Source organism: Stylophora pistillata, chromosome 4 (assembly GCF_964205215.1).
Source record: "Stylophora pistillata chromosome 4, jaStyPist1.2, whole genome shotgun sequence".
NCBI classification, from domain to species: Eukaryota; Metazoa; Cnidaria; class Anthozoa; order Scleractinia; family Pocilloporidae; genus Stylophora; species Stylophora pistillata.
Window position 1 is genome coordinate 17,810,730 of NC_142522.1, and position 210,000 is coordinate 18,020,729.

The window sequence follows — 210,000 nt, forward strand, 5'->3', positions numbered from 1 at the left end:
CTGCAGCATGTGTGATTGCTTGCTTAAGTAAGTTTGATCAAATAAGCAATACTCTAAAGGAGCTGCACTGGCTGCCGGTGGAGCAAAGAATAATCTTTTAAGATTAATCTTATTTGTTTTAAGATACTCAACAATTTAGCTCCTGATTATTTAGTTGACCTAATTCACGTTTATGAACCTAAGAGGTATCTTCACTCATCTTCAGACAAGTGGCATCTTATTATCAAACCCTATAACTTAAAGACATATGGTTTAAGGGCTTTCTCAGTTATTGCCCCTATACTTTGGAATGATTTACCTATGGACATTAGATCAATCGACGATGTAAACAAGTTCAAATCTAGATTGAAGACCCTTCTTTTTAAGCAAGTTTATGAACTATCCTAGGTTCTCCATTTTGTACTTTTGTTATTATGTTTATATGTATAGGTATACAATTTTAGTCCTTTTTAAAGCACTGTAAAGCACTTAGCACTGAAAAGGATAGGCGCTATATAAATATTTTATTATTATTATTATTTGCCGAAATATCATTGAATAACCCTGACTTCCCTTCAATGTGAAAGTAGCCATTTCTTGTTTGACACATCTGTGTTTTCACTTGCATTGATATTTCATTGTTCTGCTTTGAGACACATGGTTAAACAATACTTACCAACAAGGAGTTGAGATACAACTTATCAACTTTTACTATTGTCATCATCCAATTACAGGTTGGAAGTATTCCTGTATTTAGTCACTAGTATTTAGTATTTAGTATTTAGTAGAGTCTGAGTGATTATACCAACATAAGCCCATCAAAGTTTTTTTAATGAGCTAAAAAATATATGAAGAAATAATTGGTTTTAAAACTTCAGAGAGTTCCATCAGAAAAGGAAGCAAAGCAAGTGACCAAACTACTGTCTCACTCACCGCATGAAACAGGCAATACCCAGAGTGCTTTCGTAGAGCTTGACCCATGTTCAAAATGGCAGATTTTACAGTGAAAAGTTCGATTTTTAAAAAAAACAGTAAGCAAAGGCTATTATTTTCAAAATTTAGGTTAACTCATTGCAAAAGCAAACCTGAGGACTTCTTGCAATGAAATTGTACGATTTTCTGTCCTTTGTTACTGTCTATTAATATCAGTGTCACTGTGTAGCCGGTTGCAACCATGTCTAAGATTAATTGCAAACAAAGTCTGAAAACTTCATGTACCTCTGATCTGTTACTTTGAATTAATATCATAATAATTCATTTGTTTATATTTAGCAGTGAGTCGTATCTTATTCTCGTTGATGATTCACTTATTGTGCAACTGTACACACTTGCACGACAGGCTTAGTGATCGGATTTCATTATGTTAGAGACAGTTCTTTTAGAGGTCTTATCACTGCATGCTATCTTTTTTCATCGCTACACATCAGCTACCTATTCCTGCTAGGAACCAGACTAAAGTAAGCCATTTTATTTATTTGATTATTATAGTTAGCTTAAGGCCCATTTCCATCCGAGATCCTTTGCAGTCCTTTGTTTTTGTTTTGGAATTGTGCTATTGTTAAATTGTGAACTGTGATAGTCATTCACAAAACTATTAAAAAGAAAAACAAAGATTTGGTGAAGAACACAGTAAACAAATTTGCAGCTAAATATTTGAGACTGAAAAATCAGAAGTCGAGTCTGTGTATAAAACTTGTACAAAGCTTACTTGATGTTGCAGGAAATTGTTTGCCTTTAACACTAAATAAAATATAAACAAATAACCAATATTGGCCAAAACTGATTTACTTTATGCATTTCAATTATAGAATAATCACTTCTACAAATGCGATCACTTACATACATATCTCAGGATCTCAAGTAAAAATCAGTCAAATAATTATTCTCACCTCAAAAAAATCTCCCCGGAGTCTCTAGTTCCATCGTAGGAACAATGCAATAACATTTCTGCAAAAGCACTGTCTGTAGTATTACTGAAACCCATGGTTGTTTTCCTTGCCCTCCATAAATCATACAGACTCTCGAAGTCGAATAACCTTTGCCGAGCCGGGCAGACTTAGCCTTCCTGTAGACCGCTTCTTCGGCAGCATCAACTTTTCAAATGACGTTTCTCACCATCATACATGTAAGAATTAAAAACTATTTACTGATATGGATACTATGATGTTTGTTGTTCGCACATGATTCAAGATGGAACTTTGAAGGCCCTAATTAGTAAGATGGAAGAAGAGATCTGAGCGATTCCGCAACTACGAGGAAAATAGCACATTTTTCATAGATGAAAAATGATCCGGGCGCGCAAGGCATCTTGGTTGGAAATGGGCCTTTAAGTGGCATGATTATCTTTAGCCCATGTGTAATTTCATGATTCTATGCCATGTGCATCTAGGTTAAGAAGTGCATCTACAGGCATCGGTTTATTTAGGTTCCTTTCTTTGCCTTCTAGCGCCAGCAGGCAGTGCCTGTGGCAATGCGTTTTGTTTATGTGCGCGCATGCTGCCTCATGTTGTGTTGTAGATCACCACGCGCGAGAGAAATGTGCGAAAGAAGCGCGAGATTAAAAGACGAACATTTAAAACAAAGATGACAGTGCAAGGCTTAGCTTTTTTTCTACTTTTGTAAGAAGTTTACCTAACAGCGTGTATTTGAGGTGTTGAATGGTCACTGCATATGCAGGAGACAGAAACGAAGATAAAGAAGACGATTCTTGGAGACATAAAGGTTTCTTAACATCTAAACGAAAAATGCAACCGATGTGAAATCTTGCAACGGTGAAAAAAGGAGAACTCAAGTGAAGTATAATCTGCCTGAAGTGGAAGAAGCCTGTGAAACTTCAAGGTAAATAATATAATATAGCTGTACAAGTTGTGAGTGGGTCCTTTAAGATAAACCCAGGAGGCTGTATTTGATGGCTATTGAATGATATTTTCTAAGTAGTAAAGGTCTGTAAACATGAGATTGTAGGTGCTTGTGCGAACACACACGATAGTCAGCAGTAGCTATAACAGATCGTGAGCAAATGTCAATCTTATAGAATCCAGATTTTTAAATGCACAACAACGCACGTGGGAATTGCTAAACTCGCGAAAGCTATTGCATGAAAACAAGTCCAGTGACTCCTTTTTAATGTTCCAATATGATAATAACATTGAAAGGAATCGTCAGAAAAAAAATACAAAATTCTACGGAAGGACATTTGCGATGCGTGAAAATTGCCTTTTACTAGATTTTCTGCAATTCCTCTCCTTAAAATTTTTTTTAAATCTTTGTGCATTTTCCTTTTCAAGTGCCGAAAGCAATCACTAAGAAAAATCATGGGGTACCGTGCTAGTTTTCAAATTATTTGAGCCATAAGCTTAAAAATGCTCCTTGATAATCCTTTGAAAGCGTTGCCATGGAAACTGCTAGTGACAAAATGACACCTATTTTTGGATGGCCAATGATTATATAATTCAACCCTGTAGAAGTGTTCAACTGGCCTTGGTCAGTCTTTTTGTTGCATTCTTTCAAAGTTACAAACCATCAAAAAGATAAAAACTGATACTAGCCACCTTAAAAGCTTTGTGTGTTGAAGTTTATCCCGTTGTGACTTTCACGTCTCTATCACTGGCGTAGTTCGAACCACAACAAATCTCATTACGAGAAGTCTCATCGCTACGCGAAGCTATACGTCGAATTGGGCTTTTGGTTTATAGCGACTATGCAACTGTCAACCTCAAATAAACCATATGCGCCGAAATCGGCGAAATCATCAAATTATCTTAAAAGAAAGGAAGTTTGTTCTGAATAGTGCATTAGAATAAGAGAAGGTTTGAAACTTTAACATCACCAACGTAACGAAAGTAATTCGCAAACCTTTACTTAAAAAACAATGATCCTGAAAAGAGTGATTTCTGGTCTGATCAATTTGCGTCTCTAGTGTTCCAACGGCAAGCATTCTATCGAATCTCTTCCTTCCATAACTTCAGGGACTTTAAACCTAAAATTAGGTCACATGAATTGAAAAAGAGTAAAAAATATTCATTACTCAGATAATTCAAATTACTAACACACAAAAGTACACTTCGAAAGCAACTGAGGATCATGTTTATCACACCCGCCTGTTGCCACCGCATAATCGTGCAGGACGAGCTATGAACTGAGTAACGGAAGTTTCCTTTACAAATTCTAACTTACCCTGACATCTAAAAGTTAAATACTACTGATAGATTGCATTTAGTCGGTGGAGAAGACCCTCCTCAAACGAGATCAACACTAGCCTGTGGCTAGGTCAACACCGATGTACGCGTTTCTGCTGAGATGTGTTCAAATGTGTCACCTTTGCACAGTCACGTGTCTCCTGATTAGGCGACGAAACCACAGTGTACGGCCAGCGGTTCTTGTTTTCTTCTCATTTAAATATTTTGTTATCGGTGTTATAGTTATTTTCAGTCTTTTTAGTCTTTTATTACCATCATGATGATTTTCTAGGTATAAATCAGCGTCGAAATGTAAAATTATCTGTGGTTTTTGATTTTCAGGGGCGAAGAAAGCTGACAATCGGAAACACGTCCAGTTTGCAGGGTAACCCTTTCCTATAATTCTGACCATCTACCGGTAATCGTTTTCTGTTAAGTTGATGTCTTCACGGAAATTGTTGGTAATGAACACCCCTTGAGCGGTAAAGATTTCTTAACTTCTTCTACTTAGAGTCTGCAAGTCTGATCCTATAAGGACAACATTACTAAAAAGTTTGGGTGACATGACTCTGGTTTCAGGCAACACGACTTTTTTTTGTTAGAGGTGTTGTCGGAAACAAACACCCTCTGAGCCATAGAGATTCCTCAACTTACTTTATTTACAGTCCATAAGTCTGAGCTTATAAGAAAGACATTACTGAAAAGTCTGGATGACACGACTCTAGTTTCAGGAGCCACGACATTATTATTTCATTTCCATTTACAGAATGTTATGCTATAATCTATTCAACCAAGACAATTTCTGTTAACTATCACACTACCTTATATTCTCAAATATGCAACGTTGTACTACAGGATTACTTTGACACTTAGGCAACTGAAAAAGTTAAGTGACCACAACAGACAGACTTTGTGATATTACCAATGATAAATTCCGAGTGTATAAATTGCTATGTCCTTTTGGCATAAACCATGTTCATGGGATTTTCTGGTGATTTCATCCATTCCTTTTTGAGTAATTGTTTTATCTGAGATAACCGCATGTTAGGATTTTCTGTTTTAAGCTTTGGCAGTTCACGCTCTTCAAATGCATTATATGCAGCTTTCATTCTCTTCTCCGGGTGTCGGTCAGTGGGAGTAGTTTTGCTGACATTCAATACCGCTATGGCATCTTCTACAGAGCGTGCTTCTACAGATCCCTCAGCTGCCATTAGTGCTGCCATCTGCTGATTAGGATTTTCTTCAAGAACATCCCTAGTTTCCTCATCTGCTTTTTTAGTTTTAGCTGTTGCAGAGGCAGCTGCAGCAGCTTTTCTTTCACGTTCTGCCTGAATCTCTGCAACTGTCATTTTAGGACGAACACTTGGACCTGACTTTGACGATTCACTTTCCTCAGCTTTCAGGGCTTCTTGGTTGGCTACCTTGCGCTCTGTTGCTTCCTGCCGTTTGCGTTCTTTATCATCCTTTATGGGAAGAGTACAAATTTAAAAATAAGATTAATCACTTCATTTGAGCACTTAAATCATGAACCACATTTTGCAACTTAAATGCCAGCAGTCGAAATAAGACTTTCAGCCAATTTCTAATCTTCCATCTGTAAATATTCACTTCATAGCCATGCAATCAATGATAGACAATTGTCCTGCTCTACTGAACTTTAATTTAATTTGCATGATAACAATGAAACTAACTTAAGCAATCAATTGAACATCAAAGTGATCTTTCCAGTAATGAACACTACTTGAGTAGTAATGAAAATAAGGCCTGAAAAAATTCAGGCCTGTAAGCAATCAAAACAACCAAAAAGTATGTACATAAACCAAGAGGCACAACAGGGTGTCACAAAGGCCAGAACAAGTCAAAATCATGCAGAACCAGGGCTTATTTTCTGAGTTTCTGATTAGTAAGGGGACATAGTGAATTGTTACTATAAATCTGAGGCTTAAGCTATTGCAGATTAACAATTCATCCAACAAACCCCTACATTTTTAATCCTTTGTTTCATAACCCTGACTGGGTATCATGAAAATGCAGACCCTTGAAAACTCATGAGTGAGGTGCCCAAAAACCTCAGTTCCCCAAGTGTTTTGAAAACTCAGATCTCCTAAAAACTCAGAACCCTGGGTAACTTGAATACTCACATCCTCTATACTGACTTACATGTAATGGAGCCATTTTAAATGTTATTGGGCTCAATTATTTAAATCACAAAATAGAACAGTCATTATATAACTATGGTCTTTTCTAGAATAAAGAAAGGAGGAAATTGAAAAATTTGATAGGCTATGTCCATGAAATCATATGAAATACTTGCAAAACTTCTCAAAGGGTAAGGTTCATTCAGAAGAGGTATATAAACTTGTGTGATTCCTGTCAAAACACAGTGACTGGATACTTGTGTTTCAAAATATTACTAATAATAATGAAAATATTCGACCCTAAAAATGTCATGATACAAAGATGGAATTCTTCTAAAATGCACAATTAACTAGCAAGGAAATGACTGTTAAACAAACATTGAAATAGTCTGTCCATAATTACAATACTTGATCAGCAGGGATTTGCTAAAGCAAAGGCATAGAAAAAACCAGGAAAGATTTATTACTCGACGTTTCGAGGTCATCGTGACTCCATTATCAAGAGACTAGTTTAAAAACATGCAAATAAGGAAAGGTACAAGAATAGCATAAATTAGACCGAACGGCTTAAATAAACACCTTGGCGCGGATGGAATCCGTTTGCACGTTCAGTGTTGGCTTACGCATGCGAATATACAACATTTCATTAACAAGGCAATCAAATTTGCCGTTACATTTCGTGATGACGTTGAATTGCTCGATCAAGCGTTCAGAAATGCCTGAACGCTTGATCGAGCAATTCAACGTCATCACGAAATGTAACGGCAAATTTGATTGCCTTGTTAATGAAATGTTGTATATTCGCATGCGTAAGCCAACACTGAACGTGCAAACGGATTCCATCCGCGCCAAGGTGTTTATTTAAGCCGTTCGGTCTAATTTATGCTATTCTTGTACCTTTCCTTATTTGCATGTTTTTAAACTAGTCTCTTGATAATGGAGTCACGATGACCCCGAAACGTCGAGTAATAAATCTTTCCTGGTTTTTTCTATAATTACAATAATCACTCAAGGTGATGGATTGTTGAAGTAATTAACTGCCTCATTAACTCTGCAATGTTATGTTTGTTTTCCACACCACTGTTTTTTTTTTCAACTGCTAACCACATTTTGTCAATAAAACAATCTGATTATGATTCTTTCTTTTGTGACATCACTCATTTTAACATAGTAGACCAAAATTAGCCTTTCCTCATTATATTTATATGTAAAAATGGTTAACCATGAAAAAATCTTGAAATTGGATCTAGATTTTTGAGACACACAGGGATTGAGTTTTTGAGACACTCAACGATCTGAGTGTTTGCGACACTCAGCAATTTGAGACACTGACTCAGGTAGTTGAGTTTTGGATACACCCAGGGATTTGAGTTCTTGAGACACTTGGAGATCTGGGTTTTTGAGACACTCAGGGATTTGAGTTTTTAGACACTCAGGGATTGAGTTTTTGAGATACAATGATCTGAGTTTTTGTGACACTCCACGATTTGGAACCCTCGGGGATTTGAGTTTTTGAAACATTCAGGAAACGGAGTCTTTGAGACACTCAGGGATTTGAGTTTTTGAGATATTCAGGGACACGAGTTTTCAAAATACCCAGGGAACTGAGTTTTCTGGGTCTGAGTCTTCAGGACACCCAGGGTTTTGTGTTTATTCAGGGTCTAAGGTCTGAGTTTTCATGACACCAATCCTTGCTACACTACCACCACCCTTTTGCTAATGCACTTGAAAGAGTCATTGGCTGTCCTGTCGCCCAGTACAGGTATCAAACCTGTTATTTCGATATTGAACTGCAAAATAGAACTGTAAGGCACTTCAATCTGTACCCCAAACTTTAAGGAGCTCGGTCACTGAGAATCGATTCTAAAAAATTTAGCTCACATTTAAGAAGTTCGCCTGCACTAACTCAGATATTCTCCTCAACTCAAAATTCATTCATTTACCTTACTTAAAATTATTAATCAGTTCCATGTCCTCTTCGTTTGAGTCTACTTGTACTTTCGAAATAACTTCCAAGCCAAATGAATATTAGTAACACCTTTATTTAGACACAATAAAGTTTAATGCTGAACAGCTTGTGGTCGTGTGTAAATCCAAATCAACTCTAAATTAAATAAATTCAAATGATGATAGTTTTTGAGGAGAGGGAAAAACCGGAGTGCCCAGGGAAAAACCTCTCGGAGCAGAGTAGAGAACCAACAAACTCAATCCACTTATGACGCCGGGTCCGGGAATCGAACCCGGGACACATTGGTGGAAGGCGAGCGCTCTCACCACTGCGCCAACCCTGCTCCCCCAGAGGCCACAATTAGTAGTCAAGTTTGAAAGTTCATTTGTCTCGATTTTAAATCTAACAACTGACAACAACTGCCGTAATTTACCTACAAACACGAGCCCACCTTCCTTTGCTGTTTCCTCATTACATGTTTGTCATTATCCTCCCAGTATCTATCTTCTTCTTCCTTCTGTTTTCTTTCTTTTTCCGCAAGTCTAGCAGCATCTTTCCTAGCTCTAGCTTCCTCAGCCTTTGAATTTGTTCCTTTAAATTTTTTGGGCATCCTTAGAAAATGCACTTATAGAAGAAGCTTCTTTCGAAAGCTAGATAACAGTAGTTGTGTTTCTTTCTTCAGGCAACCAGCTATGTAGCCAGGCCTTATAAAGGTCTGTGACCAAAGGTAGACGGGGAAGTGGGAACTGGGACGTGGAACGCAAGGACATGGGACGCGAGAACGTGGAACGCGGGGACGTGGAACGCGGGAACGCGAGACGCAGGGACGCGAGACGCGGGGACGTGGAACTCGGGGACGTAAAACTCGGGGACTTGGGGAAGTCGGAACTCGGGGATGTGTGGGACTCGGAGAAGTGATGAACAAAGAAGAGCTGTTTTTTGCGCTGAATTTGTAAAAGTATAATTTTCGGTGGTGTTGAGAAAAGTATTTTGTATGTTGGAGAACTTGACAGTCGTGGCAGATGATTTCCAGCGTCCATGGTTCGGCCGGATACGTTTCTTTGCCTATTTCACCGCGAGAACTCTGGGCACAGAATAGTTTTAACGTGAGGGGTCTTAGACAACGTGGGCAGCCATGGAGGACTTTCCTGGTAAGTAACTGTTGTTTCTTGTTGATCCTACAACATCCGTGCCTTATCCTTGCAAATTATTTCGATGCTGACGTTTACTTCAGGAAAACCGTTGTCCGAAAATGTATAATTCTTTCATTTTCATTCCTAGAATGTACAGATAATTCTCGTAATGATCTCGTCCTGGAAAGTGAATGGGAACCGGAGAAAAGTTTGTGTGAAGAATCCGAAGATTTGAGAAAAGAGATACTCACATGCAGGGAAGTCCTCCATGGCTGCCCACGATGTTTTAAAAGACCCCTGCGTTGAAACTATTCTGTACCCAGATTTCTCACTGTCAAATAGCAGGAAAGCATATTCGGACGAACCATGGACGCTGGAAATCATTGGCTACCACTGACAAGCTCTTAATTATATTTCACAAGCTCTAAATTATATTTTACAAATTCAGAGCAAAAATCGGGAGTAGTTAGTTTATTTAGTCCCTGTGTCCCCGCGCGTCCCACAGTCCCCGCGTCCCGCCTCTCAGAGTCCCCCGTCCCCGGGTCTCAGGTCCCCGAATCCCTAGTCTCCGGGTTCCACGTCCCCGCGTCCCACGTCCCCGCGTCCCACTTCCCCGCGTACCACCTCCCCGCGTCCCATCTCCCCGCGTCTCACGTCCCCGCGTCCCACGTCCTCGCGTCTCCCGTCCCAAGTCCCAAGTCCCCGAGTCCCGAGTACCAAGTCTTCGAGTCCCAAGTCCCCGAGTCCCAAGTCCCCGAGTCCCAAGTCCCCGAGTCCCAAGTCCCCGAGTCCCAAGTCCCCGAGTCCCAAGTCCCCGAGTCCCAAGTCCCCGAGTCCCAAGTCCCCGAGTACCAAGTCCCCGAGTACCAAGTCCCCGAGTACCAAGTCCCCGAGTCCCAAGTCCCCGAGTACCAAGTCCCCGAGTCCCACGTCCCAGTTCTCACATCCACGTCCTACCTTTAGTCACAGCCGTTACAAGGTAAACCGTTCATGTTAGGTCCATATCATGTCCCAATAACTAATACACATTAATACTAAGTATTATTACATTCATGTATGTTGCGCGTTATGTCTATGTAACCTTGTTCTATCATTTACCTTTGTTCTCCCTCATTAAACCCCACCTAGCCCAGGTAACCAATGTTCTACCACGTTTACCATCATCTACCCTAGGTAACCCATGTTCAACCACGTTTACCACCATCTACCCTTTGTTAGCCGTGTTCTACCACGTTCACCCACATCTACCCTACGTAAAGCTCTGTTCTACCACGTTTACCATCATCCACCCTAGGTAACCCATGTACTACCGCGTTTACCCCCATCTACCCTAGGTAACCCCTGTTCTCCCGCGTTTAACATCACCTATCCTAGGTAACCCATGTTCTTCCACGTTCACCCTCATCTACCCTAGGTAACCCATGTTCTTCCACGTTCACCCTCATCTACCCAAGTAACCCCTGTTCTACGTATGATGCATGATCCTCGCAGTAGAGAGCGCTATTTATGCAATAGCGAAAATCAGACCTGAAAAAAGTCAGGCCTGTACGGGATTCGAACCACTGACCTCTGCGATACTAGTGCAGCGCTCTACTAATTGAACTAACAAGCCAACTGAGAGCAGGCCGTTAAGTTAATTCGTAATGAACCCGTGATGATAAATCAGATACAATGGATATAACCCCCGTTCCACCACCTTTATCATAATCTACTATGGGTAACCCATCTTCTACCAAGTTAACCCTCATCTACCCTAGCTAACCCCTGTTCTACCACGTTTACCGTCATCTACCTTAGGTAACCCATGTTCCACCACGTTTACCACCATCTACCCTTTGTTAGTCATGTTCTACCCCGTTCACCCAAGTCTACCTTACGTAACCCCTGTTCTACTACGTTTACCATCATCTACCGTAGGTAACCCATGTTCTACCGCGTTCACCCCCATCTACCCTAGCTAACCCCTGTTCTACCGCGTTTACCATCATATACCCTAGGTAACCCATGTTCTACCACGTTCATCCTCATCTACCCTAGGTAACCCCTCTTTTACCACGTTTACCCCCATCTACCCTAGGTAACCAAAGTTCTACCACGTTAACCCTCATCTACCCTAGGAAACCCATGTTCTACCACGTTTACCATCATCTACCCTAGGTAACCCATCTTCTACCACGTTTACCCCTGTCTACCCTAGGTAACCCTTGTTCTACCACGTTTACCATCATCTACCCTAGGTAACCCATGTTCTACCATGTTCACCCTCGACTACCCTTGGTAACCCGTATTCTACCACGTTTACCATCATCTACCCTAGGTCACCCATGTTCTTCCACGTTCACCCTCATCTACCCTAGGTAACCCCTGTTATACCACGTTAACCCTCATCTACCCTAGATAACCCCTGTGGTACCACGTTTACCATCATCTACCCTAGGTAACCCATGTTCTACCACGTTTACCATCATCTATCCTAGGTAAACCATTTTCTACCCCGTTTACCCCCATCTACACTAGGTAACCCCTGTCCTACCACGTTTACCATCGTCTACCCTAGGTAACCCACGTTCTACCACGTTCACCCTCATCTACCCTAGGTAACCCCGGTTCTACCACGTTTACCATCATCTACCCTAGGTAACCCATGTTCTAGCATGTTTACCCTCATCTACCCTAGGTAACCCATCTTCTACCACGTTCACCCTCGACTACCCTTGGTAACCCGTATTCTACCACGTTTACCATCATCCACCATAGTTAACCCCTGTTCTACCAGGTTTACCATCATCTACCCTAGGTAACCCATGTTCTACACGTTTACCCTAGGTAACCCATGTTCTACCCCATTTATCCCCATCTACACTAAGTAACCCCTGTCCTACCACGTTTACCATCATCTACCCTATGTAAACCACGTTCTACCACGTTCACCCTCATCTACCCTTGGTAACCCCGGTTCTACTACGTTTACCATCATCTACCCTGGGTAACCCATGTTCTACTACGTTTACCATCATCTCTCTTAGGTAACCCATGTTCTAACACGTTTACTACCATCTACCCTTTTCCAGTCATGTTCTACCACGTTCACCCACATCTATCCTAGGTAACCCCTGTTCTACTACGTTTACCATCATCTATCTTTGGTAACCCATGTTCTACCACGTTTACTACCATCTACCCTTTTCTAGACATGTTCTACCACGTTCAGCCACATCTATCATAGGTAACCCCTGTTCTACCCCGTTTACCCCCATCCACACTAGGTAACCAATGTCCTACCATGTTTACTATCATCTACCCTAGGTAACCCACGTTCTACCACGTTCACCTTCATCTACCCTAGGTAACCTCGGGCGCGTTCAGTCGTCTTGTTGGCTCGTTTGTCGGCAATTGTCGTAACAGTGTCAAATAGGTCAGTTGGTATAAATTGTTTCAGTTGGTCGTGTAGTTGTCGTAGTTTGTTTCTGTGGCGTACTATCGACTATCGTACTATCGACTGAGGTGCTCGGTACCACAGCCACCGAAACTCTACGGTTTGCCGAAACTACACAAACCTGGTTTCCCGATGCGACCTATTGTTTCTTTCTGTGGCTCTCCCACATACCAACTATCCAAGTACCTGACGATAATACTACAACCGCTAACCGACAAATCCAGACATAAACTACAATCCACTGAAGACTTCATTAACGCTAGCAAGACTGTTCAGATACCTGACGACTACAAACTAGTGTCATTTGATGTGAAATCACTGTTCACAAGTATTCCACTTCAATTGGCATTACAATGCACTGAGACTGCAATCCGACAATCTACCGACCCACTACCGCTACCGAAAGACGACATCATGGACTTGCTAAACATTTGCCTAACGTCTACTTACTTTCAGTACAACGGTAAACACTACAAACAGTTACACGGCACTGCCATGGGGTATCCAGTTTCTGTTGTTATAGCAGAAATTGTGATGCAGAACATCGAGGAACGCGCCCTTTCGACTTGCCGACAAACGATACCGCTTTGGTTACGTTGCGTTGACGACACATTCACCGCCGTTCGACACACGACGAAATTGACGCATTCCACAACCACGTTAACGTACAAAACACTGACATACAGTTTACCAGAGAAGTCGAAGAAAATGGCAAACTTCCTTTTCTAGACTGCCTGGTAAGCCACAACGACAACTCATTGCGAACGACAGTTTACAGGAAACCGACACACACCGACAGATTACTAGACGAGTCATCCTACAACCCTACATCACACAAAGCCACAACTATCAGAACTCTAACACGACGCGCACAACTAGTATGTGACTCGACAGACAGCTTATCCGACGAGAACAAATACCTTCACCGTGTTTTTACGAAGAAAAACTACAACAACGACTTCATCCGACGAAACACTCACTGACCCACTACCACTACCGAAACAAACGACACCGCAACCCCTACGACTACAGCAACCATACCGTACATAAAAGGCATGTCTGAAAACATCTCGCGCATCTTACTACCCTTCAATATTCGCGTCGCCCACAAACCCATCACCACACTACGTCAGTTACTAACCAACGTTAAAGACAAAGACGAACCGAGGAACAGACAGGGAACGATTTATAAGATCAATTGTTCCGACTGCCAAACATCCTACATCGGTGAGACTGGCAGAAACCTCACAACAAGACTGACTGAACACAGACGGGCGACAAGGAAATGTGATGTCAGCAATCACATTACTGGACACCATCGACTTACCAACCACAACATTGACTGGGACTCTGCGCAATGCCTAACCTACAGCACTGACTATTTTCAACGACTGACTCTGGAAAGCTGGTTTACTAACTTAGAACAGACTCCCCTAAACAGACGTCAACAGCTACCCGCTCCATACAAACGACTCATTCACGACATAAACATCACAAACGACCGAAAAAGAACGACCTAACTTTACCGACAGATCAAAACAGACCAATCACGACCGACTTAAGTCACTTTAGTCTTACAGCCAATAGCATCACGGCAAAACCAACCGATCATTTCACACGAACTCGAATAAGAACATTCTACTGACAACAATCATTCACTTGACTCTGATGATGACTTCCGCACAGGTTGTCGAAACGTCAGTCACTACCACCGACAACAGTCCCTCTCAGGTCTACACCCACCCGGACGATCAGACTACACCTTCACATAATTTAATTTAATTTAATCACTGCCAAGTGGACATCTTACTCGTTACGAGGGATTGCCAACACACACACCCTAGGTAACCCATGTTCTACCATGTTTACCCCTATTACCCCTATCTACCCTATGTAACCCATGTTCTACCACGTTTACCCCCATCCACCCTAGGTAACTATGTTCTACGACGTCTACCCCCATCTACCCTAGGTAACCCATGTTCTACCACGTTTACCCCCATCTACCTTAGGAAACCCATGTTCTACCACGTTTACTCTCATCTACTCTAGGTACCTAATGTTCTACCCCGTTTACTCGCATCTACCCTTTCTTAGCCGTGTTCTACCACGTTCACCCTGATCTACCCTAGGTAACCCATGTTCTACCACGTTTACCCTCATCTTCCCTAGGTAACCCCTGCTCTACCATGTTTACCATCATCCACCCTAGGTAACCCATGTGCTACCACGTTTACCCCCATTTACCCTAGGTAACCCATCTTCTACCACGTTCACCGCCATCTACACTTGGTTAGCCATGTTCTGCCACATTTACTCTGATCTACCCTAGGTAACTCATGTTCTACCACGTTTGCCACCTTTACCACGTTGACTTGGTTACCGGTGTTCTACCCCGCACACCCTCATCTACCCTAGGTAACCCATGTTCTACCACGTTTACCCTTATCTACCCTCATTTACTCATGTTCTACCCAGTTTACCCCTATCTACCCTTGATTAACCATGTTCTACCACGTTCACCCTTATCTACCCTTGGTAACCCATATTTACCACGTTTACCCCCATCTACCATTGGTTAGCCATGTTGTACCACGTTCACCATCATTTACGGTACTCAAAGGGGTACCGGAGGGCAAAAGGTAGAGGGGTCGACCGCGGCAGACATGGCGCATAACTGTGGAAAAGGAGGTTAAGGAGAAAGAATTAAGAACTTGGGCAGAGGCAGCATCGTTTGCAGCAGACAAGATAGCTTGGAGACATACCTTTCAGCCCAATTCTCCATTAGGAGATCGGGCAATATTTTCAGTACTGCAACAGGTGAAAATGTAAAAACTGAGAAATAATAACTTACGATAATTCATAATGCATCAAATATTGTTGTTTATTCATTGTTGGTCTAAACACTCCAGGTGTTCCAGTATGCCTCAGCTAAATGTGGGGAATATCTGATGTTAGTCCCTGAATAACATTTCCCAGTGATGTGTATGTGCAAGCTCTCACATGTAAACTCAAAATTTTAATTGCATCATCTAGTGTAAACGTTAATCTAGAACCACACCTCTATTTGGAATTGAATCTCTCACACCATTTATTACCAGCGGCACAGGCAGTGTACTCACCTTGTTTGATTGTAGCATCGTAATGTCCGCAAGCCGTTGCATCAAATGCAAGGTATAGTGGGGATGTCGCTATAAAACAATCTGGGACAAAACTTGTATAGGGAAAAGACGCCAATGATGTTATTACAACCACTGGGATTTGAAGCAGGTCCCCACAAACTCTCACAACAAGGTCGCCGAGATTGCAGCTAAACGTCCCACGCTCTGTAAAGAGTTCCGTTTCCTCGTTCAGTGTAGAGGGGTCCACCCCTGCGATCAATTGATAACTTTCATTACTTTGTATTTGATCTACAAAGAGTTGTCTCAATATGTATGTATCGTCCTCTTCGCAGCCTCCTTGTAAACCCAAATCTTCGAGGTGCGACGCAAGAGCAGGATTCTTGTTAATGAATTCTGGGAGTCTTGCAATTGCCTTACAATACTGGTGAAAACACAGTCACCATCTCCGGAACGGGATCAACTGTAAGTCCAAACGAGGCAAGGTTTCTTGAAAGATTGAAGCGCTGATTATTTTAATTCTCCATTCCTTGTTTATTGTCACCGGTCAATGAATTTTGGGTTATAATCTGCATGAAGGGTAAATCAAAAAAATCGGCTGATTTGTCCGTGACAGTGTTAGTAATTTTTTCAAGCACTCTATAAAGTTGATCGGTCGTGTGTAATATTCTCTTTGCTATAGCATCAGAGAGAAGATGTCTTAGATCATCCCCCATTAAAATCATTGCGTCATCCGCTTGCTGGTCCCACGACATAGATGAGGCGTCTTCAGCGTTGGCAGTCACATCAATGTTCATTAAATCATTTAACAAATTGTTATTGTTTCTCTTGGCGGTTCTATCATTTGCTGCCTGGTCGTTTTCTACTGGGACATCTGGAACCACGCGATAGTTTTTGAAATGCTTTTCTCCTTTTCTTCTCGTGTTCAGGTAATGAAAAAGGACTGTTAATATAGCAACTGCAAGTTCAGGACAAGCAACAGATGTCCCACATAGCAGAGATCTGTTTAAGCTTCGGTGAACTCTCTCGTTTCCCGCCGTTACTGCGCCCGGCTCTATACTAGAGAGACAGTCAGTAGCGATGTGCCTTATTAACTTCACTATTTCATTTGATAGAGATTCAAAAGTCTCGCTCGCTAAGATTGTTTTCCAGCTTTCGCAGAAGGTGTCCAGATTTTTGCCTAAAACTGAAGGCTCTGGAGTTTTTAACTGGCGTTCATCTCCCAAATCCCCATCTTGTCTGAAAACCAGGGAGAATTCTTTGCAGAAGGTCTTGGAAAATTCATTTCCTTTTGGTATCATATTAGTCACGCGTTGTATAGCGTGGAATAAATAAAGTTTCACCGGGACGTCGCCCATTATATATTGTTTCTGCTTTCTTGATTGACAACAATTGTCGACGTGCACTGACTTTAAGTTTCACCTGTTTCGATTTTTCACGTCTCGCAACAGATCTTTCACTTCTGAATAACCTGTGGACTTTGTCAGCCTCCACTCTACGATTTCGTTTTCTCATTTAACAAAAGTAAAAGAAAGCCGAATTGTTTAACATAGCGGCCATCCGTGTCACGATAGGAACCACTATTTTTTCCAACTTTATAGGTGTGATCAAAGGATAAGGACGTTGCTTCCATCTTTTCCGTTTCCTCCCGGTATAGCAGCCTCGTTTCCTCGAAACGATCTAGGTATATTTTTATTAACTGGGAATCAGAAGGAAAAGAAAATATCAGGTCCTCGTAAAAAGTGATGCGTTCTTCGTCAGTCCGATTTTGAATACCTGAGGTCTGCTTTGATGATAAATGAGAAAGAAAGCGTTTATTTCTTTCCGAAAACTCTCTGAAGTTCAAGTTTGCAATGATTTCACTTATCTGTAGAAAATTATTATGCTCCAAAACCAAAGTCTCCATTAAATGAATGATATCCATACTGCAACAGGACCTGTGATATTTCTTGAAGGGAAAAAGGTTTGAAATAGACTCAGGTAGAACATTCAATATTGCGGCGGATCCAGAGAGGTAGCAACACTGGCTTTCAAAACCTTTGCACGTGCATCTTTAATAACGTTGGATAAGTACTAGTAAGCCGTCGATTTGTTCTTCAATACGCCTGTAAGTACATGGTTTTTTTTTTTAACAATTACAAAAATTTACCAGAACATACAGTACCGCCTGAGAAATGATCGATCTGGTTTACATTTCTGATTGGTGGCGAAATGTCCTCTGAAAAAAAGAAAAACAGATCTGGCCGGCTTATAATAGTGACCCGTAGTTCAATCAATCAATCAATCAATCAATACTTTATTTACCCACGTAGCGTCAAGGAGCTCATAGAGCTCGTTCAAAATACGTACGTGCCTCTAATATTAAGAATCTAAAAAACCTAATACATACTGTCAAAACCTAATCGATTAGAAATTAAAATAACTAACATTTAATATTAAAATTTAAGTTTGTACAGTAAAATTCGAAGTCACTTAAATACAGGTATAAAATGGTGAAGCAATAGCTTAAATAATTTAAAATTAAAATTAAAAATTAAGTTTGTACAATGAAATTGAGAGTCACTTAAATACAAGTATAAAATTGAGAAGCAGCTAAAGTTTCAATGTTCTCAATAGCTACTTAAAAAGGTTGATATCATTGGCCAGTTTTAGACTTGTAGGTAATCCATTCCACAGCTGCGCACACATATAAGTGAAAGATTTTTTCATAAAATTTAAATTAAATTTAGGTGCGCACAAATTAATGCCGGTTCCTCTCAGGTTGTACATAGTTTCCCTAAAACTAAAAAAATCTCTGATATATTTGGGACCGTCGTTAAATAGTTTTGTTGTATTAGGTCATACTTTTAGGTGATTGGATTTTTCCTAAGAGATATCACTCCAAGACTTCTTCCAATGGCTTCAGTTAGAAACAGTAACTTAAATAATAAAAACTTTCATTACTTTACTTTGTAACTAGTCGAAATCCACAAATCTGAAATTCGCACTTTTATTAGCGATTCGCTAAAAGCCAATGTACACAAACAAGTTAAATATACAGAACAGGAAAGCAAAACGAAATACAAATAAAACAGGAAAAATGACGGATAAAATAACGAAACTTACAAGATTATGTGGCGACTACGACGACTAAAACGTAATGACAACGGCGACAAGAAAACTACGGCAGAAGAAGCTATACTAAACAATAGAAACAATGCACAAAAAATGAACACGAAAATATGAAATGTGACGTAACCTAAATGACTGGCAAAACTGATAAAATAACAAATATACACGGAATAACTGAAAATGGAAAACAATGTACAAAGGACGTGAATGTAAAACAAAGGTGAGGCGCCGTGACTACAGTAACTTTACTTAGTCGTGATACCAGGGGCGTTTCTCTCTTGGGTAAACTGACTGCATAAATGCTCGAAGTGGGAGTTTCGTTATCGTTAAGAACCCCGTCACCCTTCCCGAGGTTTCTTATCTAAACTTTTGCGAAATGCACTTTAGTTAGGCATCTTTTCCCCTGAAAAAATAATTAATCAATTCTTCTTAAGTGCGTTACCAATCGAATTTCTAGTCCCTTATATTGTCCATCAAATCCCAAATGACCTGAAACTTATTACACTCAAGGCAAATTACTAATTCAATAACTTTTTACAAGATAAAACGATAAACGAGCGATGTTATGCTGAAGAGAAAGAAGCAACGGAGATGTACAGGGTGAGAAAGATAGCATTAAGTCTATGGGAACAGCATGAGTAAAGTACGGCTTTAGAAGGGTTGCTCGTGGCTTTTATCTTCTCTTGCATTCAGAGGAAAATAAAACAAAATGTAAAGTGATTTTCAATCTACTTTGGAAGCGCTACTTAACGCTTCTTTTCCCAATTTTGAAAAGTTAAACAAGTTTAAGTGGTGCGAGGCGGTCATTCTCAAGATTGTAAATGAGCCGAACGCAGGCGATATAGGCATCGTAGCGGAAAAAGAATCGAGCAGTGCACTTATTATGTTAGCCCGAATTGAGACGAGCGTAAAATGAATTTTTTTTTTTTGTGCGCCAACTTGGCAGCTATCTGTGCAGCTTACCCAGATGAAAGATTAAAGGGCTTTTGTCATGATGCTTTTGACCTAATTACAAAAGTGTGTAATAAGGAAATGTTTTCCGCAGATAGCTCAACATCAGTTAGATTTATAACTTTTACTACACTTGTAAACAAAAACTAATAACAAATTGTCCATGTTCCACGTATTTGCAGAGTTCCTGTCGACGATAGCAATTCTGATCCCCTCAGCCTTTTCTAGATTCCAAGTGACCTTTATAGGCCATCAACCTGTTCTTCAATACGCCTCTTAATCCATGTATATATTTTGGCTTCGATAAGTAATAAGCCATCATTCCCACGAGTTGTAACACGGCTTGAAACTAAGGCAAATGGGGTGAACGTGGAAGAACATGGGATACCTAGGATATATGAGGATTAACGTGGTAGAACATCGCTAATCTAGGGTAAATGGGGGTAAACGTGGTAGAACATGGCTCACTTAAGATAGATGAGGGCTAACGTGAAAGAAAATAACTAAACTAGGGTACATGAGGGTTAACGGGGTAGAACATGGTCAATCAAGGGTTAATGGGAGTAAACGTGGTACAAAATGGGTTACCTAGAGTAGAAGGGGGTAAACGTGTTAGAACATGGCTAACAAAGGGTAGATGGGGGAAAATGGGATAGAAAATGGGTTACCTAGTGGAGATGGGGGTATACGAGGTAGAACATCGGTTACCTAGGGTAGATGAGGGTGAACGTGGTAGAATATGGGTTACCTAGGGTAGATAAGGGTGAACATGGTGAAACAGGGCTAACCAAGGGTAGATGAGGGTAAACGTGGTAGAACATGGGCTACCTAGGGTAGATGGGGTTTAACGTGGTAGAACATGGGTTACCTAGGGTAGATGAAAGTAAACGGAGTAGAACATGGGTTACCTAGGGTAGATGGTGGTAAACGTGGTAGAACATGGGTTACCTAGGGTAGAGGAGGGTGAACGTGGTAAAACATGGCTAACCTAGGGTAGATGGGTAAACGGGGTAGAACATGGGTTACCTAGGGTAGAGAGGGTGAACGTGGTAGAACATAGCTAACCAAGGGTAGATGGTAGAAAACCTGGTAGAACATGGGTAACCTAAGGTATATGGGTTTTAACGAGGTAGAACATGGGTTACCTTGGGTGGATGTGGTGAACGTTGTAGAACATGGGTTACCTAGGGTAAAGGGGTTTTAACGAGGTAGAACATGGCTTACCTATGGTAGATGAGGGTAAACGTGGTAGAACATGGGCTACCTAGGGTAGATGGGGGTAAACGTGGTAGAACATGGGTTACCCAGGGTAGATGAGGGTGAACGTGGTACAACATGGCTAACCTAGGGTAGATGGTGACAAACGTGGTAGAACATGGGTAACCTAGGGTAGATGATGATAAACGCGGTAGAACAGGGGTTACCTGGGGTAGATGAGGGTTAACGTGGTAGAACATGAGTTACCTAGGGTAGATGATGGTAAACGCGGTAGAACAGGGGTTACCTAGGGCAGATGAGGGTGAACGTCGAAGAACATGGGTTACCTAGGGTAGATGATGATAAACGTGGTAGAAGAGGGGTTACCTAGGGTAGATGAGGGTAAACGTGGTAGAACATAGCTTAACAAGGGTAAATGGAGGTAAAGGTGGTAGAACATGGGTTACCTAGGGTAGTTGGGGGTGAACGTGGTAGAACATGGCTTACCTAGGGTAGATGAGGGTAAATGTGGTAGAAAATGGGTTACCAAGGGTAGATGAGGGTTAACGTGGTAGAACATGTGTTACCTAGGGTAGATAAGGGTTAACGTGGTAGAACATGGGTTACCTAGGGTAGATGGGGGTAAGCGTGGTAGAACATGGGTTACCTAGGGTAGATGGGTGTAAACGTGATAGAACGTGAGTTACCTAGGGTAGATGATGGTGAACGTGGTAGAACATGGGTTACCTAGGGTAGATGGGGGTAAACGTGGTAGAACATAGGTTACCTAGGGTAGATGGGGGTAAACGTGGTAGAACATGGGTTACCTAGGGTAGATGGGAGGAAACGTGGTAGAACATGGGTTACCAAGGGTAGATGAGGGTTAACGTGGTAGAACATGGGTTACCTAGGGTAGATGGGGGTAAGGGTGGTAGAACATGGGTTACCTAGGGTAGATGCGGGTAAACGTGATAGAACGTGGGTTACCTAGGGTAGATGATGATGAACGTGGTAGAATATGGGTTACCTAGGGTAGATGGGGGTAAACGTGGTAGAACATGGGTTACCTAGGGTAGATGGGGGGAAACGTGGTAGAACATGGGTTACCTAGGATAGATGATGGTGAACGTTGTAGAACATGGGTTACCCAGGGTAGAACAAACAATTGGGCCTTCAACATTGATAAAGGCAGTATAAATGCAGTTGTTTTTCTCGACCTGAAAAAGGCTTTTGATACCGTTGACCATACAATTCTTATGTCTAAATTACTCGAATATGGTATCCGCGGTATCGCTTATAAATGGTTTAGATCATACCTAGATCATCGCAATCAACAATGTTTCGTAAGTGGTTCGCTCTCAATTAGTCAAGTTTTCACTTGTGGAACTCCGCAAGGAACAATTCTAGGACCTTTGCTTTTTGTTTTATACATAAATGATCTTCCTAATTGCCTGTCTAATTCAGTTGCACGTGTATATGCCGACGATACTCACCTGACCTTTGCCAGTAACAACATAGAAATGATCAATGATGTTATGAATCACGACCTATCCAATGTTAATACATGGCTCACTGCAAACAAATTGACTCTAAATTCATCTAAAACTGAATTTATGTTAATTGGATCGCGGCAAAGGATAGGTACTTACGATACTTCCCCTAAACTAATTATAGGTGGTGACATAATTAAACAAGTTAGCTCGGTTACATCTCTGGGTGTGCATATAGACGAAAACCTTTCGTGGAATATGCACATTGAAAAAATAGCCAAGAAAATCGCATCGGGCATTGGAGCAATTAAACGTTGTAGGCCTTTTGTTAACCGAACCACGCTTTAGTCCGTTTTCAACGCCTTAGTTCAACCGTACTTTAAATACTGCAGCGAGGTCTGGGGGCATTGTAACAAGGGTCTTTCGAATAAGCTCCAAAAATTGCAAAACCGGGCTGCCCGTATTCTGACCTTCTTCAGTTATGACACAAGCGCTGATCCTCTTTTTTTGAGCAACTTAACTGGAGACGGTTAGATACTCAGCGACATATACAAGTGGCCACCGTGTTCTATAAATCTATACATGGTCTTGCGCCCGACTATTTTGGTTCTCTTTTCACTAAATATGATCCTCCTTATAATATAAGGAACTCTGAAAACAAACTAGCTGTTCCATTGCCCCGCACCAATTTCCTGAAAAATAGCTTTAGCTATAACGGTGAGCTTATCTGGAATAGCTTGTCCCCTGAATTGCGGCAAGCAAAATCACTTTAATCTTTTCGAAATGGTTGTCGCGATTTCTTCGTCTGAATCGACAAAACGCACACGCCATCTATGTAAAGCAGAATTTCTTTATTTTTTCTATTTCACTTTTAAATTTTAGATCACGTTTATATAGATTAAGGTAGATTATAATTGTAATACAAGACTGTAGTGATATTATTATTTATCTGGTGGATTTACCGTGTCTAAATAAAAATAAAGTTCAAGTTCAAGTTCAAGATGGGGGTAAACTTGCTAGAACATGGGTTACCTAGGGTAGATGAGGGTGACCGTGGTAGAACATGGGTTACCTAGGGAAGATGAGGGTGAACGTGGTAGAACATGGGTTACCTAAGGTAGATGAGGGTGAACGTGGTAGAACATGGCTTACTTGGGGTAGATGGGGGTCAACGTGGTAGAACATGGGTTACCTAGGGTAGATGAGGGTGAACGTGGTAGAACATGGGTTACCTATGGTAGATGAGGGTGAACCTGGTAGAACATGGCTTACGAACATGGCTTATGGTAGATGAGGGTGAACGCGGTAGAACATGGGTTACCTAGGGTAGATGAGGGTGAACGTGGTACAACATGGGTTACCTAGGGTAGATGAGGGTGAACGTGGTAGAACATGGCTTACCTAGGGTAGAGGAGGGTGAACGCGGTAGAACATGGGTTACCTAGGGTAGATGAGGGTGAACGTGGTAGTATATGGGTTACCTAGGATAGATGAGGGTGAACGTGGTAGATTAAGGGTTACCTAGGGTAGATGAGGGTGAACGTGGTAGAACCTGGGTTACCTTGGGAAGATGAGGGTGAACGTGGTAGAACATGGGTTATGTAGGGTAGATGAGGGTGAACGTGGTAGAACATGGCTTACCTAGGGTAGCTGAGGGTGAACATGGTACAACATGGCTTACTTAGGGTAGATGAGGGAGAACGTGGTAGAACATGGGTTACCTAGGGAAGATGAGGGTGAACGTGGTAGAACATGGGTTAACCAGGGTAGATGAGGGTGAACCCGGTAGAACCAAGGGTAGATGGGGGTAAACGTGGTAGAACATGGCTAACCCAGGGTAGATGGGGGTAAACGTGGTAGAACATGGGTTAACTAGGGTAGATGAGGGTTAACGCGGTATAACATGGTTAATCAAGGGTATATGGGGGTCAACGTAGTAGAATATGGGTAAATTAGGGTAGATGGGGGTTAGTGAGGTAGAATAAAGGTAACTTATAGAACAAGGTTTCATAGGACGTATCGTGGAACATACATGAGTGTAATAATACTTAATATTAATGTGTATTAGTTATTGGGACATGATATGGGCCTAACATGAAGGCTTTACCCGTTACAAAGTATGATGGCGGTCCCAGGTGGACCGAAAGTCGCTCATTTAAAAGATGAAACCAGGAACAATCTGGTGGCCATTCTGGAATCAGTGAGTACTTTAAGAAAGTTTTCTTCAACGTAGAACAGCAAGTGACTGGATAAATCTTCAAGACGGGTTAAGGCTTTTTTCGCAACTCGAGTTTTGACAGCTCCTTTTTCATGGCAATATAAACCTGTACAAAACTAATAAATCTACTTGTGCTCTGTAACATGATGCAATACGCAACGTAGTGAATAATAATGGTTTATTTCTAATAATTTTACATCGTGTAAATTAAGCGGGTCATTATCTGTTTTGTTTAACTACATTCCCGAGCACCTTAGTAACCACATGTACATGCGGAAATGTGCTCAAGAGTAACCTCTGTAAGGAATAATGGTTTGATCTGGATTGGGTAGATAAATGAAAACCAAAACAAAATAGTTGTATTTGTTTGTCACAGAATGTACAGGTAACTGTATGTTACACTCATGTTTACTGTGATAGCATATCATCATATTAGCGATCTTATAAAGGCCAAATTAACAACCTTATATTTAACAATTATTCGCCGAAGGCGAGGTGAATATTCACCGAACCTGAGGCAAATAATTGTTTTAGTATAATTTCAGAGCTGAACAACAGAAATTTCTAAAATCATAACATTTTAGTAACATTTTATTTAACATTTTATATAAACTGTGTGGAACAGTTTATATAGCATCATGTAAGGAACTGCTTGACCAATCAGTTTGCTGGAAACTCTTTGCTCAGCTCTGAAATTATACTAAAATAGAAGATTACATTATATAGATTATATAGCAGTGTTAATGTATAAAGTTAAAAATGATCTGTGCCCTAACAATATTAAGAACTTGTTTGATATTAATAATAATATATATAATTTAAGAAACAATAATAATAATAATAATTTATCAATTTATAGTGCACTTTTTACATACAATGATCAAAAGTGCATTACACTTTTGATTAAATTAAAAATTAACTCAAACAATATAATATGTCAAACTGAGAATAGAACTGAATGTAAAATTGCTCACCGATAAAAAGTCTTAAAAAGATAAGTCTTAATATGCACCTTAAACTGTTCACATTAGTAATCGCACGAAGTTCTTTTGGAAGAGAGTTCCAGAGCCTTGGTGCTGCTACCATAAAAGCTCGATCACCTAACGTCTTGGATCTAGTAGCTGACATAGAAAGTAAAATACTATCTGAAGATCTAAGGTTATATAAGGACGATTTAAATGTTAGTAAATCACATAGATATTTAGGAGCAAGGCCGTGAATTGCTTTGAATGTAATAAGCAGAATCTTAAATTCTATCCGGGCTTTAACAGGAAGCCAATGCAGACCACGAAGAAGGGGTGAGACATGACAAAACCTAGATGCATTACAAACTAGCCTGGCTGAGGCATTCAAAACTCTCTGCAATTTGTTGAGCTGGTAGTTAAGCAGCCCATACAAAAGACTGTTACAATAATCAACACAAGATGTAATAAATGCATGGACAAGCATTTCTCTTGATTCTTGAGACAAATACTTGCGAATGCGTTTGATATTATGCAAATGATAACAGGCAGCACCACATAACTTGTTAACATGAGTTGACATAGTATAAGCCGCTCATCGAACCATGAGCCCAGGTTTCTAGCTACTGTTACCGGACAAACATCAATCGACCCAACCCTAATGCAATTGACGTTAACCTTGGCCAGCTGCTGCCTGGTACCTACAATTAAAAATTCTGTTTTGTTATCTTTTAACATAAGATTATCTGAAATTGTCCAACTCCTGATGTCATTGATACAGTCAGTCATGAACTTGATGGCAAAATCAGCATCCACGGATCAATAAGGGCTCAATGATACATACAACTGTGTGTCGTTTGTGTAGCAGTGAACTTGTGGAGGATGGTGTTCAACAATCTGAAACAGTTTTCGCGTGTAGATAGTGAAAAGCACAGGGCCCAAGCATGATCCTTGAGGAACACCTTGTTTTAAAAAGCAAACTGATCCAAGAGACTAGTTACCATTTACAGAAACACACTGGGTCTGGTCAGATAGATATGATTTAAACCAGGCAAGTGCATTGTCAGAAATTCCCAAATCAGACTTAAGACAACCAATCAGCTTATCATGATGTATCGTGTCAAAGGCTGCACTCAAATCTAATAATACTAGCAAGGTGACATGTTGGTCATCCATAGACATCAAGATATCATTTTTAACTTTAAGTAAGGTTGTCTCCGTGCTGTGTTGCTGTTTATATGCCGACTGGAGCAGAGAATGTAAGTTGTTCGCAGTCAGATGCTCCATAAACTGCTCAGCTGCAGCCCTCTCTGACAATTTAGAAATATAAGAGAGGTTACTGACTGGATGAAAATTTTTGAGTGAAAAGTCCAAGCCAGGCTTCTTGAGAGATGGTAACACAAGCACCTCTTTCCAGGCCTTAGAACATCCACCGGTGTCAAAAGAGAGATTAATCAGCTTAGTGATAACTGGCAAGAGTGGTTATAATTTAAGAAACAATGATTTCATTATTCCCAGAGTTAAAGCACAACACATTATGGCAAGCACTCTCTTAGGTACTTAGGTCCAGTTATCTGGTTTAAGTTAGATGGAAAAACAAGAACACTAAGAATGCCACAAGAATTTAAAAGTGCTTTACATACATTAGATATACAAAGTTTAATCTCTTCAGACAATTGCAAGAACTGTGTTTTATGTCAATCTTAATATTTTATATTATCAGTATTGTATTTCTAATCTTTTAGGTAATTTTAATTACACAGGGTAGGGTAGTACATATATTTAGGGTCAACTATACGGGGTAGGATTGTATATATTACGCATTTTATATACATTAGATTTGTTTAGTTGAGGTGTCCTTACTTAGTGGGAAACTGCTATTGATTTGACACATTAATAAAGTTTATTATTATTATTATTATTACTTCTTAAACACATATTGTTAATATGGCCAAAGAAATGAGAATGCTGTTTTTTTGTTTGTCATTTTGATGAAGCCAGCTGTTGGTGCATATTAATTAGAGCTCTTCATTGTGAATTTTTGTTTTTCTAATGTTGGCATTTCTAACTTTATCTGTAGGTTCCAGAGATGAAAGACCTTGTCATTGATCCCCAATTGATGAAACCTTTAGATCACTTTACAGGTGCATCTTTTTTAAAGGTGACAAACAGACTGCAAATAATTTTCATTGGCAAGTTTGTCTGTAAAATCAATTGTTAGATTTAAGAAGAAGGGTCCTCAAACTGCCATAAGTACTGGTTAAGTCAGAGTGGTATATATACCCCAAGGCAGCCTATTTTGCCCAACTACTGTGTGTCCTATGCATGGTATGGTTTAGTGATTATGTTCAGCAACTAAAAATGGGGAGGTTATTTTCCTTTGACCCCTAAAGTTTAATGATAAAAAATTGCAATAAAACATTTCACAAAAGCATATTAAAAATTTGTTGACGATGCTTCGTCATTTGGCTAAGGTCATTATCAAGTGAAAGAGTTGGCCAAATGTCGAAACATCATCAACAAAGTTGTAATATGCTTTTACAAAATGTTTTATTGCAATTTTTTATCGTTAAATGTTTTAAAAAACCACTTCTTTTTCATACCCCAAGATTGATTAGCATTAAGTTTCTCCTCACAACATCACTCCTGAATCAAACATTAAGGTCACAAGAATAAAGGAAATGATTATCAGCCAAAGAAGCTCTAATGACTTGTTTGTTAAATGAATTCTCCTTGTCAGCACTTCAGAAATTGTATAGAGAACAGTATGGAGAAAATGCATACCGATGTTATGGTGCAAAGGGTTAAGGAATTTCCAAGAAGTTTGAATGCCTACCATTATTGTTGGTAACTAGAACATAAAAGGCAGTGTGCCGCAAAATTTGATTTCAATGGAGGTATGATTAGAGATTATATTTTAATGGTGGGTGGCATGATCAAAGAAGTCAAATTTAGCCTTTCATGTCGAGGCCTGTAAAGATTTTCTCTGACATATTTGCTTTTTCACGAAATTTAGTCACTAAAGATGTACTCTTATCAGTTGTTATAAAATGTGATATTGTTTAGGAACATGGTGTTGACAAGATATTTAAACTGGAAAATAAACTTGAAGTTGGTGGAGACAAGTGAGTGATTGAAAAAGTAGCCATAAAGGAAATGTTCCAACTGTTGTTAGGGGCAACCCATATGCTGAACATTGGGGTTGTTTACTCACAGTTATTAGGGACCATAGGCAAACCACAACTGTGATGGTGATGAGGATGTTGCAAAACAAAAGATCCAATGGGCCGAACAATAGCTCAGCATGTGCATTTAAAAATTTTGTTTATTTCTTAGCCCTATAGAATGGACTGCATGTGAACATCTTATTCCTTAAACTCCCAAAGTTTCCCCTGATAATATCAATACAAAATCAAGCAGAAAAGCAATGAGAATAAAAAAGGAATATTTATTAGGGATTATTAACTCTTCCAAAACCAATTTCTATGAACATTGTAAGAACTTTATAGTAGACAATAAGGAGAGTGCAACTAAATGAGATCTTAACTGGGAGTAAAATGGTTAATGCAGTTTATTTTAGCTAAAAGTGATACTGTTTAATAATCTAATAACAATCATGTGGATGTAAAATTGTTATGTGTAATGAAATTAATTGAAGAATATAAATACTTCTTGTCTATATTTTGCACAGGAGAATCTATTTGTTGAGACCAGAGCTTTTACTGACCAAATTTGTTGCTGGTAAGTGGCCCCAACACTTTAAATTCCAAACGAAATTTAGTTCGAAAAAAAAAAATTACAATATCATACATGTATGTATATTTAGCCAACAGTTTTCCAAGAGCAAAGTTGGAGGAAAACTGTGAGCTCTGTGGAACAGATTATGTCTAAGGAGAAACATTTGAGCTTATTTTCCGGCAAGTTGGAGGCTACTGTGTTTATTATCCTTCAAATATTTTAATTTGCAATGTGGAGGGGGAAATGTTTTCAAACAGTTTATTGTTTACTGCATGGGATGTTTACTTTCCAGTGTTTTCTGGTACAACTTTATGAGCAAAATGCATACCTTCCCAACAATAGCAAAGTGTTCTCCCATCTTGAATTAGATTATCATTGAAGACTTTTACTGTATTGGACACGAGGTTTGACAATTGAGGAAAATCGCAGGGAATATCATGGGAGTTACTGGGGCATATTTGGCATATTTGAGTTACTGGGGCATATTTGACCTTGTGAGGTGTTCAGACCAGTTATGCATGTGCAAAAATATTTGATGGATTATTGTGTCATTTGATAATTATGTCATCATTATATTTGATACACAATTTTGTTGATGAAGACAGCGCATTTCATACATTGTTCTTATGGTTAAGATTTTTCAAGGGAATCTATGTTGGCTCTCATAGAGTTCATGTTTTATCTAGAGGGTATATAGATATTATTTGTATCAGCAAATTGTTACCCTCTACTTTCAATAAACTGCAATCCATTGAAAACAAATAACAATTCCAGGGCTCGAATTTAATTTTTGGAGCACTAACCCTTCAGGTTAGTAGACATCTTTTTTACTAACCAAATTATAAAGTTTGGTATCCAAGCTCACAAGTTACGATATCTCAAATATTCAACATTTTGATAATAACGACCAGGACAAATTAAAGAGTGGCTGAAATTGCATGGTGACCTTAAAAACGTTGACAACTATGCACTTATTTTATTTCCCTCTCATTTACCATGATGATAAGTCAAGAACAGTACATCTACAGCACATTCTCTAAAAAGAGTTTAAGTTGATTTAACAACTTGAGTATTCTAAGTATTCTTGTGAGAGTTGGGTCTACGTGCTCTTTGTCCTGAAGTCCACCAATGTTTAAATATATGTTAGAAAATTTTACTAACCATGTCGGGTTAGTTGGACACATTTTTAGTAACCAAACGTTGAAAACTAGTAACCATTGGTTAACAGGTTACCATTATAAAAATTTCGAGCCCTGAATTCTACTAGTTTCTTCATGGTACAGAAATAGGGCTGGTATGAGTTCTATTGATGTATCCAGTTGTGGCTGTTTGGACATCATTATAAATTTAAGAAAATCTCACTCATATTAATTTGCCAAGTACTTGGTTTGTTCAAGATGTACAAAAGATATGCAGGTAATTTTTATGCGAGGTAATGATCCAATTCCATATGTATGATTTTTTTTCTCGGTAGATCACATAAATAATGACAAAAAGAGTGGGAGAAACAGGTCATATAAAATTGTGTTTGTTCCAAGGAAGGTATGTCTTTTATGTCTTGTACTTTTTTCATTATTACAATGCAACTACATTTAATATGCTTGTTGTGGTGAAATCGATTTTTGCCAAAAACTTTTAAGGTGGATTGATGTAAAATTTCCATCATGTTCATTGGCTCATTATCTAAACCTGGACCTTAGAGTTTTTAAAACATTTTAGACTTGCTGTATTCATTAGTGTTACAATTCTTCTTGTGCAAACTGTTTGGGTGACTTTACTTCCAGCCAGTACAGTGTGACTGACAATGTCCATCCACCATGGGTTTGTGTGGGGTGGGAGGGATAGGATAGAAAGCAGGTTGTAATTTGTACCAAGTGAAAAACCCAATTTTTGTCTCAAAAGAATATTAATTAGTTTTAAGATTAAAACAAAGTTAGACCACTTCATAGTGCATTCAGGTGGCAAAGAGCTAAAATGGTCTATATGACTCCACATCCTCAGTAACAAATGTATGCTTTCAACTTTTCTGCACCATTCTTGGAGATGAGAGAGAATGTCTCTGAAATTACTTCATGAGTCTTTTAATATGGAATAGCAAGTGAAAATGTTGTGTTTTTGTAGTTGTACTCATGTGAGATGATTTTGGAGCAGGAAGGAGTGTATGGAGGTAACATGGGGTTTTTATTAATTTATCTTATCTAAGCACCTTGAGCCATTCCTAGGGAAGATGATCAGTTTTCTGTAGATTTCAAGGATATATATGGCCAATAAAGCAATTAATATGTTAAAAAAATAAATGGTGTGCATTATGATTAACTCTTAAAGGGAAGCTCATGAGGGGATTTTTTTACCATAAAACATACTGGTAGATACCTGTGGTTATTGTTGAAGTAAATTAATTCATGTGCATTTCTGAAGAAGGGCTAAGTCAAGATGGGCAGCCTACTGGCTAAGTTATAGAATTTAGTTTTCTGCATTTTTAAGGACTTAGGCAAAATCAAGCATTAATTAAATGTTGTTAAAACTAAGGCAAAAATTTAAAACAAAATAGGTGAATATTCTGTCACCTTGATTGTATATAAGCTTGGAGTGTTGGGGGTTTATTATACAGCAAAATGTTTCTATGGGCAAATTGCAAAATGGATCTCTAAACTTGTTTTAGTTTTCTTTCTCTTGGCTTTCCTAATGTTTTGATTTGCAAATCCATTGCTGTAGAAACTAATATTTATCATAGTACAGAAAAAAGTTTCTCAGAAGTTTAAAGAAGTAAGTAAACTGGCTACAGGCAGTTTTTCTTTGGGATCATGTAGGGAGATCCTGGATTTTGAATACTTCTAGCCAAAATCTCATATTGGGTGGTTTAACATATACTTGTAGTATGGGCAGACATTTTGCACATTGCTTGCAATTTTTTCCTCACCCCTTCAGGGCTCAGAAAAAACTAACACCACTTGCAAAATATCTGCCTGTACTCTATGTTTAACTATTAAACAAGTACACCAATCTGGATGTTTAATTCAATCCTTTTGTGAGAGATACATCTGTCACTGCTCCAGGAAATAACAGATTCTTAATTGTTTTAAAGGTACTTCTTAAAGATGTGTGTAGGGCATTCTTAATCCTTTAATAAAGATGTGTGTAGGGCATTCTTAATCCTTTAATAAAGATGTGTGTAGGGCATTCTTAATCCTTTAATAAAGATGTGTGTAGGGCATTCTTAATCCTTTGATAAAGATGTGTGTAGGGCATTCTTAATCCTTTAATAAAAATGTGTGTAGGGCATTCTTAATCCTTTGATAAAGATGTGTGTAGGGCATTCTTAATCCTTTTCAGTGCTTAATAGGAGTCTGTCACAATTTGTGTAGTCTCAGTATTTTATTGCTGTATTTAGTGTTTGTCTCGTTTTGAAAACTATATACTAAAATATATTAGATTTTTAGTATTGATGTAGAGGTTTCTCTTGGATTCAAGATGTATCTTTTGATGAATTTCAACTGGGATTTATTCCTCTTGACAAAGATGTACTGACATTGGAAATACCAAGCTTCTTCAAAGATTATTTCTTGGTAAGATTGGGCTTTTGCTCGACTGATGGCAAACAAGCCTATTGAATGTTAAAGACTATTACAAAAATATTTTCCTAACTTTTATCAGGTGACCATTCTTAAGGGGGAGTTGGCCAGTTCTAGATCTTACTGTGATGCAACAAACAAGATTGAAACTTCAAGGGGTGTCGCTAAGGCGTGTTAATGCTAAGTATAAACGGGACTATCATACAGGTCATTTTGTACTTCAAGTACCAATAACCACAGAAAACCAAGGTTGACAGTTAATGGTGATTTATTGGTGATCAACAATTAACGATCCATGATATATGAACCAAGATAGGCAATACACGATCACAGTTGTAAACTGAAATAACAATGCAACGAATTCCTATCAATTTACTTAAAACGTTGCGTAACTCATGATCAAAAGCGCTTAGAGCAATTAACCTGCCTCCATCGATTACGCAATCAAAGATAACAATAATCAATGGGAATTCACGAAAATCATAATAATCTATATCAAAATAACTCGAGATTTCAAAATCGATCACAAGATTAACAATGTGGGTGTTCCTAGCTTAGCATCTCATTCTTTGATTCACTCCCTTTTAGATTAAAAATGATAAATTGTACTGTTGTATGACTCTGCACGTTAGCATGCTTCCACTCACAATAACATACTAAACAAAAGAGGAAACTAATAAAATTACTCACATATCGGTCCCACTTGTGCCAAAGGTTAGGAACCAAAAACGGCGAATCGAACAAAACAGACAAATGGACAAGGTGAAATACAATCACACACTTGCTTAAGGGACACTAATGAGACTTTTATACAGCATGGCGATGCTAAAGTATCTGATTAGTAACTAATAGAAAATAGACAACAATGTAACCACATCTGTAACTAATATAATCTGTAACAAAGAAATCAAATTCAACTTAGGCTAACTGAATCATTTGTAGTATCCTTAACATGGCTCCCCTGAAATATTCATATTTCACTAATCAATCTATTAATTAACGTATTAACGTTCTACAAGCTCTCTTTGGCAGTTCAGTTTGGTTCTTGGTGAGGCTCCTTGGCTGGGAATTACTGCGGATCTCAAATATTTCTTTGAGGCTGGTAACAACAACACTAACTTTTGGACTGGTCTCTCTAGGTACCACACGATTCTGATCCTCTTGCCCTTGTTGTCCAAGCAGCTATCTGCAAGAGCTACTTGAACCTTGCGTACTTGGCCATCTGAGCTAGAGTAAACTGCTGACACTCTTGCTAGCTGCCACGCGTTGCGAGGGAGACCTTCATCTTTGACTATGACAACATCATTAACAATTAAGTTTCTTCAAGGGCGTATCCACTTCTGGCGCTGCTGTAAACTAAGGAGGAACTCCTTTCTCCAACGAGTCCAGAATTCATTTGCTAAATGTTGGACTTGCCCCCAACGCTTCCTGCAATACACATCTGCTGGCTGAAAGGCACCGGGTGGAGCAAGAATGACCTTTGACTTCATTGTCAAGAGATGGTTAGGAGTAAGAGGACCGGATGAATCTGGATCAGTATGCTGGGTAATCGTCAAAGGGCGGCTATTGACTATGGCTTCTGCTTCGCACTTCAGGGTCCAAAGAGATTCGTTGTCTAACTGACTTCCATTGTTTTGTAATAATGATGAGAGGACGTTATGTACTGATCTGATTTGGCGCTCCCAAAGGCCACCCATATGGCTCGCTGCTGGGACGTTCATCTCGAAAGTAAACCAGTCACACTGCTCTTCGAGTGACTTTGTTTTAATCTTCTCTTGGTCCATTTCGGCTAATGATTGTGCGAGCTCCTACAAAGTTTGCTCCCTGATCACTTCTAAGCTGGTGGATAGGACCTCGACGACTGAGGAATCTTCTCAAAGCGTTTAGGAAGGAGTCTGTTTCAAGGGAATTGGCAGTTTCGATATGACCAGCTCTTGACACCATGCAGGTAAAGAGCATGCCATATCGCTTCAGCTCCTTTCTTCCTTCTTTAATTGCAATAAATCATCGTGCTCCTTGAATGCATCATTTAATTTATCTTTCAAATGGTCTATTATCTAAATCTCTCTTCCTCCAATTGTTCTACTGTTGACTGTGGTGCGTCACGCAGCAAGTTAATCCTATCAATCTGTTGCTTCAATTTCCTAAAGGTGGCATTCCGATTTGCAAGTTTTGTTTCCACCTGATAAGCTAAACCCTTTTCGTTCATTATTCTTCTTCGTCCGATAGTTTTCGAGGTTTCGAATTGGGAAGGCTCGACGCCCACCACACTCTGGGGTGGCTTGATTGTTTCAGGCGTCGCCTCAAAGTCCAGTTCTGATCGTGTTTTGTTACGAACAGATGCCGGCACGCTGACGACACTCATCTTTTGGCCTTGAGACAAGTACCAAAGAAGACCAAAGATTGAAGCGATGATCATTAACTGTTCATAACCGATTGGCGAAATGAAGCCATGATATTTTACTGTGACACTTGCGACAAATGAGATCGAAACTTCAAGGGGTGTCGCTAAGGCGTGTTAATGCTAAGTATAAACGGGACTATCTTACAGGTCATTTCGTCCTTCAAGTATCAATAACCACGGAAAACCAAGGTTGACGGTTAACGGTGATTTTTTGGTGATCAACAATTAACAATCCACAATACACAAACCAAGATAGACGATAGACGATCATGATCGTAAACTGAAATAATGACAACAGCAACGAATTCCTATCAATTTACTTGAAACGTTGCATAACTCATGATCAAAAGCGCTTAGAGCAATTAACCTGCCTCTGTCGATAACGTGATCAAAAATAATTATAATCAACGGGAATTCACGAAAATCATAATAATCTACATCAAAATAACTCAAGATTTCAAAATCGGTCACAAGATTAACAATGTGGGCGTTCCTAGCTTAGCATCTCATTCTTTGATTCACTCCCTTTTAGATTAAAAACAATGAATTGTACTATTGTACGACTCTGTACGTCAGCGTGCTTCCACCCACAATAAAAAAACTAAACAAAGAGGAAACTAACAAAATTACTCACATATTGGTCCCACTTGTGCCAAAGGTTAGGAACCAAAAATGGCGAATCGAACAAAACAGACAAATGGAAAAGGTGAAATACAATCACACACTTTCTTAAGGGATGCTAAACAAGGCTTTTATGCACACGTGGGGATGCTAAAGTATCTGATTACTAGCCAATAGAAAATAGACAACAACGTAACCACATCCATAACTAAAATAATCTGTAACAAAGAAATCAAATTCAACTTAGGCTAAATGAATCATTTGTAGTATCCTTAACACTTACTTAATAGAAGAGATTACTTATTAGAAACTATCAATATATACATGTAATGGTAAATTCAAACTATTTTGTACGAGAAAGTGTCTAATATTTTTCTCACAGCTTGAAGAGAGTGAGAGAAATGTCACTTATCAACCTGCTCAAATGGTGTAGAACAGCTTAAGAAGTCCTGCTTTGATGGCCCAAAGGGGCCTAACAGTGACTGCTAAATCAGTGGCCACCGATATACTGGTAGCTTTGACTATGAATTTCAAATTTAGCACAGTTATGAGTGAAACTTTGAAGTGTTGCAACACATAATTCATTAGATTTCACTGATTCAGATTACATATCTATTTATGCTCCAGGATGGGGATCAAACATCACTCTCTTTTGTTGCTCATTCTTTGCTGAATCTGCAGAGATGGTATGGTACAATCCCAAGTACTTATGGTCTAGGAAACTGTGCCAAGGTAATAATAAGTTGTTTTTAATATTAACTCAAACTGCATCTGCAACAAAGAAATTGGTTTCAGATGTTTAACATTTTGTTGTGGCCATGGTTATATGAGTTTTGGTTTAGAATGTTCTCAATTACAGAAGGGGCCCAATGGGCACATTCAAACTGTTTCACTGCTGTTTTAAAGTAGCACAAAGTAAACCAAAATAAACCACATTGAATATAAATTACATTATTGATCTATTGATGATAATTTCTAGATGGTTGGTGAATCAGTTAAAAACATGCTGGCTGAGGAAGGAGAGTATAAACCTGTTGATGGTCCTGAGATAGGATCCCTTATCCTTATTGACAGAGGTGAGTATCGGACAGCTGAATTTGACTATTTTGTGTAGTACAAAGGGAAAAAAAGACAAGGAAGAAAGAAATTAGAATGCCATGTGGCTCTGCCAAGCCACAATTTGGAAGTGCATAATTTACAGTCTATGTATATTTGAAGGCAGGCACTGTGGTGTAATTGGGTGTGGGTCCATTTTGGCAGACACCAAGTTACATATTGACAAGTACTTATGGTCTAGGAAACTGTGCCAAGGTAATAATAAGTTGTTTTTAATATTAACTCAAACTGCATCTGCAACAAAGAAATTGGTTTCAGATGTTTAACATTTTGTTGTTAGATAGACAGTGCTTTTCCATTTGATTTCAATTTTTCAAGTAACATGACTTTATCACGTGACTGTTTGCCTTTTTCTTTTGGTAATTGAAAGCGGAATAATGCATATAACACAAATAATATTTTAATTTTCAAATAGGAGTGGACTTTGTTACACCACTCTGTTCACAAGTCACATATGCAGGAGTTCTTGATGACACCTTTGGCATCAGAAGTGGTATATAAACATCAATTATTGAAAATAGGCATTTGAAGACTGCATATGGCTATTGATATAGCGCAATTTTTATAGCATTGAAAAGAACTAGAGTTTGTATAATGGTGCTAGAAGGTTAAGTGTTGTAGAAGATTTGTCTCATTTTAAAACTGCTTATGGCTATTGATATAGTGCAATTTTTAAAGCATTGACAAGAACTAGAGGTTGTATAACAGTGGTTGAAGGTTAAGTATTGAAGAAGATTTGTCTCATATGCAAAACTGAAAACCCGTGAAACGAAACAAAACGAAACAAAACATTAATCGGTAAGGAAATTACCGTTCACCGAGTTAACAATATCACTAAGATTTATTCTTTCTCTTCGAAACTTGTCTTCACTAGATGCCTTGTTTCGCAAAATACCAATAATGGCCGATTGGTAATTGACGAAACAAGGGTCGCAGATAATTTCTTTAGGCGTTCTGCTTATGAAAATTATCTCGCTAGATAAAGCAAAGACAGGCTTACAGACATGACAAGAAATTATTCGAAAGCTGTTCTCACTAGATGCCTTGTATGTGTTCATCAAAACTTAAACAGTATGAGGATGTCTGTCTTGCCCTTTTTCCTTAATATGTTTCCCAATATCTTTCTTGTTCCTGAAGGTGTGGTGGAGTTTGGTCCAGAAGTCACTGGTAAAGATCAGAATGCAAAGATGTTATTGAATGACCAAGACTTGGTGAGGAAAGGTTCTACTTGTGCTTGACATTCAAGTCCAACATAACATTCTACCATGAATGATTATCAAATTCGTGAAACACAGTCTTGTAGAATTTGAAAAATCTTGTACATTCTTAAGCAGGATTAGTCCGGTAGCAAAAAATAGAGAAGTCACAATCTTCAGGAAAAATATGTTTAAAAAGTACTATGTACAATCTTACATGAACACCAAGGCAACAGTCTGCATTAATCCTCAACTTCCCCTTGAAATATGCTTTTAAATTAATAAACCTTGAGATTGATTTGCACTCGCACACCTATGTGTTTGTTCAGTACATTGCAATGCAGATTTGGTCTATTTTTAGAGCTTTAGTGAGTTCCTTACTGGTATAATTTTACATGTTCTGAATGATTAATCAGTTATTTCTTTCCATTAATGTGTTCAGGTTTTTTGCGACATTAGAGATCGTCATTTCTCCAATGTGTTTGGGTATCTTAGTCAAAAGGCAAAGGATGTTCAATCTGGATATGATGTGAGTCTTATGTTGCATTGATCAATGACAAAGTAAGCCTGAAAACTCCCTGAGAGACAGCACAACAGTGAAAAGTTCTGACATTATGTAGGCAGAACTAAACCACATGTAAGACCTGTTAATAGAGAATGGGGGTGGTAAGTTACATATTGGTAGATGTCTATATTGGAGTCATTTTTTCATACCATAGTCTCTTCACTAAGGACTGTTAATTGTTATTGGTGAGTTGATGAAGTGTTACCAGAGGTTGCTATACCACGAATTAACAATCAGGCATTCCTATATGATGAATTAATAACCCGGCCGGCTGTCCAGAGAAAATAGCAATTTCTTTGGGCTCTTTTTGATACACAAAGCACAGCTGGCAGTGATCAGACACCAATTCTGTGACAGATATATTCATGAAAGCCACTCGTAATCATTAATAGTCTTGTAGATGTGACAAGTCCCACCATTGGTAGAGGGCAAAAAAATAATGCTTTCTTCTTGCTTCATTTCTTGCTCACATAAAGAATGATTTGACTCACAGAAACGACAACAGTTATCGACTGTAAGTGACATGAGGCAGTTTGTGTCTTCTGAGCTGAGAGGACTGAGACAGCAACACAAAGGTTTAACTTTACGTGAGTTTATATCAACTAAAAAACTCATTTACTCTGCAGAATTTGTATACACGTGTAAACTACCTTAGGTGTCAAAACTTCCTTCCAATATCAACAGATAGTGATTATGAAATGCAGAATTTTTTCCATAATAGGATACTAGAAAGTAGTTTCTGAGGTAGACCATTACCTCCAAATTATCACTAACAAAAGAAGTTTTTTGGGGGGAGGGGAGGGGGGCTAAGAACAGTATCAGTAATTATTTTCAAATGAATACTTTCACAGCCCATTATGGTACAAAACTGGAACTAGTAAAGCATTTCCAACAATTAACAACTAATAGGTTGTTTCCTCATGTGGTATTTTTGTCTCCGGCATGAAGAAATATATCCGCACAAGACAACCTTTCCTAGAAATGAGAATTAAATTTTATTTTCTGCGTCCTAACCGCTTTCTTGATGCTTAAATACAAAATATTCACACTCGCTATGAATAATAATTTTTAGCGCAATTTATAGCTAATTGCATATGAATAAAAGAGTGATGTGTACTGGGAATAACGATAAAACAAGTATGGACTAATTGCAATATGCAATGGCATATTGCAACATCCCCCCTTCTTTTAGAGATGATGACATCAGAAGACTTTTGTATAGGATTCTTGTACCCGTGTACTCTGAAATTGAAACATAATTCGCATCCTTGTATGCGTAAAAGTTGAGGTGCTGATCCGAAAACTTGTCACACGCTCACGAACAAAGAAAGAGAACTAATGATATTCGTGATGAAAAGCTATGACAGCTACAATTGCCCGTACGACACACTACAAATACATTTCTCTTAAACTGTTATAGTGTCCCTAGATTTGTTCAATTAGTCTCGTAGGTGGTTTAATAGTTCTTCGTGGACGAGACAGCGCAATTCCGACAGGGGTCTTTTCAGACACACACTGTTTAGGCAATGGTTTTGTTGATGGCTGGTCAGCGACATCAGCTGCTGCTGAGCTGGGATGTTTCACATGTCCAGGTCTTGGTGACTTTTGTTCTGTTCCGGGAATTACTAGGGCCTGGTTTAATTCCTCTGGTGTGCTTTCAATCGCTGGACGAATATGGCGACGATTCCTGAAGTACCGGGCACCGGATTCAGTCTGTACCTCATATCGCCTGGGCGAATCTCCGCTTGGCTGTTGTACTACCGTGGCTTTCTGCCAGATTGGTTTCTTGGGATCCAACTGGAACCGGACACTCTGAAATTATTGTAGATCTTGAAGCTTTTTGGCTGTCCGATCGTAGTCATCACGTTGGGCTTGTTTCTGTGCTATCTGTGCCTCTCTGCTGATCTCTAGATTAGGATGTAGCCATGGATGGATAGGAAGGAGTGCTCTATATTTCCGCTGGGAAAGCATCTCTCCTGGGCTAAGCTGACCTGGTCTGACTGGGGTCGCACGATAAATCAGCATTGCAAGATGTGGATCAGAACCCGAATCTTCGGCCTTCTCCATTATGCCCTTTACGACTTTGACCATAGCCTCAATGAAACCGTTCGATTGAGGATACCTTGGGCTAGAGTGTTGCACTTCGAATCTGTACTGAATAGCAAATTGTTTGAATTCTTGGGACACAAACTGGGTTCCTTGGTCTGTGTACACCGTTGCTGGTATCCCATATTCTGCAAATATTGTCTTGAGAAGACTTATCACGTGTCCCGCCGTCTGATTGGTCAGTTTCTTTACAACGGGGAACTTGCTAAAGTAGTCGGCAACCAGCAGGTAGTGGTGGGAACGATACTCAAATATGTCGACTCCAAGTTTAAACCATGGCAAGCTGGGCACATCATGCGGTACTAGTGGTTCCTTCTGTTGAGCAGGCTTGTATTTCGTGCATACGTCACATGATTTAACTACGTTTCTCACATCATCCGAGATCCCGGACCAAAAGACTGTCTCCCGTGCCCTTAACAGAGTTTTCTCTTCTCCTAGGTGGCCCGCATGAAGATCCTTTAGATATTCTGCTCTCAGTGAAGTTGGAATCACAAGTCGATGTGCTTTGAATATCAGACCATCTTCAACTGCAAGTTCTTCACGGTAATTCCAATAATGTTGCAGTCGTTCTGGCTCCTGTCTGCGGTGCTTGTAAACCATGTACTTGAACCTGCCTAGGTTCACCAGTTGTACTTTGTTTACCTGTTTTGCTCTTGCAGCACTTTTTGTAGTGTCCTTTCTTTCCACACTTGTGACAAGTAACATCCTTGGCTGGACACTGCGATCTGGGATGAGCAGGCTTTGCTCCACAACAGAAACAACTTTGCCTTTTTGTCTCACCATGCTCTTTATCTTTAGACGTCTTGTCTCTATTTGACCACTCCGTTGATTTCCCGCCTTTTTGATACTTTGCTTGCACTTTGTGAATCTGTGTCGATCCTTGTTGTATTGCAGTTGTTGCTGCGGTTGCTGTACTGAGAGTCTGCATAATTGATCTTTGACAATCGCTGTTGTATAGGAGAGTCGCAATTTCGATCACTCGTTCGGCGGTAAGGAAGTCCTGGTCTTCTTCCAAACACTTTTGATAAACTTTTGGATTCTTTAGACCAAGAAGAATAGCGTTCTTGAGAGCCATGTCCTTTGCGTCTTGTGGCCATCCGCATGCATCAGTGACTTGCCTGCACTTTTCGATGTACTCTGGTAATTCCATATCACCTTGAGTCAGCACTTCGTACTGTGTAGCCGCGACTAGTTTGCTCCCTCTGGGTTTGCATTGCTCCTCCACCTTTCTGAGATGTATTTCCCATTTCTTGCGATCATCGGCTGGAATTATTGCCTTGTCCAAAATATGTTGTCCGCGTTCACCCGACCACTGATAAATGCATAGACAAACAAACTCTGGGTCTACCTTGGTCATTACAAGACCTCTGCATAAAATCGATACCTTCTTTTTCCATTCTAGGAAACGTTCGTGAAGTTTTCCGTCGTTTGTCCAATCCAAGATTGGTCCTTTCGCGAGAACTTCCATGGTGAACTTGAGGCTTGTGAACACAAAATATTCGCTCGAACTCTGCGATCGTCGATTATCGATGAACTTGTTCGTCTTCCAGAACGTAGACTAGACTTTTACTCCTGACACCATGTTTCCTCATGTTCTGTTTCCTCCAGTTACTCGAAACAGCACGGATGAACGGAATTAAGTTCAATCCAAAGAAGCTACAGTTCAAAACAACTAAGTGCGAAATGAAATTTCACTTCTAACTACCTTCAACACTCCATGGGGGAAATACAAGTGGCTCCGACTTCCCTTTGGCCTTAAAGTCAGCGCAGACGTATTTCAGGAAAGGTTAAATGCAGTCCTAAAGGAAGTGAAAGGAATTACGGGATGCATTGACGATATCCTCACGAGAGGGGTGGATTCCAAGGATCATGATGTAAATCCCACTCCTGACACCATGTTTCCTCATGTGGTATTTTTGTCTCCGGCATGAAGAAATATATCCGCACAAGACAGCCTTTCCTAGAAATGAGAATTAAATTTTATTTTCTGCGTCCTAACCGCTTTCTTGATGCTTAAATACAAAATATTCACACTCGCTATGAATAATAATTTTTAGCGCAATTTATAGCTAATTGAATATGAATAAAAGAGTGGTGTGTACTGGGAATAACGATAAAACAATTATGGACTAATTGCAATATGCAATGGCATATTGCAACAATGTTCTCACTCCTTCATTTGACAGACATTGGTGCTTGTGAAGTGGTGCTCAAAACAAAGACCAAGGAGAATTTTGAAAGGCGGCTTCGAGCAGAGCACAGTATGTTCATCCAAGTATTATTTCTCTTTCATAAAAGCACATCTTGATGGTTATGCTAATTTTTTCCTGTGAACAAGTTTTGGTTGAAAAGCTTTAGATTATATTTGACAATCATAAAAGATTAATATGAAATCAGATTGTGTAATTTTGAGAGGTGCTTTCTTGGTAACTTACTGAATTTTAAACATGATTTGATTCCAGATATGTTGGAACTTATAGAAGATAAGGAGGATATTGACTATACTGAGGAGAATATTATCAGACAGGTTTGTTCACGGTGGCTTTCAAATGTACACAGTACAGAAGAATACATGTGTCTGACATATGAATAAGGGCTGACAGTTTCTAAAGAAACTGTTTGGGGCTGCGTCGGTGGGGGTAACGAAATAATTTGAATATATCAACAAAGTTGAAATGGTAAATTGGCCACCGTTACGATTATAAAAGCTGACGTTTCGAGCGTTAGCCCTTCATCGGAGCGAGTAGAGGAATTGTGGGTTGTGTGTGCTTTTAAAGGCAGAAAATGGAGCTACGTTATTGGTGGGAACATGGTAATGTTAAAGAACAAAAAATAAAATAATGGGATCGAAGCACTCAACCACCCCCTTAATAGAGCAAATGTTTGGGCTCCTATGATGTACGTATGAAAGGGGTCTACTGTGTTTAGAGAATATTGAATCTGCGAAATCAGATATTTTGTATCTTTATTTTTAGAAAAATGAGAGCACATTTTGTGTAACTTATGTTGAAATATGTATTATTAACAAGCCCTTCTGAATAGCTTAGCTTGATTCTTTCTCTCTTGATTGAGCTCTCACACTACAGAATCAGGATCTGGTAGAGGAGACACCACAAACGACAAATCGTGGACCAGAGGGGAAGCCACTGGCATGGCGCACTTTTTGCTGGAAATGAAATCATAGTCAAGAGAGATTAAGAACAACATTATTTCATTAGAGGACAACTGTAATGTAGAGTTTTGTCTTGACTGGTTGACAGCAGTATTATGTTGTTAAATTATATATTTTTGCTCAACAGATGACTCCATTTAAAACACTGCAGCTGTTATGTTTGATGTCTTTAACTCGTGGAGGTGATTTTTTGGTCTTTACTATCATTTATTCTGTTGACCATCTCATGTATGTTTCCTCTTTCCCAAGGGTAAAACCAGGAGAGAACGAAATACATTGAATGATATGCACGAAAAAAAAGGAAAGTCTTGGATGGATACGTTTTGCTACTTCAGTTTCATTGCTCCGTTACTTCTGTGTAGTACCTGAGATTTTTATCGTTACAGGAGCAAGGGGAGAAATAAATGTTCCTTGTGGCTGAGTGGTGGTTCTTTATGTTTTAAAAATTTTCAGGAATTGACCCCAAAGTGTACCGTAGTCTAAAGCACAAGTTCCTTCAGGTGAGGACAAGTGTAGGATGTTTGTCATCATAATCTTAAAAAGAGAAAAGTCGGAATCAAAATGTGTTGGAAAATTGAATACCAAGAACGATATGACCCATCACGTAGACGCACACGTCATACAACATTCATTGTGGAAGGAGTGGCACGGAGTTACTAATTTGCTCCTCTTTATCTCATAATGCGGACTGCGGATTATTTACTCAAGTTTTCCCCTTACCAGAGTTTGCTTGCGAAATAGATAACAAACGTCGCAGTTCCGAAAGACTTTACGCTGATGGAGAAGAAGGACATAAAAAGAAAATTTAAACCAATTTTTTATGAGTGAAAATTGTTTTCACAAGGAAGTGATAGCGGTAATTTTTACTCAGTCCTGGAGGATAATCATCCCACAACTAGCTATGTTTTCAGCCTTACAGAGTATTAATTTTTTGCCTTCCCCAATTTATGCTGCCACTGGTGCTGAGAAAGTGTATCATCTTTGTCATCTTTCGCAGAGCTTTGGACACGAACATATGCTTACTTTTAATTCTCTCAAGCAACTAGGGCTTTACACTGAGCCTGATGTAAGTCAATTCATTATTTTATTTTTTACACCCTTGAAGGAGGTTTCATTCTCTGATATATCCGTTCGTTTTCGCACAGCCCGTTTGCCTATTTGCCTCACATTTAAATAATTATTTTGTTGGTTCTCTGGGATTTCATCCAATCCACAGGTAACATTCGTGGGGGTTGTTTTTCCAATATGCGTTAGGTAGTAAACTGAGCAGCAGTGAACAATATTGACTCTGATTTAGCATTAGAAGCTAGAACGGTTCTGTACGTGATTTTAAGTTTAACATACATTGAAAACGATAACGAAAATAATTTTTCCCTGGGTATTGATATTGTGTCCATAGACACTTTTGTTTATTTGTTTGTTTGTTTGTTTGCTTTTTTGTTTGTTTTTCTTTTCAATAGAAGAGGAGTATCTTCAAGACGCTGAGTAAACGGCTTAGTCTGGTAAGCACATGTATGTTTATTATATTGATAGCTCCGCCGCAAATCCTTCCATCTGCTTAGCTACCCGAGCGTGCTTTGACCCAACAAAATCTTATTAACCAGTTTACATACTTGGTAAACTAGGAATACTTTTTTGTGCCAACATGATTATTTTTGTAGGTGCATTTACAACAATGGAATCGCAAACCCCCTCCTAAGACATAGAAAACAGAAAAAACTTCGACGAGTATCACGAATTTATTTTGCAATCATTTTATGTGGTCTTTCCACCACACTTATGTGAAACCATTATTAACCAAGCTTGTTCGATCAAGATGATTACTTACATATAGTGATCATTCTTTTTTACGTTTTTATGGCCCTCGACCTCACCAAAAAGCAAAGAAGAACTTGACTGAAAAAGCTCAGTCAATAACGCCTATGTAGTCATGTCTTGCTGGATACATGAGCAAGTTTTAATCCAATAAGCTTTATTGCATGATTATCAAACGTTGGTTCCAATGGTTCTTATTCCATAGCTTTCGGTCTGTTAATTATTTGAAGGTGCCGAAGGATGTTGGTAAAATTGATCTCAAGAATCCTCAGGACATGTCGTATGTTTTCAGTGGTGCTTACACTCCTATTTCCTGTAGGCTGATTGAACAGGTAAGCTGCTGCCTATCTCAGAGGACGTAACAAAGAAATGGCAATGAAAATTAACTTCGTTTACCCTTTGTTGGTGTGTTCAGGAAGCCGGCTGTGAATATGTAGAGTTCTCTTGTAGTCCAACAAGAATATGTCGGGCAATGGCTCAGGCTTAATTTCAAACGATGTCATCGACTAAAACTAAACATATTTTCGACTCTCAGACTGAAACGTTTTTTCGATAGCTGATTGGTTCTCGATTCAGGGAGAAAACAGAGGAATAAGCCTTGTTGTCATAGAACTCTCCGTACTCCGTTGTTACGATCAGCCAGTTGTGAGATGATTTGGTTAATGTCGTGGACATGTGTTTTCAGTCCTAGCTCTAAAACTTAAAAATCGTCTTCCAATTTTTCTGAGCGAAACTGTTTTGGTTATTCTAGTCCCTCTGGAATTTTTATTTTAAAGGTCCTTCAGAGTGGTATATCAACATTTGAAGAGATGTCCAGATTACTGGGTGTAGAGTATTTCTCGTCAAGAATGACATCTTCTGTAAGATGTAAGTTCATAAAACAAGAGGTAACTCGTAAAAGAAGCAAGTCCACTGTTCGCCTTGAAACGAACTTCGTCCCTTATTGATGACCTAACTGATTTCCCATCATTTTGTTTATGTTATCACCCCACCCCTCCACCCCCATTCGGGGTGGGATATAGTAAGGATTTTGGCCCAAGTTCTTTCTTTGTCGGTCTCGTTTTGTAATTATTTCCTCTTCTGGCCTTTAATCATTTATCCTTTCCTAAACTTTGTATTCGTCAAAAACTCCCCGAGCTTCAGCTCTTTCCTCATCGACACAGAAGACTATCGTCTCTTCCATTTTACGAGTCCCTGTTTTTCCATTTGACAGACTCTAATACAAATGATTATCCAGGATCCAAATGTGTACTGGTTATGTTCCTCGGTGGATGTACCTTCTCGGAGATTTCAGCGCTCAGGCTTCTGGCGTCCAAGTTAGGTAATATAAGGACAAATGTAAGGACATGCTCCTCAGGTTTTCTCACATCTGTAGAACCCTTAGACTTGTAAAGGTGTCATGAAAAGTTTGCACGTGCTCATAATAAAGTTTTCCCGTTTCGGTATATTTAGTAGTTGATTAAGTAAGATATTATTTCTTGTCGCCAACATTGATTTGTGGAATGTCAAAGGAAGTATTAACCGGCGTCGTGTAATCGAGCCTTCAAAAACAAAGATGTATTTAATCAAATAGTCGCTAGTAAAACCGCATGCGTAGATTAACACTATGATTGTCGAGCAAGCCGATTTAACAGGAAATTAGTGGCCACGAATCATTGAAGAATGAGTAAAACAAAACTGGAACTTTGTCAAGTTAGCTTAAATTATCTTACCACTCCGGACTTACGTACCTGGGTGCGTATATCCGTAGCTTATAAAACATAGCATTTTTGTAACTCAAAAAAGGTGGAATTGAGATAGGTCGTAGAACAGAACGTGTAATGTTGGATTGTGAAGAATAAAGTCAAGGTAACCGAAAGTATACAGTCTAGGTCTGTAGAACCAGCGTGTGTAGAGTTTCCTTCTAACGCAAATGAGAAATTCTGCGAAAAAAGGAGGAAGGAAACGTGAAAGAGAGAGTGCACTTTTCCTGCTTCGCGTGGTCTCCTGGCACTCGTCGCCTGTCGCTAGCGCTTCGCACCAGTTTCTGAGAGTGAACGCAAGCACTTTGGTGCCACTTGTGCTTGTTCAGGTGATATTTTCTTTTCCTTGCAACCATTTAAAGCACATAAAATGATTCTAAGGGTGAGGAATAATTAAGTAACTGTGTAAACCCCCAAGCATTGATTTTTAACGATCTTATTTTTTTGTTTTGTATTGCAGAATATCGAATAATTGTGGCTACGACATCAATTGTAAATGGAACTCGTCTATTGGAGTCTATCACAGAAGCCAAACGTAGATAGAACTCTTTGTATTATACGGGTTTGTTTCACTGAGCGTACCCCATTGTCACTGTCACAGACATGGCACCACACAAAGCAAAACTTCAGAGACACAAGGAACCTGGCACGGGATCTTGAAGTGGATTTACCAGACCTTTCCTTGCATTTGAAATTCCAACTAATGTTGACCTAGGTGATTCCTCACTTTTGCAATGCACTTCCTGTACTGCGCATAACAACCTTTAAATTGGAGAAATTTAAAAAAAAAATAATAATCGAAAGGGGAAAAAAGACATAGCTAAAAGCGTACACGAAGCCCGTTACTCGATGATGCAAATTATGACGTTCAAAGCATCGACTCGAGGAACGTTTCGAGTCGATGTCGTTTATGCGGGCCCCACAGGCCATCAAGAAAAAGAAAAAATTCTTTAGTAATTTGCCAATCGTCAGTGTCAATTAAACGACTTATATAATCAGCTTGCTGATTCGAAGTGCGAGGGATCCATTGCACTTCTAAATGAATTCCCGATCGAATACAAATATCAAAAATCCTTCGGGCCATTTTATGCAAATCTAATTTCATGCTGCCCACTTCAACAATCTTAGCAGCTACTTGGCTATCTGTAAACCACTTAACGTGTGATCCTTCCAACGCTGAGGCAAATGATTGTAATGAAAACTCAATAACGGACAACTCCCTCCACGTTGAACTTTGACTTCTCTCGTTCTCCGACCACATTTTGAGGGACACAAAATCATTGTTTAAGTAAATAATTGCTCCACCTCCAGTAGAACTGGCATCCGAATAAACAAGATAACTTGGATCTTTACTTACAAAGCAATACCTAGTGTTGATATTAACCATATTTTCTTTCCAAAAATACAGTTCTTCCTTGCAGTAATCGTCGAGAAGGGATATAGAATCCCAATTATCCCTACACAAGGTGGACAAGACACAATGTCTGGTCGTTATCCTGCCAATGCTACCAACTACGGGGCCGGTAGAGATAATTTGACCTGTGGAGGCCAACTCTCTAGCAGACACTTTAAAGTCGGCTTCGATGATATGATCAATTGTATTGATGATCTTAAGAATTCTTCTTTCTACAATTCTTAAAGTACCTAGTGCGGAATTCCGGGTAAACCCAGCCAGTCCAATACTTGGGTGGGTTCCCATACCGATTTGTCTTCATTGACAACAAAACCCGCGTTACACAAATCTGCCCTTACGCCCAGGGCCTTACTGCGACAACTTTCGCTATCCTGAACAATCGCCCAACCGTCGTCCAAGAAGATAGCTATACGAAGACCCTGTATCCTCCAATACTTTTCTAAGGGCTTCAAAACCTTTGTGAAACATAAGGGGCAGAGGAAAGACCGAACGGGAGCACAGATAGGACGTAAAGCCGGAGGTCCCGTCTCCTGCACCTATCAATTAGTTAATTTCGGCAAGGGACGTTAAAGAACCCACATCACGAGATTACTGTGATGTGGTCTGGCCTGTTTACTGGGAAGGGGGGGAGGGGGCATCTGTAAAAATTTCTCCTTTATTAATTGTAAACTGCCGCCGGCAGTCTGGAAAAGTCCCCCGCACAGTGTTGTAAAGCGCATTAGAGCATTTACATGGAAATGCGCTATAGAAATTGATCTATATTATTATATTATTATTACAGTAAAAACATAAAATATTTCATTGATGGAATTAGGCGCCCGCCATGAAAACCTCAGAAACGTTTGGTGCTCTTGTGCAATGTCGATATGATGGTAACCGCTTTTTAAATCGAAGGAAAACATGTACGCGTCTTTCGCAAAATAAGACATAGCAATTTTCCAGTCTTCGTACTTAACACTTTGCTTAATTAACGACTTATTTACGTGGCGCAAATCGAGAATTAATCTCTTCTTACCGCCTGGCTGTATAGAAACTGACAAAGGATTTACAACAAAAGGCTGCTCATAAACCATACGCACCCGATCAGAAATGAGAAGCTCAAGAACAGCTTGGTCCACGAAATCAGGATGAAGTCGAGCTGACTTATTATTCTTAAGCTTTACGGCCAACGGAAAAGTGACGAACGGCAGCCTGTAGCCGTTTTCAATAATAGACAAAATAAAATCCGGAGCACCTATAGATCTCCACAACGCTAAACTATTCTTCAAATTACCCTTAACACTTAATAAATGTCCGCTTTCAAGTTCTTTACCTGCGCCAAGACATCTTCATAGCTTTGGCTGAATTGGTTGGCCTGCGGTTGGCTTGTAGGAGATTCCAGGGAATGACTTGTAGCTAGGGGGCTGGTAACTTCCCGGCTGGGAAAAGGATCGACAGTCCTTAGCCCAGTGTCCAAACTTGCCGCATTTGAAACAGGGGAAGAAGTCGCCAGAAGTGTCTCCACGGCCTGAAAGATAAAGGCGACGACGAAAACTGTGGTAAAAGGGAGGTGGTGGTGGTGGGGTGGGGGGGGGGGGGGGAGGGGCGTAAACCAGAAAGATGAATAAACTGTATGGGACCGCAAGCGCGAGTGGGACTCAAGAGACAGCGAAGAGTGTAAGTACTAATAGCTGGCCAATCAGGAGATACATGTAAGACAGAATGTACAATAGTGAGTGCGGCAGGTGTGAAACGAAAACAACTGCAACTGATTACTTGGAATAACAGCGGAAAATACATTAAGTGTAGTAAGTGTAGTAACTGTAATAAGCGTAGTAACTGTAATAAGTGTAGTAAGTGTAATAAGTGTAGTAACCAATAAGTGTAGTAGGTGTAGTGGATCATATCTACTAACGGCCGCCCCGGTCGATATATGGGCCGACTATCGGTCGATAGTCGGCCGGTAGTCGACCGACTCGCGACCGATAGTCGGCCGACTGGCGACCGATAGTCGGCGACTGGCAACCGATAGTCGGTCGCTAGCTGTGTCGACCGATACAATCCTACACCATCGATACTCAACCGATACTCGACCGATACATGACCGATACATGACGATACTTGACCGATGCATCACCGATACTTGACTGATACATCGACCAATAGTCGGCCGATATATCGACCGATAGTCGTTCGATGGTCGATCGATAGTCGGCCGGTAGTCGGTCGACTGGTGACCGATAGTCGGCGACTGGCAACTGATAGTCGGCCGCTAGCCGTGTCGACCGATACATTCTTACACCATCGATACTCGACCGATACTCGCCCGATACATGACCGATACATGACCGAACACAGTTTTCGCGCGCGCTTTTACTGATGCAATTCAGCGCGCGCACAAGAATTTCAAAAACAAAACATTAAAAAATTTAGAGCCGTCATTTTATTTACTCAACACGTCCGCGCACTATCTGTGTTATTTTTCTCTATAGTTGAAGAAGTTTATTGCGGGCCTCAATCTTTTCTAACAAAGATATGTTAGAAAGTTAACGGTGTAAAGAACCCAGCAATTCTCAGCCTTTTCATCGTCACCAAAAGAGCCCAGTTTAATGCAGTGCATGCGTAGGAAGTTAAAAAATTGCGACTGGATGAAAAATTGCCATCTCGGAAATATGCCTATTTCTTGAGAACCATTCATTGGAATTTCACGAACTTGGCAGTAAAATACTTTAGGAAATAAGTAACTGGACTATTGAAAAAAAAATTATTTTAAACAATGGACATTCTAGAAAATCAAGTGGACCTTCAACAAGGGATAATTAAAGATCTCTCTTTTAAATTGTTAGCAAAATGGTGTTAACTTGTGACTACCGTTATAAGCTCGTTGCATGCAAATCATAAAGAAAATCTAATGACTAGATTTTCTACAAAGAAACAAAACCGATTCTAATTGCCTGTCTAAATCTCCACAAGGTCGCACTAAAAATGATCATAGAATTTTTCATTGAAAAGAAAATGAGTCTCCGCTGTAGGGAATTTAGTATTATGGATTCTGCTAACAGCTCAATTGATTTAAAACTCAAAGAAGCTTTTTATATAAATAAGATCTGTATATGTATATGTATATTTTTTAACACAAGATCATCCTAAGTGAAACTTTTTTATTAGATTTGTATATTTTTATTATTAAGATTTTCAAACCATTTTAACTATGAATTTTGTTTCTTGTATTGTATATTATTAAAAACTGAATCATTGGATAATGCAATTCAAGACTTTTTATTGGCTTAGCCATTATGGTATATGAGCCAATATACCATAATCTACAAATATGGTAAGCGTACGCGTCAGCTTAAAATCAAAAGGGAGCTAAAAAAATCCTGTTTCTTCTTACAAAATAATTATTTCTTGGGGGCGTTTTTAATAAAACAATTATTCCACTCGCACTTGTTGGATATGAGATGATTATAGCCAACTCGGCGCTACGCGCCTCGTTGGCCATCTATCATCTCATATCCAACGCGCGCTCGTGGAATAATTGTTAATTATACACGTACTTCAGTCCTCGGACTGCGAGGTGTTTCTTTTTAATAAACGATTTATCTAAGATCAAACCTGAACTTAACAAACAATTACAGCATTATAACACTTTTCTAGCGTTCTAGTCCACACCTTTGATGTTTTGGTGTCACGTTGTAATTAGTACCCGCTTTTGTATTACATCATATTGTAAATAATTTATTCATCTACTTGTATACTATATAATTGTTCACACTCAGTCATTCATTGACTGAAGATGGAATATGCATGCCGAAACCTGTTTATTTCTGTTTATGTCGCCATGGCAACAACACTACGTAAGCTTATAGGGCCTGTAAACCCCAAAATCGTACATTTTCTTCTCACATAGCTGTTTAGCAAATATATCAAGTACTTCAAATGGGCAATTCGTTTTTTCTCAAAAGTCCATTTTCACCCTGAGAAAGCTCTTCCAAATTCGAAACATTCGCCATCTTGAATTGCGCCATCTTTCCTGTGACGTCACGGGTGGAACCTTCCTGTAATGAGGTCAAAAGCTTTCTTTTACGATCGCGTGAGATATGTGCAAGTCTCCTTCGCAGCCCCTGTTTGCCAGTCTGGTCACGATTTTTTTACTTATAATTTGGTTGATTATATTAAAATTTTTCGTAATGGTAAAGGATTGTGCCGTCCAGTTTTGTAGTAATTCAAACAAAACCGGGCATACAATGCATAAATTTCCAAAAGAAGCAAATTTGAAGCGACAATGGGTTAAATTTGTTCAAGTTAAAAGAGCCGATTTTGACCAGCCGTCCGAACATTCTGTTGTCTGTAGCAGTCATTTGTCTCCCGATTGCTATGAGAAAAGCTATATGGTCGAAATGGGTCTTTAAAAGCTAGCAAAAGCTACTTCTTCCTGTTGCTGCGCCGACGATTCAGGCCCTACCAAAAAAAAAAATTCTTCCGAGGTAAATAGGCGACCTTTGCATTCAGCAGACAGCGAAAATCCAGAGGTGACTGACCGTACTGAGAAACGACCGAGGAGAAGTAGAGCTCTTCAAAAGTTGGAAGTTAATAGGGTGAGTACCGAACGAATTCTTTAATTAACCGGAAGTTAGCTAATTAACCCTGCTCGCGCGATGGGTTAAATTTAACCCGCTGTTCAACCCGAGGGTAGTGTTAACTTTCTTTCGAACAACGCGACCAAACTTTTACCCAAAGGTTAGGCTTACTTAGCCCCGGTTAAGACTTAACCCCTCTTTCGAACAACTAAGCCCCGCAGAAGATTAACTATGAACCAAATAGGACGTCTCAGCACTCATTCCGCTGTTTGGGGAGAAAATAAGCATTTAATGAAAAATTGTTCGTTGGACTCCCCCCCCCCCCCCCCGGGCGATGGACACAAGGAAATAATAAATCGTAAATCGAGTGGTCTTTCTTTTATTGATTAAAGAAAAGTCTAGTTGGCTCAGCTACTTCTGAACTCGTAAGATTTCGTGTAATTCTTAAATATCACAAATTGAAAATAGTGTAAAAAAATTATGTTAGCCATGAAGCAACAAATTGGAGATAAGTTATTTGCAATTTCATCTCGTGACTTATAGTGGCTATCTGGTTAAATTAACCTGCTTCATGAAGATGTCAAAGATGTCAGAAAGTCGAACCAATGTCCTTACAAACAATACCGAAGAATGAAAACAAACCAACCCCTGAAAAAAAAAAAAAAAAAAAAAAAAAAAAAAAAGCAAAACGCATGTGCACCATGATTCACTTTAATTCAACATATACCTAACCTGCATACTAAAATTCCGCCATCACCAAGAAATGTGTCCATATATAATTTCAACAGCCGTTTCCCATTCCTTAGTAACACGGTACGGGACATAATCCTTTGCTGTAAGCTCCAAACAGTGCAAATTTATCCACTGCTGCGAATTCAACATCAGTTGCATAACACAAAAAGAAACTAATAAAACTGCCCTCTACTCTGTAGTAGATTCAAGGTCTGTTTTTTCAAGGCACAGTCAGGACAATCTAGAACTAGAATCACTTTACCTGCTTCTCATACTTTGATGATGTGCTGTTTTGTTGGTAGTTTCGATGTAATGATGGGGTTAAACCAAAGGCAAAGTTAAAGAGAAAATTACCCGTGAGCGCTTGCACTTTCTACAACTGAGAAAACTGACATCAGTTAATATTTTGTTCTGGAAGGTCGATCTGCCTTAAAAAACAAATCAATGAGAATTTATGTGGATGAGTCGCTCCGCAGGAATCCGTGCAGTTGATATTTAGCTACACCTGATCAGTTCGTATTACTAAGATGCAATATCTATGACAATTCGTCAGCAGCAAAGCATTTCTTTAGTGTCCATCCTTTCCTATCGTCGTCATGCATAAATTCCAAATACCCGTATGTATGACGTGCCATTCAGGGCCCATTTAATGCGTGTCCCCACTGTGCTTCTTATTTGATTCCCTAAGCAATTGTATTCTCTAATAACTATCTATTTGCCGTAAAATTTCTTGTTCAACAGGAAGATGAGTAGGTTGACGTTTATTTTTGCTCGTCCGAACATCTTCATTACTGCTACACCCTCGTACTGAAGTTGAAGTAAGTCCTGTGAAAAAAAATCCTGTTATCAGTTTCCTGTAATATGTGCTTCAAAGAACCTGCGTGTTCGGTGCGAACAAAACCCGAAACAAAAAGAACATTTATGAATCAATAAATAAAAACAAATATTAAGCCTTTTTCCCAACAGATGTGATCTTTAGCCGCGTTGAAAATCATTCCCCCCTTCCAAAAGAAAATTCGACGGAATCGAGACCAAGCAAATAATTTATTTTACAATATTTTTTGCTTCCAGCAAGCTTAAGTTTTCAAGATGGGAAAATATAAAAAGACACTTCGTCCCCAAGTTAAAAAAAAAAAAAAGGCTGTTACAGGGCTCGACACTAACGGTAGCCCACTAGCCACAGACTAATAGAAATTCACTTTTGGCTAGTGGTTTTCAATTTCCACTAGCCAGTTTCGCTAGTAAACAGACTGAAATTTTCGTAACATCTAAAAACACCTAAGATGTCACTAGCCACTTGGCTAGTAAGTTGAAAAGTTAGTGTCGAGACCTGAGTTAAACAATAAGTGCAGCGCGCCTCTCGTTTACCTGAAAGACAAGCTCAACTTTCTCCATGGCTACTCCCATGAATTTGGCTGACACTTCAAACACTCCAACTTCATCCGCTGATTTAATGTCAAACATGACATTCTTGAACCTGCGGACGAGGAAGAAAACACATGACTCCCGACGAAGATTATTTCAATACCTCAGACATTTGACGCGATAATTTAACTTACTGTGACGGCGGCAGTCCCTCAATCTCCAAAATAACTCCCTTCTCATACAATCTCTGTGCAGTGTACTTGATTTCACCTCGGTACACGTCTTCCTTTCCCTTCTGCTGCTTGGCTCGTGGTTTCCTATTTTTCATTTGAACAACAGGAAGAATTAACAAAGGTGCTGTTCAATATTCTCTAAATATCGGACCGGGCACTGTCCCGAATGATACCGCACTTGTGTCCCTTTGAACTTCAGTCGTATAATAAATCTCTTATTAACCAAGCTTGCTCGGGACCGTACTGGAAGAATATCGGCCTCGGTCTTTCTTGTACGGACCTCGCTGCGCTCCGTCCGTACTGTCAAGACCTCGGGCCGATATTCTCCCAGTACGGCCCTCGCGCTTGGTTAATAAGATATATATCATCCACAGTTCACATAGATGATTTTCAAATATTCACGGTCAAAAGAACTCGAGTCGCTCGAAAGGGCAACGTTCTCATAAAATGTAAAACAAAGCGAGCGATTTCGTTAAAGGAAATTTTCCTTTGTGAATAAGAGATGCCGTGGTGTTAAAACTTACTTTCCCTTTTTGGACAGGTTATCTAAACACACTCTGATGTACTGGTTGTAATAATCGATCTGTTCTTCGTAAAACTGTGATTTGTTATGCAAGCTTTCCAAAGTCTGTCCCAGTTTCTTTTTTTCTTGTCTCCGTCTTTGACGGTATCGCCTCTGGTTTCTGATGTCCTGCATCACAGATAGAATTGAGCGTTAATGACAATACGTGACGGGAGAAACCGTTATGTATTTACTTCAACTGGTTTTGAGCTACAACGAACGAGCCGGTTAGCAATGGAAACAATGGAAAGGGTATACACAGAACCTCTGTGCAATAACTCAATAGTCCAACACGTTTTCCTTCTAGTCGGAGTTCCGATTGAATCTCCTTTAATGAGCATGATGAGCAAACCTCTCTTGAACCATTGTACACTCAAACAAACAAACAAAACTTTCGACAACGAAATTGCACCAAACTTTGACGGTGAGAGGAATTTTAGCGCAGCTTCGTTTCCCTTTCGTGCCCTACTTATCCATTGCCGTTGACGGTTGGCAGGGTTGGGAACCGAGAGACCAGGTGCACGGAGGAATTACCTTGGCGATGGCGTTTATGATATCTTGATAATCATTCTTGATGGTGACGACTCCTTGACTCTCAAGCATCCGTAGATTTCTTATTATTTTCCTTTTCAGTCCTTCAAGTGGAAGTCTGACAATTTTCAAATTAGAAACAAAATTACATTTAAGGGAGGTTTTCATTTACAACGAATCGAGGGATTAGATCAACTGCAGAGAGCTGTGTTAATTCAAATTTAAGGGTGCGTAGTACCAAAATGTTCAAGACACATTCAATTACTCAGCGTGACACATGTTTCATTGTAGCACGCAGGAAAAAGCTATGAGAATCGAGAACCTCTTTGACCCGGGTACCTACTTGTTATCTCCATAAGCTGAGGTAGACTTGGCCATATTGCCATGGGACTTGCTTTTGTTCTCCTCGTTCAATTCTCGAAGTTTCATCGATCTCGTGTGCTCCTCTTCCTGTATCAAATACAATATATTGTGAGAAATGTTTCACATGGGAAAAGGACAGATGGTTAGAACCAAACAACATCATGATCATACGTTAAGCGATGGTACTTCTAAATTAGAATAACACGCACTTGCTCATCAGAGGCGGGAGTCTCTAGAATCTCGGTCAAGTTATCTCCAGCTTGGATTTTCAGAACATCTACGATCATTCTCTTGGTTCTGAATAAAAAGAAAGTACAACATACATAAGCAGTCATAATTGGCAAAGGCGATAACGCCTCTACTGTAGCATGCTAATGGCAACTCTGTTACTAGGACAAAATGTACTGTAGATTTACTAAGTGGAATGAAATGACGTAGTACAACGTAAAAATACAGACAGGCTGTCATCCAAATCGAAAATAAAACTTAACCTAGTCAAGTAGGAAGAAAGCTTTATTGATTCAAATGATCATCACAGTTTATTCCATAAGTTTTAACCCTTGAACGGTAAGAATTCTTGAGGATTGAAAATTTGGCACAGACTTCAAGAATATTCGTATGTTTACTAGTTATTACTGCTCGATCTTACTGGTTAAGATCGAGCAGTAAGAACATCAATTCGCATGAGGTGTACCTAACAAACAGCGCTCTCATGTCAGAGTCATCATCATCAGGGACCTCAAACTTATTGGTCAGCGTTAAGGAAATCTCCGTCTTTGAATGATGTGACGTCTCTTGTTCTCCGTCTTCAGGTGAAGTTTCACCTATCAACAAATACACACATCTTATTAGACGTTTTGTTGTGTAGTATCGCTGAGTATTTTTACTAGTTGTGCCGTATTTTAACTCGCCCTACGGGCTCGTCAAAATACAAATAACGAGTAAAAATAGTCAGCGATACTACACAACAAAACGTCTATTAAGATATTTATTATCCAACACGCCAAACTGTTATTTCAGTGCGGCCGAATTTCACGGATATTTATTTACGGGGAGTGCGTGAAGTATGCGAAGCGGAACGGAATTGGCGCGTTGTCGTGTCGCTGTTTCTATTTTCTTCATTAAATGAAGAAATTTTCTGGTCGTCAAGCTGTTTTTCTGTTTTTCGATTCATCTAATGAACTTGGACCTATATTTCCCAGCCATTCTGACTCTTCGTCGTCGGAAATATGATTCAAATTGTCCGCCACTTTTTTTTTTTCGTAACTACAATCCAACTTTTCGCTTGCGCGTTGCGAGAAAACCTGTTTAACCGGTACTACAATAGACCAGTACAAATACCGCGTGATATTTGTACTTGTCTATGGCGTTATTTGTACTCGTCTAGGTGTAGTTGGATAATAAGTTTTCTTCTTGTCAATTGCAATCTTTACAGTGAGATCCCATTAGATACAATGAAATATATGAAGTTCATATATTTTGAACTGCGGTATTAGATACGTATGATGCACGATCCTCGCAGTAGATAGCGCTATTTAAGCAATAGCGAAAATCAGACCTGAAAAAAATCAGGCCTGTACGGGATTCGAACCACTGACCTCTCTGATACTAGTGCAGCGCTCTACCAATTGAGCTAACAAGCCAACTGGGAGCAGGCCGTTAAGTTGATATAAAGGCCGTATAAAGGCCGTTAAATATATGAACTTCATATATTTCATTGTATCTAATTTATCACTTTCACGGGTTTATTACGAATCAACTTAACGGCCTGCTCCCAGTTCGCTTGTGAGCTCAATTGGTAGAGCGCTGCACTAGTATCACAGAGGTCAGTGGTTCGAATCCCGTACAGGCCTGATTTTTTTCAGGTCTGATTTTCGCTATTGTTTAAATAGCGCTATCTACTGCGAGGATCGTGCATCATACGTAGTGAGATCTCATATTATGGAAAGCGTGCGGGAATCAACTTGTACCAAGTTCAAAGAAAAATAAATTTTCGGCTGCATTGGGATAAGGTGCCATCAGCATTACAAAAACAGCGGACGCTTCCCTTCAGATAGTTCCCTACGTAACTAACTCCTATAATGAAGTAGAAAATGCAAAGTTTATTTTTCCTCAGTTCTCTGATTGCCTCCACATTCCCAATAGAGGGGATAAATTCGTAATTTATCAATTCACCCCCAATTTAATCATTCATGTTTTGCGAACGTTACGTTCGTCGAGCTCGACATTCCTGACAGTTGTAGAAAAATCACGCAAGCGCGCACGATCTGTCTGAATGCAGCCTTGTAAAGAGTTCGAACCCGAAAGAATCTGCAATGATGCCTGGGACTGTGTTCAGAAGTTTGTCATGCAAATGTATGACAACTTGGAGTTGTACTTGTGTTACCTAACAAAGCGTCAACAGACGGAGCATCGCCAAGATCATCTAACAGCTCGTGTAGAGGGTCGTTGGGATCTGGTGCGATTTCATCTTTGTGATCAAGGAGTAAGGTATGAGTATCACAGATCTCTTGCACTGAGATGTAAATCACAGGTTTGGTGACCATTACCACGTCCGTGTACTCATCAATGTTAAAATGTCCCTCTGGTTCCTCGACATTAGACACCTCTCGGAAAAATCTCCTGCAAACACAAAAACATACATCGCAACAGCTCAGATTTGAACGGTAACGGACTGACTGGATACAGACAAAGCAAGCCTAGCGACTACACTATTAAATCCCTCAAAAAAGATTAAAGGTTTTATTTATTTATTTTTTTTTGAAAAAACGTGTCGCAGAAAATAGAAACTTAAAAACGCACTCACTTGAAACGTTGATGGGCCTCAGCAATGTAACCATTTAATGGGCTTAGGTGGGCACTTTCACCTCCAAACTAAGAAAAAAAAAAAACAAAAACAAATCTAAATTCCAGACAAAACAAAAAATATACCTTTAAGAGCGTGTCTCTGTAATTTCCGACCACTCTAAATTGGTTCAAAAATAGATCTTGCCTTAAACTTTGCATGTGGATAAGGAAACCATTGCCTATCATCGGAACAAAAGTGGTTTCCCTCACATTTCAAAAGTTTTTTTATTTTTTAACAATTTTCTGCACGTAGGTCGAATCGTGAAATTGACATCATTTGTGTACACAAAATGAGCAATCTTTCTTAGGATCTCACGCTGTCAAAAATGAGTCAATACGAGTGATATTCTGGAATACAACAGTTTAATACATCAACTTTACAAGTGTGATCACAAAGGTAGGGTATCTTGATAAATGTATACACCGTCGTCACGTCAAATATGCCACTACTCGACTAAGCCGAAAAGTGGTACTTTTTAAATTGCGATTTCTCCGTACTGGAACAAAACTAGGTAACAGGAGTTACACACACTCAACAACCATGCATGAGAGCACTATATTCCGTAAAAATATCCATGGCTATTATCGCAGGAAAAAAATAAAGTGAAGTAGAAATGTGGGATTTTCACAGACCTTACACATCGAAAAACAGAAAACAAGACTTTGTTGCAAAGAGAGAAGAACTGGTCACAGAATGCGGTTGTCTCTATTGACTGCTCCTCCCTCTCCCCTGCCCCCCCCCCCACCCCCTTCGCCCGCGGCTGTCTAGATTCCCATGCAATCAAGGCCACAGGCTGTTTATCAAAAAGAAGAATGTCACGATGAATGTTACTCGATTTCTTACAAATGACCAGCAAATTTGGAACAGACTACGACTTGAATTCGGATGGAGCTGTGTACTTTAGGGGATATTGTTCTCAGCACGGCTTCAAAGTTGGAAGATGGACAGGATTACGGCGCTAGTATACAAATACTCGGTGCCGTTGAATCGTCACTCAGAATGAATGACCTAAATTTCTACAGACTCGCACCCGGAAAGAAATCCTTGGACCTTCGGACAATAAAACCTGACTTACAGACATTCTACAGTATTAGTAAGTGCACTGAGCTGTTCATTTGCGATTATTTTGTGATTCATTGTGGATAATTACGAATGCAAATCACCGAAAGCAGCCCCGTACAGGTATGTGAAAATCCTACATTTCTACCTCGCTTTATTGAGTTATTTTTTTTTTAAAAAAAATAACTATATGTTAGCGTATAGATTGGTGTATTGTGGTGAAGTGTAATCTGATCAGCGCAATTTGGTGTATCTCTAAGCAATCTGATTGGCGCATCTTTTTTTTGGTGTATCTCAACGCAATGTTATTGGCCCAAGTTTTTGGTGTATCACAAACCAATCAGATTGTAGTATTTTCCTATGTCGCATCAATCAGAGCGTTCTTGCTAATTTATGGTTTGACAGGTCTTCAAATTTCAGTGAATCAACGCGTGAGTCGGAGAGAGCGGTCCGCGAATTAAGGAAGTGTATCAGTCGTGTTGGGAAAGCGGTGGAGTTGTGATCGTTGTACAGCTATGCTTATTCTCCTTTCTGAAGAACACTGAGTGGAACATGAGAAAAATTTTGAATCAAATATTACTTCAGATGTTGTTAGGAGCAACTTCAGGATATTTCATTGCTAGATATGAGTTAATCAGCGATTCCAATTTTGAATTTCGCTCAAGGAACAATTTAAGAAGACATCTACAAGAGTTGTAAGATCGTCTATTCAATGTAATGGCTCATGTCCTTCGTAAGGATTTTATCGTTATGATCTGTCTGGATTTGAAAGGTCGTCAGGGAACTTTTTCTACCGATTAGCGAGTTAAAACGTGCATGTTTTGTGTACCGCTACTTCATTTACGACGCACACCGTCAACTGAAGACCTAACACGAACTTAGCGCTATAGCGTTTTGTTTTGGAAGGGCTACTTTTGCTGACTCTGGTAAAACTTGCGCAAGACATTAGCATAAATCATATTTGATTGATATCTTTTTTTTTTTGCCATATGGTTGCTCTTTTAGCAGCGGTTGAAACGACCACCAAGTTACATTTACTTTGTGTCGACTGCCACGTTACATATCCGTTTCTTTGCTTCTAAAAGTTCTCCATGGATTAATTATTGTTTAAACGATACTTTCCCGTTACAATTGCGTGTTTACGTTTTATTCGCCAGTATGGATTAGGCTTTCTTAGATGAAATGCCATTTTCCAGTTAACAACGTACATGTTATGGAATAAATCTACCTCAATGAAGAATATTTCCCTAGGGACAGAATGGTACGGTCAGTTAATTTTCTACGCAACTCTCACGTACTTAGACGTTTTCTGCCAATAAAATTCGCTTTTATCTAACCTGGACTTTACTCCATTGCGTGTCAATTTCCTGTAAACAACCTTCATTTTATCACGTATTTCGCACGCACAGGGCAAAGTCCAGATAGGCAACAACCAATCAAGAAGCCCACATTGTTATGCTTTGAAAAATGATACTTTCTCTTCGTTCAATCTATTTTCACATGTTCGAGGAACGGAGACCGGAAAATATCTTTGTCCAGAGGCCGTAAGAGATGAAATAGAGCTTTACACTGCAAAATTATATAGAAGAATATTTTGAGGCAACCATCTGTTACTGAACAAGAGGCTACACGGAGCCTATATTTGGGTCGGATTTGTGGATCAGCGGATTGAATTGAATTGGTTCTAATTGAGGGCTTTGTTGTTTTAGCAAAATCGCACGTCAAGTGCTTTTCATTCAAACCTTTGAAGTTTTTTTTACCTCGGAACGATCTATCACAGAAGGCATTTTATAGACCTCAAGTTTTTTTACTGATTGAAATTAAAGGTATGTGGCAGTGACTTCCACAAGTGTTTTTTTTGGTCAGAAAAGTATAATTGTTTTGTCCGCAATATTAAGTTACGGATGGATTCAATCGCCAACTTGTGTTTACATAAGATGATTGTCTTAATTAATCGAATTTAAACAATGAGCCAGAACTTTTACTGTTCCTAAGGGTTGTTGTTTTCATCAGTACGTTAACAATAGAAGTGATTCACGGTATTAGGTTTGTACTTTAAATAAATATATTTAAGTTCACTCGAAAGATGAGTATAAACTGTAACAAGCTTATCGTTGATGCGCGGCCAGTACTTCAAATCTGACTGACACTCGATGCCAAAACTCAACCTCGTTCCCAGGGTATGTCCACCGCATTGCTTTACGCTAATTAAAAACTGCGTGCTATTGTGCATTTTCTTGCACAGGAAAAACCAAACGGAATTTCTGATTCTGGCCCTTAAAGGTCAGAATAATAACTAGGACTAGAGAGAGAGAGAGAGAGAGAGAGAGCGTTGCGTGATAAGTTCAAATTAGGGCTGTGGAGGGGACTTCAGGGAGCGTTGTACCAATGTAGTTTATTTTTGCCAACAATTATTCAGACACCAGCATCAGTTATATAGTGTCCCATTTCAACCTACGTCCAAAAAAGTAACTCCTGCATGCGTAGCATGCCTATGTTTTTTTTCATGCGATAATAGCCTGGATATTTTTAAGGAATATAGTGCTCTCATGCATGGTTGTTGAGTGTGTGTAACTCTTGATATCTAGTTTTGTCCCAGTACGGAGAAATCGCAATTTAAAAAGTACCACTTTTCGGCTTAGTCGACTAGTGGCATATTTGACATAACGACAGTGTATACATTTATCAAGATACTCTACCTTTGTGATCACACTTGGAAAGTTGACGTATTAAACTGTTGTATTCCAGAATATCTCTCGTATTGACTCATTTTTGACAGCGTGAGATCCTAATAAAGATTGCTCATTTTGTGTTCACAAACGATGTCAATTTCACGATTCGACCTACGTGCGGAAAATTGTTAAAAAAATAAAAAAACTTTTGAAATGTGAGGGAAACCACTTTTGTTATGATGATAGGCAATGGTTTCCTTATCCACATGCAAAGTTTAAGGCAAGATTTATTTTTGAACCAATTTCGAGTGGTCGGAAACTTACAGAGACACGCTCTTAAGAGACAAAGGCAGCAAAAACGACGCCAAATTAAAAAACGAACTATTTGTTTAAGGATTGCTGATTAACCGCAAGGCAAAACATTCTAAAAGGTTAAACAGGACTTTATCCAAAGCCCAATGAAACAAGAGGTTGGGTTTCCGATAACCCTCGAGTACAACAGAGCTCCTCCTACCAAACGTAACTTTAGTGCACATGTCAACTTCACTGAAACTTAGCGCGAGAACTGATCAAAATACGAGACGAACTAAGTTTGTGCTCAACAGCAACTAAATGAGCCTGTACCACTAGGTTATAGAATTAACTAAAATACAAGTCATCTTTAATAGTGATTCCATGGTCAATTGTGCAATGGTCAATTGTGCAATGGTCAATCCATCTTGTACTAACAACATGCTCGGTTTCCGCATCAGATGCTTCTCGACCTTCTCTCATGTAAGGTCTTCCAACCTGAGAAGACCACCTTTTCTTTAGTTCCGGTTACAGCTTAATATGTCTTTTTAACATCTTTATTGGGTCATTTCATTTCCAGATTCAAAGAAAGAAGTCTTCTAAGAAGAGACGCTGGTATCATATCGACAATTTCTGGATAAAACATGAGCGATACTCGGACACAAAAAGTTCCCTTATCATGGATATCTTTCTGCATTTTTGTAGAAGGCATAAGTTTTCAAAATTGTTTGATTCTTCCATGACTTTGAAGAGTGATCTACTTTCTCTTTACTTTTACTACCTGTGGCAACCATGTTTCGGTTAGGTAAAGGTAGTCTTAGCGGCCACTCGGTGACCACACTCTAAAATTTGGTATCCAAGTTAATCAGAAAGAGCTCATATTTTGAAACCCAACGATTTCTTCCATTTATTCAAACAGTACAGCAAGTTAAGTATATGCACTCACCATTTTATTTGATGCTGCATACTGTAGAATCTTTGCAATAGAACCAAGATTTCTTCTCTAGAAGATAAGGGCATAAGTGATTTGTCTGTTGACTCTAGACCTGACCATATCGTTAAGGTCAGGTAAATCTGACAAGCCCAGTACAGGTGACCCTCAACTAACGAAGCTTATTATCCCGCTCAGCGAGTATTGCTGTCTCCCGCTAAGAATGCGGTATTCAGAAGTTTCATCTCTAAATAAGCCACTGACAGTTGGGCGTTTAATATCGATCGCAGTAATTACGACAGCAAGGACTTAAGCCAGGCATGGTGAATTAAGATGACACCATAATCAAGCGCGAGACGTGGACGTACCTGATCAGCCGTCAAACATTTGTCCACGCCCACTGATACGATATCAAAAGCATCTGGGGCTACGATTGCAGGGTTCATATATCTGTAGTAAATCAAGTTACCAACAACCTGCAAATCAGTGGACACAATTTTTAGAATGTTAGTTAGCTAAATTTTATCTTTCTTTTGTTTTGCAATTTTATATGTTTATTTGTGGGCTTCCTGTAAAGTAGCTTTTAGCTAAGTGGAGTGCCACGTAAAATAAAGTTCTGTATTCTGTATACAAATCACAATGTTTTCACTTGGCCTTCCACGCTTTCGGAGTCAGTAATGCAGTGGTAATTAGAAAAAAAAGAAAAGAGTGATAACAAAATGAAACATAACTGACATATCTACATAGGAGCACAAGCATAATTACACGGGGCACCTAGAGATCAAACAAGCGCAATACCCTACTTACTTTTAATATCTCTGATTCTGGTGCGTCTGGAAATTTTTCAGCGAGAGCTACTCTCAAAGACATTGCTACATATCGCATACCATACCTGAAGAAATACACAAATATCAGAATCAAAGCACAACAGGGCATTTCCGAAGCTAGCACGAAAGTAACAAACCAGATTTAAAACAGCAACATTATTTCCAATAGGGCACTACTTAGGTATGTTACCGGCCGAGTCTTTTATTGATGATACGTTCTTTAAATTACAAGGTGACAGCAAATAGACAGCTTCTAAGGGCGCAGACACAACTCTGCTTTATCGGTATTGACCGAGAACATAAGGTAACTGTAAAAGGTTTCTGAACATCCAATGGCAAAACAACAAGCATCGCCATATTACCAGACACACACTACTCACGGTATTTTATCGCCAGATTGTACAATGGAGTTTAAAAATGTATCCGTAACTACTGTGAGGCTCTTCATGGCAGCCTCTATTCTTTCTCGTACTTCAGGATGTTTCAGCGCTTGTTCCGGTTCCACATCATATGGGAGCTTACTACACATACAAAAAAAAGAGCAAACAACTTCATCTTTTCGAATGGTGGCCAACAATTATCCACACCGGCTTATTATAGACTACACATTAAATGGGTAATATGCCAAAATGCAAAGCAGCAGTACAATTACGGATATTTCAGCGTTTACTGTCGATTGCGGATACCTTAATGCTGTAGTTTTTCTTGACTAAAGAAGGCGTTTGACACTGTTGATCATGACTTACTGTTGACTAAGTGAACCCCTATGGAATACAAGGAAGAGCTCTAGATCGGTTTAAACCCAATGGTGTGTTGTCACTGGCTGTCTAACTGATGTCTCTTCTAAAATGTGGTGTGCCACACGGAACTACCTGGGAAGGTTTTTTTTTTGCAACGCGACCCGTCCTAACTGCATACCCTTCACTTTCGGCGCTGGGCCTTGGCTATTAAATTCAATCATCAGCAAAGGTATGAATTCGTACCTTGCAGTTCCCGTTTCTGATTCCATTTGATTAATCCAAGCCTTGTACACTTCAAGTGGGTTTGTGTTGATTGACAAGTTCTTGTCATTTAGGACACCCTCAACCAATGGCTGTAGCAGCTCTCGCAGTGAACTTTGACCTCTCGTACCTCTGAACAAGCGCAAAAAATTCTGATTAGTAATCGACATTTCAGATTTCTTTTTGTCCCGCGTTCGTGACAAAACGAGTGACAGATTTCTTTAGGCCATATCTGAGCTCAAACTATCATTTCTATTTTCCCTAATCTTTGTTAGATTTGAAAGATCCATTTTACATATGCTAACACACCAAGACATACTTATCAAATGTAGCATGGAGGCCATTAGAGAAAGGCTGCGCGAATGTATATGCCAAGTAGCTAACAAGCAAATAAACAGTTCAGAAAGTTATGCAATAAAACGGATTCCACAGGCAGTCTCAAGGACTGCGAACGACTGAGTCCATACACTCACCGGTTAAAATGAACCAACATCCTAATGACCGCTGGGTTTCCTGTTACGATGTCCTGCATTTGATCAACTTTTGAGCTGGAGAAATAGAAACTTAGTCAAACACTCTTTCTATTACGGCCATAAAACAATTTTTTTTTCTAAGCATAAACCTTTAAGTAAGTGATCTCCACGTAATTAGGAATAGTCAAGTCACTTTGGCGGCAAACATTAAAATCGTAGAATCAAGATGAGAGGAAAGGAGATATGCCCGCGCGTTTTTAATACCCAAGCATTTACCATTTTTCCATTACTACCACCTTTGGCACAAGACTAAAGTAACTAACATAAAAAGTAGAAAAACAAAACAACACTTACGTGTCTTACCTTCTGGAATCAGAAATTTGGTATGAATGTAAAGTAACTTGATTACAAAAAATATTTTACAGAAAACCCACCTACAGACAGTTTCTCCGTACAACTACTGAAAGAATTTACATTAAAAACATCTTGACACTTCTTAACTGAGCACGATAAAAAGTAACAGTTGAAGGGGTTCTCTTATCAATTTTAATACTTACGCGATCTCCTCTTTAAGCGCTGTGTCAAATAATTTCACAAGCAGGTACTCCTCTCTCGGATTAGAGGCATAGTTGTATAATGTCAATATCACAGACTCCATGAAGTTAGTAAATGTACTCTGCGGCATTGCAAAAATCAGTTTGGCCAGGTAAACTGGATTAGTCTGAAGCAAGTAAAACAAGTTCTGGTAAGCTTCTAGTTTTTCATGGCTTTCTTTACTCAGTGACTTGATACCCTTTGTTCTCTGCATCGCGGTACTCATGTCTTGTTTTTCCCGTTTTAAGTTCTTTCCATAGTGTATTACGTCCTAAAAAAACAAAACAAAAACAAACAAACAAAAAAAAGACTGTAAACTTGCTAATATTAGTACGTGCACAGCGCCTTAAAATAAGTCATTATCAAGTTTATCACAGCGTTTACTGTATAGGTCCTCTTTCCTTTTAAATACAACATCTATCAAATCACTCCGAAGGGCTTTTTCAAATAAAGCACACTTCCTATCTTCTGCACTGGAAGAGTTTTGGAGAGTTTAGAAAACGACCGAAGAGCCACAGACACCAACTCCAAGTGTCTCTCGTTCGAAATTCAATAATTCTCTTGCCAAGAGCAGTGTCTAACTTACAGACATGTCCATCAGGAGACATATGACTGTGATAAGCGGTTGACATTATAGCTGTTACACTAATCACAAGGGAAAACACGTTCCTTCAACAAAGAAAATAAACCACAAACAAAAATATACAAAAATACCATTTTGCAGCACGAGTCGTGTATTTTTAATACCACGTTTGTCTAGTAATATTTCTCAAAAAGACACAAAAATATTTCTATTAACTATGGTTGTATATATCACGACGTTGATAAATGGTATCAAGAATTTGTGATGATACCTTTTTTTTTTTAGCTTATTATTTCTTTTTAGAAGTCAAAGGAGTTTATTTCAGACAGACTGGTTTAATACCTGCAAAGTGATTCTGTTTCTAACAAGAAGTCCTATCTTGATGTCCATTAGACCTAAGTCATTTTCAAGCTGTTGGTTTGATCTGATCTCTGTCACAACTTGGGCCCTTAGCTTCTGAAGATCTGCGGATTAGTTCACATTTTTTCAAAAGTACAAAACTTGGAAACATGTAAATGCACAGATCACGTTCAGTGATTTGACTAGTCATGGCACAACAGCAGCAGTAAATTGATGGCATTTATTCTCAAGAGAAATCATACTACAAACACCAGAGAGAAATCATACTACAAACACCAGAGAGAAATCATACTACAAACACCAGAGAGAAATCATACTACAAACACCAGAGAGAAATCATACTACAAACACCAGAGAGATATCATACTACAAACACCAGAGAGAAATCATACTACAAACACCAGAGAGAAATCATACTACAAACACCAGAGAGAAATCATACTACAAACACCAGAGAGAAATCATACTACAAACACCAGAGAGAAATCATACTACAAACACCAGAGAGAAATCATACTACAAACACCAGAGAGAAATCATACTACAAACACCAGAGAGAAATCATACTACAAACACCAGAGAGAAATCATACTACAAACACCAGAGAGAAATCATACTACAAACACCAGAGTAATCTGGACAGCCCCCACAGGCAAAACACAGCTTCTATTACATACTTAGCTCCTCTTCAAAGTCGGCATCGCTGTTTTCCAAAAGATGAAGGAATTTTCTTACAGTCTTTACTGGCGGATCTTGCATGGAGACTGTGTGAGGAGGAAAATTATATTATGCTTCAGACAAAAAACCTGTCCCTTTGTCAAAATTTACTGTCATCTTTATAGCAGAGAAAACATTGCAATTTATGTAACCTTGCCTGCATGAAAACTTTTCCTATCAAAGAACCAAGAGTAAAAAAGAACGATTTACATACTGAGTTTTCTGTAGTCATTTTGGGCCACATTAGCTCTCAACCAAGCCTGGATTTTCACTATGGCAGAATTCTACAAGGAAACAATTTATCAGTTGGTGATAGTAACAATGGACATCTACTAAAAGGTACCTCATTTTACACCAAGTAAGAAATAATTATCTGTTTGCCCACGCTTCTCTGTTGGCCCAGGAGGAGTATATTGCCAATTAATTACATGAAATGAGCAGGTGTGTATGGCAATAGGATTTTAAGGTTCAACTTACATGGTCCTTGAAGTATTTTCTTCTTTCTTGATATTTCTTTCTGGCAAGTGACATCCTCACCCAAGATTGAATCTAACAAGTAAAACACTCACAATAAACAGACTGAGAGTCAAATCAAACAACACACCAGTGACAAAAGTGAAGTGGTCGTACTAAATCACAGTTTTGATATAGTTAAGACACCTTACCTTTACAACTTCCTCAGGATGACTGTGCAGTTCATTGAGCCTCCTTTTGTATTTCAATTTTTGAATAAATCCCCTTACAAATGCCTAAAAAAAATTAAGATTGTATTGCAGATTCAGTAAACAGTTCGTTTCTAGGTGTGAGCAGTCCTGCAAATGGCTGTTGATATTAATGATACCCGACATTTCAGCAACCTGAGCAAAACTAATCCCAAGACTGATGATTTTCCCCCCAGAGTGTCAAAATGTTCTTTACTTCTACTGACAATCAGAACTACCATCAATGGATGATTGGCACAGACAAAAACATTGCAGATTCTCAAACTAGACCAGCAACTAAATACTGGTAGAGTCATTCATACTCCCCTCTATTCTAGAGCAGACTCTGGTTTGTCTGCACTAGTGTAAATAAATTTTAACAATCTCACAAAACACTGCAATCATTAAATATAGTTTGTAAATCACTGGCTTTTTGGTGGAAAAATCTTGATTGCTGATATGGTATATCTCAGAGCATAATATATGGTATGTTAATCAAAGTTTTCAATACAATGCAGTTTTCAGAGAAAATAACTTTTCTCTAAACCTTACAGATATGGCAAGGCTGCAATTATATAATTATATACAAATGATAAGTTAAAAAAGAACATGCAACAAATGAATAATAGCAAAATAGAAAATCAAAAATCTAAATATCTAAAATTACCAAGGAGGGTTTGCTAACCAAACACATATTTAGAACAGTTCTTGAAACCAATTGCAGCAGTCTCTGGATAATCAAAAGAAAGCCTCTTTGACATTTTGAGAACATTATCCTGAAAATGATTTCTTAATCTAACAATGTGTACCTAATAACACAACCGTGGAAGAGTCAGACCAGGAAATCCTTGCCACCTGACAAAAGACATTTTAATTAAATAACCTAACCTGTATTTTAATGATTGCTGGTAGATGTTCCTTTATGAATGTCTGCCTTTCTTTGTAAGCCTTTCTGGCCAGGTATCCTTTCCAGTACGATTGCAGCTTGATAATCAAGGGTTCATTTGACTCCATGTGGACCCAACGGTCATATTGGATTGTCACTCGTGATATCACACCCTGTTAAAGACCAAAATAATACAACACAATAACAGTCTTATATAAACTATCTACCTTTTGGTGATGAAAACTAATTTTCTGACTACATTTACACTCATGAACCCAAACAGGTGGGACTCTGCTCATCAACCCTTTTAACTTGCTTCTACAGCAAAAAAATATTGCAAGGACTTCTATTTAGGATATTAACCTATTGACGTCCAGTGTGCCCATATGCGCCCATGGGGACCCACGCCCTTTCTACACCTTGTGATGTCATCACTTTTAACTCTGGAGCACGACTTTGAGCACGTACTTGAACAGGTTGAAAATATCTTACAAATGATACCAGAATGAGTGCAATTGAGTGAAGGAGATTGGAGAAATAGCCAAAAAACCATGTAACTTTGACCTGAAAATCTGCACGAAAATCTTGTTCCATTACCCACCTACCTTTCTGAGCATGTGCTTTGAAAATAATGAGTAGTTTCCTAAAAAATCTCTACACCAAAATGAAGCCTACTAAATTTCCAGCAAGTGAGGAGAAACTTCAGGCAAGGAGAGGGCAAACAAAGGGCAGGAGAAAGAGAGAAAAGTAAAAGTCATAAGTGGGGCATTACTTTTCAACCCAAATTTTGCTTTCTGCAAGTGCCCAAGATTTTCAGGCCACCATTTTGCATTTGGATCGAAAGGCCGTCAAGTGTACAAGCTGTCAGGGGGTTTTTGGTAAGTTTGAGCTTTTAAAACCACAACAGTGACCCGAAATCTGCTCGACTAGCTTCAAAACACAGTTTTCCACAAAAGCTGCGGCCATTAATGGGTTAACTAAAAGCAAGCATTAGTTTACATTTTCATGAGTGCTTATTATCCAAGCATTCTGCACAAGTAATGCAACAGAATCACAAAAGAAGGTATTAATATGAAATAATAGATATTCACCTGAATTTCCTCTCTGGTTAGCACAGCAGAGTTAGTGATCATGTCAACAGGTTTCTCCCAACAACTTTCACTATTCTCAGTATTGTAGTAATACAAATGACCCTGAGATGTCTTCTGCTCCAGCCATGCAGAGTCACTGCCTACAATTAAACAGATAAAGAACAATTGAGAGTTACCAAAACTAACATTAAAAGAAAAGGCATGGCTAGAGTTTTTATAGAACCTAAAACCTTGAAAGACGAAAAATGTGTGGTTGTATAACCTTAAGAAATCGCTATCTTAGGATCCTGATTAAAAAATCTTACAGAATACATAAAACAATAATGAAGATTATGCCTGACAATAGTGATGAGTAGGAGATGGTACATAAGATGGTAACAGTTTGCTTCAAATTAAACTTACCTGCTTCTTTCTTGCTGTCTTTGACTTTTTTTAGCTCTTCAAGGTACTGCTGAATACACTGTGATGTGACACCATATATGTTTGCTCTTGGGTAGGTAAGAGCTGCTATCAGAAGCCTCTCATCTTGTGCACCAATTGCTTGGTTGATTGCAGTCACACCCTTAGCCACTATAAGAAAGAAAAATTTAACTTTGACACTATCCATGTAAGGAATAATTACTTAAACCTAACTTATCACAAACAAATACTTACAATGTTGAGCCTCATCAGAGTAACGATTGGCACTGTCCAAGCTTCTCTGGATCTCATCATGCCACAGTTCAGCTGTGTCTTCATCAGCTTTCTATGGATTTTAAAACATATGGGCTATTCAATCAATTACCATAATTTCTGGCCGTTTACCCACACTGGCCAATTATTTCATACAGCAAAAAAAAGTCAACAGATTACCTGCACTGGTGGATAAGCTGCACCTGAACTATATCCATTTTTAGTTGTCGTTAAAATACCTTTTCAGCTTGAAATTAGATAAGTTTCACACCTATTATTTTCAATATTCTATTGATGCGTGTGGGGTTTCAGACTACTGTCCACAATTTCTCACAAAAATTGATATCACCGGTTCTACTGGGTCTAACAAGTCCCTTAAAAACAGGAAATTTTTCTTTAGCTCAAGCTAGTGTTAACTGGAAATTTGTTTCTGATGTGCCTGATATACTTGGATAATTTTTGTTGCCATCAAGGTTTTGTTTACATGCGTGCCAATAACAATTTGTTCGTTGTGCAATTAATTATACGTGAAATAAACTTGAGTTGGCATCATCTTTTTGTGCCACTCTTAATACAATAAAATTCATTTGAGAGGTGGAAACGCAGGTAGGTGAGAATTTTTTTTTAATTCAACCACCAGTAGATTTTAAAATTGTCACATAACCCACACCTCCCTATTACCTGCAGTGGCATGTGTTTAATGCAAAATCAACAGATTACCCATGGGTAAATAGCCAGAAATTATGGTAATCAATCCTTTATTTACACCTATGAGCTGAGTCAAGGGCTGGCTAAATTACAAATAACCTGACTCAAAAACTTGTATATATAAAAAAAACTAAACAATCCTAAAATAATGAATACAGAGAGATGCAAATTGGTAGAAAACAATACTAACTGCTATCACTTTAAACTATATACAGCACAATTCAATTAAAGCGAGTGTCACACAGCACAGTATCTGTGATCATTTGCTAAAAAGTAACCTTAACCTATTCTTACCGCTGCTTTAGCCATCTTCTGGGAGTGGAGAAGCTTCTGATAAAGTTGGCTGTTGTCAGGGTCAATACCTGAAAGTTTGGCAGCATCAGCCTGCAAGGCCTGTAGAGTACTTTGGTGATCTTCCTTATCAATTGCCTCATTGATGACTGCTATGGCAGATATCACTATTACAAGAAAGAGAAAAATACTACAGTTAAAATACCCAAATTACCATAAATTATCATGAATTAAGAAGTTTCACATTCATTCTCTTTGATATGTTTTTTTGAAAGACAGTCTTTCTTGTGTGTGATTGTTCTCCATATGTCCTGTGACCAAACTGAGTTCAACAAGAGAACACTTTCAGGAACCGTTTGGAGAGAGATTATACCCTCAAACCTTAAGGTTTTCCTCAAGCTATGGAAGCAGAAAACTGTTCACTCCCTGGAACAAATAACACCAAGTAGCAAATTTGTGAGATAACTTTCCTACCAATTCAGGGCCAGTGTCCAGAGACATTAGTCTGAAGTCAATGTTGGAGGTTGTGATATCTTTTAGTCATTTGGCTCAATTCTAAAATGGCCACTGATGATAAGGGTACATGGGGCAACAGGTTTTGAATTCATAACTTGTTCCTCAGAATTGGTGCCAATTCAGGTAACAATAGGTTCGAGACACTCACACATGCAGAGACTTACGGTCATGCTCTTCTTGAACAACAGTGTTCATATAGTCCACACAAATCTGGATTTCGAGCTTTGTTAGATCGTCCTTGCCGACTCCACAGTCCTATGTAAGTGCAATAATTATGAGAGGATTCAATAGACCACTTTCATAAATGGCTGCCGGATTAATATTCTTTTGTTTAAATTTAAATTAGCCCTTCTGGCCTCGCTTGAGATAATGTATTCTTTTGAATTTTGTACTGGAAAACGAAGCTAGTAGGGCTAATTTAAATTTAAACAAAAGAAAATTAATCCGGCAGCTATTTATGAAAGTGGTCTATAGTTATCCCTTTCATCCTCAAGGTAAATAGATAGAGAGATATGTGGTTTACTAAGAACTCTTGTAGTATAAATACTGAATCATAGGTCTGGCCAGCAAAGAAGAATAAAGCATTTACAGAAATTATATATCTAAGGAAAAATTGCTTGCATCAGCAACTAATAAGCATATGAAATGTAGCTCTTAAACCTGTTGGTTGAGGTGCCACATGATATTTGAATTTCCTTCTCTTGGTCTTAATGCGTAATTACATTGAGTATCTACTATGCAACTTCTAACGAGCTTGTACAAAGGGCTGGTAATAAACCTTTTGCCATAATCTTCCTGTCTTGAAGTGATTGTAAATTACTGACTGTCAGGGATTCAGTATATGATAGCTTAGGAAAAATAATTTTAAGGGTGCACTATTGCACTTTTTTGATGGCATCTGATAGATAAAGCGGCAAGTTTGAAAACAATGCACAGGTATTCTAAGATTGATCTTACAAGAGAAGTGTAGACTAGAATGATATATGAAGCTGGTACACCACAGCACCTGAGCAACCTGAGTGCATAAAATCTTTAATTGGCTCTCTTCACCATAAAGTCACAGTATACCACTCAGGTCAGATCTTCAGCTATGTAAACCCCAAGCAGCTTGAAGGAACTGACATGGTCTAACACGTTGCTGCCCATGGCAGCTGGCAGACACTGATAACTATTATAGTGGAGAAAGTCAACCAACATCACCTTGCATTTTGCTGTATTTAGTTGCATGTTATTAGCCCAAGTGAACTCCTGAATGTCAGAAACTACAGTCAAGTACTGAGGGGGGCCATTTCTAGAGATAATCTCAATAGCTGTCAAGTCATCAACATATTTTGTCCAAGGGTACCAATCACACAGAAAGTCATCAACCATAATAGAGAATAGAATAGGTGACAGCTTTGTCCCCTGGGGGATGCTATGATGACAATAACTTGACAGTTTGTGTCCAAAGTTTGTGTAGCAAAGTTACTTCTCCCAGAGACCTTCAAAATCATAATTTGCAAAATAATGCAAACACAATTCAACCCACCTGTGCTTTCTCCTCCTTGACAGAGATCAAGTGACTTAAGTATCTGTTACAAAGACTCTCATCTACTGATGTCAAACCAGCATTAGCATGGTTCATTTTTTCAATTAACTGCGTGGAATTTTCATTCTCAATGGCTTCATTTATGGCTGCTACAGCTGTCAAAACTGAAAGTTTGTGTAATGTAAGTTTTTAACAAGTCAATTTTCTGTGGGTGGTGCCCATTAAACTATCAAACAGATCAGTCAATCATGCAGAGTTTCACTTATCAGATGGTCACCTGTGAAATTTACCACTTGTGACAGTAGTTGTTATTTCCTGCAACTTTTCAAAAATCTTGAAAATTAACAGAAGATACATAAAACTAACTGTTTTAAAAAACTATTTTACTCATTCATATTGCTGAAAAATAGAGAATTAACAGTGCTATTCTGATCTGTGCCCCACACTCAACCTTTTTCAAGTAGCAAACTCAACGTACCTGACAACTGATCACATACAGCCTGATGTGAAAGACAAGTTTCATCACTTTCCTGCAAAGAAATAAAGAGAAAAAAAGAGAAAAAAAGAGTTTGTTGCATAACTGTGTCATTTTAAAGCCATCGCATTGATTAGCCTCACAATCAACAAGAAAACAGTGGTGACAGAAAAAAAGTGCATTTTATAGCAAATCAATTTTCATCTGTTTTCAGAGCTACTTGGCTGCAAAGTATAAAATCATAAATTTAGTTCATGAAGTACAATACCTGTTCCTATTTTTTAATTGTGCAAAAAGCATCATAAAAGAAAGGTGAATGTTGAACATGTCAATGAAAGATAATACTTTGCATTTAAGGTCTTTGTTCCCAAAGGCTTATTGGAAAGGAAACAGAGAAAGAAAAAAGAAAACATTTTAAGAGGGATAAGGAATAAATTTATCAAAGTCAAGATGATTAATATGAAACTTACTTGCATTGCTTGTTGCTTAGCTTTAAGAAGTCCATCATGATACAGAAAGGCACTCCTTGTCAGAACTTTTGGAAACATCCCTTCAGGTTTTTGTATCAGGGTGTGAGTTTCTTCTACTGTACCCATATCTAATGACTTGTTTATACAGTGTACAATATCCTCCACTGAAACAGGAAAAAAAACAATCAAGGAGCAAGAATTCAATAAAAAAATGATTAATTATTAACTTAATAGGGAGCAAATTAAAATGATATTAGATTGCAGCAAGTTTGGAGATGACCTCAAATTATTCCTAACATTATCCCAAAGGTTAACCTGAGGTAAAGTTCCATTGTGCAAGTAAAATCTTTACTCCCCTGCCTGGTAGTGACTACTCAAACAGTGCCTATGAACACCAAGTACATAGTTGAGCTAAAACACGATGTGCCATAAGGGTCGCTTTAAATCACTTGAAAGGAGTTGTGGGTTGATGTGTCAAAAATACAAAAAAATTTTTTTTTCAAGATTTGTATTGAGCTAGGATCATTGGCTGAGAGAAACCCAGTTTGGTTTTAATTTTAACTGGATTGAACATGGAAAAAAAGGAGTTCTCACTTTGTCTGTGCTGTTCAGCTAGTTCATTAGCTGCATTGACTGCTTCCTGGATTTCTGTTTGAGTGAGATCAACATCAGTGAGACCAGTTTGCTGCCAAAGTAAACATGTAATTGTATTAATAAGCATCATAAAAACAAGCAAAGTATACTGATCATCACCTGTAAAAAGTTTACAGCAAACTATAACTGATGTCTAGGACAGAATTAATCCAGGATATGACTATGCATAAATAAAGTGAAGCTCAGATTAAACAAAGTCCCCTCAACTGAGAAGGCTCTTCCATTCATTTCTATTTACTTTGGAAGTGTGCTCAGGAAAATGAAACTGTTAAAGATTAACAACAAGCCTATAGAGCATTCGTGTGGAGGCGCGGTGGCCTCGTGGTTGGTGCGCTCGACTCCAGATCGAGTGGTCTGGGTTCGAGCCCCGGCCGGGACATTGTGTTGTGTTCTTAGGTAAGACACTTTACTCTCACAGTGCCTCTCTTCACCCAAATGGGTACTGGCAATTTAATGCTGGGGGCAACCCTGCAATGGACTGGCATCCCACCCAGGGAGGAGTAGAAATACTCCTTGTCGCTTCATGCTACAGAAATTGGAGTTAAGCACCAGCCTAATGGGCCACTAGGCTCGTAAACAGACTTTACCTTACCTATAGAGTATTCAGCAGCTATAAGCATATTTAATGAAAAAAAAAAAGAAGTGTGAACATGTGACTCAGTATGGATACCACTAGGTTGATCAACCAATATGGCTGCTGTTTTACTCATTTGGTACTTGTATGCAGGGCTCGAAAACACCCCCGTCCGGTCGTCTGGCACAAGTAGATTTTCCCTTCGGGCAAGTAACTTTCTCTCCTTCCTTGCCCAATGGGCAAGGACCCAGTGGGCAAGCCGTTCGCCAACTAAATTTTTGATAACGATTATGAGAAGAAAAGGTAAGCTTTAGGCCCAAAGGTAATCAAGTGTTTAGATGAAGCTTGACGAAAATTACAATTTATAGCGTAGTTTTGTTGATTGCGTGACGCGTGCTCACGGCTCAGAAGTGGTTGCCTAGCACGTGATCAAAATCTTCCCCGATCAAATTTCTTTCCAGGATAAAAATAGCCATGTTGGGAACAAAAACGCTGTGTTTATTTCTTAATTGTAGCAATTTCCCACAAGAATGTTTCGGTTTCTCTGTAACTCAACAGCGATATATTAATTAAAACTGTAGAAATTGTTCATGAAAACTGAGAAGTTGCATATTTCTACCATGAAAATGAAGCTAGCCCTTTGATCACACTACCTCAAGGTGATTACAACAGTGTTCATCCATGATGTTAATTATTACAAAGTGTACAACTTCATAAAAAGCAGAATGACGAGGTTAAAACTTGTGGAAGCATTACAATAAGTTATAATGGCGTAAACATGAAAGTGATCAGCACTAAGAGGACTACATTCAAAATGGCTTTATTACATTAAAATCCATTCTTGGGTTCATGAATTATTAATTAGTTTGAAAACTTCGGCAAGCAGGGAAGTGCCCCGGGCAAGCAAAACTTAAGGGTTACTTGCCCAACGGGCAAGGTGTAATTCAAATATTTTTCAAGCCCTGGTATGATAAATGTATGGTACATCGTGGCCACCCAGGCATAAAGTGCAAATGCTCTATTACTAACAAGGAAGTGCTGAAAAATACCTTTTGTTTTATATTTCTTTTCTCCTTTAACAACTTCATGTACCATGACCCATTTTCTTTGGTGAAACCTGTCAACTTAGCTGCTTTGTTGGATAAAGCAATTATCAAAGCCTCTTCATCATTATTGTTGACAGCTTGGTTAACTTCTCTGACAGCCTGAATCACTTCAAGAAAAATAGATAATCAAATAACTAAATATCTTTTAAATAATCAAGAGTACTCTGAAATGGGAAATAAAATGCTCTTTACAGCAATAACTGCTTGATATTAAAGAACTACTTGTTATAAGCTTCAGGATAAACTGAAATGTTTTTGCCCTCGTAAAAAATTAGCCCTAATATGTCTATACCTGTATTTGATTAAATTACTTCAAGTCATTTTTCAGACTCACATGCTTCCTCTGCCTTCTTTCTTCTGATCACATCATTAACCTGACTAATGTTTCCTTGAATTTCAGCCTGGGTTAGGAGTGTGTCATATACATCCATTCCCTCACTACTTGGTGACTATTAGAAGTACAAAATAAAATCATAATTTATCATTAATGACTTATAAATCACTAATTAACAATTCCTGGAATCTTTTGAACCAAGCGAGTGTAGTCCTGAGAATGACCAATGTCCATAGTTCCTTCTCAGAACTGCACTCACTTGGATGCTCACACTACACTATCAATGTGTGAACCTAGGGTTCAAACCATTTACTGTTATAAATAAAATAAGTGAATTCCAATGTATTTAAATTTCAAAACCACTAATTTTTTTTTAAAAAGTTGTCACCAGAATCAAGTCTCAAAATTGAGAAAGTTAAATGTACCCATTTTTCCATTATTTTTTTTAATTTGATAACATTGTCTGTATTGGAACTTTTTCCATTCAAATAGGTTAAAGAGAATTTTTTAATTAATCTAACTTTTGAAATCATAGAATCCTGTTTTCCTAAAATTTACCCCCTCCCTCCCCCCACTGTGCAAATTTGACTCTGACAAAAGCTTGCAAATTAAATACGAGTTCTAATTCATCCAGTTATAGAATAAATACAAGCACACTTGACGTGGTTACCGTAATCAGCATTAGTTCACTTCCCTTTTTAATAATAATAAGATTTGTAATAAAAGCATTTGTCACTTATCAAAATTAATTTGTACTTAAAATTGCTATCTTTGGTGGGGAAACCACCAGGGTTTTAAATGTCTACAAACTTCCTGGCTGCAAAGTGTTTCCTGCTTTTAGTTTAAATTTTCTGAGTGCCTGGTATGCTCACTATTCAAACCTGTGCTAAATGTCCAATACAACACACCTTTGCTAGAGCTTGGGCAGCCTTACTAGACTTAGCTTGGTAAAGGGCCTCCTGGTACCCTTCTGCATTATCTGCACTGATGTCAACTAAGTGTGCACTAGGATTGCGGAGAGCCTCAAGAGTGCCATTTGCATCTTGGTGGTCTATTGCATCATTGATGGCAATCACTGCAGCATGCACTGTACAAACCAATAAAATTATCTCTTGATATACTTTTCAAGACAATGAGGAAAGAAAATTAAAGAGTGAAAGGTGAACTGTGTAAAGTATGCCATTCTAACAAAGTTGCTTCCTCCAGAAACTTACATGCTGCTTCATCCACAGGCATCTGAAAAAAAGAGAAAAATCACAGACATTTAATGATTGGCTACAGAAATATCATCAATATGCTTGAAAACCATTTAAAATCTATTGAACTTTAAATATAAAGCATATCTGTATTAACACACCTCACTCTCTAAAATTCCACCTATCTTGCTAAAGGCTGGCATTTGAATTCCGTATTTTTCTAGCTCCTTCCTCATGGCACTGATCTGTTCCTCTGTATAAAAATTAGAGCAGATTGAATTTGTAAGAAAGTTTTAAATATTGTTACAGTAGTTAGTACTGCAATAAAGGGCTTGAAATAATGTCCACTCCACAGAAAAAGTCTAGCAAGAGATGGCTTTGGTCTGATTAATTTGGATATATCAACAAAGTTGAAATGGTAAATTGGCCACCGTAACAATTATAAAAGCTGACGTTTCCAACGTTAGCCCTTTGTCAGAGCGAAATGAGGAATTGTGGGTTGTGTGTGCTTGTAAAGGCAGAAAATGGAGCTACGTTATTGGTGGGAACATGGCAACGAGAAAAACAAGTCAGAATAAATTAGTGGAATGAAAAGCGTTCGTTGATCCCTATGGGATTTAGACTGCCGGTTTGAAAGATGAGCTTGTTACTGCTGTTATGCGTGATGTAACGCACTCATTACCTAGATCCCGAGAGGCACTGCGAGTTAAGAAAATACATGTGCTTGATCAAAGTGGGGAATCGTTTCAGCGCCCGTTTGACGTCATCATTTATATTATGAGGACACAAACGTAAGTTTTTTTTTGGTTTCGTTTCTTGTTTGTCAAGCCTTTTTCCGTATTTATAGTTGTAATTTCCTTTGTTTCCTTTTAGTTTTCGAAACCGTACAATGTTCGTTCAAGATGGTAAAGTCCATTTCATAATTACAAGTATGCGTGTTCAAGTTTGTGTTGTCGTACCGTTTTATGCGTGCACAGAGCTTTTGTTCAAGATTTTTACGGCTTTCCGTGCTACCTAAGTGCAAGGAAAGACTGCAGATTGCCATATGTTGCTTAGAATGATTAGGTAAATTAAAATGCCTAGCGACTGGTTTCGATGTATCCTTGTCATTCCTTTCCACAGGCATCTGAAATTATGCTAGGCATTTTAATTTACCTAATCATTCTCAGCAACATATGGCAATCTCCGGTCTTTCCTTACACTTAGGAAGCACGGAAAGCCGTAAAAATCTTGAACAAAAGCTCATCTTTCAAACCGGCAGCCTAAATCCCACAGGGATCAACGAACGCTTTTCATCCCACTAATTTATTCTTGTTTTTCTCGTTGCCATGTTCCCACCAATAACATAGCTCCATTTTCTGCCTTTAAAAGCACACACAACCCACAATTCCTCTTTTCACTCCGACGAAGGGCTAACGCTCGAAACGTCAGCTTTTATAATCATTACGGTGGCCAATTTACCATTTCAACTTTGTTGATATATCCAAATTATTTCGTTACCCCCACCGACGCAGCACCAAACAGTTTCTTTCAAAACTATCAGCCTTTATTCATTTGGTCTGATTAGATCCATGGCTATATATATAATCATTAAATACTGAGATAATGTGGGGAGGGGGAGGGCACTTAAACAGAGGTATTATCTAATGAGCATTCACTCGCCAGAACTGGCTATGCTGAAACATAAAATGGGGTTTGAGATAACAAATACCCTATTAATAATATAATTATTAAAAGTTAAAATGCAATTACCTCATTAAATCATAGCAGAGAAAAACTTACCAGTAAATTTGGCCTTGCCATATAAATCTTGTATTTGTGGTGCTAATCCTAACTTGAACAGGTACAAACTAGATAAGAAAAAAGTACAGAGAGCAACTCAATCAAAAAGTGTCATTCTTTATAGGGTCAAAAAGGGAAAAGTATGGTGATAATACAATATTAAATATTTATCATGTTTTAATAAGTTTTATCATTATCATTTTTATTATTACTTTTAATATTATTGTTATTATCATTATTATTATTATTATCATTATGGGATTGTGACATTTGCCCAACACCATTCTATTTTCTCAGGTGGAGTCAGCGCAGGTTTACTAATGGGGTTGCCCAAACTCTACAATAACTATCCTAACAATCATTGTTGATGATAAAGAGTCCTTAGCAAACTAAAATAACTTCCCTTTTTTCTGTAGGTTTGGAAAAAGTGTCTATTTTGAGTTTTTCCATAAACACTAATATCATAATACAAAAGAAAACCAAAACAAATACTTATTGTAAATATATCTGTTAAATTGATAGAAATAAGGTTTTACAAACGAGAAATAGCACATCCCTAATGATTTTTTTTTTCTATAGTCCAAGATTAAATAAATTCTGAATTTATCCTCATGTTGATTTTCCTATCATTTCAAATGAACAAGTGTTCTTATAAAATGGAATTTGTCATTACTTGTTAACACTTACATGATAGAGAGTGTATTTAATCCTGCATTTGCAGGTTAAAGACTTTTAAAATAAGCAGAAGCCAGTTCAACATTATTAGTTAACTTTTAATCACTAACTGATTAACATTAAGATGACTGAAACAAAGTGCATTGCCTATTTTTCCAGCAAACAACTAATGCAAGTTCTAAATAAATGGTTAGCTGTTACATCCAAACAGATTTTTGGTTCCTTAACCTAAGCTGACAGTTTAGGTCATGCTATCTAATGAGTTAGGTCACCACACTTGAGAGATCATGTAAATTGTTTACAACATAATAAGGAATAGACTTTGGTATCTTTAAAATAAAAATAAGGCCAACCAAATAATCTTGAGGCAAATTTCTAAAATTAATGAAAATGACTCATCCATAAAAAATTCCACTTAAAGAATACAAAGTAACACGAATCAACATGTCATGGGCAGACATGCAAATCACACTTTTCCTTCCTAATCAAATTATCATAATTTTTTTATATATCTGGAAAAGGTCTTCTGTACTTACAAAGAAAGACAAAAACAAACAAACAAAAAAAACATAAAAGAAACCTACCAAGTCTCAGCGACTTTCTCACCTCAATGCATGGATACAATATATTAGCTTTGGCATGTTCTTTCTGTCATAAATATCCGTTGTCTCAGGGAAGAAGACCTTGGACCACAAACAGATTCTATTGATAGCAAATTCTTAGAGAACGTTTAATGCGCAGTTGTGCTAACTAGATGAAATAATAGCAAGTTAACAAAACAATAACGGTCAATTCTGGATACAAACAGGCTAAAAACACTGCATAGTTTGTTGAATTTAAGACAATTTTAATCTTTGTAAATAACTGACACGCGCGAAATATTCTAGAACAAACACTTTGTACATCGTAGTGTACATAAATGTCTTCGTGCTAACTGTAAAGAAAACAGCTACAATTTCCTTAGAGGGGAGTTACTAACCTTCGGTAGACCAACTTTACCGCAGCTGTTCATGAAGTAATTAATATTATCTGTGTGACGAAAGTGAAGTCCCCGAGTCTGTAAAGCAATAACTGTTAGTCTAGGGTTAATTAGCTACAAGTTCTTGCAAAGTTAGAACTCCGATTGCGAGGCTAGCCACACAATGCACAAGGTTATGAATAAAAATGAAACACCACCAAATACAAGAGAAAATTATATAAAATTTACAAGAAATAGCACTCACATTCAACACTTTGAATTCTTTATCAAATATTTTGCGCAGGGGTACCGTCTCAGGAGTGAAGAAATTTCCCAGTTTTGCTAAAAACACACCATTCCTGAAAGCCTCCTCCAGTTCAGTTGTAGGCGGCAATTCCTCCTTCAGACAAGCCTCCATCCATCTAAAGATGATAGCAAGAGCTGTGATTAATATCAAAAATTAGCGGTGGAGCCTAAGAGGGAGTTCCTCTTCAAATTATATTTTGATACAGCTCTACCGCTGTTACACTTGGCGAGGGAGTTCTCGGAGTATAAATTTTAATTCAGAAATTCAGTACGTACAATTTCGCCTCTTCCAAGTGACACAGATATTGATAGGCCATCTGTTGCTTGCGCTGTTCGTCCATTTCCGAGCCTGAAGCTCTCTCAGGACTGGTCTCTGCAAAACGATTCAGCACAAAAAGTGAAAATAGAAAAACTCAAGCTCCAAGATCATACCGATCGCAAAATTCATTCGGGTTTATCATGTACCATCGCCAGCGTAGGCCCCACTCGAGTCATTCCACCTCCCATCTTCGTATTCCACACCAATTTCTGGTGTTGCCATCCTTCATTGAAGAAAATTTATCAAAATGAAATTACAGAACGAGGAACTCGGGGGAGGCACCTGATGTGCTCTAACATGAGCTATGTGTTGTTAAGAAATGGAGGGAATTTCGAAAACAACTTAACATATTATGGGTTGGAACGTGCTAGAACCCAAGCTCTTTACGAACCAATTTGCAAGGTAAATAAAATTACCATAGCGATGAGTACTTATGCGTGGTGGAATGTCTAGCTTTTATCTCTAACATGACGTAGAACGAGATTTTAATCCCCTTTAGACGTTTCTTAATATCAAAAGCATGGAGAGACCCCACTCCAAAGATGGATTGTCCCTTCCAGCCATTATCAGTAACAGCAACACAGACGACAGGTCAAGTCGTATGGAAAATTTAGAGGATCGTTTGGCTGTTCAGGAAAAGACCACAAGATCACTCGTAGACAGAGCGCTTTCGGTCAAAGAAGATATTATTGAAAGCTTGAGCATTGCTCAGATGAGCTGGCAAGGCGAGAAGAGAGCCAGGAGCTTGCTGCAAGAGCATATACGAACAATAACTACTGTTGTGAAAAGACTGAGTAGGGAAATTGAAAATTTGGAAGACGAAATCAGGTCGAAGCAAAGTCTAGTGGAAGGACAAAGTACGGCTGTGAAAAACTTAGAGCTTCATCACGTCGCCGGTGTCACGGATTTGAGAGGACGTGTTGCTCGATGCGATGCGGCAATTCAGAGGCTCCTATCGGATACGAGAAGTAACAACGAGGTTATAAGCGACTTCAAACTAAAGCAGGAACAGGCAGTCAAAGATTGTCGAGAACAAATAAGCTCTTTAGAGAGGGGGATTAACAACTTGACGCTAAAAATTGAAAAGTATATTATGGACCAGTCAAACAGTCTCGAAAAGTTGAAAGGAGAGTCCGATCAACGCGTTGTACAACTTGATTCTAAGACCAAAACAGTTGTTGAGGATATCCGGGGTAACATTTCTTCAAATCGCTTGTGGGCCGAATCGGAATATTTTAAACTGACTCAGGATTTTCAAACCAGGCTGGAAAGGTTTGAGGGTCTTATGGTTGAACGTCAGGAAAAACTAGAAAGAAGGGTGGACCATTACTTGGCAAAAGTAGATCGACTTCTTGAAGATGAAAAGAGTAAATATTACAATATCTGGGAGGTGAGACTCAAAGAAGTGAGGTCAGAACAGGAAAGGAACCTCCAGCTGTCCTTAAATCAAGTGAGAGATGAATATAGAAAGGGATTTAACAATGTCCATGAAAGTATTTCCAGCCTTCAAAAAGTGTTTCATGCAAAACTGAAATTGCTGGAAGATGATTTGCGCAAGGCAATTAACAATGTCCTGAGAATGGTAGTCCTTGTTTGACTAGTGTTCACTCTCCAAAAGTGAAGTGGAGGATCTCCTTTGCATAGAAGTAACCCTTTGATAGGAGTAATTTATAATTATGGTCTGTAGAAGGGCATCAAATCTAAACCCTGAAAATCATACCAATCCAATCTCACATCCCAAATAGGACAAGTAAGAGTGTGTCCTCCCCATGCATGATCTCCTCTGAGAAACATATTATCGGTTGTGTTGTAGATTTCAAGATGAACAAGATACTATCATATCAGTTGGAAAGAGAAGTATTTTGTAACTTTGACCATCTGTGAATATTTTTGTCAGAAGTACAACTACCCTATTATTAGATTGTGCTCATTAAGTGCGTAAGGTTTATTTTTGAACAACATCCATAGACTGTCAATATACAAAAAAAATCCACAAAGTAGGATAATTCTTTTCAGGCATACATTGTCACATTTTGTCTAATAAAAGGCTCAAAAGGTTAAAAACATTGTTTTAAAAAAATCACGAGATACTGCAAGCGTGCTGAATGGTCAAAAACCATTTGTTTATTGCAAACAATAGACAGCACTTTCTATCAGTTTAGCTGCTTAATAACCAACTGGGATGTTGAGAGAACACTCCAAAAGTTTGTGACTCTCAAGCAAGAAGTGAGTAATTTGCAAACTTTTCAAGGTTTCCCCCAACATCCCACAAGGGTTATTAGGCTGGTAAACTGATAGAAAGAGTGGTCTATGGCTTAAATATTCAACAGCTAGTGATAGAAGCGGATTCCCTTGCGTTGTAATTTCTACTAGCATTTTATGGGTAAGATGGGATGCAATTGGTACTACTACTTGGTCAAAGCCCATTTTCTGTTGTTGTGATGAACCCATCAGTGTACTGTAAAAGAAACATAGATGATCAAGATGATGCAAGTTTAGCAGTGGACATTCCTTGAGGTGGCTCTTCTTGTCCACTGTTTTCAGATCAAATTGGAATTTAGCATCCTTTTAACTCTTACATGATGTTGGCATAACTAAACAAAAGTTATTGACTCATTCCCCAATGATTTTCTTGGGTTCTACCAACATTATGCACTAGTTAGTGTTACAACAGTAAATTAATAAACGTGTAGTTTTTTGCTCTAGGGAAACTTCTTTAAAATGCAAGAACAAAATCTGGATTCTTCATGACAAAAATGAAACCATATCTCCCTGCAAACTTGGCATTATTCTGATCTCAATGCAGTATGCTACAGAAAATTCAAGGTGTATTTGATATTCCAGGTGGGACTGAGTATATTCCTAGGAAACCCACATCAGTGATTAATAATTGAAAAATGGAAAAGATGGACACTCATGAACAAATACCAAATAGTACAAGCTTATTATCACTGCTCCCCTTAGGCTGACACCTTGTCATGGTGGTGGAGCTTGTGTCTCAAGGACCCAGAGAACTGTGCCGGTGGGGACTTTGGTCCTGGCAGGTCTAACCATGCCGCATTGGTCGAAGGGTAGAGTCCAGGCTCCGGTTGTTCAAAGGGCGGATAACGCTATCCAACGGATAAATCGCTATCCAGCGGATAAGTGTTACCAAAATGTACTGCGCTATCCACCGGATAGAGATTTATCCAGTGTATAGCGTTATCCATCCTTCAAACAACCAGGGCCAGATGAAGAACATGGAGCTGCCCAACCCCCAACCTCCAGGTTGGGGGTTGGGCAGCAGGCCGATAACCTGCTCCCAGAAAAAGAAGCATATCACAGAAACCAAAACTAGAATTACCACTGCACCCTATTGGGAAGTAGGTACAAGATGCTAACAACCAGTTAGAGTACCACACAAAGCAAAGGACGACGCATGGTATGTGTGCTCAGGTATGATAATTGCAGAGTTGGAGAGGAAACACCTCACGTGGAATAAGGCAAAGGGCACTACACAAAATAGGGTTAGGTGGCATGCTCTAGTTGAGGACCTATGTTCTACTAGGAATGAAGAAGAATAAAGAAGAAGAAAAAATATTATCACTGAAATCTGCCAATGATAACCACATTCTCTGTCATGGTTTATTGTGGAATACTTTTCTTTTCATTTCACTTTAACTCAACATTTTTATGTACATCAAACTCTTCTCTAAATTCCTTGCAAGACTTTAAACTTTAGATTTGACCCCCCCCCCCTCGCCTCAAAATTGGATGAATCCAGGTCAAGTCTCTGGAAGACCAAACCTTTTAATGTTTAGTGAGAGAAAGAAAGGTACAAGAAATCTTCCAAAATCAGAGTTGATTATTTCTCCAATAATCAATACATTCACTTACTAATGACTCCCTTCACATTGTTACCATTATTTAATAAGTTGTGGTTGAATGAAATTCTTTTCTACTCTAGAGGGAATTTCTGGCTAATTACTCATTTTACTGGCAACATAACTGTTGTGAGTTATGCTGGCTTTGATGAACAAGACTTGTGTGGCAATTATTTACTGAACTTACAATAATTTTGAATGGTAAAAAGATAAAACCATGGAAACACTGCCAGTTTTGGTTATTTTCCTGCAAGGAATGAGATGTAAACCATACCACATTAGAAACAAAAGAGGGCCTAGAATCAACTAGAATGTGTTTTTAAAGATGATGTCTATGAATTTTGGCTAGCCATGTTCAATGAAAATTTGTGGTAACAGTATTCTAGTAGGTTTGTTGGAAAGGTGACTGAATTTAATATCATTTCAAAACTGAGAGAATCAGTCATCCAATTAATTATTCAATTAATCTATCAATACTGCCCGTGGTTATGAAAGAGCAGATGATACCCACTACGAATGACTAGCAGTAATATTTTGTTTATTTTCAAACTGAGTTTTCCATCATTGTTCTCATCTGCTAACTAAAATATCTCATTATCATTACAGTAAATCTCTCAGTTAAAGAAATAATGCAATCAAGTGTAACCTTGACAACATTCTAAGACTCTTGTATCTATGAGGAAAAAACATGACCTATGATAACAAGGAGAAAAGTTACTGTGCATTCTTTCACAACAAAATTTTTTTTTAGACAATTACACGACTATTCAATTCTGATATCATTGCAAAGCTTGTTTTATTTCTTTAACAAGCATAGAGCTAATTGCCATCTTTTCACAATTCACTGTTATGGAGCTGCTTTTTCCATCAACGGGCACTTTAACTGTCACAAGAACGTGTGTTCCTCCAGATATGGTGCGAGCTGCAAATCTGTATGTTGATGCCCCCTCAGAAAGGGATGTGGCTCCAATGTAGGTAATAGCAGCAGCCTCCTTTACTTTTGAACATACCATTTCTTCAGAATTAAGGTTAGCAGGAATATCTACTGTTCCAGAACTCTCATTTAAGCCTCGAAGTTTACCTACAGAGGAATTTGTCAAGGTAAAATCCTGCTGTTATTGTCATTAATAGTGATGTAAATGTTGTGATTTAATTAACACTAGCTTTGGGTCAAATGTTACTTTGTTTCAAGCTTGTTGTCATTTCTTACCACATTAAAGAACAAAGGAAAACATAACTTAAACATAATTTAAACCAAGAATTAAGTTGAATCACATCATATATACACTAAAACAAACTGTTTTTAGAGTTATACCATTATGATCAATAGACTGAACCAATGTGTTGTTCTGTCTTTCTTCAAAAAACACAAAGTACTGGGGGGAGTGGGTGAAAGCAACCAGTTTGAACAAACTAAGAAGATTGTGGCAAGGGTAATTTATAGCCACCTTGTTTGGTCAAGAAGTCAGCTTCAGTCATGGGGCAGGCTTGTAACAGTTCACCAACAGGTGCCTTGATGCTAACTGGGAACCTACTGGATTGTGTGCTGAAAGACAACCACATAAATATTGTCCTTTTTAGGATAGATCTCCCACTTGTTCTCAAGTAAAATACTGGTACATTTAGATTAATTGTCTTTGTCAGTAACACAATGACTCAATAAATACATTTCCAAACATGCACATGTATCTGGGATAAGGTAACAGCTTATACAAACTGTTCAAAACTCATTTTGGATCCAATACCTGCTCCACTTCCAATAATACCATTATTAAAGTAAAGTTTTACAGAATTATTGATGAACCAAATTGAATGCAACTGCATTAGAACAGTGGGACACTGACAAAACACATTTTAGTTGAATAATGACAACCTACAGAGGTCAGTTCAAATTACAGCCCAAATGTTAAGTTATGTCTGCAAATCTGAGAGTTCTGCATGAATGAAAATGATACTACAAGTTTTATTAAAATGCCTAGTACCACGCACAAAGTTTGATGCAAATTTCATTTAAAACTTTAAAATAAATCAGTAAGGAAAACTAACACACCACAAACTAAAACTAGCAGGCTGAGTTGTGTCATTGAAATCAATTCCTACAGTCACTGCAATTGTTGCACCAGGTGCAAGTGATGCTAGATGAGAAATAAAAAAAAAAAAAAAAAGATAAGTTCATGGAACAAGTAAAGAATGATCATCATGCTCACAGTGATGACCAGTTGGAAAACCACTCCACTAAATGTCAAACATAAGATCTGTAGATGAAGTCAAACAACCAGAGGTACATACAAACAATCTAACCTGATTATTTTGTTTACCAAGGTATATTTTTTTCATCAATACAACTAACATTAGCTTGATTGTTAGTTCAATTTGACAGATGTGAACTATATTTTGCACATGGGGAGGGAGGAGAATCCATGGTGAATTCTCTAACACTAAGTATATGTAATGCAGTAAGCCTGGGCCTGTAACTTACCAATTGGTTGAAAGTCATGCATTTTCATTCCTGCTCCTAGTTTCTACACCACAAAAAGAGAAACAAACTTAGTTTAAGTAAAAAATTCAAACAAAGTTATCAATTGGTTCCATATTATTAACATAATTAAACCACTACAAGCACTGATGAAGATTTTGTTCACGTTTTGATATCTCTGTTCAATCTAAAGGTTTCAAAAGACATATGACCTTCTAAAAACCTAAAACAAGTAAAAGGATAAATGATAATAAAAATAACTTGCCCTTTCTTCCACAAAAATATTACAAATGGGAGCTTCAGAGTTGTTGACCAGTGTTACTTCCACAGCTACCATGGATGTGGAATAAATGCAAGGACCTCTTGTAAACTTGTAACTGCCACTGAGTCCTTTGCCCTGCATTCGATGGAGAAGCTCATGTGATTTGGCAGATGAAAAGCTTTGACTAAGCTGTTCAAAGAAAAAAAATACATTTTATGACCCTAAGAAATTTCAAGAACCACACTGCTTTGTTCATGTTAAGTGTGCAAATAAAAAATCTAAAAGGGGGAAATAGAAATTTTAAGGCTTCGATCTGAAATATCTTCTCAATGAGAATTGAGTCCTGCTTCCTGCATGTCAGAGTTAATACTAAGTATTACAAAATTTCTAAAAAAGTTACATCTGAAAAGTTTTTGCTCATCATGTGAATGTGAAAAGATAGGGCCCAGGTTGTTCCAAGGGTGGATAATACTATCAACTGAATAAATCTCTCTCTGGTGGATATGGTAGAGTGTTTCGTTAACACTTATCCACTGAACAGTGATTTATCCATTGGATAAAGTTACATGCCCTTTGAACAACTGGGCTGTGACCTTTAGTACAACATCTTCACTCACTGGGGCGATGACAGTAGGTACATCATTTGTAAATGATAAAGATTCAATCTCAGAGGCCAGACTTGGTGACATTATGTTACTGGAACTCGAGCCTACAGTGGGAGTCACTGGTTCATTTACTGCAACAAAAATCATATCATCTTTTATTTGAAGAAGATAGCACTAGGATGTGCCCACAAAACAAAGAAATAGATAATTATCCACTGATCAGATATTAAATGATTTATATCACCCGTGTCTTGTTAAGTTACTGAGAATGTGGGTTGTACTTACAGTCATCAAGAATCAACAATGCATTTCCTTTGTCTGAAGCTGGTTTTCCTTCAGGTGATTTTTGTTGCTTGGTAGTCTTAACTGGTGTCCTAGGTTTCTTGACTGGAATCTGAAATAGAATGGGATGCAAAATTCATCTAAGACTAAAACAGCTTGCTTAAAAATTTTCAGTCTTTCAACATATGCAAGTACATGAGCCTCGCACATAGCTAAACTTTATTCTCGCATTCCTCACAAGAAACAGCATTGACTATTTTCACTCCCACAAACCTCTACCCACATTAAATGTTTTTCCACCATAAGGTCTACTTCCCCATTTCCTGAGTCATTGATAGGAAATGCTTCCCCCATAAAAAAAAAACAACAACAACAACAAATTAAAACACCTTGACCTCAGTCAGACTAGAGCTAGACAGCTTGACCAAATTTTTGACTGCTTTAACCATTACAACTATTTTTGCTAACAACCAGCAGATGAAACAATCTAATGAGGGTAACCTTCTCATCCTCAGATGAAATATCTGAACTGTCTTCACTGCTTTCATCTGTCTCTGACTCTGAGGATGACTTCTCCTCACTTTCACTTGCATCACTGTCTTCTTCACTATCACCTGAAAAGGAAGAGGCATTCAAAAATTGAATATTTTCTGAAAAATTTATAATCCTAGAGTTTTTTTAAGTCCATGTTACAAGTCACAGATGCCTGTTTTCTCATATCTGTGCATAGATAAGGATACTACCAATAGGCCTGAATAAGTTTCTCTGTGGATCAAACTAAGAATGTGCCATCAGACCTGAATCTCTGTGAAGAACTGTCACTTATGCACATGATCCTATTCTGCAGATATTGTAGCCAGTACCTTTTGTAGATGCCTCAGATTCAGTCTTGCTCTGATCCCCACCATCATCCTCCTCCCCTGATCCACTGCTACTTCCACTTTCTTCCTCGCTATCACTCTCTGATTTTGAGATTAAAAAAATAAACTTCAATAAATATGTGACTTTGAAAAAGAACCAATTCTTTCTCCTATGCTACACATGTACCCAAAAAAATCTCTTTCATTGAAGAGTTGAAAAGCAGCTGTACAATAGAATTTGGATAATAGGTGGTATCCACCAGTATTCTAGTTGGGAGCTATTGAAACACTGACACCTTTATATTTAAGTTAACAAAAAACATATCACGACTCCTTCCATACCTGATTCCGAGCCTGATTCTGACTCTGAATCAGAGTAAAATGAAGATTTCTTTGCTTTGCCAGTTTTCTTCTTGGAACTTATTCCCCATACTGCCTCAATCTTAAAAGCAAAAACAGCCACAAAATATTTCATATTCAGTTAGGTAGCCCTTGACAAAACAGGTAGGAGACATAAAGGTATGTAGGGGTAAGTGTTGATGTCACATCAAGTTAACTGCATTCAGTACTCACTTCTACGTTTCTCACAGAAGGATCTGGAGCAATCTCTGGGAAATGGGGTAATTCCTGATAACCATTAGCTTTGAGGTTCATCATATGAGACAAAGAACCAACTTGGAACCCTTGGCGATCTAAAAAGAATACAAGTTAAAAAGTAATGCAAACACACTATTGAACTTGAATAAAGGATAACTTCAAAGACTTGCTGCATTTTTGCTTTGTTCTACAGTGTAAAGTTGAGACATATTTTGCATGTTCCATCACCCTAATAATTTAATTTAATAATAAGTTCTTATATAGCACATTAAAATTGAACTCTATGCGCTTTACAATTACAATTAACAAAATTTCAATAAAAATCCTATACATGCAATTTTCGCTACTCTATCTAAACTAATGAATTATTACGTGTTATACATATATTTGACAACGTACGATATCAAAAAAAATCTGGTGGCTTAATTTTTGAAAAGATAAGTTTTCAATAAGCATTTAAAGGAGTCAACAGATTCGGCGTTTTTTTATGCATTCAGGTAGTTGATTCCACAAATATGGTGCAGCGTAGGAGAATGCTCTTTGCCCATACGTTTTAGTTCGAATTGTTGGGACCTCAAGTAGATTCATGTTTGATGAACGGAGGTTTCGTGCTGGAATATATCGACTAAGAAGTTCAACAATATAGATATAGGCATAATAGCGAGATAATAAATGTAAGAAATCAACTTGTATCAATCCTGCAAATTTGCCTTTAAACTTGACTGGTACATTTCAGATGCTGAATTTTTCAAACTGCGCTAAGCACAGGCAGCCCAAGCTCACTGCTAGAAAAGTAGACGTGACTCTTACAGTGTTGCACAACATTTTATATTTATAAAGGTTTGTATGGGATGTTATTGGTTTGCCTTAAAAGAGAGAAAAAATGTCTTGTTTTGAAATAAAATGGACTTACCTTATTGCCTTGTTGTTTTCTTTGTTGATTACCAGCGTCTCAGGCCATTTTGAAGCATTTTCGGCGAGTTAGCGATATTTTGGTGTTCAACTGCTAAAATAAAGACAAGGCCGGACACCCAATTTAGAAGTGTCTGTCGCCCGAAGTGAATAATTCCACCAAAACCTTACCACCAGTCTCGATTCCTCCAAAAAATCAAAGCAGAGATGTTGCAGTTCCATTTCTATTTACTTGATTCCCAATTCCTCCCACAGATCTTTCATTCATGATGCTTTTATCTCCAGTTCAATAGGCTTTCCAATTTCAAATTAGGCTCATTGAAACAATCGTGACCCCGTTCGCCGATTGCATACTATGTTGGGTAACAAAAATAAGCCCGGCGAGGGTAGCCAGTGGCCAGCAGGGACCAGGGGAGCTAACTGGTTTGTTTGTCGACTACAGGCTGCTGGCTACCCTCACCAGGCTTATTTTTGTTACCCGACATACTATGTGACCAGCAAACTGGGCCACGATTGTTTCAACGAGCCTAATTCAAAATTGGAAAGCCTATTGAACTGGAGATAAAAGCATCACTAGTGAAAGATCTGTGGGAGGAATTGGGAATTGAGTGAATGGAAATGGAACTGCGACATCTCTGCTTTGATTTTCTGGAGGAATCGAGACTGGTGGTAATTTTTTGGCGGAATTATTCACTTCGGGCGACGGACACTTCTAAAATGGGTTTCCAGCCTTGTCTTTATTTTAGCAGTTGAACACCAAAATATCACTTACTTGCCAAAAATGCTTCAAAATGGCCTGAGACGCTGGTAATCAACAAAGAAAACAACAAGGCAATAAGGTAAATCCATTTTTTTTCAAAACAAGACATTTTTTCTCTCTTTTGAGGCAAACTGATAACATCCCATACAAACCTTTATAAATATAAAACGTTGCATAACACTGTAAGAGTCAGGTCTGCCTTTCAAGTAGTGAGCTTGGGCTGCCTGTGCGCTAAGTTAGTTTGACATGACAATTAATACACCTCACCTTTAAACACTGATTGTATTATTGGGGGTGGTTTTGAAGCCAGGAAAATCTTCTTCACATGTTTACTAAGATGACCTCCCTACAAATTGTGGAAATGCAAAAATGATTGAAAGCTGGTTTTAAGAATTCTGTAGGTAAATAGACTGGGAAACCATAACTTTCACACATCTATGTTCCCACACATTTTTATCACTAGTTTTTTTTTTCCCATTTGTGTTTCCTTTGCTAGTAATTAATGAAGTATCCAATTCCCCTTGCAATTTTGTAAAATAAAATTATGTACATGCACACATCTTAGTTCATTTACAATTATTATAAGACTATGGAATAAGCTGATGAGAAAATATGAATGTGAAATAAACTTGTACAATTCAAACATAAGATCTCAGACAAGCTTTTATTCATTAATATTTTTAGTAACATTTAAAGGAAAAGAGAATCTCATGATTTGGAGATAACAAATCAAACACTTCAGGCTCACCGTATCACTTGGAATGAGCAGTTGGCGTAAAAACCTAGCTCTGTCTCTAACATCATAACTCTGGTCATATTTTGCAAGGTTCAGTACATACTGTCCAAGAAGTTTTGTCTGAAAGGGATAAAACACAAATGTTAAAGTTTGTTGTTATTATCCAACTACACTCTGTAGAGTACAAATAACGCCATAGACAAGTACAAAGATCACGCGGTATTTGTACTCCAGAACTGGTTAGAGCCCTATGGGCTCTTCAAAATACGGCACAACTCGTAAAAATGTTCAGCAATACTACACAACAAAACGTCTAATAATATATATTTCCTGAATAAGAAAGGAGGTGAGAGGTGGTTATCATTACATAAATTTATTCAAAATATGAATTCAAGTATTGTTCTTTTCCCGAGTTGTTGGGTCTAAGACTTTCTAAGTTATTGATAGCATATTTAGTTTTTATGTTTCTTTGTGTGCAGCATAGCCTGCGTCACAGACAGGCTAAACTGCCGGTATACAACAGGGATTGTGTGACACATCCAGCTGCAATGCAGGCTATGGGCAGCAAAGCTCCATTAATTTAAAGCCTTTCTCAAGAAAAAAAAAAAAAAAGTGACCCCTATCAACCTCTCCCAAAAGGCTATATTAGTCAAACTCTAATACAAATGGAATATGCATCTGGAAAAAAAAATTACTTAATATGTTAGTGTACTACATACCTGCTTAGGGTTTGTGATGAAGAGCTTTGCAGCTAAATTCAAAATTTGTAACTTGACAATGTCTTCCTGCAGTTATGAAAATACACCTTATCTTTATGATATATTATTTGAATTCAAATTATGTTGTGTTTCAAACTTTCTTTTAGTTATCCACTAAAATTGTGGGACAAATCTGCAGTTGCAGTTAACAAATGACTTTCAGTCTACTACCATTATTCAACCACTCAACAAGTTTTTTATACAACCACTTATCATGACAGTACTATATTTTTGACAAATGCTGGGGTTATTGTCACTTTCAGTCTACTTTAACTGAAGTTTATCCATAATCATACAGTACCAGGTATATCTTACCTCCGATCCAAATGTTTTTGCCATTTTCCTCAAAACATCTGGTGCTACCTTGGGCACTCTTTCACAGTATTCTCCCAATAACCACAGAATACTTGCTCTAGCCATTGGTACCTATTTCAAACATAAGAGCTGTGACAACACTTCATAAAGAGAAATAAACCTTGCTCATGCTTCAGGATTAACTGAGAACTCTTATTCAAGGATTTTTGCCTAGCAGACATTGACTGAACAAACAAATGCAGGGCGTGTATATTCAGAGAAATATAACTTCATTTCCTGTTAAGTTTGGGTTCAACTGATGTTGTACCATCAAGATGGCAACACAATTAAAATAAGGTTTGCCATAAGTGCAAAATTTACTTGGAAGTTATGTCAAAGCAGTAAAAGTACATACCCCATTCACAACAACAAAACATGTTTAGTTACACTGGATTTAACTGAATGAAAACCAGAAACAGAGAAATGTAAATTTACATTTTCCATAGGACTTAATAAGTAATTGCTGTCTTGTATTTTCAATTGCTACATTTGAAGAAGACAAACAATTGGTTTAAACAGCTTCTCTGAAAAAAAAAAAACATATTCAATGACACAGCTTTGTTGTGAATGGGGTATAAGTTTGAAAATATGAAACTTTGAGACTTGATCACTGGAAAGGGGAGTGACTTGCATACATGTACACTAACCGTGATAGTATCTACTAATTTTGCCATGTGCATGATGATCTCTGAATTCCCCTTGGGCTGCAAAAAATAGGAAGAAAAGTCTAATACCAATGATAAACAGCAAGTCCACTTAGGTTTAAAAAATTATTGCATTTAAAAACATGACATATTAAATTATGATATGGTGTAACTTTGAAAATCAAAATAAATATAACTTAACACATTTCATAATTACCTTAAGCTGTAGAAGTTTTTTGATGACTACTACGCTCTCTGCCACCACTATCTCTGTTGACAATCAATATTAATCAAGAGTGAATAATTCTTTTCCAGAATCATACAGACTGCATTAATTATACTCTGGTACTTAAATTTCAATGTTCACTTTTCCTTTAAATAATGTTTAAAGCTTGATTTCTCAACTGGTGTTGAGGTTACATCAACAGGTAGTACCAAAACAGCCTGGTAAATACCAGTACAAGTTAGATTCGCATGTAGCCATCACAAAAAGTTTACGTACCATCTCTATTAGAAAGCAGTCTCACAAGGCCAGCTAAGCAGGTCTCTGTAACCTCGGAGATGTTTGAGGCACATCGCCCAATGGCTTGAATTGTTGATGCGACAAACTGTTTATCTGGACTGGAAATATAGCTCTGAAAGAAAAAAAAAACATAAAAAAATTTAATTTGCATTGATCAGAAAGATTGTAAATTCAATTACTCAGTTGAATCATAATAATAGTATTATTATGAGCATGAGAGAGGGCCTTCAAACATAAAATCATGACCTTCTGAACACTTTTGACATTACTGCTCATAGCAATACGAAGGACCACTCAATCATAGGTTTTTTACTTTTAATGGTCAACACAAATAAACAGAGAAACAAATTTCTAAATAAAACAAAAGTTGCTTAAAATCCTAATAGTCCATTTTACAATTGTGTGCTTGGTTGCCAAGCCTTTGAATGGGAGTGAGGCTAGAGATGACCTTGTTATGATAGAAACCTTGCTGCCTTTCAAATGTAAATCACTTTGTTATCATGCTAACTAGATACAGGTCTCTATCACAACAAGGTCATCTTTAGCCTCACTCTGAATCAAAGGCTTGGCAACTAAGTACACAACTGTAAAATGGCCTATTGTCAGAAGTAGTCAAGACCAATTAGCTATATTTATATGTAGGAAATAGCCATGAAAAATGGACTTAAAGAGAAAGAACAATTCCAGCAAATAGCAGGGTGAGGATGACCGGAGGTAGGTTGACCCCAAAACAAATAGATGGCAAGTTCAGCATCCTAACCATTAGCTGTCACTGCCTTGGTACATGCACAGAAGATAATAAATAACAAATAGATGGCAAGCTCAGCATCCTAACCATTAGCTGTCACTGCCTTGGTACATGCACAGAAGATAATATAAACATTTTTAATTACTTTACATGAAACATTTTGAAGCTACTTAAAAAAAAAAAAATTAAAAAAAAAAAAACATGAGTGTACACCTGGAACTCTCTAAGTATTGTACCAATACTTGTCTCTCCGGCAATATTTGTCATAACTTCAAGCTACAATGAAGACAAGAATAGAAAGAAAAATCACATTCACACAGAACAGGTAGCTTCTTCTTCTTTCTAAGCAATACATATTTGTTAGGCATTAATTAGGGCACATAATAATGATAATATTAGGGAAAGCCTGAAATAATTCAACATCTATTGCCTTTTAAGTTAGATTTTAAAAAGAAGCTATGAGAGGTCATGAAAATTAATTTTGCTTTATTCTTGTGATTTACTTACAAACACTGAAAGAGTAACATCACATGACAGGGTGTCATAAACTTAAAATAATATATATATAAAGAACCCATGATGTCCGTTTACTGAAAAACTCCAAATTACTCAGACCTATCATTAGTAAACTGAATAATTACTTTCAATAAACGGATGTGTGTAGGATCATTAGAATGGACAAAGAATCCTTTCAAGTATGGCTCAAACATTCCCTGCAAAAAAAGTTATCAACAGATTATTTCCTGTCAAAAATTTATGCTGCACAACCAGCTATAGATATTGGATTATTAAAAACATAAACAACAAGTTGGTCATAATTTGTATCATAAATACATTTGCTGAAATACTAACTGATGTCTTAGCAATACATATATCTTATTAACCAAGTGCGAGGGCCGTACTGGGAGAATATCAGCCCAAGGTCTTGACAGTATGGATGTCCATACAAAAAAGACCGAGGGCCGATATTCTTCCAGTACGGTCCCGAGCAAGCTTGGATAATAAGAGATTTATTACACAACTGAAGTTCAAAGGGACACAGGTGCAGTATCATTCGGGACCATTTGGGACAGTGCCCGGTCCAATACTGAGAGAATATTGACCGGCAATAGAGCAGTCGTGTAATAAAGCCTGATAAACAATAATAAAATAACCATTATTTGAGCTGCTTTCTGCAACCCCGTCAGGGCTTTTAAGCAAAAATGTTTTTCGTTAAAAAAAGTGTATTCTACTTACTAGTGACCATTACTTTGACAAAAAATAAAATGACAGTTAAGCAGTAAACATGGGAGAGCCATTAACCCTGTGCACCCTACTATCTGTATGTATATTCTCCATGCTGTTCCCTATACATGACCTAACAGAGCCATTAACCCTGTACACCCTACTATCTGTACATATATTCTCCATGCTGTTCCCTATACATGACCTAAGAGAGCCATTAACCCCGTACACCCTACTATCTGTATTACGTATTCTCCATGCTGTTCCCTATACATGACCTAAGAGAGCCATTAACCCTGTACACCCTACTATCTGTATGTATATTCTCCATGCTGTTCCCTATACATGACCTAACAGAGCCATTAACCCTGTACACCCTACTATTTGTATGTATATTCTCCATGCTGTTCCCTATACATGACCTAAGAGAGCCATTAACCCTGTACACCCTACTATCTGTATGTATATTCTCCATGCTGTTCCCTATACATGGCCTAAGAGAGCCATTAAACATGTACACCCTACTATCTGTACGTATATTCTCCATGCTGTTTCCTATACATGACCTAAGAGAGCCATTAACCCTGTACACCCTACTATCTGTATGTATATTCTCCATGCTGTTCCCTATACATGACCTAAGAGAGCCATTAACCCTGTACACCCTACTATCTGTATGTATATTCTCCATGCTCTTCCCTATACATGACCTAAGAGAGCCATTAACCCTGTACACCCTACTATCTGTATGTATATTCTCCATGCTGTTCCCTATACATGACCTAAGGTGCTGATAAGGAGAACTTGTTTAATTAACAATCAAGGCGATCATTCTCTTTATTCTAACTTGTAACCTTAATGTGTGATTTGGGGGTGATAATTGGTACAGCAAATTCAGATACTAGTCACTTTTTTACCTTTCTTGTGAAAGACATTGTTGCAATATTACTGAGGACAACACTTTGGACCTCCCTGGAAGAAAAAAAAACAAGACTGTAAAGTAAAAAATCTGAACTTAATGTTGAAAAAAATTAGTTCAAATTTAGTTGCATAGTTGCATACTAGAAACACTATTCTAAGTCCCTCTTGAGGTTTGACTCTTTGATAGTTTCAAGTAAAATTTACTTATATATGTGACAAAATTGATTATCACTAACTTCTAACTTCCAAACCAGAAATTTGGCATTCCCATTTAACAAAAGTGGCATTTTTCCTGAATAGAAGTCCAATTGTGTCTATAACTCTTTGCATGTCCCTTGTGATATGTTCAGTATTGCAATAAAGGTATATCTAAAAGTGAGGGTGTCTCACTAAGTTGGTCAATAGTTTTAAACAAACCTGTGACTTCTAAGGAGTCTGACTAGGGAACGTGCTACAATTCCAACTTCATTTGTGGGTGCTAAATGATGATACACTCTTGCTACTGCCATCACAACCTATTAATGAAAAACAGAAGATCATACAAGTATCCACTATCATATACTGACAAGTTCTGCTACAAGGAAGAATCTATTTATTGTCTTAACTTATTATTACAAACTGTAGATTCCCTAGTTTACACAGAAACTTACTGCAGCATTCCTGCTCTGAAGAAGTGGTTTACATGTCCTCAAAAGGAGACGATGATCAGGATCCATCATGTATGGCTGCTTCTTTGGTTCCTTTCTAGATTCATCATCATCATCATCGTCGTCATCATCAGAATTTTCAGATTGAGGATAAAAGGCTTCCTCTGATAAAAGCTAAAACAAAGTTGATTTATCAATACCTTACCTGTACTTAAATTTATCAAACCTATAATCATAGTTACTGCAGTCCAAATAGACAACCTCACCTCTTTGTTTGGGTCAATAAATTGTGTTCGAGCATATCTTGTGAGCATATGGATGACAGCAACTTGACCCCACTCATCAATGTCTATCAACAAGTTACACAATTTGCGGTAGTTTTTGTGAATCAGATCTATTCTATCTGGGCAAACATCTTCAAAAGCCATAACAGCACTTCCTGCAACAAGCTAAAAACAATGCAGTAACATTACTACAACCAGAATTGAAATGCAATCTGTCATACATATACAAATGTAAGACACCAGGCAAACATCTTCAACAGCCATTACAGCACTTCCTGCAACAAGCTAAAAACATTGCAGTAACATTAGTATAACCAGAATTGAAATGCTATCCAGGCCATTTGGAAAATAAAACATGGCACACTGAGTATTTGTTCAATCCTTACCGTTGTCTTGTCTTTCAACAGTTTCTCTATAACCTCAATAAGACAGTCTTTTTGCTCAGGATCCAAACTGAAAAGGTATAATTTCTTCTGGTTAATTTTCTTGTTTCTATTCATGATTTAACCAAATTGTAAGAGGGAAAGAAATGCAATTCCAATTCATGCTTAACAAAATACCTCTAACCTAATGAATTAAAATGATACTAATTATAAATAAATCATATACAAGTACTTTAAAAGCCCACAGATAAGCCGCATTTTTTCCAAAAATCGTTGCTAGAAACTGGGGATGCAGCTTATCTGAGGGAACATTTGAAAAAGGTGTTGTGAATGTCCATTTTCGCTTCTGATCTAATGCCTGGTTACTAAGCTTCGAATGTTTTGCGCACGTTCTTGTTGTAATGCAAAAATCTATGGAAAAACTGTGTTGAATAAAGAAATTCTTGTCAACAAATACCAGAAAAAGACCAATCATATGCCAAAGTTGGTAGAAACAATGTTCATTACATTAAAGTGTTAAGATTGTGGGTAACACTTTGAAGTATTTTCTATTACCAACACATCCCCATTTAAAAATGTACTTCACCATTTTAAAATGTACTTGACATTTTAGGAATCTTAGTTCCTGAATGAACCAATCAGATCTCAAATACATTTTTAATGAGATCTTTAGGAAATAAGTTACAGTATCAACCAATCAGACTTGGGTTTGTAATATGAACCTTACTCTTCAGGAACTAAGTTCCTCAAATAACCAATGACATGAGAGAATATATGCCATGTCATTGCTAAATTAAGATTTGTCTGTTTTATTTAAGTCAACACCAGATAAAACAGATAACAATAGATGGGACATTCTGCTAAAGTGCAGTAATGTTTCACATAAAACTGGATGCTATCTTTAGTAAAATATATATTCTCTTCGAGGCTTTACTATTTTTATTTAGCCCTCGACATGTACAAGCTTTTGTAAAGCTTTGTCACAGTTGTAATTTTACAGTAAAAATTAGTTCCATTCATTGTCTTTCACGTACCATAGAAATGTTTTGAATACACTGTGGTTAAGACAGCGATGCAAACGCGCCTGATTGCATAAAATTCTACAGAAATCGTTGACAGAAAATGCCACCAACAGTTTTGCCGCGCTTTTTATCTGCGCCGAAAGCCGAATATTAAGAAAGCGATCAAATGACCATTATCTTTTGTAATGACTGTCAAGTCATCTTCGGTTAACGTGCAAATGATCGTGACCCCGTGATAAAATTTCTCAACCTCATTATGTAAACGACACGTTCTCACAAAGCGAGAAGATTTTACGAGCTTTCATGTCACGAATGTGATAATGGCACTACAATAGCCACAATACCGTAACGCTTACTAGAAAGTAAGCAAGGACTTGACCTGTGGCCGCACGAGAAACGTTATCACCTTACTTTTCCGCCCTATTTTGGGATAGACAACGATTGCTTTACGTGATTTTTGCAAAGGATGTAAGCCGAATTGAAGCAAATCATGTTACCGAAACACAGCTAATTACTACAATATTTACGAGGTGAATTAATCATCAAAAATTAGAATAATTCGTTTAACATCTTCCATAATCAAATGCTAGCAGTTAAGTAAACTTGAACCTTTGCTACACAATTTGTAAATAATTATTCTGTTACATGTTATGATAATCCAATAAAATTAACTTACCGGGCTTGAACGTCGTTCGGATCGCGAAATTGCCATTCTCCATTCAGTTTCCATGCCAAGCGATTCAAAATTTCTAATTTTTAGAAGAAATTGCATTTTTTAAAATCTAGGTTTCGCCTCCATCTCGGATAGGTTGTCCACTCATTTCGCGCCATAAGGTAATTTTTGGCGGGGAATAGATCGATACCTGGTGTTTGTCGCTGTGTTTTCTGAAATGCATTCCCGACAGATTTAGCCATGTTTTGAGACAGTTAGAATACATTCAGCGTTCAAGAAAGCCACAAAATGAAATTGATTTTGACATACAAGAATGAGGCTCGTTCACAAGAGTCCGATCTTGCGAAAGTTATCAATCGAACGCAGTTAATTTCACGGGAAGTCATGTTGTGACCTCAGCAGCATTGTTTTCCAATCCCAAGTCAAATAACCGCTTGCTGATTGGCCAAAACAGTAACTAATTTCATGACCGCGCGAGTCACCAACTACCACGTAGAATACTTATAAGCCAGACACTATCAAAATTATTTAACATATTATAACAGGAGTCTATTAAGCAGCAGCTTTTGTTACACAACACGATGTTTGTGTTAAATCATGCCCGCACTGCCTTCTTTCAAGTAATTTTTTAAACTTCCGTTCTTTTGTCGATCAAATCAGTCGGCACTTCTTCCCGTTTATGGAACCGGCTTCATCTTGATGAGATTTTCCGAGTTGTCGAAGGGGTCATAGTCCTCTTTAACCTGTGCTCAATGAAATAATTCGCATTTAGTTCGTACTTGAGACTGTCACCTCCTTCTAGGTGTCAAAATGATACAACCTCAGTTGTTCTTTTTAGCAATGTTTTTCACATCTGTATACAGTCGTCGATACAATGCGCATTACGCTCAGCAAAATGTCCACATTTGCGAGATATCTTAACAAATGTCTAAAAAAATCCTCTCTACTCTTAATTTTATTATTATCCACCTTGGCTTCCGAGTTGCTGATCGTCCTCAGGCCTCAAACAGCTCGAAGCTTACAGCGTTTCAGTTGGTGAATCATTAACCACTACATTATGTCAAATTACATTCGTTTATCCCCTTTCGAATATATGGTCGATAAAGTAGTTCGTATTCAGTTGCTCGAAATGCTACCTTTTTTAACTTGTGTCTTGACTTAAGTCCAAGGATTCAGTCTAATTCTTTATTTCATCAGTAGGTAATGTTGCTTCTGAGTTGGCGATCGTCTTAAAATAGCTCGAAGCGTCCAGGCTTCGAGTTAGTAAATCATTACATCATCACTAATGTCACACTACATTCAGTTGTCCTTTTTCGAATCTGGCGTTATGAAAATTCATCGAAATTTCCCCCCCTTTAAGATTTGGTAACAAAACGTATAAACACATATGGTGCACGATCCTCTCAGTAGATAGCGCTATTTAAGTAATAGCGAAAATCAGACCTGAAAAAAAAATCAGGCCTGTACGGGATTCGAATCACTGACCTCTGCGATACTAGTGCAGCGCTCTACCAATTGAGCTAACAAGCCAACTGGGAGCAGGCCGTTAAGTTGATTCGTAATAAACCCGTGAAAGTGATAAATCAGATACAATGAAATATATGAAGTTCATATGTTTTGAACTGCGGTATTAGATACATATGGTGCACGATCCTTGCAGTAGATAGCGCTATTTAAGCAATAGCGAGAATCAGACCTGAAAAAAATCAGGCCTGTACGGCATTCGAACCACTGACCTCTGCGATACTAGTGCAGCGTTCTACCAATTGAGCTAACAAGCCAACTGGGAGCAGGCCGTTAAGCTGTATCCAAGTTCATTGTATCCAAAATGTATAAAGCGATATCCTTACAACTCTTCAGTTTATTAATAGGCAAATTCACTTCTGAGCTACAGATCTTTCTGAAGTAGCTTCACTCTGCTTGATTATTTCAATGTTAAGCTTTTTGAGAAGTCGAGAAAGGGGGTCGCACTAACAATTCCGATGTTTGAATTTGACTTAAGTCCTGTCTTGACATCATACGGATGAGACGTGCTGTAAGTGCCCATTTGTTTTTACAAGTCACCACTGTGGTTTTTGTGGTGGCCGAGGCACCTTTTGAGATCAGTCAGGCCGATGTCCCAATTGAATGTCCTGGCTCAAAGCAGGTCGTACCTTGCCGGATGACCTTGGTAACAATATTGCGTGATGTTCTACTCCGTACCAAACTCTGGTCGTTGAAACAAAGACACAAAGCCTCTGGACTGTAAGAGTGGGGCAGGCAGGTTCCGTCTAAGGTCGCATTCTGACAATAAATATCCAATAAAATAAAGGGGTGAGAAGGTTTGAACTCCTACCTCAGTAGGAAAAGCGCATAGCAACTGAAGAGTGAAATGAGTTAGAATGTTTGTAATGTACGTGATATTTTGATGAACTAAATGCAAATTATTTGATCGATAATGATTCCTTAAGCTGTCGGAAAGTGGACAACTGAGTGTAGAATGAAATTAGTATTGAAGTAATGATTGACTAAGCTCATCACGTAAGCTTCGAGCTCCTTGAAGACGATCAGCATTAAGAGGCGACATTGCCTACTGGTGAAGTGAAGAATCAAACGGAATCCTTCTACGTACGTTTTGATAACCTAAATGGAACTTGTTTTTTCGACGACAGATCCGCAAAGAATTGTATGAGAGGAAAAATGAGTGCAGCATGATATTATTGATAAATAGTTTTATAAACCTGGTGCACCTGGAGTTGTTTGAAGATTATCAAGCTGGAAGCAACATTGCCTTCTGGTGAAATTTAGAATTGAATTCAATCCTTAGATATAATTATGTCAAGACATGGTAAAGAAGGTGACATTTCGATCAACAAAATGCGATTTATTTTACTCCCTACAAATCTTGATGCGAAAGAGAACAACCCGGCGAGTGTAATTTGACATTAGTAATGATGTAATGATTCACCAACTCAAAAGCTGCACACATCGAGCTATTTGAAGTCGATCAGCAACTTGGAAGCAAAGTAACACACTAGTAAAATGAAGAGTAAAAGGGATTGTTAAACAGTTATAAAGATATCTTGAAAATGTTGACATTTGGCTGAGTTTTAGGCAGATTGTTTGGGCCGATCACAAACAATTCATTGCGAAAGAGGACAACTGAGTGTTGTATGATTGTCGTGGTTCACTAATTTGACCCATGTAGACTTTGAGCTATCGCTGTTTGAAGACGACTATAAACCCGAAGGCAACAATGCCAATTTCTAAAATTAAGAATTAAACTGTATCCTTCGAAATTTGTCAAGACATGTTGAAGAAGGTGGCATTTCAATCAAATAAATGCGAATTTCTTGAACGAACAGAGTTTGGTACGGAGTAGAACATCACGCAATATTGTTATCAAGGTCATCCGGCAAGGTACGACCTGCTTTGAGGCAGGACCGATTCAATTGGGACATCAGCCTGACTGATCTCAAAAGGTGCCTCGGCCACCACAAAAACCACAGTGGTGACTTGTAAGAACAAAAGGGCACTTACAGCATGTCTCATACGTATGATGTCAAGACAGGACTTAAGTCAAATTCAAACATCGGAATCGTTAGTGCGACCCCCTTTCTCGACTTCTAAAAAAGCTTAACGCTGAAATAATCAAGCAGAGTGAAGCTACTTCAGAGCGATCTGTAGCTCAAAAGTGAGTTTGCCTATTAATAAACTGAAGAGTTGTAAGGATATCGCTTTATACGTTTTGGATACAATGAACTTGGATACAACTTAACGGCCTGCTCCCAGTTGGCTTGTTAGCTCAATTGGTAGAGCGCTGCACTAGTATCGCAGAGGTCAGTGATTCGAATCCCGTACAGGCCTGATTTTTTTCAGGTCTCATTTTCGCTATTGCTTAAATAGCGCTATCTACTGAGAGGATCGTGCACCATATGTGTTTATACGTTTTGTTACCAAATCTTAAAGGAGGTGAAATTTCGATGAATTTTCACAACACCAGATTCGAAAAAGGACAACTGAATGTAGTGTGACATTAGTGATGATGTAATGATTTACTAACTCGAAGCCTGGACGCTTCGAGCTATTTTAAGACGATCGCCAACTCAGAAGCAACATTACCTACTGATGAAATAAAGAATTAGACTGAATCCTTGGACGTAAGTCAAGACACAAGTTAAAAAAAGGTGGCATTTCGAGCAACTGAATACGAACTATTTTATCGACCATACATTCGAAAGGGGATAAACGAATGTAATCTGACATAATGTAGTGGTTAATGATTCACCAACTGAAACGCTGTAAGCTTCGAGCTGTTTGAGGCCTGAGGACGATCAGCAACTCGGAAGCCAAGGTGGATAATAATAAAATTAAGAGTAGAGAGGATTTTTTTAGACATTTGTTAAGATATCTCGCAAATGTGGACATTTTGCTGAGCGTAATGTGCATTGTATCGACGACTGTATACAGATGTGAAAAACATTGCTAAAAAGAACAACTGAGTGTTGTATTATTTTGACACCTTGAAGGAGGTGACAGTCTCAAGTACGAACTAAATGCGAATTATTTCATTGAGCACAGGTTAAAGAGGACTATGACCCCTTCGACAACTCGGAAAATCTCATCAAGATGAAGCCGGTTCCATAAACGGGAAGAAGTGCCGACTGATTCGATCGACAAAAGAACGGAAGTTTAAAAAATTACTTGAAAGAAGGCAGTGCGGGCATGATTTAACACAAACATCGTGTTGTGTAACAAAAGCTTCTGCTTAATAGACTCCTGTTATAATATGTTAAATAATTTTGATAGTTTCTGGCTTATAAGTATTCTACGTGGTAGTTGGTGACTCGCGCGGTCATGAAATTAGTTCCTGTTTTGGCCAATCAGCAAGCGGTTATTTGACTTGAGATTGGAAAACAATGCTGCTGAGGTCACAACATGACTTCCCGTGAAATTAACTGCGTTCGATTAATAACTTTCGCAAGATCGGACTCTTGTAAACGAGCCTCATTCTTGTATGTCAAAATCAATTTCATTCTGTGGCTTTCTTGAACGCTGAATGTATTCTAACTGTCTCAAAACATGGCTAAATCTGTCGGGAATGCATTTCAGAAAACACAGCGACAAACACCAGGTATTGATCTATTCCCCGCCAAAAATTACCTTATGGCGCGAAATGAGTGGACATCCTATCCGAGATGGAGGCAAAACCTGGATTTTAAAAAATGCAATTTCTTCTAAAAATTAGAAATTTTGAATCGCTTGGCATGGAAACTGAATGGAGAATGGCAATTTCGCGATCCGAACGACGTTCAAGCCCGGTAAGTTAATTTCATTGGATTATCATAACATGTAACAGAATAATTATTTACAAATTGTGTAGCAAAGGTTCAAGTTTACTTAACTGCTAGCATTTGATTATGGAAGATGTTAAACGAATTATTCTAATTTTTGATGATTAATTCACCTCGTAAATATTGTAGTAATTAGCTGTGTTTCGGTAACATGATTTGCTTCAATTCGGCTTACATCCTTTGCAAAAATCATGTAACGCAATCGTTGTCTATCCCAAAATAGGGCGGAAAAGTAAGGTGATAAAGTTTCTCGTGCGGCCACAGGTCAAGTCCTTGCTTACTTTCTAGTAAGCGTTACGGTATCGTGGCGATTGTAGTGCCATTATCACATTCGTGACATGAAAGCTCGTAAAATCTTCTCGCTTTGTGAGAACGTGTCGTTTACATAATGAGGTTAAGAAATTTTATCAGGGGGTCACGATCATTTGCACGTTAACCGAAGATGACTTGACAGTCATTACAAAAGATAATGTTCATTTGATCGCCTTCTTAATATTCGGCTTTCGGCGCAGATAAAAAGCGCGGCAAAACTGTTGGTGGCATTTTCTGTCAACGATTTCTGTAGAATTTTATGCAATCAGGCGCGTTTCCATCGCTGTGTTAACCACAGTGTATTCAAAACATTTCTATGGTACGTGAAAGACAATGAATGGAACTAATTTTTACTGTAAAATTACAACTGTGACAAAGCTTTACAAAAAGCTTGTACATGTCGAGGGCTAAATAAAAATAGTAAAGCCTCAAAGAAGAATATATATTTTACTAAAGATAGCATCCAGTTTGATGTGAAACATTACTGCACTTTAGCAGAATGTCCCATCTATTGTTATCTGTTTTATCTGGTGTTGACTTAAATAAAACAGACAAATCTTAATTTAGCAATGACATGGCATATATTCTTTCATGTCATTGGTTATTTGAGGAACTTCGTTCCTGAAGAGTAAGGTTCATATTACAAACTCAAATCTGATTGGTTGATACAGTAACTTATTTCCCAAAGATCTCATTAAAAATGTATTTGAGATCTGATTGGTTCATTCAGGAACTAAGATTCCTAAAATGTCAAGTACATTTTAAAACGGTGAAGTACATTTTTAAATGGGGATGTGTTTACCATGTTAATAATGAGTTTGCATTCGATAAACAGTGGATGAAGAAGACTTCTTAAGACTTGACTTTGGATTTCTTTTCATTTCTATCAAAAAACTTTTTTTCCAAAATTTGAGCTGCTAAATTCAGGGTGTGGCTTATCTGTGGGCTTTTATGGTAATAAAAATCCTTGCAGGTGACCTTCAAATAGAGAAATTGGAAAGAAACTTCCAAGGGAGTTTTTCCAATATCTCCCAGTAACAGCTAAATGTTGAGAGCTAGGCAAAATTCTGGTGGTTTCTTTGACCCATAGACTGAGAAAACTTCCCAAAGAAGAAGCCTGAATTTTTTCAGGCTTAATTTTTCTTCTGTAGTTCAAAATATCACTTATTTCATTAAAATGAGAACAAAGAAACCACTAAGAATTTCCTCAGCCCCAATGTAACTTTGTAGCTCAGACAGAGCTTGCACCAAACTCCATGGTATGCTGGACTATGGAGAAGATACTCATTAAAAATGGACCATTTTTGGGAAGGGGGAGAGTTGACGCTGGGTAGCTTTTTTTTTGCCAGAATCTGTGGCTATATTTTTTTCCTAATGACTTGCCCATCTAGGAGACTGCCATATCATCTGGGAGTGTTAGAATGTCACTGAGTTACTACACAACATAAAGAATGGCATACCTGTGAAGTTTGGGAATGGCATGAGCAGCAGTTTTGCGAACATAAGGTGACATATCTGCAACTCCCTAAAGAAAGTAATAGTAAAATATTTACTAGTCTCCTAATATTCCTGATAGGTATATTTTTGTTAATCTTAATGCAAGCATTACCCATTTCTATCTCACACTGCAAAGACCAGGGGTGGGGGTTTGCCAGACCCCATTAGCAATGTCATGATTATTGTGAATGTCCACATTGGATTCCTGTTCAGGTTGATATCCAACTTTAATTAAGAACTGACCTTCCAATTGATTTTAATTGTTAACTCATACGTGCCAGTTGAATTATTTGCATACATGAAAGTTCAATTTCTCATTATGTTTGAGTTTGAAGTTTGAAGTTTATTAATTCATAAACACATGGCAGTTTGAAAACTGAATTGTGTATTCACATTACAAAAATTAAATTGTTGATCAAAGTCAATAACTAATCTATCTTAATTAAAAGAATAAAAAAGTAAACAAGAGGTGAGACGCTAAAAAGGTTTTCAAAATACGAAATTCAAAAACTCTAACCTATAAGTTACTCGCTTTAAGGAAAGAAAAGATAATAATTAAAAGCTATTCTTAAACTGTCGGTTTTAAAATATGGCATGTTAAAAGGTCATGCATGCCTTAATGAATAAGTAGATTCGTGTGGTGCAGGTAATAACTTATAAAGGCGGTGATTGTTGTCATTTACAATTGTGTGAAAAAGTGACTCACATATTTTGTCATGGTAGAAAGCTAGTTCCTTAAAGTTCATAATAACAAGATCCTCATAATAGCTAACACCAGGGCAGATAATGGATATTGCTCTCTTCTCTCAGATCAGCCTTTCCAAGTATAGCTTATTAAACATAAAATGTAACAAACAGTCTTCCACCAGTAGCTCAAGACAGTTATTACAATCTTTGCATTTACTTACTTCTTTTATTGCTAGCATCATGATTGGTGCAATAACAGGAACTCTGATACTTGACAAAACCCTCAAAGCACTTCCACGGATAAGTTGGTTTGGATCCTGTGCATTAAGAGGCAAAGACAACAAAATTATTGCTGAGTAAAAAAAAAGGCCAAAATGACAGACTATCAGACTATTTTAAAGCAGTATTCTGGATGATTATTTTCATACTTCTAGGACAAAACTGATTGTTGATTGGTACTGTAGCGGTTTACAATGTAAGTTTATAGCTAAGAACAGTCTGGACAAGCACGCTTTCTAGGTATTTTCACATTTAACAATTATTCGCTGAAGGCAAGGTGAATATCGTCAAATAATCCCCAAGACAAAGTCGAGGGAATTATTCAATGTTCAATATTCACCAAACCTGAGGTGAATAACTGTTTTATAATAATTTCAGAGCTGAACAACAGAGAAATTTCTAAAATCATAACATTTTAGTAACATTTATTAACATTTTAGTTTTTTAACATTTTATATAAACCACATGGAGCGGTTTATATAGCATCATATAAGGAACCGCTCGACCAATCAGATTACTGGAAACTCTTTGCTCAGCTCTGAAATTATACTAATCATGTATATTCCTCATATTATCAACAGTTGCTTATCCGCATAAATTTGATCAACCTTCAGTCCTTTCTGAAATGTGCTTATAGAGAGGAGAGCTAAGTCTTGTTGCTCTTCAGCATATCTGACAAGGTACAAGTAAACCAGTTTTTTAACCTGCCAAAATAAGAAAAAAAGTTGGGTTAGAAAGCATATGTTAAAATCCTTGTTACTGTTTAAATCCAAAGGAGAAGTTAGGAGACAAAATAGTAATGCAGACATTTAACAATGTCCCTTAAATACCAAAAAACGAATCACTTACTTCAACGTTTTTAGAGACAACATTTTTTACTACTGCAGCAAAAAGGTCTGACATGTCTCTCCCATCAGCCATCATCTACAATCAAAAGAGGTTGTCACTGACTCATAAGTTACTAAGAAACCCCTCTAAGAACCCATGGGTAAAGTAACTTGTTACAAATTCCCTAACATGAGGTGTCTGAAAGAACTGTTCTCATCCCAGATAGGATGCTAGTACATCTTGGATGATTTTCATCTTCAAAGTACTGAATGTGAAATAACTGTCACACTATAAATGAGGAGAAATGAAATTTTAAGCATGAGTTCTATCTCATAGAAAGTTACTGTGTATATCGGGAGGCTAACACTGGACCTTATGGTTGATAATCAACCAACTTTTTTTATTTATTTAACAATTACAAGAAATATACCTTTTACTTATCAATTAGTTTCTTTATAACTAGTCACAGATCATCTCAAATGACTCAAGCACATTTACTAGCTTTCATTGATTCTTCAATAACAACCTAAGGACAAGGTACTGACACTGCAATAATTATTTCTATCAATTTATCAAGGCACTAACCCAAATGGGATGTTCCGAAAATACAAGACAGATTGGTAAATTTGTTCACCTTCCCATCGTGATTTAAAAATTTATTGTATATTCTACCACTATCCAGAGTGGGTTATGGGAAGGGGTCAACAAAGATCCCAACAACTGGGTCTAAGAGCTTCTCCACCTACAAATAAAAGTCTGTTTCATTACCCCTCGATAATCATATTCTTCCTCATATTCACATTGAATACTTTAAGAACAATGTTGTATTCAGAGGTGTTAACTTTAATTTTATGGATCACTACTAACAGTTCTCTTTTCTCTTTCTTCGCTATATTTATTTAAACCATGGAAGTTAGCTGTGAGTGATGTTTGATATCATCTATTAACTTCCATTGAGGCTTTGGCTGTTATGGACCAGTAAACCCAAAAAGTTTAGGTGTTTTGTGGCAATAGGTGGTTTCCACGTTAGGTCATCACCGCCATGTTGGTGGACGTAAACAATAGATATCTCATTAGCTTCTTTTGTTCGTCCTCCAGCATTTGTTCCTTTCACCATCATTACCTGTGTCTCTAAAGATTGGTTGCAAACTACCTATAAATCATTCTTTGAGAAATCTGTTTCAACTAAAATCCTCAACAAAGGCCACTTCAAGGACAGAAAGTAAGGGCTCTACAAAGTGATAGGGCAGTAAATTGATACTGTTATATAAAGAGTATAATACCACAAAAATTCTTCCTGTAGCATAACATGTATAAGCACAGAACATGATCATGATCAATAAAAAAGAGGATGTTAAAGCATGACAGCTTTCATGAACAAAACTACAGAACATCTTCATTTTCTTTTTTTCAATGTTGAGTGATGTGCATTCAGTGTAATATGAATTTTCATCTTCTATTAAAGAGAAAAAATCAGAGTTTATTAGCATGTCGACTACTTCACTACTGTTTAAATGAATTGTCTGTACATTTTTGGATTCAGGTGTCTACAAATCCATGAAGAAATGAGCTAAGGTTAGGTATATCAAAGTCCTGCTTTTGACACACTCTAGTTACCATCACAAAACCATGAGACAAATAATCAACGTTAAGTTACAATGAGAACCAGAAGACCGAAAGGATGGAAATCGTAGTAACATTTTTTATGCTCCCAGATTTAAACATACTGTTGTTCGAATTCCGCTATCATGCCTGTTAAACCTTGATAAAAATCATTACTTACCCCAATAATCCGCTTCATCGCGTCCAATTTAAGGCTATCCTTTGTACTGTCTAACATACTTTTCAAATCATCATGTCTGTAATAAAAGTTGAGATTTTGATCACCTCTGGAAATCGAAAGCTCGTGAAAGTAGGAGACATCGATCAGGTCAGTGCAAATCATACAGAAAGGACGAAACTTACCTTTGAAAATCACTAGAAAAAAATCCCCCAGCTCTTGCATCAGGAGCATCTGGGTCTCCTTCCGGTTTTTCAGCGTTGTAAGACATATTCAAAGTACTAGAAACAATGAATGAAATCTTCGACCAAGCTAATCAAACATGGCTGCCGTCGTGGAAATTTTCCTTGTGACTCAGTCCCAGTCTTTTGTATGAAGCTGACAGAGGAGAAAAACCGCGAGGGACGGTGGTCTACCATTACTAAAGCCCGCGCCATTTTCAAGAACAATTGTGAAGTGGAAGTAAATTATGGAGGAGTTTCAAACGACTGACAGCAGAGAAAAACACAACCAGGTAAGATTTTCTTGGGTGTTCCTAGGAGAGAAAATCGGGAGTGAGTTACCGGAAGGATGTGCATGTGAGATTGCTCTATGTTGTAGTCATATCGTTCCACTTTTCAAAGGATACATAATAGATTGACACTTCCTACTTTTCCAGGTTTTTACATGGCTGCAGCAAGTCTTTGGCCAAGATCATATTCCCCAGTTTGAGATAAACAGCTTCACTTTGAATATACTGGAACAACTTGCGAAAAGAAATCTGGAACAGAATAAGTATGCTGAACTTGTCACAAAGGACTATAATCAGAAGGCGGTGGAATATTCTGCTGAAGGTGCTACACGCTCAACCTTTGTGGGAAATATTTTTTTGCATACATATTATGATAATGTGTGTCTACTCTGTTTGGCTTAACTCTGTGTTTTATTTGTAACTGTTAAGGTAGATCTGTATGTCAAGGTATTTCTAGATATAAAAGCTTAGACAGTTTGAGTCTACTCGGGGTCTACCAGTACGTATTTTATGGTTATTGATTAAAATAGATAACTTTCGAAAGTTCAACAACTTTCAAATCAGTGCCTATACCCACCTAGCATGAAATTTGCTTGCATTATATGATTTTCTATGCTTTAACTTACCTTGTTCATGTGAAAATAATTAATTCAGGACTACTGAAACACACAAGCTAAGGATGCATGATTTGTTTGGTCTACAATCAGTTGAAAGACTCACCAGGATAACAGAACAAGTGGGTCTACCAGTATCCTGTATGTCACAGTCAGGACGCATGAGCTTAAAAACCCTAGCATCTATGGCCATGTTGCTTGGAACTAAAGACTGCTCCAATTCAAGGTAAGCAGCTTCAGTGAATTATTGAATGCAAAACAGTTAAGACAGTTGTTTTCCTCAACAAAAATTTGAAGAAATAGTATCCTTATTGTTATTTTGGTGTTGAGACAAATCCATTGCAGTTTCTGAAGTTGACTGATTTGAAGAGAAGTGAGGGGATGGTGAGTGTCCCGGTTTCTCATCCTAGTTGTCCCTAAAAGAAAGCCTATATTGCCTTGGGAAGGTATCAGGCCTTGGCCAACACAAGCTGGTTAGTGCCAGAGTCCAAGCAAACCTCTTCTTAACTGTCTCAAATAGGTATACCTGTGGGCAGACCAATGGGGGTCCTGCAGCACTTGTAATAATTAGAGCCTACACAAGGAGGCAATGGGTGTCCTGTGGCACCAGTAATAATGAGGCCCTTCTTAAGTCCTTCAAGATAATCAGCCTGGGGTCAAGTTTGTAATTTTCATGCTTAGGAGTACAAGCAATAAATATCACAGGACAACCTGTCTGTTGAGAGAAAACTCTCTCTTTCTTTTAACTTTCATTGTGATTGTTCCTTTGTTATTAGTCTTTTATTGGGTATTACTGAACAAAGCCAGGCACTGTCTGCTGCTGTGGATGCAAACACAGAGGAGAAGCGTCTTCTCTCCAGATTGCTTGTCAAGACAAAGAAAGCACAAGCTAATGCTTCTGATCTTCAAAGGTATCAACTGAAAAACTCAGATTACTATATTGTACACTAAAATATTATGTTACTGCCAAAAGGCGGGTCTTTTTGTGGCCGCTTATAGCAATGATTACAAACGCTCGATCGGAGGGAGAGGTTTGAACTAATGAAGAACCAACAAAAATACAAGCTTACAAAATGTAGAAATATAAAACTGAAAGGCGGTTAAAGCGAACGCGATGAACATAATAACTAGGAACTTACATTGTATCGGCGCTGTAGGCCGCGAAAAAGGCAACTCTAAACTAGATGTTGTCTTGGTGAAATCAATGATGAAACTAAAAAGCTAGAATATTAACAACATGTAAACTATACCGAACGCGGGAAAGAAAAACATAACATATTTTCGAGGGAATGCTAATGAACTGAAATAAAATGCAGAGAAGGCTAAATTCTACATATTACATAACCCTTTTAATCCCAAGATCAAAATGTTTATTCACTGCACTGTTCTCTATACACTGCTTAACATATTTTTGGCTTTAAGAATTTGGGTTCAAATCAAACAGCATCCCCAAATCCATGTTTTCTGTTCTTCTCATCACCTTTCTACTTAAAAATTTTTTTAATGTGGTAGGGAGAAATTTCTTTGTGGTCACTCCTGAGAGTGAAAGGGTTAATTAAAATTGTTATGAATTGTGATATACAGATAACACCAACAATGACAACAACTACAACAACCACACAGCATGATTGGAATCTATTCTGGAGATACTGCAAGTCTTGGTAGCTTGCTGGCTTTTCATTGTTGGAGCTTATTGAGTTTTCTGTTTTCTGATGAGTATTGGTACTCCTTGTGCAGGGGATATCAATCAAGGCAGCTATCCTCCCAGGCATTTCATCAGCTTAACCTACAAATCTGCTGGTACTTGTTTATACTACAGGGTGGAGAAAGGCATTGTAAGGAGTAAAATGTCTTACTTGAAAACATGACATTGTGACCCATCTACCGGTACAACTTGGGGGTGGCTACCATATCTCCCATTTTGAGATAAAAAAGGAGCTGTTAGAGTAAGGTCTGTAATAAAACAAAGATATAGTTTGCTTCAAGAGTTGCATTCTTCCAGGTCTCTTGATGGTCTTCAGGATCAAATGGCATTACAGACTCCTCAGCTGAAGAAAAATGCACAAGAAACTGACTTTGTTAAACTCAAGTGTAAAGAATATGAGAAAAGCAACAGGGAACTTGAGGTACAAGACTTAGTTAAACTAAAAACTATGTATCCATAATTCTCAGTACCTATAGAAACATTTCCGTTGATTAATTGAATAATGAGGTGTTTATCATCAGAATCACCTTGTGCAAAATTGACCTCTCTGATTATAAGAAATGAGCCATGATTCCATCATTAAATGTCTTTGTCATCTTTGCCTGCATTGTTCCTAAGCAGGGATTGGCACTGCAGTTGAATTAAAATGGAATCAAATTTTCATTTCCAATAATTTTCTAATTGTTCTGTGAGCAAGTGATGCATTTAACCGTGACGACACATTTGTATGATTTAATTTTTTTAATTCACATTTTAATCAAAAGTGATTGATGGATGAACTGCTGTATTTCTTGCCCAGTGATTCTTTAGTCATAATTGGATATGTTATTATATCCCTTGATCCCTCAATTATGCTGATTACACTTCAATGAATCCACCAACCACCCAATTGATCACAATAACCTTTCATAAAGAGAGCTAGCCATCAAATGATCCAAAGCTGGAGATTTCTCAAAATAGGAAATACTAAGTAAAACAAAATGTCTGTATTAGAGATGTTTCTTCAGTTTTCACTTATATTATTGCCACAGTTATTTGCATATAAAAATTGGCATTGCATTAAAAAAAATCTTTCTTGGAAATTGTAATTGTTTTAGTCAGTTCATAAAGGAACCTCATGTCATACAATTAATTCTTGCTTGAATATTCTGCCCATATAAAAATTATGTGGCCCCTTCTAATGCAAGATATTGTCAGATGTAATAGAACATACAAACCAGTTACATTGTAGTTTGATTGTTTTAAGCAGGCATAGTTTAATTTGTACATATATATTAAATCTCTTTTTCTACATTTTGTAGGAATATCAAAGTAAAACACAATTAGATTCCTCAATCTACCATGGTTCACTTGTTAAGAAAGCAGAGGTATCAACTGTTATCTTATTCATTGTTCTTGTGTGCTCCAACTAATTAGAATTCACTCCTTCATACTCATCACTTTGGAAATTTATTGTGAAAGGTTTTGTTTTAGAATGCGGAATATCAGAAAGCAATTCTGTCAATTCTTCCACTCAAGAATCAGGCTTTTGAGCCACTCAAGAGCCCGCCAACAGTGAACACAGATCCGTTGACCATCGCCTCTCTGAGACGAGGATGCCATACAATTCTGTCAATCCAAATTTAGATATATTTTTGAGATGATGATGATGGCATTGATACTGAAAATTACTATGTAAACACAGAAAGTGTCAACAAAACCCAATCACCATCTATGCTATACTAATCAGCAAAGGTGATATGGGGGAAATTAGTTTTGTTCCCCTTAATTTCAACTTGCTTAACCTGCACCACTGATACAACTCTAACTATCCTTGATCTTTTTGCAATAATTATATCACTGGTCAAATGAGGGAAATTTAGTGATAGATTCTTTCAGTTAAAAAGGCAATAATTCAAAGAAGCAATGTCAGCCTTTTGGCATCTAGAAGAAAATGGCATAAGTGTTAAATTTTTAACTTGGTTAATTTTTTTTTACTCAAAAATAGATGCAGTAGAGAATGTCAAGTGACTTACAATTTTATTCTTTCAACTTTCAGGAGGTGAGACTAATTAAAGCAAAGATGAAACCACTCAAAGACAAGTTAGAGGGTTACCATAGCCTACCACCTGTAAGTGGAACTTCTTTACAACTCTTGTAAGGCAGAAGTTCATGTGTTACCTTTGGGTTATCAATGAGACTTTGGTGCTTTGGAATTTTAATTTCAAACTACACTATTCCACATTCTTTGATTTGAAGATTTTGATAATAAACAGGAGATAAAAAATAAAATATGAAATAAAAATAGGTGGTGTTAGAGATGAATTTCACCTTCTTGTACTGGAAGCACTGGAAGTACCTGGGGGCAAAATTGTACTACTAATTTCAGCCACCTTGCACAACTAGGCGTTTTAGTTTATGTTTAAAGTTATCTACCACTTTTACTTATAAGTTCACACTGAAGAATTGACTTGTATTTTTATCATGCTTCTTTGTGTTTTTTTTTTTCAAGGATATTTCTCAAGCCAAGGTGAAAGTTGAAGAAGCAAAAGGGCAATTGGTATGTTTCCTAAATGATACATTGAGTAGTGCTCAGTCATACATTGAAGATTGTTTGACATAATGTCTCTTTGTCACCATATTCATATTATTGATATTTCTGTCACCCATACCATGTTTCTATTATTCAAGATTCTTTCCTCAATTGGTTGTCAGCAGAGATAGGTTGGTCTGGCACAAAACATTGACATTTGTTGCCAAAGGTCTTGAGAAACAAACGGATTTTCTCCTGTGGTTACATGATGTGATTTAAAATTTTCACTTTGCACTATGGTTGTAACAGACTACACTTCTTGTTTCATTTTATTTTCTGAAGAATTTCACTTGCAAGAGTTGACTTTGACTTGTTGCTTGACCAGAGGCATGTCACCCGACATGTTTTTTTTTTTTTTTTTTTAACTCTCAATCTCATGGAGGCTACTGCTCACATGATTTTGATGATTGTTCTTATTTAAAAAATCTTTTGTTCTATTCAACAAATTTTTATTGTTCTGATGATGACGTCTCGACATTCTTAGGAAACATTAGAGAAACAGCTATCTGTCAGCATAGACACCCTTCATTTATGATCACTCTTAAGTGCTATCAAATGCAAGATTACTCTGGCACCCTGCAGCACACTAATGAAAAAAGCAATCAGTGAGGACCTGTTGGAACAAAAGTAACTGTGCATATGGATTTACAGCCAGTGTCTGGCTTGTGCTGTTCAATGTCCCATAGAACTTGCCAGGATCAATTTGGCTGAGTGGATGTGTAGAAAGCAGCCTTGGCAAGATGGTAACTGAAGGCACAACAACATCATTTCAAATTGGCATCCAGCAAGAAAACAATTTATCATAATTATGTAGTAATCCTTGAGAGTCAGGAAAACTGCAAGACGATATCTTCTGCAAATTTTATAGATTTGTTCAGAATAAAAGTTTATTATTACACAAATACAAGTTAAGGACTCCGAGGTACATTTTCAAAAGCCTTAAAACAGCTATGTTTTGGACTAAAATGCTGCCTGTCACAACAAGAAACATGATATAAACTATTTTAAAAAAATTTATCATCTTATGTATGATTAAACACTGATGAAATGTCTTCAAGTAAAGTAGAACACTATAATTAGAAAAATGTAAGAAGAAAAAAAGTATTCAGATTTTTAAAATAATGTAAATAACAATCATTTCAAATGATGCTTTACCCAGAAATTTTGTGCAGAAAAAGTGAAGTTTCTTATTTTCAGATCTAGTTCAATAGCTTTGGCTTACTGAGTAAACATATCTACAAACAAAACTATTCAACAGGTCTGGTCATGTTACAGATTATTTAAGCAATTTTACACTTCTGTAAAGTAAGGATTTAAGTCTCCTATTCATCATCTAGCTGATACAAATATGTTAGAATGATTTTCAATAAACTTGGAAAAGTGATTTTATGTCAGTGAAGTTGATAATAACATCAAGTTACGAAAACAAAATCCTGTATACTATGGACAGAAAAGTCAGATTGAGGAAATTGTAAGTTTTCAGCAAATTTGTACTGTGTGCTTGAATAAACCCACAAAACTCCTTGCCATGTTTAAAGCAAAGAGTATTGAAAATAAACAATTGACAATTAAATAACTTCAATGGAATTTGGTTACAGCAAAGGCAATCTGAAATATAATTCAATAAAATTAAAAACTTTCATGTATTAGCAGAAAAATCTTTAAAAAAACTTATATGGCAAGCAAGAGCCTTATTAGAAAGCCTAAGGCATAAAATTGGCCCTGGTTGTTCAGAGGGTTGATAACGTAAACTACAATAAGATTAAAACAGAAAGGCAACAACCATCCCTGAATTGATCATGCCCATCAGCTTGCACCTAGGTGACTGGGTGTCTCTCTTTACAGGTTGTGTCTAATTTTAAATTTGACAGTTCAACTTGGCATTAAAATACAAATGATTTTGGTTTTTGTCTTGAGCCAGTTAGTTTTTTCTCTTTTGCTGATTTTGACTTCTCGTGTGCTTTTCTTGCTTCACTTGTCTGCCACTTTTTTAAACACTGTTTCTCATGAATAGAAATTGAAGCAGATCCATACTCACGGCCACAAAGATAACATACAACCAAGGCTGGTTTACTTGGTTTAAAGCTTTCCTGATCTTGTACCTGGTCTGCTGTGTCAGAATCATAATCTAGTGTAGCCTGCTCTGGGGATAAGAGATCCCCATAACTTCCACTTCTTTTGGATGATGGTGTCTTTTTGTTGTTATTTTCCTCAACATGATCAATTTTAATTGTAACAGGCAAGTGAATAGAGTTCCTTTTCTTAGACTGTAACTCTTTCTTTAACTTTTCAGTAGCATCAACCTTTTTCTGTGCCTCCCATTTCTTCAAACATTGTTTTTCGTGGATTGGTAAGGAGTGGGAAGTAAATTGTTTACCACAAATGTAGCAAAGAACCATCTTTGATACTTGAATGTTGCCTCGGGATGGTCTCCTACTGGTAGTAGCAATGAGATTCTCACATGAAGCAGAGCGTTGTTTCTCTAGTTTCTGATGTGGTAATGACATTGAGGTCATTATAACTTGCTGATCATCAAGGATAGCAATGTCTTGACTTGTAAGGGAAGAAACTGAGTTAGCCTTACTGAGCCCATTTTGACGACCACAAGGGCTGCGAGAACGCTTTGGATTGGCTAGACGCCATTTCTTCAGACACTGAGGCTCATGAATTTTCAAGGACTTAGATCCATATTCACGTCCACAGATGTAACAAACCATCAAATTGGGGTTACTAGAAGAAAAGAATCTTGCTTTGGCCAAAGGTGTCCCTTTCACACTGTCAGTTTCCTGTGAGTCTGATGATAGTGATTCTAGTGAGCCTTCCCTCCTAGGTGAATTAGATGTCAGATGCTTTCTATTAAGAGTAACTGTCCCTGGTCTTGAAAAAGGAAAGTCCATCTGTTGCCCGTTTAGTTCAGACACAGTACCTGTCGCCTTGCTACTCTTGTCAACGTCGTCGTCATCTGATGTGGTTTGCTCTGTGGAAGAGTGTGACTGAACTTCTAATTTCCCAAGAGTGTCCTGTTCAGAAGAGGAATCTGAAATATCTCCTAGAGAGGATTCTGGCTTTAACAGTGGTGTTGTAGTGGCTATTGATTTAGAGCGCTCTTGAAGTAATCTTTGCCCATGTTCCCTAATTGTAACAGCATTGAGTCGGGTTTGCGATGCTCTTCTTGATGAAGAACCTCTTATGTCGTCTAAACTCAAACTTTGTTGTCTGTCCATAGTCGGCACGTTGGGTAAGACTCGTCGCTTACGAGACTCGTGCGAAGATTTTCTCATCTGCTGTTGCTTGGCATCCTCTTTTTCTTTCTGTTTCGTCATTTCCCATCTTTTAGCACACTGTCGTTCGTGAACATTGAGGGAGTGTGAACTGAACTCCTTCCCACAAATGTAGCACATCACTGTTTGTGGCTTCGGCATGTTCGACGTGACTGCTCGAGTCAGTTAATCGCTTTTTCGACTGAAAAGAAATATATAGAATTTAAAAAGGTTACCTTATGACCCAACGTGCAGGCCAGGCTGTGAAGTGTTACTTTGAACTTAGTGACATCACTCATAAATATAATTGAGCCTCTCAAATTTCCTGTCGCCGTGTTTGTCTCTCGAAACAATTACAATAAACCGTAATAGACGGAGGAGTGCAGAATAAACATTTCCGTAAGTTCGTCGCATGGTGTATAGGCAGATCGATTTTCTCAATTGAGCCCGTAAATCATGGAAACGGCGAAATTCTAATAATCATATAAACAAGAGTTAAAAAATTCATCTCTCAAAGCCCCGAAATAATTTTAAGTAAGCTTTAATTTCGTAATCAGATATTTCTCAACGAGGGTATATAACAAATATTGAGTCACGAGAGAAGATAATGTCCCTGAAAGAAAATCCTTGCATGTCTGCTCATATCATAAACACAAAATATAACTCTCGGCCAGGCAAGGGATTTAAATTTAATAAAAGGGGATGACTCAAAACGGCTACAATTCCCAGCACTCAGACCTCGTCGCTTCTTCAATATAGCAATAAATTTACGAAAGCAAGCCATGGAAAATACCTGTCTTCGGTGCTCTTCGAATGTATTAGTTCATAAGACCTTTTCCTGTTGGGCTTCAAATGCACGGAGAGATGTGGGCTGCAGCATTATGTGGCCCTGGGTGTTTTACATGGAGGCAGCTGGATTGTCACCTGACTTTATATTTAGAAGAAGTTGCGACGGAAATGGGAAACATTTGCGTCACCAGCTGCAGAAGAATAAGGAGAATGTTCCAATCTCCCCTTTCTTACGTTTTTGTATCCGACCAGCATCAAAGTATAACTGCTTGAACAGAGAAAATGAAAAAGCTCGGTTTCCTAGAAACAAAATTCTTTCCTGGCAGGTGTGGTACTACGGCAACGAAGCTAATAATTTTCTTCATTCATTTTGTGTAAAGACCGCTCAACTGTAAACAAAGTGTGTACCGGAAGTGAGGTTGCACGAAAAGAATCATTGGGTTCCAGGCTTCATGGCTTCCGGTGTGTTCAAGATGGCGGATGTATCAACCACGACAGTGATCACAAAGACGTGTAAATTTTTCCAGAGGGAACAGTGCAAGTTTGGAAGTGAGTGCCAATTCTTACACCCTGAAAAACCCTTAAATCTACCAGGAAATAATTTAACCGAGGTTGGAAAGCTTCATGATGTCCAAAAGCTTCTTAATCCATCTAATCAGGAGGTAAGCTCAAGTTTGCGAGTGGAAGATTTGAAACCCTGTAGGTTCTTCAAGACCAAGAGAGGATGCGCTTATGGAAATAAATGCCGCTTTTTGCATTCGGATTTAAAGATATTCAACGAAACTGAGGGAATTGGGAAGGTTCCTGAACCCTATGTTGCTGATCAGGAGGAAGAGGTTTCCCACTCAAACGATCAAACAGAGGGTGAAGAGAAGGGTACAGATAACCATAAAGAGTCTTCAGATAGACGAAGAGTTGTGTGTAAATTCTTTAAAAAAAAGAAGGGATGCTTAAGAGGCAACAGGTGTCCATTCGCACATGTGACTACTTCTAGTGACAAAACCGAAATGAAGCCTCCAGCGGGAAAAGGGTCTAAAAAAGCAGGCAATCTGTCAAATAACAAGAGACCTCAACTGAGCGAGGCCGCATCTAAACCCTCTATTTCTACCAAGCAGTTTACTGGACAGCCAGCAGATTCACGTAGTGCACAGTCAGATAATCAAAATGAAGTTATCAGGAATAACAAAAAAGCCCAAATCCCATCGCCACCTGGCAAAAAATCCATAGCCGAAGACAAGGGGAAGGTTGTCAATGAACAACCACCTGATGAATGTATGAGACTGAGATCAATTGAGATACAGCAACTTAAAAGACGATTCAAAGACAATTACTATGAAATCACAGAAAATAGCTGTTACAAGATTAAATTTAAACCAACAGATCCAGACTGGGTAAGTCAAATATGTTCTGTCTCATAATTTGAAAGTAGAGACACTGTGCATAAAAAAAAAACTGTATGAGGAAGAAAGATATCCACTCATGGGAGGACAAAATGAAAGGATTTGTAGGCAGATGCTGTGTGCTGGAGTCTGCTTACATGAATTTTTGGATCAATGACAGTACAGTATCAGAGCAATTGCACACCTACCCCTCCCCTAACTTGTTATCAGTTGACTGTTTTTTGGGTAGGGGAGGAGTAGGTAGGCAGTTCCTCAGATACTGACAGTGATTTGAATTTCCTTCCTTCTTATTAAATACTAATTGTTGTTTTACTATAGGAATCAAATATCTTAATAAAATCAGATACTTTTCAGAAGATACAGATATGTTTCAGAAGACTAAAATAGTCAGATTCATTCATGTTTTCCTAAACAAGCAATGGTTTGTAAAACATAATCAGTAGCCAGGTACATAAAGTATCAGTAGACACATAAGATAAAATTTTTGTGCTATAATTATTTCAGCCACAAAAGGCTAATTTTAAAGAACCGTTCTGGAAAATCTAGTAGCCTGATAAAAGGTCATTAGAAGTGAAGCTTTGGTATTTGATTCAAGAATTTAAAGAAAAGATTTTAAATTTGGTATGTGGCAAGTCCTGTTTTTTGTTTTACAGGCTTTTAAGATTGAAGCAGTATACCTTGATGTATCCTTTCCAGAGGATTATCCTTTACATGTGAGTTCAGCATAGGATAAAAGTTGGGGCTGCTGGATGGTGAAGTTAATTTCACCGTTAAGGGAATCGTTTTAATTTTATGTTATTGTGTGCAGTGTACTAAGGAGACTTAAACAATACTATGTGGCCACTCAGAATGTATTGCTCTGAATTAATTACAATCAATCATCATTGTTTTAAAATCATGAGGCAATTTTAGTAAGTGTAAGGTAAAGGGAGAAAAAGATAGAACAGTGTGGATGTATCAGAGCATGGACAGAAATATAAGCTGACATCCCAGACAAGGAGTTATGAGGGCATTTTGTAATTATAATTAAAACCTTTTCACAACTGAGCAGTTGCACCAGCTTTGCATGAGATCCATTCTTAGGCTCTGTGTCCTTATTACTAAATCTCTCTTCAACTAGCACCTCTTACCCAGTAGCTTCAGGAAAGTGCTATGATAGTGCATGTTTTTTAATTACTGAGTATTTTTACTGTTTAGATTTTTGCAGCATCCCTATCCAAGGAACAAGTTCTTTCTCAAGATATTATCAAGTATACTATTATGAATATTTAAATTGTGCTGTTTTACTGAGAAAGCTATATATCACCTTTTTATGATATGATGTTGCTAGGCTGTGTCTTGTGGTTTGGCATTAGATTATAACATTTTTGGCTCCACTTCTTTGATGAATAAGAGTTTTGACAAGAGAAACTTTTCAATTGATTCTGGGGAAGGACTATTTATACTGAATTTAGTGCTATTAACCCTGTACACCCTAACATCAATATATATATTCTCCATACTGTTCTCAATACATTTCCTAAGGTGCTGACAAGAAGAATTTGTTTAATAACCAAGAATGTCTTTAGTTGGTGATCATTTCCTCTATTCTTGTAAGCTTTATGTCTGATTCGATTTGGGAGGATAATGTAAAGAGAAATTAGATGTTAGTCCCTCTTAGGGGTCAATGGATTAACAAGTATGGTGTATGTTACAGAATACTGCAGTGTTGCTCTCCCCTTTTACCAGCCATAACCTACTTTAATTTGGATCTTTGTGCTTAAGATTATGTTTTGTGCCCATCGTGGTACTTCTAACTTAAGGTGTCTGTTTTTGCAAGGTTTGTAACTCAAAAAATTCAACAATGGGCTGTGAAGCAAGAGCAAGCAAGTATAGATCAAGGAATTTTAAAGCTATACTTCAGACCATTTCTCCATTGGTTTGACAGGAACCTAGAATCTTTCATTGTGGATGTAGGAAGGCAGGTATATCTCATTTATACAAAGATAAAACTAAAATCCGGTGTGCATATCCTTCACATGAATGTTCCTGAAAAAAAAAAAATACAATTTACATCAAGCTAGTAGATTGTTTGATCTATTGTTCATTTCAAACAGCTCCTAGAATTTTAATTAATGCATTTACTTGTTCAGCTGTTTAACAATGGTTGTTGAAAAAAAAAGTATAAAAGGGCATGAAAATCCCAAAAGGTGTTGTGGATAGTTTTCAGGTCACAGCTCCTTAACTTCAGGATTTCAGAGAAATCTGAGCAAATGTTACTGAAAGGAGAAGGTATCGTTGGTTTGATGAATTTATTGACTTATTCATATTGATTGCCAGATACTCAGATTATTGTCATTATCATTATTATCATTATCTTCGAACGGTTTGAGAATCAATTGGAGCTGAAGACGAGTCATCGAATTCACAGATACACAATGCAATGAATGCTTGCTTTTGTTTACTTTTATTCCAATTAACATAGCTTATAAAGAAAAGGGAATATAACATATTAGCACGTGATAACATTGGCATGTTACATTGCGACTACGCATATTTAAAAAGCATAACACATTGTATGCAAATTCAGTAAAGCATACACACTCATGCAGTATGTTAGGCAGAAAACCTGAATAAAGAGTCTCTGGCAACGTGCTACAACCTTTCAAGGTTGTTGCATGCACTTTTGTCCTTTTTTCCAACAACCTTTCTCGAAACAGTTGTAAACAGACATTTGAAAAGTCTGCTTGGAAGGAAGTAAAAACAAGCTTACATTTCTCTAGCATAGGTGATGAGCTTTAAATGCCTCAAGCATTCAAGAGCACTTTCAAAAGGGTGAACTATGCATTATTTGGCAGACAAATGGTGATGGGAGAGTAACATGTTGAATTGACCCATGCATCATTATTCCTTTGCCTCCAGTGATTTTTGATAAAAGGGCCTCTCAGGCAAAACACTAGTCAAGCAAATTATGATTGAGAAGTTAACAAAGATTAAAGCTGGAACTCTCTGGGATGGATGGTATCTGTTTCAACTTGGCCCACTGCTGAACCATCATAAGTTTAACGTGAATTTCAACTGTTATCATGTAATGAACTGTTATCATGTGATGAAAACAGTGAACTGTTTTGGCAAATTTTATTTATCTTTCAAGGTATACATTTTAGTTTTAACCTTTGCTGTTCATGAATCTTTGAAATGGAAATGTCGCCTTCCTCAATTCAGAAAGCAGAGCAATAACAATATTAGAACTTACCCAATTACTGAATCAAGCACTTTTTTGTAATCAGAGATATATTAATAGTCATGGTCAACTATGGCTATCAAAACCAGCAAGTGTTCATTCATTTACACTGACTCTAACCTATATGATGCGGTTTTTAATTCTGTACAGGTGAAAGGAGGCTTTTTTTCAAGCAGCACAATAGAGTGCGAAGTAGCTGACAATCCTTCTCAAGACAATATCTGTATATTAGCAACTGCATCAACACCACACTCAGGGTTCACATTAGAAAGTGTTCCTGTGCTTGAAGAAAGCAATGACAATCATCCAGTCAGTGGAGATAGAGTTCACTTCAACAGAACTAAAAGTCATGAGCCTTCTGAGAGTCTTAATATGGTTGAAATAGAGAAAGATGATATAAAGCAGGCCTTATTGTGTCACCAAATTGAAGCTAAAAAGCCTAGTGGACATGAAGGAGAAAATTGTACCATTAGACCTTGCGACTCTAATATTGGTACTGGAATAATATTAATGGTGGAAAGCAAGACAGTGAAGGCAACTGTTGACATGGACAATAAATATCTACCTGCAAGCATTGAAGATATTAACTGTGGACAAGGTATTTCAAACAATGAAACTGATCATGCCAATCAGGCAGGAATTACTGATGATATTGCCTTGGCTGTCAGGAGAGGAACAGAAATTCAGTTTAGAGGACTTCATTTAGAAGAGAATGTGAGCACCTTGATTGGAAATAGGATAGTTTTCACTTTAGAGTGCAACAGGTGCAGGCAGAGGATTGATCAACAGTTGTCTGGATCAGGGTATGTATTTAGTTAAAGTACATGCTCTTGTACATGAATGGAAAAAAAGGACTATTTAATGAACTGCATCTACAAAAGGTCCATCTTTTTTTTGCTGGACTGGGCACAGGCATCCCAAGCTGACATCTCAAGAAAAAGCAATAGACTAATTTGCAAAAGTGTCAATGGGTGATGTAGTGTTCAGTTATGCAATGAACTGTTGAGAATTTGAATGCATTATTATAAGAAGAAATAGTATGGGAATGAAACATGGTTGATTAACAGCACTAAGTATTCCAAAATGTAAACATTTTACAGTCATGTAACATTAACAAAATTTACTCACTCCTTGTGTGTCAGTTAGGTTTCTGGCAATCTCTGCTGTTTTGGGCTTGCTTTGCTATCACCGTTATTCCTGTTATAAGACAGACTCTTTCTTTAAACAGGGATGCCTGTGGACTGGGTAGCACAATGCATGCAGTGCATAGAGGATGGTGTCAAAGTTCTCAGCTTTCACCTCTAAACTAATATGTTGCCATCTTGCTTGGTAATTCCCTTGTGATTAGAAATTTGAAATTATAATTGTATTATAACTCCTTCCTATTACAGATCTGTTTGTAGGCAGTGTACCAGATGTGCTTCAGTCTTTGCTGTTACCTACAGACCAGTTGTTATTCATCAGTTTTCCTCAATTCTAGGATATTTAGACTTGGATGGGTGAGTGAAGAGATCATTCAAATTGAACTGTGTAATAAAACTAATTCTAATTTCATATTCAAACAGTATACTGCTCTCCAAAGCAGAACAAAAACTTTACTGCACTGGAATAAAAATCCTTTTACTTGTGAAATGAGAATCGTGAACTTCAAGGTGATATGTTCAGGGTTAATGCCACAAGCTCTTTTATCATTTCAGTTATTTAATATCAGTTTTATTTTTTTAGCTGCTAAGTGCTAGTTTGCTTGCTTGCTCATAAATATTGATTTTTATGTCTTGGGAAGAAGTATCTAGAAATATGTTGGAACACAACTGGACTTTTTCTGCACCCATTTATTTTTTGCCTATTGTTGTTTTGAGATCTTGAATATTATCAATCTTATACCTGTCGCATTTATCACATACAGCTGTGTTCCATTTGATGTGGTTCTAGCAGAAAGTGAATTGAAGATAGGTTGTTTACACTGTTCTAAAGAAACAGCAGTGAAGGTTGGTGTAGTGATGGTTGAAACAGCCAGCAATTGGTGTCTTGATATTAACCTACTGAGACATTTTAGATCTAAAACTGTTGTAAATGTTATAGTTGTCCTAATTGTCTTTAACCCAGATCAATGATAACAATACTTATGCAAAGAAATAACTTTCACCTAAGGAAATGAATCATTCACAAAGGTCACCCAGCTAAAGGAAAGATACTCACAACAAAGCTGTGATTAAAGAAATTGGAGTGAACAAAGGTCACTGATGGCCCGAAATGTTGCTGTTTAGGGTGATTTGTGAAACTTACAAAGAGAGTGTATGTTAATTCTGACTGTACAGCAAGGACAACTCCTTGAACAAGAATGTCTCACAAATAGGAAAGATACTGACTGCAACATCAAACCTATCATATTATTATGTAGGGGCTGCAGTATGGAGCCAACTGGAGCTGGTGTAGGCATTGCCATTTAAAGCTTGAATTCCACATACCGTCAACTCGCTTTCATGAATTACAGAATGATGCAACACAAGCAGGTTGTAAAAGAAAGAATTTCTATAGCATCTTACTCAGTAGTCTGTACACATGCTTATTATTCAGGAATTTGTACACATAAAATATGTTCAATAGGGCTAACCCAATGAACCCTTCTCCTCAGTAAGCCATCCTCTCAAATAAGTATTTACTTGGTGGGGGACAGTTGACTGAACATCATCATTTTGTGAACCGTTTGCTTCTTACCTAGATGTAATGAAAAAGATTGAAGAATCATTTGATACTGAATGTACATTTCATAATACATTTCTTCAGCCTCCCTTAAAAAAACCAAAGATTCAAGTACTTCTTCCAAGCCTAAGAGGCCAGCTCAAAGCTCAGGAATAAAGGAAGGTCAGCCATTACCAGGTAACGGAACCTGTAAACACTACAAGAAGAGTTACAGGTGGCTCAGGTAATGTCATGAGGTTCATAACTTATGGTGTTAAAAAAAAGATAACTGAATTATAGTACGTAAGCCCCGAGAACTTGTCTTTTTCAAATTGTTTTCCATTGCAGAAGTAAATTGTTCGATTTGGGTAAGACATTAAAACTGTTTTGAACTCACAAAACATAACAGATTATTTCTTGGTAGGGAATTATATTGCCGCTGAAGATCTTGATTGTAGTTACAGTATATGTTCAATTTTCACTGAAGTTAGACACTAGATGAAATATTTATCTCCTGCGAGGATTTAAATCGATGACCTCCCTAAAACTGATAGAATTATGTATTACTAGGTGCAGGAGCCTCTCGCCAAATTATTTGACTGTACATTCCTGTGAGTCGCTTTAACAAACATTTTGTACTCTTTTCTAGGTTCCCTTGTTGTGGAAAATGTTATCCATGTGATTTATGCCACGAGGTACAAGAAAGTCATGAAATGAAATATGCCACGCGGATGGTTTGTGGCTTCTGTTCCAAAGAGCAAGTGAGTGTTTCTACAGTAAGAGTATGTGCAATGGATTCTTAACATGTTTGGAGTGGAATTAGGTCTGATCCACCAAGTTTACGCTGTTCACTTGCTTTCTTCATTATCCCGATGTTGCCGCTGTTCTCTTCTTTTTCTTCTTCTTCTTTTTTTTTTTTTTTTTTGTTTCTTTGGGAAAGAATTGGTGTAATGTTCACCATCGAAGAAAAGGGGCGCATCCATTTATGTTTTGGCCCTGAAATAATTGAGGTATTCATAGTTTTAGAAGGACCGAGCAATATGCAAGAATTCCTATAGCCTAGATAAACCAACTCTGAAGACAGTTTGCACTAGCCATGCACTCGCTGGCATAGGCATGATATTTTCATGATCTGGTTTAATCACGCGAGGTTTGACTGACGAAGTGATTATCACTCGAGACCTCAAATTAATTGCCTTTGCAAGTAAAAATAATGGAACTGACTTTAAAAGAAATGTGAAAGCAGCTGCTACTGAGAGAGGATCGACATAAATTATGTTATATAAATGTTTTAAGCGAGTTTTACTCATTTCTTTCAGCCATACTCTCAGCGTCCTTGTAATGGCTGTAAATCGTCCGTGACCAAGTCACGCTCTTCCCACTGGGAAGGGGGAAAAGGATGTCGTGACAAGCTCACTATGAGTAGGTAGGGTGTCTGCGTATGTTGTCGAGAATGTCTTACTTATCTAGTGAGTGGAAGAGACATACTTGTGGTCTATGTCATAGTCTTTTTACCCTCTCTTTTTTTAAATTTAGAAACGACGACCAAAAATACAGTCAGCAGGGAAAAACAGCGTCACGAAAGGCACAGAGGCGGTCCGAGACGAAAGGAAAAGGAAAGGGAAGCAAGGGGAAGTAACTCTCCCTGAGCCGTGTCGAAGAAGTGTGGGGGCTTTATTACGTCCACACTTTTTTACTTCTACCATCCACACAGAGGCTTTGTAAAAGCCGGATATAAAACTTAAGAATGCACCTTGAAGTCAATAGGTTCGGCTTCGAACATGTTTCAAGCTGAGAGAAATCTTATTTGGAAAACTTGTAATTCTGTTCACCGTTTATTATGCAATCAACCACTTTCGAATAAAGTATACATGAACACATGTTCCTTGAGAAGCCATGCTTTCGGCACAAATGGATAAACGTCGGCGCTTATAGTTTCTTCATTTCGTGTGAAAAGACGGAACTTATTCGCAAACTGTTCCGAAAAGTCGGAACTTTTTCGTAAACTGATGGTAGCTCTGAATAAAGGGGGTAAGTTTCTAAAGAAATTACCTCGGGGGGGGTATAACAAAATTATTTAGTAAAGAGTTTCTAAAGTCCTTCGTCCGAACGAATGGTAGCTCTGGCCGTTTCATGTGGACCACTTGTCGAGTAACTGATCATGACGAACGTAAGTTACTTAACCAATAGACGAGTTAGCATTAGAACATGCCCTTTCGCGCTATTTTCCTCACAGTCGAATCGTTGTACTAGAATGTATTCTTCCCCTCACAGTGGGTATGAAATGCGTTGCGTCGCGGGGGTAGCTATCTTTGTCAGATGAGTCGCTCATTTTAAATCTGACGTTTCGAGCGTTAGCCCTTCATCAGAGCTCTGAACAACTCTTAGCTGAGGCGGATCAAGTGGTGGTTCGAGTGGTTTGGTCGAACCCCCTAAAATGCTGGAAATCATGTTTCCGAAGGCCCAATTTTCAAAATCTCCCCGGGGAGCATGCCCTCGGAATATTCTCCGAACCCCCCTTGACTAAAATCCTCGATCCGCCCCAGTCTAAGGGCATTTTCGGAGTTAAAACTGTAGGCATTCGGTTTAAAAAAAAAGTTAGGATTAGTTTACATCCCAATTTAGTAGGTTAAAAAGTCCCGATACTGGCACAAAGTAAGCTACTTCTCCAGAGGAGCCTATCAGGCCCTCTCCCTCTGACTGGTAAAGCGTTCATATTGGGTCCATATCACCTCCCAATAATAATAATAATAATAATATTAATAATAATCAACTTTATTTAAAGAGGGTAAAACACATACCAGTATAAAACTGACAAACCAGTGGCCCTCTTAAAATATATTACAAATAATTATTGAAAAAGATTAAAAACTAATTAATTATGGAAAAAGATCAAGAGCTAAAAATCTAAAATTACAAAGTTTATAAAAACTATAAGATAAAATGTTCTAATCGTTTATAACTATTCTTAAAAGAATCTAACATGGCCTTCTTAAAACATTTGATAGTAGGTTTCATTCTTATGTCCAGTGGTAAGGTATTCCAGAGGCGTGAGGTCGATACTGTGAAAGACCTACCTCCCTCTGACTCCCGTTTGAATCGGGGACAGACGAGGTTTAGTTGTCCATGTCTGCTTGATCTTTCATTTGTGTCTGCATTTCTTACGAGCATTTGGGACATATAAGGTGGACAGTCCCCAGACAATCGTTTGTACACCATTAGTGACCTATTTACTTTTGCCTCATGAAAGAATGGAACCCAATTCAATTTCCTAAACAGTTGTACGCTATTCGCTTTAGTGTCAGCTCCGAGAATTACACGTGCCGCGCGTTTCTGAAGTTTAAAGACTTTCTGCAAATTCTCAGCAGAACAAGATGTCCATATGGTTGATGCATAAAGCATTGTCTGCTTGATCATAGCATTGTAATAAAGTTTCCTTTGATCAATAACTAATATCCAATAACTAATATCCAATAACTAATATCCATTAATACCAAGTAATATAACCCTCGAGTATGTTACACGAAATGTCCTAGCTAACCTTGTTCTATCAGTTACCTTCATCTTCTTTAAGTTACCCATGTTCTACCCAGTTTACCCAAATCTACCCTAGGTAACCCATGTTCTATTACCTTTACCCCCATCTACCCTTAAATAACCATGTTCTACCACGTTAACCCTCATCTACCCTCGGTTAGCCATTTTCTACCACGTTTACCCCCATCTGCCCTTGATTAACCATGTTCTACCACGTAATCCTCATTTACCCTAGGTCAGCCATGTTCTACCACGTTCATCCTCATCTACCCTAGGTAACCCATGTTCTACCACGTTAAGCCCCATGTACCCTAGGTTACCAATGTTTTACCAAGTTCACCCACATCTACCCTAGGTTAGCCATGTTCTACCACGTTAAGTCTCATCTACCCTAGGTAAGCCATGTTGTACCACGTTAAATCTCATCTACCCTAGGTAAACCATGTTCTACCACGTTCACCCTCATCTACCCTAAGTACCCCATGTTCTACCACGTTACCCCCATCTACCCTTCATTAAACATGTTCTACCACGTTAGCCCTCGACTACCCTAATCATTCTAAGCAACATATGGCAATCTGCGGTCTTTCCTTACACTTAGGTAGCACGGAAAGCCATAAAAATCTTGAACAAAAGCTCATCTTTCAACCGGCAGTCTAAATCCCACAGGGATCAACGAACGCTTTTCATTCCACTAATTTATTCTTGTTTTCCTTGTTGCCATGTTCCCACCAATAACGGAGCTCCATTCTCTGCTTTTAAAAGTACACACAACCCACAATTCCTGTATTCGCTCCGACGAAGGGCTAACGCTTGAAACGTCAGCTTTTGTAATCGTTACGGTGGCCAATTTACCAATTCAACTTTGTTGATATATCCAAATTATTTCGTTACTCCTACCGATGCAACCCCAAACAGTTTCTTTCGCAACTATCAGCCTTTACCCTAGGTTAGCCATGTTCTACCACGTTCGCCCTAATCTACCATAGGTAACCCATGCTCTACCACGTTTACCCCCATCTACTCTTCATTAACCATGTTTTACCACCTCAACCCGATCTAGCCTAGGTTACCCATGTTCTACCAAGTTCAGCCCCATCTACCCTAGGTTAGCCATACTCTACCACGTTAACTCTTATCTACCCTAGGTTAGCCATGTTCTACTACGTTGACCCTCATCTACACAAGATAACCCATGTTCTACCACGTTTACCCATATCTACCCTTCATTAACCATCTAATACCACGTTAACCCTCATCTACCCTCGGTTAGCCATGTTCTACCGCGGTAACCCTCATCTACCCTAGGTTAACCATGTTCTGCCACGTTTACCCCCATCTACCCTTGATGAACCATGTTCTATTACGTTAACCCTCATCTACCCTAGGTTAGCCATGTTCTACCACGTTCACCCTCATCTGCCCTGGGTATCCCATGTTCTACCACGTTTACCCCTATCTACCCTACCTTAGCCATGTTCTTCCACGTTAACCCACGACTACCCTAGGTTAGCCATGCTCTACCACGATTACCCTCCTCTACCCTAGGTAACAAATGTTCTACAACGTTTACCCCCATCTACCCTTGCTTAACCATGTTCTACCACGTTAGCCCTCAACTACCCTAGGTTAGCCCTATTCTACCACGTTCACCCTCATCTATTCTAAGAAACCCATGTTTTACCACGTTTACCCCCATCTACCCTTCCTTAACCATGTTCTACCACGTTAGCCCTCAACTACCCTAAGAAAGCCATATTCTACCACGTTTACCCTCATCTTCCCCAAGAAACCCATGTTCTACCACGTTTACTCCCATCTACCCTTGATTAACCATGTTCTACCACGTAATCCTCATTTACCCTAGGTCAGCCATGTTGTACCACGTTCATCCTCATCTACCCTAGGTAACCCATGTTCTACCACGTTAAGCCCCATGTACCCTAGGTTACCCATGTTTTATCAAGTTCACCCCCATCTACCCTAGCTTAGCCATGTTATACCACGTTCAGCCTCATCTACCCTAGGTATCCCATGTTCTACCACGATTACCCCTATCTACACTACTTTAGCCATGTTCTACCACGTTTGGCCTGATCTTCCCTAGGTAACACATGTTCTCCCACGTTCACCGTCATCTACCCTAGGTCATCCATGTTCTACCACGTCCACCCTCTTCTACCCTAGGTAACCCATTTTCTACCACGTTTGCCCCCTTCTACCCTTGATTAATCATGTTCTTCCACCTTTACCCTTATCTACCCTAGGTTAGCCATGTTCTACCACGTTTACCCCCATCTACCCCATTTTAACCATATCCTACTACGTTCAGCCTCATCTACCCCACCTTAGTCATGTTCTTCCACGATAACCCTCGACTACCCTAGGTTAGCCATGTTCTACCACGTTCACCCTCGTTTACCCTAGGTAACCCATGTCCTAGCACGCTTACCCCCATCTACCCTTGCTTAACCATGTACTACTACGTTAGCCCGCAACTACCCGAGGGTAGATGAGGGTTAACGTGGTAGAACATGGTTAATCAAGGGTAGATGGGGGTAAACACGGTAGAACACGGGTTACCTAGGGTAGATGAGGGTAAACGCGGTAGAACATGGCTAACCTAGGTTAGATGAAGGTTAACGTGGTAGAACATGGCTAACTTAGGGTAGATGAGGGTTAACGTGGTAGAACATGGTTAATCAAGGGTAGACGGGGTAAGCGTGGTAGAACATGGGTTACCTAGGGTAGATGAGGGTGAACGTGGTAGAATATGGTTAATCAAGGGTAGACAGGAGCCTATCACAAGTGATGAGCTCCTGGGGTAGACAGGAGCCTATCACTTGTGATGGGCTCCTGGGGTAGATGGGGGTAAACGTGGTAGAACATGGGTTACCTAGGGTAGATGAGGGTGAACGTGGTAGAATATGGCTAACCTAGAGTAGGTGAGGGTTAACGTGGAAGAACATGTTTAACCTAGAGTAGATGGGGGTAAACTTGTTAGAACATGGCTAACCTAGGGTAGATGGGGGTAAACTGGGTAAAACATGGTTAACTTAAAGAAGATGAAGGTAACTGAGAGAACAAGGTTGGCTAGGACATATCGTGCAACATGCATGAATGGTATATTACTTAATATTAATGGATATTAGTTATTGGGACGTTATATGGACCTAAAATTAACGGTTTTTACCCTCTGACTAACTTTGTCGTGATGGTGACAGAGAAAGCCTGGGAACTGAAGCGTTGAAATCATTTCAACAACATGGCGGATTTCGATATTGGTGAATCACTTCCGACTGAAGATTCCCAGTTGCACGCCGTTATGACTTCTCAAAGAGACATTAATTCAATAAAGACTGTTGGAGGTGAAGATGTTCATAGCTCTGAAGATGGCGAGAAATCAGTCGCTGAGAACAACGATGAAGAGCGAAAACCGGCTGTACACAGAACTTTGGAAAATGGGACGAACACTTCAAGTTCAACTGATAGAGCTGAAATGAGCGAAAAGAGCATTAAAAATATTGATGAATTGAATACAAAGCAACAAAGCACTGTAGAAACACCGAAGCTGGATTCATTAGAACCTGGAGACCAGGAAAGAGTGCTTGATAATAATGTTGAAAAGAAAGAGAACTCTGCAAACGGCATACACCAAACAGAACATTCACAATCCCCAGCTGAAAGTAATATCAGTTCCAAGAATATCCAGGAAAATTCAACAAGTGATCATGAAAGTGGCAGTCACAGATCTCCAAATAGGGAGAGTAAAGCTGAATACAGGAAGATCAAAAGTGAAGTAACAGGAGAAGCAGAAACGTCCGAAAGCGAAGGAGAAGAAAAAGATACAAAGACTAGTGATCAAACTGAAGATACTTGGATGGATATACTAGGAAATGGGCTACTTCAAAAAAGGGTAATGAATACTTATTATTGTTAAGTTTCTTCTTCATGGGCAGAATTTGGTGAAACATGTGTATATGCAATATACTGTACTTGCAGACTGCAGATCCATACAATCCTGGTTCTTCACTGGTTGGCGAACAGTTGGTTCTTCTCTTTTCTTTTGCATGTGGTTAGCTCCATTTTTGTTTTCTTGCTGGCAGCTTTTATTTCATAGTGAGGTGTAAGTGGTTGGCAATACTTGTAAATGTGGCCCACTTGTGTGTTCGGGAAGGGACCTGCTAGTTGAAAACCTGGGTCAAATTCATGAGATTACTCTACCCAGATTTCCCAGATTCAATCCCTCCCCCTTCCTAAAATGAAAGAAAAACTGAAAACTTCCAAACATTACTTAGCTCCTTAACTACCAACTCCACTTAAAAGTCCTGTTCCAATATAATGTTTTTCAAAATTTTCACTCATTTTGAGTTATAGGAGCCAGTTTATTTTACTTCTCCAGTGCCAGAGATTTGACTGCTACTCTCTAACTTTTGAGGTACTCAGTGGGTCATGTAGACACACAATATGCAAATTGCGTGATGCAGGAAGTGAAGGGGTTAAGACACTCAAACATCTAACAAAGATTTCAAAACATTCCCAAATATGTACTATAAATTTTGAAGTTTGTTAAATGCCAGTCTAGTAACTGTTAAGTGAAAAGTCTTGAGCTGATAGACACATGAATTGTAGGTATAAAGCTGACCCAAGCACTTAGCACTGAAAAGTATAGGCACTATTTAAATATTGTTGCGGCGGTCAGCTTGACATGGCTACCAGCGGAGTTTGAGAAATATTTTTGTTATTATTATTATTATAAACCATTAAAATTCTGGTTTTCCCTATTGGTAATTTGGATTGTATAAAGCTTGGGTTTGGGTTTGTAGTGTTAGTTATTTCTGCTTGGTTTGACTTATTTTTTTGGTTAACTGGAGATTATACACCACTTCATTTCATCTAAATCATACTCTAAGTAGTTGTCAGAATGGTACTGTAGTGAGCTTTAAGTTAGCTTACATTTAGTGAAAAAAGTGTTGGAGGCATGGGAGTGTTCTGTGTAAGGTGATTTTAACCTAGTTTCAATACTACATGTTACTGTCTACAATTCCTTGTGTAGGTGTTGCGTGAAGGAAAGGGTCAGGATACTCGACCAGACAAAGGGCAACGTGTTATGATACAGTCAGCTGGACGTACAGAGGATGGGACAGCTGTTGACTGGAATAGCAATTTGGAGTTCATTCTTGGGGAAGGAGAGGTTATCCAAGGTATTTGAGCAATGATTATTTTGGAGATAGGTGGAGGAGTATGCTTTAAGCACAGAAACTTACCCAGGTGTCAGTCTGACAGTAGTACATTTCTGTGAACACAGCCTTATGCATCTTTCAGGAAACAATTACGCTGAAATGGCTGCAAATAATATTTAAGAGTGTCTGTGGAAAAAAAGAAAAAGCACTCACAGACAGACTTCCACCTTCTGTAGCACCCTGTCATTCATTTAAAAAATATGTGAAAATCCCAAAGACTGCTGCAATATATAGATCCAAAATGTTTAGGCTTATCTGGTAGCTCAACTTACAAGCAAATGACATTTAAAAGTGTCTGAAAAAAAAACCACTCACAGCCAAACTTCCACTTCTGTGGCACCCTGTCACCTATTTAAAAAATATGTGAAAACCCCAAACACTGCTGCAAAATATAGATCCAAAATGTTTAAGCTTAACTGTCCAAAACAGTATGAACTGTAGATTCTTAAAAAAAAACAATTTTTCAGCCTTTGACATAGGAATATCCCTTATGGAGCTGGATGAGGTGTGTGAACTTGTTACAGATGCAAGATATGCCTATGGCAAAGCAGGAAAGTATGTCTGTCCACTGATTTCTTAAATATTTCTTTGTTCATTATGACTATTTTGGTAGCCATGACCAGTGGAAATATATATTTTGGGACTAAAATTTCAACAAAAGTTACCAATTAGTGACCAACAGATTTTTTGAAAAAAAAAAAGGGAAATGAGCGAATTTACGATTGAACAAATGCCAGTAATTCTCCTGTCTGTCTCTTTTTTGCTCTCAACATTCCATAACCCCCAGATACACATTAACCTGAAATAAGCAGTGATCAAGATACAAGTTGACCTAATTTTGTTGAAATAAACTTTATTTTATATTACATGCAGCATTTAAGTCTAACCTTCAACTTTGCATTAAGAAGGTTGGTGACTAATTGTCAAGTGATTTAAGGTGCTATTTGCAATATGTTGTTGCGGGGGGGGGGGGGGGGGAGAGGGAGGTGGAAGAAGTTGACCAATTTTTTCTTATATGGCAGCCATTTGACAATCAAAGGTCGTCAAAAGGCAACTATTTGAAAGTCAAGCCTGGAGATGTCTTAATTACTGAGTTCTCCAAGGAGAATTTTGCTGATACATCAAGTCCAAGACAAAGCAAACTAAATCACTTCTAAAAAATTAGACAAACAAGATTAGCGAAAATTTGGCTTTTGACCCAATTAGCTCTTTTGTTCTGTTAGGCACAGTTTGTAATGATCAGACTGAGATCTTGAAAAAGACTTGCCTCAAGTTTGTTTCAGTAGGTTTGATTTAATGATGAAGAATGGAAGACATTGTTAGGAAAACCTGAAGTAAACTCTCAGGACTTGTTCAGTATTGGGTGGCCTCAAAAATTCTGTCATTAATCATCATTTTCGCTTCCTTCTCAGGCCTGATGCAAAACCTCCCATCCCTCCTGATGCTAAAATTACTTATGAAATACAACTCTTGTCAGTTCGAGATGGTCCTAATATCAATACCATGAGTGATAAAGAAAGAATTTCCACTGGGTATGGAATTCAAATGATTGATCTTGAAGAATGCCTTTTGTTTTTTGCTTTTACTAAGGTACTCCTTTCTTAAACTGTTCTCTTAAATATTTGTGATTGAAATAATTCAATCATGGTGCTTTTTTTTTTCATGAAATCAAGTGTTATTTTCCCTTAACCTATTTTTGAGTCTGTAGGGTGAGACTGTATTTTCCAGGTACTAGAATTACTGAACTTGAAAAAAGTTAGAGCCACTAATGCTGTTCCCTTTTTTTCCAAGGGAGAAAAAGAGAGAAATGGGAAATGATCTTTACACTGGAGGTGACTATGCTGGGGCAATCAACAGTTATCAAAGGTATACAATTTGTAAATAATTTATTGATCTTAAAGATATTTCTTGCTAATTTCATTTACCACTGTTTTAGGTGATAAATGCATTTATGTAAGGTCTGTTTAGATAACACACTTTCTTTTTTCCTAATTATTTAAGAGCCATAAAATATCTGGGATCATCCACATCTGAGGTTTGTATTTTTTCATCAATTTTTGTATCAAATAGATATCACTTAAAAAGCAGAAAATAAGAAAAAAAATTGTTTTTTCCATCAATTGATTGACCAGTGTAATGTTTTTAAGAGACTTTGAGGTGGAGTACATTTGATAGAGATATCTCTTCTGAAAGGAGTGGCTATTTTCCAACTGGTCATGTCACGTTATGACAAGCACCATACATACATGGATGTTGTGCACCATGGCTGGGTCTTAATCACCCAGCAGCCTTTTTTATTAATATAAAATTCTCCTCAATACCTTTTTACAAATCCAACTGGCCAAGATAACTCATATTTTGCAGGAAGTTCAAAGCTTGAGGGTGAAATGTTGGAATAACATGGCTGCTGCCCAGCTAAAGGTAACAGTTTCTTACTGAAAGTACCATTCACCTGACGTTTAGACCACGCTAACTTTGAATTTATTCGCACATCATATGGTAACAATGATCATTATTTTCTAGATTAAGGCTTATTCTGCGGCAGAGAAATCTTGTTCTCAGGTATTACAAGTTGATCCTGACAATGTCAAGGCTCTGTTTAGGAAAGGCAAGGTAAACACTCCAATTAATTCCCAGCTGTGCCATAGTTTCCTTGTCTCTATAATAATATGATGATATTGATAGATGTGTATTAATCCCAACAGGTTTTAGCGTCCAGTGGAGACACAGACCAAGCCTTAGGCTTTATTAAGAAAGCAGGTCAGCTGGATCCAAGTAATCCAGTAAGTTACCCAGTTTGTGTTAAAGAGAGTTTAGGAAAGTCTGTTGTCACCCATTAAAAGTTACTTATGGGACAGGGAGACACTTACTGGACTTTCTTGTGTGTGAACAATTTTCATGAAATAGTGTTGACTTTCTATCTTCTGGCGGTTTCTATTGCGTGATCCTGGACGGTCACGAGAGCCAGCTTTTTTCAGCGTGTTGTACCTTTAAAAAAGAAACTTGCTCCTACATTCTTTCTGTTAGCTGCAAATGGAGAATTATTAATTCCATGTGACAAAATTTCGGGCAAACCACAGGCGAAAAACAGGGGAAAGTGAACAGGGGTGGGGGAGGGTGGCGTTGCCTTGTCTTGCCTTGTCTTGCCTTGACTCCAACATAAAGGCATACTGAACCATATCACCTCAAATTTACTCTGAATTTCTCCGAAACTGGTCCCTTTCAAGAGGCATATTTCGGTGGTCTTTGAGAGTGCAACGTTTATTTTTCAGACAATAAAGAAAGAACTCAATCGACTAAAACAACTACTGGCTTCGGAAAAAGAAAGCGAAAGAAGTATGTACCGACGAATGGTCGGAGATCTAACCAGAAGAGGAAGTAAGAAAAACAACCGATCGGTATGTATTGCATTCTGTGATCATTTACTGCTGCCCCATATTGTATTAGGATATCCAGTTTTCTGCTAAACTTTCAATGAGGTTAAAACTGTGCTGAAGCGCGAGCGAACTAACTAGTATTTATTTCCATATTTGGTTCCATCCTGGGAACGAAATAAAGCGCGGTGCGCGGGTTTGATGGACCCCTCTCCCAAGGCCCCTTCGGATAAACCTCCTGTTTAATCATGTGGGTTCTTGCCGCGGTCCCCGTAGATACCTAAAAAAAAAAAAAAAAACAGAGAAAGGCGGCGAGACTTTATTTGTCGAAAAAAAAAAAAGGAATAGAAAAGAATACTTCTTCGAGTTAATAAGTTCCTTATGATCAATTGAAGTCGAGCGATCTTGAAGCTCTTGCGAACTGTTAGAAGTTGTAGTTTTCTGTTTTTGTTTTTCAGTTTCTCGGATGGCAGCTTGTTTTTGGAGCTACAGTTGTCGCCCTGGGTGGAATTCTTATGGCTATTTATCTTACCAAGCACTGAGCAGTTGCTTCACAAGTCTCCAAGTTATGTGTTTAGATGTTTTCAGATAAGTAATAAAAGGCAGTAAGAAGTCGGCTGCGTTATAGATTTATTAGTTCCGCTGCATTTAAACCGTCATGTGACGTACAGCTATGAATATGCATACTGATGTAACAGTGTAAAGGGTTAAACGTGACATTGCTCCTTGAATTATTTTGAACGCTCGCCAGGAGACCTGCTGTGATATTATAGTTTTGAAAATATTCATGTAAAAGTCGTGGATTACATGTTTGTTGGCTGATAGATTGATGTCAGTTTTGAACAAGGCGGATTTTGTAAGCGAGCAACTGAATTCTAGATATGTTAAACAATAAAAAGATACACTACAAAGAAAACACGATTTTTTGGGGTTATTTCTTAGTCGTGGTATTACTATTTCATTATCTTATCATTAAGTAGCGAAAACACTGACTAATACTTCAATCACTGCAGTAAATGGTTTGAACCCGGGGGTAACATGTGAAGGTGTAGTCTGATCGTCCGGGTGAGTGTAGACCTGAGAAGGACTGTTGTCGGTGGCAGTGACTGACGTTTCGACAACCTGTGAGGAAGTCATCATCAGAGTCAAGTGAATGATTGTTGTCAGTAGAATGTTCTTATTCCAGTTCTTGTGAAATGATCGGTTGGTTTTGCCGTGATGTTATTGGCTGTAAGACTCAAGTGGCGTAAGTCGGTCGTGATTGGTCTGTTTCGATCTGTCGGTAAAGTTAACGACCGAAAAAGAACGACCTAACTTTACCGACAGATCGAAACAGACCAATCACGACCGACTTACGCCACTTGAGTCTTACAGCCAATAACATCACGGCAAAACCAACCGATCATTTCACACGAACTGGAATAAGAACATTCTACTGACAACAATCATTCACTTGACTCTGATGATGACTTCTGCACAGGTTGTCGAAACGTCAGTCACTACCACCGACAACAGTCCTTCTCAGGACTACACTCACCCGGACGATCAGACTACACCTTCACACTTCAATCACTGTAAATGGGTGAAAGTGGAGGGTTATTTACTTACCTGTTTTCCAGATGGGCGTCATGAACGGGTCTACAAGGGGAACGAGTGACTCACCGATATTAAAACTTTCTGAACGTGAGAATCTTGGAGATAGTCTCCGGCGAACCCTAGTGCGGTATAGAGGAGATTGGTTATGCTTATTATTTTGAGCGGGCTCTTTATAACCCTGTTAGGATTCCTATAGCGGTTTGAGTGACACTAGTATTGGGAGCAGTAAATGATCGTGAGTTCGACTTTTCGCCGTGTTTCGCTACGATTTTATCATCCGTGAGCTAAGCGCCCCTTTTATGTAAAGTAAATGATTCGCTTGACTCTGATGTTCTGTTTATAGTGACTAGACTGTTAGGAACCTTTTTCAGAACAAAAGCATGTGGTCTGTCTTCAAAGAGGTAGTATTCCAACCAATCAACTCGTAATTATCATGAGAGCTCAGAGTCTGCTGAGTAAAAACCACTCCTGACTATTGGCGACTTAGTTTTATTTCCACAGATGTTTCACCCGACTATCATGTCCGTCTGGTAATTGATTTCTTTTAACCGAGAGTTTCTTTGCATGATAGACGGTTGATTTCCCAGACCTTGTGATTTTGTTGTTTTGCTCAATAATTTTCTCGTTTTCATCACTTTGAAAGTGTCTTTATGAACGCCTCTCGATGGATGGAAAGTGTTCGGCAGTTAGCGCGGGAGACAATAAGAAACAGTGCCTGTTTGAAAGCGTATTTGGTATGGTTGAAGTAATTTACTGTAGTTATAGATTTTCCTTGACCGCAAGAGCCACTGCGGCAGTGGTTAAACACTTGGCCGCCCATTCAGCTTGCAGCTCGATTGTTTTTCGAGGTTCTAATCTGCAACGCAATCAAAAAACGTTTTCTTCTGGGCGGGCTTTGGCAGATTTCTCAGTTAGGATCTAGCTTAAATAAACCATATGGTTCAGATTTCATGTTTTATTCATTCCCACAAAACTACGTGGAAAGAAAATCCAATTCCGTTTTTGCTGCCCCGAAAGAAGTTTGATTGTTCTGACAAAATTTAATTTCACAATTTCACAACGAAGAAAAAAGCAATTTCTTTCGTGTACTCTTTAAATGCAAACATATATTCTGGGTGTATTATTTTATAAGCTTTTCTGAATTAAACAAGAAAGACAACTCTAAGCTGTTGAATAGAACAACATGTAATATATCTTGATATCTGGTTTGACATTATCTGGTTTGGAACTGGAGCAGAGACAACTTTCAATCTAATTTGGTTATGGAAGTTTATGGTTCAAACGTTTAATAAGAATCAGTGTCAAGCCCTACTGATGCTTATGAACATCTTGAATGAAATTTATGATTTTTCACTTAAGTACAGCGTTTACAATGTTTTCATTTTTCTAAATCACTAAGAAGCTTGTAATTTTTGTAAGTGGGACTGTGTAGCGTCAAAAAAATTATTATTTCAGTAATTCCGAAATTACATTTATTATCGTCAAGTGAGATTCCTTAGATTGAAAGAGAATTAACTTGATTGGGTGAAGTGCGAGGAAAAAGATTTGCTCTGTAATCGAGCAACAAAGGCTGCGGATGTCGTGTTCGGCCAATAGAAAAACGCAAATAGACAGCGTCTAACGAATGAGGTATGCGATAAACTATTTTAATGTCGTGTTGTTTAAAGTAACAATTTCAAAATATATTTAGGAACCGAACACTCGGGATTCCTAAAAATACTTTTGAAAAAGACGCTAGCCGGCGTTTTCTTCAGAGAAGCTTGTAGTTCTCAGGTTGGACTTCAAAACATGACCGACGAAGAAAGGATACATCTGGTCTCTCAAAAAGCGTGTGAAGGCGAGGAGTCTGCTAAACAAGCAGGTGCAGATGGCGCGGAATCCTCTGACGCCGAAACCGCTTTCGAAGATGTTCCAGTGTACATTACATGTCCATATTGCCATGAAAAAATTGTCACTCGTACCAGTTTCAAATCTGGAAAATATACCTACTGGACCTCGGCCTGTCTGTGCATATTTCAGTAAGTATGGATTAGCATTTCGTTCCAAATATTTTTTGTTTCTGATGTATGACTGACTCTTGAAGAACATTCATTCTCTGTGGTTGAAAATATCGCTGTGAATATAATTGTTCCGAGACTTGCATGTATTCAAAACAAGGGTATCGAAGCTAATTTTTCGTCCGTGTTTCAAGGAGACGGACGGACTTTTTTTCAATGAAAATGAAGCCGAACAGATTATTTATATAAATCAGAAACAAAGTTTATCAGTAGAATTTTAGTCAGCTATCGCGATTTGAAGTGAACTTTACATAGGAACAATCTCGGATCAAAAGTCAGTAAAAAATAGGTTTGGGTCTTTGTTTTCATCTAAAATGATATACAGTACATTTAATTTCAGACTTCACCTATTTTAATTCGAATCAAACAGAGTTGTTTTGCAAACTGTCTGCCGTATATACAATAAATAGTACTGATTTAATTTATCTAATGCAGATGAGTCGCTTTTCGCACGGCTTTGGATTTAGCTACAATAGTCAGCTTTACTGAGGTGCCTGATTCGTAAAACTCGGTATAAACATGATCGCCCTTTATCAATTATTGCGCGAACGCCACGCGCTCTAAAACGAATATTTCTCTCACGAGAACCAATCATTTGATCGCGAACTTAGCGTGAAATGTTTCAGTTATGTAGATAAGTTGTCAAAACATTCTTTTCATATAATAATCGCGCCATAAAGGAGGTGACACCTCATGCTGATATGATACAGAACAAACTTTTGTTGCTAATCAGGTTCACTTGATCAGTTTCTCCACCTGCTGAATTCTTTTTTTTTTTTTTCATTTGTGTATTTATTCTTCGACCGGCTAAGACGCGAGGATTACGGAGAAACTACAAGCGACGCCGTTCTTATTTGCCTGCCCAAAATGCATTTTTCACGTTTTACAAGTCGTCTTTTTTTAACAGTTTAGAACTTGAAAATTTGACTCGTGTTGCACTACCTTTCGTTAATGTTAGAGTACCAACAACGTGTTAAGAGCTTTTGAGCTTTTCAAAGTGCATCTAATAAAAAGGAATCCTTGAATACTTGAAAAAGTCACTTGTTATGGAATGGATTCCCGAGAAACTTCAAACCTTGAATTTCATGGGAATAAAGAAAGAAAGATGATTTCTTAGGTGGTATAAAAACGTTTTATCTCATCAAATCTCATCTTATCCATTTTTTTTAATTTAATTTTTTATTTCAAATTCATTTTTATTCTTGTTTTTAAAGGTTGATTCTAGGCCAGACAAAAAAAAGACCTTGACCTTGTGTCTGATGCATTTGAATTTGGCGGAGTCACGTCAACTTTTCTAACAAATGACGCGTTTGTTTTGTTGACTCTCCTTGTATGGTATATCGCATGCCAGATGAAATACATTTTTTTGCGGATCCCCGTTAATTTCAAAGCATTAATTTACCAATAGAAAATCCCTCTTGTGGCCAGCATTTCATATTCTGGATTCTGTTTAGTTGATCTCATGCATTTGCCACATCGAGTAACAGACCTTAATTTGTAGTGAATAACTAAATCAATGTTTATTAGCTCCACAAAAAGCCTATCACGCTAAACAATAAAAATCGCCGTGATCGTAGCCAGGAAGCAAAATAGTTGTACTATCGTTCTTTGAAATTTCTCTTATTCCTTTTGTTCCTATGATTTCTCATCAACGACCTAAGCTTTTCACGCGCAAATATTTTTCTTATTTTTCCCCCCTGTTTCAGTAAAATAAAAGCAAACGTATCGCCCCAGCGTGATTTCGAATATTTAAACTTGTAATTTTACATTCCAGGTGTTACTGTTGTATGTGGATACCCTTTATAATGGACGGGCTCAAGAATGTAGTTCACACTTGCCCAAAGTGTGGTGAAAAGATTAGTGAATACAGTCGCTTTAGAGTCGATCGAATATGGAACAAAAAGAAGAAACACAGGCAAGCGCAGCATAATTACACCAGAGGATAACGTAATACGATGGACATGCTGTGGCTCAACTCAACTATTTGGTTCTGCTGTGGTCACTGAGTCAGAGAGGATAAGGAACAAGGACAAGTTGGTGTGGTCGATATCGTTCTAACGTTCGGGAATAAAAAAAACTTATGCACAAATGAAGAATCTTTGGCTCATGAATTTACTCGTAACAACTAAGAGGCTGTCTCGATCCAAACTAGCACTCTTTACAATCTAAAAAGGAGATCATCAGTCTTGATTCAACTCAAAAAATGTTGGTTATATATTTTTCAGTCATTTCAAAGGAGCAGCTTTTGAACTTAGACAAATTTAAATTATGAGACCTAACAAAGACTGAGCCAATTTAGCGATTTTTTTGCTATGAAAAAAAATGTTTGGGTTGAAATTTGGGTAATAATTTCGTCACCTCGGACCGTATCGAAACCCTCCTGGTGAAGTCGAGATGAATTTACTAAGCGTTTGTATAGTTAATTCAATAAATATGAAAACAAACCAGTTTGTTTTTGGTTAATTCTTGGACCTTAGGCAAGAGACAGTGAGAGGGCGAGGGGAGGGGGGCGAGGGGATGGGGTGGGGAGAGGCTCTCGAAGTAGTTTTCAACTAACCCTCATGTAACCTTCTCCATTGAATTTCAAAAATACCACCTTTTCCAGATTGTAAGGAGACATCTTAATTTTTTTAAAATCTATTGTGGTTCTTAAAATGATGAAATTTGTGAAACTTTGTCAAACTTATGTAGTGGACACTTGTAGGAAGTAACGCACAGATTTACTGGAAACTTACCGAGCGAATACAACAACAACGAAAGCTTGATACGAGCTCCAATTACATTGACATAGGTAGCAGCCTATAGTTCAAACCTTAGTGATCATACCATATCCTATTTATAAATCGGACGACTTAAGAATAACAAGGTAATCAGCGGAACGTTCTGAGGTATATTAGAACATTCCTCCATAACTTATACCATGAAACTTCCATTCAAAGGACACCCTTTGGAACAGGGTAAGTGTCCCCTGAATAGAAGTTTGGCTGGTGGTTGTTACTAATTAATTAACAAAATATCAGATTAATATCTTCATCATTATTGTTATTATTATCATTAACTTCATTCTGGTTTGGAATCCGGTGGACAGTGTTACTTCAAGCAGCATATGTTGTACAAAAAACTATGTTTCACAAATTGCTCAATCCCCAATCCTCAAAATAGACTGATTTGAGTCATTCAGGTAGGCACGAGTTATGGGGCACTTGGTAAATTTTGCGAACAGAAACAACTTGTTTCGAACATGAACTGAACAACTATTAGCTAAAATTCTGTTCATCCATACAAAGTAGTTAGTCTGAGACAGAAAATCTGTAGTGATGTCAGATTGGTTTTGCACGTAGACACGAGTTAGCGGTTAAAACCAACCTTGGAACCCCCCAAAAGTTCATTTTCTCGTGAATATAAATGTTCCTTTAATAGAGGTACACATACAAAGGTTAATTGAACATTTTCGGGGACAGGTGTTGTTTCTGCGGAATGGTGGCGTCCCCTGAACGGGTGTGTCGCATAGCTGAGGTTCCACTTTTAAATACAGTATTTGAAAGGAAAGGCTAAATGGTTCTCACTTCCACGAAACTGAAAGCGCTCTGTACCCGTGGGACTTGTGGAGCTGTTTACCGGCAGATTTCTTCACTTTTCTTTATTAGTTATTCATTTTTCTATTTATTTTGTTTCGAAATTCAAAGCCTTGAGCCTTGTTAAGTTTCGATAAGTTACCCAGACATGACACGCGTACACGGTCGACACCTGTCTAGAGATTGGCCTGTGGATGACAATAAAAACTTACAGGGTTACTATGCTAGTTTTTCATCAAAAATAAAAAAAAAAATTCAGGACCAAGTTAAACGTATTCATCGCCAACAGGATTGATCTGTGATGAATCTACCAGTCCAGATAGAGAGAAAATATTTCCCTCTTTTCACCACACTTCAATGTGAATGGTGCAAAAAAATCTCATCCTCATTCCCAGTCTTTTTCTTCGAATGTGATCCTCTAACACCTCAGTGAGGCTTACACGATACGCATGAGTAATGAGCGAGAAAATCATGGAGATTGAAAATGATACTAGTCAGGAAATTGTAAACGAAGATTTTGTTTGTAAGAAGCACATTCAGTACTTTAAACGATGCTTAGAAGTACTGCCATCGCCCTATAGCTCTTTAGATACTAGCAGGTTTGTTCACTCACAAGTTTAATTATGTTACTCGTCGTAAACTAATTACAGTGTTTCCGTTTTACGCTACTATCATACAGATCGGCCATCGATCACTACGACAGATTTTTCTTCGTTATTCCTGATGTTTTAATTATATTTGGATACTGCAGGCGAAATAGTGAAGATTGATCTGGAAGCCTGGCTAACTTAAATGAACTTTGTTCTTAACTATCTTCGAGAGTTAATTAGGCTCTGTAACATACACTGTGATTTACCCTATATGAGGACAGGTATATATATATGTCAGTCTGGAATTTGTCGAGTTTAGTTGCAAGACAAGTTAAAAGTTCTAAAATGTCATTACAACATATCGATTTTCGAAGTGAATCAGGTTTTAACTGAACAATTTCCAACTGAGATCAACTCTATATGAACTGAGGGCCTGTCAACTTTTGAAATTTTTGGTTTTGTGGAATCATGTCGTGGAATGTCGTTTTTGAATATATATTTTTATCTATTTATTTTTGTTTAAATTTATTCTTTCATTTATTCACTGAATACGTTTGTGTAAGTTTGTGCAGAGACTAAAAGCTTACCCCAGTTACTACCTCAGATGAGCACATATGTAGGTTATGAATCACTTCATCATATCAAAGCTGTTATTTTTGTTGATCTCAGATGATGTGACAATTTTCTTTTGTAGAATAACTGTGGCATTCTTTGCTCTTTCTGGTTTGGATATATTGAATTCACTTGACTTAGTAGAAAAGAACAAAAACGACATTATTGAATGGATATACTCCAACCAAAAGCTTCCTAGTGAATCTAGTGAGTACTTTTTTGTTGTATTAGCATACTAGAGATAAAAACGCGATTTCCAGTACAATTTGGTGTTAGTAAACACAAGTAGGGTGCTATAGGATGAGTGCAATTTGTAGTATTTGAATTTGATTGCTTATTTAGACCAAGTGGCATGAGAAATCGTGTCAAATTTTCATGAAAGAAGTATCACAGAAAGTCATGACAGACAGAAATTTTAACAGGGTGCACTATCTGTAATCTGCACTTGTGTTACAACTTTACACTTGTGGTACAACTTTACACTTGTGGTACATGACAAATGCACTCGACAGCCCATCAGACGTGCCTAATTTTTTCATGTATATTATCAACTCAGTTGCACTGATTGAAATGATCGGAAAACAACAACACCATGCCAGTCAGTTGTCATTAATCACTGTTTCCACAGATACCAAGGTTGTCCATGACATTGTTGCATTGTAGCAAAGTATGCAATATGCGACTTGTTGTGTGTCACAATCAAGAGCTTCAGTCTGTAGTTTGGTGATTCAGGGGTGATATTGTGAGAAAAATTTTTTATATGCTAGTCACTCTTGCGGTTCAAAGGGCTAAATTTATAATGCATTTAGAGTTATAAATTATGTATTTAGAGTTATAATGCATTTAGAGTTATAATGCATTTAGAGTTATAATGCATTTAGAGTTATAATGCATTTCAAGTTATAATGCATTTAGAGTTATAATGCATTTAGAGTTATAATGCATTTAGAGTTATAATGCATTTCAAGTTATAATGCATTTAGAGTTAGAATGCATTTCAAGTTGTAATGCATTTAGAATTATAATGCATTTAGAGTTATAATGCATTTAGAGTTATAATGTATTTCAAGTTATAATGCATTTAGAGTTATAATGCATTTAGAGTTATAATGCATTTAGAGTTATAATGCATTTAGAGTTATAATGCATTTAGAGTTATAATGTATTTAGAGTTATAATGTATTTCAAGTTATAATGCATTTGGAGTAATTATCAGGGCTTGACACTAATGGTAGCCAACTATCCACAGACCAGTAGAAATTCAGTTTTGGCTACTAAACAAACTGAAATTGTTGTAACATCTAAGTTGTCACTAGCCACTTGGCTAGTGAGTTGAAAAGTTAGTGTTGAGCACTGATAATGCTTTTAAATTTATAATTATTATACAAATTTTGCTGTAGGTAATTCAAGTACATTAAGATGTGGTTTCCGAGGATCGTCAACAACAGCCTGTGACAGAGTACTCTCACAGGTATCTAGTATAAATTGTTGCATTTTGGTTAACAGACAGACTTCTTTTGTTGTGGCTTTGTTGTTCCCACTTAAACAAATTAAAAAGCTACTCGGCATCAATTACTTCTAGTGTTTTTGTTTTTGTTTTGTGTACGAGCATATGAGGGGTTTGGTGAACTTTCAGTCAACAACAACAACAACAATTTTTAAAAGCATATTAAAAATTATGGCGGAGCTGATGTGGTGGTGTATTTAAAAAGTTAAAAAGTACCATTTAAAAATAAATTAGAAAACTTAAAATGATTAAAATGTAGAAAAACTTATTTAAAAATATATAATTATACTGAGCTATTGACATGAAATTCTATGTTTAAGCATGTTTTTAAACAAGCTTCTGTTTGCAATTGAACTAGTCTTGTACAATTTTTGAGAGAATTCCATAGAGATATGGCTTTGTAACAAGTGGACTTGCGAGGAAGTTCTGAGTTTGGCTTCAGTAACAAAAAAGTCATTTTCCTTTGCAGGTTATAGTTACAATCATATTTAGGACCTGATCACTCTAGGTGTATACCAATCAAGGTTGTAGATGGTCTTAGTGGCCATAACTAAATAAATTTCAATTTCCACTTAAGGGGAATTGACAAAGGTAAAATTAAACTTAAAGAAATTAATGTCTAGGAGCCACTTTGTGCAGTGATTGTGTGATGGTAACCTTTATTGATGCACTTTTTGGTGTTCAGACTGTCCTTTAATATTTTGGCTCTTACATATAATGCATGTTCCATCAGACAAGCTCAATATTGTCTCCTTCTCTGTATTTTGCATTCTGTAAGGTGTTTGTTCCTCTTCATGTCAGTTCCCTTTGGATTGGGTTCTATTGCTCTAAGTTCAGTTTTTTACTCCAGCAGCAGTGTGTTGCCAGGGCTGAGGCTGGGTTTGGGGGGTAGTGCCTGTGGCTGGGTTGCAGGGATGGATAGCTTATGGGGTGTTTAGTTGACTGAATAGGGTTTTGGTTGGTACTGGGGCACACAAGTTCTATCTGTTTTCAAGACATAAACTTAAATACCTTTTGCTTTTTTTTTGCATGGGAGCTACAAAATGAATTGTTTGTAGTTGGAAATAACATGCAAATATCATCAAGTTTCTTTCTGTTTTTTCATTTTAATGACAATCTGCTTTCAGCAAAAGTAAAGTTTTTTTTTTATTTAAAGGATATTTGTGAGTATGACTGTAGTCATATTGCTATGACATACACAGCCCTGGCCAGCCTGCTTATTTTAGGAGATGATTTATCAAGAGTGAATAGACCGGCTGTTATTGCAGCTCTGAAGGCTTTACAGCTTCCTGATGGCAGGTCAGTGATCTGTTGAATGATTATTATTATTACACAGACCTGTGGATGAACAACTTTGTCATTTTACTCTTTCACTCCCACGAGTGACCATGACAGAAAAAAAGGAATAAAGCATTTCACCAATGAATAAACCTGGCGAGCTTTCACTTGAAAACGTATCTTCTTTCAAATCAAATCTATGATTTATTTGGGGTCAGCCTCTCTGAATGAAATTCAAACTCATAACCCTGTTACTAACTGAACTTGTTCTTGGTTGCCTTGAGCTCAACTCCTAGGCTTCACTGTCTGGGAGTTTTAAACACAATATTTGTTTACAATTTGTTCATATTGGCCCTGAAAACCCTGATGAGGGGAGTGGTCAATTAAGTATGCATAGACAGTGGTACAGTTGGCTTAAATCCTTTTTTTCGATTTATACCACATGGTTTTACAGCTTTCAGCCTACAGTGGATGGTAGTGAAAATGATATGAGGTTTATCTACTGTGCCTGTTGTATTAGCTACATTTTAAATGACTGGAGTGGAGTGGACATTCCTCGAGTTGTTCAGTACATCAAGGAAAGCAGGGTATGAATGTTTGTACTCAAAATAACCATTATATTGCGCATTTCTTGGAACTTCGAGAATCTTATTTTGAGCATCTTATTTCTACAGATTATAAACATTGCTTACCACTAAAAAAACTTCCACAAAAGAAGTGACCTTCTCTCCTTTTTTTTTCTCTTTAGTCCTATGATTTTGGATTTGGTCAAGGACCTAGCTTGGAGGCTCATGGTCAGTTATACTAGTCAGGAGTTATTCAATATAATTATGGCCTCCACTTTTTAAAACTTTCAATTTTATTTAACATAATTCACAAACTAACTTTCAACCCCTCCATATTGCAAACTGGGTCAAGAGTATTCCTGGCGTGAAACTAATTCAAACATTTTTAATCCCTTTAAATGTATATGTGTGCTGTAAAAAGTGATATACATGTGGTGAGTTCAGGAATTATTGGGGTTGTCACCTGGAATTGTGGCCAAGATGGTTACCATCATGAACTTATCAACAAGTTAGAATTCTGCAAAAAGGGTAATGAGTTTCAAATGTATGGGTTAATGGAATTTCACCTCTACCCCCTCCTTGTACTAGTAATTAAAGCAAGCTACAGTCAATAAAAACTTTCAATTAAGTTTCAATAAGAAGTTAATGATAAATACCTCTCACTGGCCAAGTTTGAGGTCTGTACTGTAAGTTACAGACTAAGTTTTTTCCATTCTTATTTATGGCACAAGAAGAACCAGGCAGACCATAAATAACAATGAAAAAAGACAGCTCCCATAATAACTTGCAATATGAGCCAACAACACAGGGTTAGTAAGATATTTATCATATCTCTGAGTTCAAATAGGTGGGGGAAGATTTCAATTCAAACAGACCTTTGAATTTAGTGGGCTGATCAGTGAAATACAGCCTGCTAAATTGATCAATCATGGCACACATAATTATTAGATGGGAGATATAATAAGATAGGCCATGTAATGAGATGACATATTATGAATATCTTTTCTATTATATTAATTAATCTATTCTTCTGGTCATTGCTTTGAAGGTGGGTCCACATTTTGTGCTTTAGCTTCTCTCGTCTTAATGAATCAGCTCAATTCCTCCTTCGAGGCCAAAGAACTTGAAAAAATAAAGAGGTGGTGTCTGGTGCGCCAGAAGTCAGGCTTCCAGGGACGCCCTAACAAACCAGTTGATACTTGTTACTCTTTTTGGGTTGGAGCTTCACTGGAGGTATGTAGGATTATTTAGATTTGGTACAAATATGTTTATTACTGGTGCATGGCTGTGATCTTTCTAAGGTTCCCCTCTCAAATGTCCTCCCGCTTTGAATCTGGTGGAAAAATGTCATTAGCCTCCTTATCTTAGTGATTCATTTAATTCAGATATATGTATGGAGTAATGTACAGTAGACCCTCCTTTGTATGTGTTTTTAGTTACTTGGTGCATTCTCATGTGTGGATTTCCCAGCCAATCGTGAATACCTTATTTCGGCCCAAGCAACAATTACAGGAGGCTTCAGCAAGTGGCCTGGTAACCATCCTGGTAAGACAATTGAATTTAGCCCCAAGAAAGACACATGGTTTATATATTAGACAGAATTGGGGTATCTATTTATTTGAGGCTTTTGTAAATTTGTGACTAACATACTGTTTCTTTTTCAGATGCTCTGCATACATATTTTGGACTTTGTGGGATGACACTGATGCAGGAACCTGGCTTAAATTCGATTCATGCAGCATTGAATGTTACACAGAGAGCTGCTAATCACTTAAGCAAGTTACACAAGCATATGAATAGATGACGATTGTTTCAGTAATTATTGTATTCCACAATGCCGGGATGCAAAAATTGCTAACAAACTTTTGTGAGAACTAGAAACACCTGCTCACACACAAATAGTAAATGGGAAGGAAAGCTTTTAATGAAGGTTTTCTAAAAGGGCAGACATGTAAATTCTGTAGGGCTGAGGGTGCTCTCATCTTTGTCAGTTATTGTGCAGTGTGACAAGTCAAGATATACGATGAGCCATGAGAGTCAAGATGGTCATCGCATTAGAAGCAATTCTTTCCTGTAGTTTTCCTGAATTTGAAGCAGTTAACCTCTGTGAGACACGTTTAAGACATACATTTTCAGCATGGCTTGTTTTCTGTGAAGAATGCTGAATAACTAACACTGAAAAGTAATATTAGCACACCTACCTGTTATGATGTGTCCTTGGACTGTAAAGAAAAAATTTTCCCCAGACACCTATGGAAAGTTGCAGGCAATTTTTAATTAACTATTAATAATAGCAGTAGTGTTTCATATAAATTTAATAACAAAAATAATCTAAAATGTTATTGAAATTTTAATGTGGTAGGTGATATAATAATTCTATTCCAATTTGTCACTCAAATAAATTTTGTTTCAATGGATGCTTGTCAACTGACAACTGACAGCAACACCACAACAGTTGTTTAAATTTAAGATTCAATTTGTTACTTTCTGTGACTATCTTGCCAGAATCTTTGATATAATAAATGATAATTGGTTTACACAATTTTAATCAATAATATTATTGCTGTTCATTTGACTATTGTAACAATTCAGTTTTATTACATGATTAAGGTAGGCAAAGGGCTGAAACCAAAAAAAAAACAATCAGATTGTGGTTACACATCCTGAAATGGCATGCAATGGACCAGGCATTATCCTGAACAATACATGTGATTGTGTGGAAGATACTTGCCCTGTCAGATCAAAATAGTGCACTTTGTACCATGAATAAGTATCGGTAATCACATGGGGCCGAGTAAAATTAAAGATTAATATCACGCGTGTTTTCGGGAGTTGCTGAAATTGCCTGAGTTGCGCAGCAGCAAGGGCAATTTCTGCAACTTCCGAAAACACGCGTGATATTAATCCTTAATTTTACGAGAAACCATGTGATTACTTGTTTATAATATAAGGGGCAAAATGTTTTCTTACTGATCTCGTGCAAAACGGGATGCCATTGTTACAAAACAAACGGAAATTTCTTTACCTTGGCAGCCGTTGCTAAGCAATTTTCAGCCAATCATTTTCAAGTAATTTTGCCCAGGGCAATTACAAAAATTAAGAAAAAAATGCCAATGTGTCGACCAATCACAATTCATTAATTTTGCCCCTTATATGATAAAGTGGGTAAGTTTCTAAAGAAACTGTGGTGCTGCATTGGTGGGGGTAACAGGGTAATTTGGTAATATCAACTAAGTTGAAATTGTAAATTGGCCAATTGGCCACCATAAAGAGTCAAAAAGCTGATGTTTCAAGCGTTAGCCCTTCGTCAGAGCGAATGATGAAGGGGTAACACTCGAAACATCAGCTTTTTAACTCTTTATGGTGGCCAATTTACAATTTCAACTTAGTTGATATTACCAAATCACTTTGTACCATGCATTTCTTCCTAGAACAGACACCTAGAACTTTTGTGTATTACTTGATTTTCACAAATATTCTGATTCTAATAACAGGAGGAAAAAAGCATCTATGTCCTCAAATGCACCACTTATAATAATCACAGAAGTTCCCATCTGTTACCAAATTCATACATCCCAGCTACCATCATAATTCAGCTATCATCAGGAAAGAACTTTTGGCAAACAAGCCTGCCAAAGAAATTTCAAAAATCAACTTGAAAGTCTTTGAAAACCATTTGGCATACAAAGAATTGGGAATTGGTCAACAAACCCACAGAGAACTTGGAAAGTTTTCAGAAGAAAAACAGAGTAAGTTTGTCCTGGGAGCCAAATCTTTTCTCATAGCTGCAACAAAGCATCTAGTTAGCAAATTACCACTGATGAGTGGAGAATCTATCAACTAGAAACCATAACGGAAGATTGGTATAAAGCATTTGAAGAGCCACAGAAGTTCATCCGCATTGACCGCTTCTGGAGAAAGATTGATGACCTGAAGGATGTCATGGGTGAAAAGAAATTTCCATCAATTATGAAGGTTGTGGAGACAGCCCTTATTCTCTTGGACATGGTAATGCTGAGGTTGAAAGGGGATTTTCAGAGAGTGGAGAAACTGTTACAGATGACAGAGTTCGTCTAAGTGAAGCGTCAATCAAAGATGGAAGCACAGAAACAACAACTTGGCAAAGAAAAGAAAGACCTAAACAGCAAAGAGAAAGAGTTAGAAAGGCAAGAAGCAGCTTAGCAAGAGTGCATGCAAGTTGGGGATACAATCTTGAAGGAGACAAATGCAAAGTTGCAAGATGCCATGAGGAATAAAGATTTTAAAGAAGTATCAGTTGCTCAAGCCATGATTGAAGCTGCAGAAAAGAAGATCAGTTTTGCTAACAAAGCGATGCAGCAGACAAGGGAGCAACAGCAGTCACTTTCAAAACGAAAACAGAACATCATAAACACCTTTCTGTCACAGCCTAGCAAGCCAAAATTAAAGAAAACGTAAATGATAAGTTCAAGACTTAAAAATGATTAACAGACTTATTGTACACTGTTGTAGTTTTGTTTTTATGTGAAGTTAATAAGATGTGGACAGAATGTGCTCCTACATCTGTATCCAGTTTTCATGAGAATTTACATTTTTGAAGACGTGAGGTTCGAGGGCATCTTCATTTGATCACTCACAGAAATTGTTAAAACAATCTTGCTGTTGTTGTTAAAAACTTTATTTTTGCTGGGATTTGAACAGATAAATCAATTCATCAAGCGAAGGTTTATAGAACTCATATTTAAGTGTTTTCGTACTCATTACAAAAAAGTTGCACGTTGGATATATGACTATTGTGTATCTAAGTTATTTTAAAGTTATTGTGGGTGGTTCAGTTTTGAAAGTTTTAAGTGATCACTGTGACCATTGAAAAACGCTGTTCATATTTGTAAACCTTTGATCTAGTTAATGAGTGAATTGCAAACTCGTGTAAATGCACAAAGTACAGTTGGAATTAAGGTGAGACATTATTTTTCAAGATCGTGGCATCTGTGTTTACTTGAAAATCATCCTATAAAATTCCTATATTTGGGATTTAAATCCTATAAACCTCCTGTTTTTGCTCCTGTGATCCTATTTTTTTTTTTTTGGAAAATGGCTGGGATGTATGCAAATTACCACCTGTCAAAATTAATGGCTTACAAATAAATTAACTTGTTTTCTTAGGTACTAATACTTTATTTTTTTTATTATTTTTATTTGCATAAGTCTTTTTCTGTTTCAAACTCAACACTATGTGAAATGCATAGGTTACTCACTTCTCAGTCTTTTGGTCCAAGACTTACTGGTAGTTTGAAAAAGATTAAACCAAGAAAATATTTTAACCACAACACAACCATACCATTGGACAATGTGACATTCACAGTCACTCAGGGTTTCACTTCATTTAATAAATAACATTTATATATTGCATAAAGATTGTTTAGTACTACAACCTTTCTATGTTTTTTTTTCTTTTTGTGAGAACCTAGCCTGTTCAGGTGTTTAATGAGCAAAATAGTGTGATGTTAGGAGTGGAGTAAAATAACAAGGGAGGTTTGGGTCAGGTTAGTAACTTTACGTAGACCTTCCTCTTTTTTTTTTTTCTCTGAACTATTTTCACACTGTTTACATTTGCTCTTCATTTAACCAACCGAACCCCTGGAACAGGGCTGCTAGAACATAACCTACACCACAGAAAGTTGACAGAAAGGAACAAGAATGTATTGCATACAGCCAGTGTATTTGTACTTTACACGACATTGCTTATAAATTATCTTTTAATAAATACGATGCAGTAAATACTAGTATGATCAAATGCAAACAACTGAGCTGAAAGTATCACTTGGGAGTGATTGGTTCCTCAAATGATATATTCATTGGGTGAAAGGCTAATTAAAAACCCCACGGTAATATTCCAAAAGCAGACTGCCAGAGGAAAGTGATCAGACACTTAATTCTCAACATCTAAGGCTACAATGCTCAATGGACATTAAATGTCGTCCTTCAGCAATGAGAATACTTTTACAATTCAGATGGGGGTATTAAGTAAAAATTACCCTGTCAACAAACATGTTTTACCAAAAATTGAGAAAAAGACTCTCTGTCATCCCTTTCTTTCCCAGTTGAATAATGTGACATTCATGCATGTATCAATTTTACAATTCCTCAAACTATCCTTTAAATAAATTTAGGAAGGAATATTACTACCTTCTTCATTTTATATAACCTTTATCCTCAGTAGCTTAAGAAAATTATTTTTAATTACAACTTGCATGGGCCACCAATGGATGTCTGAAGGTTTGTAACCTTAGTAATTAAAAGCATGTTCTTTGAAAAACAGAAAAACACACATGAATTGAAGTTTAGAGGCGGCTTACGATCTTGGTTGCTTTTCCAATGATGAAATAGGAAGCTCAATGTGAGATGGCTGTTTTTGTCAGCAAGAACCAAACTATTTTAACCCTTGAACTCCCAAGATGTGATTTTTATTCTTCCCTCTAGATGCTACACATTTCCTTACACGTATGTTATGAAAATTTGGTGATAGATCAAGATCGCAACTTCTACCTATTAAGTGTGAGTTTTCTCATGACCTTTTTGTTGGGTAATGTAAGGATATTGTACTGATAAGTTACATCTTAAACATTTCTGGGAGTTCAAGGGTTAAAAGTGAACATTTTTCAACCCTTCGCCCTGACTATAACTATCCTTTAAATGTCAGCAGACAGGTCTTTTCAGGGAGTTCTTATTTCTAGCCTCAACTGAGACTGATTATTATTTAGAAAAATTTATGATACTTTATCACAGATGGTGTCTGAATGTAAATTTAAGGTAATTTTTTTTTAGCAGTCTGTGTTGACTCTGACAGGGATCCCTTCACTCAACAAATGCTCTTTAACAGCCCTGATTGTAACAGTGTTTCGGTGAAATATTCCTGCTGCTAGTGCTGCATCAGCATGTGCACCTTGGAACACGTCAGAGAAGTGATCAACATTACCAGCACCACTGGAAGCAATCACTGGAATACCAACAGCTTCTTTAACCATGGTAACCAGTTCAAGATCATAACCACTATTAGTTCTAAACAAAATGAATTCAAAGAAAATGATTAGTCAACAGAACCAGCTTCTTGATCATACTACATTTACCTGAGACTGTTTCCAGGACTGCATTGAGTCAATTCAAGTCAACTCAAGTCAACACAGCTTACTTTGAGATTTTCACCTGCTCAACTTCAGCCAATCAAAATAATTATGTCACTGACAGTGGTTTTCATACCACATGAACAAAGCATGGACATGAGTTACTTATTGAAAGCTAGCCCCTTTTCAATCTACTGTTCTCACAAATTTGCTAAAGTTTCCTTGTGTCCAAAGCCTGATTGCTACTAGAGATCCTCTCACAGAGTCCTTGAATGTAAGCCTCATATCCAAGCAGTGCTTTACACCAAATGAAGGTTCGACTACTATTTTGCAATAATGTTATGAATCTCAAGTTACATTATATGAGACTTGATTTAAATTCAATTTGTTACTTACCCATCCCTGTCAATACTGTTAAGCATAATTTCTCCTGCACCAAGGGCTTCACAAGCCTGCACCATTTCATACACTCCAATACCTCGCAACTCTCGCCCTCCTTTCACTGTGCACTGGTACCAACAGAATTCTTCTCCTGATGGACCAGGGTAGTTTGTATGAATCACATGATGTTGCACAGCTTTCGGGGATGGAACAAAAACTCGCTTAGGGTCAACTGAGATAACTACTGCCTGACTTCCATATGCAGCTGCTATTGTTTCAATAGAGGTTTGACCAGTTGCTATCCCACCAGATGATATGTAGTTCTCAGCTGCATACACTGCATCACTGCCGATGGACACCTTGTCTGCTCCTGTCAAAATAGTACAGTAGTCTTATGTTAATCACTGTTTTGATCCAGTAATTTAACAAGCAATGAAGGTGGAAGAGACTAATATTCTCGTTTACAGGATGTCTTCTGTAGATATGTAACCAGAGGTTGGAACTAAGGTAAAGGTACGGTCACCTTGCATTAAAGAGGATACCTTCTGGAGCACTTTACGAGTTAAAACACTTTACAAATGTGAGCATTCTGAGACAACAGATAGCAAATTTTGGGTGGGAAGTTACTTTAACTTCTTAATTCCTTAACTCTGCTGTTGAAAAGTCATTTCCACCTGAACCTCCCCCTAAGGGCCACCTGTACATCCCTCTTCAGAGGACCATCAGCAATGAAAATCATAACTTAGTATGAATCTGATATTGACAGCCATAATTTTCTTGTTTGCAACATATCAAATAATAATCAAAGTTAGTCAGCTTTAAAATGATCTTGGCACATAGTTCTGTCTGTGGTTGGCTGTTGTAAAGACATTTGACTGTAGTTGTGATATACACTTACACCACCTGAGACTTTGGTGAAATCAATAATTAATAGCTAACATTAAAAACTAGTTACTGTACCAATCTCACTTTTAAGCACTGAAAAGTTAGGTAAAATTACCAGATCTGAAGTATTCAGCTGCCACTTCCACAGCAGAGTAACACTTCATCTTAGTTTGGTCACCAGCTTTGCTTGGGGCATGTATCTCACGAATACCACCCCCAATGGTGAGCGGGACAAAAATATTTTGAGATGCTTGCCTAAGTACCTCTAGCATTGGAATATCATGGAGAGGGCAGTTTTTGAAGCTTGTAATATTCAAAAATACTATTTCATCTGCTCCTTCCTTGAAATACCTACGTGCCAACTCTACAGGTTTCCCAAGGTTTCTCACAGCACCCTTACTTTGTGTGACAGAATGAATATTCTCTGTAATAGATTGTTCACGCACATCATATTGTTCACCTTTGGTGACTACAAGGTCACCTTGATCATTACTGCGGACATCAAGACAAGCAATGATGCGATGACCAAGTTGTGTTGGCTCACTGGCATTGGGCAGTTGGTAAGGAACCCTTGCAGGCTTTGCACTGATTGGGAAACTTTCCAAGAAGCTCTTGATTATACTAATTCCTATTTCTCCACTTTTCTCTGGGTGGAACTGTGTAGCAACAATATTTCCCTTTTGCACAATGCTGACAAACTCCTCTCCATAATCAGTGGTAGCAAGAACCCAATCATCAATCTCCTTGCTTTGTGAATATAAAGCATATGAGTGGACAAAGTAGACTTTTTCTTCCTTGGAGAAACCAGTTTGGAACAGGGCTGATGCCTTATGAAGCTTCAGTCCATTCCAGCCCATATGTGGAACAGCAAGACCTTTAGCCTTATTGAATTGCATTACAGTAGCAGGTATCACAGATAAGCCTTTTGTACCTGGAGACTCTTCACTGCCATCACACAATGTCTGAAGGCCTAGACAAATTCCTAAATATGGCTTGTCTTGTTGGACATACATCTTAAGTGGTTCCACATAACCCCTGCTTTCAAGGAGAGCCATTGCACTTCCAAAGGCTCCAACACCTGGGAAGATCAGCCTTTTTGCATTTAGGATATCCTTGGGATCCTTCACAAATTTTACATTGTAACCAAGACGTTTTAGAGCATTGATGAGACTTTGAATATTTCCAGCTCCATAATCAAGGACTGTCACTTCAGACATCTCTGAGGTCTTAGGTTTTTGTTACAGGTGTGTCCTGGAAAAAAAGAGTTAGTTTTGAAGCTTGATAAATAATTGCAATAAAAGAATTACATGCTTACAGGACCATATAAAAAGATTGTTTCAGTTTAATCAAAGCATTGCCCCAGTACAATACATTAAAAATGCATCTACAATAAACAAAGTACTAGAAATACAGCAGGTGGTTGACAAGTTTCAAGAATTCTAGACATATCAAAGTGTGTACAGTTAATTTTCTCAAAATGGACATCTCAACAAGTTAGGCAATTCTCCTAAAGACGGTCAATGCCATTTCATCATCATTTTAGTACAACTTCACTCTACAGAAAATGAACAAAAGACAGCTAGAAACCTCCAATGCATAATCCCAAAGTACTTTATAATACAGCAAAATACTTCATGAGGGATGGGTAGGTGTTGAATTATAATTGGCAAGACAAAATTTGGTATTGTATATCCAATTATCTGAAATTTTGTTTGAAATCAAGACTAATAGAGAATACCTTTTTCAAATAGCTTTAATGTTTGATTGACAAATGATTCCTGTTCTGATGTTTTTTACTGATATACCCTTTCCAATTTGTAAGCTCCCCCTAGAGTAAAACACTTCAAACAAACTTGAAACAGATGTGTCTTTGTTATACACATGTTCATATTCATTCATCTCTCAATAACTGATGATACTACCTTAAATTGTTTAAGTTGGACACCTTTCTAAGACTGACAGTTGAAATCTGTGCAAAAGGTAGCCAAAAGACAATTTACATCCATAAAACTGATCTTTCTTTGTATGGAGGAAGGTTCAGAATTTCATCAGTACACTGGAGGTTTCATTATCTTCCCTGCCAGCTCCTCACTTGCGACAAATAACAGGAACATAGGGTATCTAGGTAAGTATATTGGGTGTGGCAGCTCTCTAACACAACATGCTTAAAGAATTTACAAACTGACTGAAAATTGTCTGCTAGATTCTGAAGTGGGGGTGGGACAGGGGGGGTTACCCACTTCCAGTACCACACTCTCCTGCCTACAGTATTTTTGTACCTCTCTGCCTCCCAACCCCCGCCCTTCAGTTTGTAACTTGGGTTATTAAAGTTTGAAAAAGAAAAGTTGTAAAAGAACTAATCAGATTGACAGAAACATTTAACATGACTAAATACGGTTTAAAAAGCCCAATATGTCCAATGTTTTGATTTAGTGCTCGTTCTGGGTAAGATTTTTGCACAGCCACATGCCTCATTACGCATATAGTTCTTGGCGAAAGCAATAAATTTCCTTTAGAACTACGGCTTTGTTTTTCAGTAGTATGGGGCTATGTGGAAATCTTATCCACATCCTCTAATAAGATGAAAGTCACATAATCTCAGTATAGCGTAATAAACAACAATAATAATAATCAGCTCTTAAGCTTGGCCAATCATCTCTTCCCTTTTTTAGGGCGCGTGCAAAGTGCGGGATCGTTTTGATCTTAAATGCTGAGTACATCACTGATACGGACCAGAAAAATAGTTGTTTTTCATCGATCCCTAATTATCAACTCACTTTTGTTTAAACTGGAATACTTCCTCAGACGTCTGAAAAGACGAAATGCACTCACATCTACCGGGTGTCTACCACAGGCTCTAGTGGGTACTAGCGGTTGTCAACAAAAATTTACCCAAGTTTCCCTTCGCTCTTCCCACTTGAGTCACGTGATACGATATCCTTCTCTCTGGCAGAGGAAGCGGCGTGGACGTTTGCTGGAAAATAGACTTTGCAATCATGCTTTCTTCTCGACTCACGTCCATTTTAACGAGAAGTTTGGCAAGGAGAACACCCCAGGTAATGTAATTATATTTGTAGGTCCATTCCCTAGTCGTACTTGACAAACCAAAGTCATGAAATGTGAGCGCGGCCTGGTTGCATCGTGAATCGGCTCCTAGTGGTTCAAGGGATCTAGTGATCAAGAGTTTACAAATTTTCTAGTAAAATGAGAAAGAGTTTAGGGAAAACTCTTTTTGAAATCTTATTTGAAGAAATTGATTAAAAAAATTACTCATTGCTAGCTGAAATTTCTGTTGTCCACGAGTCTAACGATGGATTGCCTCCATATTTCAATATCATTGGTTTTGCAGTCTACAGTAAGCACAGGGAGCCCAGACAAGCGACGAGTCTGGTTGTTTATTCGGAATATAAAGGAATGTATGGGAGAATATTGAAGAGTCTTAGTATCACAAACTTATATCATGAAATGTCTGAGTTAAAGCTCAAAATAAGTGTAAACCTACCTCACTTGCTGTGTATTGTTGTTTCTGTGGCTCTAAATGGCGAATTTGAGCGATTTGGTGGGTTTTGCATCAACTATTACTATACGTTATAAGAAGGAGACAAAGGTGGAAAGCTCATTTTCGACCACTCTAGCGCAAAGCCGATTTTCACCCAGAAATAAGAATCGCCTGGCTTCCAAATCGAAAACCAGATAAACTGAAAGGTTGACGCTTCTTCTTGTCGCATTCAATTGAAGATCCATTCAAAATCCAAGCACTAACTGCAAAAATTGGGGAGTCAGGGGCATATTAACAGAGGGTTGATGTCGTGACGGGTTTCCGTCACACGACATAAACCTCACACCAGGCCAGTCAGTAGATGAATCGCTGGTGCGAATATGCCAATGACTCCCCTCCCACATGAGGCATTTGTAATTGGGCATTGTTTAGCATCATCCAATCAGCATGACAGTTGCTCCTTGGCACATGAAATCAGGGCCACGGATGCTGATCACTTTGAAAGCTGCATTTCTCGAAAATTTTTTGGTGGTTAGCGCTTGGATTTTGAATGGATCTTTGATTGAATGCGACGAGAAGAAGCGTCAACCTTTCAGTTTATCTGGTTTTCGATTTGGAGGCCACACGATTCTTATTTCTGAGTGAAAATCAGCTTTGCGCTAGAGTGGTCGAAAATGAGCTTTCCACCTTTGTCTCCTTCTTATAACGTATAGTAACAGTTGACGCAAAACCCACCAAATCGCTCAAATTCACCGTTTAGAGCCACAGAAACGACAATACACAGCAAGTGAGGTAGGTTTACATTTATTTTGAGCTTTAACTTGGACATTTCATGATATAAGTTTACGATAATAAGACTCTTCAATATTCTCCCATACATTCCTTTATATTTTGAATAAACAACCAGACTCATCACTTGTCTGGGTTCCCTGTGCAGTAAGGGGTGTACCGTATAACGCTGTGAGCCGTATTCACCGTTGGTTAGCCACCCCGCTTATTAGCACAGCTACGATTGAGTTTCATGCCTTTTATAATCCACATTTTATCTACTTTGCATAATACAATGAATATATAAAGTTCATATATTTTGAACTGCGGTTATAGACATGTATGATGCGCGATCCTCGCAGTAGAGAGCACTATTTATGCAATAGTGAAAATCAGACCTGAAAAAGATCAGGCCTGTACGGGATTCAAACCACTGACCTCTGCTATACTAGAGCGTTGTACTATACTATAGAGCGTTGCACTAGTATCGCAGAGGTCAGTGGTTCGAATCCCGTACAGGCCTGATCTTTTTCAGGTCCCATTTTCGCTATTGCATAAATAGTGCTCTCTACTGCAAGGATCGCGTATCATACATACTTTGCATAATGTTACGGCATTCCGTTTGTAATCATCAAGACTTGAACATATGCCCAGTCTTCCTCGATTGATTTTGATTTTGATGTGGCCTTAATCGTAACCCCCTTGTTTATTGGGTGGTTAATGGAATAGTTGAAGGACTTAAATCCAACTTTTCAACTTTCTCCATTTACCATGGCAAAAACAATTTTGAGTGTGCAAAATTTGTTATGATGAGTTTCGGGCATTTTTCGTCACAAGTAGTTTTTGTACAATTTGAATGTAAGGTGTATAGTTGGGTGATTGCCTGTTTTTTTTTTTCCTTTATGTTTACTGATGCTAATATTGGGAGAAGGCAACAAGTTTGTAAATTATGAGCCAGAGGATAATGATTCACAAACTTCGTAATTGTGGCTCTGCACCTATGCACTCTATCAGAACTCTTGAAAACAGCACCGGTTAGAATTATCTGCAGACTTGTAGCCAATCAAAATAATATGGTTTTGGGTACAAATCACAATAAAAAGGTTGTTGTAGACTGAAGTTCAAATATTTGCATAAAATGTTCCAGGCTTAATTCTGATTAAGTTTTTGGTTTTTAGATTTATCATGGATCCCTAGGTGCAGTATCAGTGGCTGTACGAAACATAACATCCTCAAGTCCACACTTTGCAAGTAGTGGTAAGTTAGCTAGTAATGATTTGTGTTTGTTTACCAGTGTAGATGCAATTTTGTAAAATGCTTTTTGAAATTCCAAAGAGGTGGGTGAGTCTTAATTCAATTGCATTCTATGGGATAGAGTTATGTTCTTCGCAGAATCATGCACAAAATTACTTGTGTTTACTGGATAAAACCTGTCAATATAACCCACTATTAATTCTGTGTTTCAGGGACGGCAGAAGTGTCTTCTATCTTGGAACAAAGAATTTTAGGGTCTGCACCAAAGGCTGAGCTGGAAGAAACTGGACGTGTTCTGTCCATCGGTGATGGTATTGCTCGTGTTTATGGCCTTAAAAATATTCAAGCAGAAGAGATGGTAGAGTTTTCAAGTGGTCTCAAGGTAAAATGCTGCAGCTGCTTTCGATGACAAGAAGTAATTGACAAAGAAAAATAAAAAGAAGTTTTAATGCTTGTATTACTATTTATTTACAGTGTACAGTTTTTATATTTATATATTTCTATTCATGGCTCAAAATGGAGTATGAATTTGTTAGGCCTTGTTGAATATTATATATCATCAGCTTTCATAATATATGTGGATGACCTGACATCACTTTATGGTTCATGAGTGAACAAAGCAAGCAAGAGTTATTATTAATATGAGAAGATCGATTTGTTTACACCAACAACCATCACGGCATGTACTACTCTGTTATTTTCATGTTGATTGCATATTTGAATCAAAGACAATTTTAAAAAAACATTTCAAGATTGCAGAATACATAGGACAGCTGCATGTTGATTTGAACTCAGCTTGCAGAGAGTAACTTTAACTTGTGACAAAAATATATATTAACAAGTTTTCATCACAAGAAATATTCTCCTCTCAAAAAAGGTTCGGTTCAACCATAGTAATGTTTGTTAGTGTTAACAATTTACTGCCTTTTTGTTAACCCTTCTTGCAATGATGTCACTGAAATCTGAACACAAGATGATATAAATGGTACATTCACATGCTTTTGAAACAGGAGAACCTCTGGTATTTCATTCATTTATAGGTAATAATTGGATTTTAAAATTCTTTGCAGGGTATGGCTTTGAACTTGGAACCTGACAATGTTGGTGTGGTGGTGTTTGGAAATGACAAGCTTATTAAAGAAGGAGATGTTGTGAAGAGAACAGGGGCTATTGTAGATGTGCCTGTCGGGGAAGGAATGTTAGGGAGAGTGGTGGATGCTTTGGGTAACCCAATTGATGGCAAGGGATCCCTGGCTAACACCACACGAGCTCGTGTAGGGATCAAAGCTCCTGGTATCATTCCCCGCACTTCTGTAAATGAACCTATGTTGACTGGTATCAAGGCTGTGGACAGCTTAGTACCTATTGGACGAGGACAACGAGAACTGATCATTGGAGACAGACAGACTGGGTAAGTTGACTTAAAATTTTTGGTGGAAATTGCTTTCAACCAGGTTAAGCTACTTTTGTATTATGACTAGTCAGCGTGGGTGTGGGGTATGTTTATGTTATTTTAAGTGAAATTTGCAATAGTGATGGACTCGGTTAATAGTTCTGGTTTGTGGAGGAAGAGAGGTTGAGTTGCATAAGTATACGGAGCACAAGTTTTGGTTTTATTACATCCATTTTGAAATCACGGTGGTCCCTGTAATCTGATTGGCTTTAATTGGTGCGATTTATTCATGAATCACACCATTTATTCCTCTAAATTGCATCATTTTACGCTTGATTGAGTTTTTGACATGACCTCAAAAGTCTTTCTGTTTTGCATACAAAGTAAGATGTAAAAGGGTTTCCGGTTCCGCTCTTTATTTAAAAACCAGCTCTGCACTACATCAATCAAATATTCGAATTGACTAAGTCCTGTATTTGGACAATTTCAAAATGGATGTAATAAAGTGGTAATTGAACCTTGTGTCATGCAATTTTGGTCTGAAATCGTACTTGTGATTTTAAATCGAACTTGCGCTGCACGCTCGTTCGATTTTAAAATCATGCGTATGATTTCAGCCCAAATTGCACTCCACTCAGTTCAATTACCATTATAAACTGAGGGAGATGTAATATGCGACTTGATATCTACTCACTAATATAACATAGTTTAGTTAAAGTGATATATATACATATGAATATAGACTTTGCTGAATAGAGCTGATGTGATTGGCTTTGCTTGATTTTTAGTAAAACTGCCATTGCTATTGATACCATCATCAACCAGAAGAAATTTAATGAGGGAACAGATGAAAGTAAGTGTCAAAATACTGTAAAAACCAGCAGATAAGCTGCACCTTTTTTTCAAAAATCGTCGCTAGAAATTGGGGGTGCGGCCTATCTGTGGGAACATTTGAAAAAGGTGTCATGAATGTTGACGCCAATTTTCACTAACATGTCCGATGTTATGCCCGGTTACTAAGCTTCAAATGTTCCTCATGTTCTTGTTGTAATGCAAAAATCTATGGAAAAACTGTGTTAATGAAGAAATTCCTGTCAACAAATACCAGAAAAAGATCAATCATATGTCAAAGTTGGTAGAAACTATGTTCATTATATTTAAGTGCTAAAACTGTGGGTAAGACTTTGAAGTATTTTCCATTGCACTGTTAATAGTGAGTTTATGTTCAATGAACAGTGAATGAAGAGGACTTCTCAAGACTTGACTTTGGATTTCTTTTGATTTCTTTCAAAAAAACCTCTTTTTCAAAATTTGAGCTGCTAAATTCAGGGTGTGGCTTATTTGTGGCTGCGGCTTATTTGTGGCTGCGGCTTATCTCCAGATTTTTACGGTAATTATCCCCACAGTTACTGAAAGTTTATAAGTAATAAAAAAAATGTGTTGTAAGATTATGATGTAGTATTAGTTACAGTTTCATTCACTATCATGGTGTTCATTGGCTTTGTTTAAGTGTGTCTATTGTATTTATTATTTTTTCAGCTTCAAAAATTAACTAAAGATGCTTAGAACATAAGATATCAAAGGGGAAATATTCTATTACTGTTCCAAATTTTTCTATAGCATGATTAATAAGATATTGGGTTTCAGGAGGATTTCCCAAGTTTTTAAGGGTACTAAATGCTTTTGTCATTATAATTGTTGCTTCACTGAGAACTGTGTAAAGTATTAAACAGGAACATGTTTGTACATTCTCCAGAAAAGAAACTGTATTGCATATATGTGGCTATTGGACAGAAGAGAAGTACTGTTGCTCAGCTGGTGAAGAGATTGACGGATGCTGGTAAGTAGCATCCCTTTGTCTTGCTTAAGATTGCGTGATGCTCTGATAATTTGGAAGATTCTTAAGTTGAAAAAGTAGAATAAGACTGGTTGCCTCTTTTGTACAAACAGGTCTTTCCAGTACTTTGTTATAGAGTAGTGGTAGTGGTAGAACTCAAGTTACAGCCAATAGGGCAGTGGGTGACACCCTTTTGCAATAACTTATAAAACTTTTGACAAAAATTAATGAGTTTGGGGCCATTTTTATGCAATGAACTTTTAACTCTGTACAGATGCAATGAAATACACCATTGTGGTAAGTGCTACTGCATCAGATGCTGCCCCTCTACAATATTTGGCTCCATACTCTGGCTGTGCTATGGGAGAATACTTCAGAGACAATGGAAAGCATGCTTTGATCATCTATGATGACTTGTCAAAACAGGTATGAATGATGTGACCTGGATATTATCTTAAACTTTATTTGTTTGACCTTTTTATGCAATTGGTTATTGATCTCCGCGGCTCTTCACTGGCTGAGATGGATGGCTTTTTTACACTTTGTAAAGATCGGTTATCATCAATTTGAGAAGGGGGCTGATTGTGTAGTACTTTGTTCAAAATTGCTCCTGTTTAAAGTGGTGGGTGAGGGAAACAGTTTTTTTCACTTGTTACTTCCTAATTAAATGGCTTTCAGTTCTTGGGAGAGTGATCCTCTTATTTAAAGTATTAGCTTGCCCGAAGATCATGTGCTCATGAGTGCCATGAGCATTTGCAGACATATGAAGTTGGCTGAAATAGAAAAACTATGTGATTGTCTTTTTACAGGCTGTAGCCTACCGCCAGATGTCACTTCTGTTGCGTAGACCCCCTGGTCGTGAAGCTTACCCAGGTGATGTGTTCTACCTTCACTCGCGTCTTTTGGAGAGAGCAGCCAAAATGAATGATGACAACAAGGGAGGTTCCCTGACAGCACTTCCAGTTATTGAAACCCAGGTCAGAGAATAGCATTTTTTTTCTCCTTTTTTGATATGTTTTAAATTAATGTGTTGAGCCTTTTTGGGGGAGAAAAGAAAGAAAGGGAAAAAAAAAACAGCTTAACCTTATTGGCAAGGGGGGACATCTGGTTTTAGAAAAGCAGTGTCCAAGCTGTCAACTGTTTTAACCTCTAGTGTGAATTTTTGTTTAATTTATAGGCTATTGCCTTCCATAGTTGTACTTGAAGTATAAAGCTACCTGAAATGATGCCACATTAGGGGTATCATTTAAGCCACGCCAGAGTGTGCAAACCAGTAACTAGTGAGCTTTGCACAGTTGCATGACATGACTCATCCTAGCAGAGTGCTAGATTTGGACTACAATTTAAAAGTCATTCACTCATAGTCTATTTGCAAGTTTCTCTTGTGTTAGATTTTTACTCCCCTTTTACACAAGAACTTCACAATCTCTAAAAAAAAAGACCAAGATAAATTTTTTGTACACGTTCATTATTATTTCATAATCAAGTCCTCGCACTTGTACCTACAATTGTTTATTTGTTTCCTTTTGTTTGTGTTACATCAATAGGCAGGTGATGTGTCAGCATATATTCCAACCAATGTTATTTCCATCACCGATGGTCAGATCTTCTTGGAGACAGAGCTGTTTTATAAAGGTATCCGTCCAGCCATCAATGTGGGTTTGTCTGTAAGCAGAGTGGGATCGGCTGCCCAAACCAAGGCCATGAAACAGGTACAGTGGCTTGTCAAAGCTCTCTTCTTATTTTATTTTCTACTACTACTATTATTTTTGTTTTCATATTATTAGTATCAATAGTATCATTCTTATACTATTATTATTATTATTATTATCATCATCATCATTATTTCAATCATGAAGGATTTTCGAAGGTCATAAGATTTTCTAAGTATTTTTAGTGTTTCACTAAAGGCTACAAGTGAGTAATTACCTACATTGGACCGGTGAGTATGATGAAGTGCCCAGCCTATTGTTAGTTGGTGTGGTTCACCACTTTACTGTCTTGGCAAATGGAGCAAACTAAAGTGAGTATGTCAGCCAAGCCAATTATCAGCCCTCCGTGCAGAATAAAAAAGGAAAAAACCAGAACAAAGACAAATTAATCACTAAAATGGAATGAGGAGCCATGATTTTAGAACACACTTTAAATCTTTGTTTTTTATAAGAATTATTCACAACAATAAGTGTTTTTTTTTTTTTTTTATGTCCATAAGGTTGCTGGATCCATGAAACTTGAGCTGGCACAGTATCGTGAAGTGGCAGCTTTTGCTCAGTTTGGTTCTGATCTGGATGCTGCCACTCAGTCCCTCCTGAACCGGGGTGTCCGTCTTACTGAACTTCTCAAACAAGGACAGTATGGTAGGTACCCAAAACGCCTAGCTGGTGTATGCACCGTTCATTTTTTTTTTAGATTCAGTGTGTGCATCATAAGTACCCTTGTAGTGGGGGTCTTTTTTTGTGAATTCTTTTTCCTGTTAGTTAGTAACCATTTTCTTTCTGGCAGTGCCTATGGAAATCGCTGAGCAAGTGGCGGTGATCTATGCCGGTGTTAGGGGTCATCTTGATAAGGTAGATCCTTCTCGCATCACAGCGTTCGAAGAAGCTTTTCTGAAACACATCCGCACATCACAGAAGGATCTCATCGAGACCATCAGGAAGGAGGGTGTCATCTCGGAGGACACAGATGCCAAGCTCAAGAAAGTCGTCACAGAGTTCATCGCATCTTTTGAATGATTTTTTTTGAAAAGTGTTAATATTTTTTTCAACCGCATTTTGTGTAAAATGTGTTCTCTTAAGAAATCAACCAGCCAGTTGTTTTGGCGCTCCTAGAAAAATAAAAAGAAACATAACTTGAGAAAAAATGCATACTGCACTTTGGTATGAACTACATCTATCCCTGTAGATTCCTACACCAGTGTCGTCATCAGACCCGGTAAGCAGGATTTTGTCTTTTTCCAGGCTTACCGCTCAGGCGCTTCTCGCTGTTTCCCGGGGGCCAGACTGGGAATCAACCTAGGCTCTGATGGGAACGGCTTGATTCTCTCTGCACTTATAAGTAGGCTACAAGCGGTCCCTCTCTTTCGGCATTTTCCGTTTCGTCAGTCAAAGGTAATCGGAGAATTTTCCAGTGTAACTTTTGATATCACGTAGGAGACCCCTCGGATATACCTTTGAGGGCAAGCGTTACCGCAAAAAAAAAATATTGACTTGTAACTGCTGTTAACTAAGGCAAATCGTTCATGACAGTGATCTGCTTTTGGTGTTTCTTCCTAAATTAATTCTACATCGTAAGGTGCTTCGCCTTCCCACTTGAGAATCGATCGTGTAAAGCACCAGTCAGAGAAAGGCCTGACACCCCTACTACCCCCCAACAACCCCTGGCCTACCCTGCCAGTAGGATCCAATCATCAACGATTCGGCCCATGTGTTTCTTCGCCCACTGTGCAAGTGAGACTTCTAGTGGGCAAACGTAAGGCGTTTGGGATAAAAAAGTATCCGCAAGCCCCGATTATTTGGGCCACACCCATCGTAGACCTTTCGCCGCAGCGCTATCAACTAAGGCCAAGGTGTTATGCGATCGCATGTTGGGGGGAATGAGCTACCGTGCACACTACTCTCGGCGAAAAGGCAGCAAGATTCTAGAACTGTTTTTCTTTTTTTTTTTCTGATTGATTTAATTACTCGGTTTTCCAGTACATAATTTCACCTATATCCAATTTTACTTCACTCTGTGTAACTGCGCAAATCTTTTAGGGTCTTTCAGTTTGATTCTCATTGAATACTTCTCACTGACTTGTGCTGTAAACTCTCACTTCTGCACACTTTCTACATCATCCCTACTTTCTTAGGTAAGCTCTAGAGAACTTGCTTACATATACACTATTGATTGATACGGGTGGTCATGCCAGCTGGCTGACCTTTGGAGCATGATTAAAACATTTGTTGCTAGAACACTAAACCAAACAGTTTCATGAGACTTTCGAAATCAACAACAAAGTACTTAATCATAATGCTTCCAGTCAACTGAATCAACCTCTGACTGCGTCTGGCAAGAGAGGACTTTTTCAGTGTAGATCCAAAGCAAGGTCAATAGACAAACTGAACACATCCACTTAAAGTTAGACGAGTCAGTCACAATTCGGAAATTCATCACGATGGCTCAAACCTAAATAACTTCGGACTTTGAATTCATGTCATGAGTAATTACATTCTAAGTATAAAAGGGTGACTAAATCACACTGAACTGACTGACTAAATCACACTGAACTGACTGACTAAATGACTGACTAAACTAACCAAATACTTCATAACAAACTCCTCGCAGATTGCTGGTCAGGTCATAATAAGGGATTTGTTCAGAAAAGTTCAAAAAAGCTTATCAATCTCGTGATGTTATGAACGGATGCTTTAATTTAAATCAGAGAGAACGTTATGCGCAACTAATTTCCATGCCTCTTTGTGAAATGCACGTATGAAAATGACTGCCATCTTGGATTCAAACTTACGAAGTTTTTTCCACCAACCACGGCCCACGGATCACCTTTGCACAGTGTATCTTGTTATAATGCACAAATGCCCAACCTACATAAGCCGCGGAGAAAAGCCCCTCCCCCCCCCCCCCCCAATGCACTGGGATGGGGGATCAGCTCAAGGTAACATTGACAGTAGGGTCTGAATGGGGTGTTAGCTTTTACAACTAACGGTCAAAATTTCGTTTTTTTTTACGGCTAACGGTTAATATCATTCCATTCTTGTCACCACAACATTTTTTACGGTTAAACTTTTTTACAACTTTCAGTTAAAATTTTTAAGTAGTCAATTTTACACATAACAGCTGTTAGGTGGTAAGTTTTTGGCTGTTTTACGGCTGTCGGTTAACCCCATTGAAACCCTCGGACAGTTGTTCTCATTTGGGACAAATACTTAGGAAATTTTTTAACGTGGCCTACCTCGTTAGGTTGGTTTAGCCAAGGGTGGAAAATCGACAAAAACTTGTGTGTGTTGTGTTTTAAGAGAAACGATGTTTAAAAATGTGCAATAATCTTTAATCGATAAAAAAGCACACAGCTACAAATTATATGAACAACCGATTATATGTTCGGTTAAGTTAGTTAAACGGGAAACTGATAACAATGAATGCCATGCAAATGAGTAATATAGGATCAACACTAAGCTTAGTCCTTTTTACAATAATGTTAAAACACCGGCTGCAATGCAAGTCTTGATATTAGGGACCAGTCATTATTCATTGCTGGGGCAGTCAATTTTCCATAGTCCCCTGTTGACGACAATCGATCTCCCCACCGTCCCTCCCCGATCGTTTTGTCGATAAACTGTAAAAGAGGTTGAGATGGAGATGACTGTCTATTTTAACGAGAACGACAAGCTTAGGATGTCTATCCCTTAAAAACTTAAAACTAAATTTTGTTAATATTGCGTAGTAAAATTCAATCGTCGAAACCGTAGCCTCTTGTGGATGGAAATCTTTGCAGTTTTTTTCTAACCGTTTCCCTTTGCTGATCCGTCCAAATCACATTATAGCGCGTTTTACTGGCCTCTGGATATATTCTCTTGGAACAATCCTCGATATATTTCTGATCACAAGTGAGGTGTAAAAACTGACAAATTCCCAGCAGAGTTTTCTTTGGTTCTTTGATCAGCTCTGAACTGTGGATCTCATGAACATCCCCAGGGAGCACTTTCGTTAGTTGATTGTTTCTCGCTGCCAAAGACATATATTTTGCTATTTGCTTATCCAAATTATCGGGATCATTGATCTGAAATTGAACGAAGGAAAAATTTAGACATTACATCTGAAATTCAACCTGAGTGTCTTGAAGCAGTTGTTACAATACTTACGTGAAAGCAGGCAAAAGGGACGATAAATGTGAAAAAAGAGGAATAAATACAACTGCTGACATCCGAGAGCCAATGTCTCAAGCTTTCGAATATAGGAAAAGTAATGAAAGATTAATTATTCAATGGAATCAGAATCAGTTACCGAGAACAAGCGGTTTACCATATTTCAGTTTAAGGATTCCGCAATAAGTTTAAGATTACTGTAACTGAACCTCATCTACGACGTATTTGATCAGCCAAACTGGAAAGATAAACAAACCATTTGACTAAACAATAGAAAATACACAATATAGACCAGGTTAAACGAATCAGTTTTGAGATCAAAACTTAACTTCCCTACCTATTCCTCAAGTTTTGTGTAACTTGCTTTTTATTTCATCAAAAACTTACCAAAACTCAACAGTTAAGTATAGGGCAAGTTAGAGGCCCACAGTCAAGTAATTTAAGCACCTTCTCTTCGGCGTCCGGTCTCTTTTTCAGATCTCTTAGCATCATGGTTGCAATGTTGTCGTAAGGATTCCGGACGACATGAAGGAACTTCATCGGGATTTTCAGAACTCGGTGAATGTCTTTCAGTAATTTCATGTTTTCTCTTTTCATAAGTCGTCTGGTGGTATGACCCCCCTTTTTGGCTCCCATTACCTATTCGATGATTGAGGCAATTACAACTGTAAGGAATAGAATTCAGTTATGTCAAGAAACTGCAACATAATTCTTAGGGGAAACAGAAACATACGGTACTGAAGAAGATTCAAGCAAATTTTTGTAACTGATTAGTCGATGATACTGAAAAAATAAAATAATATAATAAAATAATATAAAATAATATATACTTCCGTTTCAAATATTAAACACTCCCCACCCCTGAGAGGGAATTCTTAGAGGTCAATTGCTACCCCGGCCAACGCTATTAATCAATGGTTGACTAAGAGAGGAATGCACAGGGAGGAGGCAGCTGGGACTCACCAAAACCTTTTGATCAAATGTTCCCTGCCATTGGCCTGGCACTGAATAATTGAAGCGATGTTGGACCGTGGCCGAACGGTAACCAGTATCAGCTTCCATTTTGGAGTTCAGGTAAAGCTGGTCAAAGAGGAAATACTTGTTTCTGTTGGTTGGGATCCAGTTTTGCCATTCACCAATGGCATCAAACTCATTAGCAACTATGGCGTTAGGATGAGCGTCTAACAAGGAGCTGATAAGGGTGTGGCCACTGCGAGGATAGCCAATGAACATTAAAAAACTTTCCACACCGTCATACAGTTCACGATTAAGTTTGTCCTCATTTATGATTCCGTATTCTTTTATTCGGCGTAAGCCTTGGGGAACAAGTAAGTATATTTGCGGTAAGTCACTTCTGCCTTAGTATTGCAACAAATCTTTCAGCGGTACACCCAACCAATATTTAATTAGACCTGATGGGTAGGTACTTGGTGAAATCCTTAATGTCTGTTAATGTATGCAAATGACCATGTATTCCCACATGTTCTTATGTATTGATACATGTATGAAGGATTTCACCAAGTACCTACCAACTGATGACTTGATTATTCCCGAGTTCTGTGCAAAACGTAAGCACTTTACACTAACGAAACTTGTTCAAATATGTTTCTTTTCTGTGACTGTCTCCTGTCGCTTTTTCGACTCTATGGTCAACATTATCCAAAAGCTACGAACTTTTTTAATGAGCTTCACAGAATGTTTTTTCTTGTCTGAGCGGGATCAGAGCAGGCAATCCCGAACGGGAAAGAAGGGCTCATCTTGTCCGCTTGAGTGGCTAATCAGAGATTTACTTTTACTTCAAGATGCACTTTTACATCGTAGCAATTATTGTGTTTGGTGTGTCCCTATGGTGTAGTGGACAATTATCCACCTATTGCTGATGATGTTTTTAAGGTTAGACTAGGCAAGTGATCAAGAATTTCCCGTAAACCGATTTCTAAAACTTAACTTGGGGATTTTATTTACCTTTCAACCGGTATGTTTTCCCCTAAAACGCTAAGTTACGCGAGAGCAAAAACGTTCTTACTTCAACAATAATCTGATAGACCAGGAGAGAAAAACAAGTAACTCGACCAAACCCAAATCAACGAACGATTGGAAATGAATAAACAACAATTATAATCAAATTAAGGCTATCATCGTTATGATGGGAATGACATGGTACAACTGAAAAAGACTTGCGTTACTCTCTGCCCTTACCTAATATTTCCACCAAAAATGAACGTGAGAAATCATACGATGAGGCTCTTTGCCGTAAAGATTTTCAGTATATCGCAAAAGACCAGAAGAAATACCTGGTACTGTAATATTGCGTTGACGATTAAAATCTACGAAAATCTAGTTGTTGATTAAACATGAGAGATATCCTCCACAAGATGAAAGAAGAAAGAAAGAAGCCAATCGAATTGTTGTGACGTATAAAAGAACTAGCATCAATCATACTTGGATATATACGTAAGTCACTAAAATTACTGCAAGGAATTGTGCTTGTTAACTACCTATAGATCAATCCACTTGAATAACTTCTGTGAATGCAAAGTTGTTTGATGTAGAGGTGAGACACTGGAAGCGAGAAAGCATCAGTTGGCGCGTACATACCTTTTCTTCCCGCCAGTTTTCTGACAAGTAAGCCCTTATAGTTAGTTGACATTACAAAAACAAGCGCAACGACGGAAAGTACAGTAATCCCACACCATAATCTGCGATTCATAGTTCAATTATTTTATCGCGGCGTATCGGAGATGTGATGTTCATGGTCGTGACCTCAGAATGACATGTGATCCAACGCAACTGAATAACTTCACAGAGTCACGCAGGTCACACAACAACAGTACAGCAGTGTTAGTCAACGCTACAGTATTCTGTGCTTTCAGTTAATATGTGGCAAGATTTCAGGAGCATGACCCCTTCCTATTGTCTATTATAGTTGACGGCAATTACTTAAAAAATAGCGAGTGGTATTTTAGATTACCTAGTGATTTCGTAGGATTTTATTCGCTTTGGTTTGCCAATATATTTTCCCAATTCTTAAAAGCAAACCAAAGTTTACTGCTCGTGTTTGATGTAAATCATTATTATTTTGAAATAAGATAGAGGCTTTTAAATAAAAAGAATGACATCTAAAAATGACTGTACAAATGATATTTCTTCAGCTGCATTAGCCCTAACCGTTTCCCGGCTTTGAAATTTTTGAAAACCGTGCTAAAGTCAAATTTACAACCCTTTCCTTTTCTTGAATTTTCAACCTCAGTAAAAACTTATTCTGTGCATCACTGAGCCCAGAGGTCATTCAGACTCCTCGATTTTTTTAAGTCCACGATAGGAAAATATGGTTTGTGAAAAGTTTATAAAATGAAAATGCTGATTGGACTTGATTAATGGCCTCTATTCTTTAAATTCATCTTTTATTCTTACCACACTATCTGAGCAAACAAGAATGTTCACCTTCTTGACATAACCACTCTAAGTCAATAGACTGTTTCGCTTGGCCTGTGTTGTTATGACATCGCCTAAAGAAAAATTTTAGAAAATTTTGTCATTTGGATTCATTGAGATAGCGACTTATCACACCTCCTAATGACGTCATAAATACGGCTTTTCTAAGGAGCAATCACGCTATAACAAACTGACTTCATTTGAAGAAAAATACAGAACAAACTATAGCTACCCTGTATCTAAAGGAAAATTTCTCGAAAAGACCAAGGCGTTAAATTTCAGAGAGAAAAAAAAAATCGAAAGACGAAAAGAATAAGTGCAAATGATAATAATAATAATTGTTTTATTAAAAACGCACCCAAGATATTAGGCAAATCTTACCAAATCTTAAATTTTTTAGCTCCCTTTTAATTTTAACCTGACGCGCACGCTTACCATATTTGTAGACTATGGTATATTGGCTCATATACCATAATGGCTGAGCCAATAAAAATTCTTGAATTGCATTATCCAATGATCCAGTTTTTAATAATTAACAATTATTCCACGAGCGCGTGTTGGATATGAGATGATAGATAGCCAACGAGGCGCTACGCGCCTCTTTGGCTATAATCATCTCATATCCAACAAGCACGAGTGGAATAATTGTTTTATTAAAAAAAAACGCCCCCAAGATATTAGAAAAATCTTCTCGACTTTATTTTGTAAGAAGAAACCGGATGTTACAATGTACAGATATTAGATTATGGTATATCGGCTCATATACCATAATGGCTAAGCCAACAAAAAGTCTTGAATTACATTACCCAATGATCCAGTTTTTAATAATAACTTTTATTATATAGCGGTCATATCCTGAGCTCATGGCGCTTTACAACACTGTGCGGGGGACTTTACCAGACTGCTAAGCAGTTTACAATCAATGAAAGGCGAATCTAACAAATGCCCGCTCCCCCCAATTCCCAGTAAACAGGCCAGACCACATCACAGTAATCTCGTGAGTGGGTTCTTTAACGTCCCCTGCCTAACCAAATTAACTAATAGATGCAGGAGACCTTCCTCACAACAGTCCGGCGCTCAACCAATTGAGCTAACCGGTTGCCAAAGTTCAACGTTAGATCGCTATTATATTAGATAAAACGTTAAGAACCTTTGAGAACTGCCAACATTACTCCCGGAATGTTAATAAATGGAGTCAGAGAGAAACTTACGCGAGACCAGCTTAGCAACCCCCCCCCTCCCCCACCAATGTTGCCTGCCTCTGCGAAAAGTATCCATAAGTTCCCCATGAGGAGCAATTACTGCCACTTTGGATTAAAATTAAACAGTCCTTTACACCAACAACAGCCATCATCTCGGATCTTCCGATCCTTATAAATCACTTTTGTCAAGAGAATGTATAATCTCTTGCTTCTGTACAGTATCACGCTATAATCTGGGGCGGATCCAGGATTTAGTCAATGGGGGTTCGGAGAATTGTTCCCCTTCTGAGCGGTCCAAGATTTTGAATATTAGGTCTTCGGAAACGTGATTTCCAGCGTTCTGAGGGGAAATTTAGGGGGTTGCATTTAGGGACCGAACCACCCGAACTATCCCTGGATCCGCCCCAGATAATGCACCAAACTCTAACATAAGCCGCAGAGAAAGCCCCCAATAGACTGGGATGGGGGGGAGGGAGGGGAGAAGGTGGACGCTTTGGCCCACATTAACGCACTTTCTGGGAAATTTGGACGGTTGCTATCACGCGGGACAAATAGAGTTTAAATATTTGCTCAACGTGGTCTTCTTCGCTCGGTTGGTTGGTTTAAGAGTAAAGGTTGACTACAACCCGTGTGTTGTGTTTTATAAAGGAAGACGTTTGAAAAACTTGAACTAACCCTTCAGTAACCGATGAATACACACTTCAATGAACAACCAAATGTATGTGCGGTTAACTGATTAGGTCTTAGCCTTCGCTCTTACGAGGGGCTAACGCTTGAAACCTTAGCTTTAGAAACTCTTTATGGTGTCCAATTTACATAATCAACTCATTTATTTTATTTATTTATTCCTGCTATTCACGCATTGGAAGAAAAAAATACACAAGAACAGCCAAAGCCGGGGGCTTAAATGGCCTAAGGTCAGCAAAAGACGTGAAGAATTTACAAGAGTAGAAGAAAGCTTTAACTAAAATAATTACAATACAATTAAACCAAGAAAGAAAAGGTCAGTCAGAAAAAAAAAACTAACAATTGAGATACATACTTGGCAACTAGTTTAAATATTTAAACGACTAGTAATAAATTCCTATAAACCACACAAACAAATACAAACAAATACACCTAATATAGTCCATGAGGTATGCAGATTATATGCGTAGGCTAATTAACTACTCAGAGAAAAATACAGTCTTTAAGATTTTTTATAGTTGCTTACTGTGAGGTTATTGCGCACAGATAACGGAATATCATTCCAAATAATAGGAGCTTGCCAAGTGATAGCAAATTGATACTTATGACAGGTTTTATGCAGGTTAAAACGTAAACGAGTCAAATAATTGTGATATTCAGAATTAAAATGAAGCATCGAGGAAACAGGAGCAGGTAAAAGGTTATTAAAATGTGAGAATACAAAACAGGCAACATGGAATTTATAAATAGAGTAAAGTGAAAGAATATTATGCTTAGAAAAAAGGGGTTTAGAGGATGTGCGCGGAATAGAAAAAGGAATTATACAAACGGCTTCCTTTTGAAGTACATAAAGAAGTTTAAGGTTAGAAGCAGAAGTATATGCCCATATTAAACTACCATAATTTATGTAAGGTAAGAAAAGAGAATTATATAAGGTTTTCAAAGTATTCAAAGGTAAGTATCGCCTTGACTTGCACAAGACTCCTATTACTTTAGAGACTTTATCATAGACAGCAGAGATATGCGGTTTCCAAGATAAATTTTCATGAATGATAATCCTGAGAAATTTGTCTTCCTGCACACGCTTGATGAGAGGATTGTTTATAAGTATGTTTATATCTGAGGTTTTAATTTGTTTACGTCGAGGGTGAAAAATGATGAATTTAGACTTGGTGGGATGAACAGTGAGTTTGTTAGCATTAAACCAAGAAGAAACATGAGAGAGCTCTACATTGAGAATGGCTGGTAAGGTAGCCAGGTCATTATGACGAAGAAAGATATTTGCATCATCAGCAAAGAGAATGATAGACAAGAGGTTGGAGACATGAAAAAGATCATTGATGTTTAAAAGAAAAAGTGAAGGTCCAAGAACTGAACCCTGGGGAACCCCACAAACGACCGGATTATATGAAGAGGTATGGTCATGGACCACAATGCACTGCTGTCTGTGGGACAAATAGCTGGTCAGCCGGGCCATAAAAAGTTAGTTTATCCAGAAGTATTTCATAATTGACTGCTTCAGTAGTAGGAAAAGGGGGCTTCTGGCACATTTCTCAAAATTGCCTGAAAAAACAGGGCAGTTTTGAAAAAATTCAATTGCCTTAAAAACAAGGCAATTTAATGTGTCAAAACAACCATGTTTTCAATGTAATTTTGAAAAAATTATTTTATTCTTACTTGAAAAAGGACAACGATGATTGTAAGGCAAAATGATTGGCGCAGTTTTTCTTTCAAAAATCAAAGCAAAATTGAAGAATTTTGAGATTACACTGATTTTCAAGACAATCTCAGAATGCGTTTGAACCATCAGAAAAAACTAATGACAACATCTCAGAGATAATCCCAAAAAACTCATGATCGCGTTATTAATAGGTCACACTTTCAAGCTCTCCGTTGACGATGTTGAGCTGAGCATCAGAAAGAATGAAGATGTTACATTTAACATTTCCTGAACCCGATCCTTTCCTGTTAATTGCAAGATGAACTCCATCTTTTGTATTCACCAATCTCAATCCTGAACCGTGAAGATCAATCTCTCATGCTTCTAAGATCGATAAAGAGACCGAATCTGTCTCCAGCATAAAAGTCTGTTGCATTCATCGCGCTGTTCTCCTTTCCAAATCTTCTAAAGACTTCTTCCCACATATCTCTTGCCTGCATTCCTTGGCTGTAAATCTTATTTGGAATACCATCAACAGTCAGCTTAACATCAGTGATGTTGGGTTTAAACGGGATGTTACTAAAAGTGGTAACGAGGAACGGGGAACGGGGAACGGGGAACGGGGAACGGGGAACGGGGAACGGGGAACGGGGAACGGGGAACGGGGAACGGGGAACGGGGAACGGGGAACGGGTGTACAGCGGTAACCCACCTGAGAATTCAAAATGGCGGAGTAAACGATGTTTACAAACACTGATTTTATCGCTAGGTCGCCGCTTGCAGCGAAATTAGACGACTCGCTTTTATTTAACTATTGCCCAGGCGAAGCCACGAAGCCTAGCATTCCGAGGCGAGAATTCGAAGTCAACGTTTCTGCAATGGCTGCCACCATTTGTTCTGACGTCTCTCTTTGTTTTTCCTTCCTGAAATCTGCATCTTTTGGCAGAGTTTGGGTATGTTGGTTGTTTGCATTGCCCAACAGCATTTTTTGCAGATAAGCAGAGAGGAGGTAATATCTTAGGTTAACAGAAATGAGCTAGAAAATGTAATAACCAGCCTAGTTACTAAAATTACTACATGCAGATATCTGCTTACCTTACCGCAAAATAACATCAGGAACATATCTTTGTATAGACCCAAAAACTTCCATGTAAACAATAGAGAAATCAAACATTGACAGAACTTTTAATAACATTTGATTTAACAGGAAAACATCAGTTATGTATTCAAGAATGTAAGTGTATGAATTCACATTCATGCTAATGCTTACAATAGTATTTACACTGCATTGATCATATTCAAGAGAAAGTGATTCTCATAATGGGCGTGAAAGTCATTCAGCTGTTTGCTTTACAACATTATTGATATTGCTAGGTGGTAACGGTGAGATTGGAGGTAAACTTCATTACCTTGCAGTACAAGTACTCTATGAATATAAGAATAAATGTCGCGAGCTTGTAGTTCTGAGTTGATTGTTAAAATGTTGTGCATGAATTGTAAGATATTCACCTCTCCGAGGATTTGATTTCTACGCAACCTGCAATGTGTGCCAGACAAAAACTAAATTTATGAGGCACTCAACATTTCAAATTAAAATCCTTCAATAAAACCTACACTTACCGTCCATGCTTTTTGCTCCGACGATCGCGTTCGAAGAGCACGTACTACTAGTTGCCAAACCCTTTTAGTTCCCTTTACTCCGCCATTTTGAATTCTCAGGTGGATTATCGCAGTACACCCGTTCCCCGTTCCCCGTTCCCCGTTCCCCGTTCCCCGTTCTCCGTTCCCCGTTCCTTGTTCCCCGTTCCTTGTTCCCCGTTACCAGTTTTAGTAGCATCCGATTAAACGTCTTTTTACTATCTCTTGTTCCTGCTGTGTATGTTTCATAAAAGAGAAGAAGAAGTCCCCTCATAGACCTCCTTGGAACATTGATGCTCTCATTGATGATTGTGTCGGAACCTTCATCTATTGAAATTGCCTGGAGATGAGTGATATGCTCGTACATGAATCTCTTTCCATTTTTTTAGTTAGAAAGGGCTTCATCAGCGATTTTTTGACTGTGAATGACTTCATACTCAAGCTGGATGTCAGTCAATTGATAAGAAAGTTTTGTTGGGTCGGATCCCTTCACAACACTACCAGCAGGTGCAAGCCTGAGCTCGAAGAGAAGCTCATCAGAAAGAGCTCTCGGAAAAAAGACTCCATGATCCTTCAAAATATCATGATCCAATGGAATCCTGTACATTTTCCCATAAACTGCATTGAGCTTATTTTCTTTATCAACGCCCGAAGCCTTCTTATCTCCAGCGTTGCATCTGATTTTCGAAAGATCTTCAGACTGAATACCTTCTCTGAACATGTTTGCCATTTCATTCTAAGTCAAGAAGAGGTCCTCACAAAGCTTGAATAAATCATAACCATCAGCGTCTTGCACAATTTCTCCTGTAAACTTCAAAGTCAGTCGATCGACAAGAGGTCTTGCTACATTGTTCACGAGGAAATTGTTTGCATGCCCAGCGACTGACAAGTGGAAGACGAGTGCAAGCGATCCAGGCACAAGTACTACCCCATTATCAAGTTTTGGAACTGGAACCCTAAGGACTTCACCGGGGGAAGCACTATTCGGGTTGAATGTTACTCTGTGAATCACACGGTCTGCCTTGAGAGCGTGTGACATCTTTTTTTCAAAACTCGGGCCAATTCTTTCACCGAATTCCATTTTTTATAAAAGATATTTTAAAAAAATTGGCAGATTTTGGAGATACTGATCCTCAGTTAGAACATGATGATGATGATGAAGAAGATGACGAGGCGGGAGCAGATGAAGGTGACACAACAACACCTTTTCAACCAGACGAGAATTCAACTCCAGGGCCCTCAAGCGAAGAAATTCCAATGACGACAATGAACAGAGAGCAAGAAAAGGGTTAAAAAACTGCTGAGACATCTTTTATTGAAGGTGATATTTTTGGTTCGCGAGTTTTAACTTCAAATGAGAATGCATGGGAAACACTTACTGCAATTTTTCCTGAGGCAAAAGCTTCAGAACTTGAAGTTTCTTATAGCAAGAAAGGAAGGTTGCAGGTGAAGATGTTTGGTCAAGGCAAGAAGACATATCCTTTGTTTACTGAAGAAAGAGGCACAAATGAGCAAAGGTTGAATCCAAGTCTCTCAAAAGAAATTAAAAAATCACCTGGTCCAGAGCGAGAGGTTTTGATTGCTGAGAAAGACAAAGAAATTGAGAAGCTGCAACAGTCAATTCAAGATGATCGAGATATTGCTAATGATGAGAATGAAAACCCTGCTATAAGAAAACGAGCAAGAGAAAGAATAGCAGAAAATCAAGAGCAGATTGATGCTCTTGAGAATGAAAGAGAGAGACTAGAAGAAAGATTATCGCTCCGTGAGAGAGTGAGAAACATCTTCAAAAAGTATGGGTTTACAGTCTCTGCTGTTGTTTTGGCAGTTGGAACAACGATTGGAGTGATTGTGAGCGCATTGACAAAAGGCTTGAAGACTGTTGCAAAAGGGGTGGAGAACGGGCTGAAGACTCTTGGAAAAAAGATCGCTGGAATTTTACCAGGTTTCATCTGTTCGATAGTCGGCTTCATTTTCAGAGCTGCTGGCTCAGTGATATCAGCTTTCTCGGACAAAATGCTTGGGTTCTGATAATGGGTGTTGCCATATTCATGGTTGAGCGATTTCAAAACAAAAAGGCGATGAATCAGGAAGGCTGAGACCAGTCCAACTGAAATCAATCCAACCTTAATTTTATCATGATTTGTTTCGCTGGCGCTCTCGCTCTCGCTCTTGCTCGCGCTTGTCTTCGTGGTCTCAGACTGAACCTCAGTTGAAGCCTTTTGAGAAGTAGGTCTCTTGATTTTCGATAAGCCCCCATTCATATGCTTAACTCCGACTGATTTCATATCCAAATTCACTGATTTATTGACCCCAAACTTCATGTCAGAACTTGCCTTCTTCAGCTTGTTATTATACCCAACTGTGCTCTGTGTGTTCAAAAGAAGATTTGAAGGCATGAGCCAATTACCTGGTGAGATTGCAAGATCAAGTCTGACTTTCGCCTCATCAATCGCGAGCTGAAACCTCTGTACGCTCTTTGAGATGTCTGTCATTCTGATCGCATCCTCAACTAAAACAAGGAACTCACGCTGAGCCTCTTTCGCACTTCCTGATAAACCCAAGATGGATGATCTTACATTGACTTGTGAACCAAGAAGGCAATAAACAAATGCCTCAATCGACTGATTCAATCTCGCCATCCCGGCTTGCGTCAAGCCTTCTGACTTATCTGCCATGAAAAACTCAAACTGTTTTTCAACTTTAACATTGTCATTCCATATGAAATATATCAGATTGCCTTTTATACCTTTTCCACTTCATCGCTGAACTTGTTGTCACCAGGATATGGGATTGTTGTTGCCATAGGTCCAGTATTCGTGACATAAATGAAAACAGATCCGAGACCGTGATTGTCTCCTTCTTTGAAGCGAAAGTCTTTCCTCGACGAAATTCCAAATTCTGAACACAATCTTTTGAACGACGGCTGATCGTAGTTATTATTCGTCTGACTGAAAGTTGAGTCGCCCGGGAGAGCCGATTCACTCTGTATTCCACCCATCTCAAAGAGAATTCTTCTGATTGTGAAATAAATGTGAAACTGCAGAACACCATCAGCTCGATTTAAGTAAACTTTTCCCTCCTTTTTGCTGAAGAATATTACTTGCACTTCGAACTTGCTCAAATCTGCATTCGGATATTCTGCTTTGAAATCATTCAAGGCTTTTGTTCTTTTTTTCTCAGCAATTCTTTTTTCTTCATCTCATCTTAACCACGCAATGAACATTTTAATTTGTTTTTTAAATCAAAATGGTTTCGTTGACAATTATTGCAGATTCAATAAGGCGAGCAAGGGGAGCTCAGAAAAATTTCACAATTAACTTTGAAAAGAAAAGCAGATTTTTATAATCACCACACTGATCTTATTCCAGCAAATTTTCAAAGAGAATTTCTCAAGCAAAGCGGCTGAAAAAAAACCAAGATAAAATTTTATGAAAATATAAAAAAACTATATTTTTATAAAAATGGAGAACTGGAATGTTAAAGAATTAAAAGCCGAGGCAAAACGACTCGGGCTAAAAAAATTTTCAAGCCTCAGAAAGCAGGAGTTGATTGAGTTGATATCAAACATTATTGACCATCCAATTCCAGCAGATTTCAATGCTCCAATTCTCAGACCAACAAGAAATTCTGGGCAGCAGAGAACGCAGACCGACGCTGGCGCAGTCGCTGACGCTTGATCCGCAAGAACAAAGGAAAAGAGAAATAAGAGAAATTGAAGAGATGCTTGGATTGAGACGCAGTCACTTACGCTCAACAACTTCAGATTTCTCGGACGAATGGAACGAGTTCGTTGAAAACTACGAAAATAATCCATTTACAGTTCGAGACAACGGACGCTGGCGCGCCTGCGAGTCAGCATCTGCATTGAGAGGTTTCGCAAGGCAGTTCAGAATAGATGGAGTTGAGGGTTTTGGGCCAAATTAATTTATGCAGGAGGTAAAACCGGTAGTCTTGAAAGTCATGAGAGAGAACCGCCAGACAACTCCCCGGCGGACTCAAGATGATTCTTTCTTGCGAGATGAAGAGGCGAGCCATGGATGGAGAAGTTCAGTATCTTGACGCTTATTTCCACACCAACACAAATGAAAATCTTAATGCAACTAATGAATCTGAAGAATATGAAAGATTTATGCAAACTATTCAAGAAAGAATTGAAGAATTCGACACTTTTTTTGTAACGGAAGTAACTGGGAGTTTCACAGAGTCATTTCACTTGACCTGCACCTTGTACAGTACAACCCTTTGAACGGCAGCTCTTACATCGAATTTCCGAAATAGCTTAAAGGAAAAAAAGCAATAATCAATATGGAAAATCAAGATAATGAATGTTTTAATGGAGCATTACAAGAGCGCTTTATCCAGTTGAGAAAAACCCTCAAAGAAAAACAAAGATTCTTAAAGAACAATCTGATCAACTCGACTGGAGAGGAATCAACTTCCCGGTTGAGCTTGACAAGATAAAAAAGTTTCAAAATCAGAACGAAAATATCGCGGTAAACTTGTTTGGTTATGAAAGTGAGGCCAGAGTCTATCCTCTCAGAATAAGCAAGTCACCAGCCGAAGAAAGGATTTATTATGGCTCTTATTAGTCAGGATCTTATTGCAAATCGGAGAATGACTTAGAAAGCACGGAGGTGGAGGCAATTTGGCTGAAAGTGTGTCCTTATACATCGAAGCGATACATTATTTTCGGAAGTTTTTACCGACCACCGTCCTCCAAAATGGATGATGATATTAAAATCGAAGAGCTCATCGAGAGGGTTCATTTGTTAAACAAAGAAACTATCATTGTCTCTGACATTGACATTGACATTGACTATAAGGATAGGAAGAATTATGATAAGCATAGACTCGCTAAAGGGTTGCGTGGTATGAATTTTAAACAGTTGGTCGATTTTACAACCCGCCCAGTAAGCAAAACTTGCCTTGATCATGTTTACTGTAATCAACCACAGCGAATAAATTTTGTCACCAGTGCAGACATTGGCCTAGCAGGTCATCTACCGGTCTTTATAGTTCGCAAGTATGCACGCGAAAATTTAAACAGACAATCTTCTCGAATCAAGTACCGTGACATGAAATCTTTTGATGAGGATCAATTCAAGCGAACACTAGAGCAGATCCCATGGGAGACAGCGTTTGTGTTCGAAGACTTGATGATGTTGTTTATGCTTGGGAGAAGATGTTTAATTCTGCCCTCAATGATCATTGTCCTTGGCGTGAAAAAAGAATCAAACACACCACTCAGCCCCACTGGATGACAAATGCAGCTATTAATTAAGAAATTGCACTCTCGTGATCACCTATTGAAGGTGGCTAGGAAATCGAACAATAGTTCTGACTGGGCAAATTATCGAGTGGGGAGAAACAAGGCTGTTTCTACCTTGCGCTCAGCAAAGCGTGAGTTTTACGTGAATGCATTCGAAGAAAATCGAAACAACCCTAAAGCAACGTGGAATATGATAAAAACATTGATTGGTTCTGGAAAGATGAATAAAGGGATTAGTAAGCTTCAGTTGGATGGCAAGGCTGTTTAAAATGCTACAGAAATTGCGGAGCATTTTAATTCATATTTTTCCTCAATCACCGATAATCTGAGATCCGGACTCGGAAGTACGCCATCAGACTTGTCCAAGTTGGTAAACTTTGTGGAGTCCTGCAAAGATCCGGATATGGTTTTCTCTGTTCCAGACATAACCAATGCTCAGGTGCTCCAGATTATAAAGGGGATCAGTCCTCACAAGGCTGCAGGTATCGATAAAATCAGCGCCAGGTTTTTGCGTATTGCTGCTCCTATTTTAGCTCCAAGCATAGCAAGGCTTATCAACATGTCGTTTTCCACAGGAACGTTTCCTACTCGTTGGAAAACCGCTAACGTGACACCACTTTTCAAACAGGGTGCGGCCAGTGATCCGTCTAATTACCGCCCGATTTCTGTGCTACCAGTGGTTTCAAAAGTAATCGAACGTCATTTACACAATTCTTTATATGCTTTTCTTATGGATAATAACTTGTTGTATTCTAGACAGTCTGGGTTTCGTGGGATGTACAGTACCGAGACTGCTTTAATTAAGTTAGTTGACGAGCTTTTGTTCGGCTTAGATAACAATCATGTATGCGGCATGGTCCTGGTCGATTATCGAAAGGCTTTCGACATGGTGGACCATAAGCTATTGTTGCGCAAGTTGGAGCTGTACGGTATAGTCAACCGGAAGCTTGCCTGGTGTCACTCTTATTTGTCGGATCGGAAGCAAATTGTCCATGTAAATGGGAGTGAGTCAAGCGAAGCTTTGATGTTGCATGGAGTCCCTCAGGGCAGTATTTTAGGTCCTTTATTTTTCATTTTGTTTATTAACGATTTGCCCTTGTATACAAGTGCTCAGTTGGACCTTTACGAAGACGATACGACTGTCAAGGCTTTTGCGGATGGAAAAAACTTAGCCAACTTAAGTTCATCACTAAATAAGTCTGTCTCTGAAATTCAATTATGGGCTTCAGCAATTAAGCTCCCATTAAATGAAGACAAGACTAAAGTACTCACGATCACTGGGAAAAGATTTGTGGCTGACATAAATGGAAGTGACATAGTTGTTACTGTAAACGGAATACAGCTCAATAATGTGGATCGTGCTACCTTATTAGGAGTAGAAATTGACAGCAAATTGTCATTTAATGAACATATTGAGAAAGTATGTAAAAGATGGCCTCTAGAATCGCAATACTGCGTAAGATTCGAGCCTGTTTACCTCTTAAACAGCGACTTCAGTTTTATAATAGCATTATTCGCCCTGTTATGTCTTACGCTAACGTGGTTTGGCAAATTGGGACAAAGAGTCGGTTTATAGGGTCTTAAGATTGCAAAAACGTGCGGCACGAGTTATTTCTTATGCCAATCGCACGACACCATCAGTTACTTTGTTTAACAAGCTAGGCTGGATTCCGTTTTATGATCAACATAAGATAGATAAATGCATAACAATGTATAAGCGAATCAATGGGGCGTTTGCCGAGTTATCTAAATGAACACCTAATTTTGAATAATAAGCAGCACTCCCGCAACACTAGATATTCAAGCATTAATGCTTTTTGTCCTAAATACAAAAGAGAATCAGAGGGAGGACGCTCTTTGGCTGTTTCGGCTACAAGACTGTGGAATACCATACCTATTGAAATTAGGAAACTAGATTCTATAGCATGTTTTAAAAAGAACATGTTTGCCAAGATTTTTAAGGAACAACAATGTTTGCATCATTTTACTATTTAATAATATCTTCTTAATTAAATCTTGTCTTATTTTAAATGCTTATTTTAAATGTTTACATATTTTAGCTTATATATTTATCTGATTGCATATTGTTGTGTAATCTGTGAGGGTCACAAGTTTATTAGCCTCTGGCTATGAAGTGCTACCCTCTTTAAATAAAGGCTTTCATTTCATTCATTCATTCATTTCATTCATTCATTCATTCATTCATTCATTTCAAAGGAATCAGGTGATCAATCTTCTTCTTATCGAGAAAGACGGAGACGCAGTTGCTAATAAGCACTACTGCTTGATAAACAACACCAGCAGGCTTCTCTCGAGTCAAGTTTCAAAGCATAACGAACCAAAAGAATTCTGTCTCAGGTGTTTGAATCACTTTTCAAGCAGAGAAAAGCTTGCACTCCATGAGGAGTACTGCGCAAACAATGAGGCTGTCAAGATTCAAATGCCAAAAAAAGGAACTTTTATCAATTTCAAGAAACATAACCGATCAATAAGAGTGCCCTTTGTTGTTTATGCTGACTTTGAATCTTTCACAAAACCTATTCACTCTTGTGAGCCAAGAAGGGATAAGAGCTTCACCATTAAATATCAAAAACATACGCCGTCGGGCTTTTGCTGTAAGGTTGTCTGCTTTGATGACCAGCTTTAATCTCAAAGACCAGTCATCTACAGAGCAAAGTCTGAGGATGAGGATGTTGCTCAGATCTTTGTTGAAATGCTAGAAGAGAACATCAAGAAGATTCACAAAGAATTTGACTATAAAAAGAAGATGACTTCACTGATGAAGACAAGAAAACGTTCAATGCGGCGAAGTGCTGTTGGATATGTGGTGAGTCTTTCCCCACTGATCCTGTTGTGCTCGCTTTGATTGGCAACTCGCGCGACAAAGTTAGAGATCACTGGCAAGTATAGAGGAGCTGCACACAAAAATTGCAATTTTCAATTCGCAAAGCCAAAGTTCACTCCCGTCATATTTCACAACTTGGCTGGTTATGACTCTCATCTTTTTGTCAAGAATCTTGGAAAGACTGAGGGAGACATAAAATGCATTCCCAATAATGAAGAGAAGTACATCAGCTTCAGCAAATCTGTTGCTGTTGGCTCTTACACCAAAAAAGAAGAAGAAGAAGTTGACATCAAGACTGAGCTTCGCTTTATCGATAGTTCAAAGTTCATGGCTTCTTCTCTCGATAAATTGGTCAGTAATTTGAGCCATGATAAGCTGAAGAAAACTGGGGAGGTGTTCAAGGACGCTGAAATCAAGTTGATCTCAAGAAAGGGTGTTTATTCTTATGATTACATGAGCAGCATTGAAAAGTTCGGAGAAACAGAACTTCCACCAAAAAGAGAGTTTTACTCAAAACTGAACGACTGTGATATAAGTGAGGAAGATTACGAGCACGCAAAGAAAATCTGGAATGAGTTCAAGATGAGGAACATGGGGGATTATCATGATCTTTATCTCAAATCAAATGTTCTCTTGCTTGCAGATGTGTTTGAAGAATTCAGAAACGTCTGCCTTGAGAATTACAATCTGGATCCTGCTTGGTATTACACTGCTCCTGGATTGGCTTGGGATGCAGCATTGAAGGTCACAAAAGTTGAGCTTGAACTTTTGAGTGATCCAGACATGCTTCTGATGTTTGAGAAAGGAATTCGTGGAAGAATCTCAATGATCCCAAATCGCTATGGAAAAGCAAACAACATGAATTTAAAGTTTGACAGAGAAAAACCATCAAAATATCTGGCTTATCTTGACGCAAACAACCTTTATGGATGGGCAATGTGCAAACCTCTTCCTGTCAGAGGTTTCAAATGGGTGAGTCAAGCAGAGATTGGAGACTGGAGAGCGAGCGTGAGAAATATTCCCTGCATTCTTGAGGTTGATCTCGAATATCCAAAAGAGCTTCATGATTATCCTCTTGCTCCAGAGAGAATCATGATCAGCTCAAACAAAGTCGAGAACTTTCTGCCAAATCTGAACGAAAAGAAGAAATATATCATTCCTCACCAGAATCTCAAACAGTGCCTTGAACTCGGCTTGAGACTAAAAAAGATTTACAGAGGAATCAAATTTGAAGAAGAACCTTGGCTGAAAAGTTATATAGAGCTCAACACAAATTTGCGCACGAATGCAAAGAATAAATTTGAAAAGGATTTTTTCAAGTTGATGAACAACTCTGTCTTTGGAAAAACAATGGAAAACATCAGGAAACGAGTTGATGTGGGGCTTCTCAACAATCGAAAGAAAGCACAAAAGCTTTCAGCAAAACCAAACTTCAAGCATTGCACAATATTTGACGAAAATCTCATTGCAATACATATGGGGAGAACATCAATAAAGTTTGACAAGCCAGTTTTCTGTGGAATGGCTACTCTTGATCTCAGCAAGACTTTGATGTACGATTTCCACTACAGCTACATAAAAAAGAAATATGAAGATAAAGCCAAGCTTCTTTTCACAGACAATGACAATCTCATGTATGAAATTGAAACTGAAGACTTTTACAAGGACATAGCAGCAGATGTTGAAGAAAAGTTTGACACCAGCAACTTTCCAGAAGACCACATTTCAAAGATCCCAACTGGTGGCAACAAAAAAGTTGTGGGCATGATGAAAGATCAGGCTGGTGGAAAGATCATTGAGGAGTTTGTTGGATTGAGAGCAAACTTTACACCTACAAGATTCTTGAGGGCAAAGAAGAGAAGAAGTGCAAGGGAATCAAGAAGACTGTGATAAAGAAGATTATTACACGACTCGGGCAGTCAGAGGGCCAATAACTAAAATCAACCAATCAAAATGCTCAATTGCCGGTCCAATATTCTCTAAGTATTGGACCGGGCACTGTCCCGAATGGTCCCGAATGATACCGCAGTTGTGTCCCTTTGAACTTCACTCGTATAATAAATCTCTTATTAACCAAGCTTGCTCGGGACCGTACTGGGAGAATATCGGCCCTCAGTCTTTATCGTACGGACCGAGCTGCGCTCGGTCCGTACCGTCAAGACCTCGGGCCGATATTCTCCCAGTACGGCCCTCGCGCTTGGTTACTAAGATATATATATAACTCATGAAGACTACAAAAAGTGCTTATTTAGCGGAAAGATACAAATGAGAGAGATGAATGTAATCAGATCGCACAGACATGAGCTATTCAGTGAGACCATCAACAAGATTGCTTTGAGCGCAAATGATGTTAAGAGAATCATAAGAGAAGACAAGATCTCAACTTTTTTACATGGCCACTATTAAATATGAATCCTCAGAATATTCCTTGCAATGCATTAACAGTTGGACCAACAAATTCAGGAAAGACAAAATGTATCGTCAGTCTTTTGAGCAATAAATTCAATCAGAAATTCGATGACATTTTTTGGATTTGTCCAACATTCATCCACAACAAAACTTATGATAATTTTGGAGATTTAGACAAGGACCTCTTTATCTTGACTCCAATCCAAAACCAGATTGATTTTTGTATCAAGCTCATTAGTTTTGCTTATGAGGGAACTAATACACTTATCATCCTTGATGACTGTGCTGCTTCAAAAGATGTGAAGCAGAGGACAAATGGACTCGTGAATTTAGCATTTAGGACATAAGGGAATCAGCGTTTGGGCGCTCACACAGCAGATGACAAGTATCGCAAAACCATTCAGAGAAAACATTGCTGCACTGGTTCTATTCTACACACCTTCGGCTAAGGACATGGAGGCGACATTTGATGATTATGCAGGTGATTTGACGAAAGAAGAGCGAATTGAATTAATAGCAAAGCTGAAGAATGAGAAATATTCTCATCTGATTTTATCACTTTGCCATCCTTCGATATAAAATTTGAAAAAGAAATAAAATAGAGATGAGCAAAGCGAGCAAAGAACAAGAAGCAATCACAGATATTATTGCTATGAACATTCTTGAAGCAGAACCCACATGTGATTCAGATCACCGAGAGCAACTTGCTGTTCTCGTTGCGAGTGGAAGAGCAAAGGAAAATATTGGTGTTGCTCTCACCCAGGATCAAGTCAAAAGACTTTCTGAAAAAGATGTTGAGAAGTACTTCAAAAGATATGAAGCTTCAATATCTTCAAAGACTTGCGATACGATAGTCGACACATTTCTTCAGCTTTCATGTAAAGCATTGGCGTATTTTCTCCCTGTTGATGAAGGAAAACTCATGAAAGACCTGAACGATGACTTCATTGGGAAGAGAGAACTCAGAATGATTGCAGGAAATTTGAGTTTGAAGTATGGAAAGTACATGGCGATCGCAAGTGCTGCTCTTCTCACTGCCAAAAATGTTGAAGTTCCCTTAAAACCAAATGTGGTTAATGTTGAAGTAGAAAGTAATTGTGAAGAACCTGAAAAAGAACTTGAATAAGAACTTGAATGACTTAAACATTAATGTACCAAGAAATAAAATGGAAGAAAAAGAATCTCAAGAGTCAGCAGAGCTGTCGCCGCCGACACAACAGCCGGCAGAGCTGTCGCCGCCAGCACAACAGCCGGCAGAGCTGTCGCCGCCGACACAACAGCCGGCAGAGCAGTCGCCGCCAGCACAACAGCCGGCAGAGCTGTCGCCGCCGACACAACAGCCGGCAGAGCAGTCGCCGCCAGCACAACAGCCGGCATAGCTGTCGCCGCCGACACAACAGCCGGCAGAGCTGTCGCCGCCAGCACAACAAGTCACTTCAACTGATATAAATAAGACGAAACCGAAAAAAGATCCAGGGCGTGTCGCTGCTGGGAAAAAACTTGCTGAACATAACAGAAGAGTTAGAGAGCAAAAAATGGTGAATGCTTCGAAGCAGCCAAACCTAGAGCCAGAACCAGAACCAAAACCAGAGCCACCGTCATCATCATCATTCTCACTCACTCAAATTCTTTCAGTAGCAAGTATTGTTTTTTCAGTGGCTGGACTGTACTATAAAAGGAAAGGGTTGATGGAGCTCGTAAAATCACGACTAAACCCAGAACTAGAGCCAGAACCAAGGCAAATTCAGCGCGTCTCTGCGGGGGAATCAGCGGAGTTGCCTCAATTCCAAAAGGAGTAAAACCAATGGATTGATTTTTTTTGTCCTCCAAATAAAAATGTCTGATAATACACTTGTGAAAACTTTAACTGATTCAGCTACATTGACTGGATTGGCTGCTGGAATTGGATGGGTAGCAAGGAGAGTTATCAAAGAACCGATGACTTCTGATCCGAGTTCAAATCTCATGAACTATGTAAAGTTTGCTCTCGTGATCGCTGGATCAATCGCAGCAAAAAATATCTTGAAGAACAGAAGATTTTGCCATCTTAAGAAGTGCATTTAAGTTCGCGGCGACAACGCAGACTAACTCAATATTGAGATTAATTTCAAGATTAATTTCACGATGAAAACTTGCCAGCGATTAATAAAATGGCAAGCATAGCAATAATGATCGGAGGAGCACTCATCAATGCAACTTCATTTGTTGGTGGGAGCTATCTCGCAAAATATTTGAGTGGAGATAAAAAAAAGTGTTGAAGAAGAGAAGAAGAGACATGATATTGCTGTAGAAAAATACCAGGCAGCTTGTGAGAAATATCAAGAGAATCGAACAAAGCTTCTCGATTGGATTGCAGCAAACGATCGAATCAAAAAAGAGGCAAATCAAAATTTGATTGATACAGATTATGCTTTAAAGCTTTACAACAAGGCACGTAGTGAAGAGCTTCATATGAAGGAACCACATTTTTCTAACTTCTACAAACCGAGCACACAACAGAAACAAGGTGAAAATGATTTATGCCGGAGGAATGGCTTTGCGGGCTTTGGGATTGGCTGCAAGTCGATTTTTGTGAAAACAAAATAAAATGGAGAGAAAACTTTCAAGAGTTTACTATAGCCCAAAAGGATTTTGGAAGGGATTGGGTGCAGTGAAAAAGTTGGCAGAAGAAGCTCGAGTTCCTGAAGATGTTGCAAAGCTTTGGCTGATGAGACAAGCCATCTGGCAGATTTGTTTGCCTGCACCTAAGCATATCCCACGGCCAACGTTTGATGTTGATTTTCCAAATGCAGTTCATCAGGCCGATCTTCTTTTCCTTCCTCAGGACAAACTTTTTAGAAAAGTCTATAAATATGCATTGACAGTGGTCAATGTTGTGAGCAGATTCAAGGCTACCACATAAAGAGAAGACTCTTCTCTTTATGTGGTAGAAAACCAGGATGAAAAAAAGACCGCTTAAATCAAGTGAAATCGGTAAAATAACGACACCAGGAGCAAACAGCACACGTATGGAACAAGGTAAGCCATTTTTATTTAATATTTTCACTTTTAACTATCTCTGTGGATATCTTGTAGAAAATCCCATACAAATCCTTATAAATATGCAAATTGTGTTCCTTGTGTGGTTCTCAAAGAGAGCTTGGGCCGCCTGTGGTTACATTCGTAAATGGACTCCAGTCCGAAACCGCCTTACCTGTCAGTGAAGTTTGGCGTGCCGCAGAGATCTATTTTGGGACCCACCCGTTTTCGTTGTTTTGCAACGATCTGCCTGATATAGCCGGAGTCAGTGTATGCGAAATTCACATGTATGCGGACGACACGACCATCTAACGTGGCTGCGTTATCTCCCGACTAGGTTGTCATTGTCTTAAACACTGAGCTGTGACGATGGGTTTTCGCGCACAAATTGAACTCTCACGGAGGGCACAACATATAACGGGGGTAACTAGATTGGTAGAGAAGACTCGGCAGCGAGAATGGAAACTCGTCACGATTCCCTGGTGCAGGCGACCTGCTTCGAGCGAGCTTTTACGGACGTCAAGGACGAGACAGCGTATTGGTTCCACAGTAACTTTTATTCTAGGTCGGGCCCACAACTGACAAGACCTCTAGCGTCTTCAAAATAGTAATCAAAAAAACCTTTATGAAGTACTTGCTTAAATATGAACTGGTGTGAGGTTGTATTATTCTCTAAATTCACCATATTTGTTGAGAATACAAAAGAGCGAAAAAGGTCTCTTTGAAGCCAAATGACTTATATCTAAGTATTCATATGTCGAAATTGAAAAAGCAGATTTAATAAACTCGAGGCCATTAAAAATAGAAAACTTAGGTGACAATTTACAGCTTTGATATTGAAAAGATACCTATCGTAAATACAATAGAGAAGCTTATAAAACAAAGTGAAAAAAAATTAAGTGTCTGTTTGTCTAAGCGAGGTTGGTGTTAGTTTGATCGTGTGAAAGGAAATTGAAGTTACGAGTATGAACTCAGCTGCCAATTACCACTGATGAGAACCAATTTTGCCAGAAAGACCATCAACACATATTTACCGAAAATTTCACTAGAATTAACAACAATAGTACCGGCTGGCAGCTGCACAATGAAGACAAAGTAACAATATAAAATTGATTTCCAAAAACTACTGTGGAATTTTGTCTTTTTGAAACATCACAATGAAACGAGAACGGCTGGAATACCGGAAACAACGAATAAATATGCTTAAACAACCCCGCGGCAAAATCACTAAATTTTCCCGTGACACAGCGTCCTCCAGAAGTTGTATGAGGGGTGCTGCCGTAATCACCTCATACCTCACTGCAGTAAAACAGAGTAAATGATTTCAATGCGCGGCCAGTTTGTTGGGCCGTTGCAAGCAGTGTTGTCAATCAAGTCGACTAGGTGCTTAGGCGTTGAGTTTGACAGTGATCTTAATTGGAACGTTAACGTAAAAAAGTAAATAAGTCCTTCACAAAAAAACTGAATCTTCTCAGGTCCTTGTATTTTTTACCGACTACGGCAAGAGCTGATTTTTATTTCAAAGTAATTTTACAATCAGTCACGTATGGTTTGGTTGTATGGGACTCCTGTGGCAAATCGCTCTCTATTGAGCTGGAGAAGATACATGTACGTGCTGCTAAGACCATGTACAACCTGGATTGGTGGACACCTAGCGATCAGGTCCTAGCCCAAAAGCAACTAGTTTACCAATTATTGTTTATACAAATAAAGATTACTTTCATCAGCACACGACTGTTATTGACCTTTCTGATTGTAACTATAACCGGATCATGTTTACTGTAGGACAGTAACGGTCGACACTACTATCGGCCGAGTGCCGGTCGAGTCGAATGTTTTAGCCAAAAACGGATGTACAAATGACATTTGTTCAGTTGTACGAACCCTAACCGTTTCCCGGCCTTGAAATCGTTGAAAACCATGCTAATGTTAAATTTACAACCCTTTCCTTTTCTTGATTAATTTTCAGCCTCAGTAAAAACTTATTCTGTGCACTGCGTACGTCACTAGATGAACTCGTTGTCGACGACATTGACCTCCTCACCAGTCACCCCTCCTGTTGATAGACACGCCCACTGGTCAAGGAAAATTGCAACACTTTCCAGGGCTGGGAGGGAATCTAAAAAATTACAAGCTGTCGAAGAAAAAAAAAAAAAAAAACAAGAAACGAAGCTTTCTTTTATCTCATAACAATTCCTACGTGACCTTTAGGAGAACAAAACCAAGAAACCAAAGACTAACTTGTGAATTTTAATGTTACTCCAGGACAAATTCGATATCAGTTAAGTATGTGCCCTACTGTTTAAATACTTCACTTCTCTTAAGTCTGCTCACTTAATACCACAGAAAAGCTAACTTTTCCTAACTGACGTAAGTTATTACTGGATTTTTATCACAAAAATAACGTTAAAATAATATTCAGAATAGGGAGGCATCCACCACACCACCTAAAACCATGTCACATCTGTTAGGTTGGGACATGAGCTCAAATGGTAAACATACGTATCCCTACTAGCCACGCACCAAACTGTTTCATGTGACATCGATAATTTCCCGTGGTCTTTCAGATATGAAACTAATATATTTTCAACTATTTAGCCGATATTTGATGGATACATAAATGTACATTATTTACAAGCTAAATCAAAGGCTTTTTGTGGTGGCATCCCTCATTCGTACACAAGAAACTGTGCCAAAATGAATGGTTACAAGCCTCTTTTTATAATTCACCATCAGTAAGTGTGAGTTACCTAGTAATAACTAGTCTCTTACGTAAGATAAAATACAGCGACGTCAGGATGTACCAGAGTAACCATAAACGTGTCACGGTGAAACAGGATGGGAAAAACATTTATACCAGTTCAACTGATTAGTTTTTTGTCTTACTATTCAACTGACTACATTCTTTTTCATTCATGTACCTAGCATTACGACCCCTTCCAGCAAAGACTTCATGCAAACAAATAACTAGCATCTTACACCATGAAAATCATTAAAAGACCACAAAATAACACAGAATCTTTTAAACAAGAACCATAAAACATTTGCACAATACTTGACGATAGAACTCTTCTCAGACATCTGTGTTCAGTTCATGTTAATATCTAGCTCTTAATAATCTTGAAATTTCACACGTCTTTATCATTGGCACACCATTTGAAGCTTAGGAAAGTTGTTATTTGCTACAATGAAAAGCAACTTTCTTTGTTCTGTAACGAAGCTCAAAATATACTATTTCTTATGTATAGTTTACTTATAAGATGGAATTTTTGACCAACTCTAGTGGAAGCAATGGACAAGTGAGAGACTCCAGCAGCATTTAAAGAAATGATAAATTGCATAATCTCCTCTTCTTCGATTCTTTAGTTTCATCTAATAAGTAAACCACAGTCCACACACACTGATATCTTATAAAAAGAAAAGATGGTAACCAAGTTTTGTGCATTTTGGACTACCAAAACGCAAATAGGCCTAGAAGAGTTTCAACCAAAATTGTAATTTTAAGATAAATCTATCCAGACTGCGGGGAGAGATTTCAAGCCCCCCCCCCCAGGGGTTTCTGAGATGCACATATACCCCTCATGTTACTGATATCAGTCATTTCTTAATAAGAATAAGCTAATTTGGTATGTTCTTTGCTTATCCTTGAATGTGCAGACTGTCTGAAAACCAACAAAAAGCTGCCAATCCCAGCTGTTGGTAAACAAATGTTTGACATGTTGACATGGACTGGGTGCACTTTTCCCATTTTCTTGACTACATAGCTTGCCTTGGAGTACCAGTTCACTAGAATGGCTTATGGCTTTTTCAAATATGTTTGTTGTAATGTCTTCAGTTAAAATGAATCTTAACAGTGAAAACTGTTGGCAGTCCCACATATACATTATACATTGTGACATAATGCACATACAGATACTGCTGATAGGCAGTTGTTAGCAGAAGAGAGAACTCCTTTGGAATGCATAACTTCATTTGCTCTATGATACACATACATAATAATTATGGATACAAAAGGGTTGAGTTTTGGTAAGAACCATCTTATTGCTATTTTACTTTTAACCCCGAATAAAATACTACTTAGAACTTATTTTACTTTACATGGCATGGCATTTTCATTAATTAATTGATATACATGTACATTAAAAAATAAGTTACCCGCAGGATAAAAACAGGTCACCATGATAATGACATTACTAAGAAATTCCACATAGAAATGTGAAGCACTCCATTATCTTCCTCGCTGATTCAAGGCAAACATACAACATCTTTCTTTTAGAAGTATTTTTTTCATTGTTAATGTAATCTTGTAGCTCTGCAATGAGACAATACATCAGTTTGACACAAGACTGACTATTACAACCATCTATGGCCAAAAAAAAAAGAAGTTATAAAAAAAAGAAAAAGAAAAAGAAAATAAAACTTTCCCTCCCCCCTCCCAGAAAAAATTAACACTTGATTATTGTGCTGACATCCAGGATATCCTTATGTCTCTCATAAGGATAGAATAATGCAAAACAAAAAGCTTAAAGTAACATCTTTTATCCATTAACTGTAAGGAAACACAGCAAAGCAATAAGAAATTTTCAGGAAAAAGGCAGAAGGTATTTTCCCAGGAATTCCATAGAAAGGGGGGTTTTTAAAAGTGGATTCAGAGAGTAGTATAATTGAAGACTGAGGTGAATGGCTTAACTCTTCCACAGTATCAAGTAGACTGGTGATAAGAAATAAAAAAATCTCAATGAAAAGATAATCATTGGATCCAACATTCCATTCTCAAAACAAAAATCATAAGCGATACATGGCAGACAGCATGAGAATTATTTAAGAGATCTTGAGTGAAAGAGTTAAGAATGTTTCAAATGAATAAAGGCTGATAGTTTCTAAAGAAACTGTTTGGGGCTGTGTCGGTGGGGGTAACGAAATAATTTGAATATATCAACAAAGTTGAAATGGTAAATTGGCTACCGTTACGATTATAAAAGTGACGTTTCAAGCGTTAGCCCTTCGTCAGAGCGAATAGGGGAATTGTGGGTTGTGTGTGCTTTTAAAGGCAGAAAAAGGAGCTAGGTGATTGGCCAACCAATCACTTTGCTCCTTTTTCCGCCTTTAAAAGCACACACAACCCACAATTCCCCTATTCGCTTCGACAAAGGGCTAACGCTCGAAACGTCAGCTTTTATAATCCTAACGGTGGCCAATTTACCATTTCAACTTTGTTGATATATTCAAAGAATGATTCAAACCTACCCAAGGCGGTCCAAACGGAACTGATCTTCTGTTGCAGCATCAGTGAGCTCTGAATCCTGGCCAGCCAACATTTGAAAGCCTTCCATGTCCAATGGATCAAGCACAACCTTTTGAAATGGATCATCAGGGGCATACACATCACCAGCATCATCCCCACCAATATGGCCCATGGCTGTACTAAGATCTTTTGCAAAGTCTGATTTGACTCCATCATCATCAGTCACAATTAAATCTGGTACCCTTGCATGACCTGGACCATAAAAATGTGCTAAGCTAGGCATTCCCTGACCTGGAATAGTAGTTGGTGTTTGTGCCAACAAAGTTTGGAAGGGCAGTTGCATTGAAGAATTCAACATCCCTCCTACTGCCACTGGGCGATGCACAGAAAACTGTTCTAGTTGTTGTTGTTGTAATGCTTGTGTATTTGATTGCTGTTGTTGTTGCTGTTTAAAGTAGAGCTCAGGATTAAATGATGACAATGGACTAGTGGGAAGGCTACTGAAAAGTGGAGTCATAGGTGCCGATGATGTGGGGGAAAGTGTTGGTGAAGCACTTGTAGTTATGGCAGAGCCTCCATGTGACCCGAAATCATTATTCTGGGGATATAACTGGAATTGTTGCAACCTGCTTTCAAGAGGCCGTAGATTGGCATCCATTAATGGTATCTGGTCAGTGAATTGTGGTTTCCTCATTTGCTGCTGATTCGCTACTGGCCGTCGAACAGGACTCTGTCTTTGTGACATTTGAAGCTGGGTTGGAGACAAAGCTTGATTCACATGTTCATCATTGTCAAGGGGTGTTATTAATGGAGAAGGAATGATATTCAGGTTAGTGAGGTCTGGAAGAGAACCACCTGTACTGGCAGTGGCTATTGGTAAGTTGGGGCTTGTCTGTGACATGTGTTCTGCTGGGAAACTCCTGGTAATCAAAATAGGAGGAAGAAGTGAAACCTCAGTCAAGTACAGTTTAACAAAAGAATAAATCTCAAATTTTATAAAATTTCTAGGTTCTTCACAACAATAGTCATCAGTACTTGTGATGAGGCGTTCTCTTAAACCAAGAAATATATCAGTTTCCCTTGCTATCCATTTTGACTGAATCAGAAGTTTCTTAAGCCTGAATTGACAAGTTTTTAAGCACCCCAAAAAAGCTCTTGACTTATGCCAAACGAAACACCCAAACCAAATTTTTCCCACTGCATTTTCAATTTCGGTTTAACATTAACTACAAGTAGGAAAAGTTGAGGAAGTAACTTTCTCAAAAAAAGAGGTTCTCACACACTGAGAGTAGTTTATCTACATTTAACAAATGAATGCAAAAGCACTTTACTGATCAAACTGTAAACCATTAAAAAGACAATTGGAGAGTTAAAAACCTCACTAATCAACAAGATACATGGATTGCAAAGCTGAAGCTCTGACTGGCAAGGAAAAAAGTGCTCCATTATATGATCAATTCTGAAACTGAAATCCTGACTCAGTGTGAGGGAATTAGTGGTGGTCATGTGGTTAGGATGCTGGAATGGAATCTGTTGGTCCTGGGTTCAAGCACTCCACTATTACTCACTGGATTTGTTCTTGGTTTTCCCAAGTTCAACTCCTTGGCTGTGCTTTTTTATGTGGCTAAATAGTTTGCCTCTGGCTAATTGGGATTTTAAACTCTATCTTTATTTACAATTTGTAATTGCATTTTATTATTATTAAAACTTTTCCTCCACAATCTTACAATAATTACTTTTTAATTACTAAGCACAATGAACATAACTATTTAAATATTCAACATAAGATTAATAATACACTCCATGGGAAAGAAAAGAACTAAAAAATCTTACATTCCAGGCACTTCACAGGACTTTGGTCTAGATGGACTGCGAACCTGCAAAATAAATGCATCAGTCAGTCAATATAATTGTAACCTAATATATCAGTTCAGGACAAAGAGAAGACACCAGTTCCTCTGATTACATCAAAAGATAATTTCAAGCTTTTAGAGTAGAAAGTTGAATTCTTCATTTCAAAGTTCTTGTGGAAATTTCATCTCATCTTTTTCCTGATGTTCCTTTTAAACATTCTAAGTACAATTTGGAAAAAAACTTGAAAAAAAGCATTATTAATTTATTCTAAGTTTACAGAAAGGAATTTCACCAGAGGGCCATGTAGAATACCATGAAAGTTCAAATTAAAGTTTTGAAACATTCTTCAAATTATACTTTCTTGTCTCCTTTCAGCCCAAATTTCCTACTTAGACTAAATTGCTTGATGCAGTTGAACCGGTTTGGGCTCTGTAAAGGGTAACCAACACTACTTAATAAATTAGAGGAGAAAACAGTAATTAAGGGGTTAAACTTTTGGGGCTTTGAAAACCCACCGCTGAATACAGGGTGACTGCTTAATACTGTGTTGCTTGGAAGTTGGACTGTATGTGGTAATTTATTACAAAGCTAGGGCCAAATGTTTCATCCACATCATGTGAAATAAAATGGAAACATGGGCTGAAGGGTGACAATAGTATTGCTGCTTTGATCTCTGGTTGCATACTCCTGTGCAGAACAAAATGTTTACCCTGGTAAAACATAAGAAATTGGGATTTCCTTTTTAAAATTAATTCAGAGTTGCTCAAGCCAAAGCCCTATGAAAGGTATCAAAACTGCATATGCTGAAAACAAATATAATGGAAGAAACTCATGAATGAATGTAAGTCAAGAACTTTACACATTCCTTGTTCAACAAAAACTAATGGATAAAGATTTGACTATGAACATTTTAAAATTTCTAATCAGTTGGTAAAAAAGAAAATTGAGTTTTTCAATACAATTACTGCCAACAAAATGCCAGAGTTATCATAAAATCTTTCATTATATTTCAGAAAGTAAATCATTTTACTTATTATAAGCTTAAGTCACTGACTGCAATAACAGAGTTTCTTTCCTTTCACCTTTTATAAAAGGCAATACATTAATGAATATTAAAAATAAATACTAAAATTGGTAATTCTACACTCACCTTTCTTTCATGTGATGGCAATGTTTTCTCTAAAAAAACAGGGATAGCAAAAAAAATCACTGGAAATAAATAATTTATGATAACCAATGTCTAAGTATGACCAAACAAGATTTCTACACCATAATAAAAGTGATATTCACAAAATGTAACAGGTGTCTGGATAATGGCAGTGGCAATAACAGGAGAAACTGGGGAAAGAATAAAGTTGCTACAAGAATGGCTTGTCTTCATCAAGCTTCCCATGTGTAGTTTCATAAACTGTTTTTGAAAAACTTGTTGCCATATATTTTACTTTTCTAAAGTAGTGTATTTGGTATCAACCCTCCTCTGTTCCTACCATTTGTTGCAAGTCCAAGCATATAAATTATATATTCTTTAATTTTGACCACTTTCAAATTG

The 210,000-nt window shown here is 38.1% G+C and overlaps 16 protein-coding genes, 1 long non-coding RNA gene and 2 pseudogenes across 25 annotated transcripts in view; 9 read left to right on the plus strand and 10 right to left on the minus strand.

Moving 5' to 3' along the window:
* Positions 1-2,626, minus strand: part of LOC148732686 (uncharacterized) — a 47,979-nt gene extending 45,353 nt beyond the window's left edge. The window contains exon 1 of the mRNA XM_088759280.1: positions 1,869-2,626. Coding sequence (XP_088615406.1) covers positions 1,869-1,963 — 95 coding nt within the window. The 5' untranslated portion in view covers positions 1,964-2,626. The remainder of the gene's footprint in view (positions 1-1,868) is intronic.
* Positions 1-4,659, minus strand: part of LOC148732684 (uncharacterized) — an 82,693-nt gene extending 78,034 nt beyond the window's left edge. Inside the window, exons 1-2 of one of the 3 annotated variants that reach the window (XR_016000878.1) lie at positions 4,156-4,659; positions 3,841-3,958 (exon numbers count right to left, since the gene is read on the minus strand). This is a non-coding gene — a long non-coding RNA (uncharacterized LOC148732684). Of the gene's footprint in view, positions 1-3,834; positions 4,097-4,155 lie in introns of those variants that run through there. The other 2 variants (XR_016000876.1, XR_016000877.1) reach the window with 2 other exon arrangements.
* A 139-nt stretch (positions 4,660-4,798) lies between these two features.
* Positions 4,799-8,929, minus strand: LOC111324407 (coiled-coil domain-containing protein 124). The gene is made up of 2 exons (XM_022927956.2): positions 8,695-8,929; positions 4,799-5,620 (listed from the first exon to the last, which is right to left on the minus strand). The coding sequence occupies exons 1-2, from the start codon at positions 8,851-8,853 to the stop codon at positions 5,108-5,110; spliced, it is 672 nt and encodes a 223-aa protein (XP_022783691.2). The 5' UTR covers positions 8,854-8,929; the 3' UTR covers positions 4,799-5,107.
* Positions 8,930-24,741: 15,812 nt separating this feature from the next.
* LOC111325089 (vacuolar protein sorting-associated protein 33B) lies at positions 24,742-48,704 on the plus strand. Of its 4 annotated transcripts, none has more exons than XM_022928821.2 (23): positions 24,742-24,880; positions 27,941-28,021; positions 28,927-28,985; positions 29,552-29,601; positions 31,073-31,140; positions 31,720-31,765; positions 33,070-33,164; positions 36,823-36,927; positions 37,175-37,271; positions 37,727-37,804; positions 38,449-38,522; positions 38,950-39,036; positions 39,566-39,659; positions 43,365-43,439; positions 43,641-43,705; positions 44,478-44,532; positions 44,804-44,850; positions 45,348-45,416; positions 45,811-45,852; positions 46,396-46,497; positions 46,942-47,032; positions 47,379-47,486; positions 48,368-48,704. In XM_022928821.2, exons 1-23 carry the CDS (start codon positions 24,800-24,802, stop codon positions 48,448-48,450), a joined length of 1,752 nt encoding a protein of 583 aa, XP_022784556.1. In that variant the 5' UTR covers positions 24,742-24,799; the 3' UTR covers positions 48,451-48,704. The 4 variants fall into 4 exon arrangements, with proteins under 4 accessions (XP_022784556.1, XP_022784563.1, XP_088612597.1 ...); XM_022928828.2 differs by having other exon boundaries at positions 39,566-39,647; XM_088756471.1 differs by lacking the exon at positions 24,742-24,880 and adding an exon at positions 29,687-29,777 and having other exon boundaries at positions 27,950-28,004.
* Positions 48,705-54,243: 5,539 nt separating this feature from the next.
* Positions 54,244-85,581, minus strand: LOC111324920 (ras GTPase-activating-like protein IQGAP1). Of its 2 annotated transcripts, XM_088756469.1 has the most exons (44): positions 85,411-85,581; positions 85,222-85,318; positions 84,905-85,061; positions 84,661-84,738; positions 84,288-84,364; positions 83,007-83,074; positions 81,386-81,477; positions 81,243-81,264; positions 80,937-81,115; positions 80,029-80,143; positions 79,638-79,801; positions 77,955-78,045; positions 77,361-77,524; positions 76,894-76,945; positions 76,416-76,579; positions 75,052-75,142; positions 74,375-74,538; positions 73,355-73,445; positions 73,103-73,270; positions 72,701-72,840; positions 71,612-71,782; positions 70,688-70,771; positions 70,500-70,571; positions 70,237-70,306; positions 69,983-70,069; positions 69,288-69,409; positions 68,326-68,633; positions 67,769-67,843; positions 67,278-67,427; positions 66,675-66,815; positions 66,275-66,359; positions 65,836-65,943; positions 65,483-65,539; positions 64,975-65,034; positions 60,473-60,540; positions 60,053-60,288; positions 58,361-58,490; positions 57,876-57,963; positions 57,647-57,753; positions 57,307-57,421; positions 56,735-56,901; positions 56,172-56,294; positions 55,981-56,089; positions 54,244-55,437 (listed from the first exon to the last, which is right to left on the minus strand). In XM_088756469.1, the coding sequence occupies exons 1-44, from the start codon at positions 85,484-85,486 to the stop codon at positions 55,324-55,326; spliced, it is 5,097 nt and encodes a 1,698-aa protein (XP_088612595.1). In that variant the 5' UTR covers positions 85,487-85,581; the 3' UTR covers positions 54,244-55,323. The 2 variants fall into 2 exon arrangements, with proteins under 2 accessions (XP_088612595.1, XP_088612596.1); XM_088756470.1 differs by lacking the exon at positions 64,975-65,034.
* Positions 85,582-85,663: 82 nt separating this feature from the next.
* Positions 85,664-87,969, plus strand: LOC111326080 (protein FAM81A). The gene has a single exon (XM_022930012.2). The coding sequence runs from the start codon at positions 85,785-85,787 to the stop codon at positions 86,859-86,861; it is 1,077 nt and encodes a 358-aa protein (XP_022785747.2). The 5' UTR covers positions 85,664-85,784; the 3' UTR covers positions 86,862-87,969.
* An 892-nt stretch (positions 87,970-88,861) lies between these two features.
* On the minus strand, positions 88,862-115,873 carry LOC111324908 (AP-3 complex subunit beta-2). Its single transcript, XM_088756812.1, has 31 exons — positions 115,700-115,873; positions 115,518-115,593; positions 113,756-113,830; positions 113,515-113,610; positions 112,849-112,944; positions 111,904-111,968; positions 103,107-103,173; positions 102,703-102,885; positions 102,440-102,610; positions 102,207-102,304; positions 101,786-101,840; positions 100,286-100,357; positions 99,858-99,920; positions 98,876-99,008; positions 98,591-98,643; positions 98,377-98,433; positions 97,691-97,801; positions 97,337-97,402; positions 96,630-96,737; positions 96,149-96,227; positions 94,186-94,304; positions 93,955-94,054; positions 93,616-93,714; positions 93,254-93,366; positions 92,756-92,864; positions 92,483-92,601; positions 91,869-92,054; positions 91,607-91,649; positions 91,178-91,262; positions 90,576-90,673; positions 88,862-90,208 (listed from the first exon to the last, which is right to left on the minus strand). The coding sequence occupies exons 1-31, from the start codon at positions 115,783-115,785 to the stop codon at positions 89,907-89,909; spliced, it is 3,183 nt and encodes a 1,060-aa protein (XP_088612938.1). The 5' UTR covers positions 115,786-115,873; the 3' UTR covers positions 88,862-89,906.
* Positions 115,874-115,899: 26 nt separating this feature from the next.
* Positions 115,900-122,300, plus strand: LOC111325984 (HAUS augmin-like complex subunit 1). Its single transcript, XM_022929904.2, has 9 exons — positions 115,900-116,028; positions 116,173-116,347; positions 116,733-116,865; positions 117,416-117,550; positions 118,642-118,765; positions 119,646-119,711; positions 120,383-120,454; positions 120,836-120,883; positions 121,401-122,300. The coding sequence occupies exons 1-9, from the start codon at positions 115,984-115,986 to the stop codon at positions 121,449-121,451; spliced, it is 849 nt and encodes a 282-aa protein (XP_022785639.2). The 5' UTR covers positions 115,900-115,983; the 3' UTR covers positions 121,452-122,300.
* LOC111325974 (zinc finger protein 474) lies at positions 121,764-125,336 on the minus strand. The gene is made up of 2 exons (XM_022929895.2): positions 124,970-125,336; positions 121,764-124,378 (listed from the first exon to the last, which is right to left on the minus strand). Exon 2 carries the CDS (start codon positions 124,336-124,338, stop codon positions 122,800-122,802), a length of 1,539 nt encoding a protein of 512 aa, XP_022785630.2. The 5' UTR covers positions 124,339-124,378; positions 124,970-125,336; the 3' UTR covers positions 121,764-122,799.
* Positions 125,337-125,402: 66 nt separating this feature from the next.
* LOC111325963 (uncharacterized) lies at positions 125,403-134,150 on the plus strand. Of its 2 annotated transcripts, XM_022929885.2 has the most exons (12): positions 125,407-126,356; positions 127,019-127,078; positions 127,563-127,615; positions 128,185-128,329; positions 129,739-130,391; positions 130,980-131,087; positions 131,495-131,576; positions 131,990-132,101; positions 132,376-132,514; positions 132,920-133,031; positions 133,590-133,696; positions 133,807-134,150. In XM_022929885.2, exons 1-12 carry the CDS (start codon positions 125,418-125,420, stop codon positions 133,907-133,909), a joined length of 2,613 nt encoding a protein of 870 aa, XP_022785620.2. In that variant the 5' UTR covers positions 125,407-125,417; the 3' UTR covers positions 133,910-134,150. The 2 variants fall into 2 exon arrangements, 1 of the variants encoding a protein (XP_022785620.2); XR_015999948.1 differs by lacking the exons at positions 131,990-132,101; positions 133,590-133,696; positions 133,807-134,150 and having other exon boundaries at positions 125,403-126,356.
* Positions 134,151-139,034: 4,884 nt separating this feature from the next.
* Positions 139,035-145,040, plus strand: LOC111325926 (peptidyl-prolyl cis-trans isomerase FKBP8). The gene is made up of 11 exons (XM_022929849.2): positions 139,035-139,723; positions 140,864-141,011; positions 141,518-141,605; positions 142,463-142,582; positions 142,842-142,916; positions 143,052-143,085; positions 143,415-143,471; positions 143,574-143,663; positions 143,756-143,833; positions 144,323-144,448; positions 144,883-145,040. The coding sequence occupies exons 1-11, from the start codon at positions 139,073-139,075 to the stop codon at positions 144,964-144,966; spliced, it is 1,551 nt and encodes a 516-aa protein (XP_022785584.2). The 5' UTR covers positions 139,035-139,072; the 3' UTR covers positions 144,967-145,040.
* A 975-nt stretch (positions 145,041-146,015) lies between these two features.
* LOC111325786 (LITAF domain-containing protein) lies at positions 146,016-150,515 on the plus strand. Its single transcript, XM_022929680.2, has 2 exons — positions 146,016-148,038; positions 149,852-150,515. The coding sequence occupies exons 1-2, from the start codon at positions 147,809-147,811 to the stop codon at positions 150,021-150,023; spliced, it is 402 nt and encodes a 133-aa protein (XP_022785415.1). The 5' UTR covers positions 146,016-147,808; the 3' UTR covers positions 150,024-150,515.
* Positions 150,516-152,087: 1,572 nt separating this feature from the next.
* LOC111325918 (geranylgeranyl transferase type-1 subunit beta) lies at positions 152,088-158,747 on the plus strand. The gene is made up of 9 exons (XM_022929839.2): positions 152,088-152,251; positions 152,937-153,061; positions 154,255-154,325; positions 155,518-155,660; positions 156,094-156,226; positions 156,388-156,433; positions 157,254-157,438; positions 157,642-157,750; positions 157,870-158,747. Exons 1-9 carry the CDS (start codon positions 152,109-152,111, stop codon positions 158,007-158,009), a joined length of 1,095 nt encoding a protein of 364 aa, XP_022785574.1. The 5' UTR covers positions 152,088-152,108; the 3' UTR covers positions 158,010-158,747.
* Positions 158,748-162,864: 4,117 nt separating this feature from the next.
* LOC111325806 (uncharacterized) lies at positions 162,865-167,448 on the minus strand. Of its 2 annotated transcripts, none has more exons than XM_088757442.1 (4): positions 167,352-167,448; positions 164,930-165,825; positions 163,705-164,059; positions 162,865-163,246 (listed from the first exon to the last, which is right to left on the minus strand). In XM_088757442.1, the coding sequence occupies exons 2-4, from the start codon at positions 165,789-165,791 to the stop codon at positions 163,009-163,011; spliced, it is 1,455 nt and encodes a 484-aa protein (XP_088613568.1). In that variant the 5' UTR covers positions 165,792-165,825; positions 167,352-167,448; the 3' UTR covers positions 162,865-163,008. The 2 variants fall into 2 exon arrangements, with proteins under 2 accessions (XP_088613568.1, XP_022785437.1); XM_022929702.2 differs by having other exon boundaries at positions 164,690-165,825.
* A 34-nt stretch (positions 167,449-167,482) lies between these two features.
* On the plus strand, positions 167,483-176,185 carry LOC111325323 (ATP synthase F(1) complex subunit alpha, mitochondrial). Its single transcript, XM_022929134.2, has 11 exons — positions 167,483-167,630; positions 170,020-170,098; positions 170,308-170,477; positions 171,166-171,506; positions 172,277-172,341; positions 173,245-173,328; positions 173,600-173,751; positions 174,135-174,302; positions 174,873-175,037; positions 175,538-175,682; positions 175,828-176,185. Exons 1-11 carry the CDS (start codon positions 167,571-167,573, stop codon positions 176,055-176,057), a joined length of 1,659 nt encoding a protein of 552 aa, XP_022784869.1. The 5' UTR covers positions 167,483-167,570; the 3' UTR covers positions 176,058-176,185.
* A 2,162-nt stretch (positions 176,186-178,347) lies between these two features.
* Positions 178,348-181,966, minus strand: LOC111325331 (uncharacterized). Its single transcript, XM_022929141.2, has 4 exons — positions 181,785-181,966; positions 180,150-180,502; positions 179,634-179,825; positions 178,348-179,101 (listed from the first exon to the last, which is right to left on the minus strand). Exons 1-4 carry the CDS (start codon positions 181,894-181,896, stop codon positions 178,772-178,774), a joined length of 987 nt encoding a protein of 328 aa, XP_022784876.2. The 5' UTR covers positions 181,897-181,966; the 3' UTR covers positions 178,348-178,771.
* A 7,928-nt stretch (positions 181,967-189,894) lies between these two features.
* LOC148732690 (uncharacterized) lies at positions 189,895-191,676 on the minus strand (annotated as a pseudogene).
* Positions 191,677-200,484: 8,808 nt separating this feature from the next.
* Positions 200,485-200,909, plus strand: LOC148732691 (uncharacterized; annotated as a pseudogene).
* A 2,674-nt stretch (positions 200,910-203,583) lies between these two features.
* The window catches only part of LOC111324849 (CREB-regulated transcription coactivator 1), a 13,879-nt gene continuing 7,462 nt past the window's right edge, over positions 203,584-210,000 (minus strand). Inside the window, exons 6-9 of the mRNA XM_088757444.1 lie at positions 209,602-209,630; positions 208,431-208,474; positions 206,600-207,517; positions 203,584-205,664 (exon numbers count right to left, since the gene is read on the minus strand). Of these exons, the coding sequence (XP_088613570.1) occupies positions 205,646-205,664; positions 206,600-207,517; positions 208,431-208,474; positions 209,602-209,630 (1,010 nt within the window). The 3' untranslated portion in view covers positions 203,584-205,645. The remainder of the gene's footprint in view (positions 205,665-206,599; positions 207,518-208,430; positions 208,475-209,601; positions 209,631-210,000) is intronic.

Excerpts from the sequence above, each read along its gene's own strand:
- LOC111324407 (XM_022927956.2), bottom strand. The coding sequence starts at position 8,853 with ATGCCCAAAAAATTTAAAGGAACAAATTCAAAGGCTGAGGAAGCTAGA. Across the intron at positions 5,621-8,694 it reads TGAGGAAACAGCAAAGGAAG|GATGATAAAGAACGCAAACG; the intron begins GTGGGCTCGTGT and ends CTTCCCATAAAG.
- LOC111325089 (XM_022928821.2), top strand. The coding sequence starts at position 24,800 with ATGATGGCGGTCCCAGGTGGACCGAAAGTCGCTCATTTAAAAGATGAA. Across the intron at positions 37,272-37,726 it reads CCTTATCCTTATTGACAGAG|GAGTGGACTTTGTTACACCA; the intron begins GTGAGTATCGGA and ends ATTTTCAAATAG. Across the intron at positions 44,851-45,347 it reads TAAAGCACAAGTTCCTTCAG|AGCTTTGGACACGAACATAT; the intron begins GTGAGGACAAGT and ends CATCTTTCGCAG.
- LOC111324920 (XM_088756469.1), bottom strand. The coding sequence starts at position 85,486 with ATGGCAACACCAGAAATTGGTGTGGAATACGAAGATGGGAGGTGGAAT. Across the intron at positions 78,046-79,637 it reads AAAGAAATATAAAACAAAAG|CAAACTGGTCTCACTGATGT; the intron begins GTATTTTTCAGC and ends TTACTTTGGCAG. Across the intron at positions 67,844-68,325 it reads GCGCTTAAAGAGGAGATCGC|CTCAAAAGTTGATCAAATGC; the intron begins GTAAGTATTAAA and ends CTATTTCTCCAG.
- LOC111326080 (XM_022930012.2), top strand. The coding sequence starts at position 85,785 with ATGGAGAGACCCCACTCCAAAGATGGATTGTCCCTTCCAGCCATTATC.
- LOC111324908 (XM_088756812.1), bottom strand. The coding sequence starts at position 115,785 with ATGTCTTACAACGCTGAAAAACCGGAAGGAGACCCAGATGCTCCTGAT. Across the intron at positions 113,611-113,755 it reads TTGTCTCTAAAAACGTTGAA|GTTAAAAAACTGGTTTACTT; the intron begins GTAAGTGATTCG and ends TTATTTTGGCAG. Across the intron at positions 99,921-100,285 it reads CACACATCCGTTTATTGAAA|CTTGAAGTTATGACAAATAT; the intron begins GTAATTATTCAG and ends TCTTCATTGTAG.
- LOC111325984 (XM_022929904.2), top strand. The coding sequence starts at position 115,984 with ATGGAGGAGTTTCAAACGACTGACAGCAGAGAAAAACACAACCAG. Across the intron at positions 116,348-116,732 it reads GGTGGAATATTCTGCTGAAG|TTGAAAGACTCACCAGGATA; the intron begins GTGCTACACGCT and ends GTCTACAATCAG. Across the intron at positions 118,766-119,645 it reads AAAGCAACAGGGAACTTGAG|GAATATCAAAGTAAAACACA; the intron begins GTACAAGACTTA and ends TACATTTTGTAG.
- LOC111325974 (XM_022929895.2), bottom strand. The coding sequence starts at position 124,338 with ATGCCGAAGCCACAAACAGTGATGTGCTACATTTGTGGGAAGGAGTTC.
- LOC111325963 (XM_022929885.2), top strand. The coding sequence starts at position 125,418 with ATGGCTTCCGGTGTGTTCAAGATGGCGGATGTATCAACCACGACAGTG. Across the intron at positions 132,515-132,919 it reads AAGAGTTACAGGTGGCTCAG|GTTCCCTTGTTGTGGAAAAT; the intron begins GTAATGTCATGA and ends ACTCTTTTCTAG. Across the intron at positions 133,697-133,806 it reads GACAAGCTCACTATGAGTAG|AAACGACGACCAAAAATACA; the intron begins GTAGGGTGTCTG and ends TTTTAAATTTAG.
- LOC111325926 (XM_022929849.2), top strand. The coding sequence starts at position 139,073 with ATGGCGGATTTCGATATTGGTGAATCACTTCCGACTGAAGATTCCCAG. Across the intron at positions 141,012-141,517 it reads GGAAGGAGAGGTTATCCAAG|CCTTTGACATAGGAATATCC; the intron begins GTATTTGAGCAA and ends ACAATTTTTCAG. Across the intron at positions 143,664-143,755 it reads CTCTGTTTAGGAAAGGCAAG|GTTTTAGCGTCCAGTGGAGA; the intron begins GTAAACACTCCA and ends TAATCCCAACAG.
- LOC111325786 (XM_022929680.2), top strand. The coding sequence starts at position 147,809 with ATGACCGACGAAGAAAGGATACATCTGGTCTCTCAAAAAGCGTGTGAA. Across the intron at positions 148,039-149,851 it reads GCCTGTCTGTGCATATTTCA|GTGTTACTGTTGTATGTGGA; the intron begins GTAAGTATGGAT and ends TTTACATTCCAG.
- LOC111325918 (XM_022929839.2), top strand. The coding sequence starts at position 152,109 with ATGAGCGAGAAAATCATGGAGATTGAAAATGATACTAGTCAGGAAATT. Across the intron at positions 156,227-156,387 it reads AGTACATCAAGGAAAGCAGG|TCCTATGATTTTGGATTTGG; the intron begins GTATGAATGTTT and ends TTTTCTCTTTAG. Across the intron at positions 156,434-157,253 it reads ACCTAGCTTGGAGGCTCATG|GTGGGTCCACATTTTGTGCT; the intron begins GTCAGTTATACT and ends ATTGCTTTGAAG.
- LOC111325806 (XM_022929702.2), bottom strand. The coding sequence starts at position 165,791 with ATGTCTGAAGTGACAGTCCTTGATTATGGAGCTGGAAATATTCAAAGT. Across the intron at positions 164,060-164,689 it reads AGCTGAATACTTCAGATCTG|GAGCAGACAAGGTGTCCATC; the intron begins GTAATTTTACCT and ends CTATTTTGACAG. Across the intron at positions 163,247-163,704 it reads AACAGTATTGACAGGGATGG|AACTAATAGTGGTTATGATC; the intron begins GTAAGTAACAAA and ends CATTTTGTTTAG.
- LOC111325323 (XM_022929134.2), top strand. The coding sequence starts at position 167,571 with ATGCTTTCTTCTCGACTCACGTCCATTTTAACGAGAAGTTTGGCAAGG. Across the intron at positions 167,631-170,019 it reads TGGCAAGGAGAACACCCCAG|ATTTATCATGGATCCCTAGG; the intron begins GTAATGTAATTA and ends TTTGGTTTTTAG. Across the intron at positions 174,303-174,872 it reads TTCCAGTTATTGAAACCCAG|GCAGGTGATGTGTCAGCATA; the intron begins GTCAGAGAATAG and ends TTACATCAATAG.
- LOC111325331 (XM_022929141.2), bottom strand. The coding sequence starts at position 181,896 with ATGAATCGCAGATTATGGTGTGGGATTACTGTACTTTCCGTCGTTGCG. Across the intron at positions 180,503-181,784 it reads AAAACTGGCGGGAAGAAAAG|GCTTACGCCGAATAAAAGAA; the intron begins GTATGTACGCGC and ends TTGTTCCCCAAG. Across the intron at positions 179,826-180,149 it reads CATTTGATCAAAAGGTTTTG|GTAATGGGAGCCAAAAAGGG; the intron begins GTGAGTCCCAGC and ends ATCATCGAATAG.